This window comes from Anolis sagrei, chromosome 1 (genome assembly GCF_037176765.1).
Source record: "Anolis sagrei isolate rAnoSag1 chromosome 1, rAnoSag1.mat, whole genome shotgun sequence".
Classification (NCBI taxonomy): Eukaryota; Metazoa; Chordata; class Lepidosauria; order Squamata; family Dactyloidae; genus Anolis; species Anolis sagrei.
The window spans coordinates 62,013,403-62,301,760 of record NC_090021.1 but is presented as its reverse complement, the minus strand read 5'-3'; the positions used below and the strand labels follow the sequence as shown (position 1 = coordinate 62,301,760).

Sequence of the window (288,358 nt, the reverse complement as noted above, 5' to 3'; positions counted from 1 at the left end):
ATTTCCCATTGCCAGATTTACCATGGTGGAAAATATATAATAATAATAATAATAATAATAATAATAATAATAATAATAATACCTTATGTATATTCCGCTCTATCTCCCCAAAGGGAGTCAGGGTGGATTCCAGACATAAAAGGCAAACATTCAATGCCTGAATACAACAACAATACATCCATACTAACAAAATTTATATAACACAACATATAAATATGAATTGTGACTTAACAAACTAAAATTAAATAAAAGCACAGCCTGTTATAACAGACATAAGACAAAACATCATAAGAAAACTGCAAATGGTGCAGCTGAAAATTTTGTTTCATCTTGAAAGTTAGTTTTTTTTATAGTTTATTATTGTTTATATTTTGAATTAGATATACATATATGGGTGCATCGGCATCTTTTCAGTGCTTAAGGCTTCTAAAGATCTCATTCCAATCCTGAACACCAATAATAGACTGTCTTTAAGGCTGCCAGAAGGAGTTGGTTGCCACTTGCCAGGGCAATGGGTAATTGGTTCCTTCATCCTCCCATTTACACTAGCCAAGATTTAGGACAGATTCTGGCCTTTTCCTTGAGACTCTAGCACATCCCTAGGAAGAAATTATTACATCAGTTGGATGTGTGAGTAGAGTCCATTGGTTCCTGAAAATGATGCCATTGCTTTGTCACTACTGTTTAGTCCTTTCTATGGGTTCAAGGGGTATTTCAAATTCTCTGCTCCAGTGCCTCACTATGAGCACCAGCAGGGCATAGTGGTTTGCAGTTGGACTATATCACTGGAGACCAGAGTTCAAATCATCACTGGGTCATGAAACTTATTGTGTGGCCTTGCATCAGTCATATTCTCTCAAGTCCCATCTACATATAATGAAGTTTCAGAACACAGATGAACTGCATTGGATTATATGGCAGCAATGACTCATATCATCCAGTTCAATGTAGTTCAATCTACATTATATGAATCTACACTGACCATTATAATGCAGTTCAAACTGCCTTATATGGCAGTGTAGATGAGGCCTGAGTCTCAGAGGAAGGCAGGGGGAAATCTCTTGTTAAGGAAACCCCATGGTAGGGTCACCATAAGTCAGAAACAACCTGAAAGCACACAAAAACACAACAAATGGCAATGCCCGATGTGTTTAGCCCGCAGTGGCACAACAAGTTAAACTGCTGAACTTGCTGACTGAAAGGTCAGCAGTTCAAATCCGGGGAGCGGGTAAGCTCCCACTATTAGGCCCAGCTTCTGCCAACCTAGCAGTTAAAAAACATACAAATATGAGTAGATCAATAGACACCGCTTCTTTGGGAAGGTAACAGCACTCCATGCAATCATGCCGGCCACATGACCTTGGAGGCGTCTATGGACAATGCCGGCTCTTCGGCTTAGAAATGATTATGAGCACCACCCCACAGAAGCAGACAAGACTAGACAATGTCAAGGGGAAACTTTTACCTTTGCCTTTTTATATGTTTAGTCTGCAGAAGAGAAGGTTGAGAGGATACATGATAGCAATGTATAAATATGTGAGTTTGTCAGAAGGAAGAGGGAGCAGGCTTGTGATGTACTGCCCTGAAAAGTAGGAAAAGAGATTTCACCTGAACATTAGGAAGAACTTCCTTACTTTAAGTATTGTTCAACAGTGGAACTCTCTGCCCTGAAGTGTAGTGGAAGATTCTTCCTTGGAGGCTTATAAACCGAGGCTGGATGGCATCTATCGGGGGTGCTTTGAATGTGATTTTCTTGCTTCTTGGCAGGGGGTTGGATTGGATGGCCCATGAGGTCTCTTCTGACTCTATGATTCTACCTTTTTTCTCTCCCTTGTGGATGGTGGAATACTCTTTGATTGTAAGTAAACTAAAAATCCCAGCAACTACAACTCCCAAATGACAAAATCAATCCCCCAACCCCACCGGTATTCAAATATGGGCGTATCAGGTATTTGTGCTACATTTGGTCCATCCTGCATATCAGATATTTACATTACAATTCATAACAATTGCAAAATTGCTGTTACGAAATAGCAACTAAAATAATTTTATGGTTGCGGGTCACCACAACATGAGGAGCTGCATTAAGGGGTCGCGGCATAAAAAAGGTTAAGAACCACTGGTCTGGAGATCTCTTTAAGGTTTCTTCCAAAGTGCACCCTGGTATGATTTAGGTATGATCAGTCTTCATTTCTGCTATGATTTCTATTTTGATAACCAAATTTATGGATCTATGTTTTCTTTTCTTTCTTTCTTTCTTTCTTTCTTTCTTTCTTTCTTTCTTTCTTTCTTTAAAAAACAACCTCATGCTGAGTATAATCAGTAAAGTAGGCCTATCTGTTGTTGTTCAGACATGCTCAATAAGAGATTCTGGAGGCAGTTGCTATTTACCTGGCTTGCTGCGTGCACACAGCTACTGTAGGATTGACTCGATCAGACTCTCATTCTTTCCCGCTCAAACTTTATTGCACTGTTTGAGGCAGACGCCCTGCTGCAGGCTGCCTCTGATAATCTGGTGTTCCTCCAGGTATTCTTTAATATCTCCCCACTGCCAATACTGCTTTTAAAAATACCCCTCCTAACTAAACAGAGTACAAGGGGAAAATGCAAGATCTAAATGGGCATTAAAAGACTTTGTAAAGTAAAGCATACCTATACTATCTGGATGGAATTCGTAGGTGACACACACCTCACTATACAGTTGGAAATGGTATGGACCAATTATATATTCTCCCTGTTTAAACAGGCAGAGAACTGACATACGCTACCTTAATCTGTCCACATAAGTTCCATTTAAATATGGTCTATCCATGCTGTTTCCCTTTCTGCTTGGTTTATTTTATTTGCACCTTATGTTTCTTATAGCAGTAGTTGCAATGACTTATGAGAACTGAAAATGGAAAGACCTTGGACTGAAACTCTGGACTCTGATTTGGATTTGGGATTTGTGCTTGGTTGTGTTTTAATATTTTTAATACTTTAATATTTTAATGTATATGTATAATTTTGTTGTTTATCTAATGTTAATTTGTTTTGTACTGTGATTGTTTGTTGCTGTTGGCACCTAATGGTTGCCAGTTGTAAGCTACCCTGAGTCCTCCCTCGGGGATTGAGAAGGACGGGAGATAAATGTTTGAAATAAATCTATATAAATAAAAATGTAATGTTTGTTTGTGGGATTAACAGAACTCAAAAACCACTGGGCAAATTGACACCAGATTTGGACAGAATACACCTATCAGGCCAACAAGTGTCCATCACTGAAAAACACAGTGGAAGAGACTTAAAAAGCCAAAAAAATAAAGAAATACATTACAATGCATGCACAAAACCACATATATACAAATATACACACACAAAACACATATACACAGACTGGGCCACAGCAACGCGTGTCAGAAGATGAAAAAGCCCCAAAAGCAAAAAGATGCTACAGCACATGCACAAAACCATATATATACACATACATACACACACACACACACACACAAAACACATATTCACAGACTGGGCCACAGCAATACATGCCAGGGGACAGCTATTCTTCTATATAAATAAAAATGCAATGTTCATTTGTAGGATTGACATAACTCAAACACCACTGGAGGAATTGACACCAAATTTGGACACAAGAAACCTATCAGGCCGACGAGTGACCATCACTCATAAAACACTGAAAAACACAGTGGAAGGGACTTAAAAAAAACAAGAAACAAAAAATACATTACAACAGATGCACAAAGCCACACACACACATATATATACGCAAACACACATATACACATATACAGAAATATATACACACATATGCACACACAAAACACATATACATTGGACCACAGCAAAGCGTGGCGGAGGATGGCTAGTAGAAATAAAAAATGCAATGTTCGTTTGTAGGATTGATATAGCTCAAACACCAGTGGAGGAATTGACACCAAATTTGGACACAAGACACCTGTCAGGCCAAGAAGTGACAATCACTCACAAAAACACTGAAAAACACAACAGAAGGGACTTAAAAAACAAAAAAAATACATTACAACACATGCACAAAACCACATATATATACGCAAACACACATATTCACACACACAAAACACATATACATAGACTGGGCCATAGCAACACGTGACAGGGGATGGCTAGTAAATAATAAATAAATGCAAGGCATCTGATGGTGTTTTAAAAAAAATATTCAGTTGAAATCTTGTTTTCCAGAAGTTAAAAAAATGGCAGACTGCTTTTACCCCTGCCTCTCCATCTCAATGCTGCCTCTCCATCCCAAAGTGGAATTTGGGCCTGACTAAGAAAGCTCCTCTGCTTTGCCTCCTGTGCAGAATCATATCCACATATGCAGCCCTTTGTACAATGCTTCCAGTTATGTATAAGCATGAGTGAGCACAACCTATGTAGATGCAGCCTATTTTTCAAGTTAGGCATCAGGCTGCTCCTACATGAAAAGAAATAAATGGATATATTCATCGTATGTTTTCTGCACCATCAAGTTATTTGAATTGATCTCCACATCCTCTTACCCCTCACCCTCAAATAAGAAGGCAAAATTTGTGTCTCTCCTGAGATGCCTAAATCCTAGTATCACCCATTTCAGAAAGGACCCATTGACACCTCATTTCATTTGCTCTGGATTTCTTAACTTGTAATCTTGAATGTCCTAAAGGCACTAGATACCATCTGATCTTGGCAGTTAGGTAGGGTCAGCCTTGTTAATACATGAATGAGAGGCTTCCAATGAAAGCCAAGTGCTCTAGGCTATATTTCAGCAGAAGAAACTGGTTAAACCACCTATGAAGTATTCCTTGTCTAAGAAACTCTACAAGATTCATGTGGTCACTGCATGTTTGCAGATAACCTGAAAGCACATAAGATATATACTCAGTGGCCATAGATATATGCTAAGGAAGAATCCAGTCTGAAACCATGGACAGCTACTGCCAGACAAAGTTGACAATTCTGGGATAGATGGACAAATGTTGTCATATTATATGAGGCATTTACTGCTGCTCCTGTGTTGCTATCCCATAGAGTCTAATTCCCCTAATACAGAAATGTTATTAATGGATAATTAATTTGTGTTCTGTCATTTTGATCACAGGTCTTTTGATGTACTGGATATAAGAAGAATTGATAGCCATTTGATAGCAATTTGTATTCAGAATCCAGCACATTAATTGAAACCTTTGGAGGGGAAAGGAGATCCAACAGAGGGAAGTTTTGAAAGGAATATTATAATTGGAGCCATATGTTTCAGGATTAGGCAATTTCTTGGATCTCAGGGGCAACATTAGATTCTTCTGTGGCACCAAAAGATTGGCCAAGCCTCTTCTGACCATGTTTTGAAAGAGGAGTGACCATATGAGAAAAATAACATGAGGCAGAAGGACTTTTATGAGTTCTAATGTGCTATGTATTGACCTAAATACCTTGAAGGTACCAGATCTTCTTTGATCTTGAAAGCTAAACAGGGTCAGACCTGGTTAGGACTGAGATTGTAGGCCTCCGGGGACTGCCAAGTGCTATAAGCTATATCTCAGCTATAAGCTATATTTTAGAGGAAGGAACTGGCAAAATGATCCCTAAATATTCCTTGCCTAAGAAAACCCTATGAAATTGATTGGATCATCATAAGTTGATAAGTGACATAAGTGGACATTCACTCACACAGCTTGTCTTGCTAGACACAGGGTTCATGGTAGAGGCTGTTTTTCTCATGTGCCCCTCGCCCCCAGTGTAGCACAATGCAATACTATAGGAAGAGCCCTTCCAGAAAGGCATCGCGTGGAAGCGAAAAGGCACACCATTCTCTAAGCAGTCAAGGGTTCAGGAATACCATGAAATCTAGGAGTAAGCCGAACATGGATTAAAGTTAGGGGGTTCTGCAGCTCTATATTTCTCATATGCTTGTTGATTCATAACTGTGAGGTTGTTCAAGCCTCCAACAGGGCTTCCTCCTGAGGTATTGTGCACAGGAAAATGTGGCTTCAGCTTCCAAGGAAATATGTTTGAATTCAATCAGCCATGTGCAGGTGCAAGTACAAGTTCTGCCTTCTCTCTAACAACAAATAAAGGACTCACTGCAGCCTTAGTTGGGAAGCACCACCGAGTGAAGGATTAACAACCTGATTGTCACGTTGATTGTATCTGAAATACTACTACATCTTGCCTCATGAATGTCATTTAGTAGCTAGACTCATCATATTTTAAGAATTTATAAAAAGACCAAACATAACAATGCATCTCTGTCCTACCCAGAACCTTTACCTCTGTTTATGTACTATCTGTCTTTGTTAATTGTATAACAGCATTGAATGTTTGTTGTATTGTGTACTGTAATCTGAGTCTCCATGGGGAGATAGGATGGAATATAAATAAAGTATATTATTTGATTACTGTATGTTTTTTTGGCTGTATGGCCATGTTCCTGAAGCATTCTCTTCTGACATTTTGCCTGCATCTATGACAGGCATCCTCATAATAATAAGTATATTATTATTATTATTATTATTATTATTATTATCACCATCATCCCTGGTAATTAGCAAGAAATGCCACTAAATTAAAAGATTACTCCCAAACAAGTGTCCTCAGACGTTGGATTGCTGGGTTTAAAAAATATTTATTACAATATTTACCCCCTGCCCTCTGTCCAAACTATTTTCAAAGTAAACAGAGCCAATTAATGTTTTTAAAAAAAGTCACTTTGCTGAAGTTAGAAAACAGTTTTCTTACTACTGTCTTTCTTGTAGTTCTTTTCACTTCCACATAATATTCTTTCCCCTTTAGGCACTTTTTCATATCTTTGCTTTGTTTCTCATTTAAAACAAGCCATTTGCAGAAAATAAAGAAGGGATGTGGCAGATTCCCCTCCTCCTCCTCCTCTTCTCAGAGCAGGTTTCCTCCCAGCTTTTTTCTCTTCTTTTTCCTCCTGTGAGCATCTGCCCGAGGAGAACAGATGTGGGCACCTGCGGTGACAGGCTGCATATGTTCCATCCTATTCACAGGCATTCAGACGTGGCTACAATGGTAAGCCTTTGTGTATGCAAAGTCACTAAATATATTAATCTGTGTTCCCCAGAGCACTGCTCTGTTTAATTTTTCTCCACCGGCAATAACATCTGATCTAATCCTCCAATTGGCTCCCCGTCGTGGCCCCTCTTCTCCCCCTCTATTACCCCAAAAATATGTGGAGTTATTCAAGCTTCCACCTGTTGCCTATTAGAATGAAGTAGGCTATGTAGTTATCAGAACTTCAGAGAGAAGCTCATCATTCATGTTACGAGAGAGTTGTTTCTGTATGGAGGAAAAGACATTTCAGGGCTTGAACACTGCGTTTCTTTTCTTTTCTTTAACCAACTTGTCTAATATGTGGCCTACTGCAAAAGTAAAGTCATGCTGTGATATCCTTCTATGCAAAGACTTTTGCAAGTACAATAGGAAAAAGAACAAAACCCTGCTACACCTTTTCTGCCTTTTGCGAACGGCCAGGAAAGTTCCCATGCCAGGCTTTGTTTATGAAACTCTAGTGGTTATTAGAAACACACTGGTCAATAGGCCAAGCAGCCAAAAGGTAACATAAATCTCCAATGTAAGACTTCGATTTTGGGGGACAATTTTGCGGCAGGACTCTTTTTCTCTGATCGTCCCTTCTTCTGTTTTGATTTTTCTTTCCCCCTCCCCCGGCCACAATACATCCTTTAGTCCCATTGTAGCCGGCACAATGCCCATGGATATCAGGGCTGTGAATGAAGACAGAAGCAGTTTAAACAAACCAGGCTCTTTCTTCCCTCTCTGCCCATTGTAATATGAATGGGCCTTCTGCATTCTGCTGCTAGGAAACCATCTTTTTAAAGCCCAGCTCTAAGAAAGGGAGGCAGAGAAAGAAACCCAATAAAGAGAGAGAGAGAGAAGCAAAATAGGATTGTATATTTTGATGTGGTAAAAGAAACACATTTAAAGCATTGTTTTCATCTTTAATAAATGCAGAAAACTGAAGAATTGTATAACTGTAAGAGAATTGCTCCACATCCTTTGTCTCCTGGTTTAGTAAAACTATATCTATATACTGGTATATAAAAGTCACAATATGTGTGTATCTTCCATGGTGGCTTCCACACTCAGAGAGCAGTATGAATCCCACCAACTGTGGATCTGGCCCAAACTTGGCACTTATATCCTTCATGTTCAACTTAAACTAATGGCAGCATTTAAGGAGGATGTCACAGGATGATGGGAGTTGTAGTCCATCCCGCATCCGGACAGCAGTGTGAATCCCACTGACTGTGGATTTGTACCAAGCTTAGCCTTATATTCATCATGACCAATTTAAAATAATGGCAGCGTTTCATGAGGATGTCAGAGAATAATGAGAAATGTAGTCTATCCTCCACCCAGATAGCAGTGTGAAACCCACTGATTGTGAATCTGGATGAAACGTGGCACTTATACCCATCATGACCAATTTGAAATAATGGTAGTGTCTGGAGAGGATGTCATAGATGGGAATTGTAGTCCACCTCACAACCAGAGAGCGCTGTAAACCCCACCAATGATGTACCTGGACCAAACTTGCCACATATACCCATCATGATCAACTTCAAATAATGGCAGCCTTTGGGGAGGATGTCAGAGGATGATGGGAGTTGTGGTCCACCCCACATCCAGAGAGCTATGTGAATCCCACCAAGGATGGACCTGGACCAAACTTGGCACTTATAGCCATCATGATCCTACCTAAAATAATGGCAGTTATACCCATCATGACCAATTACAAATAATGGCAGCGTTTGGGGACGATGTCAGAGGATGATGGGAGTTGTGGCCCACCCTACATCCAGAGAGCTATGTGAATCCCACCAATTATGTACCTGAACCAAAATTGGCACTTATACCTATCATGACCAACTCCAAATAACGACAGCGTTGGGGGAGGTTGTCAGAGAATGATGGGAGTTGTAGTCTACCCCACATCCAGAGAGCACCGTGAACCCCACCAACGATGGACCTGGACCAAACTTGGCACTTATACTCATCATGATCCAATCTAAAAATAATGGCAGGGCTTGGTGAGGGACTGATAGAGAATGATGGGAGTTGAGGTCCAGCCTAACAATTAGAAAATGGATACACCCAGGCAACGCTGGGTGCCTAAGCTAGTGACCTATATTAAAAAAAAGAAAGAAAATTATATGTTTAGATGAATTTCCTCTGGAATGAAATTTAGGAGGAAGATTCTGTGCCTTTAACTATTTATTTATGTATTTAAAGTTCAGGAATTACAATGGCAAGCAATACTCTTTTTGAAGAGGAAAGGCCAAGCAAAGGAATGCTTCTTTTTTGGAAGGCATGATAGGGAGGCCTGTGACAGAAACAATGGATAATGTATTTATTTAGGAAAAGGCCAATCAGTTGGCAAGATCAAGTGAGCAAAACATATATATTTAAATATCAGATTGGTAGTACGGGTTATATATTAACATATTCGTTAGTAGCCACATGTACTGCTTGGGCATCCTTGATGCATTATTCTGAAATGCTCCAAAATTATTATACATTAGCTTGGGGACCTGGTGCTGCCCGGGTTATTAGAGAAAGTGGGTAATAGGGGTTCTGTATGTCAAGATTGGTCTTTATTGGTCACTGGATGACAGTTGCATTGTTTTCAGTAAATGAGTGAAGGTACTTCAAGTCCCATCATCCATGGTCCATCCTCCTTCAAACTGCAGCAGGATATAGAATGGGTCATGGGGGCACTGTGTGCCAAGTTTAGTCTTGATCAGTCATTGGATGAGGGTCGCAGTGGTTTCAGTGAGTAAAGGTATTGCAAGTTCCATCATCCATGATCCATTCCCCTTAGAACTGCATCAGGATGTAGAGTGGGTCACGAGTACTCTGTGTGTCAAGTTTGGGCCTAGTCTGTGATTTGTAGGGGCTATAATGTTCTGTGGGAAGTGAATCGGGTGAAGGAACTGCAAATCCCATCATTCATGACCCATCCTGCCCTAAACCGCACCATTGGGCCTCTGTATGCCAAGTTTGGTCCTGATCCGTTATTGGTGTGAGCCATTGGTGTGGGCCACAGTGCTCTAAGGAAGTGTGTTAAAGTACTGTAAGTCCTGTCATCCATGGTCCACCCTCCCTCAAACTGCACCAAGATATTGAGTGGGTCTTGTGGGGGGGGGGGGGTCTGTGTGCCAGGTTTGGTCTTGTTCGGTCATTCTTGAGGCCCACAAGGTGTTTTGGACTTCAACTCCAATCATTCCCGACAGCCTCAGGCCCCTTTCCTTTTCCCTCTGCTACCTCGGAATGTATCTGTATCTGTCCGAACGTATCTCCTCTACGTCCCACCCCGAAATCTAAGATCATCTGGGGAGGCCCTGCTCTCGACCCCACCACTCTCACAAGTGAGGTTGGTGGGGACGAGGAGCAGGGCTTTCTCAGTGGTAGCCCCTCGCCTGTGGAACTCACTCCCGGGGGAAATCAGGGCATCATCATCCCTCCTCTCCTTCAGGAGGAGGGTGAAGACGTGGTTATGGGACCAGGGCTTCGGACAACCAGGCAATTAGATAAGACAATCAGGTGAATAAGAACAACAGGATTGAGGAAGTGGAATGGAAAACTAGAACTATGAGTTAGCGATCGCTGACCGTGTAAAAGAGGAATTGGGTTTGTATTGGTTTTTATTGCTTTTATTGATATAATGCATGATCTAGTGTGATGTAATTGTGTAACTGTGTAATTTTGTGTCTTGATCTGTACTGCAGGCATCGAATTGTGCCTTGCTTCTGTAAGCTGCCCAGAGTCCCCTTCGGGGTGAGAAGGGCGGGGTAAAAGAACCCCAAATAAATACCTCGGAATGTTGAGGCTGGCCAATCAGAGACCATATGCAAATTGTACCACAGTGGCAGCCAATCAGAACGCTGCCACATACACTTCCCTCTCCTTCTCCCTCCACATACAAACACTGACTTTTATTATATAGATAGATAGATAGGGTGCATCTACACTGTGGAATAAATGCAGTTTGACCCCACTTTAACTGCCCTGTAGCTCGATGCTATGTGAGGCACCAGCACTTCAGTATCGACACACCCAGTGATCCATGCACACAATTGTTTTAAAACATTGGGCACAATACTGCTTTCAGAATGTGTCCATGAAACGTACAATCAATCCCGTGTTTAGACCCATCGCGTCTCTCTCTCTTGGAGCGTCTCTATCTTCGGTGCGGGCGGGAACGAGAAACATGCCCCTGCACCGAATGTGAAGGTCACGTGACGGACCAAGAGACAACATTCGCTGAGCGCCGGAGAAACAGAGAGGAAAGAAAGAAGGAAGCTGGCGCATGCGCAGTCTCGCGTCTTTAAGTGTGCAAAGAGGTTGTTGACACGGAGCTCGGGGTACACTTATCTTCCGGTTCCAATTAGGTGCATCTAAAAGAAAGGGATACAACCCTGGTTTACTGGTAGGAGAGCATGCAGGGCGCTATGGGAAAAGTCTGAGAAAAGAGTGTTGCGGAAAGTGTAATGATATATAATGTCACTGCCATATAATGCATATATGAATCTAAACTTACCATATACTGCATTATTTATGTTGCATTATTTATATTGTATATATTGCATTATAATTATTACTATTATTTACAGAGGGGAAGCATTGTTTTGATTTCTCAGCACTGTCTGCAAACGGAGCGTGACAGCTCTCCAAGGGTTTTCTTTCTTGAGTTATACCCTCAGCTCTGCCCCGCACATGGACGATTAGGAAGGCGAAGGGGAACCGGAAGTTTATGCGCAGGCGCAGTCGGACTAGAGCCCTCGGAGTCGCAGCTTCGAAGAAAAGCGAGGCGGTTGCTCAGTCGGGTCAGTGCTGCCGGCGGGGAAGGAAGCAGCATGGGGGCGGGTGTCAATCTGTATTCATCCTACAGTGTAGATCAGGCCTGTGCCAACTTGGGCCCTCCAGGTATTTGGCCTTCAGCTCCCACCATTCCTCACAGCCTCAGGCCCCTTCTTTAAGCGGCTGAGGGGGGAAAGGAAGGGGCCTGAGGCTGTGAGGAATGGTGGGAGCTGAAGGCCAAAACACCTGGAGGGCCCAAGTTGGCCCAAACCTGGTATAGATGCATCTTTAGTTTCAGCACAGCAGAAGGTGTGCATCTGTACTGCAGAATAAATGCAGCTTGACCCTGCTTGAACTGTCCTGGCTCAGTGCTATGAGATTCTGGGGATTATAGTTTCCCAAGGTCTTTAAAAGCCTCTGCCAAGGAGCGCTGGTGCTTCACCAAACTAATAATAATAATATATTATAATTATATATTTTATGTTAAATGTAATATTACTAATAATATTACAATATAATTGTATAGTACAATATAGTGATGTATAGCGCTGATATTGTACTGTGCTAACACACACACACACACACACACATATATATCTTGTAAGCCACTCTGAGTCCCCTTCGGGGTGAGAAGGGCGGCATAAATGTCGCAAATAAATAAACAAACTATAACTCCCATCATCCCATGGCATTGAGCCACAGCAGTTCAAATGGGATCAAACTGCATTCTGTCCTCTGATCTGTCTAAGCAGCCAATGCATCAACTGACTGTTTCAGGTTCCGACCCAGTTTACCTGTCAGAACGCATCTCTCCCTATGAACCATCTAGGCCAGTGGTTCTCAACCTGTGGGTCCCCAGGTGTTTTGGCCTACAATTCCCAGAAATCCCAGCCAGTTTACCAGCTGTTGGGATTTCTGGGAGTTGAAGGCCAAAACATTTGGGGACCCACAGGTTGAGAACCACTGATCTAGGCAGTTAAGATCGTCTGGAGAGGCCTCTTCGCAGATGCGATTGGTGGGAATGAGCAACAGTGCCTTCTCAGCAGTGGCCCCTCAGCTATGGAATGACCTTCCTAGAGATTAGATCGGCCCCTTCCCTCTGAACATTTCGAAAGAGAGTCAAAACCTGGCTGTTTGAGCAGGTGTTTGTAGACACAGTGTAACAGACTAATTGAGATCCATGGAACGATTGGACGATGCGACGGAAAAATGATTTTAATGATAAGATGCCGAGGACTTGTGTTTTATGGTTTTTATTGTTTTGTTGCTTTTATATGGTTTATATTATTTGTAATGTTCTAACTATATTTTATGTTGATGAACCAGCCTGGACACAGCAAATTATTTGAGAACACAGAAATGCTGGACCACACCAACAACCACCATGTCAGACTACACAGAGAAGCCATTGAAATCCACAAACATGTGGACAATTTCAACAGAAAGGAAGAGACCATGAAAATGAACAAAATCTGGCTACCAGTATTAAAAAACTCTAAAATTATAACAGCAAAACAACAGAGAGGAAACCACCAGGCACAGATTAACACCTCCCAGCAAGAGATTTTCCCAGGCTCAGGCAGGCCTTCAAATGCTAATGAAGGTGATCAGCTAAACATTCACACCTAACTGCAGCAGGGAAGAGCTCCTTGCCCCACCCCAGCCATTCCACAGATATATAAACCCATTGTCCTAATTCCAACAGACCTCACTACCTCTGAGGATGCTTGCCATAGATGCAGGCGAAACGTCAGGAGAAATGCCTCTAGAACATGGCTCTATAGCCCAAAAAAAACCCCACAAGAACCTAGTGATTCCAGCCATGAAAGCCTTCGACAATACACTTTAAAAGTAGTTACTGTACAATTAAACAGGAAATAACACTTTCAAAACAGGAACATATTTTTTTTAATTTTGTTACATAGTGCAGTTGAGAAGAGTAATGACACCACTGATATTGAGTTGCATTGTTACTAGGCTTTGAACTCGAGGCTAGGCTAGAATAAAGCGGTTCAGGCTAGAGCAGTGAGTAATATGTCCATAGCTCGGCCCACGCCTGCAGTTTCCTTGCTTGCTTACTTACTTAGACGCTCCCTCGTTGTCCGAGTATGATGGCCTTCCAAGTGTAGTGTCTTGGTAGTGGATACGTAGGTGACTGTGGAGCCCTATTCTTGATCCACATATTCTTCCACAGTGAGGGCATCAATTTCCAGGTGGAAGGCAGTCCCAGTCAGAGTTGGCTTGATGAGCCTTCCTCTTGGCATGTTTCTCCCTTTCGCCCACTATTCATGCCTTTTCAAATTCCACAGCACTGCTGGTCACAGCAGACCTCCAGTTAGTGCGCTCAATGTTCTCTGTGTCTATGCCATAGTTTTTAAGGTTGGCTTTAAGCCCATCTTTAAATCTCTTTTCGTGTCCACCAACATTCCATTTTCTGTTCTTGAGTTGGGAGTATAGTAGCTGCTTTGGGAGATGGTCATCGGGCATTCAGACAACGTGGCCAGTCTAGTGAAGTTGGTGGTGTAGGAGCATTGCTTCAATGCTGGTGGTGATGGTTCTTCCAGCACACTGACATTTATCTGCCTGTCACTATTTTCTATTTTTCCACCGGGTTATGAAGATGATGTGCCTAATTTTGAAGTAGTTTGCATGATGATGTTCCAAACAAACACCGATACCCCTCAAATGTGCGGCTTTTTCCATTCGGCGATGAAACAGATCCTCTCAAAAGTTATTTAAATTAGAGAAGTTGACTTCTGCTTTCTCAGTGGACCAGAAAGCTGTGTTGAGAATAATCAAGAGCTGGGGGGAAAAATCCAAATCTTGAGGAAAGCGCGTTGATATTAAACAATTTCCGATTATTATTTTCAGGGTGTGTGGAAGCCTCATGCATAAATGTTTGGCAATGACTCCTATACATTTTATTTTGTGTCATTTATTGGCTCTATGGATAAATAATATTAGGCCATTTAAAGTTACTGTGGGGATGCATTTCCAGATTTTACGTGGACACCACAAATAATAATAATAATGATAATGATAATAATGATAATAATAATAAAGCCTATTAAAATGAAGGACCTCCAGCCCAAGCATACCATAGAATCCCACTGTTGGACCTGGGAAAAGCCTAGAATTTGTATATTTTTTTCAGGCATGGATAAATGAAACCACAAATACTGGCCTTAAAAAAAGAGTGTACCACTTCCCTTTGAAGCATTGAGGAATGGGATATACTCCCAAACAGAAGAGGGCTTTTTTCATTTTTGGAGTACACTCTAAGTTGGTGATCCATAAGATCCCTGGAGAGCCTCAAGGGCAGAAAATGGACCCTTGTGCCCAACACAGATGCTTCCTCGTGCTGCAAGGTTGTGACACATTTTAATTGATGATAAGTTGAAACAATGAGTACAGTTTGGGAAATCTTTGTCCTTGCTTTTAAGCTCAAAATCCTTACACAGGTTGAGTATCCCATATCCAAAATGCTTGGGACCAGAAGTGTTTCAGATGCTGAAACACCTTTATTTGTATATATGTACATAATGAGATATCTTGGAGAGGGGACCCACGTCTAAACATGGAATTCATTGATGTTTCATATTCATTTATACACATAACCTAAAGATAATTTTATACAAAGTATTATTAATAATTGTGTGCACCAGATACAGTTTGTGTGCTTGGAACCATTAGAAAGTCAAGCCTTTACTATTTCAGCTACACAGACAATTTGGATTTTGGAATATTTTAGAATTCTGAATAGTCTTGCAAACTGTATAGTCTTACATTGAAACTTTTAGATATCTTTCAAACAAATCAATTCTGGACTTTGTTAAGTGTGCTATGTCGAATCCTGGAAATTTAAAGGGCAAGAGGGTTGTATAACTAGAAAAAAAGTTGTATCTGTGCACAAGGTTCCTGACAGTTTTGCTTTAAACTTCTTTCCTTTTTGTGCATTACTGTGTGAAGGAACTTGTAAATTGCAACTTGTGACTTGCTTATGAGAGGCAGAGATTTTTAAAGTGTCAAGCTAGGAAGCAAAGCTGCAGGCAGCTTTTGAAGTTTCAAGTTAACTATCCTTCATCGCCTCCTTGGAGTAGAACATACCAAATGCAACACTTTGGAGGGAATTTGTAACTGAAAATGTGAGAAATCAACAGTGAAAATTACAAATGGCAACCTAATTAAAATGTGCAGTGAATTTCTTTGTTATTTATGTACAATGAGTGGGAATTCGTTTCACTAACATAAAACAAAGACAAGTAAGTCTTACATCATTGCAGACTGGGATTCTGATATTACCACTTTCAGAGAGAATTTCATGGTTTAACAAGTGCTGTTTCTTAATTTACCACTGAGTTGAGATTTCTGACCTTTGTGCTAATAGAAGGGAAAGAGAACGAGCCAGATTTTACCGTTTGGAGATGGCTTTCTAATTTCAGCTAATGAGAAGGGGAGGAAGAGAGGGATACAGATATCTATATAAATAAAAATGTAATCTTCGTTTGTGGGATTAGCATAATTTGGACACAATACACCTATCAGGCCAACAAGTGACCATCACTCATAAACACAGCAGAAGAGACTTAAAAAGCCAAAAACAAAAAAATACATTACAACGCATGTGCAAAACCACATATATACACATATACACAAATAAATATAGACATATATACACACACAAAACACAAATACCCAGACTGGGCCACAGCAATGGATCAAATAGCTGCTTCTGGGTTGCCAGTCCCCTGTTGGAATTTTGACTCCACCAACATGAACAACAGACTGTTTTCCAATAGTCTAATCAGTTTTGAAGGTAGTCTTCCAAGCAGCTTTAACTGCTAATGTCCAAGGAGCCTGTGTATTCTTCCATGCTCCTCTTATGAGCATAGAATTAGCAGTTTTTACAAATCTTACTAAAGTTATTTTTGATAATTCCCAAAATGCCCCAGCCATCATCATTGGCCGCTCTTAATGAGTTCAAGTCCCCAGGGCCAGATCAACTACACCCAAGAGTACTGAAGGAACTAGCGGAAGTCATTTCGGAACCATTGGCAACCATCTTTGAGAGTTCTTGGAGAACGGGAGAAGTTCCAGCAGATTGGAGGAGGGCCAATGTGGTCCCAATCTTCAAGAAGGGAAAAAAAGATGACCCAAACAACTACCGTCCGGTCAGCCTCACGTCGATACCGGGCAAGATTCTGGAAAAGATTGTTAAGGAAGCGGTCTGCAAACACTTAGAAACAAATGCAGTCATCGCTAATAGTCAACATGGATTTATCAAAAACAAGTCATGCCAGACTAATCTGATCTCTTTCTTCGATAGAGCTACAAGCTGGGTAGATGCGGGGAATGCCGTGGATGTGGCGTACCTGGATTTCAGTAAGGCCTTCGACAAGGTCCCCCATGACCTTCTGGCAAGGAAACTAGTCCAATGTGGGCTAGGCAAAACTACGGTGAGGTGGATCTGTAATTGGTTAAGTGGACGAACACAGAGAGTGCTCACTAATGCTTCCTCTTCATCTTGGAAAGAAGTGACAAGTGGAGTGCCGCAGGGTTCCGTCCTGGGCCCGGTCCTGTTCAACATCTTTATTAATGACTTAGATGAAGGGCTAGAAGGCATGATCATCAAGTTTGCAGACGACACCAAATTGGGAGGGATAGCCAATAGTCCAGAGGACAGGAGCAGAATTCAAAAAGATCTTGACAGATTAGAGAGATGGGCCAAAACTAACAAAATGAAGTTCAACAGTGACAAATGCAAGATACTCCACTTTGGCAGAAAAAATGAAATGCAAAGATACAGAATGGGGGACGCCTGGCTCGAGAGCAGTACGTGTGAAAAAGATCTTGGAGTCCTCGTGGACAACAAGTTAAACATGAGCCAACAATGTGATGTGGCGGCAAAAAAAGCCAATGGGATTTTGGCCTGCATCAATAGGAGCATAGTGTCTAGATCTAAGGAAGTAATGCTACCCCTCTATTCTGCTTTGGTTAGACCACATCTGGAATATTGTGTCCAGTTCTGGGCACCACAATTCAAGAGAGATATTGACAAGCTGGAATGTGTCCAGAGGAGGGCGACTAAAATGATCAAGGGTCTGGAGAACAAGCCCTATGAGGAGCGGCTTAGGGAACTGGGCATGTTTAGCCTGAAGAAGAGAAGGCTGAGAGGAGATATGATAGCCATGTATAAATATGTGAGAGGAAGCCACAGGGAGGAGGGAGCAAGCTTGTTTTCTGCTTCCTTGGAGACTAGGACGCGGAACAATGGCTTCAAACTACAAGAGAGGAGATTCCATCTGAACATTAGGAAGAACTTCCTGACTGTGAGAGCCGTTCAGCAGTGGAACTCTCTGCCCCGGAGTGTGGTGGAGGCTCCTTCTTTGGAAGCTTTTAAGCAGAGGCTGGATGGCCATTTGTCAGGGGTGATTTGAATGCAATATTCCTGCTTCTTGGCAGGGGGTTGGACTGGATGGCCCATGAGGTCTCTTCCAACTCTTTGATTCTATGATTCTATGATTCTATGATTTATTTTTACATGTATCCGTTCCCTTTTTCCATTTTCTAGCCTAAACTAACTAGCTAAAATATAGGAATGCAGTAGAGGGGGAAATGAGGCAGCACCTTTAAGACTGACTGGTTTTATTTCTGTAAGAATGCTACATCTGAAGAAGTAAGTTTATAGTCATGAAAAAAGTCTTAAAAGGAAAATTGTTTTAAAAGTGATGCCACATTTCTTTTCCTTCTCTGCCTTTCAACATCCTTTTTATGCTGCAAGAGACTTGTCATGGGTCCATCATTCTAAAGTATTTCATGTCCATTACACCCTATGGAAGATATACTCCTCAATGTCACAGACTAAAACCGGGGCATGTGTGGCCAACTAACAGCAAAGTAGCAAAAAGTAATGAATGGGGAAACACACAAGCTAGGAGAGGCTGCAGCAGTTTGTTTTTGGTTAAGCCAACTGGGAAAGGCAAGATTCTATTGTAGGGGACCCCCTGCTTGGGGTCCTTGCTGAGTCCGTCACAGAGGGCAGCAAAATGAAGAGAGTCTAGTCTCCAGAGGTAAAGCAGAAGTCTCTTTATTTCAAGTGTGGCCACACAGGGAGAAACAGCAAGACAAACCAGTGTCTTCAAAAAAAGCTGTCTCTCCTATTTGGATATTTCAGTCACCTTATATACATGTCTTTTCACTGTGTCATGGGCACACACCTCTCTTATCGGATCAACCATTCAAAAACATGTTTTTCTCATATTTTGCCACTTCAGTGTCTTTCACTGCTAACCTTCTACAAACTACGTAAACACACACATTATTGTTACAGATAAGCATTTTGGGTGTTAACCCACCCTGAGTACTCCCTAGGCGAACTTGACAATACAGTATCTTGTGTCTTCCAGATTCATTATCTCCTCTTAGCTTTTGGTCTTCTGAAGGCCAGAGGAGAGGGACAAGCCTCTCTTTAGGTTTGCATTTCAGCACTTAAACACTTCTAAGTTCTGTTAACCCTTTCACTCCTCCCTTTTCTTTTTGCGAAAGCTGATCATACAGAAGCTGAAGCAAGATCAATATCTAGTTATAACATTTTTACGATACCCTGGCATTTGGGAACCGCACTTGTGGTGAACTTATAACACATCTTCATGATGATGGGAAAACACATCACAATTATAAAAAATACAATAATCAACAGGACAATACCCAGGAACAATCCCTTTAGCCATCCGAAATCTGGTAACCCTGAGGTTAGCCAATTCCACCAACTTTCACCTGTTGGGGAGTAGATAGATTGTACCATAGCAACAATCTTCTCACAGGTGGGGTAATGTCCTAAATGTGTACTAACGGCAACTGTAGTATTTAGAGTCACACAAGTTTCTTCTTGGCACAGGTATGGCATCAGGATGCTACAGTCTAAGTCATAGAATCATATCAGAATCACATCAAGGAGAGCTCTTGTGCACACACACATTCATTCATACTCATGCACACACAGGCCTCCTCCGGCGAAGATGATCAGTCTTTTCCGAGGAAGCGTGGACGCTCTGTTGCTGCAGTTCAGGAAGCATGGAGATTGTCAGGGGTCCCCTGCATTTATAGGCCAAAATCCATTTTTCTTCATTTCAACAGTCAGGTTTCTCTGTCCTCTTATTAAAGGACACTATGTCTTTGTTCTCTCCAAAGTTCAAGACATTCGCATTCCAGGCCTCATGACTTATGGGGTACCTCCTGCACATATCCTGCACTCCTTACATGCTCGGCCGCACACCTCATTGTCCATTGTTGTTCAGTTATGCCTTACTGCCTCCTCGCTTCGACTGCCAAGTTCGTCCCATATCATAACTCCACGTTGGTTTTTCTTCAGGCCTGTTTCTTCTCTTTTACATGCATTCAAACATTCATTCCTCACATATTCCTCCCCTTGATACATAAATGCTAATTTATCGTATCACATACATGATCCATACATGATAAGCAATTCAGTGTTGGTTATACTTATAATCAAACTTGATTAAGTGTAGAGTACATTTCTTTAGGTTAATATTGAACTTCTATGATTAATCAAACATCATAGTTCATAATTGTGTTTCTAAACACGTTAACTTGTTTTCAAATATAGATAATCGATTTGTCAATCCTGTCATTCATCTAAGAGGCCATAAGATCCAAATGATTAGCAGCAATATAAGTATCCCTATACATACTATTGGATGTATCCTGTGAAGATATCATACCAGTGGTGTTCTGTTTGTGTTTCCCCATCAGACCAATATAAATCATTAGGTGATATAGCACATAGGCATTACATTCCATTGTCATATACCATGGTTTTGGGCTTTAGCTTTTGTAACCTGCAGATTGCATCTGCCATTTCCAATGCACATGGTTCAACTTGTTTTACTGTTAAAGGACATACATATCCCATTTCTCATTTATTGCATCTATCAATATCAATTGTTTCATTCAAATTTGTATATTTGGACCTTGTGCATATGGTTTTCTTGGATAACAAATATGGAACCCAGAACCATTTCCCCACATGCATAGGCATAGGAACTATATCACAAACCAAATTTTCTTCAATATTGACCATTTTTCCCAAGGTTTCCAGTTCCAATCTTAGTATATCATCTTCCCAAGAACATTTGACAAGCTTACTTCATCCTTTATAATCTGTTCTTAACCAATAATGTAATTTTGTTAATTCTAGGAAGACTTCTGAGTGTCCTCCCATTATTAACATCAACATTTTTCTCTCCAATCTCTCAAATTTATTTCCATAGTCAAACAACTCATAGACTTACTTATTTGTTGTAAGGTTTCATTTTTAGCTTTCATTAAAGCAACCAAGGATGATTCAGCTGGTCAAATATACTTAATTGCAATCCGGCAGTAATCCCATGAGTCCTGAATGTTCCCACAAACATTTGCTGGGGGACATGAGAGAAGCCTCGCAGGATTGCAAGACATCCGGGCGTCCCCTGGGCAACGTCTTCGTAGACGGCCGATTCTCTCAACCCAGAAGCAACCAGAGACGACCAGGATTACCACCTCACCCGCCTCATAGGAAACCTGCTACAAAACAGGAGCTTCTTTGTTGAGTTCCAGGGCCAGAGAAGCAGATGGCGGAAACAGAAGAACGGCCTGCCTCAGGGGAGCGTGCTTGCTCCATCCATGTTCAACATCTACACAAATGACCAGCCACTGCCAGAAGGGACAGAAAGTTTCATCTATGCTGATGATCGTGCCATTACTGCTCAAGCAGGGAGCTTTGAGATGGTAGAACAGAAGCTTTCCGAAGCTCTAGGTGCTCTTACTGCCTATTACAGGGAAAACCAACTGATCCCTAATCCATCTAAAACACAGACATGCGCCTTTCACCTTAAGAACAGACAAGCTTCCCGAGCTCTGAGGATTAGCTGGGAAGGAATCCCACTGGAGCATTGCAGCACACCCAAATCCCTGGGAGTCACTTTGGACCGTGCTCTAACCTACAAGAAGCACTGCCTGAACATCAAACAAAAAGTGGGTGCTAGAAACAACATCATACGAAAGCTGACTGGCACAACCTGGGGATCACAACCAGACACAGTGAAGACATCTGCCCTTGCGCTATGCTACTCTGCTGCTGAGTATGCATGCCCAGTGTGGAACACATCTCTCCACACTAAAACAGTAGATGTGGCTCTTAATGAGACATGCCGCATTATCACAGGGTGTCTGCGACCCACACCACTGGAAAAATTACACTGCTTAGCCGGTATTGCACCACCTGACATCCACCGGGAAGTAGCAGCCAATAGTGAAAGGACCAAGGCAGAGACATCTCCAGCTCATCCCCTATTTGGCTATCAGCCAGCACGTCAATGACTTAAATCAAGACATAGTTTTCTTAGATCTACAGAGACACTCGCTGGAACACCCCAGCAAGCGAGAGTCCAAAAGTGGCAGGCCCAAATCCAGCACCTCAATTCATGGGTGATATCAGATGAGAGACTTCCCCCTGGGCACTCAGAAGACTGGGCGACTTGGAAGGCACTGAACAGACTGCGCTCTGGCACTACGAGATGCAGAGCCAATCTTAAGAAATGGGGCCACAGGGTGGAATCCTCAGCATGCGAGTGCGGAGAAGAACAAACCACTGACCACCTGCTGCAATGCACCCTGAGCCCTGCCACATGCACGATGGAGGACCTTCTTGCGGCAACCCCAGAGGCACTCCAAGTGGCCAGATACTGATCAAAGGACATTTAACCAAATACCAAATTTGCAAAATCTGTGTGGTTTTTTTCTCTTTCTTTCTTTCTTTTCTTTTTCTTTTTAATCTCTGTGTTTGTTTTGCTCTGTTAGAATTGTAATACAATGGTTGCTGATGACACGATAAATAAATAAAATCACATTTGCTATTTGAAAAATCCCATATACCAAAGCTGTACTTCTCTATTTGAAGCTCAATATTCTCCATCCATTGTATTCTCTGTCTTTCCTTCTATCACTTGGTTGATCTGATTCAAAACATCATTTCATCCTTATTTTTTTCTATACCCTTTATACAATAAATCTTATACTTTATACCATATATTGCTTTCATTCGTGTTAGAGCAATTGTTCTTTACCAGTCATGTATTATTATTATTATTATTATTGCACTCCTTAAAAACTATAAAACACAAACAATACATATATTTACTGTTCCAATTAATAGTCCAATTGCAATTTTTTTCATAAGCTTTGCATCCTTTTAATTGGTGGCCAGTTGCATTCCTGTTTAGAAACCAAATAAAGGGGGATATGATAGCCATGTATAAATATGTGAGAGGAAGCCACAGGGAGGAGGGAGCAAGCCCGCCCTCTGCCCCCCTGGAGACTAGGACGCGGAACAATGGCTTCAAACTACAAGAAAGGAGATTCCATCTGAACATGAGGAAGAACTTCCTGACTGTAAGAGCCGTTCAGCAGTGGAACTCTCTGCCCCGGAGTGTGGTGGAGGCTTCTTCTTTGGAGGCTTTTAAGCAGAGGCTGGATGGCCATCTGTCAGGGGTGATTTGAATGCAATATTCCTGCTTCTTGGCAGAATGGGGTTGGACTGGATGTCCCATGAGGTCTCTTCCAACTCTTTGATTCTATGATTCTATGATTCTATGAAAACTGTTAATTAACTTGCACAGCTTTCCAAGTTTTTCCTGGTTCGGATGAACCCACTTCTGTTTGTCATTAGCCTGTAATCAATAAGGATGAGGGTCTTCTGCTCAAAACTGCAAACACTTTATGAAAACTATCATAAATAAGAGTGAGACTAAATAAAATCTAAAATTACATATGTCATGAAGGACTTTTCAATGATTTTAAAGCATAGGTTCTTTTTAGTGCAATTTCCAGTGTGAGAAGGTATATAAGATTACAGAAAACATTTAGACAAAGAATGACATTGGACATACAGACATACAGATTCTATGCAACTACATTGGATTTACAATTACATTGGTTAACAAACAAACAAAGGGGAATTATATTTTCACTCAACATTCATCCACATGCATCCAAATATTACCATATCCTTTTCTCCCTCCTTGGAGAAGCACCTGTAAGGCCAGACCCTGCTTTCCTGCAGCCTGCCAATGCACAGTTCCATAACTTCCATAATGCCATAACTTCAAAACACTGAAATGCCAAAACTTCTTTCCCTAAGCACAATGCCAAGGACCAGACCTCTGTTTTCCATACAGCAGAACCTGACTTCCTGCACAAAATCTAAGACTCCAAAAGCGCACTTCTTCCTCTTCCCTTGAGAAAGAAGCCCCAAAGTGTCCAGAATCATGCTTTCCCATAGCATATCTGACACTCTCTAAATACACTACCTCTGTCCTTCCCATGGAGCAGAGCATGTAAGTACTGGAGTCTGTGTCTATTTTTTCTCTGAAAGTGCCTAATGCAACCTGTCTCACTAAAAGCGGAATAAAAGAACCTATTTAATGTTTTTAAAAGTACTTATGACACATATGGTCCCTTTCTGTATCCAATTCATCCTGCCTTTCCTTCGGTTAAACCCTTACATACATTCTTGAATCTAGATGGTTGGCAGCTATGTAACGAAGGCATTGCCTTACTATTTTCAAATCATAAGTTCCAGTTTCTGGGCATCTGGGATTTAAATTAAATTTCAGCCATTCCACCTGACACAGAAATTGCAATTTCTGGGCATTGTTACATCCTGGCATCTGTTGCCTAAACTTAGAGAAATTCTTAACCATACATACCAATGGGCTTGAGCATTTCTTACTCCCTTTTTGCCCCATTTTCCTAAGGGTGGTGCCTATTCAGTTGTGTCACACTCCCAAACAGACAATACTTTCCAACCTTCCACCCTTCTGGCGCCTGTTTACTAGTCTAGACTTTCCCTTTCCCCAAGAAAAACTCTACTCGCCTGGTCACGATGACTTGCGTTCCCTGACGTTCCTGGGGATGAGATTTCCAACTTTCCTCTCAAGTGGAGCGTTCCTGCTGGCGAGGGCACCCAACAAAGATGAACAAAAGGATCGGTCTGTTGTTTTGGGATCCCTTCTCGACCTCTGTTGATACATCCCAATTGGGCAGCCTTCGCCTTCAGGAATGGGTTGCCAACAACCTCTAGAATCTCATCAAACTGGCACCTCTGCTATATCTCGGCGGAACCTCCAGAAATGTAGGGGACCCCCTGCTTGGGGTCCTTGCTGAGTCCGTCACAGAGGGCAGCAAAATGAAGAGAGTCTAGTCTCCAGAGGTAAAGCAGAAGTCTCTTTATTTCAAGTGTGGCCACACAGGGAGAAACAGCAAGACAAACCAGTGTCTTCAAAAAAAGCTGTCTCTCCTATTTGGATATTTCAGTCACCTTATATACATGTCTTTTCACTGTGTCATGGGCACACACCTCTCTTATCGGATCAACCATTCAAAAACATGTTTTTCTCATATTTTGCCACTTCAGTGTCTTTCACTGCTAACCTTCTACAAACTACGTAAACACACACATTATTGTTACAGATAAGCATTTTGGGTGTTAACCCACCCTGAGTACTCCCTAGGCGAACTTGACAATACAGTATCTTGTGTCTTCCAGATTCATTATCTCCTCTTAGCTTTTGGTCTTCTGAAGGCCAGAGGAGAGGGACAAGCCTCTCTTTAGGTTTGCATTTCAGCACTTAAACACTTCTAAGTTCTGTTAACCCTTTCACTATCATGTCCTCTCTTCTCTTTCTCTGCACAAGAAGGAAGGGCTCAGTTTGAATTTGGGGCCCTTCCACAAAAACATATAACCTTGAATATCAAGGCAGAAAATCCCACAAAATCTTCTTTGAACTGTGCTATCTGAGTCCACACTGCCATATATTCCAGTTCAAAGAAGATAATGTGGGATTTTATTCAGTTGTGAGGATGGGGCCTCTATTTGTAGCTTCTGAAGGAAGCTGAATACAAAAGGGTAGGATGAGGAGAAACTGGGACAGTTTCTAGGCAGTTGAAAAAGTGGGATATCAGAAAATCAATCCAAACTATCCCTGTCAAATCAGGACAGTTAGGGTATGGGAACCACGTTGTGGGCCACTGGTTTTGTTTTTACAACCCCCCCCCCCCAATGCTCTGTATTTTCTCACAGTGTCACTGTAAAACTGGCTTTGATTCATCATTGAAAAATTGTTGCATTGGGGAGAATTGATCATCTGTTTGTTGTGTTTTTCTAGCAATAACAATAACTTTCCCATGTTGCATTGGATGCCATTCAGTTGATTCAAAATCCTTCCCACGCACCCTATGTAGGAAATTAACGTGTACTGCACACACACACATGTATGTGTGTGTGAAAAAGAGAAAAAGAAGGAGAGAAGCAGGGTGGGAGGTCGAGCTGTTCTTCTGGCTTCCCTTTCCAGGATAGAGAGTCTTCAAAGATTTCAAGATTTTTTTTAAAAAAAACTTGAAAGCACACCTCTCTCGGTATTTTGGGCTCCTTCAGTGGCTCTGTGGTCAATAACTAGAAATGTTTCCCCTTTGAATTTCTACTTATTCTAGCATGATTCATGGTCAGCTTCTGACAGATTAGCGGACCTAGAGATGGTTAGAGAGACAGTGGCCCCTTCTACACTGCCATATAATCTAGTTCAAAGCAGATAATGACAGGATTTTATATGACAGTGTAGAAGGGACCTAAATTAAGCAAATCCAGAAATAATGAAATCTGCAAAAGTTCAACCCACAAATGTGAAGGTCTAACAACAAATGAATTACATTTAGCATAATATTTCATGAAAACCCTAAGTCATATCTCTTTCACAATGGTGTGTCTACATTACTGATACTGTCATCCAAATAAATGTTACGTGTTTCTTCTTCTTCTTTTAGATTACTGAAGAAATAGAATTGTACATATCGCTCAAGATGGGTGTTAGAGGTTTGCAATCATTTGTGACCAGTGCTTGCCCAGGAACTTGTGCAGTTGTCAACCTGAAAGAAATGGCAGAAAATCACTGCAGTCAGTATCCCGGGTCTGACCCTGTTATTGTAGTAGATGCAATGTGTTGTCTTCGGCATTGGTACACACCAGAGTCATGGGTTTGTGGTGGCCAGTGGCGTGAATATCTTTCCAATCTGGATAGTTTCATAAAAGCCTTTATGGCAGCTGGTATCAAACTGGTGTTCTACTTTGACGGAGTGGTGGAACAGAAAAAAAGAGATGAATGGGTCAAACGAAGACTGAAAAATAACAAGGAAATCTTCAGGATCTTTCAGGTTATCAAAGCCACTAAGCAACAACCCAGGAGAAGTATGTTCTTTATTCCATCTGGGTTGGCTACTTTTACGCGCTTTGCTTTGAAGACTCTTGGTCAAGAGACAATATGTTCGTTGCAAGAGGCAGACTATGAAGTGGCCTCTTATGGACAGCAGAACAATTGCATGGGTGTTCTTGGAGAAGATACAGACTACCTGATTTATGACACCTCTCCATATTTTTCCATTAATAACCTCTGCTTGGATAAGCTGGAAACCATCATGTACTCAAGGCAGAACCTCTGCAGCAACCTGGGCCTGCAAGTAACTGAACTTCCCCTTTTGGCCTGCCTTCTTGGCACAGATACCGTTCCAGAGTGGGCCATGGCAGAGTTTAGGAATCAATGTGTTGCTTCATATGGTGCAAAAAGCCAGAGCTCTGGTAAAAAGACTAGCATAATTCCAGCAGTGGCACACTATATTTCAACTCTTCCACGTTCATATGAGAGTTTGATTGCTTTGGCAGAAAATGTGCCTTTGGGATTAGACAAGTCTATACTTTACAAAGGAATAGAGTCTTATCTTCTACCTGGGCAGATGTCTCCATGGCTCCCTTCTGACTTTTCAGATCACTCATCAGCCTCTGTCAAACAAGACACATCTCTGTGCATAGATCAGGAGATTTTTCAGGTAATTCAGCTCTACATGACTTGTTGCCAGTGGTTAAACTGGGGCATGAATGCTGCAGTCTGGGGGAAACCCACCCACAGAATAATGACTGATGTGGAACTTGGTGTCAACATATGGAACAGCACGAATATACAGTATGACCCCTGTATCTGCACAAGATATATTACCAGACTTTGTATAGATAAGTTAAACCATAGATAAAAGTGAACCCTATTGAAATGAAGGACTTCATAGAGTCACACTGGAAGACCTAGAAGATGCCTAGAGATAACATATTTTGTCAGAATTTGATAAATGACGGCACATCCCACAGATACGGGAGTCATACTTTACTAGGTTCCATTGGGACTGATGCTAGTAATCATAGCAAGCTTGATTGCTTTTTGTGCTTCTAACAAGTTCAGCAAACAGTTGGTTTGTTTTTTTGGTGTGACATATTGAGAATGTAACAGAACACTGGGTGTGCATAAGAGAAAAATGTTAATTGTGTACTTCTGAACTCTGGCAATGGACATAGCTATCTAAAGAGCCCTTTGTAAGACTGTTAACTCCAGCTTCTAAAGTTACCAGCTGCACTACCGGCTGTTGTACCTTGACCATTCTATGTACACATACATATGATCTACACATGTTGTTTGATTATCATTCCCTTTATTGCCTAAAGTACTTTGTTTTTAGATAATTTGCCCTTCTCTTCTTAAATCCCCATTGGGCTTCCAAAGCTGTAAAGTATAAAATGACAAGAGATGGCAAAATGACTACAAAGCCAACGGATAATATCTTTTGTTCACCTGAGAATAGATAGCGAAAGAACAGCACGTGAGAGCTGAAAGCTACATGATGTATAATGTCCTGAGTGGCGGAGAGGTTGAATGCAGCAACACACTGGAAGATGAATATGATACAGAGCTTCCCAGTCAGGCGCATGTATATTGCCCTGTACGTCAGCATATCTATTCCATCCTGCTGGAGTCAGCAAAAGGTAAGGAGGGCACTGGCATTTATTTTGCAATGCTGGATAAAGTTGGAAACAGAAGAATGACTGCCTCACATTTTTATTCCCTAGGGTATTTTTGGAAGATATTTGTGAATGGTAAAGCAATCTTTTCCTTGAAGAGATTCACATCTGTATGAAATTTTGGTATTGGTGCTGTAGGCAAGTCTTCATGGAATTAGCAGGGAGACGGCCATTAGAATTCATTAAAATCAGAACGGTGTGCTGGTGCATTTTTGAACCATTTAAGGAGATTGTTCTTTTAAGTGTCCGTATAAAATACTGATGAAAGCTGTTAACAATCAAAAAGTGAAGCGGAACCATTGTGTTTAGACTTGCTTTGTAGGTTTCAAACACGAGAACGTTACTGTTTCTTCTTTAGAAAAAGTTGTCAGCTCTATGATTTCACTCTGGAGTCAACCCACATCTTTTCATTCAGAGTGGCTGCACTTGGGCAGTCCAGTAACAGGGCATTGCACATCCCCATCATCTTGGCTTAGCAGTGACCGCAGGGCTCCAAACTTGTGGTGATCATCAGCCATTTCATCCAGTGGCGCTAATCATAGCAATGAAATGATTGGAGATGGGTAGGGGGAAAAGGGGAAGTTATTTCTCCTCTCTCCTCCCCCTTTTCAAGTTATTTTGTCATTCTGGCTAGTGTCCTTAGATGCAATGAGTGACGACCATTGCCAGTTTCATGTCCTATGATCACTGCTAAACCCAGAACAACATGAGAAAGTTGACTTCTGGTGGTCCTGCAGTTCCAAACAGGTTTTGGTGCCATTTGGTCATGTGGATGGCATCAGTCATAGGGGCAGCTTGGTGCCATGTAGTGTAGACACCTGCCAGCCACTGAGCTGGCTCAATGTGGTCACTAGTGGCATTGATCTAGAGTACCCCATTCAGGATCAGCATTACCATTTGTGGCATGTGTAGATGACCACTGAATGCTTTCCAGATGTGTTGGACTGCAGTTCTCATGATGCCTAACCTAGCATGGCTGTTGTGGCTAGGGGTGATGGGAACAGTAATCCAAGACAGTGGAGAAGGGCAGGCTGTGGAAATCTGACATAGGAAAACCAAAATATATAGAGGTTACATTGCTGTGCGTGGAAGTCATGAGAGTGTTTGTTTAGCTCTGTTAGGAAACCACAGGAAATGCACAGTTTGGAAATGTTTCCTGCTGGTTCCATCGGAATGGAATGAAATGTTTTGGCAACACTCCTAATCTTCATGATCTGGCCAGAAAGGCTCAGCATTCTTATACTTGATTTTGAAATACTTTGAGTCCCAGAATAAACAGTAAGGGGAAGATATCAAAGAGTGCATATACAGTGCAAATTTAAATTGATTTGAAACTGGCTAAACTGGGAAATACATCACCCAACAAACCCTGGGAACTGCAATTTTGTGAGTGTGCTGAGAATACCCTGCCCTTTTCATAGAACTGCATTCTCAAAGTTTTGTTATTGAGAACTATGATTGCAAAATACTCTTTGAAACATTGTAGCTTAGGCATACTCTCAATAAATACAGAAACAACAGACAGAATAACTCTGCAAGTCTGTTATTACAAACACTTACTGGCTGGTGCAGTGAGCATTTAAATCAAAGACTTCTGGAAATTTTGTGATCTGATAATTTGGTAAGAAAGATCATGGGAGACTGATATTTCTTTTTGATGTTTTGTCTTATGTCTGATGTAACAGGCTGCGTTTTTAATTTAATTTTAGTTGTTAAGTCATAATTTGTTTTTATATGTTGGGTTGTCAAATTTCTTTACTATAGATGTATTCTTGTTGTGTTTGGGCATTGAATGTTTGTCTTTTTTGTTTGGAATCTGTCCTGAGTCCCTCCAGTGAAATATAAATAAAGTATTATTATTATTATTATTATTATTATTATTATTATTATTATTATTTTAATGACACAAAATCACAGTATATATATATATGCTGGATTTCATATCATGAAATCACAAGTTGAACACTTCCCAAGTGTCTAGCACTGTGTGATGTATTTTCGAATGATGTGCGCAGATCCAAGTAAGGTAGCCTTTTGCAGTTGACAGATCGTGATTTTGTCAATGTTTATTGTTTCCAAATGCCCGCTGAGATCTTTTGGCACAGCACCCAGTGTGCCAATTACTACTGGGACCGTCTGTACTGGTTTATGCCAGAGCCTTTGCAGTTTGATTTTGAGGTCCTGATAATGGCTGAGTTTTTCCTGTTGTTTTTTCTCAGTGCAACTGTCACCTGGTATGGCAACATCAATAATCCAAACTTTTTTCTTTCCCACAATCATGATGTTTGGTGTATTGTGTTCCAAAACTTCATCAGTCTGGATTTGAAAGTTCCACTGTATTTTTGCCTGTTCATTTTCTACTACCTTTGCAGGTTTATGATCCCACCAGTTCTTTACTACTGGCAGGTGGTACTTGTGACATAAGTCCCAATGAATCATTTGGGCCACAGAGTTGTGCCTCTGTTTGTCGTCCATTTGTATGATTTTCTTGCAGCAGCTGAGGTTTGTATTTTGATTCTGTAGCCCACTTGTCAATGGATGTCCAGAATCAGCAGCATCCATCGGGGTCCTTTTTATCCTGGGCATCAACTGAGTCAGTATAGACTTCATTTTGGTTTGTTTCTCCATAGTGCGAATGGGTTAAGTGCTCTTAGTTCCACTCCTCAGCTGAGACGTCTCTGACTTGGTTGGATCTGCTGGTAGTTACACTACCACCAGCACAGCTCTCAGCATCCTTGGAGCAGATTGTTGTTGAAGTAATTTAAGCCAATACTGCAGCTGGATCTTACTCCCTAAATATTCTAAAAGGCATCAGATCATGTCTAATTTTGGAAGTTGAGAAGGGTCAGACATGGTTAGTTCTTGGTTGAGGGGCCAGCTATAAATAGCAGGTGCTATAGTCCATATTTCAAAGGAAGGAATTGGCAAAACCATATTGAAATATAAAACCTACAACACTGGTATTTGTTAGCAATCTCCCATCTAAATACTAATCAGATCTGATCCTGCTTAGCTTCCAAGGTCTCATGGGCTCTAGTGCCTTCATGTAGTTAGGCCCCACACCTAAAAGTTAGGAGGTTTTTTTCATACAGGGTGGAATATCCATGTTTCACTGCTAAGGTTGACTTTGCTTATTTGGCCTACCAAGAACAGTGATGTACCTAAATCAGCATGTATTGCTATCTGTCTTGTCACAACAGTGCAGTGTCTTAGTTGTTTATCTTTTCATCTCTAAATTCTTGTTTGAAATTATTGTAGTAAACAATTTGGCTCTAAATATCCTAAACAGTTTATGTTGGTAGAGGTTTCCAAGCTAATGGTGTATTCCTATCCTGTCCTGGGATAAAGGTGGAATATTAAACAAACAAACAAACAAACAAACATAATATCCTGTACTCAAAACTGGACTGGTATGGCAGCCTTAATCTGTGTTTTCTTATATTTTATTTATTTATTTACATGCAACATTTATATACCGCTTTTCTCACCCCTGGGGGGACTCAAAGCGGTTTACACAGAGATAATGGCAAAATTCAATGCCATACATATGTAAACCAAATCACAAATCAACACCATATAACTAAGCATAAAATCAGTATGACAATTAACTATAAGATAAGAAAAAAGACATTTAAAAAATGAAATATAAGAAATAAAACACCTAATAAAACATTAAAATCACAAGATCCAAGCGCATAGACTGTAATTGCTTGTAGGCACCTACATGAATGTATCTGCTCAACGTGGTTGCTCAGATGTTTTATTTTATATATGTGAATGTGTTGCCTGGTGAATTGCTGGTTAAGTGTACGACTTGCCTATGAAGGAGGATGGGAAGCAGTAGCTTAATTCTTTATAAAGACTTGCCATTATCCCAAACAACACCGATCTCACAAAAAGCTGTTGGGATCAGTAAACTGAGCAAACTTCTCCAGCAGAAGGATATATGATTCCACTGGCCACTACTATTAGTAAAGTGTCTTTGAAACATACAGAGCTACCAATTGAATCATTGGGAGGTACACCCACACAAGGAGTTACTCTTGCCTGAGGGCTCTTCTGCAATTGGCAACAAAACCCAGTTGATAAGGAAATGACTCCGGGAAAATTGTCTGCATTCTTGCTCTCATCTTTGCACAATGTCATTGTGCTTATTTTGACTCTTGCATGATCTGTACAAATTCCCCTTTGAAAGAGCCCTGTAGGAGTGGGGATTACTGACACTAACCTGCCCAGACATGCCATTGCCAAGATATCTTCCTTATAGGAGTACATTCTTAAAATCTGTAAGTTCATACAGTCATCCTGAGATCACACTTAGTAACCATTTCCAAATAAAACACATTTGAAAATTTTCATTTCTTACTTTCACTGATTGATCCAATGCTTATTTATTTAGATGTCAAGGGAATACGTCCTGTGGTAAAGGAGTGGTTTGTGTATCCTGGGAATCCTTTACAGCAACCAGATCTGGTACAACCCAAACAACTCCCAGGTAGAGTGAAATTTCATCTTGGTTTTGAACTTGCAATCAGTGTGAAGTGTTTGACTATTAAGAATATGTAATGATGGTTGCATTCTTATTCGCTGAGACAGTTTGGTTCTGGAGACCCAGAGAGTTTAGAAATGTCAGCTTACATAAATGAATTTAATTTTGATATGTTTAGTATTCCAGGCTGTCTTTATAACCCCTCAGGGAGGCTTAAGACTTATAATAACTATAAACATCAACCAGTAGAATTCCACGTGTTAAAAACAAAAGGACAGCAGTGCAATAATGAAAGCTTCATGGCAGCTAGTGCAGTGTCTAAATAAAACATTGGAAAGAATCCAGATATAATTCTCATATTCAATTATTCTCACTGACTTAATGAATGATACATTGAGGGGGTTTTTCTGAAAAGGATTTTTACACATGTAGGATGCCACTCTCATTAAAGCCTTGCTCCATATCCTACCCCAGCGTTTCTCAACTTGGGGATTTCAGAGGCATCACCAAAGACAATCAGAAAACATATATTTCTGATAGTCTTAGGAACCCCTTTGGCAAAGAAGGCTGAAGATCTTTCCACCTGTCTTTCTCAGGAGATGGCGAATCCTCCCACCTCTGCTGTGATTGGACAGCCTCTCAGCTAGCCTCTCAGCCAAGGGCAGGGCTGTTTCTGAGACGCCAAGTGGGGAGTGGAGAGCAGGCATGCTTAGCACATGGCAGCATGATGAGCATGTGCAAGAGAGGGAAAGTGTGCAAGGCTGGAGGGAGGCTTGTGCCAGCGAGTCTCTTCAAGGCATGGGGCTTCTGTGTGGGGAGTTTGACCCAATTCTATCATTGGTAGGATTCAGAATGTGCTTTGATTGTAGGTAAACTATAAATCTCAGCAACTGCAACTCCCAAAAGTCAAGGTCTATTTTCTGCAAACCCCATTAGTATTCACATTTGGGCATATTGAGTATTTGTGCCGGGTTTGGTCCTGATCTATCATTGTTTGAGTCCACAGTGCTCTCTGGATATCGGTGAACTACAATGCCAAAACTCAAGGTCAATGTCCATCAAAACCTTCCAGTATTTTCTGTTGGTCATGAGAGTTCTGTGTGCCAAGTTTGGTGCAATTCCATCATTGCTGGAGTTCAGAATGCTCTTTGATTGTAGGTGAATGATAAATCCCAGCAACTACAACTCCCAAATGACAAAATCAACCCCACCCCCCCACCCCCCCACCCCCAAACTCACCAGTATTCAAATTTGGGCGTATCAAGTATTTGTGCCAAATTTGGTCCAGTAAATGAAAATACATCCTGCATATAAGATATTTACATTACAATTCATAGCAGTAGCAAAATTGCAGTTATGAAGTAGCAACGAAAATAATTGTATGTTTGGAGGTCACCACAACCTGAGGAACTGTATTAAGGGGTCATGGCATTAGGAAGCTTGAGAAACACTGTCCTCCATACTTTGCCTGCTCTTATAGGAGGTCTTCATTGCTGTACAGGAAGATTTATGGCAAAGGGTGCATGAGCTTCAGCTATGAAGGCATTTATGGACCACAAATACCATGTCATCTTTTGGGTGGAAATACCATTTGAATCCATTTTTTTTCCAGCACTCTGGTTCTCACCAGAATTGTTTTGAAAGGAATAGAACAAGAATATTTTCAGTAACCTGGTGATGTCACTTTAGCAGACCATATGTTAGGCATTAAACCAAAATTGTCCTATGGGAAAATGTTAGTAGGGTTGAGTAACATTGTCCCAGCATCATATACTTCATTAACTGAGGTCTGTCTGTAATCTGAGCAGTACCAAGGAGAGCAAGTAGATTGCCCTGATACGTAAAGTGATTGATTTTTCTTTCCATTATAAGTGGAAAGAAATAGTACTTCACAGGTCATTTGGAAAGAGCCCCAAGCTCAAGAGTAGAGCACATGCAACCGTTCCAGGGTCACTCTGGATTTCCATGGCAGAGCAGAGATGAGAACGATTTGAGTCCCCCCAGGGGTGAGAAAGGCGGTATATAAATACTGCAAATAAATAAATAAATAAACGCTGGTCTCCAGAGTTCTAGTTCCATGTTTAAATCCAAGCTTCTCGTTCATCAACGGTTCAGCAGGTACTTTGATGAGACACATTTTATCTATCCTATGAGTGGTTAGAGCAGGCATAACTTTGGCCCTCCAGGTGTTTTGGATTTCAACTCCCATAATTCCTAACAGCTGGTAGGCTGTTAGGAATTGTGGGAATTGAAGTCCAAAACACCTGGATGGCCAAAGTTTGTCCATACCTGGGACAGAGCAACGATCTCAATTTACCACTCCTGGAACTTGCTTGTAAAAAGCGATATTCTTGCACAGAATAAAAAGTGCAAGGTTTTGTATAAATATGAAGCTACATTGGTTTCAAACTAACAAACACCTGTATATTTGTATCTGTATTTTATTTTATGAGGATTAGATATATGTTGTATGTTGTGTTTGCACTGTCTGTTTTGATAAGGCCAACTGGCTAATCAATAAAAATTGTTGTTGTATAAATATGAGGAACTTCAACCAAAACCACCTTGAAAATAAATCCTTTTCCCCAAAACTGGGTTTTTTAAAGGCACACGCTAGAAGAGAAGAAAAAGAATTTCAGCGTTTATTTTTAGTGTTCTGTTCCAAAACAAAGATTTTTCTTTAAAATCTTCAGGCCATGTTTCTTATGTCTTCAGTTCTCCCATGAAGCTTTTATTTTCTTCTACATGAATCCATAGCATACCAAATAAGGAGCTTGGCAGCATGTCGCTTTTACATTTTGGAATGCTTTGGTAGGAGGTTAAACCAATCAGACTCATAAAAACGAATATCATTTTGCTTACTGGTTCAAAGACTGTTTTGGAACATCTATAAATTTGCACCCAACTTCTTCCAGCAAGATAATTTCTCCACCCCTTTTTAAGGTAACAAAGATACAGATGAAATTCTGCTCCATTGAAATTAAAGATATGCTGCTCCTTAACACAGATGTGTTACATAGTTTTTAGGCCCAGCTACTGTTTTTTCATATATATTTTTCACTTACATTCATTTATTGAAATATCTATATCTTATCCTGTACCCAAAGAACAATTTAAAAATATAAAGCAATTTAAAATGGTAAAGTGGTAAAATAATTTAGAATTTCAAAACATATTGCAATATATAAAAAGTTTAAACAGTTAAAGTCATGTAAATATCAAGAGATCAAATCATTAGATTGCTAAGACTTTCATAAAAAGTTTTGTTTCGGCACCAAAACAAAACTCTATTCAATTGTAGTCATGTTCCTAAGGAAAGATTATTCTTGAACAGAGCTTCTTTCAGCCCCCCACAGTTTCATCACAAAGCCTTAAGTTCTTGAAGAGGTATATACAGTGCACTATTGGTATCTGCTAGGGTTGTTTTTCCAGATCTCCTGTGGATATCAAAATCTGTAGATCCTCAAGTCCCATGATAGATAACAATGTCAATATTTGCTTTTTGGATTTTTTGAAAAAAAATTTCAAGCCATGGATGGTTGAACCAGTGGGCACAGAATCCATGGATATGGAAAGCAACTGTACATTGAGACCCCAAGTAATTTACGCCTTAAATATTATTATGCTCTAGAGGCATATTAGTAGCCATTACAATTGCTGCCAGTATTGCATAGTATCTATCTGCTCAACAGTGTATCTACTGCATTTGTATTAGCTGGAGACTCCCAGTTATCTTCAAGGGCTGCTCCCTAATTGGGAAATAATTAGAACTTGAAATACTGAAGCTAAGTGATTCCTGTGAGACAGCATAGTAGAACCGTATTTCCTTCTATGAACAGACACAGGCTCTGAGAGGGAGGCCCTTCTCTCAGTCCCACTACTGTTCCAAGTGCAGTTGGTGGGAATGATAGAGAGGGCCTTCTCGGTGGTAGATCCCCAGCTTTGGAATGCCCTCCCTAGAGATATTAGGTTATCCCCCACTCTCCAGACCTTTTGGGCTAGCCTAAAAATATGACTTTTTAAACAGGCCTTTGACCTTGAGTAGACTTCAATGGTTGTATGTGAAGACTTAGTGATTGTTCACTCTGGCACTTTAGCTCATTAATTGAAGACAGCCAGTTTTATCCGCAGGCACTACTGTGTTTTATAAATTTTACATTTTTATTATGTGATGTTATGTGTGTTTGCTGTGTTTGCGGTTGTAATTTTTTGTTGTTATTGTTTTTATGCTTATCTATTGCTAATTTTATGTACAGCACTCTGGAGTGTTTTTGTGAGCCTACCCAAGTTCCTATGGGAAGATGGTGGTGGAGTGTAAATAAAGTTTATTATTATCATTATTATTATATTGATTTGATCCTGGAGAATAGTGTTTGAGCCTGGAGAATAGTGTTTGAATCCCCGCTTAGACTTGGAAGTCAGTTCAGTGACCTTGGGCGAAACAAACTGAGCATTAGAGGAAGGCTATGGCAAACCTGAATAAATCCAACAAAATCCCATGATAGGGTTACCATAAATTGGAAAACAATTCAAAAGCACATAGCAATAAAGTTCTCAATGTCCATGGGACTTACTTCTAAGCAAATAAGCCAGGCCAGCTGCACACAGGGAAGAAGTCCACACTGACCTGGGTTTGAAAACCCCTGTTTGAGGCAGCTTTATACACTCATAAAGCCCGCGCTTTCAGAGATAGGCACCTAGATGCACTCCTGGAACCCAGACACCCTAACCCCCTCCCCAAAAACCCATTAAAAATCTTTTAAAATAAAATAACTTACCTGGCTACTGTTAACATGCTCCTGGGGCTCTCCTGGCATGTAGAAATCACAGAATCAATCAATCAATGAGTTGGAAGAGACCTCATGGGCCATCCAGTCCAACCCCCTGCGAAGAAGCAGGAATATTGCATTCAAATCACCCCTGACAGATGGCCATCCGCCTCTGTTTAAAAGCTTCCAAAGAAGGAGCCTCCACCACACTCTGGGGGCAGAGAGTTCCACTGCTGAACGGCTCTCACAGTCAGGAAGTTCTTCCTCATATTCAAATGGAATCTCCTCTCTTGTAGTTTGAAGCCATTGTTCAGCACCTTATTTATTTATTTATTTATTTAAAAGTTTTGTATACCGACCTTCTCACCTCTTTTGAGGGACTCAGACCGATTTCCAACCATAAAATCACATAAAATCAGTAAAACAACATAATTCATATTACAATAATACATTAAAACAGCAAATATATTCAAAAACTACAATGGTCAGTCGTCATACTAAAATCGATTGTACATCATCTTCCATTCATATCTCAGGGTGTTGGCTCACTCATCGAATGCCTGTCTCCATAACCACGTCTTCACCTGTTTCCTGAATGTCAGGATAGAAGGGGCGGTTCTGATCTCCAGTGGGAGAGAGTTCCAGAGTCGCTGGGCCACCATCGAGAAGGCCCTGTCCCTCGTCCCCACCAGACAATTGATGTGGCAGTTATTTTATTTTTAAAGGGTTTTTAAAGGGGTTTTTTTTGGCGGGGGTTACAACCCTCTGGGTTTTCTGGGCTGATTCAGCCAGGAAAACCAGAGAGAGCTTTATGGACTGCCCCCCTCAGTAGTCCCAGGACTACCGAGTGAGCTGTCCCCACTTGGCCCATATTGGATTAGACCCAGGTCTTTCAGGAAGACCTGGGTCTAATCAAGTACCTAATAAATTTGAGACAAAGCAGGGTTTTTCTGCTTTATCCCGAATTAATTCGGTTTTACTAGAAGCACCGAGAGCTCCCGCCTATGGGTCCTGTCTGGGTGGGACCCCAGAATTACTGCTATCAGAACTTCAAAACTAATTTTATTTCATTTGAAGTTTTTCAGTTCTCCTCATGATTGTAGTTGTCCCTGATTTTAATACTACCTCTCTTGAGAGAAAGAGCAGATAGAGTGATAGGTAGACAGACAGACAGACAGAGGAACGTTATCTCAGAAGTACCCCTAATGGATGTAGGAATGAAATTGTTCTTCAAGATTTTTCAGCAGTGATACTGTTCGTTTTCATATTCATTTGGATAAGAAAGCACATATCTTCTCTGAATTTGTGGCTTTAATCTATAAAAAGTCTTACCAAAGAAATCTGACCTGAGGGTGACAGGCAAAATGTTTATTTTCTGTTTTATCTCTGTGGGCAAAAACACCATTTGGTTAAGAGGGTTTTGTTTGCTAAGCAAACAAACAGTTCTTACACCTATTGTTTGACACCTCAGCACCATCATCATTTATAGTAGCCAAGTGATTCATCCAAAGGAATGCAGTCTGTATGTATAATTAGGAAAGAAAGAGAAAAGTGTCACCGAATTCAGTGTAATCACTCTAATTTCAGAACTGTCACCTTTGTTTTACTGAAGAACAAAATTTCTAGTGTTTCTAATGAGAGGGGTTTTTTTTTCTAAATGCAGCATACCAGGGATTGTCTTTGCATTTTGTGTTTATTTTCTAGTTCATTGGTAATTATGTATGAACACGAATGGTTTCAAATCAATGTTTTTTAACGTTTGTACAAGATATTGTCTGAATTTCTATTAGAAACTGCTTTGGGTCCCTTCTTTGGGAGGCAGATAAATAAAATAAAATGGAAGTTCTTAATACAAACTGAGTTATTATACTTGCTGTTTTAAGTAGGCAAGCCAATGTCTCCTGGCCCAACTCAATGCTCAATGAACAAAGGTTGCCATGGCTTGCTTCTAAAATAGTTCAAACAGTGTATTTCTTTTGTAGGTGGGACTCCTGGGTTAAGATCACTATGGCTCAACAAGGGTCCAGAGGCCGAAAAGCAGTGCCATCACACATTTCTTGCATGCTTTCAACTGGAAGATGTAGCAGAAGACCTCCAGGCCTTAGAAGCCTCCACTGAAGCTGCCTGCTCCTTGCTGATCTACCTCACTCTACAAGTAAGGAACTCCTGAATTTTGTACATAAGATCTTCTCTTTTACCGCTAGATTAGATTAGTTCAAAATGTATCTCTAGTAATAATAATATTTGGGGGCTTGGGGCAGCTTACAAAACACTCTAGTGTGCACGTATAACATACAACCTGTAAAAATGGTACAAAAGTATAAAACAAGTCACATAAAATTATAACAACAACCCCCCGTCAACACATGTTAGCATAAAATCAAAACAATACAATTTTAAAACAACAGTAGATAAAACTAACTGCCATCAATTCGCAGGTGCCAAGTGTCAGCTTCATATGGGCCCATTCAGCCTACTCAGGGCCAAAGTCCTGTCTGAACATCCATGTTTTCAGGTTGGAACAGAAGGATTGAAGGGTGGGGGCTAATCTAATCTCTTTTGGAGGATATTCCAGAGCCAGGGGGCCGCTGAATCCAGGAGAAGGCCCTCTCTCTTGTCCCCACCAACTGCCCTTGAGATGGTGGTGGAACTGAGAGGAGGGCCTCCCTTGTCGATCTCAGAGCCCATGCTGGTTCATTGCATGCAGTACAAACTAAATCCCACCCATTCTATTTTTTCAAAAACAGTAGTATGTTCACATGAAACTCGGTTGGCTGTTATGTTGTTAAAGGAGAGTGCTCAATATTGACCTCCTCGTAACCGTATGTTTATTATTGCTTTTTTTCATAATCAACTATGATTTGTGGACTAGACCCAAATAAGCCCTTTTAGATAAGAGAGAATCCAAAAGGTAAACATGTGAAGGAAGAGATTTCATTACTTAAAAGCACAATGCGCATTGTGCTTACCAACAGATATTCAGGTGTCTATCATTATAAAATTCTGAATAAGACATGAGTGAAGTTCATTAAACAGAGTCTGAATGAGGGATGGTGAAGGCACTGGAACTGAGGCAAAAAAAAAAACTAAAGTTATGACCACTTATTTTATCTAGGTGGGATTCTAAATAAATTGAGGTTTTAAGTAAATGCATGTGAATGCAAAACTGTCATAAGACGGACTTTCCTGGAACAAGGAATTTAGATAATAGACAAAAGTATGACCTTATCCCATTGCTCTAGGCTGTGCTTCTATTTTATTTTTATTTTTTAATTGTTCTTTCTTTCTTCCTCCCTCTGTGCTAGGTGGACAGTCTCTCCTTGGAAGACTTGCATGCATTTGTGGCTCAGGCTCTGTGCCTTGAGGGGAAGCCAGCTGCTCAGCTTGCAGACTTGCAGGTACAGGCATGACTCACCTGCTCATGTAATGCCAGTGAGGGTAACCCTGAGAGGAACAAATGGATGGCTTCACATCTGACCTTTTCTCTCACTCAGAGGTATTCAAGGATTTAGATTGGAGGGACAGGATGCCATTTGATTATTCTGGTTTATTTGTCCTCTGGAGGTGCAATAAAAAGAAAGATTCTTACTTCAGTTAGTCAAGTCCCTACTTGTTACAGAGATTCAACATGATCTGTCAAACCCTGGATGAAGCTGTCACTTTTTGGTTGGTGACTGCTGCCACCTAAATGCATTATTTTGCTTTGCCTGCTTACATGAGATTTCGTTCAAGCTTTCTTTCATCTCTTTAGCTATGTTAAGGTGTAATTCACAATATTTTCTTTTTGAGAATAGAAGTATGCCTAGGCCTGCCACCCTTCCTTACATGGAGAATAGCTGGTCTGAAGAAAAGTTTCTGTTCATATGTAAGCAGTACAAACAAAACCTCTGAATTCCCAGGGTTTTTTTTATATATATATGCCCACCCGCCATGTAAACAGGCATTTTCCTCAGTGTAGAAAATATACCGGTCCTTGCAAAATGGAAACTACTGTCAGCTCTCCACATTTACTGGGGTTAGGACCCTTAGGAAAAAGAAAAAAAAATATGAATGAAGAAATTTCTGTGTTTTTACTTGAGAAAAGACCTTTCTAGGAATTTCTAGTTCTTCCACTATGATTCTGTGGTCAACCTCCACTGGAAGCTGGTCATAAGGGAGGTGTTATCTCTAGAAATTTCAAAGTGCTTTCAGCATGATTGGAGAAAGTTGACCATAGAATCACACTGGAGGACCTAGAGATTCCTGGAAAGTAAATCACAATAATTGAATCTTCAAAAGTCAAAATTGCCAATGTGGAGGTACGATAAATATCAAGTGGGATCTAGAGCCACCGGGCAGAAGGAAGGTTTTCCCTCTACTGCCCTCTTTGTTTACAGCAAGAGTTCTCTCAAGGAGTTGCTTGCATTTGTTTGCAAGAAAAAGGACCAAAACCCTACACTTTGTTTATTCAGATTTGGCTCAGGCCTATATTTCCTGTGAAGCAAGAGATGAAATAGATGAGAAGTTCCAAAGAGTGAGGCTTAATGGGTGAGAAAGTAGCTATGGGCTCACAGAAAGAGACCATAAGGACCATCCAGTCTATGCAGGAAGACACAGTAAAGCACCCCTGACAGGTGGCCATCCAACTTCTGCTTTAAAACCTCCAGGGAAGGAGGCTCCACCACGCTCCAGGGGTGCAAACTGTTCTTACCATCAGGAAGTTCTTCGTAATATTTAGGTGGAATCCTTTGGACATAGCATCATGGGTGGTCTCTGTACTTATCTCATTGAGGAACCACTGAACAAGGTTTTGAGCTGCCGCCTCTAACACAATAGCAGTATAAATAATAATGCTCTTGGGCAGGCATGTAGCCGGGGGGGGGGGGGGGTGTTCAGCCCCCCCCCCGAAATTCTCATGATGGTCTGCGAGAAGGCCTTACTGGTGCATTATTTAAACTGTTACGTTTATTCATATCATGATCTGATCACCATACTCAATATATCCCATATGCATGGGGGTATTGGGATAACGATACAAAAGGATTGCTAGGGTGGACCCTCTTTCACTCAGACTCAGCCCCCCCCCCCCCCGAATCAAACTCAGCCCTCAGCCCCCCCCCCCCCCCCGGCTACGGGCCTGCTCTTGGGGTGTGGTACTGCTTCCCATCCCATCCCACATAGTGCAGCTCTTCTGGTTTAAACATTAGACTGGCACCCTTCCTATTTCCTTTTCACAAACAAGACTTTTCTGTTTCAACAGGCATTTGATGATTGATTATAAAAAGCCTGTCTCGCCTAAATAATGTGCTGGCTCTTGCTAATTGTTATGCTGGAATTCATGTGTTTAATGGCATGTGATTCAATCTGGTTTTAGTTTTTTATTGTTTGATCTCTTTATAGTTTTATATTTTGTAAAATGTTAAGTATCTTTTTTTAAAATTTGTCATAAACTGCTTCCAATCCCAAACTGAAAAGGGAAGAGTAGAATTATTATTGCTGTTAATATTATTTTAATTGCAGTAATGTTTCATTGGGCTTACTTAAAAATGGAAGTGAAATTTTCTAATCCTTCATGGCTGTGTAAGACAGGAGGATTGGAGGACAGGAGCCCAAGGCTAGCACGCATAAGAAGAAAGTACATCTTACGTCAGTGCAGCCATTATCTTAGGTCCATATCTTATTATGTCTGAATGCATCCATTTTGCCTGGGGACCGTCTCTGTCCATGGCCTTTTCAACCTTTGCATGAAAAGCAAAATGTATTCACAGGTTTTGTTAAATGTTTTTGGTTTTTTTCATTATTGTATTGTTAGTTAATTTAAATATATATGAAGAGCATGGTTTGCTGCCATTGTTGGGTCTGCTATACTTGGCAAAGTGCTCCAAGAGTACATTAGCATGTATATAAAACAGTGTCTGAATGTAGGGAACATTACCATTCATATATGACAAACTCACACAAATTCTTTGAACAACTGCAAACTCAGAGGCATCTAAAACTGAAATGAAATTGTCAGCATTTGTTTGTATGCATTTCTGATCTTGGAAATGCTACATTTTTGGACTATAACTTCCAAAATCTTTTGGGCAATATTGCTAGTGATTCAAGAATTCAGGAAACAGACATCTTAGGTTCCATCTACACTGCCATATAATCCAGTTTCTGAATCCAAATTATCTGCTTTGAACTGGACTATGTGGTAATGCTTACTCATATAATCCAGTTTAAAGCAGATCCAGATTCAGAAACTGGATTATATGGCAGTGTAGATCCAGCCTTAGAAAAATAACTTTCTTAAGGTTTCCTGAGATCCCATTTACATTCCATCCTTTACAATTCAACTTTATGAAGCCTCAAGAAATCATTTAGTTTCTGTAAATGGATTCATTTTGTCATCTTTCACAAGAAGAAATCTACACACACACACACACATACACACCAATGTCTCAATATATTACAGAAACCAGTTCATATTTAGTTTTTCACATGTGCTTTTGTGAAAAATCATCTTTCTGAAACAAAAGTTGGAGGAGGCATAGGATTTGATACTGCAGCTTTTGCCTCTGAAAAACCTGGTTCAGGCAGATTGGACTGTGTTTATTTAATTATCCTGGCTTGTGATTGTGTTTTGCAGTAAACAGGGTGTGTTTTAATCTCTACCTGTTTAGCAGCTTGAGGCATAAGATACACATAAGGGAAGGAAGTTTTAGAAATTGTTAGGACTTCTTTACCCTACACTGACTTTTTATGGAATGTTTGGTTGCTTTGAACCAGTACCAATGGTGTTTCAAATGCTCCCTTTCTTGATAGCAAGGTAAATGAGCTGCTTGCTTGCAGGTTACATGTTGTTTTATTTTGCATTGTTCACTGGTGTATTTACACTGGAATTCCAGGCATTGCTGTCTCTGCTTTTAGTGTCCTGCCAGTACCTGCCTGGATCCCTCCCCCTCTAGCTAAATATGTAACCACGTTTTTACATCTACCAAATTCATCAAAGAATTTTAGTCCCAAGAAAAATTAGCATTACATCTGCAAGAGAGACGACAAACACAATAGTTGAATCAGTATGGCTCAAAGCTAAAAGAAAGTTTTTTCCTTTATGGCAGCAAAGGTATGCTCTCCATATACTGTAGAAAAACATACTGAACAAATAAAGTGTGAATGAAAAGTTGCCATATTTCATAGCAATACTATGAGTACTTTTCATGCACTATCCAACACCAACTTTGGCCCATTGATATTTGATTTTGTCACCTCTTTTAAAAAGACTGTTACTGAAAAATTTGCTTTACTTTTTTATTTAGTTTACATACATGCCTCTGTATTGCATGTTGACCTACTTGATTCTTACAATAATGTGAAAAATACAGGGACAAAGATGAATTAAAATCAGGTCGGGGGGGGGGGGGGTGAGCTATCCATTCCTGCAATATTACTCAATTTGAGCTCCAAGTAGTCTTTACCATTCACTAGGCTCAGATTAAGATTAAGGTTGACTAGGCTCAGATTAAGGAGCCCTCGGTGGCACAGTGGGTTAAACTGCTGAATTTGCTGACCGAAAGGTCACAGGTTTGAATCCAAGGAGCGGCATGAGCTCCTGCTGTTAGCCCCAGCTTCTGCCAACCTAGCTTTTTGATCAAGAGGTACTGCTTCTGCAGGAAGGTAACAGCGCTCCATGCAGTCATGCTGGTCACATGACTTGGAGGTGTCTACGGACGACGTTGGCTCTTTGGCTTAGAAATGAAGATGAGCACGAACCCCCAGAGTTGGCCACGACTGGACTTAATGTCAGGGAAAAACCTTTACCTTTTTAGGCTCAGATTGCCAAGATTTGCAGTCCAACAAGACCTGAAAGGCTGAATGATTTCCATTCCAGGATAAGTATAGGTGCTGGAAGGCTGTGTGGGGTGCCCTGATACCTGGATACGTTCAGTAACTTGGATTTAGTATGAGCATTTTCCTCCCATTTTCAGTTTTAGAAATATAATGCATTTTATTGAGAAAGGCCCTTTAAGTCTCATATAAAATAAATAGATGGAATTAAACTGAAAAATAACAAACACTGGGCTTTTTAAAGCCTAACTCTTTATTCCTTGTAGCAAGCTAGAACAAGAAAGAGCATGTGGGAGGGGCAGGAATAGATCCTTACATACCAGAGCTCAACCAATTTCTCTCTTCCCTCATGGGTTAAATGGGATATAGCAACACTAACCAATCAATGCAGTCTTCTCAAAGAGTTCTGCAAAACCTTTGAATCAACCACATTATTAATACCATATTTTAAAATGGAGGTTTGGAAATTCCTATCATTAGAAAGTAAACACACTGCTGTTTCATTCAGTGTGAGTCTGTTTCAGGATAAAGAGATCTAAAATAACCCTGTACCACCTTTGAGACTAAATGAGAACAATAAATACCTAGCATAAGCTTTTGTGTGAATCTGATGAAGTGGACTGGACTTTCTGAAAGCTTATGCTAAACCTTTCTCAGCCTCATATGCTTTTCTCGTTGAATGAATGACCTTTTTAGACATTTAAATATGTAAAGGAATAGCATATAGTAATAAATAGTAGCTATGTTCACTAACCACAAATGGAATCCAGGGTCTTATTATTTATGTTTTTTTTTTTTCCTTTCTGCTGACATAAACTATGATGAAATGAAAATACTTTTAAACTGTTTGAATGCTGATTTGACTTGATTTTCTTATGCAACATTCCTCCTTCATTTATTCCAAAGTGGAAATCTCCACAGAAGGCCACTTGATAGGTTACACACTCTCTCAGGACTTTATCCCATGAACGTCAGCCTCCGTTTCCATGCACTTAGGAAACGGAGCCCCACGGGAGTCCCATGGAGGCCATCACATGACATGAGGATACTTCTGGTGGGAATTTCTTGGGACTCTTGTTTCCTAAGCACATGGTAAGGGAGCCCGAAGCCCATCTTCAAGAGTTGTGTGTTACCCGACTCCAAACAGATTCCAGGCAGGAGACAGTAGGGGAAAGATGCAGGAAAGACAGGTGAAGAAGTGGGATGGCTGGCCATCCCATTTCCCCCCACTTTCCCCTCGCATTCCCCCAGCTTTCCCCTCACCCTGTCTGATGAAGTCCTCAGTCTTAGAAGGAGGCAATGGCAAACTTCCTCTGAATAAAGCTTGAAAAAAGGGTTCCATAAGTCAAAACCAACTTGAAGGCAGGAAACAGCAACTCTAGCAGAATGTTTGACTCTACTTAGTTTCTCTTTTTCTTTTTTCCTCCCCTTCATCCTTCCCAAATTCATCTTTTATAAAAAAAAAATTACTGAATCCGGAGAAAATATGAGCACTTTGGATGATTACAGTATGAAACACTGCCAGAAGACTAGCACTTACAGAATAGTTAGCAGCCCTTGTTAAATCTTATCCTAACTTCTAATGTCGTTGGTGCATAATGGCCTAGATATCCGGGAGTCTGGAATTTTTCCTTCAAGCCAATCTGTACAAGATTGGATGGCAAGAGAAGATAGTGCTTATCTGGTTAATTGTGGCTGTTTGAGCAGCAGTCCATGCTTTTTTTTTTGTGGCAGGTGCTGCCTAGACCAGGGCTTGAGGTGGGGAAAAGGAAAGGAGTGTGAGTCCCTACATGCTCACCTGCCTCCAACTGCTCTTGTGCATGCTCCCCATACACACCTGTCTTCCTGCCCATTATTGTGCAAGACTAGGAATGGTCATTTTCACATCTGCCTAGGTTTTCAGGTGAAAGGCCAGTGGTGAAACTGAGGTGAATCAAGGAATCAGGGACACTGTATTTATGCCACCCTTCCACATAAATTATATTAATAAGCTTCTTCATAATCATATATATACAGGCAGTCCTTGAGTTACAAACATCCAATTTACAAATGACTCATAGTTAAGAATGGGGGTAAGACAAAAGGAAGTGAGATAAATTTACCCCTTGGAAGGGAAATTCACTCCTATAAAGGATTATCATGGGGAAAGGTGTCTCCAATGAAGCTTTATCATCAATCCCTGTTTCCACAAAAAGCCACATTTTTCAAAATCCAATTCTCACAGGGACGGAAAGTGAGGTGAAATCTTCTGAACAGGGCACAGGCAGCAAAACAAACACTGCAGTGGTGTTAACCCTTCCCTATGCTACCAAAGCTATAAAGCTAGTTCATAACTTGGGGACTGCCTGTATGTGTGTATATACAACAGGCATGGGCAAACACTGGCCCTCCAGGAGTTTTGGACTTCCACAATTCCTAAAAGCCCACCTATGAAGATTTTTTTCAAACCCATAATGGCCATTAGCAGGCCCATATGGCAACTGATGTCGCTAGTGTTGTCTTCCTCCTTTTCCCCATCTTTTCCTGGCATAGTTTTCAGATTCCCTTCTTTACATGACAAAATTGGAGTGCAGGAAACTGCTTTCTGGGTGTGCCCCAAAAACCAATCCTTTTATATTTTGGGGGTGAATTTAACTGGTTTGGGTTTGATTAATAAACACAGCCTCTATTTGTACTGAGTTTCTTGCTCTGTTTTGATCTGTGGGTTCTTTTCAGTAGAAAACAGAATTGTAAATTGATCTTGGGATCTTTGTTTAGGTTCACTCCAGAGCCCTGGCTTACAGTAAATATGAGTTTTGTTCAACCAAAGTATCACTTTACACAAATCTGTCCATGAAGCATGGCAAATAAATCTTTCTGAGCATATAAACTGCTGATTTGTTTACTGTTAAATATTTACTATGAAGCATTAGGGCATTTAAGAACTGGTTCTTCTAGTTTTGTCCTTCCAACAGATGCTGTAGTTGGTAAGACTCCCTTCTTTTCAGACATATAGCCTTGACTAAGCAGGAAGGACTTAGCTTAAGCTTTAGTCTTTTTTCTTTTTTTTTCTTTTTTAAGAATCCATATTAAGTGTGTTTTCAAAATAAATGGTATTTTACATTCAGGCAAGTCAGAAGCATGGGAATAGCCTCAATGTTCTACAGCCTGTGGCTGGTGCTAACTCAGTATTTAGTGATGGACACCAAATATAACCACCTTCCAGCAGCTATATTTCACCTAAAAATGCATCTGTTTTCTATTGTTTAAGGCAGTGAGTTAATTTTTAAAATATTAAAATATTGTATTATATTAAATACTTTCCATTACAAGAAAACAAGAAAAACATATACCAAAAAAAGGAGAAAGAAATGGGGAAAAACTCATAGGAAGTAAGAACAAAGAACATAAAGAAAGGAACTTACATTTGACTTCTGACCTTTCAAATTATGGTTGTACATCTTACTCTATAAAATAACCTCTCCAGCTATAAGTACTATTCATATACTTCATTGGAATTTACAGTATTTTGCCATTACATACAATAAGCTTGCTGTTGTGCTCATATATTACATGAATCTTTCATGTTTCATCTCCATTTGATCATCTATCCAAGGAGAAACTATTCTGTTTTCAATTGAATATTAACATTAAAAATCTGTCAAATTATATATTTTACTCCAAAATTTTGTATACTTCCCACAAGTCCACCACATATAATAAACCATCCTGGGTGTAAAAACCTAGACCCATGGATTTTATTCCTGTATTGTCTGACCAGATATCTCAAAGAACCGCCACAAGCAAGATGTAAGCAATAGCACACTACATCATTTTCTCTAGCATCTGCTGTTCAGAACAAACCTGTTTTATTTGCTCCAAACACTGCTGTTGCATTGACTGGTGTAACCCAGAGTTAGGAACGTAACCTTTGTTCTGTTTTTATGTCTGACAGAAGGTTAGTGTGTGCTGTCATATTGAGTCATACACAAGTGATCCTTCTTCTGGTCAGCAAAGAGGAAGAGAGAACATACAAGAAAAGATAGCTACATCTGTTGGATTTGTAATTGCATTTGATTTCTGAGAAGCAAAACAAAACAAAACATCCACATGCAAAATATAAAGATCATATAGTGTTTAGCTGCATCCTTCTGTGGTTTCACTCCAACAGTTCACTGTAGGATTTTCTAGTCTTCAGGAATAAGAAAAAATAATTTTGAGAAACTAACAACTATTATTTATGGTCAAGTTGACTTCAGTTTATCCCTATGAATGAAAGACCTTCAGGAGCCCAGGTCATCAGCTGCCTGATGGAGCAATAGGTTAAACCCGTGTGCTGGCAGGACTGCTGACCTGGTTCATATCGCTGGTTCATATCCAGGGAGCAGGGTGAGCTCCCATCTGTCAACTCCAGCTTCTCATGCGGAGACATGAGAGAAGCCTCCCACAGGATAGTAAAACATCCGGGCATCTGCTGGGCAACATCCTTCTGGGCAACATCCTTGCATCCTGGCCAATGTCACTCCTGACATGAAAAACAAAAAGAGCTGCCCTCAAAAAACAACATATGTTCAGCTAAACATATGGATAATTTTGATGTTTTTCAGAACTCCAGCTAAGGGATGTTCAAACTGTACTGTGTTATTTATTATCATGTCATTCACTAACATTCCTGCCATAAATCACAATACTGGAATAAGAAAATAATGTCTGCTAAAATGGAAAATTTAGAAAGATGTTCTCCTTGCTATATTGTAACAGAAATATGTTCGGTGTAAACAAAACGTCTAGCTGACCTTCTTTCTTACTGAACTCTCACCAGCTTGCCCAGGTTGACTCAAGAGCTGTGCAGCTTGGTTCGCTCTTTGTCCGGGGCCTGTGTGTACTGCTTATGGCCAACAGCGCCTGTGGTTTCCCCTTCAGAATGGACAGTTTGATGCCCTGGCAAGTATTCGATGGGAAACTTTTTCAGCGGAAATACCAGCAGGCTCATAGAGGATGCTCTTTCCATGAGCTCTTGGAAGGCAATGTAAGTGCATAAGCGTAATCACAGTTGTGAGAGAGAGAAAAAATATATTTTTGCTTTAAAAACATCAAAATACTATATTGATTGGCATCCTGTTAATGGCACTTGCACCTGTGTAGTACACTTTTTTTGTCACAAAGGAAGTGAAAATCGTCTGTTGACCATGCAGTGACCAAACTCCCCCAGAAAGACCACATTTTAAGCTGCTGTAGCTCTTAACATGAGCATTAACAGCCCAATGGAGAGCAAGGGGTGGAATGTGGCAGAGCAGAGTTCACCTTTGCTCCTATCACTGAGTATATGACAATGGCAGAATCTGCTGCAACCTCCAGAGACTCACCAGCAGATCCTGAAGAAGGCTTGTTACTGTATATCCAACTGTAGGAACATATGTGGACTATGTTCTGCCTATGCACACCACTTAGCAATAGCTAATAAATGGTTCTGGGGAGTAGCTATAGTGGCTTTAAAGGCAGGATAGAGAAGGGGAGAGGGAGAGGTGTCATATTTATGCTTATGCCAAACATTATAACATATCTCTTCATCCAGGATTGTGAGCTATATATCTATTTCTCATAGCTAAGATAGGGACTTTATCTGACTTACTTATCTCTCCATCACCCATAAATGAAAAACCATCTTGCCAAATAGAAAAGAGATCCAGATGGTACTTTTCTTCTGCCACTGCAGTAGTAAATCATATTTATAGACATGATCATTTTCATGATCATATGAAACATTACAAAACAATAATCATACAGTAATAAACAAGTCAAGGTTTATGAAGCCACGGCAAAGCAATATGGCTGCACACCACATTTCTCCACACATATATAGAGTGAGTGGGAAGCCAAAGCCAATAAGTACATCTAGTCTAAACTGGTCTGCATATTTGGGAACTCAAACTTGAGACTGAATTCTTAATTAAGTTTGGTGTGAATTAGCTGAATTTGAAGAACCGTACCTCTCTTTACGAGCTTGTCAAATAAGTACGATAATCTGGGGAGGGTCTTCAACCTGTTCCACCTCAAGTGCTTGTAGTGGGAACAAGAGAGAGGGCCTCTTCGGTGGCTGGTCCCATAGTTTGGAATTCCCTCCCAAGAGAAACCAGGATGGCCTTTAATGGTAACAATAATAGAATGTTTTCAATCCCGTCGAGATAGTTTGTCTCAACAAGACGAAGAATTTGCCTCTGTCCCCATTTTCCTATCTACAGAAATCATGGCTCACCAAGTTCCAGAATCTGATGTCCCTTATTTGCAAAGCATGCACAGCAAAAGGAAGAAACATCCAGAATAGACCGCAACTGACTAGCTCAGTGACAGGTAGGTATCACGTGAGCTCTTTGGTAAGCCCAACTCTGCTACTCCTTCCCACCTACTAAGGAGGCTGTTCAGGTCCTGAACCGGTGCTTGGCCGCTGTATCAGACTGGATGAGGGCTAACAAATTGAAACTGAATCCAGACAAGACAGAGGCACTCCTGGTCAGTCGAAAGGCCGAACAGGGCTTAGGGTTACAGCCTGTGTTAGATGGGGTTACACTCCCCCTGAAGACGCAGGTTTGCAGCTTGGGTGTGATCCTGGATTCATCGCTGAGCCTGGAACCCCAGGTTTCGGCGGTGACCAGGGGAGCATTTGCACAACTAAAACTTGTGCGCCAGCTGCGCCTGTACCTTGGGAAGTCTGACTTGGCCACGGTAGTCCACGCTCTGGTTACATCCCGCATAGATTACTGCAACGCGCTCTACGTAGGGTTGCCTTTGAAGACGGCCCGGAAGCTTCAAATGGTCCAGCGTGCAGCAGCCAGGTTGCTAACAGGAGCGGCGCTCAGGGAGCATACAGCTCCTCTGCTGCATCAGCTCCACTGGCTGCCAGTTTGCTACCGGGCCCAATTCAAAGTGCTGGCTTTAGCCTATAAAGCCCTAAACGGTTTTGGCCCAGCCTACCTATCCGAACGCATCTCTTCCTATGAACCCTCCAGGAAGTTAAGATCATCTGAGGAGGCCCTGCTCTCGATCCCGTCTGCTTCGCAAGCACGCTTGGCGGGGACGAGAGAGAGGGCCTTCTCTGTGGTGGCCCCTCGGCTGTGGAACACCCTGCCTAGGGATATTAGATCAGCCCCCTCCCTCCTGGCTCTTTGAGCAGGCATTCGGAACCCCGGAATAGTCAAGCTTGAGATGGTGAATGACCCAGGAACGGCCAAGACGACGAAACGGATGAGGATTGGAATGAGAGGATATAGCTCTTTTTAAATTGTTATTGCACTGTCTTTTTTGTCTAAATGCACTTAATTGTTTTTGCTTTTGTATTGTATTGATGGCATCGAATTGTGCCGATATGTAGACCGCCCTGAGTCGCCTGCGGGCTGATATGGGTGCGATATAAGTGATGTAAAAATAAATAAATAAATAAAAGCCCAGTGTTTTGACAGTATTTATTACCCCTTTTCAGGAAGCAAATGGCCTCCAATGTTTTGGAGTGATTTCTGGTTAAAATAAATAATTTTGAGCAAAAGTTTGCTATTTGTGATGTTTAAAGGAACTTGGTGCAATTATAGTTGCTGTGTAAGCTGTGTGTTGATATAGATACAAACTGGAATTAAGGGGTACATGGTAGATAATGTGAATACTATTCCATGTCATAAATAGCAAGCATTCTGTATAGACACATGGGAAATCTCGACTGGCACTTTATGCAGGAAAATAGACATCTGTGTTTGTGTAAAATGGAACAGTGTACATAAAATGTGTGCTTGATTTTCTCCACACAAGCGTTTTATGTCTGTCGCTCAAAGCATGTCCCAAGTTTTCCTGGGAAACTGCAAAATGGGAATTGCAAGGGTTGTTTGGACTGCCATTATCAAGAGAAGGAAATTTATTTTTCAGAGAGACGAGAAGGAGCGGAAGGTTCACACTTTCCAAATCGAGGCAGAACTCACACTTACCCTTACTCTCATCACCACCAAAACAGGGAAGGGCAATGGAGAGGCCCTCCAACAACTGGCTATTCATCTGAATCTCAGCATTCAGGTAAAAATAACATCTTACAAGATCCTGTTGTTTTATGGGGTGAAGTTATGAAAAACATGAATTGTACATTTAGATCCAACTGAATCACTTCATTTTGCAATATTTGTTGCATGAGGATTTGAAATGTGTTTGGATTTTTGGAGCCAGTTTGGTGTAGTGGTTCCACTATGACTCTGGGTTAGAATCCCTGCTTCACCATGGGGACCCATTGGATGGATGTCCTTGGAGATGTCACATTCACTCAGCCTCTAAGGAAGGCAGTGGCAATCCCCCTTTAAACAAATCTTGCCAAGAAAGTTCTACGACAAGGTTGTTTTAGGGTGGAAATTGATGTGAATGTGTACAGAACAACAACATAGGCAGTATCCTTCTACAAGTGGTTTTCCCATTTTCACAAAATCACAATCCAGCCAAACTATGGCAGCAACATTAAACTGAATTTGCGGCAAGGTGAGGACCACTGTTTTTTTCAGTTACTAAAAAAAGTTAATTAAACATATTGCTCTTCTACACTGCCATATAATCCAGGTTATCAAAGCAGATAATCCACATTATCTGCTTTGAATTGGATTATATGAGTCTACACTGCTATATAATCCATTACAGAGCAGATAATCTGGATTTTATGTGGCGGTGTAAAAGGGGCATTATTATTTTGTATCAAATAAGTATAAAACTGATAAAAATAGAAGGAGTGCAAGTGGCTAAATATATTTTGACCAAAAATGGGCAACAGCGACCGCAATGTCTGTGGCTTTAAGCAATTCTTCCTCTTCCTCTACACATGAGGCAGGGCCTTTTGGACAAGACTACAGGTGCGGAGTTATTTGTTCTGCTCCACAGTTGCACAAGGGCCTTAAAGAGCCATTGAGTTGAACCTAGACAGACATAGGTTTAGAATAGACTCAGTGAAATGAATAAAACTTATAACTGCCTTTAGTCCTAGTAATTGCAATGGGTCTACCCTAAATATGATCAAACTTGGTTCCACTCCAGTAGAAGTAGGCACTCACATCAGTGTAAAACATTACCTTATTTTCTAAGCTTTCCCCACAAATATATGTGAACTGCCCCTGTTTGAACAAAAGCTTTCTGTGTTTGTTTGTTTTTTCACATTCTTAAAGAATTTCAGTGGCCTGCTGCTGATAGCCTGTAGTTTCAGATTCTAATTTGTGCTCCAATTCAGTAAAGTATGGCTGAGCTTTTGTGCAGGATTTCTCTGTAATGGTTCTTGGACATACTTGAAAGTGAGCTTACAATTGCAGGAAAGACTGTTTGTCTTTCAAGCCTATTTCAATGAGACAATTAAAATATCACGCTTAATTGTCTGTAATTTTCCTCCATGTCTCTGCCACAGTTTGGCAACCCTATATTAATCCTCTTGTAAACACCAGGCTTAGAGCACGTGTTCATTTAGCAACTGGAAAAACAGACGTTTAATTCTCCATTTTAAACAAATGACCTTCTAACCCAGTCTTGCATATGGCCAGTTTTTCCGTAATATAGAAGGATTATATCAACAGACTTGGCCTAGCTTTTTCAGAATATGGAATGAAAGGGGCAGCAAAACCAATGTTTTTGTACTCCCTGAGGTTTTCTGAGAAGAGGCTGAGCTTCCTTCCTGGGAAGAGGGACAGGTTACCCCCCCCACACACACACACACACACACACATGCACACACACACTCTTACTCAGTTAGAAGAAATGATAGAAACAAGTCACTATTTGCACATTCAACTCATTGTTTCTGGCCCCATCTGCACTGCCATATAATGGAGTTTCATAATGCAGTTTAATTGTAGACTCATATAATTCAGTTCAGTGCAATTAAAATGCATTATGAAACTGCATTGTATAGCAATGTAGATGAACCATCACAGAGGTTAAGATCTTCTGGGAAGCCCTGTTCTTGGTCCCACCTGCTTCGCGAATGTGGTTGGTGGGGAAGAGAGACAGGGCAGTGGTGGCTCCCTGACTCTGGAATTCTCTCCCCAGTGTGATTAGATCAGCACCCTCCCTCCTGGCCTTTAGAAAGAGAACAAAGACATGGTTATGAAACCAAACTTTTAACTAGTAAAGTAACTGAGTACAAGAAGTAAATATGGAATATGAGTAATTGACATCTGGAATGGCCCAGTCTACGAGTTTCGGTCATGTGATTATAATGTTTTTATTAGGTGTTTTTAATTTTGATACTTCATGGTTATATGTCCTATTATCTTGTGGTGAATTTGCCCTATTGTATTTTATGCTTAGTCTTACGCTGTTTGATTTATGATTTGGTTTATGTATGTAAGGCATTGAATTTGGCCATTGTTTTTTTGTAAATCGCTTTGAGTCCCCCCCCCCCCCCCCAGGAGTAAGAAAAGCGGTATATAAATGCTGTAAATAAATAAATAAATAAATGGGACTTCAGACTCAACTCAGCATCACAGCAGGCACTGTGAAAACAAAACTCCTCTTCAATTCACACAGAAACACTCTCAAGTGTTGCTCCACATAGGGACTTTATTCCACCTTGTAAGTGAGGCAACCCCAAAAAATGACCAGCTAAAAGCTGTACGGGCAGAGCTGGGTTGACAAAGGACTTTATTTCATCCTGTGGCGTTCACACAATCACTGATTCCTGCAATGTAATGCAACAGTCATCCTTGTTATCCTACTTGGTATTACTTCGGCAATCACAATGCTTCACAGTTCCATAAATCCCATGGCTGGATTTCCTGTTGGGGTGGCAAATCTTTCCCCCCACAGTTTCATACCTTTTAATTATTTTTAAATGGAGCTTTTCAGTTTCACAAACTTTCTTTGAAAAAAAAAACTTCCTGTTTTAATTACTGGGAAAGGGAATGGGGGAGAGCTGGACAATCCTGCCTCCTGATGTCATTTTTGTGCCAACTTGCCAGCATAGAAGTACCTAGAGATGATCACACAGGTGAGTCCCAGGACCATGGTGGGGTTGGGGCTATTAGTGGGTTTTTCCTGTCAGTAGTAAGAGACAGTTGTGTCTCATGGAGGTATCAGATTAGTAACAGGTAGTGCACTACATTGGTTTGCCGCTCTGTCCAATGAAATTCAAAGTAGATGTGTTTCTGGGCAATACCTCTTCAACAGAAAATTTGCTATCAGAGGCAGAAAAACCAGGAAAGAATAGGAATAGGAATCTTTGCCACAAAAAGGAGGGGTAGTTAAATATATTTCAGTAAACTTTTTATTCAACACTATAAATATACACAGGAAAAATAAACTCAGGAATTATTTTGATGGAATGTATGTTACTGAAATAAACTAAAATAATTTCCACAGCATTAGAAGAAGGAAGATTGTCATTCTGGTATCTCAACATTAAAAACTACCTTCTTTTTCACCCCTCAGGTTTAAGATACAGATCAAGACATCAGCCATCAAGGGGACAGAGATTCCAGCTTGCACCTCGGTAAATAGCTGTAATAGAAAGTAACAAAAGTCAGAAGTGAATGTATTGTTTCATTATAATATCCGAAATGAAGTTGTTTAGAATTTTAGACATATTTCTAAAAGAGTTGTTTGATTCATTCTTTCCTTTTCTTCATTTCTATTTGCATCTTGCTTGATTATAACTAATGTATGAGAATTCTGCTTCACTAAAACAATTAGAAAAATAACAGTTGGTAAGACTGAGTCCCAGAGCTACTCACTAAAGCAAGGATAGGAATGGTGCAACCTTTCAGGTGTTGTTGGATTGCAACTCTCAACATAGCAAATGCTGAGGGATGCTGACAGTTGATGTTCAATCAAAACTGGAAACCTATGTTCCCATGTCTGCACCAAGGGTTCCTATCACCTGATGCTTCCAGCTTTGTTCTGCCACATATGGCAGCGAGCATGGAGGGCCCACTCCCATGGAAAAATTAGTCTAGAGAATTGTTGCTGCAGTCACATTCGTCTGAATGCATCTACACATTAGAATTAATGCAGTTTGACACCACTAACTGCCATTACTTAATGGTATGAAATCATGGAAATTGTAGTTTTACAAGGTCTTTAGCCTTCTCCACTAAAGAGTGCAGGTGCCTCACCAAACTACAAATCCCCAGGATTTCATAGGATTGAAACATGGCAGTTAAAGTCAAACTCCATTAATTCTACAGTGTAGCTGCAGCCCTTATTCTTACTTGCCATCAACTGGGTTTCAACTTATGGCAAGCCTGTAAATGAGAAACTTGCAAGACAACCTGCTATCGACAGCCCTACTCAGATCCTTGCAAAGTCAGGGCTGTGGTTTCCTTGGTGCTGTCTAGGTTTAATACATTAAATTGGTATTATCTGTATTCCTTCATGACCATTTATTTACCGTGGTAAGAGAGGCTCACTCATGTAGTTCTAAATTATGAAACACACACAGTTACGTTATTATTCTATATAATTATGCATTATTTTCAAGAGCTTTTCCTTTCTATCTGTATGTATGTATGTGTGAGTGTGTTTGTGTCCATACGGTTTCTTCATTTTTGCCTTATCATGGTTTATTTCTGTTTGTAGATGGCCCAGATGACTCATCCGTGGAATGGAATGAAGATAAGAAGTTCTCATTGTGTATGAAAAAGCAATGATTGATAGTAATAAACTAGTTTATTTTGTAGAAAGAATGGTTAGGCACAATATAACTTTTTAAATATCAGTTATGCTTTGATCTTGATGTTATGCCTTGATGCTTTAAAGTGTGTGTGTATGTATATGTATTATATGTGTGTGTATGAACACATCAAGATGAAAAACTACAAAACTCACAAAAATTAAAGACAATAATATAATAATGCATAAACTAAAAAAAACCACGAACCACTATCATAAACACAGAGAAAATACTAAAATCTACTAATGTTAGTGGATTTAAAAAAGACCCGCCGGGAAGTTATAATTATCAAATACAGGCAGTCCTCAAGTTACAAACAAGATAGGTACTGTAGTTCTGTTCTTAAGCTGAATTTATATGTAAGTTGGTACAGATACATTTTTAAGTGTACACACCAGCCATACACACACGCGCGCACACGCCTGCAAGCAAGCTTTGGATAGCATAGGGAAGGGTTAATACTACTGTAATGTTTCTTTTGCTCTTTGTACTCCTGTTCAGAAGACCTCGCTTTCTCTCCCTATGACAATTGCATTTTGAACATTTTGGCTTGTTCTGGGAACAAGGATTGGTGATAAAGCTTCAGTTGGGAAACCTTTTCCCCATGATAACTCTTTCAGGGGTGAATTTCCCTTCCGAGGAGTAGAGTTCTTCTCACTTCCTATTGTCTCAGCCCCGTTCTTAAGCCTGAGTTGTATGTAAATTAGATGTTTGTAATTCAGAGGTTGCCTGCATAATTTGTGTATGTATGTACAGCAAATTATTTAACATTGTACAGTGGTCATGTTCTGCTGAAAATGGTAGAAGTTAATTGTTGAATGGTGAGTCAATATCATACTCTATCAATATGTATCGTACTTTTGGAAAACAGATATGTTTGTTCCATAGCTTAATCCTTAAGCTAGCTCGTTGCTCTTGACTGCTCTGGATGAGCCTGCTTTATCACTACTGTGGAAATAAGACTAAATTGATGCAAGATTGGGTTCTGAAATTATAAGGGTGATTACGGCAGGCTCCCCACATATTCAGGTTTGATTATTCACAGATTTGATTAAAAATTGATTTTGGAAAATCTTGCTTCTCTGGTGACTCTGGGCCCTTCTATACAGCCCCATAACCCAGAATATCAAGGCAGGAAATCCCACATTATCTGAGTGTGAACTCAGATAACCCAGTTCAAAGCAGATATTGTGGGATTTTCGGCCTTGGTATTTTGGGATATAGGGCTGTGTGGAAGGGCCCTCTATAGTCAAATTCCACCAAAGGCCTTGTTGAAGAATCCAGAGATCCCTAGAGAGAACAGTCTCTAACTCAGTGGTTCTCAACCTGTGGGTCCCCGGGTGTTTTGCCCTACAACTCCGAGATATCCCAGCCAGTTTACCAGTGGTTAGGCTTTCTGGAAGTTGAAGACCAAAACATCTGGGGATCCATAGGTTGCTCTAACTAGTTGTAGGTCTTCCAGTGAGAAAGATGACTCTAGAGTTACGTGGCAGGGTCTAGGGATTCTAAGGTGTTCTCTGTGTTGAAAAAATAGTTGGTTTTTAATTCTTTTTTTTTCTTTTTTTCTCCCATGCTGACATGGGAGTCTGGAGTCCTAATCCCAGCAAATGTGAAGGGCTAGCAGTGGTACCCTTTCCTTTGCCTCAGGTGGTCAAATGTCTTAGGTTGTTGGGCTATAGCTATGGGCGAGCGGAAAGCAAAAAAAGAGCCTTGAAATTTTCCATTCCTTCCTGGAGAGATAGAAATCCTTGTTGGGGGGCGATGCTCTCATTTTATCTCTCCTGGTATCCGCTTTCAAATAGGGCCCAAGAAAGACATGTTAATTCTGTCAATAGACATCATTTTGTTAAGTTGAGTGTTGGACACCAAGGTGTAGCATTGCCTGCATTCACATCTGCATGTCACAACTGACATAAAGGAGCACTTAACAAGTGCAAATCCCAGCCCAGGACTTTTGTCACTGCCTTGAAGAGGCACATAATTTTGTGTCATCTTACAAACCCAGCCCCACACGGTTACCAAGGCGCGGAGAGGGGGTTTGCATCTGGGAATGGTTGCTTTTGTGGGGGAGAAAATCAGCACATACAATAACTGTCACGATTGGACCATGATTGCAAATTGTACCAACAAAGTGACTGTGACTGCTTAAGAACCGATCTTGGGAAAGGCTCTGCTTAGACATTTTGAATTCCTTTCTACGGTTCCTGGAAAGTGCAGCTGGCCCAGGGCCTTTATCTCGAAAAGCGAAAGGATCATTCCCCTTTGCAGCAGCGCTTCCACTTACTGGGGCCTACCAGTAGCAATTTGCAACAATAGAGGAACAAAGCTGCCATTTGACCTAGAATACAATTTTCAACTAATTAATAAAGTGACCATTAGAGCCCAAGGGGATAATAACAGGAGTAAGAGCAAATTACTGTGCTAACTAATGCTTGTTAAGGGGGTGCAAAGGAGAAACGGTCATTGTATTGCAAATGTCTTGAGGCTCTATTCTTTTTCTCTCTTTACCACCCCCCTCCACCTAATACTCTTAAAGTGCTCCCACTCAACACTTGCTCCTTGTAGGACCCTTGCAAACATGTAAGAATTAGCCCTTCAAAGATCAATCAGGATCTAATTGTTGCTAACAAAGTGCCACCTGGTGAGAACTGTTACAATATACCTTCATTACAAAGCATTCAGTCTCTGAGCCCCACAACTACAGTAAAGGGAAGGGGTGAAGGGAGTGACTCTATTGCCCCTGCTGTTCCTGGGCACCTGCGATGCTTGTAAAAGACTTCAAGGCAAAGGAAAATGTGCTCTTTGCACTGCATTGAGTTAGCTCTGTTAGGTCCATGCTACCTTAGAATGGTTCTTTCAGATGTGTGTTTCTCCATAAGCAGTGTAGTCTCTTTGTTGACCAGTGAAATATCACAATTATTGTTATTATTTTGTGCCTTTATGTCATTTTCTACTTAGGGCAACCCTAGCACCAAGTTTTCTGCAGCTGAGAGCATGTGTCTCACCCAAGACCAGGAAAGGGGTTTTCTTGGCAGAGGGAGGAATTGAACCCTGATCTCCAGAGTCATAATCCAATGCTTGAACCACTGCATCACACTGGTGCTCATAATGGAGCCTAATAATTCCAGAATATAACTAGATCTGCCCAAATATAAGACAGTTTGCAGTATTTATGTGTCTTTCCTTAGAAACAAACCAATCAAAGGAAAACATTTTAAACATGCTGCCTTCAGGTGTGGTGGTGGACAGTGCAGTTTCATCTCAAATTTGGGAGGCGGCGGCCGGGGGGGGGGGGGGGGGAGATGCTACTCCAATTGGCTTTTGCTTGAAGTGGAAAAAAGCCCACCTAGACCCATGATGACCTAACCCTGCCTTAGGACAAAAAAGCAAATATAACTATAAATAAAGGGGGAAAATAAAGGAAATATAAAATAAAGGAAACAATGGGCAGCTTAGGAATAGTAAGGGAAAGTGGAGAGAGGATGAAAATCCCACCCCCTGGTATTTCTTTACTGCCAACATGCTGGCATAGAAATGGGACCCATGACACTAAGGTAGGTGTCAGAAATGTTGTGATATTGTGAGTTATTGACTGGTTTTACATGTTAATAGGTGAGAATGGGAGAATCATGAGAGGGGGAAGGACACAAGTGATGGTCCAGCTGCAATGCAAGAAGGAATGGATGACATTTTCTATTTCTGCTTCGTAACATCTATGTCAGAGGCAAAAGAAGAGAGTGCAGGCTGGACTAGAACTCGCAACAGCAAAAATCAACAGGACTGACTGAGCATGGGCCTCAGGCAACGACTCCCTGACAGACCCAGCCTTTACAAGCCAAAATGAAAAGAGGCCTATCCCTGGATAGGATATTTTACTTGATTATGGTATTGCTTTATACCTATGGAAGATGAAGTTTTCATTTCCTATTAACACACATACACCTTGCCTTGAAATCCCTTTTGGGTTGCACACACGAGCACAACACTGTCAACTCTGTTTGATTTACTTACAGTACAATAATACGACAATTCTGCGGCAGACTCAGTCATAGCTGACTTTTGTCGAATGCACACTCCTGTGTGTTGACTGTCTTGCTATGGTAAGTCATCATTGGAAGGACAACCAGACAAATAGGACCGGCAGGACTGATAAATGTGGACTGATAAATGTGGAAGGAAACTCTGAACTATGAGATAGCGAACATTGACCGGCAATAAGGAGGAATTGGTTTGTATCAGTTTGTATGAAATTTTATTGGTTTTTAGCAGGCTTAGATGTAATGTATTGTTGTTGTTTGTTAATTTGCGTTATTCTGTTTTATTGTTGTTGTATGTTACGGGCATCAAATTGTGCCTTGGATGTGTAAGCCGCCCTGAGTCCCCTTCAGGATGAGAAGGGCGGGGTAAAAGTAAACCAAATAATAAATAAATAATTGAATTCACCCATGGCAGCCCCATATTAGCTGAAAGTCCCAGGTTCAATGTTGGGATAAATCAACACAGAGATTCTACTACCAGGTTAGCAATATGTTTTCCTAATTATGTCATGTTTCGGGTCCAACTGGTTTACTTTGAACTACAACTTGGCAACATCATTTTAAAAAAAATGAAAACTCCCTGAATCCCATGCTGGATAAATAACTGATAAGTTAATTTACACAAATTATAGTTAAGATTAACCCCCAGTTTTCTAGAGTCCATCTAGAAGGCAAGCTACAATTAATAATACATGAATGCCAATGCTTCTAAGCTCTTCTTTGCATTGATGAAAGAAAGCAAGCAGCAGGGGGTGTATAAACCTGGGGGGAGTATAGTTCATTCTTATCATGATAAATGATCATTTTTCATGAACTCTGAATGTGACCCTTGACTTTAGTTTTCAATGAGCACTGCCTGTGGTTCATATTGTCAAGACTAGAGGAAAGAATCGTAGAAATCTTGAGTTTTTGGTACCTCTGTGTATATATAATGGGAAGTGCGTCTCTTAAGGATTCTCCATCAAATTGGCAAAGTTATTATCAGGTTGGAATAGCTATGCTCTCCATAGTGATGCAACTTTAAAGTTTCGAGGGGGAAAATGCTGAGCTGCTTTTAATGATTTCATTGATCAGTTGCAGAAAACTGTTCTTCCTTTAGATTCTGTTTGACATTGACAGGGTTTCTTTCTTTGTCCATATCAGAAACAAAGAATGATAAATATAGTACAAACATAGCTAAACCTGGTATAATATGGCAAGAGGTAATGTATGTAATACTCTCCTGTGTGTGAATTTCTCCCTCTAGTCCTGCAGAACTCATTCTGACAATGGTGATCTTCCACACATGCTCTTACCACCCTTCCCCCTTTGAATTTATTGACTTTATGAATAGAAATGATTGGTGTTTAGTAAAATATTTTACTTGTCTCCTTGATTGTTTGGCTGTGGTACTGTTCTATGCCTATAGGAGGCCAAGTTTTCATTTCCCATTAACACACATACACCTTGCCTTGAAACCCCTTTTGGGTTGCGCACACCAGCACAACACTGTCAACTCTGTTTAGCTTTCATTTACTTACAGTACAGTGATACGACAATTCTGTGGCAGACTCAGTCATAGCTGACTTTTGTCGAATGCACGCTCCTGTCTGTTGACTGTCTTGCTATGTTAAGTCATCAATGAATTCACCTCATGGCGGCCCCACATTAGCCCATTACAAGACTGTGTGAAAGTGCCTTAGGTCTGTTCTTCTACTGACACACAGAAGATGGATGGAGATACATTAGCATTAGAGAGAAGCGCTTGTGGAAGTCTTCCATGCATCACTGGGAGAAGAGCACAGCATATCTATTATAGCTTACCAAAGAGAATGTGTGAATATTATACAGTAGTTATATTTTTCTTCATGAATTTTATCATCCCTTTCCAGCAATTTTAGAACGAGGAAAGTGTGATGTCCTAGTTAATGGATTCTTTTAACATCTGATGATGTTTTGCAGTTACAGAGGAACTGAGCAAATAATGTAATTTTTGTATCCATGGATAATACAATCCTGAACCTATAATGGATAATAGCAAATCTCATTGGAAGTTACCATACAGTTGTGCTGGAAAACCTAGAAATTTTTTAGAGAGGTATTTTTCCTAGGAATTTGCTAGTACAACTGTACTGTAACTTACAGCAAAATCATGTGATAAAAATGGCTAGAGCACTGCTTCTTAAACTGTGGGTCCCACCCCCAAATAGAGACCCTTTAGATCAATGTTGGGGCCCCAAAACGTTGACAACATAATGAGAAGACAGGAAAGCTTGGGGAAGATAATGAAGCTGGAGAAAATGGAAGGAAAAAGGAAGAGGGGGGTAACCAAGAGCAAAATCAATGGTATCCTTGAAGTGACTGGCTTGACCTTAAAAGAGCTGGGGGTAGCCATGGCCGACAGGGAGCTCTGGTGTCAGCTGGTCCATGAGATCATGAAGAGTCGGAAGTGACTGAACAAATAAACAACAGAAGACATTTTCTGAATGTCACCTATTTTGGACATTTACACAAATCTGATGTGCAGTGTTTACAGTGCACTCTGCAAAAGATTGTTCAACTTTATAGAAACACATGACATCGCTATTGAAGCAGCTCTACTGGATGCCAGTAAATTTCCGGTCTCAATTCAATTGAGATTATGACCTACAAAGCCCTAAACGGTTTGGGACCCACCTATCTTTGCGATTGCATCTCCTTTGAATGAGTGCAAGCTCTAAGATCTGCTGGGGAGACCCTCCTCTTGCTTCCACCACTGTCACATGACTGGTGGGGATGAGAGAGGGCCTTTTTGGTGGTGGCCCTCAGATTTTGAAACACTCTCCCCAGAGGGACTAGTCAAGATCCCACACTGTCCTCCTTTCACAAGGATTTGAAAACTTGGATGTTCCAAAAAGCATTTGAGAACGACTAGTCCCTATTTATAAATGCCCAGTCCCTAGGTTGCCAGATAGCATCTGTTTTGCACTTCATCCACTTCCCCTGCCCTATGGTACACTGTTTGTACTATCCCTTGCCCAGCCCTTCTTAGCTCGGACATGCCTATTTTAGTAATCCCAGTCACTGTTTGATGGAGCTCCATTACAATTAGTTTTATACTTTTATGTTTTAGCATGTTTTTATCTGGGTTGTTGTATTTTATTATGCTTTTATTTTAATGTGTTTTGTTTTATGGATAATTTTTGCTTGTATGTTTTGTGGACATTCTGTCCCATATGTAAGCCACCCCGAGTCTCTTCAAGGAGATGGTGATGGGGTATAAGAGTAAAATAGTAGTAGTAGTAGTAGTAGTAGTAGTAGTTATTACCATAGAGAGGAAAATCAGCTTGTTTAGCAAGCCTTACAAATTTGGGGTTGTTATCAATAAATCTTTGATTTTTACATGCTTTATATACCTCTATACCCAGGGTCATGTAAAAAAATCTCAGGTGAAAAGGGGTCCTGAGTGGAAAAGTTTAAGAAACCCTGACCTAGAAGACCTCTAAAATTCTTAAAGAAGACAATTTTTTTTGGATGTGGGTTGATGAAACTGTGGGAACTGGTCCCATGGGTACAGAGCTCATACTGTATATGTTTGATCCATTTCCAAAGCCTTTCATCCTGCTTGAAATCTGCTTTTCCTGATCCCTTCCATCAAGGGTTACTTCCATGTATCTTTGTATGTATTTGGTTTCATATAGTTTTGAGAGTGATTTATTTGGAATTTGTTTGTTCACATCTTCTCCTCTAAATAACGTCTTTAAAAAGTTACAGAAGCCATGAAGCCAGAATTATAATGCTGATCTCAGAATTTTCTCTTGGTTCCATTAAATCGCAAACAAGTTTCATTCATCTTCAAATGTCACTAAGTAAACAATTGAATCATGAAGAAGGTGGAATAGAAGTTTCTTCTTCTGCGCCCTAATTTTTGTCAGAGTGCATTTATTAAAGACATATTTATATAAACAACATTTAAAAGAGAGAGACCAATGAAAAAACTGGTGTGATTTGGACACCTAGGCTTTGGCAGTCCCTGTTAATTAGTGTTCTTGGGAAAACCTGCCTGTGGTTTAAAAAAAAAATTAAGCCCCTGTAGTTAAAATCCACTGCATTTCCTTTTGTGCAGATGAATGTTGTTAACAATGTTGCATTCGAGCGAAGTAAAAAATCTAAAACTGCACTGAAGTGTTAGTAATTGGTTCTTGAGCAGATTCCCCCTAATGCTATTCACTTTTCCCTGCTAATCTTCCTGGGCGAGCACTAACAATGCAGCACCAAGTGAGAAGGAAATGTCAGGTTATGTTTCAGGGCCTGGCTCCTGCCCACCCTCCATCTGTGCTGATGTCCGCGCTTAGAGGAACATATGCTGCCTGTTGCTCACTAGCCATCTGTTAGCTGAGCTGATGAAGTGTCCCAGTCCCCCTGGCAACACAGCCCGCGACGGGCGAGTGGCACCGCAAACATCTTCTGCTCGGGTTTCACTTTTATCCCTGCGAAGGAATGGCAGGGAAAGGAAGGGGATGGAATTGATCAGTTGTGAGGATCACATACTTCTAGCCATCCCAATCCTAAAATGAGCCTTATTTCAGTATTTGGGATCTGGTATTTGTAACCAAATTTCCACCACGGCATTCTTATTGCCATACTAAGAACCTCAGCAATCATTCAGCTCATGTTAAGCTATGCAGCCAGTTGTTCATTCACTAAAGTTCTTGAAATATTACTTCATTTATCAGTGTTTTAATAATATTCAAACTCATTGGAATTGACAGGTTTGTCTCCGAAGCAACTAAAGAGAGAGTATGATGCACAGATCTTTCCGCTTAACCAAAAGGCTTATCTGTGCCTCCTCATAAGTTACTACTGTTAGAACATACGGGGGGGGGGGGGGGGGGGGATTCAAATCGGCAGAGGCTACCAGTTCCCATGTGAAAGGAGTGCTACAGTTTAGCCCACACTTGAAATAAAACTATCCAAGGTGCTGAATTCTATCCCCTATTAGAAGTAGCATAAAATCAGTCTGGCCTGAAGCGTTTTGGTATCTGAAACAAAACACAAGAGAGCACCTGTTCCCATTCTGTATACCAAGAAAGGAGCTGAAATTTGACTTTTCAGTGTGGCTTCCCCAGATGGCCAGGTCCTCTTTCCCATGACACCATGGGGTGCAATGCTTTACCAGGTTTTGTATTGTTTTATTCCAAATGGCAAAAATTGCTCTTTTAAAGGTTTTGTTGCTAACTGCAAGGCCACTAAGGTAAAATAGGCTAGTGATTTTGATCCCATCCTTTAACTTTGTCCTCACTTAGACACAATTGATGGGTTTCTATCAGGCAGCCACCTGACTACAGGCAGCCACACGACCAAGGCATTGACATCTACGGTCTATCCTCTGTTCAGATATCAGCCAGTATGTCAACACCTTAAATCAAGAAACAGCTTCCTAAGATCTACAGAAATGCTCACAGAAACACGTCAGCAAGCAAGAGTCCTAAAGTGGCAGGCTAAAACCCAGCACCTCAATCATTGGCTCTGACCAGACAAGAAAATCCCTCCTGGGTACACAGAAGAGTGGACAACCTGGAAGGCGCTGAACAGGCTGCACTCTGGCACCATAATATGCAGGGCTAATCTTAAGAAATAGGACAACAAAGTGGAATCCACGACATGCGAGTGTGGAGAAGAGCAAACCACAGACCACCTACTACAATGCAACCTGAGCCCTGCCACATGCACAATGGAGGACCTTCTCACAGTGACACCAGAGGCACTCCAAGTGGTCAGTTTCCGGTCAAAGGACATTTAGCATAATGCCAAGTTTTTTTTAAAAAAAAACCTTGGTGTTTTTAAATGCATTTTAACTGTACCCTCAACTTGCTTCTGACAGGATAAATAAATAAGCCACCTTGTTTAGCTTTTGGCTGTAAAGTGGAAAAGTTATTAACTCCTACACAATCAGCATCCTAAGATTTCATTTATAGCTACAATCTTTATCACTGGAGGAAGTCACTAGAGATCTGCAGTGTTATATAGAACTCAAGTCAGTTTACACAAGCTGAGAATTTGGCTTCTAATGTGTAAAGCCTCATTTTGCTATTGGATTGTACATGCAGGTGAAATAATAAAGAGAGCGATTAAAAACCCAGTTCCTATATAAATGCTTTATTGATCATCTCCATTGTGGCTTTGATCCTCTTTTCACACCAAAGCCTTTAGTGGAAGTATTTGCAAGGCAGATTGGGGACCTTTTTTAATTGCAGAAGTCTGCTGGACAACAAATAAATGAGGCAAAAAGAATTTCTGATAACACATTCTGGGCCAAGGAGGAGAGTTCGCCTTAGAGTTTACAGCTTTTTTTCTGTGAAAAGCAATCAAACTTGATTAGGGGTGAGAACAGGAATAGATGGAGCCTCTGAGGGAATTTTATTTTTTCAAAAAGCTATCTGCCATTCAATGCCATCTGGTCAATTCCAAAGCGCAGGGGGGACAGGGGGTAGGGACTCTATTCATAACTCATCTCCTGCACAGATGCTTTGCCATTATCCTGATGTGAACTCCATCAGCACTAAATTATTCCAGACTTACCTGGAACAATGCACACAAATTGTTTAGCTGCATGACAGAAAGCTCTCAGCTGCACATTTATCTGGCCATGTGCTCGGTGCCGCACGTCCATAACACTGGTGTTCACAATTTACAGTCATTTCTACCTTGAAAAAATAGGCTTCTAGCAGAAATCTAATTAATGTCTCCCTTAGTGGTCCTGACTCTGTTTAAGCTGCAGCATCTTTGTTATTCTTCAGCTCAGTTGGGCCTGGAAAGCATTCCCAGAAAGCAACGTGTGAAGCAAAATCCAAGGCCATTTGTTGTGAAAGAACTTTATGGCACATTTCACAGCTCTGAAAATGTTAGGTGTGTTCTCAGTGAGTGTGTTTTGCCTTGTTCATTCCTGTGCTGTTTGAATTCTTTTACTTCTTGTATCACACCCACCTATGTGATATTCTTTATTTATTTACTCTACTTATATTCTGCCTTTCTCACCCAAAAGGGGACTCAGGGTGGCTCACAACAAAGGCACAATTTGATGCCTTAAGGTAAAGGTAAAGGTTTCCCCTGACATTAGGTCCAGTCATGTCCAACTCAGGGGGTTGATGCTCCATTTCTAAGCCGAAGTGCCGCCGTTGTCCATAGATACCTCCAAAGTCATGTGGCTCGCATGACTGCATGGAGTGCCATTACCTTCCCGCCGGAGCGGTACCCATTATCTATTCATATTTGCATGTTTCCAGACTGCTAGGTTTGCAGAAGCTGGGGCTAACAGCAGGAGCTCACGCCACTCCCAGGATTCGAACCTGCAACCTTTCGATCAGCAAGTTCATCAGCTCAGCATTTTAACCTACTGTGGAGGTTATATGTACTTAAGGCATCGAATGGAGCCCCCACCCCGGGGGCTCCATTCGATGCCTTAAGTACATATAAAAATAAAAATAAACATATACATTAAAATCACATAATTAAAACATATCACTTAAAACAGTTACTTAAAATCACATAATCCAAAAACATATGCTAGGAGCCATTCCAATTGTTTACATTGTTCATTGTTGCACTGAGGAATAATTGCTGCACTGCAATTTATTGTGCAAATGCTTGGTCCCACAATCAGGATTTATCTTTCTTCCTGAAGGTCAGGCGGGAGGGGGCTGATCCAGTTTCCCGGGGAGGGAGATCCATAGCTGGAGGGCCACCATCGAGAAGGCCCTGTCTCTCGTCCCCATTAGTCGCGCCTGCAAGGGGAGTGGGATCGGGAGCAGGGCCTCTCCAGACGATCTTAACCTTCGAGATGGTTCATAGGGGAGGATACGTATCACTCTTTTTTCACAGTTTCTGGGGATAGGAAAGGCTGAAATAACTCTGCTCTGTTCATATGTCACATCAAAAATAACTATGAATTTGTCAAGAAGGGTGGGCAACTTTGATTGATTGATTGATTGATTGATTTGTTTGTTTGTTTTATGGGACTCAAAGCAGCTTATAATAAACTTAGAACATCGTAGAATTAAAACTCTGTGACAGCGGAAGTAAGAGCTGGCATGGTGTAATAGTTTGAGCACTGGACTACAATTCTCCTCTTGGCCGTGAAAACCCACTGGGTTCTTTTTCGACAAGTTGCATTCTCCCAGCCTCTGAGGAAGGCAAAGACAAACCCCCTCTGAACAAAACTTGCCAAAAAAAAAACCCCACCAAACTAAATTCAAATTCAATTAAACAATAATCTTATTGAGTTGCCATTAGAAAAATTAAAAACATGGCAACAAAGATAAGCATTCAGCACATTCCAAAAGTTTTTCTTACAACCTATTAAGTATCAAATGCCAATTAAAATTAAATATATATATATTTTCACTAGCTGACAAAAGAAGAGTAGAGAGAGCAGCCTAGTATTCCATTAAAGAGAAATCCCAGACTAGAAACATCCACCAAAGGACCCTCAACAACATCCCCACCAGATGGACCAACCTAACCGTGTTGTAATCCACTGGTATGTTCTCCTGTGTGTGCACCCTTAAAATGAATAGGATTGGCACACAGGCACTATTAACTCTTCAATAGTTCCTATTAATTGCAGTGGTCTTTACAAAGGAGAACGACAGTGAAGATTCTGCTCAAATGCCCCATTTGTTTATGAGCTGTTCACACAGTAAATTTTACACTCTAGACAAATAACCCTGCCTTTCCCCAAAGATGGGCAAATGTAAGAGTGAGTAAAATAAACAGTCACAGATGTGGACTGGGAACTATTCCTCATGATCCTCACAGCCAATTATCTCACACCAGAAGCGACTTGAAGTTTCTCAAGTCGCTCCTGACACGGAAAAAAAAGTTAATTGCAAATATCAGCATCAATTGCTGTCAGTATATAGAGTTGTAAAAACTTTTGCATGTACAAAAACTTTCGGTTTAAGAATATTTTTGAATGAAAAACAAAACAAAAACGATCTTCAGATATTTTAATAAACCAGGAAAATCATCTTGAATCATAAAATCATTGTCATTTCTGGGTTCCTTGAAAACATATCAGAATATCTTCGTGAAAATGTCAATAATAGTAAGAAACCTTGTGGTATTTTAACATTTGAGTTGTAAAATGGAAAACTTGTAGGCACACAAAAGCAACAGTAAAATAGCTACTGGCTCCTTTGGCAGTGAATCTAGTTTTATCACATGTCCATTTCACAGAAAAATAACAGGATATGTGGGACCTACGAATATCAATATCAGAGTATGGGTATTAATGAGGAAGAACACGGGTTTAAGAGAAGCTGCAGCAATTCTGCTTTGATCTGATCTCACCTGGAATGCTGTAGCCAGTTCTGGGTAATACACATTTCAGGGAAGATATTGACACGTTTAGACATGTTCAGGTGATCAAAGGTCAGGAAATCAAACCATATGAGGAATGGCTTAAAAAGCTGGATATGTTTAGCCTGGAGAAAAGAAGGTTAAGACAGCCATGTTTAAATATCTGAAAGGATGTCACACTGAAGTTGGAACAGGCTTGTTTTCTGCTGCTCTGGAGTAGGGCATAGGGCAATGGGTTCAAATGCAGGAAAAGAGATTCCACCTGAGTATAAGGGTACACACACATTCCTGACAGTAAGAGCTGTTCAATAGTGGACTATACTGTCTCGGGTTGTGATGAAATCTCCTCTGGTGGTTTTGAAATGGAGGTTGGATGACCATCTGTTAGGAGTGATTTGATTGTGCTTCTTTTCTGAGATTCCTCCACTTGAATAATTGGTCCTCCAATTTTTGAATGTGAATCAAAGTCCCTAGAAAAAAAGTCTAGCAAAAAAGGAAGCACTTTTTTAAAAACCCAAACAAAAATCTCCCAACCAAACAAAAACCATGTAAGCTGAAGCTGTTTTCTCCTACAGATGTTTCAGAATTTCCCAAGAAGCAGTAGATCTATGGGTTGTTCTTTCCACACATAACTTACCTTGCTGGAGGGGCTTGGTTTCAAATTTCCCCACAAACAGGCACCAAGCTGCCCCTGACGTTTTCTGCAGCTAAAGCCTTTTCACAATTATGCAAGATATCTATCCTTTGGGCTGCTGGCTCACATTGCACTGAGCCAATCGTTTAATAAAAGACCGTAGACTGGAGAACATGGGCTGAGCTGTCACTGAGATGCTTTTCAAAGAGGCATCTGTGCTTAGCATATGGCAACTATTTATTATAGCTGTTGCATTGAGAAACAACAATTCCCATGACAATTGTTTCTCCTATATCAAGATGCTTCCATCTCTGTTTCCCACAACATTCTGCTTGTCTGGGGTGCCTGTGCCAACGTTCCCTTGGCCTGAGCAGACAGTTGTCTACATTTTGTCATTACTGAGGGTAAACAGACAGGACTGGAGTGGGGAGGTGACCTGCTAATTTAGTCTGGCTTTAATCACAAACTGTGAATGGGGTGTTTGAATAATTGGTCTGCTATATTTACCAACCTCCCTTTTTGCTGCCACCACCCTTTTCTCCAAAGCTCGTATTGTTTCTGAATCTTCATGCTTATTATTTGGCCAAAATGTAGTGCAAAGGCACAATACCAGAGAGAACTTTGCATGTATTAAGGGGTGTTGGGGTTTTTTGGCAATCTTTGTAGGGAATCTCTTACCCACCCACCTTTCTGTCACAGAATGAATATGTGCCATTGTGCCCAGGGTACGTTGACATATTCAGAATATGACTGGTCCTGTAGTGGAGTTTGGGATTTGCAGAAATGGAGAATGCTCACTTACCAGACCACTGAAGGTTGCTAGATGTATTCTGTATTCTGTGGTTGTACTCTGTGGTTGTTTTATATTGTTTGAAATGCATTAATGAATTTTGTTGTTATATTTTAACCATGTTGAAATTTGGGCTTAGCCCCATGTAAGCCGCCCCGTGTCCCTTCGGGGAGATGGAGGCGGGGTATAAATATAAAGTAGTTATTATTTGAAACACAACAAGATTAGTACACAGCAAACAAGATCACTATGCTGGTTGTTATATTGGATCACACACTGGACACTTCCCAAATGTCTAGGACTGTGTGATGTATTGGAGAATAATGCGTGCAGATCCCAGTAGGGTGGCCTTCTGCAGCTGGCAGATGGTAATTTTGCCAGCGCTGATTGTGTTCAAGTGCAGGCCAAGGGCTTTAGGCACTGCACCCAGTGTGCCGATCACCACGCTTGTGCCAGAGTCTTTGCAGTTCGATCTTTAAATCCTCATATCGTGTCAGCTTTTCCAGTTCTTTCTCTTCAATCCTGCTGTCACCTGGGATTGCAACATTGACAATCCATACTTTTTTAACATGATCGTGAGGTCAGGAGTATTGTGCTCCAAAACTCTGTCAGTCTGAGTAGAGTAGTTTGATATGTTAATTTTCTGTAACTTTTCCAGGCTTGTGATCCCACCAGTTCTTTGTTACAGGCAGATGGTATTTGTGGCACAAGTTCCAGTGAATCATCTGAGCAACAGTATTATGCCTCTGCTTGTAGTCTGTCTGTGCGATCTTCTTGCAGCAGCTGAGGATGTGATCCATCATTTCATCTGCGTCCTTGCAGAGTCTACACTTGGGATCTGTTGTCGACTTTTCAATTCTGGCTTTAATGGCATTTGTTCTAATGGTTTGTTCTTGGCCTGCCAGAATTAGGCCCTCCGTCTCCTTTTTCAAAGTTCCATTTGTGAGACACAGCCATGTTTTTTCTTTGTCAATTTTGCTCTCTATTATTATTATTATTATTATTATTATTATTTCCCGACTAATTTTGTGGACAAGAGATTCATAGCCTCATATAGAACCACATGTTGCCTGTCCTAACACTCATCCAGAGCTGGCCAAATATCCTCCACCGAATTTGAACCAGTATAGCCAAGTCTAAATACATTTCTACATTTAAAAGCTATTTGTTAATAAAATATGGAAAAGGAAATTGAAAAAGAAAAGAATAAAATTATTAATTTTTGCTAACAATGAGCAGTATGTCATTAAGTTGATGTTATGTTACAGGTTAGCATTTCATTGGTGGCAGGTGTAAGTCCAGCTAAGCCTGCATATTCTCCTCTTACCTCATACAATTTAGAACCTTCTATCCCCTTATATCTCTTCAGTGAAGACATCTTCTGTGTCCCCTCTGTCCTTATCATTGTGCATTGGCTACAGTCACATAGCCAGATTTTTCTCAGCCATCCGTCCACTTTTACCAGACTGTGGCAAGGCCATGAGAAAAAGGTTGGCACATCAGCACAGTGAGCCTTGCAGAAGTGGAAGGGGCAAGACATTCCATAATTCCGCTTTGATTTTTCTGGTACAGGATTAGGGTCATAATCTCTTCAACATCTTTAAAAATCTCCTCCTCCACCCAAAACACTGATGTTGAGGTTTTAGTAAGATGGATCTCTAAAGATAGATGGGTAACTTGTAGCCATAAGAAGTTGCCTTATATTTATAGCTTGGACAAATTGCTTTTCAACCTCTGCTTATCTTTAATCCGACATTTGGTCTATCATACACTGTACTGTCTGAAATATTAAAAATTAACTCAGTATTTTTAATTACAAAAATGCGAGTCAAGCACTAAAGGGGTTAAATGAATGCAATGAGCAATAAGCACGTGTGCCTGTATCTTAGTTGCAGTCAGTCTAAGGTAAACCTCAGTGGGAGAAAGGTCTCAATCTATGAGGTCTCACAGACTGAGGTAGGCCTCATTCTGTGAGAGATAGGCCTTAGTCTTTGAGAAGGCCTCGGAGTGTGAAAAGGCCTGTTGTGAGAAGCTTCAGTCAAAGAAGCCCCAGATTGAAGGCCTCGTGTGTAAAGCTGTGTGAAGCTCCTGAGTAAGTTTGGTGTGAGAGGAGGCTCTGTGAGAGCGAAGCTGTTTATCTGTATGAGAAAAAAGCCCAGCGTGGAAGCAAAGAAGAAAGTATAAAGGAATTTATTTGTGTTATTGAAAACTTGTTCTTGTAAATAATGCAACCTATTATTTTACTATAAAGAAAACCTTCCTGAGAAAGATATAACATTGGTCTCTGTGGGGGGGTTTTTTTTTATCACTTTGGGCTATGCTGCTGTTAATAAGTTTCTCGGCTGTACATTTATGGGGAGGGTCTTTTGTTAATAAGTCCACTCGCCCAACATGTACTATCTATGCTTACTAGCATACTGGTAGAAAATAGGACTGTAACCTAAGCAATTTGAAAGATCTGTTGTATTTTGTACAACAAAAGTGTACATTGCCTACAAGGGGAGTTGGCAATGTAATACTGCAATGAACTGACATGCTGTTCAGTGTCTCAGTAGGTCAGCCATGCCTCTTTCAAGATATTCTGTTCCATTCCTTCACCCACTTGTTTTCCATCCATTCCTACCAAATCAGTAATTTTTTCTTGAGATTTTAAACCAAAATGAGAGACCAGAGAGTGAGCCTTTGTGACTTCATAGTGATTTTTTTTGTCATGTCAGGAGCAAGTTGAGAAACTGCAAGCCACTTCTGGAGTGAGAGAATTGGCCGTCTGCAAGGACATTGCCCAGGGGATGCCCAGATGTTTTGACGTTTTACCATCCTTGTGGGAGGCTTCTCTCATGTCCTCACATGGAGAGCTGGAGCTGACAGAGGGAGCTGAGCCATGCTCTCCCCAGATTTGAACCTGTGATCTGTCGGTCTTCAGTCCTACTGGCACAGGGGTTTAACCCACTGTGATGTTATAACCAGCAGGCCTTTGTGTGACATTAGCAAATTGTGTTTGTGTCTAAAAGACATACAGTGCAGATAGTTTTATTCCTGCCTCCTTACCAAATATGTTTAATGTACAGATGTCCAAAACAATATGCAGATATCCAAAGCAAACACAACCCCCATACCTTTGTGGTAAACCCGTTACTCTAGATTCTTGCTAGAAAAACATAGATATGTATATCTAGGCTTTATAGTCAGCTTTCACAAAAACAAAACAAAACCAAAAACCTCTCTCTATCACTCTCTCTTTGTGTGTATAGGGTATGACATTTTGTGAGATGGAAATATCCACCATAGAGAAAGACATACCACAAATTCCTTTTTGAAAATGAAAGGCATAATAGCCCATTGGCCCACCATACCTCATTTTTAAGAGATGTGCATGTTTTATATTCAGTTAATCTAGGGTTTGGAAATGTTACCTTTCTTGGACTATAACTCCCAGAAACACTCCAGCCAGCATGGCCAACATACATAATAATTCTGAGTTGATGTCGGCACATGATCTTTATTAAGCCCATTCAGCTCCAATGGAGTTCAGGGCTAGAAGAGTCTGCTCCTTCTTTATTCTTTGTCTCAGTATGGTCCTACATTCACGCTTAAATACTGAGTTTTGACGAGAGCAGAATAGCCATTTCACTTGGCACCGTGCAAATAGTTTTCACTGAAACTGGCGGCAAAGCCATTCCATGAGGCAAGATGAATAAGTAATCAGTAGGAAGAATGAAGCAAATAGTCCATCAGCTGCAACTGCAGCTTGGTTTCAATATGCACATGGCATTTTGTTTAGTTGGCACATTGCTCAAGTCTATTAAGTTAAATTATGAGAAGTGTTTGGAGGCCTTTCAAGCAAAATGGTGAAGCTTTTGATTCCTTATTTACATGGAACAATGTATATGCATGGAAGATGTTCAAACCATGAATTAGCTTCAGAGGAAAACAAACCACTAAATAGACCCCTGAAAAAGAAAAGGTGGGGGTTGTTTTGCTTTGTTTTGGTTTCCCTTCTTTTTTTCTAATCCCAAAGCAAAGAAACATCCTCATAGAATTTTGTGATTAATTTATTCAAAGAGCTTAATTGATGTATCGCAACACGATGGCCCAATTTACATGGCATTAGAAAATGTAATTGCAGAGTTCTTCACATTGACAAGCAGCCAGCTGAGCGCACCATCTACTAGGTTGGCTTTGGAAGGTCATTTCTGTGAAACCATCACAGGGGCCATTCTTTCAACTTCACCCCATACTGTTAATTTTAATAGCAACTGGGAAGCCGTGTTTTAAATGGAAATCTCGTGGCTGTTCATGAATAGGTAATGTACTTCTGAGGGCAACTGTGGATGCTCCTTGGAACAGACTGATGGGAAGTCTGTTTGTTTTATCATATTTATGAACACTATTCAAAAATCATCTTTCAAAAGGCGTTTTCATTGCAGTTTGGGAACAGAGATCAGATACGTTGCCAAAAAATTTAAATGGTGGCATGAAGAAGGAAGGGGATTTGGTTCTCAAATGCTTGGCAAAAAATGAGAGAGATGTTTCAGTTGCTTCCTAAATTAAATCAGACAGAAGAAGAAATGCAATTCCAATAGAAGATAATTTCACAGTTATGAGGACCCCACAATGAGGACCATATTCCTCATCTATGACAGCTAGCCATCTAGAAGGATGATATTTCAAGTAAGACCCTCAGACACAAATGGTTAACCAACTGACAACATATGTTGAACGGCAGCTTTCTCCGACTGATAATGATAATCAGGCAGTTCTAATCTGAAACGCTGACATCTCTAAATTATTTTCAAAGCCTGTTTGGACAAGGTACAATAAAGTAATCTTATCTGAAAACTACTATGGCTTGGAAGTTTATGCTTGCCTCTCAGCAGTTGGCCAACAAAGCAATGCAAACAAATTAAATGGGGATAGGAGCAACATTGAGAAGTACTGGCATGTCCCTAGACCACTGACTAGCGTGCTATCTCCAAAACACTTTCTGAAAGTGACTCTCTGTGTGAAAGGAGAATTGCCACAACTGCTAATGAAAATCTGTGCTTAGAAGGATGCTTCTTTTTATGTGAATGTAATAGCATACCACCCTGGACATTCCACATATATGTAAACCCCACTTGCCTAGTTTCTAACAGACCTCACAACCACTGAGGATGCCTGCCATAGATGTGAGTGAAACATCAGGAGAGAATGCTTCTGGAACACGGGCATACAGCCCGAAAAACTCGCAGCGACCCAGTGATTCAGACCATGAAATCCCTGACAACACATTAATAGCATACCCTCCAACACTGCGAAGATTAAAAACCGGAAGGAGTATGGCCACATTGTGGCATAATGTTAAATAAACCACATGTAGTTCATGTTTGATCAGCCCACACACTTCCTTGCCAGAGAAGGAAAATATGCTATGTATGTGAAGAGTAAAAACAAGTAGTTTACTCTTCTTAATTCAGAACAGCATATGTACAATATGATCAGTTGCATCAACTCACTAAATGTCCTTTCAGAGAGATTTAAAATTGTATTTCTTTGTCCATATGAGAGATCTTCTTTCAGCAGCCAAAAAGCAAATCAGTCTCTCTCTGCTTCTCTCTTGTACTCTCTGCACCTGCATTGCTCGAGCCTGAACAAAAATGCAACAGTATCCAAAAGTTCCAGGCTCAGCCATCACCCCGTGCATTGCCTGACCAATCAGCTTCATGCATCTTATTTTACAGTTCACACACACACACACACACTGATTCCTTGCATTCTCTAACACATACAACATCAGAATGTGGTCAAAGATGGCACAGTTATTTATGCACCAGATCACACAAGCTAGGAGAGGATGCAATGGTTACACATGAATATGTCACCAGAATGGAATTATCACATTTCAAACAAGCAGGTTGTGAAACAATCATTCTCTCTCTCTGCCTCTCTTTCAAAAATCTTTATAATGCACTCTCATAATTTTGGCTTTTTTACTTAAGGTCTTGTCATAATTGGGCCTTTCTTGGAGGGGCTTTGAGAACTTTTTCACATCCTTGTTAAAGGCTTTCAGCCACAAAACCTGCTATGGCTTCCCCTTGATCATGTCATTGCTATGGTGTAAAATTGAATTACTTTTACAATGCAAATGGTACCCCAGCAAATGGAGAGTTTTTCCCACACTTACAAGAAGAGGAGGGCATGAGAAATGGATACAAATGCATGGCAGGCAGGTGTAGAGAACACAGCATTTCATTTAAAAGAGAGAGGAAAGATCATTTAAATTATCTGTGAAAATGCCAACATCTTGAAATGAAAAGTATGTCATATTATATCAAACAATCCTAGCGGCATTGTGCTGGCCTCTTCTGGTGCAGAAATGGCTCCTCTTTTGGGGAAGACATTTATGGAGAAACTACCACCTAAGCAGCCTCTGAGTTTGGCTATTGAAAGAATGTACCAAGATTTTGGAGTGGATATGAACTCAACCATGCTTATAGAAAACTCTTTAAAAATCAATGGGACACAATAGGTATTATGAACTTATGTGCTGTTGATTTCAGTAGGTAAATTCCAAACATGACTGCACCCAGATCTAGTCCATTAAACATAGCATTTGAAATGAAAATAAAGACCACTCACTACCACGTGGCAGCTTCTTTGTCATTAACTGTCGTTCCATGTAACATTGTTTCCACCAATTCCATGCCACTAAATGAATGTCATTGTCAACACAGCCTCTTCCATCTAAAACTGGCCAGCTGCATTCCTGGGTTGTTATATAGAGAAGCCACTAGGATTTTTTTAAAAAACTATTGTTTTCCTAAGGTGCATCTACACTGTAGAACAGGCACGGGCAACCTTTGGCCCTCCAGGTGCTTTGGACTTCAACTCCTACAATTTGCTCCAGGTGCTTTGGACTTCAACTCCTACAATTTGTGGGAGTTGGAGTCCAAAACACCTGGAAGGCCAAAGTTTGTCCATGCCTGCTGTAGAATGAATGCTCCAGCTTTAATAGCAGAGCTTAGAAATGTTAGGTTTTTGGACTACAAAGCTCAGCATCTCCCATCTAGCATGGGTACCAGCTATACCAAATTTCCATGAGTCGTAGTCCAAAAAGTAGCTGAGGACATAGTGGGTGAGGGGTTGGGTAAAATTCAAAGATTTCTAGGTTTTTTAAAATTGGATTTTCCTCAAGCTCTGCGTTGCCAGATATACTGAGAAAATGGCTGCATACAATTATATTTGCTAATCAAGCTAAATCAGGTGTACAAAGCCCACTTCTAAAATGTTATTTTAATCTGCTAGACACTGCAATTTAAAAATCCATAATAGGATAAAATGCAGGCTACTTCTGAATAATTTTAGAATTGTGACAAATTGTCCATGTAACAAATATATTGACAATCGTGTGAAATAAGCTGTGAATTTTCCCTGAGTAAGGCAGAGAATATATGCTAGCATTATTCTCCACCTAAATCAGTGGTTCCCAACTGGTGGGTAAGACCTAAAATAAGGTCCGTGGCTCTAGATTATTAAATATGTTTTTCTGTGGGTGAGCAGATGGTGACTACTGGATGGTATATGTTCTGTATCAGAAACTAGAGCTGATGTGGTCTATCCAATGCAATTTTCTGAATCAGCACCCCAATTAACCAAACCGAATCTAAAGTTGACCAAAAACTGATTCGTAATTCTTTTGGTACTAAGGTAGTGAGGAAAGTGGTCCAGGTAGTGAGGAAAGTGGTCCCTCATCAAAGTGGTCCCTGGTCAAAAAAAGGTTGGGAATCACTGACCTAGATGAAGTCCTTTCTATTCACTCAGGGTGATGTGGGGGACAATTTAATTGCATTTATAATGTTATCAGCAGCAGCAGCATATCATCAGCATTATATATTTCACTGCCTTCTAATAAATAATGCTTTAATGTGATTTTAAAATGTTTGTGCTCCCATATTGGGAGAAAACTATAAAGTCATACATAGAAACAAATAAATGATATAAAGGAAAATATATAAGAATATAAATAAAGGACATTCCAGGCTCTACAGAAACCCCATGAATCTGTGACTTAGAAGAAGTTAGTCCTTTTAGCCACCCACCATTCTCTCTAGTCTTTATGGGGAGAGATAAATGGGTTGGATGGAGATCTGAAGATTCAGAGGTGTGAAGTTTTTCTATGTCCCTTCTAATATGTTCTTCACTTTCCTTTCATTCAGAAAAGGAGAAGTGAGGAATCTTTTCACTTGCATCTGTGGCCGCATTCTTCTCTCTCCCTTTCCCTCCCTGTGTTTCCTCATCACCTTCCCTTTGGTTCTTTTCTAAGACTAGAGTTGTGAATCGCCAAGTGTCACCAGTTTCTCACCTCAAAGCTATGCAGGTGAGAGGGTGCTGCTTGTTCACACTGATGTGAGAACAGCCTCACAGTAGGAAGCTGAGTAGAAAAGCCATGATGAAGTTATAATATTCCAACACCTCTTTTCTGTTTGCCTTCCTCCCTCTAATTTCACTCAAAGAAGAGCTGATGAACCCAAGTAGGTTTCTTCATTACATGTTGGGAGGAATAAAGCTTCTTTCCTTTGTAATTCCAGTGTGAGGCTTCCTTTTTTCTAAGATTGGCTTCACTTTCTTTCAGTGGCACTCCATTTAAAAAGAAATTACAGTGCATTCTACAGTCCCATATACCAATATCTCCCAGAGCCTGGAGACATTATAGCTTTGGAATACAACTTCTAGAATTTCCCTGGGAAAACTATGAGGATTGTCGTTCAAAAAGTAAATCTTGGAAGCACGGATTCTCTTCCATATCCTAGTGTGTGTGTGTGTCCTGGCATATATTATATATAAGGTATGCATATGTATACTTCATGCACAGAGGAAGAACTGTTTAAAGCTACAGATGCACTCGCTGTTGCCCATTTTTGGTCTAAAATTATTTAGCTGCTTTTGCTCCCTTTATTTCATCAGTTTTAAACATATTTATTTATGCAATGCTTTTGATACTAAATAAATACATGTATTCTTTATACCAAGTGCTGTTGTTTTTCCATGTCTACAGATTCAACTGTCCACAGCTTGAGAATATTTTGTTGAAAATCCCCAAAACAAAACTTGATTTTGCTACTTTATACTGTATAAGGGACACCATTTTATTACACTGTTGTATATAATGGGACTCAGTCATCCACAGATTTTGTATATAATGGGACTTGGGCATCCATAGGGGTCCTGGAACCAAACCCTAGCAGGTACCAAGGGCCCACTTTATATATTGAGCAGGGCTCATGGAGATCTCTAGTTTATAGCACCATCATAAATTGAAGCCAGGTTGATGGCAAAGTAGTGACAAAATCATACATATATTGGAAATATGATGATAAAGAACCCAATACTATGTTGGAACCTGAGAAGTGCAAGTGGATTTTCCCCTTGTGCTGGGACAATTCAGAGCCTTTTGTCCTTTGGCAGTAGATTTTGGGTAAATGCATGGGATTGTTAGTTTTTAACTGCTCATATTTAAGATAGTTTTAAATAATAAGAAACAGAACTTGGAAAGGATACCTTTTTGCATAATAGGTCCCAGAATCCCCTTCATTGGAAGAAAGGGCTACAGTCAAGGCAAAAATGCCCTAGGATACATCACCATCAGGCCTGCAGCGAGGGGGTGGTTTTAAGGGTTCAACCCCCCCCCCCCGAAATGTTTCAGATTTTTAAAAAAACCTGGTTTACTCATGAATTTTAATTGGTTAACCAAATTCCCATGCTAAGTCTATGAGATGCAAAAAATCAAGAGTCCCTCCAGAACTGCAAGCGCTATCTCAGGCAAATATTGACAATTTATTCACTCTGTCATTACTTGCAGCAATAGCTGATGTAGTGAAGCAACCAAGTTGGGGGGGGGGGTGTTGAATGCTCTCATTAAGGAGGCCAGACTTGGTGGAGGTGGTTGACAGGGGTGGAGCTGCAGGCTATTGAATTCTGCTCTGCCCCCTGCTGTGCTCTTTGCTTCAGCGTGAGCTAGGAGGCAGGTTTCAACCCCCCCCCCCCCCCCACACACAAAATTTTCAAAGCCCCCCCTGAAAATTTCAACCCCTCCCAAATTTTTTTTCTGGCTACGGCCCTGATCACCATGACTTGTCATGCTGGCAAGGAAATCTGGGAATTATTGGCCAAAAAAGTGATGTTCCTAAGGTTTAGCCAAGCACAAGTAAAGGGCACATGTAGGATTTCCTAAACCTAAGCATCACAATAACTTTTATAGCATTTGATATACATATCAGTATGATTTTAAGTGGGTACTCCATAAGAAGCTTCAGGCAGCCAATGTCCTTGGTCAGGCCTATGACAACATTATTTCCTTCTTCCTCCCAGTCTGAAGCCACTCCAGAGTTAGAAGGTTGTTATGGCATTCACAGAGCTGAAGGGGTGGGAGATTGCTCAGATGGAACTGCCTTCCACTTGTGTAAATATCTTTTGGATTGTTTGTATACATATGTGTGTGCCTGCGCCTTCAACATTGCCTATTGTCTTATGAAAATCCCTTTAATTTCATAGAGTTTTCTTAGGCAAGGAATACTCAGAGGTGTTTTGACAGCCCCTTCCTCTAAAATTTAACCTCCCTGTCCTGATTTGCCTCTCAAGCACAGCCTTAATACCACGTTGAAAGTAAATAAAAATGCTTTACTTCAGCAAAACATAAGAGAACAGTGCATGCAGTTGTATAATGTAAAAGAAAGCAAAGAAGTCTTAATGCAGACACAATACTCAAGTCTCTGATAAAGTCCAAAATAAATCAGCAGTCTCACTTCAGCCGAGAAACAATGTGCATTCACCAATAAATCCTTAGAGGCAGTTTCTCAAACACAGACTCGAAGCAGGTACAGATGGGAGTGAAGGCATAAACATCAGGGTTGTTTGTTACCAGTGAAAGCAGACTATTCCTGCTTCTGATTTACAGCCCTGAATTCCCCACGCGGGAGGTGCTAGAGCGGTGTTTCTGGCAGCTATTCTAACTGAATGGCATCTCTGCTCTGTTTCCCTTCACCTTTCCAGAAATGTGGGCACTTGCAAGACCTCATCTCCTGATTCTAACTCCCCTTCTGATTCCTGAACACTTTCCTGCTCCCCTTCCTCTTCTGAAGATGAGGAATCCCTAACACTACCATACCTGGTGGTCTCCCATCCAAATACTAATTAGAGCTTACCCTGATTAGTGTTGGAGATTCAATGGGATCTGATACATTTGGGGCATTTAGGATTGCCAATAACAAATGTCAAGTTTAAATGTCACTAAATATGACACTTAATCAAAGTATATGTGCTCACTGGACAAAACAAACACCAGAGGGGTGTTAATCCTTCCCTATGCTATCCAAAGCTTGTATACACACACACACATTTATGCACCTGTTCTGACTTACATACAAATTCAACATAAGAAAAAACCTACATAATCAATCTTGTTCATAACTTGGGGATTACCTCCTGCTCTTGGATACACATAAATAGGCCTGTTTGATCAAGAAAAAAATTGTTTCTAAAATCGATTTGTAATTGGGGTGTTTTTTTGTTTCGATATTTAAAATAATTACAAAACTTTCCCCCAAAAAAGTTTTGGTATTTACGAAATTTTGTAAATATTAACGAATTTTTAGAATATTTTTTGTATTTTTTAAGAATAATATTAAAATAATATTAAAAAAATATTTTAAAATGGAAATGCCCTCTTTAACAGGAGCCTCCTCCCCGCCCCTCTGCTGCTCCGTGGCTAAAAATTCCCTTCCTTCCCGGGGCTGGGCTCCCAAGCCTGCTGCCGCTGAGGGCGAGGAGGAGGCTACTGGCGAAGGGGGCCTCCGCGGCGGCAGCTTCCCCCTCGCCCCTTTGCTCCTCCGTCCTCCTTCTTCCCCAAGCTGGGCGCCAGGCTTGGGAGCCCAGCCCGGGGAGGAAGGAAACTTTTAGCCACGGAGCAGCAGAAGGGCGAGGGGGAAGCTGCCGCCGCTGAGGCCCTCTTCGCCAGCAGCCTCCTCCTCGCCCTTCTGCTGCTCCGTGGCTAAAAATTCCCTTCCTTCCCGGGGCTGGGCTCCCAAGCCTGGCGCCCAGCCTGGGGAAGAAGGAGCACGGAGCGGAGCACCAAAGGGGTGAGGGGGAAGCTGCTGCCGCTGAGGGGGAAGCTCCTGCCAAAGAGGGCCTCAGCCTAAGGACGAGCGCGCGCGGGCCGGCCAATCGGGAGCCGCGCTCGCGCCCAACAGGCAGGCGCGGGGCTTGGCTCACTGGGTGCGCGCTCGCGCCGCCCCTTCGCCCCTGCTCGCCCCATTTACGAAACGAGCGAAAGCTCGTTAAAACTGTGGGGGTTGCCGTTTCGATATTTAAAAACCCTTCCGGGTTTGAAAATATGTTTTGTTATCGTTTCGTATATGCAAAAATTAACGAATGTTTAACGAATTAACGAATTAACGAACGAAACCGCACAGGCCTAATAAATACAAGTAATAGCAATTCTCATAGACATCTAAACATGTGTGCACACAATGTGAACATACAACACACAATGCGAACATACAAAACCTACAACAACCCAATGTGAACATAGTTATACAGACATCCCTGTACCCACAGGGATATGTTCCAAGATCCCCTAGAGATGCCTGCAACTATGGATAAAGTGAACTTTACATTATGGCTATATATGGGTTGGAAACATACCATAGAGCCCCACTGGAGGATTTAGGATGTATTTGCGCTATAGACTTAATGCAGTGTGACACCACTTTAACTGCCATAGAAGTTTGCGCTCTTTGCTGCCTTCCACCATTCCCTGGTTCTTCTTCTCCTGTCCACACAGTTCCCATCCACAGCTGCTCTTTGCACAGCGGCAGCTTTTTCTTACTGCTTTGCAAGCCTCGCATCCCTCCTCCACTTATCCACTCACGTACATATGCTGTACTACAATGTAGAATGAATGCAGTTTGATACCACGTTAACTGGCATGGCTCAATGCTATGGAATGCTGGGAATGGTAGTTTTATAAGGTCTGTTGCCTTCTCTGTTAAATGGTTTTGGAGCCTTGTCGAATTACAAGTCCCACAATTCCATAGCATTGAGCCCTGGCAGTGGTATCAAATTGCACTAATTCTACAGTGTAGATTTTTTTTTCGTGTCTGGAGCAATTTGGGAAACTGCAAGTCACTTCTTGTGTGAGAAAACTGGCCGTCTGCAAGGACATTGCCCAGGGGACACCCGGATGTTTTGATGTTTTACCATCCTTGTAGGAGGCTTCTCTCATGTCCCCACATGGGGAGCCTCCAGTGGCACAGTGGGTTAAACCCTTGTGCTGGCAGGACTGAAGAACGACAGGTCGGAGGTTCAAATCCGGGGAGAGCATGGATGACCTCCCTGAGCTGACAGAGGGAGCTCATCCGCGTTCTTCCCACATTTGAACTTGCAACCTATTGGTCTTCAATCCTGCTGGCACAAGGGTTTAATCCATTGCACCACTGGGGGTTCCCCATGCGGGGACATGAGAGAAGCCTCCCACAAGGATGGTAAAACAAGTATGGAGGATCCTACAGTGTAGATGCACCCCTAGAGAGGCCCACAAAGACTTTCAAGGGAAGTATTGTTTGGACTATGAGTAAGTAAAACCATTGATATTAAGTCCATGGATGAAGAGGGGTGTACTATAATATAAATAGCCTTTGGGAGCTCAGGGTTATCTCCATGCAGCGATGAGGCTGCAGGTTGGACTTTGTGAGGTTTCAGGCAAAATAAGCAATGACAATACATAGTCATGATAAATAATGATGCTTTTGCATGGTTTCCTTCAATATAAAAGGACAGCCCAGCCAGACAGTATTTAATGCCACTACTCGTGGCATTAAAAACAGGGGTCATTTATCCTGCTTGAATATGCTGCTTAGTCCTCTTGATATGAATGGAAGCCTACTGGTCAATGAATTTTCCTGTACGCCTCTTAACGAACCATTACATATAATATAGAGAGAGCCAAATCCTGTGTGCCAAATGGTGGCCTGTAATGAAAAGCTGGGAAACTGCTGTTCAGTAGTTTAATCTGTATAATTTTGATAATTTCATCAGATCCCAAGGCAGCAGTCGGAGGAAGAGTCTACCCAATGGGAGTAAGAAAATCTATTCTCTTTCTGCTGGTAGGCAGAAACCTTTTTCATTGGGAAAGCTTTTGAATCTTTAATTTTGAATTATGGCGTTGTTTTGTGCGTGCGTATGTTAATGGTGCGTTTTTAAATTTAATTAATGTATTTATTTATTTCCTGCATTTGTAACCCACCCTTCTCACCTCCGAGGAGAGACTCGGGGCAGCCTTTTAATCTTTCATTAAAAAATAATTTTTAAATGTGTTTTAAGTAAAACGGCATGTTTAATTCTTTTTTAACTTTTTGTGTCTTTCAATTGTCCCTTTTTAAATGATTGTAAGCCACTCCGAAACCTATTCAGGAAGAACGGTGGAATATAAATCCAATAAATATATGTATTTAAAAAAAACACACACACAGCAAGCAATATAGTACAGAGAAAATAATGTCTGAGGCAGTCTTGTACAGATACATTGAGCGAGAGAAAATGAAACACAGTAACAGCCATAGATATTTTGTAATCAATATTCAGAACAGATGAAAATTGAGTAATGGGGCCATGTTTCACTCAAAGTTAAAACCCTAAAATATTTTGATGGAACACTTAAGTAAAGTAGGCTTTTAACTGTCCCCCATTCAATCATTCTAATGGGCTTAACTATCTGGATTGCGCCTTCATGTGCTAAAATAACATTGATCTGTCTTCAAACCAAAGATCACTTTAATCTTAGTTAAAGTGCTGTCAAACTGCATTAATTCTGCAATGGGAAGTCAGACTTGGCCATGGTGGTCCATGCTCTTATAACATCGAGAATAGACTATTGCAACATGCTCTACATGGGGTTGCCTTTGAAGACTGTTCAGAAGCTTCATGTGGTCCAGACTTCTCACTGGAGCCGGGTGCAGGGAGCATACAACCCCTTTCCACTGGCTGCCAGTCTGCTACCGAGCACAATTCAAAGTGCTGATTTTAGCCTATAAAGCCTTAAATGATTCTAGCCCAGCTTACCTGTCCGAACGCATCTCCCTCTATGATCCACCTCAGAGGCCCTGCTCTCAGTCCCACCTCCTTTGCAGATTCGATTGGTGGGGACAAGAGAGAGAGCCTTCTCAGTGGTGGCCCCTCGGCTATGGAACTCCCTCCTCAGTGAAATTAAATCAGCTCCCTCCTGTCTATAAGAACGAAAATGAAGACATGGTTGTGGGACCATACCTTTGGACAGTAATCTGCAATGCAATAAATGATCTGCAAAATTAGTGACTCTAGAATATGCCTTTGGATTGCATGGTTTTTAATGTAACTGTGTAAACCGCATTGAGTCGCCGATTTAGGCTGAAAAATGTGGTATAGAAATAAAGCAAATAAATAAATAAATAACTGTTTTTAAGATTACATTTTAACTATTAATTTTAATGTATATGTTTTGTTTTGTTTTATGTATGTAAAAATGCCATCAAATTGTGCCTTTTTTGTAAGCTGCCCTGAGTCCCCTGCAGGGTTGAGAAGAACAGGATATAAATGAAGTAAATAAATAAATAAATATACAGTACAGCCTGATTTATATGGAGAAGAATTGAAATCTAGGATATTTTTTCATCAAAGCTTTATTAAATTTGTTTAGTAAGTCGAACTGTGGAATTCTCCAACATCAGTATTTATTAAGGAGTAAACTTGGTGCATTTATGGATCCACACTTCAGGTTCTCTTTACTATTCTCTTTAACATGGATGGGAAGATAAGGATACCACTGCTTCTTCCTGAAACTATCAATCAGAGCTGCTATTACATGTGATAAAAACATGTTTGCTGGATTTCTTCGTTAGAGAAAATGCAAGATTTTAATGCAATTAATGTATGATTCATTTGCTGTATGTGTATTCTGCCTCATCCCTAATGAAGCATACATGACCTTCCGCACCACCAACACTTTTATCTCACAATGGCCTTCTTATCTGAAGGAAAATGAGCAGCTCATTCAGTAAATTTCACATCTCAGTGGGAATTAAAACCTGGCCTTTCCTAATCTTGAGTCCAATAATCTAACCACTACACCACACTGGCTTTCATGCAAACCCATTTCCCTTCTAATCGCCATGTACCCTCAGCCTTACAAAGAGTAAGGTTGCAAAGATATGAAAAATCAGTAGCTGTACCATCATTATTTATTTTCTTTAAAGTCTTCTTATTTTATTGTGTGGAAAATTCAATATAATTATTTAACCTTGGGTACTAAGATGATGTCTTAAACTGGGTTAACCACTGATCCATCAAATAAGTATTGTTGATTGTGTATTGTAAGATTGTACTCAGCATTTTACCCCAGCCCTGGCCCTATAGTCTACCTTTGTCCCATGCTCAGCCTCTCTAATGCCCATACCCCTCATATTCCTGGTTATTGATTTATTGATTGTTGAGGTTTGTTTTTGATATATTTTAATGGTGTTTTTATACCCCGCTGTTTCTAATTGTTTAATTAGCTTGTGATATGTTTATTATGTTTTAAACTGTGTTTTAGTTGATAAACTCTGTTGTTTGCTCTGGGCTTGGTCCCACATGTAAACCGTCCTGAGTCACTTTGGGGAGATGGTGGTAGAGTAGGGCTTCAGCATCGAGAGCCTGCAGCAACATGTTCAGCTTCTCATTCAGTTCTGAGCATTTAATAGCCATCGCGTCAGTTTCAGAATTTTCCACTGGTCTTTCACAGGTCTTTCCAATTTTAGCAACAAAGCCTTTTACAGTTTCACATAATATCTTAGCTGATGATATGACCACAGAATGCTGATCAGAATCAAGGATCTTGGCAAGATGAGCAGCAACTGAATCTTCATACACTGACATCTGACACTCCTCAGACTCTTCTTCTGGAGTAACAGGAAGCACAGATTGCTTTGATGGTAATTTCAGTTCATAAGACATTATACTCCACCTGTCTAACATTTTGGTGCTAGCCCATTCTAACCTTTCTAAAATTTGAGGAAGTTGTGTATCATCATCACATGACCCTCCCCAGCCAAGGACACGGGCAAGGTCATTTCCTGTACCAAGGGGTAACACTCCCAAATGACACTGTTTGTGCAAGCTGAGTTTATCGATTTCAGACAACACCCAACCAACACTTCCATCTCCTCCACACACGAGAATTCGGAAATTGTCAAATTTCTGAAACAATCGTAAACCTAAATGAGGACCTCCATTCATTAAATCAAACACCTGAGCTGGATTTAGCGACTGCTTGAATCGTCTGAGAAATTTTACTCCCTGATTGTCTCCACTCTTTGAATTAACAAAAACCAAGAGAGGACTGGCACAAGTTGGTGGGCACGTGGCTTTCCAGAATCCATCAGAGTCAATGCTGTTCAGTGCTGTGGGAGGAATAATGGATACTTTACATTGGCCAAGTGGACACTTGCGGGGATATAAATCTCTGCAAGATGTGTGCACCATAGTTTTACACCAAAGGCACTTCTAATCTTGCAAGCGTAGGACACTGCCACAGGTCTTATCGCAGACTGCGCATTTGGCACTCACAGGCAGATTTCCTTCTAACCACTGGTGAGGCATGGCCACACCATCTTCACATCTTCATCCTCAATAATATCTTTTCCAATTGAAGTCAGCGTTGTCCATTTGCAGTGGTAGAGTATAAAAATAAAGTTGTTGTTGTTATTGTTGTCATTGTTGTTAAAGTAATTATAGTGCGGTAACATTAAAAGTCTCAAATGGCTTGGGACCTTTGTTACTTGAGGGAACTTTTCTTCCTGTATAGATAGAGAGATAGATAGTCCTTGAATTACAAAAATCCAACTTACAAATGACTCATAGTTAAGAACAGGGGTAAGACAATAGAAAGTGAGAAGAAATCTACTCCTCAGAAGGGAAATTAATTCCTGAAAGAGTTATCATGGAGAGAAGGTATCTCAACTGAAAATTTCTCACCAATCCTTGTTTCTACAACAAGCCAATTTTGTCAAAATCCAATTCTCACAGGGAAAGAGTGTGAAACCTTCAGAATAGGGGCACAGGCAGCAAAATAACCACTAGAGGGGTGCTAACTCTTCCAGATGCTATCCAAGGTTTATATAGCTTTTAAGTGCAACTCCAGCCACATATATATATATGGCTGGAGTTACATTTTAAAACATATCTGTTCTGACTTACATGCAAATTCTACTTAAGAACAAACGTACAGAGCCTATCTTGTTCATAAGCTGAGGATTGCCTGTACCTGGCCAAGAATTCATGTATCCCCCAGTTAGGGCAATACAAATACATGATTGGAGGTCATGATGGAGGGCTTCCTCTGCTGTAAACCCCACTTATGAAACTGACTTCCCTCATAGGCCTGATTGGTCCCATCATTGGTGTCACTGCAGTGCCAGGTCAAGCAATGTCTTTTTTTATCAAAACCATTGGAGCCTAATTGATTTTATCCAGTTTGCATATGTGCTATGGTTAGCATTATTTTAAATTGTTTTAGCTGGATATAAATCATTTTATGGAAAAGATGATTTAATATATTTTAGTGTTTTACAATTATTACAACTGTTGTTTATTTATTATCTTAAAATGGCTTTATTATATACTGCCTTTGGATCCTCAGCTATAAATTGGCATATAATTATTTTAGAGGCTAATAAATGTCATTTGGAAATCTACATTATCACTTCCACAGTTGATGTTGTTGTTGTCTGCAAAAAAAAGCACAATATTCTTGGAACCTTTTGTGAGCTTTCATTCTCTTGGGGGGCCTTGCACAGGAGAAAATCCTGATGTTTTGTCACCATTTCTCTGAAATGTTTGGGCCATTTTGACTGTCTAAACAGATCCATCTGGAATTTCTCCTGTGCAGCCCCCTTCCAAGGTGAATGAGAGTCACACAAAAGAAATTAGCAGAGTACTCTTTTTTGTTAATCAATAGAGGATGTATTTCCTCAGAAAGGCATTTCGCTCAGCGCTCACATTTGCCAACTGTATCCTGGTTTTATAGCACAAAGAGCCATGCTGCCATCCACCTGCTTAAGGGGTACAGAGGAGTCACCCCAACACAGAAAAAGTTTCCATATTATTTACACATCCACATTTCCTCAAGCCCATTAGCAATGTTAATGCTGTGCTGGACTTTGTTTCGTAAATATTTTCCCTCTATTATGTTCCCAGACTATCTGAAGGCCATCAACACCTTGCTGATGATGAAATGGAAATCTTCACCTTCTACAATCATCACCTCTCAAATGACCCATGAAAGAGTCTTTGGAGATCAAAAGGTCTGCCTCTGCCCCCCTCCTCTCATCCCTCTTTGACTCAGATACTGATGGGACTTAGCACCCATGTGGGATATGGATATGGCCCAGGCCCTGAATTACCTGAAGAGAAGATGGTGTTGGGTTTCTTTCTACTTAGGCCCCTAGTATCACTCACAACATGGTTAGAAAAAGCCATTTGCATCTAATAAAACTTTTGACATATTTGGTATTGGAATCCAAATTGATTTAATTGACTTTTGCCTTATGATCACAGCAAGTCAACAAAATTAAACCTCAATAACTCTGAGGATGCTTGCCATAGATGCAGGCGAAATGTCAGGAGAGAATGCCTCTAGAACATGGCCATATAGCCCGAAAAAATTTAAAACAACCCTCATGTAGATTTATTTGCAGAGGTATTCTTGTATTTTTCACTCTCCAACCGCATGATTTTCCCATTGGTTCTGGTTCTGTTCTCCACTTGCTGCAGTGCATCTGGACTTCACTATGTTTAGAACCATTGGCCTCAGTGGGTATGATTACATACCCTGTTTTATGTGTTGTAGAAGGCTTTCATGACCAGAATCATTGGGTCGCTGTGCTTTTTTTGGGCTGTATGGCCATATTCCAGAAGCATTCTCTCCTGATGTTTCACCCACATCTATGGCAGGCATCCTCAGAGGTTGAAGGATCCCCTCAGCCTCTGAGACCCCTCAAGCTCTGAGAAGGCCTGCCATAGATGTGGGTGAAACGTCAGGAGAGAATACTTCTGAAACAAAATGCAAAGCAAGCTACCCTGTTTTAGCTTCCCACCATTTCACAGTTCTTCAAGCTTTCTTTGTTACTCATTTTTGTTGTTTGCTATTTTATAGAAGGGATACTATTTTACTATCCAAGTGACCCCTAACATTAATTCTGAGCATACCTCATGCTGAATTCATCCATCTGCCAATGCAGCTAAGTTATTACCTATCACGGACTACTTTTCATTAGACAGTGAAGGAAGCAGAAATTAACTTTGGGGCACATACGTAGGACCAGTTAAGGCAAGTGTCTGGTAGTTTCCCCATGTCTGACTCAACTCTTTACAATTGTTTCTTTTCTTTTCTTTTTCAAAATAGCAGGTAGAAACCATATACTTGGCAAGTCTGTGGTTTCTGAAAACTTGAGTCCTCTCTGTAAGGATCAAAAAGGTAAACATGATAGTGATTTTAAAGACCACACAGATCCTGGTATTTATTAACAAGAGTCTTATAGCAGTAGACTTACTTCTTTCCATTCATGAGACCCTGGAACATGAGTAACAACTTCCACAGCCATTTCCCACCTTTAATCTGACCTGTTGCAGATTGTACCACCCCATCCCAGTGAAAGCAGAAGGACACAGAATTGTTGTGAAATGTGAGTACATTTTTTTTTTTTGCCAAAATACAGAGCAGTGGTTTATTGGTTTTTCAAGGGAATCGTACCTCTTTGAAGCTTCCAGATGTGTAAGTCTTCTGGATTTTCCAAGCAAAACAAAAAAATTATTTATACACAGAGGGAATTATCTGTGGATTCCAGAGGTAACATATACGGTCTTGGAGATTACATGCAGCCTATGAACCACTGAAACTTTTCAACATATAAGGAGGTGGGAAATTTGGGCTGCATCCAGACATAGGGTTTTTGCTCCTAACAGCAAAAAATATTCAGGTTTTATTCATCTTCTCCTTTAACTGTTTTTTTTCTGTGAAAAAAATTAAGGAAGCATTAGTGGGAAGTTACAGGTGGGTTACATCCTGATGACATCCTCCTGTGTCCCACATTAGTCAAAGTTCACAACAGATGGGCCGAATGGGCCAACGGTCTGACTCAGTATTGATGGTGTGCATGCAAACAGCAGCTGGCAATTCTGATTAGGAAGCAAAGGCGCCAATGTCTAAAGAAACTAATGTCTCATTGTGAAGGTTTCACTAAAGATAAGAAAGGTGTGTCCAAACGGAAAAGTTCCAGATTTTGTTCCTGTTCTTTTCAGTTTTAGACTTTGCTAAAATAAAGCAAAAGAGGGGAGCTGGTATAAAGCAAAAAAAGGGAACTCATACCAGCAACTCACTGAAAATATTCTGGGATCAACAAAAATGTACTTGGATCTCCAAACTGAAATAAAAAAGAACAGGGACAAAATCTTTCTGATCAGTTCTAGTTAGTACTTGGATCTGAGATTCTCAAGGAATAGTAGGTGCTGTAGGCTATATTTCAGAAGAAGGCAGTGGTAAACCATCTCTGGATATGCCTTGCCTAAGAAAATCATGTGAAATTCACTGGTTTATCTTGAACCCTTAGTTTGAAGGCACATGTGCACATACACAAGTGAAAGAATGCGAAGAACATGAAGAAAAGAGAACGATAGATCCGTATCGCCTGGCATTCTGTTTTGTGATTAGGATTGCAAGATGGACATACAATTTTGTGCTTGCTGGGTATTCAAATGTATAGTTGTTAATGATTAAACAAGTGCACCAAATCCTACCATCCCAGGGGACGCCCAGATGTGTCACTCTCCTGTTGGGAGGCTTATCTCATGTCCCTGCAAGCTAGAGCTGAGAGAAAGGAGTTCATCCTGACATGCGGATTCAAACTGGCAACCTTCAGGTCAGCAACCCAACCTTCAGGTCAATAGTCCAGCTGGCACAAGGTTTTAACCCATTGCACCACCGCGGTTGCCTTCCTACCAGGTAAGTACATGATTACCTGACACACAATTGAAAGTAGGAGTCCCCACTTTAAAACACTTAATGTGATATCTTCCTATATGAACTATCCTGGTCTCATCACAAAGGCCAAATGAAGTGCCCTACTTCACCTGGCTTTGCTGAGAAAGGAGAGACGGAGTGAGGCAAATCCATCGCCTTGCACACAACTTCCTCTCAGCAATGCTTTCCCCATCACATAGGGGAAGTGTCGCCCTCCCAGCGAGACCCCTTGCTGGCTCTATTAGAGCCAGCACTACATGGGAGTTGTTGTGGGTAAAGTGTCCAGTGACACTTTCACCCCGATTGGGATTGGGGCTTCCACCAGAAGTCACATGATGTTGTGTGATGGTTGTCATGGGGCTCCATCCATTAGACAGGGTGAATGCTTCCTAGGATACTAAATTCCCCTCATTTGATGAGGTTCCAAGTTGACGAATGCTCATCTCCAAATAGGCTCAGCATGTTCAATAGTTGCTTTAAGTATCTGCAGTCCATTTACACTTAGCAGCTATAGCATTATGATTCCACTTCAATTGCCACGCTTCCCTCCTATGTAATTCTGGGATCTGTAAGTCCCCTAAATTGCAAATCTCAGCATTCCAAAGAAGAGAAACATGACAATTAAAATGGAATCATAGTGCTATAGCTCTTCCTAAAGCAATGGGATTCCATTGCTTGTTTTGTCAAGAGACAAGGGAGTGAGAGAGTACAGCAGTTACTTTCCCAGTGCACTATGGAATTTTTGCATGTGCCCCCTTCCCCAGTAAAATACCATGATGCCTCTTGCTGTGAAAATCCCTGGGAAGCTGGTCCTTGACAATACTGCCCTAACCCTGCTGGGAAAGAACACAACAAAACCGTTATTAAGTTAGCAGTCATTCCTATTTTTTACCACTTTCCCTTGATACCAGCTCCTCCTCGCCTCCCCACACACATTTCCGCCTTTTGTTGGCACAATGTTGCCATCTACCAGCTGTTCACAATTCCTTCACAACCCTTTTGCCTTTCAGCACCACACCACCATGAAACACACTTAAGAGAAATTGCTTCCACTTCAGTAGACCTTTCTTGGTTCCACTGCCCATTGAGCTGATTTAATAAAAAAAAATTATAAACACATACATGCATTCCCACTCCAAGTCTGCCTACCTCAAAAGGCGCTCCTTAACTTGCAGGGCAAAGTTATTATATTTGCTATCCTGACACAATTCAGGTTTGCTGGCCTGTTGTATTCTAATTGATTTAGATTGATCTCCTAAGTGTTTCTCACAGTCTGGGACTGTTTGTTCCCTCCCCTGTCTCTTGCTGGTGAGCTGACCTTGCCCACAAAGTGAACAGTGGAGTTTTCTGGAGGAATAGGTTTCTCCCACCAGTTCATAAAACAGAGCCTGCCTCTCCAGCAATGATTATTTCTCCTCTTCCTCCTCTCCCTTCTTTTCCTGCTTTGGAAGCTTTACAGCATAATGAGCTATTACTTCCATCTAGAACTGTATTCAGCAGTATACTTTCTCGGGTTTCTGTTAACCACATATGAAGAAAAATTACTTGGAATGAAAACATAGATTAAGAGCCAGTTATTTATTTATTTACAGTATTTATATTCCATCCTTTTTACCCCTCAGGGGACTCAGGGCGTATTATAATGCACATATACATGGCAAACATTCAATGCCATAGACACACAACATATACAGACAGACACAGAGGCTTCATGAGGGTATGCTCGATTCCAGCCACAGGGAGAGCTGCTGCTTCACTGTCCACTTGTGACACTAAGTCCTTGATGGAGTACTTCCTCATTCTTATGCATGCTGCTGGATGGTTTTATGGTATCGTAAATTAGTTAAATTAGCCTCCCCACATAAAGCAATATCTAAATTTCCTACCTGACAGATGCAACTGTCATTCAGGCTGCATAGGTCAACAGCAAGCTATACTATTAATGGCTGAGAGCTCACTCCGACTTGGGCTGGCTTCAAACTCATGACCTCTCGGTCAGTTGTGATTTAATACAGCTGGCTACTAACTAGGTGTGCCACAGCTCAGTTACCCTCTTGAAGGACTTTATCACACCAGGCTGTCATCTTGTAGCAACCCCACAGTTGGAGTAAATGGGGTAGAGAAAGGTAAATAAATAAATTTAATAAACATACCAGTGTGAAAACAATCATTATCACACTTTGCAGTCATATTATTGTGATGCAAGATCCAACAAACATTCTTCTTCACAGCTCCACTAAGCCCACTTTTCCACTTCTGTATGCGCTACTCAGTTCCTTCACACCTTTCACTTTTTTCTGCGCTTGTGCAATTGCAGCAAAACAAGTAAAGAATTGTTAAATTAAAAGACATTGAATATATTGGAAATTCTATAATCCATTGGAAATTCCAGTGCACCATAACCTTACTGAAAAGGTAAAAATCATGTCACATCCATTTGGCAAATGTGAATTTCTATGAACATAGAGACACCTGAAAACCACTAGTCAAGAGTGGTATGACCTTGTTAGAAGTCAACCCTTAAGACAAGTGATATTCATAAAACGGTAATGCAATAACACAAGCAAATCAGCTGTTAAACTGAAGAACCATGTCTTTAAATGACCAAGGATAAAGACAGACCACTACAAAAATATATCTGGTTAGCAGAGGACAATTGTTTCTTTCAAGATGAATTTGCAGTAGCAATTGTTGTTGCCCAAAAGATATACACTCCCTTAAAAGATATACATTCCCTTATTTAAAATATACACTCAAGAGACAAAACAAGGTAGTCTGCTTTGAAAAATAACAAATGTGTTGATTCATATTTACAATACAGGCACATAGTCTTTAAATGTCTTTAAGCATATAGCTGTACACACTAAAGCCTGAAAGCACACATCCACCTCCAAGGAAGTGGTAAACAGACTTATAACACTGAAGTCCATGAACACACTGAGCACATAATGGAGTCCTGGGTCTGAACATGCTCAGTACAATCATGTCTACAACTCCTCCCATACCAAAGAGGTCAGCCAAACTGGCAAATCACCATACACACAGAATACAGGTTAACAATTATATACATTTACACATCAATAGTGAAAGGCTTGCGAGGTTACAATTTCCAACAGAATAAAGTAATCTCAGTCTGTTTGGGAATAACAAGAGAGAGAGAAGGTGAATTATGCTCAATCATGCCATGTGGCTGCCTGAACAGCATAACTGCAGCAGAAGGGACCCATTGCCCTAGGGCAGGCATGGGCAGGTATTTTGGATTTCAACTCCCACAATTCCTAACAGCTTTGGAATTTCTAGAAGTTGAAGTCCAGAACACCTGGAAAGCTGAAGTTTGCTCATGCCTGTCCTAGAAGCAGTATTGGAACAGCAGTGATATTGGAAACCATTGATTTGCCATCAATTAAAAAGATGCTTCACTAAAAGATGTGATATTGTGTAATAAGTACTAGTCAAATATGCTATTACCCTGCTGCCATTGCGATTTACTGACTTCGTGTGATAAGTCCTAAGGAGGAATGTCAAAGAGATGCAACAAGACTGGCATCTTTCATTCCTACTCAAGCCCCTAGAACAGTGATTCTCAACCTGTGGGTCCCCAGGTGTTTTGGCCTACAACTCCCAGAAATCCTAACCAGTTTACCAGCTGATAGGCTTTCTGGGAGTTGAAGGCCAAAACATCTGGGAACCCACAGGTTGAGAACCACTGCTCTAGAAGCACAACATAGCTAGGACTGCAACAAATAGTTGCTTCTTGTGTTGAAACAAGCTTCAGTTTAGAGTTCCTTGTTCTGGCCCTGCCTTTGAGCAGAGTGAGGCAACCTCCTGAGAGGATTCTTGAAGGTCAGGAAAATGTTAAGGTTTTAGAAGACAGTTTGTGTGTTTCAGTTCTCCCTACAATTGCCTTGATTCCAGTTTGGGAGAATGCTGTTATACAAATCAGTTTATCAATACATAAATACATATAAATCAACCCATAAATAAAACAATGTAAGGTGGTCTGGTGACTTACCATCATTGTCAGGATGAAGGGTGACTTTATTGCCCCATGCATCACTTTGTCTTGGCAACACTTCCCCCACCACATGGGGAAAGTGTCGCTGAAGGAACACAGATCTGTGCAAAACCATTGGAACCAGCACAACCTGGGAAGGCTCCTGTGTTGCGAGGGAAGCATCATATGATGCTTCCACTCCAGTTGTGGGCAGGGCCTCCAGCAGAAGTCCAGCCATGTTGTGTGATGAGCAGCTTTCCCATTGGTCACTGGACTGGCAGGAAAAGCCCTGTGTGATGAGCAAATTAAAAGCGCACCCCAAATACCTGAGAAATCAGATAAATAAGTCAACTAGCTCTGTTTTATCTGCATAATGCAAAAAAAACCTGAGACCCCATCTACACTGCCATATAATTTTAGAATGCAGATTAACTTTATTAAACTGAATTATATGGCAAGGTATACTCCAGTTCAGTGTGGTTCAATTGGTCTTATACAAGTCTAAGTTGAACATTATAATGCAATTCAAACTGGATTACCCGGCAGAGTAGACAGTGCCTGAGTGTGAGATAATGATAGGCAGAATGGACATTAATTGAAGACAATATTTCATTCCACCCTCTAATGGAATTTAAAAAAAAAAAGAGATGCATGAGATCAATAAAATGCCAAGAGGTATATATGCAGCTCTTAGGATGTTTCACATCAGCTTTTTTGCCCTTTCCTGAGTTATGTGTGTCATGATAGGGACTGCGTTGTTTGTATAGAAGTTGGATTCAAGTCAAAAAAAGGTAAAGGTAAGGGCAGTTCTTCACCTTTAAAACGTGTTTTAAAGTTACTGCATCATGGCACATTACTGAAATAATGAAATTACAAATTTGTGCTGTAGGACTAAAACTACAAAAATAAATAGAAGTATGAAAGGCACAAACCATACTTCTAAAAGGAAGAAAATGGCCATTCATGCCTGAGTCCAGAAAAAATACCTTCCCATATACAGATGAAGAGAAGGAGAAAGAGAGAAAGGTGGCTTAAATTGTCCTGGTTATTGGTTATGCAATGTTTTCAGCACTGATGCCCAGGAAGTCATTAGATTTCCTCTTCCACTTTCTATAATCAGCAGGAGCCTGCATTGGGTTGTGTGTGTGAAAACCTACAGTGTGGGAAGTGTGTAGGTCTTACTGTACTGTGTATTTGGCAGTTGTTCACTAAATGTAGTTGGCGGTTGTGGCTTTGAAATGACTGTTCTTACAAAATAATGACCTGTCTACATTGATATAAATAAATAGAGCTGTAATAATAACTGAGCAATGATCTCTGCCTTGTTTCTATAAATATCAACAAAAGTCTTATCAGAAAAGTCTTGCTCCCATATGAGGAAAAGTTTGGGATCATGAGTGGAAAATTATTTCCATTTATGCTGAATAGTGGAATAATAGAAGTAGAAAAGGAGATGCAATGCTATGGAAAACAATAAAAATGAATGAAACCTTTTAAAAACTATTTATTTTTTTAAAATAAAATTAATGAGGTTATTGACCCAGTTTTGGGGATAGTGTCTATTTTCTAGAGGTAAAATTAAGGCAACTGACCACATGTTCTCCAAACTTGGAATGAGAATGTTTGTTGCCTTCTTTCCTAATAACTGAAACACTTCTAGTTTTGGAGGGTTTAAGAAAAACAAACTAAGTTCCAACTTCTGGAAGAAAGAAACTTCATCTGTCTCCCTGACTTGCTTCCTTCCCATGTTCCTCTCTGCCACTTTTCAACCTTCTGTGCCAAAGTTGTGTTTTGGAGAGATTCTGAATGTTCAGTCCTTACTCCTCTCCCCCTTGCCCCCCACCCAACTTCCCTCCTTTGTCTTTTGGTAACAGCATTTGGCATTTCCCGGACAGCCCGGACTCCATAAGGCCTCAAAGTTTGAATGCTAGAACGCCTTGAACATTGCCTGCTGAGACTGAAGAAGAACTTGAGTGAAAATAATCCTTTCCTTTGTTCTGCTCGGTTTGCTTTTTGTTTGCCTGACAGATGTTCGGCCCCTGTGCGTGTGCATGGAACGGCTCCTCCGAAGAGTCGCCAGGCCCTTGATCAGTCAGCTTATTGATTTCTGAATATCCCCGTGCTGCTCCTTGCCACCACTCCAGGCAGACAAGGCTCCTGAGACCGAAGCTGGCCTCCTCTCTCCCTCCCCTCCCCTTTCCCCAGCTCTTGCTCTCCTTGACATACACAAACTGACACAGGATTTGGGAGACCTCCTGTTGTGATGCTCCAGAGGAAAGCAGGTCTCCCCTGCCTTCACCCCACTCTGAAACTTTACATGGCTGCGGGTGCAGGGTGGCAGGTTGGGGGAGGAAATGCTGTCAAACGGGCAGATGTGATGATGTGCATTGATGTGTCCTGACATGTCATTTCAAATGGGATGGAAAGCTTTGGGGCCGGGAGAGGCCTTGCCACTTCCCCTAAGCTTGTCTTTGCTTGATCTGAATAATGGATGGATGGATCAAAGGTACTACTCTGAATGTGGTGGCTGCACCCCACCGATTCTAAGCTGGATGTATTTGCATCCTGCTTGTTTGCTGCTTTGGAAGGGGGAAATGTATTTCACTGCTGTTCATTCTCCAACCATTTCAAAAACATGGTCCATAAGGAGATTTGTGTTGGACTAGAACTATCTAGGCCTGTCCATTCTGTCAGTGGCCAGCTAGTAGGATACAAACTTGCAACAACTGGTACACAGAAGCATATTGCCTCTAGTATTGGAGGTGACTAATAGCTGTCATAATGACTAGCCACTATTATTAATAATTGAAAGCCACTGAAAAAATTAATTACCTGATATTCATAGAGTTGAAAGAGACCTCAAGGGCCATCCAGTCCAACCAAGAAGCAGCACCCCCGACAGAGAGCCATCCAGCCTTTGCTTAAAAGCCTCCAAAGAAGGCGCCTCCACCATACTCTGGGGAAGAGAGTTCCACTACTGAACAGCTCTCACAGTTAGGAAGTTCTTCCTCATGTTTAGGTGGAATCTTCTTTCCTGTAGTTTGAAGCCATTGTTCCACATCCTAGTCTCCAGGGCAGCAGAAAACAAGCTTGCTCCCTCCTCCCTATGACTTCCTCTCATATACTTATACATGGTCACCATGTCTCCTCTAAGCCTTCTCTACTGCAGACTAAACATGCCAGTTCCATTCTCTGGAGAAAACTACTGAAATTCAGCTTCTTATTTCCCTACCTAAATTTTAGTCACCCATTTCTAATGTTAATCTTGAGAGCTGCTGCGGTATAGCAGGTTGAATGTTAGACTGTGAGGCTAGACATCAGGGTTCAAATCCCCACTCAGCCATAGAAACCCATTGGGTGATCTTGGGCAAGTCACGCTCTCTCATCCTCAGAGCAAAGCAAAGGCGACCCCACTCTGAACAAATCTTACCATTAAAATCCTGTGACAGGATCACCATGAATTGAAAAGAGCCTGAAGTCTTGAATGTTACTACATCTCTCCTTTCAAGCCACAGTTGACTCAGTGTTTATTTGTTGCAACCCCCCCCCCCTTCTAGTTCCACTCAGTAGAGAGAATGGGGAAGCGGGATTGAAGAGATGTCTGGTTAAGCACCTATAGACATACCAAGGTCCTTCCGAACTCTCAGCGGATCATTTTCCATTTGCGTTATCATTCTCCATTTGACTATGAATACTTTGTTGTCCCTTTATATTGTTTCTGATTCGAGGCAACCCTATCTCAGGGCTTTCTGGAGCGGAGAGTGTGTGACTTGATCAAAGTCATTCAGTTGGTTTCCACGGCCAAGTAGGGAATCAAACTTAGTCTCATGAACCATAGTCTAATGCTTTAACAACTATACCAAACTAATTCTAGCTCCCTTTTCCCCATACCCTACCAACCACTGAATGCCTGTGGAACGAAGCTATCTTAGTGAAATTATGATCTGAGTGTGGATGGGTTTATCATTGTGCTAGATGAGAGAAAATATCAGCCTCTTCAACCCATACTTAGCCCACACAATATTTCAATAGGGTTTCACCCTTATCTTTTGCAGGGCCATTCTAAAACATAAAATATTTTCTTCTGCGGACATTCTTTTGTAGGCCTACTTTGATGCTTAGGATCATCAGTATTATAGTATATTACACTTCCATTTTAGCTATCAGTCAAATGATCTTCCTTTAAGACATAGCAGAATTCATCTTTGTGACAATGATAGCAGCAAAGATGGGCCGCATATTTCCACTGTCCTATAATTGACAGTTTGATGGAGGTTCTTCTGTTCTAATTCAGTATTTTGCATCAAATATAACCTTTTTTAGCAACCTCACTGATGCCAAAAAAAATTACATTGAACTCATCTGCTCAATGCGAATAGTTACACAAATCAGGGGGTGGGGGGATAATCATATAATTCAGAGCTACTCAAAGTGAAAGTCCATGGACCAGTGATGATCCCCAAAGAGCTTCCAGGAAACAAAGCAGTGGTTCCCAACCTTTTTTTCATCAGGGACCACTTTGACCAGGGACCACTTTGACCAGAGACCACTTTCCAATCTTAGTACCAAAAAGGTTATGAATCAGTTTTTGGTCAACTTTAGATTTGGTTTGGTTATTTGGGGTGCTGATTCAGAAAACTGCATTAGATAGACCACATCAGCTCTAGTTTCTAATACAGAACATATGCCATCCTGTAGTCTCCATCTGCTCGCCCACAGAAAACCGTATTTAATAATCTAGAGCTGATGTGGCCTATCCAATGCAATTTTCTGAATCAGCACCCCAAATAACTCTAGGATCAGACCTAAAAACAAAAACACCAAAACAATTTTTTTTTGGTTGGCCTGTGTTATTATCCGCATGTCACACAGACCTGATTTTAGGTCTCGTGGCCCACCAGTGGGCCGCAGTTCATGGGTTGGGGACCACTGAAATAAAGGAACAGATGTAACCAGTAGGCCCAAATGTGTACACATAGTCGTTTTATTTCACAGTGAATGGAATTGATTAATATAAATTTATATTACATATATAGAAAAAGAATGGTTTTGATTTCAAATGGCTATTGAAATGTTCATTATACCGTAGCACATCAATATTATTGCTCATTCTTCCTCCAGAAATTGATCATTGAGTCATACCTAGAGATTTCTAGAGAGATGTTCTCTCAGAAACAAAATTGTGATTTTTGGCACCTTCAAGGGAGGGCTGACTGTAATTTGATAATATTTTACTTCTTTGGGTTTGCCCCCCACCCCACCTCCCACCTAACCTTTTGTACCAGTCAAACCAATGGCATTTTCTTTAAAATCTAGCAGCTTGTCTCTTTTGTGACATTTTAGAGCATGCAATAAAAGCATTACCCAACTCTGGTATTTGATTTTACTTATGGACTTCTTGATTTTACTTATGGACCTGAAAACCTGCTTATTCCAGCAGGTTTACGAGAATGATTAGTCCCTAGGCCCTTCCTTTGGCAGTCAGCTAGGACCCTTCTCTGCACTTTACCCACTTTCCCTGGCCGTATGATGCACTGTTGCATTGGCCCTTGCCCAGCCCTTTCATAGTTGGCCATGTACACTCTTTAATTTGGACATTGGTATTTTAAACCATTCTGATGGAGTAAAATTGAAACTGGATTTAAACTTTTGGTTGATTGTTTAGTAGGATTTTATATTTATGCTTTATTATGTTTAATTTTGTTATATGGTTTTCTTTTCTGGCAATTGAATGCTCTGCCTTATGTTGGAAACTGCCCTGAGTCCTCTTGAGGATATAGGGTGGTATGTAAATAAAGATGATGATGATGATGATGATGATGATTATTATTATTATTATTGGTCAATTCATACATTTCTTGGCCATCCTCAAACAGAAAATAAATTTAAAATGTCATCAGATACAGCCTGTCTCTAAAATAAATATTCACCATTTTGTTGATCCCAAAATGGGGTGAAGTTGCCGAAGTAATTTTAGGTCTTTGACCCTCACTGAGGCCAATTTGTTTCCAAGAAATTGTCTTTCCAGACTGTTTAGAGTCTATGAGTTGTCTCCTTTTTAATGCTGCGCAGTAACATACACATAAAAGGTGTCATGACAATTTGACCATTGCCCCATCAAAGATCCCTTTGAAAACACATTCTGCTTACTTCGAGTGAAGTCAAATGGCTTCTAAGGGCACCAGGGAGGGGGAAAGAGAGAGAAAGAGAAGGGACATCTTTCAGTCTGGAGCAGCTGTTAAAACTGTCAAACAGTCTGAATGTCCATTTGGCTCAAGTAGTAAATGTAGCACTAACAAGATTGTGAGTCTGCTCTGCAGCTAGCAAATAAACACCTTCAGCCGCTGACATGTTTGTTGCCACATCTGCTTAAGGGATGGGATTAACTATCTGCTTAATGTCACACTTCATTATGCTGCCATTAAAAGATACCTCCAACAGAATCTGAAGCAGTGAGGGGGAAACTGACAGCCAAGCATTGCATTTGTGAATAAGAAATACGGCTTTCCTAAAATTCAGGGAAATGTTCCATGCACAAAACTATGCAAATAGGTTTATTGTTGGCGTGTGAGTGAAATCAAGTTGCATTAAACCCTTCAGAATGGAAGGAAGATTTCTTGGAGATGCTGAAGACAGAGATCAAAACTAGCCAAGATCCTTAGTGCTGGGAGTGGAAGGCGAAGCTTGTGCCTGATCACTATTGGTTACTTTGAACTGGAATAGACCCATTTAATACATTCAATGGATCTACTTTAGTTGGGACTAATAATAGGACATGAGGACATTTGTGCACTTCCATGTTATATAGAAGGTTCACAGTGGCCATGTAGTGACAGACTTACCACTTCATCACATGAAGAAAGGGAAGTATCCTAGGATGCTCCCGGAACTCTTCCTCAACGGAGCCCGCCAGATGCCATTACATGACTTAAGGCTACTTCCGGCAGGACTTCGTAGATGAAATGTCCTGGCAGCATATGAGGATGTTTCTCGGAGAACATGGGAGGCTTCCTGTGTTCTCATTCAGAAGAATGGGGCGGGGGGGGGGGGGGGGAAGCCGGCCAATGATGCTTTCCCCCATGGAATGGGGAAAGTAGCGCAGAAGACGATGCAAGGCATGGAGCAACAGTTTCCCCCTGCTGCCTGCTGGGGGAAACCCCCCAGTGCCACTTAGCGTATTGACCACAGTGTGATGAGTTCCTAAAACTGTTGTCATCATATACACCATGGCCACTAGCCATACTAGATGTGGATGGTGGGAGATGTACATTAACACACATGGAGCACACCAGGTTGGAAAAGAGCCTAGCAAATAGAAGTATCCACATCTCAATGCACATTTGGGCAGAGTGGTAGGAATAAAATTATCTGCACTGTATGTCTTTTAGACACAAACACAATTTGCTAATGTCACACAAAGGCCTGCTGGTTATAACATCACAAGGTCCTATCACTATGAAGTGGAGCCCCCAGTGGCACAGTGGGTTAAAACCCTGTGCCGGCAGGATTGAAGGTCACAGGTTCAAATCCAGTGTGAGCACAGATGAGCTCCCTCTGTCAGCTCCAGTTCCCCATGCGGGGACATGAGAGAAGCCTCCCACAAGGATGGTAAAATATCAAAACATCCAGGTGTCCCCTGGGCAGCGTCCTTGCAGATGGCCAATTCTCTCACACCAGAAGCAACTTGCAGTTTCTCAAGTCGCTCCTGACACAAAGAAAAAACCCCAAACCAAACCAAAAACAACTTCAAAGGGCAAAAGTAGTTTGTAGTCAACTAACAGAGAGAGAGAGAGAGAGAGAGAGAGAGAGAGAGAGAGAGATGGAGCCAGCAGCATCTTGCCCTTCCCAGTAGCAAACAGCAAACTGCAGTAGAAGCTTCTAGCTTATGTGTTCCTCCTTAAAGTGCCATGCTGACAACACTCTGACATTGCTTAACTACACATACCCCAGTTTTCATCAGGAAAACATTGGAAGGTGAGTAAACGGAGCATTAAAGACAATATGAATCTATAGCTGTCAAATCCAAATGCCTTTAATATCTAATGAAACGGAACCCGCAGCTGCCACTGGTAGTAAGATAAAAGGATTGAAAGCATAGTTTTGGCTATTCAGATTTCATGCCAGTATCAGTAGGAAGCATCTTTGGACAAGTGGACTATGTCACGGACTTCTGCTGAGCTTCCCCTCTGCAAATGTTTAGGTCTTGTTCCCTGATTCTACATGGCTAGTTGTTTCTGGTTGTTGTTTTAATTTCCCAAAATGTTTGTAGCATTGTATCCTATTATGCAAAATTAAAATTGCTTCAGGAATACATTAATGAAAAGGAATTTTTCATTCCCTGTTGCCACTTGTGCTGCACTGAAAAGGGTTTCTGAAGGACTGGGGGCTTCTATTAAATAATTTGTGTGAGTTTGTACTTTCAAATGTAATGAGGGAGGACCTGAGATCTCTCAAAGGTCTATATAATTTGAAGCAATTTTTACTCCCCTACCTCCCCCTCTGCCCCCCCCCCCCCAGATATCAGTGACTTATGGGGCCCACAAAAATACCTTGAGGCTTCATGAGCCCCAAAAGGCATACTTTCTGTGCTGCATGAGTATCCCTTGTCTACGAAAACCTTAATAAATCAATGAGGAACATGAAGGCATATACTATAGTTGCCAGGTGTTGCTTATAGACCTGGCTAGTCTCTCTTATTCTGATGACTGCCCCAACTGTCCCTTTTGGCTATTTTGAAAAACTGGCAGCACTAACACAAATACTAAAGCATGTACATACGCATGTGTACTCACAGGCATGTAGAAAATCTGAACTAGCTGAATTGGTCAAGACATCCTGCTAAGCTCTTGGGAAATTACTGAAGAAGATGTAGTATAAATACTAAGAGAAGGCATTAAGAACTAATGCTGGAATAGATGTAGCAGCACAATTGATCAGATTTGTAACAAGACAGAACCATGGACTGGTCCATGAGGTCACGAAGAGTCGGAGACGACTGAACGAATGAACAACAACAGAACCATAAGAGGGCAAATTTGAATATGGGACTAAGACTTCTATAGTTTTAAGACATTGTCGACGCTAGATCAGAAAGGTGTACAGAAAAGTTCTTTTGGATGGAGCCAATATTTCAGCTGATGCAGCTAACTGCTTGCTGGGAGCAGGAGAGAGTTGTAGTAAATTGCCCAACTGAATTGGCTGATGATGCCATGGGAATATAGCCAAGTGTTCACCAATGGTCTGTATTCCATTGGCCAGAGATTTGGCTCATTGTGTATGTTATGCCAACATCTATGCCATTGCCAATATCTGCAAGGATCTTATAAGGCTTAAGAGCAGTGAAAACTTGACTTACCTGAAAACATGTCACAGGCCAGATGTCCTGTTTTCCCATCAAGTCAAGTTACGCAGAATACATATTTTCCTTGCATTTGGAAATAGGTTGTGTTTCCAGGCAATATACATTTATTCTGGTTCTGAAATTTTGACTGCTGTTGTTTTCTAACTAAAATGTTACAACTCAGCTATTGAATTTTTAAAAGGAGATCAGGCAGTGATATCGGCCCATCCTCTGTTCCGATATCAGCCAGCATACCAATGCCTTAAATCAAGAAATAGCTTTCTAAGATCTACAGAGATACTTGCAGGAACTCCTAATCAAGCAGGAGTCCAAAAGTGGCTGGCGAAAACCAGGAACTTCAATCTATGTCTGATACTAGATGAGATGAGAGACTCCCCCCTGGGTACACAGAAGACTAAGTGACTTGGAAGGTGCTGAACAGACTGTCCTCTGGGACCATGAGGTGCAGAGCCAATCTTCAGAAATGGGGCTATAAAATGGAGTCTGTGGCATGCAAGTGTGGAGAAGAGCAAATCACAGACCACAGAGAAGTCTGATCTGACCATGGTGGTCCATGCCTTAGTTACCTCAAGATTAGACTACTGTAATGCACTCTATGTAGGGCTGCCCTTGAAGACGGTTCGGAAACTACAGCTGGTGCAAAGGTCAGCAGCCAGATTGTTAACTGGAGCAAGTTACAGAGAGTGGTCAACCCTCCTGCTTAAACAGCTCCACTGGTTGCCGATAAGTTTCCGGTGCCAACACAAGGTGCAGGTTATCACTTATAAATCTCTAAACAGTTCAGGACCTGCCTATCTGCGTGACCGCCTCCTCCCTTATGAGCCCACACGGTCCTTAAGATCTTCCACGGATGCTCTTCTCTCACTCCCGCCCCCATCTCAGTCACAGCTGGTGGGGACAAGAGAGAGGGCATTCTCAGTGGTGGCCCCCCATCTCTGGAACTCTCTCCCCAGAGAGATTAGGATGGCACCCTCCCTAGTCACATTCTGTAAGGAATTAAAGACGTGGATGTTTCGTCGTGCTTTCAGTTGACGACTCCTATGACAAATGACCTGCATCATGACTTGAATTGTCATTCAATCTGATGTCCTATACTATATTAACTGATCCTGTTAATTTACTCTGTTTCCATGATATTTCCTATGTCGTTATACATTGTTATCCACCTTACTAAACCACTTATCCTTTAACTAGTTCATATAGTGGTCTTTCCTCCCCCCTTCAAAATTAGTCTGCTGCTATTGTTGTTGTTAGCTATAATTGTTATGTTGTTTTACGGTGTTTTATGTTGTCTTAATTGTTTTTGCTTTGTTTTTAATTGAATTCTGCCTTGGGCTTGGTCCCGATGTAAGCCACCTCGAGTCCCTTCGGGGAGATGGAGGCGGTGTAGAAAATAAAGTTCTTCTTCTTCTACTACTACTACTACTACTACTACTACTACTACTATAATGCAGCCTGAGCCCTGCCGCATGCATAATGGAGGACCTTCTTACAGCGACACCAGAGACACTCCAAGTGGCCAGCTTCTAGTCAAAGGACATTTAATATAATGCCAAGTTTTTAACTTTGTTTGCGTGCTTTAAATACATGATAACTGTACCTTCAATTCACTTGTGACATGACAAATAAATAAATAAATAAATAAATAAAGTTACATTGTATTATCTCTACTAAAAAGCCAGTGGAGCACATTGCTGTTTTCCCTATGCCAGTGGAACCACAACGTTGATTGAAATATAAACCGATTTTACTGATGACACTTTTTCACCATATATTTTCATTGCTCTCTATCCATTCTGTGGCAGCGCCTGTTAAACCAAGTTGGTTAACATGAGGCCCTTCAGAAGGTGCTGGTCGGCAGCTCCCATCTGTTCCATATAGCACAGCCAGTGGCGAGGAATGCTGCAGTTAACTATATCTGATGAATCGCATGTTTTCCCATCCCGATATACAAGATATGACACAAAATGCCCTTGTCAAAGATGTAATTTCAAAAAGTCAAGAACTTTTTCATGTAAGATCCTTTAAAAATGCTTTTAAATCTCATGCCTGTTATTTGTATATGTGAATGCCAAAGGGTGTAAGGCAGAACTAGAAGAGCATCGTTGTACATTTTAGCTCATGTTAAAACATTCTGTTCTAAAACTGGTGACACCAGCAACTCAATGCTGCCACCTGATGTCTGCCAGCACACCTCACGAAAATCACTTCAGAGTTTTAACCTACAATAGGCAGCAACATGTGAGGACTGACCTCACTAAAAAGCTTTAGCTGGTGAGAAAATCCTGCCTTTCCTTAGTTCACTGCTCCATCCTAGATTTGCTCACACTTCATCTGCAATTACTTTATTCCTGACCAGGCAACTGGATGAGAGAAACTGAATCTAATATTTATAATACCAATATTGAAATATGAAACATCTGGTATTGGTGCTAATTTCTGTGATAATCCATTTAAAGACCATTATTTGATGTTGCAGTCATGATGAACGTGCATATCAGAACCAGGCCAAAGGGTTTTAAAGGACAGAGTTGCATATGCCACTTGAAAGGTGGATCTGTAATCTTTCCCCTTCTCCCCTGCACTCTCCCTCCAGTATAATTTCCCTCTAACTCAACAGCACTACATGTTATTTTCCCCCAGATGAACTATAATGCTGTTTCCTTCAATTTTGCAATAAATTTGGTAACCTGAGTGTTGAGTTCCAGCAGCCCAAAGTGCCTTATTCCTGAATCAGCAAATGGCCAAGGACCTCATCATGTGTTCTCCATCAATAAGTTGCCAGTTGTGATGGAGACAGTTGTGGGATTAGAGTTTGGAATTGTACTTGTTGAAAGCAATTGTTAATCACTGGCTTTTTTGAACAAGCCTTTGAAAACGCAGTGTAATGGATGAATATGGTACCCAGGAAAGAATGAACATGGAATGGCTTGACAATGTCTTTGGAAAATGAGCTAATAGCAAGTTACTGGTGTTTTATGCCTTTTATGCTTTTATAAGGTTTTTATAATGTGTGTTAATAGTTTTTAATTGTTTTAATTTGGTTTATGTTCATTGTGGCATCAAATCATGCCAGTGTAAGCTGCCTTGAGTCGTCTTCGGGCTGAGAAAGGCAGCATAGAAATGCAATAAATAAATAATAAATAAATTGTGCCTTGCCATTTAAAAGAAGGTAATTTGCAAATGACAACATTAAGGGGGAATGTTTCCTTTGAAATAATGTAACTTTACATTTGTGCATGCTGTTTGGGATGTGTTCTGGAAACAGAAAAGATTAACAATAACAAAACACTGACAAATAATGCAACTCGTAACTTTGCAAATTACGTGTCTAAACTTGCAAAGTTACGTGTTGCATTATTTGTCAGTGTTTAGCTATTGTTAATCTCTTCTGTTTCCAGAACGCATCCCAAACAGCATAAACAAATGTAATCATGTTAATTATTTCAAACGAAACATTATTGCCCCTAAAGTAATACTTTATAAGGAACGATGTCAATTGTTATAGGTTGGAAAATGAAGGGCATACCCTGTACCAGGTTTGGTCCTGATCCATCAAGCCATGTAGTAGATTTGTAGTGCAAACAAGCCAACAAACATATATACTTTGACTTTTAGGTAGGTTGATAGACAGAATATAGTTTCTAAGCAACACTCCCTGCTGTACATTTCCCATGTACTAGCTCTCCACCTCTTGCCAGATACTCAGTTGCATTGAAAAGTACTTTTTTTGCAGCTTTAAAATTTTGCAAATTGCAATACATCGGTATGCAAAATACAAGGTTTATGTATGCAGTTACTCACTGGGGCATGTCATGTCTTTACTGAGCTGTACCTTGTTTTCTTGTCCCAGCACCATGACCATGTTGCTTGATGTTTAACATACAGCTGTTTGCTCAGTCAGCAATACAACTTTAGACTGCTAGTAAAAGAGAATGGCTCCATCTCCTGGACCCTTGAAATCCCATCAGCTGAACTCAAAAGACTACTCTGAGCTTTACAAAAGCGCCATTCCTCAAGCTTAACCACAAAACTCTGAGGTGAGCCAAATAATGAAACGTGGAAAACAATACATTCATTCTGTTTGGTTATTTTCAGATCTCTTTGGTTAAGCCCTATTGTATTGTGCTATGGTGGATTTTCAAAGGAAGACTCATAACATTCCCATTCCCCCTTGTCTCCTCATAGATATATTGAGAGAAGGGCAAAATACATCAAAGGCCAAAAAGCCTATAAGATTCTTTTTCTGGCTGAAACAGTGGCGTGGGATCATAACACAGACTTGGTGCCTAATTCTGGTCATGATGACAGCAGCATGCAAGAACAAATTCAAACAGTTGGAGACAAATTTACTCAATAAAGACATATGTCAATCAAATAAACTTAAGTCACATGGATTCCCCTGTGGTTGTAGTTGATCCTACAGTGAACTTATGTTGATTTAAGGTGAACCTAGAACAGGATTTTCTTGGTGAGATTTTTTTCACAGGAGATGTGTTATTGCTGAGGTTGAGACAATGTGACTGATTCAGTGGATTTCCATGGCTAAGTGGAAATCCAGTCAGTTGCTCCAAAGTCCTAGTCCACTATTCAAATCACGAAATTCCACTGGCTCTCTGGATTTCACCTAGTCTACCGTAAATATGACCATATATGTCTATGAATCCCAATTGTTTGTATTTCTAATGGAACTTCAAGGCACTAAAATCACATTGAATGGAAAAGTTGTGCCCAAAGACTATATTTGCAACTGAGAACCTTGGGGCCTGGCATTACATGAACAAGGAAGAGAACAGCATAATTTCTGTACCAGATGGCCTACTTAGGACGATCATCCATTAACTCAAAATAAACTCATCCAATTAAAAAGTGGGGCTTCTCAACTCTCTGCTTCATAACCGAGATGAATTTGCACTGGTGTTTACACAGAGCAGGCAGACTACAGAACTCTAAGCCAGTCAGATGCTATGAGCTCTGTTTGACTATCTTAATGACCCAGCTTTATTTGAGGAGCAACATGACTGGGTAATGGAGTTGGTCTTAAAAAAACTATCATAGTGGCAAAATTTCTCTCCCTGTAATGCATGCGTGACATATAGAATAATATCACAATATAACAAAATTAGGCAGTTACTTCAAATAAGCTGGTTTCTCTAGGTTAAACCATTGTTGTCATGTGAATTGTAGCAGATAAATGTGAAAAAGTGTGACTATTTCGTGCTCTACCCAACATTTATCTTCCATTATTTACATTAAAAACTGCTTCTGCTAAAGTAGCCAGCAATATGTCTTCTTGCATTGAAATGCATTGTACCTGATGTTGATTTGCAGTTCCCTTGTGTTCCCTTCGGGAGAGATAAAGTAGGGTAATAATAATAATAATAATAATAATAATAATAATAATAATAGCATTTTCAAAATATTGTCACATACTATATATTATTTATATAAATTTGATGGGAGTTTTGCTTATGTGTACTGCATTACATTCCATCATGAAATCTGTATGACTTAAATTCACTGAGTAATTTTGAGCTGTTTGATTTTGCTTCACATACCACTATCATATTGTAACCACCACAATAGGCATCAGGTCATTGTTATGATTCCAGGAAATTCAGCAACCACCCTGTGAGGCAAGTTAAAAATAACAACTGATCCAATGTCCATTTAATGGATCTATGGGGATTTGAAAGGGATCTGCCCATTCCTAGGCTGACACTCAAGCAACTGTCTCACAGTGGCATAGACATCTTTCCGATTTCTGTTAGCTTTCAGCCTCTCTACCTTTTCTGTCAAGGACCAGCTGTTTGTGACATCAGAGCACAGTGAATAGGTCAATGGCATCCATAAAGGTCATTATACCCCAGCTTGTTAAAACCTTTTTTTTTACATCAAACAATAATAAAAACAACACTGAGAAAGCAGAGGAATTACAGACATGAAATAATCAGGGTCAACTAACACTCCCAACAAAGGATTCCCCCAGGCAGGAAGCAGCCAGGCTTTGTAGCTGCAAGGCTATTCAATGCCAATCAAGGTGGCCAATTGCAATTGCAATACAGGACTTGAACGCAGATACTGAGTGGCAGAGGCCAGAATATCTATGTTTAGACTAAAATTCATAGAATTATCTGTTTGGAATCCTATTCAAATGATGATTGACTAGCTGAGAAATCACAAAGCTCTTTCTATGGAACTGTACTTATTTAACTTTAATGTCTGTGTCACCTTCTCTGCATGCATACCACACCTGCAGCTAGATTTAAAAAAATGTTTTGTGTGTTTTAAAAATGTTTTATCTTAGTATTGGAAGGCAATACAAAAAGTTCTCAAATAAATAACTCTCTCCTGAAAGCCAGTATCATATAAACAGCTCCCCTTGGAAAGCTCTTTAGCGATATTATTCAAAGTATCTTTTAAGTTATCAGCTATTTGTTCTCTATCAAAAGCTGACCAATAATAAAAGTTTTCTGATGCGGCACAGCTAGGTTTATAGGCCTTGTTTCAGCTCCTAATTTCAAAGGAACAATAACACCGCCTAGTGGCCAGCAATGCTATAGTTTTGGTATTCCGCTGTTAGCAAAGCATTCATTATGATTAACAATCACAGGTAGGTACGTATTACTTTCCTTAAAGTTAATTTTAAAAGACCCTTACATATATTGATCACTACTTTAAAGGTAAAGACAGAATCAGAGTTGGAAGAGACCTCTTGGGCCATCCAGTCGAACCCCCTGCCAAGAAGCAAGAAAATTGCACTGGAAGCACCCCAACAGATGGCCATCCAACCTCTGTTTAAATGCCTCCAAAGGAGCCTTCACCACACCTCAGGGCAGAGTTCCACTCTGATCAGCTCTCAGAGTTAGGAAGTTTTTCCTAACGTTCAAGTGGAATCTCCTTTCCTGTAGTTTGAAGCCATTGTTCCACGTCTTAAGTCTCCAGGGCAGCAGAAAACAAGCTTGTTCCCTTCTTTCTATGACTTCCCCTCACATATTACTACATGGCCATCATGTCTCCTCTCAGGCTAAACATAGCTCTTGAGTTTTCTGATTCACAACTTATGGGAAAGGCTGAAGAGGCTGCAGTCACTGTATTGTAACATGAACAGAGGATGAAAATCAGTATGTACGGTACTTTGGGTTTTGGATTATGACTCTGGAGATTGGGTTCAAATCCCCACTCTGCCGTAGAAACCTATTAGGTGACCTTGGGCAACTCATATTCTCTCTGTCTCAGAATAAGGCAATGACAAACCCACTTTGAACAAATATTGCTAAGGAAATACTGTTAAGTCAGAAGGCATAGAACAACAATCACTGTGAGTTCTAGATATGTCAGCATACAATTGCTAAATTATTTACCTAAAGAGGAAGTGAAAGGAGGCGTGTAGTAGAAACTTTCTGAGTCAGATACCTTGATGGAATAATTTACTGAGTTTGGTCCAAAAAATATGTCAACCGCAATCATTCCATACCATTTAGACTAGGAAGAGTGCATCCACACTGCAAAATCACTTGAACTGCCATGGCTCAATGTTCTGGAATCATAGGAGGTGTAGTTTTACAAAACCTTTAGCCCTCCTCTGCCTTCCCCCAAACTACAACTCCCAGGATTCCACAGCACTGAGTCAGGGAAGTTAAAATGGTACCAAACTGCATGAATTCTACTGTAACTGTAACTAATAAATGTACTTCTAAGGGTATGGAGAGAACCACCCAGGCCCAGCATTATGCCTTTAGAGTAATCCAAAGTGTTAAGACAGTACTGGACACTGTACATTCAAGTAGTCATGGTAAACTGAGCTGGTAATATAATCTTTTAAGGGAGTCTTTCATCGTGTGCCATTTAACAAAGTGCGTTTTCCAAATGAATTAAAATTATTCCTTCCCACGGTTACCATTCAAATACCATGTCACAAAGGAGTCAACGCTGGGTTTCCATTTTTTAATATATCAATTATCATGCCACTAGCAGACAACAAATAGAAAGTACGGGGTACACACTAAAAAAAATTTAACTGATCAGTGTACCAGTTTAATCCCTTCGCAACGGAACAGATTCCTCTTTAATTCCATCCTTTGTGATAATGCAGATTTTGAGGGCATCCCCAGTATATACATCTCTTTCTGCAGCAGAAATGAAGACATCCTTTACTAGCTGCAAAGCCTTTTCCAAGGACAAAGACACTTGTTTCACATTCTGCATGTTCTTCAGGCCAACCTGTTAAAAAGAAAGAAACGAACCTTACCCTTTTCATATTATTTTAGAAGAAATTTTTACAGTCAAATCTGAAATGAAACCTGAACTCTATCTGCTTGGGAAATTCAATGAACAACTCGATAAAAAATGGGGAAGGTTATTGCTATACATAAGAATTACCATGCTCAAAGATGGAAAGACTCAACGGTTCTGTCAAAAAATATTGGATTTTGAAAATAAGCAAACTTGTGGAAATGTAAACTTATTATGCTGATTAAGAGGAAATCTCTAACTAACTGATTGTGGGACTATAAAAATTTTGTACATTCAGAAAAGACAAGTGGATGAATTGGTAGTGTATTAGCTTTTCCTCACATCTGAATTAACAATATTCAAATATACAGGAATGTGATCTCCCTCTTTCAGCTGAGCCAGCTTGTCAGTGCTTGTGGTCTAAACACTTTGGCTCAGCCACTGCTTTGTGAAGTTACAACACCTTCAAAACCTCATAACTAAACAAATCTGCCCACAGAACTGCTTGCCAGCCCACCTGTTAAACAATTCCTTACATTAGTTACTGGTAGGTTTTGAGACAAGAACCAATTTCTGTACAACTAACTTCTCTGGACTTCTGAACCCAATTTTGATTGCCACACAATCAGCCAGCCCATTACAAGCCTCTTCTTGTGTATACTGTATTTTAAATACAAGTTTCTACAAGTTTACTGTTCTTATCCTTAATTTCATGCAATGAAAAAGTTACTCAGTGCCATCACAAAACACCACTGGAAGCAAACAAGTAACAAGCGCTTGAGAATCAACTAAACTGATTATTAATATAGCCATTGAACCATGAGGCAGTGCTCTTACCTGGTTGTCCAGCAAAGGCTGGAGCATGGCACTTGCCGACCCACCGGCTTTGAAAGTATCTCTTTGGTAGGAGCCAACAGGATCAAAGCTGTAAACTGCACCTTTTCCTTAAGCAAAGAAAGAAACTAAGATGAGCAACACACAAAACAACGATGGGGTAATTTTTGGAGGATTTCACATTCCCCAATTTCCCCCAAAATAAAGCAGATGTTTTGCAGTCGAGATGAAGAAGAAAGGGGGCAATTTTGACATTTCCACCCCAAAAGGATAACAAATCCAAAACCATATATCAAAAGTAGCTGGTTTTGGATTTGTTATCCTTTTGGGATAACAAATATATATATATAGACACACACACACACACACAAAATATGGTCTTAAGCCAACTTTTAGCTTCTGCTGATGCACGTTCTGACTCACTGTGACTTGCCTAAGTGTTGATTTAATGAGCTCTATTAAAGTAATGGATTTACCCTGGCACTAACAACTAGATTTAGTCCCATGAGTCCGTAACTAGCTAGAACCTTTATACTACCTAAGAACATAAATCAAAGCCTCTGTTATGTGTCCTACAATAGTGAAATTTAAATTTTTGTTTGCTTAACACAATTAAGGACACTAATTGAGATAACAAACATAATTGACTTTTTTGCCCAGATATTTTCAAAGCAGGGAGAGGTAACTAATGGGCAGAACAGAGATCTCTATAAGACAAAAAATAAATGCCCCACCTTAGGATGCCAGTAGCCTGATTGATAATTTTCATAAAAAATAATAGTTATCAAACAGTGATTACTTTCTATAAAAATAAATGTCATGCACATCAGATGTACCTGTTCTATAGAGAATGCATGGTATTTTTCCTATGACTAGCGCTCTACAATGTGTTTCAGGTGTGGGCACAACTTTAAAAGAAAGTACAATGGCTCCCAAGAGATTTTTTTTTTCCATGAAGAGAACCTTGTGGATCTAAAGTTAACGGAATAAATTAGTTTAAGACAGAATCTTCACCTCTTTTTGGTTGCCTCTGTTGGAGAGAGCAACCTTCTCAAGCCCTATTTGCTGTTTGTCTGTTTTAATATATATATATTAAAGTATATATGTCTTATTTGGTTTGGCAGTTTCCCTATCTCTATATACCTAATGCAGTGGGTTGGGCTGCAGCCATGTGACTGACTCAGTGAAGGTTTAGAACAGGGGTCCTCAAACTAAGGCCCTGGGGCCGGATGCGGCCCTCCAAGGTCATTTACCCGGCCCTCTTTCAAGGTCAACCTAAGTATGAAACTACTTTTTTTTTGTCGTGTCTGAAGCAACCTGAGAAACTGCTAGTCACTTCTGGTGTGGGAGAATTGGCCGTCTGCAAGGACGTTGCCCAGGGGACGCCCGGATGATTCGATGTTTTATCATCCTTGTGGGAGGCTTCTCTCATGTCCCCACATGAGGAGCTGGAGCTGATAGAGGGAGCTCATCCACTTCTCCCCGGATTTGAACCTGCGACCTGTCAGTCTTCAGTCCTGCCGGCACAGGGGTTTAACCCACTACGCCACCGGGGGCTCCATGAAACTACTTGAAAGCACACAATAACAACAACAATCCTATCTCATCAGCCAAAAGCAGGCCCACACTTTCCATTGAAATACTAATAAGTTTACATTTGTTAAAATTGTTAATTTTAATTATTGTATTGTTTTTAAATGTTTTAGCACTATAAATAAGATACGTGCAGTGTGCATAGGAATTCATTCGTATTTTTTTCAAATTATAATCTGGCCTGCCTACAATTTGAGGGACTGTGACCTGCCCTCTGTTTAAAAAATTCAGGGACCCCTGGTTTAGAATTTTCAGTTTTAAACAGGATGACTATTAGAGAAGTCAGTTGAGCGTTGAGCCTGTTAGAAATCAGCGTTGAGCCTTGAGTGAGCTTGAGTGTAGAAGTCGGTCAGAGTGCAGAAGCTATCGTTAGGAAGTTAGTAAATTGTTGAGGCTTGTATTTTTTAAAGTAAACTCTTATTAAAGAGCTGTATAAAGCAATACTGTTTACGAAGAAACAGTTAAAGATTATAAATTTAAGGTACAAACACTCTGAAATGTTTTAAAGTTTTTAACCCTTGACAAGAAATGTGCCTGTATGTTTAAATACATGAATCATAGAGTTGGAAGAGACCTCATGGGCCATCCAGTCCAACCCCCTGCCAAGAAGCAGGAAAACTGCATTCAAAGCACCCCGACAGATGGCCATGAAGTTATCAGTAACCAAAAGTGTTATCTTTAAAAGAAGTTTGCTTGCATCATTGTTTGCTGTTGAAAGCATCAAACAGAAACAAGATATCTATGTGCCCAGTGATCATCCATTACTAAATAAACCCTGCTACTGCATTAGGTTGTGATCCTAACAGGTCATAATCCATTCCAATCCCCAATGCACTGCTTCAGTGGGGTCTCCTGATTCTCAGGAGAGGTTTTGAAAGAAAGGAACTGGGGAAAAAACTAGCAGGGAACCAAATTTCGACTGGTCATACTACAAACCTTTCTACTGATCCAATCCAAACACATGTTTTTTTGTCCAAACAAGTGAGAAGATTTTTCTTCTTATTTTTAAAACAGTGGATTCTTCTACCATCTGCCCTCACTCCCAAATATCAAGGCCTTTACCACAACGAGAGTCCCACTAAACATAGATTTCTTTCAAGTGAACCAAAATAGTATTGCACTTTAATAGGCGTCAAACTCTTACTTACTCTGGTGGTGAAACATAATTAGTATGACATGTCAGAATGAATACTGCTATGTTTACGCCAAATATTTTTTCAATTTTAAGGTTTTTTATTGTTTAGAAAGCATTAATTTTCAAAACATCTTGGATAAAGTACTTTCCCAATCTTATGCTACCACTTTCAGGAAATCTATTTCCCTTGTCTTTATCGAGAGAACAAATTGAACCTTACCTTCTTCATCCAATCCACCAATTATGTTATAGACATAGTAAGGGAAGAAACGTCGGGAATACAGGATGGTAGATAGCATAGCTGCAATAGCACCTGCACTCATAATCTTGTTATTGGAATGCTTGTACATCTGGAATAAAATAATACAGCTGTTATAATAGATGCAGGCAGGGGTTCATGTTTAAGCAAAATTACTGCACAGAATGTTAAAAAAAACCTGGCTATGATACAAGAGAGCCATTTCTATCATCAGACACGGTAGCCACCTGGACATGAACTGCCAGTTAATGAATACATTTTCACCCTTTTTGGATGTTAAAGGGGTGAGAATGTAATGATTATTCATTCAAACACTTATATTCTACTCTTTATCTCAAAATCTCAGGATGGCATTCAGAAAAATCAATTAAAAAAAAAACAATGATTTTAAAATATAAAAATATCCTATTTCATTGCATAATAATCACCATTCCATAATAGTTGCACAATAGGAGACCTTCTAGCTTTTGTTGGCTTGCACACATCAACAGGCAAGGTTTATTGGGCCTCCTTTGGCTGGCAGCGGGGGGAAGCCCTGTAGCCCTCCGAAATTTCTCAGCACAATAGTCTCCCAGCCCACACTTTTAAAAGTGGAAAGTGTGACTATTATGCAGTGAAATACGGTATTCATTTATCACCAAAGATGAGGCAATTTAAAATAAGGCTGACCATAGCTGAGGTGCAAATTGTTTAACATTGGTTGAAAGCTAAAATGCCACTGCTAGCCACTTGCTGAAGGAACAAGTAGGGCAAAAAAGGGTAGTTTAGAAAATTGGAAGGAGTCAAGGGGAACACAACTCACCACGGGTGAACTATATGTGGAACCATGAATACATCTTGACCATTCCTTCAACAGAACGAATGCACAAAAAAACTTAGTTTTACAGAAGTCACAACAAATGGTCAAAGTACATATGAAATGACTTATGAAAACATAATCCCAAGTACAAGATTTGACCCTTCTGTAAGGATAAAGACAAGACTCCAGGAAGGATAAAAGCAGAACAATACCACTGGATACAATGCCATTTTAAGCTATCATTTTCTTTGCTGATCCGTGGCAAATGTTCGGTCAGTTTCATTTGGAAACATTCATAATCTCATACCTTTAATCTTGCCTCAATGATTTTAGTAAGCGTAAGGCAATCTCCATGAAATCCACTGCAGCCAATAACTGTTGTGTCTGTCCTACATAAACACAAACATAAAATGGATATTCTTTTTAGTCATCTTGATATCTTTTCTTATATAGGTCATTCATTAAAGCACTTGGAGAAGCCAAATAAGAGTATCATTCAGAATCAAGCATTATTTTCATATAGTTTATCTTAAAACATCACAGGAAGTAAAATTTAACAGGATGTTCAGTGTTGTATGTAATCACCTTCCCAGCCTCAAACTGGTTCCAGGATTTCCTATGTAATCACCTACACAGCAAAACCACTTTCTTTAACACCACTTTGAATCCACATTAAATGGTCAGTGTAAGCCCTGTGCTGGCATTTACTAAGTATATCCTGTGGCATCCTAATATTGCTCATTAAATTTTAAGTTATGCAAGGTATAGTGACATTAGATGTACAACTTACTCCACAAATGTATCCTGTCTAGATTGTTCACCCCTGTGGTAACATGTACTGAAATAATTTTGAATAAACATTCACTTTACCTAAGTAATCTACAAGTCAACTCTATCAAGATTTTAGGGAAGAAGTCAAGAAGTTTGGGCTTAAAAATAGAGAGGTTTTGAACTTAAAAGAAAATTGCAGTAGCAGCTTGAAACATATACACATTTAAAGTATATATGTTCATGTTTCAATTTAAAGAACATTGGCCAAAATTAAAACATTAAAAGATCAAGACACTCTTGATATCAAAAGTGAAACTGTTCTCAGTTCCTGCTGCTCCTTGGTGTTGGGCAGCATTTGATCCACTCAAAGCCACAAAAGGGCAAGATTCTTCACAAAATTTAAAGAGATAAGGAAAGTATTTATTATTTCCACAAAACAGGTATATGTAGAAAGGTAGTTCAGCAAATATTACAGCTGTGCTTGTAAGAAATCAAAACAAGCATTCACAAACAAGGCCATGGGTCATACATCAAGCAGAAACAGCAGAAAGCTTTGCCCACACAGTTCCACGCCTGCCATACACACCAGCATATATCTTTTTCTGGTAGGTTACAAAGGCCTATCCTGTCCCAAGTCTCCCCACCAGAACTGTACAATTCTGTAAAAAGCTGATTGTGCTTCTTACCTGTGCAAAAGAAAGAGAGAGAGAGCACGCAAAGTGGCAATTCAGAAACTGACCAATTGCTTGGACTTGATGGAGGAAGGAAATGAGAGAACACTCTTCCCCTTAGAATTATGGTTGACTTGCCTCCCTGCTCTCTCCTTTCTCCATGGATAAGCAGCAGCTTCTATGCTCACTCCCTAAAATTTGACAGCTGTCAAAGGGATAAGCAATGTTGGATGTTGCACAGAGGCCTACAGAATAGCACCATGTGCTTCATCTGTAGAAGATTTACAGCATTTACACACACCTCACTAACAGGATTCCAATTATGAAGAGTAAACAAAATAACATAATTTCAACTTACAGCTTGTAGCATTTTGGACTATCCCGGCTGTGAACAGCATAGTCTTCACTCAATCGAGTGTCTGAGGCAACAATAGAAAAATCTTCACCAGCAATGGCCAATATAGTCCTTTCAAGAAAAAAAAAGACAGAAAATGCAAGATGTTGCTAATTTTATGTTAGCTAAACTAATTAATATATGTAACCTGAAATCAAAAGACTCCAAAAACAAGTTTAACTTTGTGTTCTCTAGTGTTCCAAAGTAAGGTGGGTGGTCTGAAACTGCCATGCACAAGAGTAAAATGCTCAAGATTGTGGTTTGGAGATGCTGTACTTAATGCCAGGATTTTCTTTGAATTTTTCCTGAATATGTTTTTAGATGAAGTAGTAAGGCAATTGAGCTCTCATGGAAAAAGCCCACTGTCCTTAGGAAATGTATGAGGTTCCAAAATAAACATGTAAGAGAAAAAGAAGGCACACAACTTAAATGTAGTGCTCAGAATCCACATGAAATTCCAGCTTCTGGATAAATAACTGCCAATGTTTAAGATGTTAGCTATATTTTCCTTATGCTGTTATCCCAGTTTGGGCAACTGAAATAGTGTTAGCAACTACCACTAGTTAGAAAAGTATTAGCAAGTAACATAGGTTCCATCTGTGTACATTTAAATCCCAATAATTTCAACAAAAGACAACTATGAAGACCACCAGGGCTCTGCAGAATTGAAATTCACAGGATTTATCACCTCTGCCTAAACTGTTCAGGTCCACTCAGACCTGCAGTTTAATATCTGGAGCTGCATTATTATTAGCCATGGTTCTCAAGAAAATGAACTTATATGAAGCAATGGAATAAAAGTTACTACATGCCTGAGCAACAGTACTACTTTGGGAGGGGGGGAGGGTCTTCATGAATGAGGCAGCCCTCAGGTCCAGAAGAAAAGTCCAGACAAGGAGGGAAGGGGTATAGAATATCTTTATTAGTCCTAATGAACTTACACAGATCAGACCAGGGGTCCTCAAACTTAGGCCCAGGGGCCGGATACGACCCTCCAAGGTCATTTACCCGGCCCTCGCTCACAGTCAACCTAAGTCTGAAACGACTTGAAAGCACACAACAACAACGGCAACAATCCTATCTCATGAGCCAAAAGCAGGCCCACACTTCCCATTGAAATACTAATAAGTTTGTATTTGTTAAAATTGTTCTTCATTTTAATTATTGTATTGTTTTAAAGTGATTTTTGCACTACAAATAAGATATGTAGTGTGCATAGGAATTCATTAGGCTAGTTTAAACCACATTTATTTATTTATTTATTGTATTTGTATACCGCCTTTCTCAGCCAATCGGCGAATCAAGGCGGTTTCCAACAAATCAGTACATATAAAAACATAACACAGATTAAAATATTAAGCAATATAAAACCCCACAAAAGCAATGAAAACAACAACATTAGCGTCTCATTATTATCAAGCACTGTACAGTTCCATTGTCAAATCGTTTGATTTCCTATATTAGCTACTCTGCATTTGTAAACGCTTGCTCGAACAGCCATGTTTTAATTCGCCTCCGAAACGTTAAGAGGGAGGGAGCAGATCTAATCTCCCTAGGGAGGGTATTCCATAGCGAGGGGCCACCACTGAGAAGGCCCTGTCTCTAGTCACCGCCAAGCGTACTTGAGACGAAGGTGGGACCGAGAGCAGGGCCTCCCCAGACGATCTTAGAGTCCTTGATGGTTTGTAAGGGGAGACACGTTCTCCCCTTACAAGTTGGGCCAGAACCATATAGGGCTTTATAGGCCAAAGCCAGCACTTTGAATTGGGCCCGGTAGTCAGTGGAGCTGGCGCAACAAGGGGGTTGTATGCTCCTGTTAGCAACCTGGCTGCTGTTTGTTGGACTAGTTGAAGCTTCCGGGCCGTCTTCAAAGGCAACTCCACGTAGAGAGCGTTGAAGTAGTCTATATGGGATGTAACCAGAGAGTGGACTACCATAGCCAAGTCAGACTTCCCAAGGTATGGGCTCAGCTGGCGCACAAGTTTTAACTGTGCAAATGCTTCCCTGGTCACATCCCTCAGCTTTTTCTATGTTGGAAACTTAGGAACTGCAGGGGACATTTTGAAGTAAGAAAAACTAAACAGAATTTTTGAAATAGGTGACAGCGAGTGAGAAAGTGAAACCATTGTGATCCTGGAGAAACATAAACATCGTGGTCTGAGCACTAGACTCTGGAGGCCACGGGGGCAGACACACTTTAGGATTAATGCAGTTTGACACCGCCTTAGCTGTAGTAACTCAATGAAATTGAATTCGAGATACTGTAGTTCAATGAGGCACCGGCTCTCTTGGGCAGAGAGGGCTAAAGACCTGGCAAAACTGAAACGCCCATCATGCCAGAGTATTGAGCCATGGCAGGCAAGGCGGGGTGAAACTGCCTTCATCCTATAGCTCAGTGGTTCTCAACCTGTGGGTTCCCAGACGTTTTGGCCTTCAACTCCCAGAAATCCTAGCAGCTGGTAAACTGGCTGGGATTTCTGGGAGTTGTAGGCCAAAACACCTGGGGACCCACAGCTTGAGAACCATAGCTGAAGGCTCGGGCCTGGACCCCGCTGGGCGGCCAAGGGGAAGCCTCTGCCAACCCCTTCTAATCCCAAAGGCCTGGGACTCACCCGCCATTGAAGGTGTAAGGCGAGAAGCGCCTCTGCACGGCAGCTCTTTGCTTCGTCTCGCAATCCAGGCCGAGCGCGGGCTCGAAGTAGCCACCTGTCGAGAGCATCCTTCCTCCTTGGGGTGCTGTCTCACGGCAAAATGGCGCCCCGGAACCGGAAGTCGCCTTCAGTTCCTTTCCTCGGCAGTACGTTTCACCCTTCCGCCTGCAGGTGTCGCTGTGTTGCGCATGCGCGTTCCAAGCTTCTTCCACTCCTCCCCACTCACTAATGGGAGGTGTCGAGCCGGGAGTTGTGTATTGGGCGTGTTTGGATGACGCGATAAGTGTGCGCCGCTGCCGCCTGAGAGAACGAGCGCGGAGAAGCGAAGGCACCGCTGAGGTCGGGCAGGAAAGGCGGCGGAGCGGGAAACGCGCCTGGATCCCAGTTTGAGGCCCGGACGGGGATTGTACAAGGCGCCTTTGGGGCTCACCTTTACTCGTTTTTGTGGGAGTTAGTTGCGTGTTGGTCGCCGCGGTTGGAAGCCAGCTTCAAACTGCAATAAATGGTCAGTGTGGACGGGGCCTGCTTGTGTGCGCTGTGGCTGAGGAAAAGGGCTCCCCCAAACAAGTGGCATTCCTTCGGTTGGACATTGAACAGCTCAGAAGCAGCCGGTAGGCCAGGCATGGGCAAACCTTGGTCCCCCAGGGATTTTGGACTTCAACTCCCATCATTCCTCACAGCCTCAGGCCCCTTCCTTTAAGCGGCTGAGGGGGAAAAGGAAAGGGCCTGAGGCTGTGAGGAATGATGGGAGTTGAAGTCCAAAATCCCTGGAGGACCAAAGTTTGCCCATGCCTGGGGTAGACTATTAGGAATTGTGGGAGTTGAAGTCCAAAACACCTGGAAGGAGGGCTGACGTTTGAAAGAAAAAGATGAAAAAAGTAATCTGAGAAGCTGTTACTTCACAATCTTTCAGAGTGGAGTTGAAATCATTGCATTTTCAAAGAAGTTTAAATATTTGTTATAATTCTATAGGTAACTTCCCACCATGTATGTTGTCTATGTGGTATGTGAAATTATATGTGAGATTGTGGGGGAGGGGGAGGTTTATCAATGCAGAACTATAGAACTGGCAAAGATTTATGCTGGTAATGGACCTATTTTTGAAAGTACGTAAGAAATATTTTGTGAAATGTTTAGGCAACACAGGGGTAATCTGTGTTCTGAGTTTTGTTGCAAACTCTGTATCATGAGCCATTCTCCCTTCTAGGCTTTGGACACCTGTGAGCTGATGTAGTTCCAGAAATGCCAAGGCTGACTGCATAACTCATTGCCAGGACATCAGATTCCTTAAGGCAGATGGTCTAAATTTGCTGTAGTGACCTGAACTTGTGGTCATCACTTAGCTGGAGACGTGATCGCCGCCATGGATCAAAACAACAGTATACCACCTTATGCCCAGGGTCTAGCATCCCCTCAGGTAAATATGTGTGAACTTACAACTTATGAAGAAATAGAACCTTCAAAGGCAGTTCTTTACACAGTGAAATGAAATCTTGCATGTGTTATTTAACTCCAGGCCTTTCTCATTATTTTTACAAAAAGTTGGAAAAGCTGTTTTTTTTTTTATTATAGCTTCCAGTCTAGAAGTTATAGTGCAAAACTAGTGTCCCCAAATCTGTTTTCTTCCCCAACCTCCTTGGTATCCTTGCTGTAAGTTCCTTTGTACTGATCTTGCTCACCCTCAACTTTTCCATCCTCATAAGGGAACAAGAACAGAATGGAACAAGATAGAAGAGCTTTATTGTCATTGTACTATTTCACAACAAAACTAAATGCCTTCCCCAGCACACATCACAAAAACAAACCACCCATCCCACCACACTCTAACCACCACTGCACAGCCCCCAATGCCACATCAGTGTGAAACCATGGAGTTCAACATAGCCACAGCTCTAGGATAAAATCTTATCTCTCAGTCTGTTTGCCCTTGTCTTTGTCACCCTGTACTATCTGCCAGATGGCAATAATTAAAAAAAAAAAGAATATGCTGGGAGAGCTGGATCTTTAATAATGCTCTGAGCTTTCTTAAGGCTATGGGGCCTATACCTTTGGAGCACCTTCCTATCTGGCACTGTGCAGTTACCAAACTATGCGCAGATGCAGTAGGCTAGGACACTCTCTATAGCACAGCAGTAGAAAGTCACCAGCAGTTTTTCATTCAGTTGTTGGTTCCTTAAAAGTCTTAGCTAGTATAGTCTCTGCTCGGCCCACTTAACCAACATTGCTATATGTGTGCCCCAGGTCAGATCCTCTTTAATAGTGACACCCAGGAACTTAAAAATGGCCACCCACTTCACTTGGTCTCCATTTATGAACCAGGGCTGGATTTCTGATCTGTTCTTCCTGTAGTCCACTATCAGCTCCTTGGTCTTATTGATATTATAAACCACATTATTGTCCCTGCACCGCAAGAACAACCAATCCACCTCATCATCCTGATAGGCAGACTCATCCCCTTCAGACACAAGCCCCACCATGGTTGTATCATCTGCGAATTTGGTAATAATATTGGTATGGTGGATGGGATTACAAAGTGTAAAGCTGAGGATTTAACACACAGCCCTGTGGCATCGCAGTGTTGAAGTGAGAGCTGATAAAGTATGATCACCCAATCTAACCCTCTGGGAACATCCAGACAAGAAGACCATAATCCATGAGCAGAGTGAATATGACAGTCCAAGATCCATAGGTTTAGATACCAGTCTGTATGAAAGGAACAAGAGCCAAGACAGGTCTTTGAGACATTTCTTTGCTTTGTCTCTTTCATGGCCTCCTTTGGCTGGTTGTAGAGGAAGGAGATAAAATATATCTTTTTTCTGTCATCTTAGCTGTCACTGGAACCATTGGAATAGGTGCAGTAGTGCATGCAAGAGCATATATAAGGCTTCTTACTTCTAAATACACTTTAATTAGCTTCAAGCAGTAATTTGAACTGTGTGCATAGCTTGTTAATGTACCATGAGAAATATGCTTTGCCTAAAGTGGTTGCCAAACTTTGATCCTCTGGGTGTTTTGGATCTTAGCTTCCATATTCCCCAGTTCAGTTTGGCTTACAGGAATCCTAGTAGATGGGGTCCAAAACATATGGAGAGCCAAAGATTGGGTACCACTAACTTAAAAGAACTCTGTGAGCCCAGGGTTCCAGTAAAAGAGGGGCTGAAGATTGCATTACTGCACAGCTCCCACATTGGCTTAGTTTGGTTATTGGCAGCACTACACATCTCTACATAAATGTTCTTTTGTGCAGAGTGTTCAAGGAATAGTAAGATAGTTTAGATCAATTCGACACTTTAGAGACCAAATTTGGTTTTAACACTATTCATGTAACATTTATTGAAATACAATCACTATAGAATCACATCAAGAGAGAGCTCTCATGCACACATTCCAAACATTCACACATACTCATACACACACAGGCCTCTGGACGAATGTGATCAGCTTTCCTCCGAGAAGGTGTGGACGTTCCCGTTGCCATGGATCAGGAAGCATGCATACTCTTGGGGTCCTCTGCATTTATAGGCCAACATCAATCTTTCTTCTTTAATGAACATGCTACCCTATTCTTGTGGGTTCAAGACATCCACATTCCAGGCCATATGACTTATGAGGTACCTCCTGCACACTTCTTACATGCTTGACTGCACACCTTATTGTCCATTGTTGTTCAGCTACACCTTACTGCTTCCTCGCTTCGTCTGCCAAATCCAACCCATATCATGCTTTGCGTGAGCTCCATGTTGATTTTTCCAGGCCTGCTTCTTCTGCTCTTCTCCATGCATTCACACATTCATTCCTTACAAATGTATTTGTGTAGGCACTTGTGCATACCTTCCTGGTAGTAAGCTCCAGTGGACATAGTGGAACTAATTTTTGAGTAAACATATGCAGAATTTGTACTGAGAATAATTCCTGATGCAGAAAAGATAGTTGAAATAGCCACCTTCAGGTAGGGCATGTAGAAATACTGGGGAATGATAACTTCAGAATCAGAGAAGCTCTTTTATAGGCTGTAAAAAAATCCTTAAAAATATAAAATTAATATTTTTAGTTTTTGTTTGAAGGCAAAAGTGCTTTCGCTAATTAAGCTCTGGCCTGTAGTAGGAAGGTGTTTTTGTGTAGAGGAAAGCCTATCTGGGGGGAAAAATCTTTCATTATCTTGTTTTTAGTGTTGAGGGCTTGATCCTGGTGTTTAGTGTTCATGTATTAGTTTTGATGTATAAGTCAAGGATAAAATACAGGATGTTTCAAAAAGATGGGTCCAGTTTGAAATTGCATTATCCCAGAAACCACAAACTACCCATGAATGAAACCATCACCCTTTAAAGGATAGGACATAGAGTTTCCAATGATTACTGCTAGATGCCTCTCATGGCACACAAACAGCCTTTGTCATTCTAAAGATGGAGACCCTGCAACATGGGTCCGTCTAATGGGATTTTCGCTATTTGTGGAGGATTGTGTGTTTTTTGCATTTGTTTCAGGCGCATTAAAGGGTCCATAACTTTTTGTTTAATTGTAACATGCTACCATCATGAAACATACTGGTTTGAAATTTGGGTCGATCATTTTGAAACATCCTGTAATATGGGAAAAATAACTTGGTTCATGACAACGAGCTCACCTTGTGCAAGTCTAGGTATACTTATTACAGTAGTTTTCACTTTTTTTGCACATAAGGGCCACTTATCTAGTGGAATGAACCATAACTGGATGCACTGGATTTCAAGCCTTTTTTCTGTATTGTTTGGAGATTAATCTATAGCAGCGTTTCTCAACCTGGGGGTTGGGACCCCTGGGGGGGTTGCAAGGGTAAGTCAGAGAAGTCACCAAAGACCATTAGAAATCACAGTATTTACTGTTGTTCATGGGGGTTCTGTGTGGAAAGCTTGGCCTAATTCTATCATTGGTGGGGTTTGGAATGCTCTTTGATTGTAAGTGAATGGTAAATCCCAGCAACTACAACTCCCAAATGTCAAGGTGTGTTTCCCCCAAACTCCACCAGTGTTCACATTTGGGCATATTGAATATCCATGCCAAGTTTGGTCCAGATCCATCATTGTTTGAGACCACAATGCCCTCTGGATATAGGTGAACTACAACTCCAAAACTCAAGGTCAATGCCCACCAAACCCTTCCAGTATTTTCTGTTGGTCATGGGAGTTCTGTGTGCCAAGTTTGGTTCAATTTCATCATTGGTGGAGTTCAGATGCTCTTTGATTGTAGGTGAACTATAAATCCCAGCAACTACAACTCCTAAATGACAAAATCAATCCCCCCAACCCCACCAGTATTCAAATTTGGGCATATCAGGTATTTGTGCCAAATTTGATCCAGTGAATGAAAATACATTCTGCATATCACATATTTACATTACAATTCATAACAGCAGCAAGAGTATAGTTATGAGGTAGCAATGAAAATAATGTTGTGGTTGGGGGTCACCACAACCTGAGGAACTGTATTAAGGGGTCACGGCATTAGGAAGATTAAGAAGCACTGATCTATAGCCGTGAAATATGTGCAATTGATCTTTGGAATGGCCCTGGATTATGATTGAGGATGGCCTGATTTTAATAGTGTATGCAATGTTTTATGTGTTTAATTTGCATTTAATTTTAATTTTTAACTTCAATGTATTTTAACTGTTTGTTGTCCAAAGGAATTGAATAGTTGCCATATGTAAAGCTGCCTTGAGTCCCCTTCGGGGTAGAGGAAGGAAGGATACAAACAGAGTAAATAAATAAATGTTGTTGAGCCACTTTTAACAACAGTTGGGTTTTTTTTGCAAAGACTTAATCTTATCCTGGCTAACTTAAAAATGAGTGTCAAAGATGTAACTTTGATTCTTTGTATTCTCTCCTTGTAGAGTGCAATGACTCCTGGCATTCCTATTTTTAGTCCCATGATGCCATATGGCACAGGGCTCACACCGCAACCCGTTCAAACCACAAACAGCTTATCTATTCTGGAAGAACAGCAAAGGCAACAGCAACAGGCCGCAGCACAACAGTCCACATCGCAGCCAACACAAGGGACCTCTGGTCAGACACCACAGCTTTTCCACTCACAGACACTTACCACTGCTCCTTTGCCAGGGAGCACATCTCTTTATCCCTCTCCAATGACTCCCATGACCCCAATAACCCCTGCGACACCTGCTTCGGAAAGCTCTGGGATTGTGCCACAGCTGCAGTAAGTGTGTATTTCCTTCTGCCTGCCTTTCAACAGTATTTTGAAATAGTAAGTTTGAGGTTTAAGTCAGATGTCCAAGTAGTATGAAAGCTTTGCCAGGAGATGTATCTCTTCATTTGGATCAGGTGACTGACTTAAGCAATGAAAGTAAAATACTGTATTAAAAGGCAAAAGTAAACTGAAAAAGCTAAACTGTAGATGATCTCTTCAATCATCTAGAGGCCCTGCTCTCACTCCCGCCCCCTTCACAGGCACGATTGGTGGGGATGAGGGAGAGGGCCTTCTCTGTGGTAGCCCCCTGACTCTGAACTCACTCCCCAAGATATCAGACAAGCCCCCACATTGGCAGTCTTTAGGAGGAGCCTGAAAATGTGGCTGCTCCAGTGTGCTTTCCCTGAATAAAGGAGACAATGCCCTGTTCTGACCAATTCCCTGCAAAATGTCCTCAGAAGCATTTTAACTACCCATTGGGTTGGTCTCCCTACATTATTCTTTAAAACCCTCCTGCTTAGATACATCCTACCTCTGGTCATGCCCAGTGTTTATTTTAAAATTTTAATCTATTACATCTGGCCCGGCCATAAGGTTTTAATTTTTTTTGTTAGTGCTTATATGTGAGTTATATTAATTGTACTGTTTTATTTGCTTGCTGCTTTGTTGTTTTACTGATGTGTTGTTGGGCTTGGCCTCATGTAAGCTGCCCCGAGTCCCCTTGGGGAGATGGTGGCGGGGTATAAATAAAGTTGTTTTATCATCATTATCATCATCATCTTCTGTCCCAAGAAATATTTGGGTTTTAACAGATGTGTCAAGGGAAGGAGGTTCTCAATCAATGAAATGAGAGAGCCTCTCATCATATCCCTGTGTATTGAAGTGGTGCTCTTGATGCTTTTTGGCAATATGATAGAATTGTATGTATGGATGGCCTATGTATGTTGAATACAAGCTTTCAATATTTATGTATATGAAGCTAAAAGAGCAGCTGTCATTTTACTGTACTGACTTTGTTAATTGTGTTCAGGGTCTCAGAATGTTTCCTTGAACCAATTGCAACTTTTCCTGTCTTAGGGAAAACCTAGGCAACACAGTCCACTACTGTCCTAGCAGATATGATATAAAAATCCCATAGAATATAAAACTGTATATAAGGAGAAGGGAATTAGAGGGAGCAAACTGCATGGAATGTCAAAATATTATTTCATTGTGTATGACAACTAATAATTTAAGTGTGAAAGCTTCATTTGAAACTTCCTAAATAAGTTGTTGGCTTGGAGTTTCATTTCTAGAAATATATTGTACAAAATATTTTTAAAATTTCTGAAAACCAAAATGTGGAATTCTCTATATTTGTATCTCACATTATTATCAATAACATGGTTGTAATCCTGTTACTGATGCTCATAATATTATAAACATCCAAAGCGTGTAGGTTCTACGTGTACAACAATACACTGTAACACATGAGATAAAATAATCTGTTGTAAATTTAACAAGTGTGTTTCTTTTTTACCTGCTTCAAAGGTAGTTGCATGATGGGTAATTACTTCAAAATATTAAAGGATCATAGCTTTCCTAACATGTCTATACATTTTCTTTAGGAATATTGTGTCTACGGTAAATCTTGGCTGTAAACTTGACCTAAAAACCATTGCTCTTCGTGCTCGAAATGCTGAATACAACCCCAAGGTAAGGGACTATTAAGTTGTAGCAATGGACTTTACCAGTTTAGAGATGGTTACTTCTGACTTTTGTGATTTCACCACTAGTCCCCTTCAGCACTAATTGTAGATGCTTTTAGATCTTAAAAAATTAACGGAGGTAACCGATGCTCAAAAAATTCTTAGGATTCTTGTACAGGCAGTCCCCAAGTTACAAACATCCAACTTTCATATAACTCCTAGTTACAAATGGGGCAAGACAACAGGAAGTGAGAGAAATCTGCCCCTCGGAATGGAAATTTACTCCTGGAAGAGTTATCATGGAAAAAAATTCTCTACTGAAGCTTTCTCATCAATCCTTGTTTTAACAAGAACCCAAAATTTTCAAAATCCAATTATCACAGGGACGGAAAGTGAGGTGAAACCTTCTGAACAGGGCTACAGACAGCAAAATAAATAAATAAATACCAGGATGTTAGCCCTTCCATATGCTGTCCCAAAACTTTTTTTAATGGCTACAGTTAGACTTTAAAATGTACCTGTTCTAAATATATACAAATTCAACTTAATGACAAACCTACAGATCCTTTCTTGTTCATAACCTGGGAACTGTCTGTAGTGATAAACTTCTTCTATGTGTTTCAGCGTTTTGCTGCTGTAATTATGAGAATAAGAGAACCACGTACGACAGCGCTCATATTCAGTTCTGGAAAGATGGTGTGCACTGGGGCTAAGAGGTATGCAATGTCTGTATCTGTACTGTCACATCCAAGCTGCTTTAAATGTCTTTAGCATTATTGTGTCCTGACGTTCTATCAAGAGGATGCTAGATTGCCTTCCTGTTTGAACAAGAAACCCCACAGAATGAATGTCCACGCTATTGCTTTCAAGAAACAATGTCAATTTATTAATTGGCCTTGGGCCTAGTTCCACCCAGGCACTATCTTGATTTCCCCACAACAAAGTCCATACTTAAAGTTTGAGGGTAACTGGTAGTTCTTGAAGTTGCTGGTCACAGATGATTCCAGAGACAAAAGACAGATGGAAGTTGCCCTTGCTCACTTTTCTGGAGCCTTTGGGATGTCCAATGCCCAGGGTGATCAGGCCAGAGGCTGAGAGAGCAAGTCTCTCCTATTGAGGCCTGGCGCTTTGCTGAAGGCGCTGGAAACTCCACAGACTAACACTGACCAGAGGTAGGTAGGTAGGTAGGTAGGTAGGTAGGTAGTATAGCCGTTATTGGCTTGAAATGGCTTGTCCAAGCCTGGATCTCACCGGGACCAACTACAGACATGTCTTGTTTCCAAGATTCCATGGTGGTAATAGCCATAAACTAAAGATGGCTCCTCCAGCAAAGGATCACCGCCTTGTCGGGGCGCTGGAGCTTGAGCACCTCAATGATGTCATGAGCGAAACCGTGAAGGGACACCCAAGACGGGACGGTTGTGGCAGAGAGGTCAGACCAAGCGTGATCCCTGGGGAAGGCAATGGCAAACCACTCCAGTATCCTTGCCAAGAAAACTAAATGGACCAGTACAACCAGAGATATGTCGGTATGCCATTGGAAGATGGGACTCCCAGGTCGGAAGATGGCCAAAATGCTACTGGGGAGGAGCAGAGGATAAGTTCAACTAGCCCCAGATGTGATGACGCAGCTAGCTCAAAGCCGAAAGGAAGGCTAGCGGCCGACGGTACTGGAGGTGAACGACGAATCCGATGCTCTAAATATCAACATACCATAGGAACCTGGAATGTAAGATCCATGAGCCAGGGCAAATTGGATGTTGTTATTGGTGAGATGTCAAGACTAAAGATAGACATTCTGGGGGTCAGCGAACTGAAATGGACTGGAATGGGCCACTTCACATCAGATGACCACCAGATCTACTACTGCGGACAAAAGGAACATCGAAGAAATGGAGTAGCCTTCATAATTAATAAGAAATTCGCTAAAGCGGTGCTTGGATACAACCCAAAAAATGACAGAATGATCTCAATTCGAGTGCAAGGAAAGCCTTTCAACATTACAGTGATCCAAATATATGCCCCAACCACAGCTGCTGAAGAAACAGAAGTAGATCAGTTCTATGAGGATCTGCAGGAACTACTGGATAATACACCAAAAAGAGACATTATTTTCATTACAGGAGACTGGAATGCCAAGGTGGGAAGTCAAATGACAACTGGGATCACAGGCAAGCATGGTCTGGGAGAACAAAATGAAGCGGGACGCAGGCTGATAGAATTTTGCCAGGAAAACTCGCTGTGTATAACAAATACTCTCTTCCAACAACCTAAAAGACGGCTTTACACATGGACCTCTCCAGACGGTCAACACCGAAATCAGATTGACTACATCCTTTGCAGCCAAAGGTGGCGGACATCCATCCAGTCGGTGAAAACAAGACCTGGGGCTGACTGTAGCTCAGATCACGAACTTCTTATTGCTCAATTTAGAATAAAACTAAAGAGATCAGGGAAAATACACAGACCAGTTAGATATGATCTCACTAACATTCCTAGCGAATATACAGTGGAAGTGAAGAACAGATTTGAAGGACTAGATTTAGTAAACAGAGTCCCAGAAGAACTATGGACAGAAGTCCGAGACATTGTTCAGGAGGCGGCAACAAAGTACGTCCCAAAGAAAAAGAAAACCAAGAAGGCAAAATGGTTGTCTGCTGAGACACTGGAAGTAGCCCAAGAAAGGAGGAAAGCAAAAGGAAACAGGGATAAGGGGAGATATGCCCAGTTAAATGCGCAGTTCCAGAGGTTAGCCAGAAGAGATAAGGAACTATTTTTAAATAAGCAATGCATGGAAGTGGAAGAAGACAACAGAATAGGAAGGACAAGAGACCTCTTCCAGAAAATTAGAAACATTGGAGGTAAATTTCAGGCAAAAATTGGTATGATAAGAAACAAAGATGGCAGGGACCTAACAGAAGCTGAAGAGATCAAGAGAAGGTGGCGAGACTATACAGAAGATCTGTATAGGAAGGATAATAATATTGAGGATAGTTTTGACGGTGTGGTGAATGAATTAGAACCAGACATCCTGAGGAGTGAGGTTGAATGGGCCTTAAGAAGCATTGCTAACAACAAGGCAGCAGGAGACGACGGGATCCCAGCTGAACTGTTTAAAATCTTAAAAGATGATGCTGTCAAGGTGATGCATGCCATTTGCCAGAAAATATGGAAAACACAAGAATGGCCATCAGACTGGAAAAAATCAACTTATATCCCCATACCAAAAAAGGGAAATGCGAAAGACTGCTCAAACTTCCGTACAGTGGCCCTTATTTCTCATGCCAGTAAGGTAATGCTCAAGATCCTGCAAGGAAGATTCCAGCAATACATGGAGCGAGAGTTGCCAGATGTTCAAGCTGGGTTTAGAAAAGGCAGAGGGACGAGAGACCAAATTGCCAATATCCGCTGGATAATGGAGAAAGGCAGGGAGTTTCAGAAAAACATCTACTTCTGCTTCATTGACTATTCTAAAGCCTTTGACTGTGTGGATCATAACAAATTGTGGCAAGTTCTTGGTGGGATGGGCATTCCAAGCCACCTTGTCTCTCTCCTGAGGAATCTGTACAAGGACCAAGTAGCAACAGTAAGAACTGACCAAGGAACAACAGACTGGTTCAAGATTGGGAAAGGCGTCCGGCAAGGCTGCATCCTCTCACCCAACCTTTTTAACTTGTATGCAGAACACATCATGCGATGTGCGGGGCTGGATGAATGCAAAGCTGGGGTGAAAATTGCTGGAAGAAACATTAACAACCTCAGATATGCAGATGACACCACTCTGATAGCCGAAAGCGAGGAGGAGCTGAGGAGCCTTCTAATCAAGGTGAAAGAAGAAAGCGCAAAAGCCGGGTTGCAGCTAAACGTCAAAAAAACCAAGATTATGGCAACAAGAATGATTGACAACTGGAAAATAGAGGGAGAAACCGTGGAGGCCGTGACAGACTTTGTATTTCTAGGTGCAAAGATTACTGCAGATGAAGACTGTGGCCAGGAAATCAGAAGACGCTTACTTATTTTTATTTATTTATTTATTTCAAGGTTTTATATACCGACCCTCTCACCTTCAAAGAGGGATTCGGACCGGTTCACAACATGTGTTAACATACAAAAAATATACAATAACAACACAATGCCACTTCATTACACGATTAAAATATCAGCAGGAGGAGAGCAATGTCCAATCTCGATAAAATAGTAAAGAGTAGAGACATCAGACTGGCAACAAAGATCCGCCTAGTCAAAGCCATGGTATTTCCTGTAGTAACCTACGGATGTGAGAGCTGGACCTTAGGGAAGGCTGAGCGAAGGAAGATCGATGCTTTTGAGCTGTGGTGTTGGAGGAAAGTGCTGAGAGTGCCTTGGACTGCGAGAAGATCCAACCAGTCCATCCTCCAGGAAATAAAGCCCGACTGCTCACTGGAGGGAAAGATACTAGAGACAAAGTTGAAGTACAGGGTTAGTCAAAATGCATAGGCCAATCAGCCATTCAATTGAATGGCTGATTGGCCTATGCATTTTGACTAACCCTGTACTTTGGTCACATCATGAGGAGACAGGAAAGCCTAGAGAAGACAATTATGCTGGGGAAAGTGGAAGGCAAAAGGAAGAGGGGCCGACCAAGGGCAAGATGGATGGATGGCATCCTTGAAGTGACTGGACTGACCTTGAGGGAGCTGGGGGTGGTAACGGCCGACAGGGAGCTCTGGCGTGGGCTGGTCCATGAGGTCACAAAGAGTCGGAGACGACTGAACGAATGAACAACAACAAAGATGGCTCTCTTTCTCCGGGCAAAAGAATGGGCAAAGTCAGGAAGGGATTTCTTAAGCACCACCTTCATGAAACTAACAGAAAAGCGACTATTCTCAAACTGTGGATGAGGCAGCCTAACGAAAGGAACAGGGACTTGTACAGTTCCATCACAGTATTCGTTCATCTTACTATACACATAAGCATATTCGTCATGTACACTTAATATTTATAATGTAATGGTGCCCCTCCTTTTTTCCTAGTGAGGAACAGTCCAGGCTGGCTGCCAGAAAGTATGCAAGGGTTGTCCAGAAGTTAGGCTTTCCAGCCAAGTTTTTGGACTTTAAGATCCAGAATATGGTGGGTAGCTGTGATGTGAAATTCCCTATCCGACTTGAGGGATTGGTTCTTACACATCAGCAATTTAGCAGGTAGGTGAAAATGTTCTCTTGTTGTCCTTCCTTAATCTTAACAAGCCTAATGTGTTCTGCCCTTGGGTTTTCCATTGTATCCTGAACTCACTATATGCAAAGAAAATGTCAACATACAAAATGCACTCTTAAGAGTCTATAGAGATCTTTGATTGGCAGTTCTTGTTTAAATATGAAATCTATGTGTAAAGAAGCCTTTATCCCATCGAATGGCACCAAAAATGTAAAGACGTATCAATGCCACCAATAAAAAGTAAAGACGTGGTGTTAATCCCACCGAATGGGATTACCAAAAATGTAAGGAAAGTTCCTAGATTTCTATTAAATTAAACTGCCACCAATATGTTTAGAGACGCTGGTCTTAAAGTCTCTGTTTATCCCTATTTGCGTTGTGAGGTGACTTTGGTAGAGTGGAATGCACCGAACATAAAATCAATGGAGGAGGCAGGTTTAAAATACAAAGAGAACAAGTTTATTATTAACAAAGCGTAATTGTTGCAATATTGAGATGTTGAACTTGGCACAGGCTTGATGGTTACAATATGGCTTGGTTTAGATACATTCAAGGCTTTTGATGTTACAATCTTATAAACTCCTTCTTCAGTGAAGTGCTTTATTATTTCAGAGTTCCCTATTGTGAATATTCACACTGTTTGTCCTATGCCGGATCAAACCACTGATCTCCAGTCTTCCACTACTGGTGATCCTATAACCCCCTCTGTTAGATTCTTTTAACTCAAGCAATCTAACGAGGTTTCTCCTTCAGCTCCCTTGCTGAAGAAATATTCACAAATACTAAGAACTAACTGAATTTACACTACTTCACACCACAGAGCTCTAACTGACTCTGCCCTCTTCTCAGGGTCTCATCCTCCTGACTAAAACTACTTTTCCAGAGTCCTATCTGACTCTTCTATTTCCCCAGAGTCCTTAACTGACTCTGTTCCTCTTCTCAGGGTCTCTTCCTCCTGACTGAAAATTAACTGTCACTTTCAAACCTTTTTCTCCTTAAGCTCCGCCCACCTCCTCTGCTGCCTTGTCTCCATGGCAACCTATCTCTCACAGCTAGGCCATGGCAACAAATGTAAACCACAAATACAGTTTAAACACAGTATAATAAACACTTTATAATAAACATATCTCTACACTATGTATCTCAAAAAAGAAAAAATCCTGTATCTTTAAGTGATGGTTGTTAGCTGAGTAGTAATGTAAATAAAATCTCATGCACCATAGGCCTGTATAAATGGTAGACACGTTTCAAAATATTGCCTTTTCTGCACATGTTTCCTGATTATATATTTGGCACCTTGAGTGATTATTTTTAATTTATATCTTGTATATTAGGTTTGAAACATCTCTTGGTGTATCAGCCATCATTAGTAACAACAACAAATCTTATTTTCATTCCTCAACATGTGATCAAATACACTAGCTAATTTGAGTTATGTGACTTACCTTTTTTTTCCTTCCAGCTATGAACCTGAGTTGTTTCCCGGCTTAATTTACAGAATGATCAAACCAAGAATTGTCCTGCTTATTTTTGTTTCTGGGAAAGTAGTTTTAACTGGTAAGTCACATGAAATTACTGCATGGATTATACTTTTTAAAAAACTACACTATAGTGCCCAAGAATTCCTATACAAACCAAGATAGTATGTTGACTTAGTCATTTTTCACAATTTTAAAGTTGCTATTGTGGCTAGTTCTTGAATGGAATGTACAGTTTTGTTGTTTATTTACTTCCAGAATTAATGTATTGCAGAAGTTAGTAAATTATTTGTACTACGCTTATAGAACTATGAATCCACTGAACGAAGTGGTAGGCGGCTTCAGTTGTGAATATGGGGCTCCAGATACAAGATGTTATGTACTGTATTTCTCCGAAAATAAGACTAGGCCTTATATCAGTTTTTGTTCCAAAAAATGAATTAGGGCTTATTTCCAGGGGATGTGCAAAAATCTACATTTATTCAAATACAGTCATGTCATCATCTTCTAAAACATCATCATAGTATTATGCCAGTCATTTATTTGTAATTGTATATTGATATTATAATTCAATGCATCTGCCGTGTGTTGCAATGGATGTATTTAACATTAAATGTGACTATATGGCTGACAATTTTACTTTGGGGGTAAGGCTTGTATCACGGGCATCCAGAAAAACCATATTGGAGTTTATTTTCCAGTTAGGCCTTATTTTTGAGGTTTTAACTAAAATAAATAAGCTATCAATGTTCTCTGCAAGGCATACAGTAAAACCACATGTTTTGGTATTGTCTTCTAGGTGCAAAAGTCAGAGCCGAAATTTATGAAGCGTTTGAAAACATATATCCTATTTTAAAGGGATTCAGAAAAACAACGTAACAGTTCACTCTGCTTATGCAAGAAGGTGGGGTACTCTTTGAAAGGTATTGATTATGGCACAGCAGTAAAAAGAGACGTAAAGACTGAAACACCAGGACTTTGGAGTATTTTCTCAGTGCCTGCTTCCCTGATTTTCACGGAAAGGGAAGTTCTCATCATGCATTACGTCTGCCCTGAGTTACTGTGAGTTGCTTCATTGCACTCTCCTTGATGAAATAATTGAGTTTATTTATATTTTTTAACTTGGAAACAATTTTAACTGCTTTTTTCTATCTGGAAATCTTATGCTGGCAGGTTGATTAAACTGTGTCATCCAACCACTTAAAATATTTCAATTACAGTATTCTTCCAACCATGTGTTTTAAAACTAGAAAATTTAACCCTTTTGCCTTTCTTTCACATTCCATTTCCAGTGTTTAGCAGGACACACTTGCGGTTGAAAACAGATGGCTGTATATATATATATTTCTAATTTTGGGAAACAATCAGTTTGAAATGTGTACTTGATGCTGTTTAGGACAATTGAGAATGGAATCTGAAGAGTCCTGTGATCAATCTGACTTGCTTGCGCTTCTGTTTTAATGTGCTATATGCATGCCTATAGTTTAAATGTATTGAAATGTTTTTATAAGATTTTTCTTAACACAGTATTAAAGCAATGCGTTTTGCCATTTAATGTTGTGGTGTGTTATTTGAGCAAACTGAAGTATTTTAAGTCTCTGGAACAAAGTAATATTACTACTTTCTCCCATTTGACCTTCTTAGCTCCTGTTCTCCTATGCCTCTTACAAACTGTAAGCTTATTGGACTTCCAGTTTGGATGGATGGAAGGAAATGATACAAATAAAAATACCACAGTTCTCTGAATCATTTAGATTAGTCCACAATCATATGGCCTTTATTCTGTCTTTGCAGTTTCTCAGGCAGGAATCATGTGATCTTGCTTCCTTTCTGTCAATTGATTTCTTTCTCCCATGTTTATTTAGCCATTATTATTTGGTACACAACAAGAGTAGTACACAGCAAACAAGATCACTATGCTGGCTTTTGCATTCGATGTCATGATAGACACTTCCCAAGTGTCTAGGACTGTGTGATGTACCGGCAAATAATGCATGCAGATCCAATTATTTATTTATTGGTCCTATTTCTATGCTGCCTTTCTCTACCCTGAAGGGGACTCAAGGCAGCTTACATATAGGCAATTATTCAATGCCTTTAAACACATACAAGTAGGGTGGCCTTTTGCAGCTGACAGATGGTAATATTGTCAGCGCCTATTGTTTTTAAGTGCAGGCCAAAGGCTTTAGGCACTGCACCCAGTGTGCTAATCACCACTGGGACCACCTTTACTGGCTTGTGCCAGAGTCTTTGCAGTTCGATCTTTAAATCCTCGTATTGTGTATGCTTTTCCAGTTGCTTCTAGTCAATTCTACTGTCACCTGAGATTGCAACATTGATGATTGATACTTCATTTTTTTTCCATGATGATGATATTATTATAATTTTTACCCCACTCCTAAGCCACAAAAGTTCTCAGAGCAGCTTATGACAGTGAATTTTGCTCTCAAGCTTACAATCTACATAAGGTCAATAATTATTACTTAAGACACAACGTTACCGTGTCTTGCTGGCTGCCTCCCTCCCACTCAATGTCTTTGCATCTCTTCCTTTAACTTCTGTTCTACTGTGTATGATTCCAGCTCTTAGCCTTTTTTCTATTTTGCTGCACTTTGTTGGTTCTCTTTGTTCATTTTCTCAAACTTTAAAAAAAAATTATCTTTTTATCTTAGTGAGAGGTAGTAGAGATGGCAGCAGACTTAACAGCTCTGCTCTTGTCACACGCAGAGCCTTGCTCTCTTGCTTTGGACACTTCTCTCCAACGCAGCCTTGTTTCCAAATTTGGGGGGGGGGGGGAGCTTGTGGCTGGAAGGAAGGCAAGGGGGTGTTCCCTTTTCCCCTCCCATCCCTCTTTTGATTCACTCCCCTTCCCTCTGGAAATGTACTTTCCTCCTCCTTCCAGTTTTTGAGCACAGGAAAGGAAGCCACCCACTCTCATGAGCACATATCAAAGGGTGTGCAGTGTTTCCAATTGGCCACATGATGGTGTCAGATAATACGGAGTGTCAAATGAGCAGAGCTCAGATAACAGACTTTACTGTATATTAACTGTTGGAAAAACTAAGTAGCCACAGGACCTTTGCCAGTGATACCTGCTTATAGTTTAAATAACACTTTTATTCAAATGGTACTTTTGTCAGAACATAAAAGGATCATTAAAACGCACCTTTACATTCATAGGAAAATGTTTCTTTGTCCAGTTTGCTCGGTGCAGATGTTTTGCCTCTGTAGGCTTATTTGTCAAATACACAAGGCCTCTTTATGGTGCTGATGACAACCATTCTTCCGTTTAAATTTTGTAGCCATTAAACAGAGCCTGAGATGTCCTGCTTCCAGACAAACTCTTCAGTGTAACCATTGCCCTGGTTGCAATTCTCAGCACAGGTATAGACAGCCAAAGTTCCCCAGTCAATGCTTTCTCCAAGGCTGTCAACTTTAAGGTAATTCAGCAGTTGTGGCATAACCTGAGGCAACACACAAAGCAAGTGAACTCATAAAACAAAACTGCCAGCTCAATTTAAATCTGTGTTATATTACAGAAAATTACACTATTGGATTTTAGTATTTCATATATATCCTTCACATCTTTATTTTTTTTTTAAAGGAAATAAGATTAGCTCTGAGAGAGAAAATTCTAATTCCAATCTAAGTTTTGATAAACTCTGGCCCCTTCCACACAGCTGAATAAAATCCAACATCTGCTTTGAACTGGGATATATGGCAGTGTGGACTCACATATCCCGGGGCCCTTCCAGACAGGCCCTATATTCCAGAATCCAATCTCAGGTTTTCTGTTTATTCCAGATTACCTGGCAGTGTGGACTCTTATGATACTGTTTAAATAAAAAACCCTGGGATCAGATCCTGGGATATAGGGTCTGTCTGGAAGAGCCCCCAGTTCAAGGCAGATATTGTGGGATTTTCTGCCTTGAAATTCTGGGTTATACGGCTGTGTGGAAGGGCCCTCAGACATTATCTATATGAGAGCTTGTTTTCTGTTTCCTTTCTTGGGACAAGAGTCCAAGGTGAAAGGAGGGAGGGAGTAGCGTGTCCCACCAGAAGGAATCTAGTGCCAATTTTATGATCTTAGGAGGGAAAAACTTCTGTTGAAGGTGCCAACTACACTTTTTGGTTTTTTATTTTTTATTGCCATTTTTATTCAGAAAAACAAAAAATTGCAAACAAAATTGAAGAATATAAACCAAACAAACTACAAAAACAAGAAAAGTATATATACATTCCCTTAATATAAGCCTACTACTACATCCACTAGCACTTTTTGTTGTTTATTAAGAGGTAAGTAGAAATTCTCATATAGAACCCCCGGGTGGTACAGTGGGTTAAAGCACTGTGCCGGCAGGACTGAAGACTGACAGGTCGCAGGTTCGAATCCGGGGAGAGGCGGATGAGCTCCCTCTATTAGCTCCAGCTCCTCATGCAGGGACATGAGAGAAGCCTCCCACAAGGATGATAAAACATCAAAAATCATCCAGGCGTTCCCCTGGGCAACGTCCTTGCAGACGGCCAATTCTCTCACAACAGGAGCGGTTGCTCCTGATACGACCAAAAAAAAAAAAAAAGAGATTCTCATTTTGCTGAATAGGATCTAATTCAGGACAGGGTGATACATTTTTTACAACTTTTAATTATTACTGGTTTGCACCTCCTCAGCTTAGCCAAACGAGCCAATGATTAGGCCTGTGAAGAGCTATAGTTCAACAACATTCTCCATCTTTGGCTTATATAACCAAGCATAAGCACCGAATGACTCTCTAAAGTTGCCAAACAACATCTACCAGCATTCCTCATCACAGAATATGCTGTTTAACACTACCAGAAGTCCTACAACACCTGGAGGGTCACAGAAATCCTACTCTTGATATAAATTTCTGAAAAGATTCAAATAATAATTTCCACAAACCTAAAGAGGCACCTTATGAAAACACCTTAGTGTAGCTATTGTCAAAACCCTGCTTTCCTATCCATTGTTAAGACTGTTGTTCAGTTTAGCTGTATTTCCATACCTGGAACTCAAATACACGCTTACTACCGCATGAGCATTTAGGGATATCCGTTTCCTGGGGAATGTTTTCTTCTGAAATCCAAAGGGGGCCTTCAACATCCCTGCAGTACCTGATGATCTGAAATTCAGGAGAGAGGATGGTGCTGGAGATTAACATACACAGAGAGACTTAAGCCAGAAAAAAAAGAGTTGCATTTCATTTATTTCTTCAAAATAAATAAAACCTGACCATTCCATAATATTTTCTATGGCCCAGCAATTAAGTAGTGGAACTGCACATCCATGGTGTAGCATGCACTAAAATAAATAGTTCCTTTTCTATGAATGGCACTGTCATGTTGCTACTGAACTGGTTGACACAAGAAATATTGAACTACCTCAATGGAGAACTACAAAAATGCCGCTATCTGTAGAAATATACTCTACTTGTGCCACTTTATTTTATAATACCACTGTGCACAGCAATTGCGGTGTCTTTTAAAACTTGACTCTAAGCCCTTCCATCTATCAAGATCTCTATGTCACATCCTAGGACTTCAGTGCCAAGAAGTTATTCACAGTGACAGGATTTTGGACTATATTTCTTGCATCAGTCTCATCCTAGAAAGATAAACTTAAGCACTAATGTTGTATGATGATACAGTAGCAATATGAACCCATACAAAGGGGCTGTGAAAAATGCAGTTTTCAAACCTGTTCTGGTTCCAAAGATATTCTTTCTTTAAACTTTTGAAAAATCTTGTCAGCTTGGGTTTCATGCTTTGCCATTGCCTCCAAGAACTTCTCGTCTAAGTGTTCAGAATTTTCATCTGAAAAAAAGTCCCAGAAATGAAAACTGTATAAACCCACAACATTCAATGTTACTCCCAAGTACAGCAAATCCATTGAAAAGGGATTCCTATCAGTGAAGTGCAAGCTAACTACCACCATTCAGTTTAGTGGGTCGGTGCTTGTCAGAAAGTTTAAATCTGCATTGCTGTGAATAGAACTTTCTTTCAGTCTGTCAAGGTTTGGGCCACTGTCTTTAAATTGCCAGCTATACAAGTTAAACAAATAATCTAAAATGCTATTAATCTTAACCATTTTCATTTTAAAACTGTTACTTCTTTCTATCAAATATATAACGAATTGAGTCCAAGCCACATTATGTCAAGGACTTCCTGAAGGCCAGGGCTGGACAATGCTCTGCACTTCACCACCACCCCAAAGTTATTGGAGAGTTGCTTTCATGAGGTCCTTGCAGTATAGTAAATGGTGACAAAAGCTAGGAACTTTGGTCTGTTGTAAATTTTACGTAAGATATATTTAAAAACATGCTACCAAATTCTTTAAAATCACAGCATGAGCACTGGTCACAATATTTATTCTAAAGTATCTCCATGTTGCCTTTTGAAGCATGAGCATAGACAAAATGATATATTGCAATCTATGGCTTTGTTGTTTCTTCCAAACCATTTGAGCTCCTTGGATGGTCCGGGTGGAAAATGTATGGCATTCCAGGACCAAAACACCACTGATTTTCAACTATGAATTTCGAATGACAGTTTTACTCTTCCCTCTGAAATACATGTAGGTTTACAGTAGAAATCTCTCTTCCACCATGAAATCTCACTCATATACTTACAGAGATTGTTTGCAGATATTAAGTCTTCCTTTTCCCCCACATCTTCCTTATCTGCTTCATTAATAGAGGTGTCGAATTCCTCTAGCTCTCTTACAATTTCATACTCAGGAAAAAGGAAATTATGATCTGGAATCACACTATCCATCTGGTCTAAAAACAAGAAATCAACATGCTTTTGAATTGTTTTCATTATATTCATATTTTCTATTATATGTTAAAACTATTTTCACATTATTTTTCGGTGATGGTCATGGGGGATGAAACTAAGAAACCACAAATATAAAATGAGAAAATACTTCTGCTGGAATTACCATGGAGTTGTCCTAGAGGATCTAGCAAATCCCTAGAGGTAATATCTCCCTAGAATATTCTACATTATCCACAGTAACTTTATGGCAACTTTCAATGGGAGTCATTTCAATAGGGTTCCATGGTTCCTGTTCCCACAATAAGCTCAGGGACATATCCTCCATGATGTCAAACTTATTAAGCTGGCATCAATAGTACCAGAGTATTTTGGTTCTGAGAGCACAAAAGAAAGCTCACTCTAGCTCTGTCCCACTAATCCTTCCATATGCATTTGTTCCTGTGTGTACCAGCTCAGCAGTTGAAGGATCTAAGCTTAAATCCAACTCTGATATCCAACTAGAATAGTCCAATTGAATCAATTATCTAAGTGTTGACTTACCCTTAAGTATTTGATCCAGTGGGTCTACTCAAGTTGAATCAGCATATGGATTTAGAGCCACAATATGGGACATTGAGCTCTGTCACTATCTATTCTCTTTCCCCTCCATGATATTGCAAACAGCTAAGAAAAGTAACTGGAAAAGACAGAGACCGAGAGGGGAACAGAAGGAAGGAATCTTCAAATCCTATCATTAGCACAACTGCCAAAGCTGACGCCCTTGCTACTAATAAGACACAGTCCACAAAAACCCCTAACTGCCAAAACAGAAAATCTAACATTTTCCTAAATGTTTTATTGATGATTATGAGTGTGTTATCCCAGTAGAGCTGAAAGTGTAGGCAAAATGTATGAATCCCACCTGAAATCCTGTGTCCTCCCTCCTGCATAATTCTGAGGCTTGTAGTTTAAGGTAGGGGCCTTTAAACTGCTCAACCAGAGAGGTCCTGAGTCTCACTAAACTAAAAGCCCCAGAATTCTCCAGGAGCCAGCCACAGGATTTCAGATGGGATGCATACTTTTTGCCTACTCTTTAAGCTTTAGTGTGATAGTGGCCTGGGGCCCTTCCACGCAGCCATATAACCCAGAATATCAAGGCAGAAAATCTGGGTTATCTGAGACCACACTGCCATAAAGTCCAGTTCAAAGCAGAAAATTTGGGATTTTATTCAGCTGTGTGGAAGGGGCCACAGACTCCTGCAGTTACATCTCCTTCTCCCTTTGTGTTCCAGAGTTACCACTGTTTCTGCGGAGTGCCTTCAAATCTTTCCAACTTATGGGACCCTATGGCTATATCACAGAGTTTTCTGGGGCAGATGCTGTGTGCTTAGCCCAGGATCACTCAGTAGGGTTTCATGGCTGAGCTGGGATTCAAATCCTTGTCTCAGATTATTATGCCACTCTGTCTTTGTCATCTACAAATCTACAACAGATGGGTACTGAACCATTAAGACAGAAATGGGGAACCTTTGACCTTCCATATATTTTGGACCAGAATTCACACAGTCCTTTAGCACTTCACCATGTCCTTTGGGGCTTTAGGGATGAACACATTTCAGGGAAGTGAAAAGTTTGCTGTAACAGCACAAAGAAAGAATGGCTTGGAGAGCAGATACTGAGGAAAGTGAACTTCTGAACACATGAACATCTAAAATGTATCTCCAAGTTAAACTGACATATTTGGAACATAGTTTTAGTTCCCTTTTTCTGGTAATATTATAAATGCTGCAATAATAAACTGAGTAAGTAACAATTTGCTGCTCCCTCACAGCACCACACAATAGCCGTCTCAGTCTGACAAATGGTAATTCTTACCCTGGGTTTGAGAGGTAACTTTTAATGGACAATAGCTGTCCAAGAAGAACAAATACCCTAAAAACACCAGATCCCAAAAATGGTGCAATTTTAAAAGACTACTAATCTTTGAAACTGCAAGCTGCCTTGAGTATTAATTCTGGGAGGAAGGAGGGATACAAATAAACAAAGGTTGAGCATCTCTTATCCAAAATGCTTGGGACCGCAATGGTTTGGGTTTCAGAATTGGGAATACCTTTTGGATGAGTCTAAACATGACATTAATTTATGTTTCATATATACCTTATATAATACTCTGAAGGCAATTTCTAAAGGCATTTAAACTAATTTCATGCATAAAGCAAAGCTTTGTAACCACCAAAAAGCAAAGGTGTCACAATCTCAGCCACCCGTGTGGATAATTTTTGAGTATTTTAGTGTATTTTGGATAATGGATGCTCATATAACATTTGAAATGTCAACAGTCCCTCATCAGGCTTGAAGCGGTTGTCCCACAAAGCTACAAATTCAAGCACATTTCGAGTCACTCACCACCAGACTGCAAACATGATGCCTTGTGTCCTGCTTTCCAATCCAAAAGCTGGTGATCTTGACTACAGTAATGAGCCTTGTGGCATTTGGAGCATCTTTTGGGCCCCAAACACCCACAGACCCTACAAAGATTAGCCCCACATTTCAGCTGCAGATTCACTGAAGGCAGGGGCTCCAAGGGTGGCTCTTCAGGTGGCGGATCATAAGAGTAAGTGTCATTCTTTCTTGGTAGCTGATTCCTAAAAGCTTGAAAGGGAAATACAATGTAGAGGAGATGGTTAACAGTCTGAAGGAAAAAATAAGCCACATGTCTGTTTCATACTTTTAGTCAAATTTCTTAAACCCCGCTACAACCAGGTTATGAACAGAATAGGTTCTGTAGGTTTGTTCTCTAGTTGAATTTGTATGCAAGTCAGAACAAGTACTTTTTAAAAAGTGTAACTCTAGCCAAAAATATTGTTAAAAAGTTTTTGATAGCATTGAGAGGGGTTAACATCCCTGTAATATTTATTATGTTGTCTGTGCCTCTCTTTGGAAGATTTCTCCTCATTTCTGTCCCTGTGTTGATTGGATTTTGAAAGAAATGGATTATTGTGGAAACAAGGATTGGTGAGGAAGACTTTTCCCCATGATAAGTCTTCCAAGAGTGAATTTCCCTTCCTAGGGGTAGATTCCTCACACTTCCTGTTGTCACACCCCTGTTCCTAACTGTGAGTCATTTGTAACTCTGGGACACAGTCTTCATTAATTTTATAGGAAATATATCCCTTGTTCCTGAGGATTGTAGGTGTGCATTGGGAGTAATAACCACTGATGTTATGAAATCTCTGGGCAATATTTTAGATGTATATCTAAACAAAACAAACATGTTTTTATACATTCAGTGTATTTAGAGGAGTCACACTACCCAGACCATTTCCAGAAAAAGTCCCTTGGTGGGACAAAATCCATAGATGCTCAAGCCCCATGACACATAATGGTGTAGAAAAATGGTGCCCCTTATACAAAACGGCAAAATCAAAGTTTGCTTTTAAATATATATCTGTAGGTCACAGATGAAGAATCCAGTAATATCGGCCTGAGTCCCTCGCTGGAGGTGAGAAGACCAGTATATAAAAGTTCTAAATAAATAAATAAATACTATAGTATTAATGAAGTTTGACCCCACTTTAACAGCCATGGCTAAATGCGATGAGAGTCCTGAGCACTGAAGTTTCATGAGCGCTTGTGCCTCAACAAACTAAAAACCCCATGGTGCCCTAGTTCAATGATATGAAAGTTGGAGTTTCCTGCAAATCCCAGAACTTCACAGGCTTGAGTCATAAAAGTTAAAGTGGTGTCAAAATGTTTTAATTCTGGAGTGTAGATGCATCCTGAGAAAAACATTCTGCAACTGGAGTCTCCAACTGAAAACATGTCAGGTTTTGTGGTTGTTTTGCCTCCTCTATTGGGGGGAGGGGGGGGATAAATATCTAGATCAGGCATGGAACAACTTGGGCCCTCCAGGTGTTTTGGACTTCAACTCCCACTATTCCTAACAGCCTCAGGCCTCTTCCTTTTCTCCCTCAGCCACTTAAGCGGCTGAGGGGGGAAAGGAAGAGGCCTGAAGCTGTTAGGAATGGTGGGAGTTGAAGTCCAAAACACCTGGAGGGAAGGCCGAAGTTTGCCCATGCCTGATCTAGTTTTGTGGTTGTTTTGGCACTTCCCTGCGATATGTATCCTCCTCCCTCAGAGAGGAGCCAAAACCCGGCATGTTTTCATCTCTAGGGTGCGTTTCCCAGGAGTGGGAGCCATGCTGAAGGATGGCAGCGCCTTGTCAAGCTCCCCCGGCCCTCACCCTTGAGGCCCCCTCCTGCTCCTGCTCCTGCTCCTGCTGGCGGGGCGCGGGGCCCATAGCAGGCGGCGCTCCGGCAGGCGAAGAGGAAGAGGCTGCGGTGGAAGGCCTGGGCCTGGTCCCCGAGGGGCGCGTAGAGCTGGAGCAGGAAGGCGCAGGGCCGCCCGCAGGAGCCGCAGCGCAGCTGCTCCGGGCCCGGCAGACCGGCCTCGCCCAGCCACGCCGGGCGCCCGCCCGCCTTGCAGGGGAACTGCTCGCTCCGCAGGCGCCACGCCTCCGCCGCCGCCTCCTCCGCGAAGCCCAGCTCGACCTTCGGCGCCGCCATGACAGCCCTTCGAGAGCGGAGTTCCGGCGGAGTGCCAGGAGAGCGCCCCCTGGCGGAGCGAAGGTCAAAGACAAAAAAAGCTTAGCTTGCCTGGCAGGCCCTCCCTCGCTTGCGTCACTCAGAAGCAGCGTTTCTCAACCTGGGGGTGTCATTAGGGGGTGTCAGAGGGGTCGCCAAAGATCACCAGAAAACACAGTATTTTCTGTTGGTCATGGGGGTTCTTTGTGGGAAGTTTGGCCCAATTCTATCCTTGGTGGAGTTCAGAATGGTCTTTGATTGTAGGCGAACTATAAATCCCAGCAACTACAGCTCCCAAATTTCAAGGTCTGTTTCCTCCAAACTCCACCAATGTTCACATTTGGACATATTGAGTATTCGTGCCAAGTTTGGTCCAGATCCATCATTGTTTGAGCCCACAGTGCTCTCTGGATGTAGGTGAACTACAACTCTAAAACTCAAGGTCAATTCCCACCAAACCCTTCCAGTATTTTCTGTTGGTCATTATTATTATTATTATTATTAACTTTATTTGTACCCCGCTAGCATCTCCCGAAGGACTCGATGCGGCTTACACAGGCCGAAGCCTCAAAACACAATACAATAGAGAACATAACACAACAATAGCAAAGCAAATCAAAACAATAAGCAAAAATAACGGCAATAGCAATACATCAAGACATTATTAAAAACTGGTTCGGCCGGCGCACTGGGGTACAGGGGTTAAAAGTGCTGAAATGGCAGGAGGCACGTAGGATTAAAAGTGCGGTGTGCAGCGACGATTAGTTATGCTAAGGTGCTACTAGGACTTGGGTGGGGGATTCCTAGTCTGAGAAGGCACAACGGAACAGCCAAGTTTTTAAATTCCTTCTGAAAACGGCTAGAGTAGGGGCCTGTCTGAGATCTTTTGGGAGGGCGTTCCAAAGTCGGGGGGCCGCCACAGAAAAGGCCCTGTCCCGTGTCCCCACCAAACGCGCTTGCGACGTAGGAGTCATGGGAGTTCTGTGTGCCAAGTTTGGTTCAATTCCAACATTGGTGGAGTTCGGAATGCTCTTTGATTGTAGGTGAACTATAAGTCCCAGCAACTCCAACTCCCAAATGACAAAATCAATCCCCTCCCCAACCCCACCAGTATTCAGATTTGGGCATATTGGGTATTTGTGCCAAATTTGGTCCAGTGAATTAAAATACATCCTGCATATCAGATTATTTAAAGTACAATTCGTAACGGTAGCAACATTGTGATGTAGCAACAAAAATAATTTTATGGTTGGGGGTCACCACAACATGAGGAACCGTATTAAGGGATCACAGCATTAGGAAGGCTGAGAACCATGCTCTGTAGGATGAATGAATGAGTTGGTGATCGTTCTACAGCCAAATAATGCAGCTGGACGCCACTTGGCCCAAGGGAGATGCAGTTTGGTGATGTGCCAGCACTCTTGGGCAAAGAAGGCTTGTAATTCCATAGCATTCAGCCAAGGCATTTAAAGTGGGGTCAAGCTGCATTGATTCTCCAATGCAGAGCTGTCATGAGCAAGCTTGGGCTCTCCAGGTTTTTGGACTTCAACTCCCACAATTCCTAACAGCTAGTGGGCTGTTAGGAATTGTGGGAGTTGAAGTCCAAAACACCTGGAGGGCCCAAGTTTGTCCATGCCTGGTGTAGAGGCGTCCTCTGAGAATCTTCAAGAGGTCCATGCAAATACATCCTTTATTTCCTTCCAGGAAAATAGCTGTTCATGTCCTGGTTGAGCCCCGTAATATCTTCCAACATGGAAATGCCTGAGAAAGGAGCCATTCTGCTCTCAATGCAGTTTGGGAGTTTGGATGCTTGTGTTGTCAGAACAGTATTCCTGTCTCTGCAGTGATCATAAAGTGTTATCAGGCATGGGTAAATTTTGGCCCTCCAGGTGTTTTCGACTCCAACTCCCACAATTCCTAACAGCCGGTGGGAGTTGAAGTCCAAAACACCCGGAGGGCCCAAGTTTGCCCATGCCTGGTGTAATGATGGCACATATCTGACTTATGTCCTCCTCATTCACTAACATGCTGCCAGCCACAGAACTGGAGTATTCTCAGTCCTATTGATGACAAATGAAGTCAATGTATGTGAATGTGCTACAATGCTAAAGTGGTAGGTCCTGTTGGGAGTGGCTAATACAGCAATGTATGTATGAAATGTGCTAATGCTCTTCAACAGATGACACATGGGACAATAAGATGCTCATGTAAGTATAAATAATCCATACATTTGTGTCCCTTACCATGTTTATGGATTACAATTAATAGGTGTCCTGTTATCCTTAGTTATACCCCTCTGAACAAATCCTGCTTTGTAAACCCTGTGATGGGGTTGCCACAAATCAGAAACAACTTGAAGCCACACAACGACAAATGCTACTTGTGAGATATTTCTATACCATTAATGAACGCGTGCCTATGAAAGCCAGTAGCACTAGATTGTTGTTTGGGAAATGGTCTCTTCACAAAATCGTACAGAAACTGTAGTTGCCCAGGACAGGATATTTATCTTCTGCCAGCTCAAACTGCTGAGCTGTTGAATTTGCTAACCAAAAGGTCAGCGGGGAGCAGGGTGAGCTCCCATTGTTAGCCTAAGCTTCTGCCATCCTAGCAGTTCAAAAACATGCGAATATGAGTAGATTAATAGGTACTGCTCCGGCAGGAATGTAACAGTGCTCCATGCAGTCATGCCAGCCACAAGACCTTGGAGGTGTCTATGGACAACGGCGGCTCTTCAGTTTAGAAGTGGAAATGAGCACCACCCCCAGAGTCGAACATGAAGAGACTTAACGTCAAAGGGAAACCTTTACCTGAGATAAAATGAACCTCTGTAAGGAGTGTAACAACATAAACTAATTTGTTACGTAACAGATGAAAGATTAGGGTCACATGATGATTTTCACATCATGAACCTTTCTTAAGGAGATCAGTGATGTTGATCTGTCCTCTTACTAGACAATAAATACTACAGCGTGTTGCAAAATGATGGACCTAGTTTCAAAGCAATATATTTCACAATGGTAATATGTTAGAATTACACAAAAGTTACAAAGGGTTTATTGAGTTATCAAGTTCTCTAGTTTTAAGCCAGAAACAAATCTAAAAAAAAATTCCTCAAATGAAGAATGTCTTATTAGAGTCCTTATTCTGTAGGGTCATCATATTGCAAGTGACTGAGGCTAAGGGCTGTTAGTGTGCTAGTTTCAGAGATAGATCAATTTCAAATCAGGTCCATCCTTTTGAAACTGTCTGTATTGTGCATAACTTGGGGAGCTCAGGTCACCAAAACGATGAAATCTAAGCAATGCTAACTAGATTGGCATGCATGAGCCAATCTATCTTTGCTTCCACAATGGAGAGACAGAGGTGGCAGAACCATACCTATTTAAGTTTGCAGTCACTATTTTTAACAGCCAAAGGCATCTACATCTCAGGTTAAAAATCCTTGCACCTCAAATCCTTGCAGATGGAAACATTAAACTTTGAAATTCTTTTACATTTGGAGACATTTGCATTAAGCAAGGTGTTTTACCAAAACAAAAAATATCTTAATTTGCTTTTGATAGTAGCCATCAACCAACAGTAAGAATTATCAATGTGCAGTTTATATGAGTGTGCATACTCTATTCAAAGAAGGGTGCAACCAACCATACCCTTAAACAGAACCTGATGCGAAAAAGAAACAGAACATGTATATTTCATTGACATCACCAGTGTGTAAAAGTTGAAATCAGGAAAAATATTCCTGTGTTTTTTTTAAATATTTACAGTCAGATGCACAATGGTGAAAAAATCTGTTACAGCACTGGCATTTTGTGCAGATTATTTCCATGAAAAAAGTAGAGTATCCCCTTTTCCTTAAATATTGCTTTTAATGTTATGTCCTTAGTTTCTCAGTTACATTGTTATCACAACAACAAGATCATTGTATAAAAGTAACAATTTCCTCATCATGTCAAACAGCTCCAATTTTACTGTTTAATTCTGTCAATTAGTTGGGTGAAAGAGGAGTGACGTTTATCAAAAAGACCGTGAGTGTACAAGTAAGCTCAGCGCCATAAAGTTCAAGTTTGAGACAGTAACGTTTTGACTCCAGGATCACTTCTCCATCAGTGTAGCACTGCAAGGTGGAGGGATCTGTAGTCTTCAGTAACATTCTCTCCATCATCTGCCTGGCTTTCAACCATCCTCCACCATTTCAATGTGCCTAAAGCAATCCTTGGAAGTCTCCTTCAATTAAAGTCTTGCAGCCATTGGTTTTCTTACAGGTATCCTCGATTCTAAAAGCATGGAAGTACAAAATACAGGGGTTTTGAGGCAGAGAACCTGGAAGGGTTTCTTTTACATTCTTTTACAAGGTAAGTACTATTGAGGTGTTTGGTAGTGTGTGCACTTCACACATGAAGATGGAAGGAAGCTAGCAACGTGACTGGAGAAGAGAGGATTTTGTACTGATGGAGATGCTGATAGGAATCAGAAGAATCAGAGTTCAGGCTCACATGGGAAGCCTCCACAGATACAACAGGCTTTCCTCGTTAGACCCATTGCTTTCATGTTCCCTTTTTCATATGTGGAGCACACACAAATGCCTCAACAGGTCTGCTGTGATAATGGGGAGTGAGAAGCACAGCATTAGTTTTGGACACTAATTTATGTCACCCTAATTCCTATTATCTAAAAATGAGTTAATGTCTAAAAATAAAAATGGATAATGTAGACCAGGGGATAATTTAGAACAGGATTTCTTAAACCTTTTCCACTCACTACCACTTTTGGCCCAAGAAATGTTTATGTGAGCCTAGATATACAAAAAATATCTATAGATAGACATATCTATACATAGATATACAAAATGGGTTTTTTAAAAAATCAAACAAAAATAATAAATCAGCATTTGCAATTCTTGTTAAAGAGACCAATTTTCCCTTTTCTGGAGCACAGGTGAAGCATTTTCTGCAGAGTCCACTGTAAACCACACACATTGTTGCTAGCAAATTTGTGTAAATGTGTAGGGTTTAGAAACCTTTCACTGTTGCCAAATTTTGTGACCCCAAAATTGAGGGGATCAGGATCCACCGTTTAAGAAACAACAATTTAGAAAATGCTCTTCAAATGGATGAATCTGGCTTCTTACTTGCCAACAAATCCAGATTTAAAAACTATGAACTAATTCTGATTTACCGTATTTGGCCACATAACAGTCACACATTTTAATGCAATTTTTAGCCCAGAAAAGAGGTGTTATGGCTAGGCTATGAGGCTTCACTCAGCTCCAGGTTAACTTAAGTCCAGTAACTGGAATATCATTTTGCCGGCCCAAAAACGAGGGATGCAACTATCACATGGTGGTGACTATTACGTGGTGAAATATAATATACTCCTGGCATTTTGGAAAGTCAAGATCTTCTGTTTAAGCAAGATCTTGGCCAAACCATTACTAGTTTGCTTGGCTGTAGTGCTGGGACAAAGACCCAAGGTAAAAGCAAATGGGTTGTGAACACCAGGAAGCTATGAGCTATGAACTGCTTGTTTACATTTAAATTGGAGGGAATAAAAAGGTGCATGTTCTGCTAAAATGAATCAAGAGTAAAGAGTTTGGGACTATTCAGAATAACAACCAACAGGTGGCAAGTAAGGACGGGAGAATTAAAACTACATGTTAAACGTGCACAAGCAATATATGATAATCTGGATCTGAAGTAAAGTTTTTCTGCTTGCATTTTAAAAGCAACAGGAAAGCATTCAATGAATTACAGACATAAAAGGGGAATACAGAGCAGACAGGTAAAGGTTACCAAAGATACTCACCAAACATTCCTGCAATTTTATTCAAAGTTTCTTTGTTTACACTGTAAGTAAATCCATCATTCCTGAGGAGAAAATAACAAGAACTAAGCCATATAATTTTCTAGTTTTTCATTGCAAAAACTGTATGAGGCAAAGAGTACCATTTTGGGTATGCGAATAATAGTACAGTATACTCATACATCCTTTCTCTATCAGTACATTCTTTCTCTGTCAGTTTAAAATCTTGGCTGTTGTAGCATAGTTATTGTGTGAAGCCATTAGGACCATTACACATACATTAAACATTCAAGGGCTTTCTACCTTCCTACACGATGAACAGCAGGGATGAAATTATCAAGGCAGTAATTATCTAAATACAATTTGGTTCTATGGAACAGATCAGGATCCTATTTTATGTTTAGTTTAGTCCTGATTTTAATATAACTTGTCCTGCCATATTTCAAATCGTCCAATCCAGTTTACCAGAACTGGTTTCTGAGTGTTGAGGCCTGTGAAACCTCTGAGGATGAGGACGAGGATTTTCTGTTTGAGCCTGGTGCTTCTGTAGGGGAAAGTGAAAGTGTTTTTCGAGATAATGGGAATGTTTTGGGTAGATCTGTTGTCGGGATAACAGGCAGCGATTTTTATGAGAATTGGCCAGGGATTCCGAAAGGAATGTGGGGGAGACAGGAGGGTTATCGATAACCCAGCATTTACAGCTCAGAAGGGATAGTGCAAAACAGAAACAAATTCATTATTCCCAGAGGCTGAAAAATAAACAAAGGGAACCCAAGTGTAAGAAAAGGTGATATCATGGGTAAGTGGGAGTATTCTTAAGGAATTGGAGTCAATGTTCAGTGGGGAGATCAATGCTTGATTTTCATGTGTCAAGTTGCCTGTCTTGGGAGCTCCAAGTTAAGAGTTCTGTTCTTGGTTCTGTATCTTGTTTCCCTGTTTAAATTCCATGCCTACTGTTTGGATTATAAATCTTATTTCAAGTTTCAAGTCTTTGGGATTTGGGGTCAAGTTCAAGTATAAAGCCTTTGGATTATTGTCATGTTCATATTTTCAAGCTTTTGGATATAATTCTAATTTAAGTACAACAACCCTTGGATTACAGTTTCTTGCTTTTACCTTCAGTGATTTTTAGAATTCATATGCAGTGTTGGTCATTGCTTTTTGTTAAGCTCCTGGAAATCTAGTTCATGGATGTCTTTGAAAGTCCTTTTGCACACTGGGTTTTGCTGATACTTTAGTGAATGCTTAGTATACTTATTTTGAACACTATTTCGAAACTGTTTTTATATTAGCTACTCTTTTCTTAATAAACTTATTATTGTTGATCTGTGTGCTGTTTGGTGAAAAAGGGTTCAAGCAGGCAGCTGGAGTGCAATACTAACTTGCCCTTCCAGAAGGCTTTAAATATATCAGCTCTCTAATCTTCATCCTTTAGACCAGTGGTTTTCAACCTGGGGTCCCCAGTTGTTTTTGGCCTTCAACTCCCAGAAATCCTAACAGCTGGTAAACTGGCCGGGATTTCTGGGAGTTGTAGGCCAAAAACATCTGGGGACCCCAGGTTGAGAACCACTGCTTTAGATCATCCACATAAGTCCTTCAAGTAACAGCCACACCAACCCATACTGTCAGTTATATATGGTGTAATGTTTTGCAATGCCTTGCAAAACAGGTGTTGTAAGTGGTTGAAGAAACTTTTCATGTCTTTGTAATTTAGATTCTCAGCTTGGGGTGTTTCCTAGATCCAACACTACATCTGAAAGTCAGGATTGTTTAGTGACCACAAGCACTTTTCATCAGCATTGCTGAGTGACAGGGTTCCAGTCCTATCTATCAGATGTGGAGGGATGACAACTATTTATTGATGTGTTGCCTTTGTGACCATAATATATTCTTCACAGGGATGAACCCTTTCATACTACACAATTAAAGCACTGTTATTCCAATTTACTTGCCATTGCAAAATCTTATGAAATCATGGGACTGGTAGTAGGTTAGGGGGAATTATTCAGAATTCCCATTGGAGCTAAAACATAACATTTTGACTTCAAATGGGAGGCTGAGCATTTTACAGTTTAATGATTATAACAGTAGCTTAGCATTTCTGTTGCCTGCTTGTGTCTGTCAACTGCCAACGGAGAATAACCTGCTAAATTCGCCATCTCTATATATAGTTTCTCTATATATAGAAGAAAGCATCACAAAGATCCCACTTGTGACCCTCTCATCTCTTCAGGAAATGGGAAAAGTCAAAGTACTTTGTAGAAGAAATGTGAAAATTATAATTTGACATGGACTGGTTTGGGGAATGAAGACAAATTATTTAGGAATGCAAAAGGAACTACTCTACATTAAAAACTGCTGAAGGTGTAATCTTAGCATCACTCCAATTTCATTTGTAATGGTTTTAAAAATAGTAGTTTAATATATGAGTAATTACAGTTGTAGATTCATCTGAGTATATCACAGTAACAGAGTATGGTGTAGTTATTTGGTCACTGGACTTGGCCCTGGGGACCCCAGTTCAAATACCTACCCAGCCAGGAAAGCCCCCTAGGTGACCTTGGACAAGACACATTTTCTCAGCCTCGGAGGAAGGCAAAGGAAAACAGCCACTGAGCAAATCTTTTTGTAATAAAGCCTGAAATACGGTTGCCTTAGGGTTGATAGAAGTCAGAAGCAACATGAGGGCACACAACAGAATCTTAATTAATATATTTGTCACCCAGCTTCCTGATCAACTGTCTATAATCCATCTACACTTTCTGCTGGCAGAGAGCTCTTTGATCAAGCATCAGCTTCTATCAGAAGAAGGCCATTTTACTGGTACATGCTAACTGCTATATGCCATTGCAGCCCCCCCCCCCCCCCCCCCAATATCTGCTCAAGAAAGTTGGGCAAAGCCATTCAGAACAGACTGGAGGATGATGTGAGCAGGAGCTGAAGGCAAGAAAAAACAAATTGGGCTTTGTATTCTTTTCCACTAACCGAAGCCACTGTGGAGCACAGAGTTTGCAATTGGCAGAAGAAAAACACACCAAACAGAAGCAGGGGGGGCTGAGTTTTATTCGGAGGGGCTGAGTTTGATTCGGGGGGCTGAGTTTGATTCGGGGGGGGGGGGGGTGAGGATCTACCCTAGCAAACCTTTTGTAACGTTATCCCAATACCCGCATGCATATGGGATATATTGAGCATGGTGATCAGATCATGATATGAATAAACATAACAGTTTAAATAATGTACTAGTAAGGCCTTCTTGCAGACCACCATGAGAATTTCAGGGGGGGGGGGGGCTGAAGCTCCTCAAGCGCCCCCCCCCCCCCCCCCCCGGGCTACATGCCTGGTTCATAAATCAAAATTTTGCATAATTGTCATAAACTTTTCATCTTGACTTTCTTATGAATATTTAAACTTTTGGAATTTTATATCATTTCCAACATCACAAAACCTGTACTCACATTTTTGTTCTTGACACAACGCCTAATCGCACAAGACATGCCAAAGCATTTTTCTGCATATCTGAAGACAGAACGTCGTAACACTGAGTGCTTCCTAAGCAAGAGGAAAGGGTACAATTCAAACTTCAGCTCCTATATGCTGGAACAAATGTAATAAAACACTGCATGCTGTGAGATGTTGGCAGATCATACCACATCTGTAATTATCAAAGTCACTATCTTCACAATAGCAACCCAGAAAATCTGCTGCAAGTTTCTAAAAAGCTTCTAAAATGTACTACATAGTAAGGGCTGCCTAAGCACATAGTGAGGGCTGCCTAAGCACCTGGATGCTACTTCTCTGGTCCCTAAAGTCTTCAGCAGTTTTTCAATACTTCCTCAATATACTTACCTGCCTTCATCTCTAAGCATGTTTCCCAAGCCTACAGTATTTAAAAAACAGGGCATGCTTAAACATTATGCAGCCCAACCAAAAAAAACCTCTTGGTGTCATGGTGTTTAGGCCTGTTCCTAGATTTCTTTGGGTCACTGAATCAGAAAATTACATTGGAAATACCATGTCATCTCTTGTTTCTTATTTATGGTTATCATGGTTTTCTGCGGGTGAGCAGATGGTGACTGGTAGATGGCATCTGTTCTATATCTCAGAAACTTGAGCCAATAGGCAGAAAGTGGTGTCATTTTTAGAATCAGCAGGTCAAATATACCCAAAAACAGACCTAACATTTGATGCACCAAAATGTGTGCTGGTCAGTATTGTTTATACAAAAGTTTTAGGATTTAGTAGTCCAGTTAAAGGCAGGAAATTAAAACACTTTAAAAGAAGTCATAATAATAAAACCACAACCCTACCACAAACAGTCTCACAGATTTTAAACCAAAGGGATGCCTGTATAAGAAGGCCTTAGCCTGCTGACAAAAGGAAAGATGGGGCCAACTAATCCTCCCATGAGAGGGAATGATACAAACTGGGAGCAGTCACTGAGAAGGACTGTTTTAATCTACACTACTTCTCTAAATGATGGTGTAAAGTGTTTATGGGGAGGCACAACCTGCAAAGGACCTGGAGAATTTGCCCTCATTTCTCATTCAGTTGTCCGCTCCTGGCAAAGTGAATCAATGAATTATCTTAGTTGGCACTGCCAATGCTGGCCTTTGCTGGTGTATTATTTTATGAACATTTGTTTTTCTTCCTTTATTTTCTGTATGTATATATGTATGTATGTATATGTGTGTGTATGTATGTATGTATGTGTGTGTGTGTGTGTGTGTGTGTGTGTGTGTATATATATATATATATATATATATATATATATATATATATATATATGAGAGAGAGACTCCTTTGCCAAGCACTTCTTTGTCAAAATAAGGGCAAATATATTGCATTATGATGCTCACTATGCCACAGACAAATGAAATTGATTAGGAAAAAAAGACATTGCACTGTCCCCAAAACACGCACCTATTTCAAGAAGCTGAGAAGTGAAGCTTCGGACTCCAAAAATAAACTGCTTCTCAGCGAAGGCCTCATTGGCTTCCTTAGAAAGGTATCTGCAAATTAGCTGAGAAAAACATTTGTGTTACTAAAGATACTATAAAATAGCAACAAATGTCCAAAATGCTTTATGTCTATGTCCGATGTTTTATAGTTTAAATGGTTTTAATTCACAGTTATATGCTATTTTTAGATATGTGATGTATTTTTATATATATGTGAGGCATTGAATTTTGCCATTTATTATGTTGTAAACTTCTCTGAGTCCCCCCAGGGGTGAGAAAAACAGTATAGAAATCAATCAATCAATCAATCTATCTATCTATCAAATAAATAAATAAATAATGCTTTAATTAAAAAATAACACTGGAATTTTAAATTGTTTCTCAATTTTCTAAAGAGCTACTGGTTTGGACATTCCTGATTATTGACTGATTGATTGACTGATTTCCAACATTTATATCCCATCCTTCTCAAGCCTCTGGGGGGGGGGGGGGGGCTGCTCAGGGCGGCTTACAATGGCAGCAATTCGATGCCGACAATATATAAAAGCACAACATTACACAATAGATAAAACATTATGTTAAAAATCAATTTAAAAACATTATTATTCACCATATAGTAAAATCCAAGTTTGATTCAATGGCCAACGACCCCGTCCAAAGCCTGTCATAGTCAGATTTCTAAGACATTGTTATTACTGCCAAACCTATTATCTGAATGCCTGGTCACAAAACCATGTGGCGCTGACCTAATTTCACTAAGGAGCGCATTCCACAAGCAGGGGGCCACCACCGAGAAGGCCCTGTCTCTCGTCCCTGCCAAACACATTTGCGAAGAAGGCGGGATCGAAAGCAGGGTCTCCCCGGATGATCTTAGATTCTGAGGTAGGACGCAGAGAGAGATGCATTTGGACAGGTAAGCTGGGCTGGAACCATAGAGGGCTTTGTAGGCCAAGAACAGCACTTTGAATTGTGCTTGGAAGTAGACTGGCAGCCAGTGGAGCTGACATAACAGAGGGGTGGTATGTTCCTGTATGTCACTCCAGTAAGTAATCTGGCTGCCGCCCGTTGGACTAGTTGGTGTTTCCAAACAGTCTTCAAAGGCAACCCCACATAGAGTGTGTTGCAGAGGTTTTTTCCCCTTCCCCCCTCCCCTTTCTTATTTAGCAAATTCTCCCTATTATATCCTCTTATTGTTTGTAAAGCAGTTTTAAATACAGGATTTCATGATTTGGCAATCTGAATAATGAAAAATGTCTTGTAGTCTAAAAATATAGCAACCCATCGGGTGTGAAAAGCATGTAACTGTTACAGATAGAGGCTTGTTCTTTTAGACAATAAGATCTAAGCCTATTCATTTAATGCTAACCTTCTAAAGTAAAGGCTAGATTGCACAGAATGAATTACTCATGAAAATGGAGATACTTTATTTACTCCCACCTGTGCTAAGGAGTTTCAGCAGACCTGTGCTACAGGTTTTGTTTCATTTACAAGTTTTAATGTTTGTTTTCACTGCTTATCTGTAAAAGGCTGAAACAATGTTTTGCAGTAGGCTGCTGAGATTTTTCAAGAGAGGGAGAGATACAGAAATTATAAAGCATAATATGTTTTACTAAAGGAAATGAAATACATAATCTCAGAAGTGTGATTAACTGTCACTGAAGTGTGATCAACTGAAGAACCTATGACCGTCTCAAGGAAAGGAAATGAGAATAAATTTTGTACCTGGTATCCTTCCACAAAAGGCCTGAACATGGCTGTCAAAAAAGAGATCACCAAACTTCCTTTCTCTGTAACAAAAACTTGCTGGGGAGTTACTTGAACTGCATCACATTTTGTAAGCAAGAAGCAACCTTCTTCAAAATCCTAGGGGTGAAAATAAAATGGTTGTATTTGTTTCCCTTGGAGGGCGTGGTTCCTGGCAGATAAAACATGCAATGCACATATTCCCGATACTAAAATAAGAGAAACAGTCCTATCATACCTTAAAAAAAATCAAGTTGCTAACTTTTAATACCATCTAAACATTCTTGCATTAAAATGTTATTTCAGTAACCAGAAAAAAATGCATTCCATTTGCTATCTTGAAAATATAAATATTTTCTAATATGTCCTTGTTGCCTGACTTCTTTTTGATGTCAAATAATAATGTAATGTATGAAATATGATATTCTAATGAACACACTTGAAGCGAAATGATCAACCGTATTTTTCTTTTATTTACATGGTGGGTTATCTTTTCCTAGCACCCCCCCCCCCACCCCCACTCCCACCCTCGGTGGCACAACAGACTAAAGCTGCTGAGCTGCTGAACTTGCTGCTGAACTTGCTGACCAAAAGGTCAGCAGTTCTAATCCAGGGAGCAGGGTGAGCTCCCGCTGTTAACCTCAGTTTCTGCCAACCCAGCAGTTCGAAAACATGCAAATGTGACTAGATCAATAGGTACCGCTCCAGTGGGAAGGTAATGGTGCTCCATGCAGTCATGCTGGCCACATGACCTTGGAGGTGTCTACAGACAACACCAACTCTTCAACTTAGAAATAGAGATGAGCACCACCCCCAGAGTCGGACACAATTAGACTTGATGTCAAGGGGAAACCTTTACCTTTACTTATCTTCTTCTGGTGCTTGCTGCTAAATTGGCCTCCAAGCTACACCTGAAAAGGCTACACAGAATGCCTAGGAATTCTGCAGAGTGAAGTAGGCTTTAGTGTTTCTCTTTCAGTTAACCACAGCTTATCATTTCATTGGCATATGATTTATGGTCTGTCTTCACTTTGGTTTATTTACAAAGGTGACCTACTTCAACTATAATTAAGATTTAACCCCAGTTTAAGGTTCAAATGTGAACCACAGTTTAACATTTTTTCTTGTTAATTTTTAAAAGTGAATGCTTCCTATCTTTTTGTATGTCTAAATGTTATTTCTCTTTTTTGCTTATTTAAATCAAGTTTTAAATCAATCCCATCCTGTTTGATGACGAAACCAGGATGCAGCAAAAGAAGCACCTCCTGGAACTCCATTCTGCAAGAGGCAAGGCTGGCTCTCTCCCTTCCATTGACTGATAGGCAAATATCTTTTTATTTAAGCAGGCTTTCAATGTGTAAGCAGGGGAGCTGCCTACTGGGATGCATACTTTATTTTTAAATTTTTGTATATGTGTTTTTAATGACTTTATATGGTTTAATATAGCAACTTTTAATTGTTTTTACATTTTTATTTTTAAGGTTTTGTTTTTCTTTGAATTGCCACGTTCTGGCAGAAAGGTAGCATACAAATGAAATAATAATCCTTGGTAGCAAACAGTCTAGCAATTCAAATTGTGTTGCACCTCTTGAGCCTATATTCAAGGCTTAGTTCCACAAGAACAGTTGCTTCCAACCACTTTTGGAAGCTCAGACTAAGATGGTGCTATTTCTACACTTTGCAAACTATATCAAGATCAGAGGAGGGAACTTGTAAGCTGAAGAGCTTCTGTTTCAACATGTTAGAACTGAACACCTTTTACTATTGTGTGCAGATGAATCATTCCCAGGCTATTGTACAAAGAAAGGATGAAATGCACTTAAGCCCTAAGCTTTGAAGAGGTAGAGTCATTAAACTATATCAATATGTCTTTGGCGAGCATTCTCGGGTTTACATAAGGCCAAACTGAACCACATGGTAAACTGCACAATTAGAGTCTTATGAAAAGTGGCACAATTGGAGTGCATGACAGTTAAAGCTTCAGCTGAAAGTGCCCCTCCTGTTAAGAACAATCAAATAAACCAAAAGGAAGAATTGTGCAAGGACTTTCTTGCCTGCACACCCACAATGGTCTTGCCTACTTCATCACTATGGACAAAGGGTAGAGGTGAAGAACAACAAAGCCCTAAATCAGGCAGAGAGGAGGGGACCGTTAAAACAATATCAGGTAAAGAGCAGGACACCTGTGAGAAAAGGACCTATGGGCTGATGTTCAGTGAGTAAAGAGTGCCGGGTCAGTTACAGGATAAGAGGTAAAATGCTAGCAGAATAGATGAAAAATTCTGTTGCACATCTTAACTAAAGTAGACCCATTAAAATTATTAGATTCACCTACATGTTGATTCGTACTCAGCAATTAACTGAATGAGTCTACTCCAGTTAAGACTAACTAACCATATGCCAGATGCAGAATGATAATGGGGCTTAGAGGTGCAGATCGGTATGTGAGAGAATTTATTTATTTTTTATTTGCTACATTTGTATACCACCCCTCTCAGCCCGCAGGCGACTCGGGGCGGGCTGTATGTGCCCCAAAAGCTACCCATTTAAATTATCTTTACATATATGAGCTACATAGTCCAGAACTTGCAAGGAGCCCTCAATGTCAATGAAAAGATACATATGCTTGTATTATTAAAGCTTTCCAAAACACAATACTACAAAGTACAGCAATTATATTATTTAGGAAACACTTAAAATTACTAGTTATCAAGTTGTTATGGTTGCTGTGGGGTGTAACTACAATTGTATGCAAAAGTAACTTGATGATGTGTGGATTCAGGTTATTGGCATGGGTTTCACCACATTTCACCCTACACATTTGAGGGTTTAACTTTTGCAGATTTAACTATTTATAGATTTGATTGCCATGATATGATATCTCTAGGAATCTCTAAGTCATTCAGCAAATTCTTCTGACAAAAGTTGATCACAGGATCATGCTGGAGGACTAGCTATTCTTATAGCCCAAGATCGGATCCCAGATTATCTTTTTATCTCAGGTTACCTGGCAGTGGGGATGCATATAATCCAGTTTAAAGCAAATAATCTGGGATCAGATCCTGGAATATAGAGTGGTGTGGAAGGGGCCTTAGAGATGCATAGAGAGGTGTTTTCTCAGGTTATAAAAGGCTTTTTTTATTTGTGGTTTTTACACCTTTGCAAGAGTCCTAAGCTCTTAACCCCAGCAAATGTAAAGAAGTGACTGTATTTTATTTGAACAGTCACAAAAGCCTTGAAAGAATATTGATAGTTATACACTTTAGTGAGATCTTAGAAGAGCTGTTATATCAGAAGGAACTGTGATACTGATTATATGTTCTAGTTTTTTAACACTCCACTGCAAACTTTATGTACATTCCATTTCTAGATCTTAACATGCTTTTTTTCCACCAAAAGAGAAATATTAAAAATATTTAAAATAAAAGCAGACAAACCAACCCAAATCTCCACTCTATTAAGAACTCTCAAGATCATCTTCCTTATTTACCCTGAACACAATCATGACGTGAATTCAGTTAATAAGAAATTTTGGCAGACATTAAGTGATCAAGCTCTACCTTCAGGGGTATTCCAGGAAAGAAGATAAACTCGTCAGAAAACACATCACGCCAGAACGCAAAATTGCTATAGATTTCCTCTGGAAAACAAAATTTAACTATATATGAATATATTCTTTCCTCAAAACACTTTCTTATCAGAAAATAAAAAGTTAGACCAGCAAAATCTTACTAGCAAATCCTCATTGGCACAAGGTGACTGCATTTTCAGCTTGTTTTCCTTCCCTCCCGCAGCCCTCCACATCCAGAATTCCCCAGTCTTTCAATGACACTTTGGGGGACAAATCCCTCTCACTTTCATCAACAAACCCACTAGAACTTGGCTAAAGTCAAGAGGTTCTGTTTAGTTTTTTAAGGCAATTGAAACAGAAATAATAATGAAAAGCTTTCCCTGCCTCAGCCTGAAATGAAATAGAATTGCACAAAGCACAGTTAGATCAATGTCAAGAAGAAATTGCATAATGAAAGCTATTGATACACACACACACTCCCCGCAGAACCATTGTTTGCTAAATAGCATCCTGCTCATAGCTTCATTGTGCAATTTCTGTTGCATTATGGAGGCTTAGAAGTCTGCTGGCCTGGACTGAAGGAAAACTGAATATAAGGGATGGAAGGCAAATATAATTAGTGCATCAATCAACCACTTATTTAAATCTCAGATCTGAAGTGGCTATATCAAAAAGGTGAACTTACCTTTTCTGGAAGAGTGTGTGATTTCTAATGCCAGTGCTACTAGAGCTGGTCTCACAAAGATGTTCAGCAGCTGGTTCCTGTAGGAGCCACAAAGGAGGATGGCAAGGGCCTGTTTAAAGACAATATCCTCTGGAGCACCAGGTCCCATTTCTTTGTCATTGAGCACCACTTGACCATTGACAAGGCTTACAATGTTTGAGTGAAGAGCAAGGGCAGATCTGACTGCTTTGTTGGCACACAGATTATCTATGGGAAAAAACAATTTTTGAATAAATGCCAGTTTGTATGGATGATCTCTAATCTAGTTTGTTTTTTTCATGAGTGAGAAAATTAAAGAAAGACATGTCAGGGTTAACAGCTAACAGGTTCCAACAAAGCCTGTAAAAGATGTCTTTGAATGTAGTGTTTGTGTAACTTAACAACTGATCTAACCTATTTCCTGGGTAAGCATGGTTCCAGATATGGTACACAGAAACCTGACATAAGCCCTTTTACTTTTTTGTTGTTTATTCGTTCAGTCGCTTCCGACTCTTTGTGACCTTATGGACTAGCTCATGCCAGAGCTCACTGTCAGCCATGACCACCCCCAGCTCCTTCAAGGTCAAGCCAGTCACATCAAGGATACGACCCATCCATCTTGCCCTTGGTCAGCCCCTCTTTCTTTTTCCTTCCATTTTCCCCAACATCATTATCTTCTCCAAGCTTTCCTGTCTTTTCATTATGTGGCCAAAGGACTTCCATCTTTGCCTCTAATATCCTTCCCTCCAGTGAACAGTCGGGCTTTATTTCCTGGAGTATGGACTGGTTGGATCTTCTCGCGGTCCAAGGCACTCTCAGAATTTTCCTCCAACACCACAGTTCAAAAGTGTCTATCTTCCTTCGCTCAGCCTTCCTTATACTCCAGCTCTCATGTCCATAGGTTACTACGGGGAATACCATTGTTTTAACTATACAGTTCTTTGCTGCCAGTGTGTTGGCTCTACTTTTCATTATTTTATCAAGATTGATCATTGCTCGCCTCCCAAGAAGTAGACATCTTCAGATTTCCTGGCTGAAGTCTGCATCTGCAGTAATCTTTGCACCTAGAAATACAAAGTCTGTCACTTCTTCCACATTTTCTCCCTCTGTTTGTCAGTTATCAATCAGTCTGGTTGCCAGAATCTTGGTTTTTTTATGTTTAATTGCAACCCAGCTTTTGCACATTCTTCTTTCACCTTGGTTAGAAAGCTCCTCAGCAATTCCTCGCTTTCAGTCATCAAAGTGGTATAATCTGCATATCTAAGGCTGTTAATGTTTCTTCCAGCAATTTCAACTGCAGCCTTGGATTTGTCAAGCCCCGCACATTGCATGATATGTTCTGCATACAAGTTGAATAGGTAGGGTGAGAGTATACAGCCCTGCCGTACTCCTTTCCCAATCTTGAACCAGTCTGTTGTTCCATGGTCTGTTCTTACTGTTGCTACTTGGTCGTTAGACAGATTCCTCAAGAGACAGACAAGGTGATTTGGTATCCCCATACCACCAAGAATTTGCCACAGTTTATTATGATCCACACAGCCAAAGACTCTCTGTTAAGCCCAGAGTGATTTCAGTTACTTAGTACAGACACACAGAATCTTTTCTTTTACAGAGAGGAAAGGGAAGAGTGGCTTTACTTTCTTCCCCCGCCCAATCCATACTAGGGAACATGTGGGGATGAGCAGGGAGTTCCTATTTGACTAAGCCTTTCCTGCATTGCCCAAAGCTTATATAAGGGCTCTAGAAAGTTTCAAATGATGCGCTGTGGAGGTGCAGATAACCTCATTTGTGTGAGCCACAGAAACTATGAAGACATCTATGTTACTCCTCTGAGGACAGTATATGCCTAAGACCTATTACTCTGCGTAATAGAACAGTGGAAAAGAATAACAGAGAGCCTGCTCATTCCCGCTGATATTTCAATACTTCGGGGAGCTCAAGTAACAACATATTTAAATGGTATCAATTTTAATGGGTTTCATTTCTACCTTCATCCTCTGTCTAGTACTAGAATAGGCAAACACTGGCGCTCCAGGTGTTAGGAATTGTGAGAGTTGAAGTCCAAAAACCTGGCGGGCCAAAATTTGCCCATGTCTGGTCCAGTATTATGTATTGTTAGAAGAAAGTCAAAATTTAACAGTGTAAAGAAAGTTGTACAGTAGCAGTTCTAGTTTTCCATCACCCCAAAACAGACCTCAAAAAAAGACATCTATGTACAATATTATCTGCATACCAGGCCAGTCAAGAAATCCTCCAAATGTCTGAGTTATATTTTTCAGCCAAAGCGTCTTTTCCACCAGAAGTTCAAGTTCTATTGCTGGTAAATTCTGAAGCAGAACCACTGCAACTAATATCCATGGGCTCAGAACCATGTTTTCTATTTGAAGGAGCTCCATTTTATAGGCTACTTCACTGACAAATTCCTGGACTTCCTCAGATGGCTTTTGAGGAATATGCCTAAAAGGAAAAGTCTAATGAGAAAAGGCATTCTAAAAGCGTTGCTTTGATGTAAATATTATTTGCATCACTGATTTTCAGTTTAAAGTACTGAGCAATATTGATAAAGAAGTAGAACAACCCAGATTTCAGAGCTTCAGTCAAAAAATTAGTGTTGTATCCAGATTTACTCTCTACAAAAAGAAGGTAAAACAGAATCATTTTTAAAAACCTCACTTTGCAGGGTTCTGACCCAAATGATAGCTCTACTCATAAACCAAGGGTCCTCAAACTTTTTAAACAGAGGGCCAGGTCACAGTCCCTCAAACTGTTGGAGGGCCAGACTATATTTTGAAAAACATGAATGGATTCCTGTGCACACTGCACATATCTTATTTGTAGGGCAAAAAACCCTTTAAAAACAATACAATAATTAAAATGAATAACACTTTTAACAAATATAAACTTATTAGTGTTTCAGTGGGAAGTGTGGGTCTGCTTTTGGCTGATGAGATAGGATTGTTGTTGTTGTTGTGTGCTTTCAAGTCATTTCAGACTTAGATTTACCTTGAGCGAGGGCCGGGTAAATGACTTTGGAGGGCCGTATCTGGCCCCCGGGCCTTGGTTTGAGGACCCCTGTCATAAACCATATGAAAAAAATCATACACTTAATACCTTGGGACCAAGTTGAATGGACATCTATTTATTCTCCCAGATGCCAATGTTCTGAGTGATAAAGGCTGTCCAAAATATACGTGAATACTTCCAAAATCTTCACTTAAAATTTTTCTGGCTTTCAAAAGTCCCTACAGCATAAAGAAATGGGGGGAAGTCACTAAAGTATATGCAGCAGAAGAGTGAGAAACATACATGCTAATGAGTAAAACTATTTAATATTTTTCATCATTTCAAATAGCATTATTTCTGAGGCTTTTAGAATAATTTATGGATTCTAGCCCGTTTACACTGACAATAACATTCTTTGTTCAATGAAAATAAACTGTGGCATGTCAGAAGAAATTACTCTAGATACACAGTCTGCCTATACATGAGGTGCTAAATTGTGGATTACAATTTTGAGAACAAAAAGCACCAAGACTAAGGTTTCTATGTTCCCTCCCCTCTCTTTGATACTTCCCAGGAAATTTAAATAAACCTCCATTATAAACTGTGATTTGGAATGAGCTTATTTCAACAAATCAGAGCTAAGAGCAACCCACTTTATCTGCATTTAGATGTCATGAAAACTTGTAGTTAATCTCCACACACAATAAAAGTGAAAATGTGTATGTGTGTATGGCTGGGGTGTCCACTTACACAGACAAACTCCTGCTTCCACAAACAGGTATAGCTCCCACTACTCAGGAGAAACCAATGGCCCTCCCTCCAATGAGATTGCAGGTTATAGTGAGTACCATGAACATGTACAAGAGCCAATATCCTCCACAAACACCATACTCCCCACCACCCAAGTGAAGGCTTTCAGACGGGGACAATTTCATCCTAGATTTTATTTATTTCCTCCACTACAGACATTCCAGTTTCTTTCTCCATTAGTGTGGAATTTGCATGACCCCGTCCGCTGCCTCTCCCTTAACCCTTTCCTATTCTTTTCTATGGCACACAGCATACAGAGGAATTGATCAGCAACTGAACATACTAGAGGGGTTTGGGGAGAATTCACCATGATTTATAGGAGTTGAAGGCACTGTGGTGTATAGTTCACTTGCAATCTAAGAGCACACTGAACTCCACCAATGATGGACCTGGAACTAACTTGGCATGTAGAAGCCCCATGACCAACAAAACACATTGGAAGTCTTTGGAGGGATTTATAGGAGTTGTAGTTCATCTACACCCAGAGAGCATTGTGAACCCAAACAAGGATGGATCTGGACCAAACTTGGCATGCATATCTGGTATGCCCAAATTTGAATACTGAAGGAGTTTGGGGGAAACTGACCTTCCTTTCCAGAAATTGCAGTTCACCCACAACCAGAGAAACTGTGACCTCCACTGATGATGGACCTGGACTAAATTTGCCCCCCCCCCCCCAACCCCCATGAATAAACCTACTGGAGAGGTTTGAGGGGACTGATGGGAGTTGAAGTTTACCCTACAGCTAGAGAGCACACTGAATCCCACCAATAATGCATCCAGAGCAAATTTACCCAACATAGCAAACGTAACAAACATAACAAACTACTGATGGCATTTCAGGGGGTTAACCTGGCATGATGTGAGTTGCAGTTCACCCACAACCTTATGCATTTTGCACAATTTAAAAATGACTTTTTTAAATAACCCGGGCAATGCCAGGTACCCAAGCGAATCTAAAATAAAATTAAAATATTCACATTTCCTCTTTGCAGCTGCACTGCAGGAAGAGCAATGGAAGTGCACAATCCAAAGTTCATATATTTAAACAAACCATCTTTTTTAGCATTATATCCAAACAAGCCACAGTGAATTTGGCTAAACAAACTTTAAACCCAGAACAGTGTCCAATATTTCATCTTACCGATGTTGATTCTTTTGGTTTAGGGACGCCTAATAGTTCACATGCATAAAGGGATTCTTCCAATACTCTCTCGTAGCTGATACTGATTGGGACAAGATAAATATCAAACACTTCCCTTTTAAGAAAAGGATCCATAACAATATTGAGGAGGCCTGGAAGAAAAATAGAAAGTTTTTTTTTTAAAAAAAATGAAACTAAAGCAACGTTTTCAATTTAAAATTAAACAAAAAGCATTGCTTTTCTAGCAGGGTCCTTTGTGCCAAGTGCAATGTTGATTTTCTGTTTAGCTATTCTAAATCATTTAATTCTACAAAAGTTGTAACTTCCTGAACATACCAAATTTTGGATTCAACGTCTTTGCTGTGCGACTTCTTGTTCCTTCAAGGTAAAACTCAACAGGGGCATACCCATTCTTTAGGACAAAAGGACAACAAAGAGTTAACAGTTGTAACAAGAGAGCAATATTCATTAATTTTTAATCATGTTAAATGGCTGTTTCTCATAAAGTATTCATTTTACAGCAGAAGTTGTGCAAGTCAAAATAAAGAATCATTTTTGCAAAATAAATGATTAAATTAATCTAATGCAAAAAATAGTAAAGTTTACATTTACAAGAAAAACTTGCATTTCATATTAGCTTTAAAAACTTCTGTACCTAGCAAATCTCAAAAATCCAATATAAAAGTGAAGAAATTTTTAACTTATATACCTTTAATACAGTTTTCACATATTCAGCAAACACTGCCCAGTACAGTTTATTCCCACCAAATGTACGCCGCATAAAAAAGGCACCTGACTTTCTCAGCAACTCACCAACAATTTTCATTCCTAAGAAATCTGGGAAAAATGCAGAAGCAGAATAGCAAAATCAATCAATGTTTCTAAAATTTGTAGTTAGCTTATTAGGAAACACACACAGAGACCAACAGGAGGGAGGGAGAAAAAAACTGTTTTGGGGGAATCCCAGTTTGGGTAATACACTAAAAATAAAAATTAGAAGTTCTCAAAGCATAAATCACAGATAACTGTACAAAAAATCCAGTCTACATTCATATTTTGCAAATTCTAACCAGGAGTGACCAACATATGCCTGCAGGCTTCATGTGGCCCTGGAAACACCAATGTGCATCCACTGTAGCCACTATAGGCTCCCCAACTCCTCCCTCCTCTCTTCAATTTTTTACACCAGTATTTGGTTGGAACACTCCAAGCCAACCATTAATGTAGTGATTTATCTCTCCCACTCAACACTGTCCTCCAACCTTGCTGAGGGGAGGGCTTGAAAATGGCATCCTTTAGATAAATGGTTCACAACCAATCCTAAACACTCCAGGGATGGGACAGAAAAGCTGTCTAGGCAGGGAATTGGATTTTGTAAGAGCCGCCGCAAACTAGCTTCCTGTGGGAGCAAACTGTGCCAGCACGTCCATGACGTCTTGAGACTCCGCCTCTCTCTCCGCCTCCTTCTCCGTGCCAGCGTGGTATTTCCTTTGCTAGGGCAGCATTGCCAGCGTACTCTCGTTGTTGACAGAATTCAATAACGAGAGTACGCTGGCAATGCTGCCCTAGCAAAGGAAAAACCACGCTGGCATGGAGAAGGAGGTGGAGACAGGGGCGGAGAGAGAGGCGGAGTCTCATGACCTCATGGACGTGCTGGCACAGTTTGCTCCCGCAGAAGGCTAGTTTGGGGTGGCTCTAACAATTATTATGAATTCTATCTTTTTCAATTGTCATGTCCTCTCACAAGTGTGACATGTCATTATCTTTTCTTTCTGTTATTATGGCAGTAACATTTGTATTTGATATGTCCAATGACTACATCCCATGTGTCTTTGTAACATTTCAGGAACAACATGTCCTAAGTGATCCAGAAGGCAGGTCATAAGAGCATAGTCCAGTTCAGATTCAACAGTAAGAGGATGGTTATCAACTGGTCCAGAAGTTGTTACAGGAAATCCAGATAAATGAAATAGGTAAGGAGTTGAATGAAGTCTTCATTCACAGTCATTCCAAGGCTAAGAAAACACTAATTCCAAAGAGTACTGTCGGTTATCAAGAGAAACAATGAAGCTTCTGGGAGATTTATAGGCAGCTGTCTCAAGAAACCAGGTGCTAGTGAGTAAGCATCCCATATTTAACAGACTCTGGGATCAGGGTAAGCTCCCTTTATTTCTTTGAGGAATTGTAAAGATAACAACATGTCCTCAGTGTCTGCCAGCTCCTGCTAAGGAAGGAGTTCCCTCAATGGTGTCAGCCTCCAGTTCCTTGGGCTCAGAGAGGCCACTATCACAAGGAGTTATAAATTCATGGAACTCTGACTTCTCTGTGTCTGTATCTTCTGATTCCAGAGGATGAGTATGGAACATCCTCATTACTTATATTTTCTACTTCTACTACACAAACAGTTAAAGTGAATTGCATAATAGTCATCTTAAATCAGTGGTTCTCAACCTGTGGGTCCCCAAGTGTTTTGACTTACAACTCCCAGAAATCCCAGCCAGTTTACCAGTTTAGGATTTCTGGGAGTTGAAGGCCAAAACATCTGGGGACCCACAGGTTGAGAGCCACTGTCTTAAATGGACATTCGTTCTAATCTTTGTTTTACAAAGCCTTGCAAAGACTTGGCTCAGAAATTACAGGAAGTGTTCAGGAACAGAAATATTTTGGTATTTTACAAGGTTTTATCAATACACATAAACTTGTGGGAACATATGCAACCATTTGCATCCCAATGTTATTAAAGCTGACAAAATTTTATTAAATCTTGAAAACGAGATTGAGATATCTCCACTTGGATGATCTCATTCAAAGCTTTCGATATTGAAATACACCATAATTTCCTCAAACAAGTTATTTCCATTCCTGCTGTGGAATCAAGAGGTGCATGTAAACTACTGTTTTTGAAATGTTTTGTCAGACCTTCTGTAACCCCCACCTGTACAAAAGCATTGACTACATGTTTTAAATAAATATCAACAAAATCATGCAAGAAACTCTTTCAATCCTATTTCTGACTGAAACCCTTATTGGCCATTTCAACTTCTGCCAGCTGTTACCAACATCAATTGTGAACGACATATTTACCTATTCCTGCGGCAATAACAGGCAAAGCCAAGTCATAGGTGTACAGCACATAAGATAACAGGAGAAAATCTATGTAGCTCCGATGACTGGGAAGCAGGACAACTGGATGTTCTTGTATTGCCTGTTGCAACTAACAAAGAACAGCTATTATTTACCACTGCAAAATTCATGGCCTTTGAATGGCCTTTTTAGAAAGTCTATCACATAATTAAAACTCATTTGCAGATCTTTTCATTTTTCCTTAGCAAAGATAAGTGAAAGGATCTAGAAAAACAAGTATGAAGGGAAATGTATGCTTAAATGCATTGAAATCCACACTTTAAGAACAGAGAGTTCTGGCCATAAGAGTATCAACCTTTTATCAGCTTTCTAATTTAAATTACCTACACTAATATGGCTTAACTTTTGTGAAAAGTCTTATCATCAGAATAGTTATGATTAACAGCCAGAACAAAGAAATAATACTAACAATAGAAACATGATTGTGTTTTATCTCGATTTTGAAAACAGCAGGAATTCACACTGATCTAGATCCAAGCCATATCTTTAGCAACTAGCCATCTTTTCTCTGTTAAAGTCACAACTGAATTATCAACCTTGGAGACAAGTTGGGAAATGTATTTCTTCTTAAATGCATCCATTCTAAATGAAGCCTACACAATATAACCTTCTCCAACTGAATGCCCACTAAACATGTTGGACTATAGCTCTCATTGCATAATAAAGCCAATGGTTGGGATGGTGACGCTGAGCACAACGCTGAGAAAAACCTTTACCACGACATGAGGAGTATAAAGGTAAGACTTCAGCTGGGCTTGAAAAGACCTACTCTGGCCAAATTCCCATGATTTTGCATAGGTCATTGCAACAGAAATTTAAAAGAAAGCACAAGAAGTGTGATAATGACAGATTCAGCAAGGCCTGAAATCTTGGCTTTTGGCAAGGCTTAACTGCATATTATCACGATTCAGAATATCGATGTGAAGAATTCTGTTTAGAATCCAGGTCTGCAGTCATTACCAGACATCAGGGGATACACTTCTGATATACCCATACATTTCTATTGCATTTGTTTATAACTTTATGTATTTATTTTTATTTTTTACAGTAAATTGTAATGTTTCTAAGAATTAGTTTAAACCAAAAAAGGGCCCACACTATTCACAACTAAGTATTACTTTTATGTATTATGTGAAGTGATGTGAAGTGATATTCTGATAAGTCTGATGTGACTCAATAATAAAATAGATAAACAAGGCAACTCAGCTCTTACATCTAAGATCATCATAAATGTAGGAAGCCTTAAACTTAGTCTATTTTGAGAACAGAGAGGCTGCAGAACAAGCAAAAAGAAAAAATAGGATTAACTTTGGTTTATACCTTCTGAAGACAAGGTATACCTCTGTTCCCCTAAAACAAAGTTGGACTTTCTATTCATGCGAAGACACATTTTTAAAAGAGAATACCCTTTAATATTAAGGCATGAACACAATATTGGACAACAATGCTTGGAGAGCATATCTGATTTTTGTAATCCCATAAAAAAGTTTCAAATTTTAAATATAAATGAAGGAACAGTTTTATTCAAAATGACCCTGGTTTCAATCTAGCACACCATGACATAAACCCAAGAGGCATGTTAGATTAGGGCTTCCTGTTAGTTATTAAGACTACTTTCTACAATTTCCCCGGAGGCACAATGGGTTAAACCCGTGCCTGCAGAATTGCTGACCGAAAGGTCAGCGGTTCAAATCCAGGGAGCGGGGTGAGCTCCCATCTGTCAGCTCCAGCTTCTCATGTGTCTTTGTAACACATGAGAAGCATGTGTTACAAGGGTCCTGTGAGAGAAGTCTCCCACAGGATGGTAAAACATCCGGGCATCCCCTGAGCAACGTCTTTGCAGACAGCCAATTCTCTGACACCAGAAACAACTTTCAGTTTCTCAAGTTGTTCCTGACACACAAAAAACCCCTATATATATATATATACAAAACCCCACCTATTAAAACAACTGTAGTGTCTCATATGGGCAAAACTATCACAGGCTCTTGAATTATAGGAAAGGGGCTGAAAAGTTTGATTTGTTCCCTGTGAGTATGACAATGTTAATTCTAGATTCCCATATTGTTCTTTAAATAAATAGTTCCAGCATATTTGTTTAGAGGAAAAAAGTAAATTTTCTTAGGTGAAAAATATTGCTATCTCAAATAACAGTAAAATACTAAAATTGTAAGCAAGAGAAGATTTGATAACTTCTTATAAAAACAACAAAATGGGAGGAAGGGGAGCATGCTGAGATTAGCTATCTTATATATATTTTTACAGTGATTTTGGGATTTATTCCAACTCCACACTAGTGATTGCACATACCCTTATATGTGCACGAATGTTAAATAGATAAGAAATAGGCACTCCTACTTTATCTTTCCTATACACCTTCTTATCTTTCATCCCATTCACTTGTTTCCATAGCCAGAAGTAAAGACCTACAATAGCTACAAACTCCCCAGCGACTGCAATATCAATAGAACAAGAACATGACTATGAATAGGAATATAATGCCAAAGGTTCTCAACAAGTGATTTCAGGAATAATCCATGAAGCAAGTTTTTATGCATTCAGTAGTCACACAAATTCACTCAACCATACTGGCATATAGTTTTGGCTGTTTCTGTGCGTATTCATACATATACTTACTTTTTGCATGCCATCTTCATTCACACAAATGCTCCTGAAGAGACATTTAAATATTTTGCTCAGTGTGAAAGCAAAAAAACGTATAGCTCCCATATGCATGCTGTGTCCCATCTCATCAAGAATTTCTGCTGCTTCTTCTTGTATAATGTCAGGCGATTCACCTGTTTCTTTTGAAAGCTAAGGGGAGGGGGGGAGAGAGAACAACACTAATGAAGAGAAGACATTACAAAGACTCTGAGATGCACAGTGTCACTGTACTAATATCAATGGGAGAAGAATTCTCTTTAGAGAACTAACCAGATTAGCTTTGGAGAATATCCTCTTTAGTCCACAAATGTATTATTTAGTTATATATGGATAGCATTTTTGTAAGGCAGATTATCTTGTAATTTTCATTACAATGAGGTTTCAAGACAAAATACGGTTGCCTCTCAATATCAGCAGGCTACCTGTGAATTTGCCCCTAAAACCCAATATTCTAACATAATGTGTTATACAGGATATAAATATTTGGCTGTTATCAAGAATACTTTTCCATCAGTAGCCACAAGAAGCAACAAATACATTACCTAGAAAGATCAGACAAGAGCTTTCTACTCACATGTCGGATGACATACTGAACTTGCTCAGATTGCAGAACAACCGTTTTAATAGCACTTGGCTTGCATGGGGAAAGTTCCTTATAAACAACAGGAGTGTAACATTTCATGGCATATCTGAGGTCACTGGACTGCCGCCTCTCCTCCAATATATCTTCAAAGTCATATTTTTTCTTTGATGTGATATTTTTCTGCTGGGAGCATCATGAATAAAGAATTAAACTTTGGCCACATTTGCCAACATCATGTTTAAACTGATGTGCTTATTGTTTTCTTGAAGTAGAATAGTAATAAAAGCAAAGATTCCTGATCCCAACCCTCTGAAATCAGTCTTAGTTTATCCATGATTATAACTTGTGATTAAAACGGAATTACCATCCATCCACCCACCCCCATTGTGGGCTATAATCATCACTATTCTGTTAGAGTCTCACAAAAGAGGCAAAAGTACTTGTAAAAAAAAAGGCGGGGGGGGGGGGGAATTACATGTTTTTCTTTTGAATTATATTCATCCCTCCACTCAATTTCATAGAATCATAGAATTGGAAGAGACCTCATCGGCCATCTCAAGACAAATATGTAGGTAAATATAGGACCAGAATTTAACTTAACAGGGAGACTGCTCAAAGAACTCTAACTGCATTAAGACTAAACAAAATGGTCATTTACAACATTATCTTACTGCAAAGGATTAAAAATGATGATGGCTTCCATTTTTCCCTCCTACTCTTCAGCATGCTAATCAAGCCTTTTCTCCATCATCCCCAAATTTCGTCATTTTCTTCTCTTCCTCAATTCCAGTATCTTCTGTGTTGTCTTCAAAACCTCCTGGAATTGGTATGTCTACCACCACGTACTTCAGCAAGCCATGGTTTATTTGTTGCCACCAAGGTTTTTCCTCCATGTCTAATCAAAATATTGAAGAGACATCCCTAAGGCATATTTGATTAACTTCTCTATCGGGCTTGTCATGATCTGTTTGAACTCTATTTTCCCAGCAAACAATAGGTGACATGAAAATCAAAACTTTTAAATCTACACTACACCTCTCTTAGGAATTGCCAACACACTTGCAAAAGCAAGGGAGATAGGACAGAACTCTGAGGGAAACCTCGGACCATAGAACATCAAGGAACAATTTCTGTGCAATACTTGGAGGCTACTGTAAAACAGTGCCTCCAAGTTCTATCCCAGAGATGCAACTCAGAAAGATATTGTGGCTGATAGTACTGAAAACTGCAAAGTCAATAGATGGCCTCCATACTGTTATCAGACCTGAGGGGGAAATGAACCGGATCTGTAAAAGCAAATCTCATTCAGTAAGTCTTGCAGTTGAGATACTGCCACATGTTCTAGCACCTGTCCAAGAATGGATATTGCCGCACGTTCTAGCACCTGTCCAAGAATGGATATTGGCCAGAAATTAGCCAATGCAATAGGATTCAGGGAGAACTTCCTTAGCAAAGGTCTTACTATATTGTGAAAACATAGTGCTCTTATTTTCATCATTTCAGTGGTGTGGCAGACAGTATGATTGTATGTTAGGATGCCTATCAATCGTAAATATCATACAGGAGCACATAGAAAGCACCTCCTATCCTTCCAAGAAACAGAAGTTTGGAAGTTTTTAAAATGTAAACTAAGTATTTGCAATATTGTAACAAGAACATATAAATGCAAATGTCAGCAGAGCAGTGTAGAATTCCAAGAAAACACTGTTCTAATGATTGTCTGTAGCAATACCAGGATTGCAAGTGGATAGGGAAGACCATTTGCTTCTTGGATAACATTTGCAACATACCCTGAAAGAAAGAAAACGGTTCCACCCAAAACAAAAGCAGTGATCTCACTATGTTTCCCCACATTGCAAACCTCCTAAAGTCGCCTTCTTGGGTAGCCATACAGTGTCCCAAATGGATTTGAAAAAAAAGTCTGTTAATGGAAGGGCACAAATCTGCTACAAAGAAGTCCCAGTCTCACCCTACCAGACATGCCTTAGATGGTGGCATTATTAACAGAAAGGCTTTCTTGGAGATATATAGAGAATGTTCAAATAGTGGTATACAATCCTAAAATGGTTGCTGAATGCCAAACAAATGGGTCTGGGAGTTCAAACTATAAATACATATTTAAAGTGTGTGTACACGTGTCTTCAAGATGCTTCTCGATCTATGACATGAATTTCAGATTTTTTTTTAATGTAGCAAATTTAAGAGGCGAAGTACTATTGTCTTCCTCTGAAAAATAACTTTTACAATGCCTTCTCTCCCCTGTCTGTCTTCCATTCAACTACAGGTTGAGCATCCCTTACGTGGAATCCAAAAGTACTCTAAAATTGTTAATATGGATGGCAGAGTGCTTTTTAATTGTTCAGTGAACACACAGTTTCATGCATAAAATAATTTAAAATGTTGTGCATAAAAATTACCTTGATGCATAAGGAAGTGAAACATAAATTAATTCTGTATTCACACTTGGCTCTCAACTCCAAGATATCTCAAAAACAGGTATTCCAAAATCTGAAGAAAAAAAATCCAAAATCCCAAACACCTTCTGCTCCCACGTATTTTAGATAAATGATGCTCAACATGTATTGTCCACACATGGCAAGACCACAGCCCAAGAAGCATGTTTGGCACCCAATGACTAACACATGCACTACACCTGTCTTTGAACAGAGACTGGTATTTGGAGGAACTTTAGCTGACTAATTCAATTCTATTTTAACAAGCTGTTCAACAGTGGAACTCTGCCTCGGAGTGAGGTGAAAAATCCTTCCTTGGAGGCTTTTAAACAGAGACTGGAAAGTTATCTGTCAGGGGTGCTTTGATTGTGCTTTTCCTGCATGGCAGAGGATTGGACTAGATGGCCATGCGGTCTTTTCCAACTCTATTAGTCTATGATTCTAATATATGTATAATGCGGATTTTAAACTGCACTTGTAACACTGTTAGCCACTTTGCATCTCAATCAAGAGATTAAATAATAGCTTCTAACAGCTGGCAGGCGAGAGTGCAAGGGCCTTGCTCTTCCCCTGAGGAACTGCAACCTTCACTTGATCCTCATGAAAAAAACGTTTAAAACTGATGTTTGTTTTTATACCATTTTATGTTATTCTTAATTGTTTTATATTTTTATTATGATTATTTTAATTGTTTTACAAGCCACTATGTATACATTTGTAGAATTATTATATGTGTCTGATGGTAAGTTTTAAATTCTGGTATTCCTAGTCCCCTTAATTTCTGAGAAATATACCATAAGCCTCTCAATAGCCTAGATCTTCTACTTCCATTACAAAATCCACTGACTAATTTCTGCCATTTTTTTAAGATCAACATGTGGCAATTTAATGGGTAACATATTACAAAATAAGTTAAATTTAGATAATATTTTCATTTTAAAAATGCCTATTCTGCCAAACTATGAGAGATTTTTTTTTGTATTCCAATAGTCTTTTTTAGATTTTCCTAACTAGTCTATCAAAATTTATTTTTTAACTCTAAGTAATTAACAGGTATTGTGACTCCCAAATACTTAATTTTGTTTCTTAATTGATCCATTATTTTTTCTTTGTCCTATGGATATTATACCTAACTTTAAAAAAGTCCTTTAACTTTTCCTTAACTTCAGATCCACAGGTGCAGTTGGGTTCAGTTATACAGTATAGAAGTGAGGACCACAATATCTTTTTCACAGCAGTACATGTGAAAAAGATCTTGGGAGTCCTCATGGGCAACAAGTTAAACATGAGCCAACAATGTCATGTGGCAGCTAAAATAACCAATGGGATTTTGGTCTGCATAAATAGGAGTCTAGTGTCCAGGGAAGTCATGCTACCCCTCTGTTCTGCCTTGGTCAGACCACACCTGGAATCCCACTGTGTCTAATTCTGGATACTGCAATTGAAAGAAGACATTGACAAGATGGAATGTGTCCAGAGGAGGGCAACTAAAATGGGCCCGGTCCTGTTCAACATCTTTATTAATGATTTAGATGAAGCGTTAGAAGGCATGATCATCAAGTTTGCAGACAACACCAAATTGGGAGGGATAGCCAATACTCCAGAGGACAGGAGCAGGATTCAAAACGATCTTGACAGATTAGAGAGATGGGCCGAAACTAACAAAATGAAGTTCAACAGGGACAAATGCAAGAGACTCCACTTAGGCAGAAAAAACGAAATGCAAAGATACAGAATGGGGAAAATGCCTGGCTCAAGAGTAGTACATGTGAAAAAGATCTTGGAGTCCTCGTGGACAGCAAGTTAAACATGAGCCAACAATGTGATGCGGCAGCAAAAAAAAGCCAATGGGATTTTGGCCTGCATCAATAGGAGCATAGTGTCTAGATCTAGGGAAGTAATGCTACCCCTCTATTCTGCCTTGGTTAGACCACACCTAGAATACTGTGTCCAAATTTGGGCACCACAATTGAAGAGAGATATTGACAAGCTGGAATGTGTCCAGAGGAGAGCGACTAAAAGGATCAAGGGTCTGGAGAACAAGCCCTATGAGGAGCGGCTTAAGGAGCTGGGCATGTTTAGCCTGAAGAAGAGAAGGCTGACAGTAGATATGATAGCCAGGTATAAATATGTGAGAGGAAGTCACAGGGAGGAGGGAACAAGCTTGTTTTCTGCTTCCCTGGAGACTTGGACGCGAAACAATGGCTTCAAACTACAAGAAAGGAGATTCCATCTGAACATGAGGAAAAACTTCCTGACTGTGAGAGCCATTCAGCAGTGGAACTCTCTGCCCTGGAGTGTGGTGGAGGCTCCTTCTTTGGAAGGTTTTAAACAGAGGCTGGGTGGCCATCTGTCAGGGGTGCTTTGAATGCAATATTTCTGCTTCTTGGCAGGGAGTTGGACTGGATGGCCCATAAGGTCTCTTCCAACTTTATGATTCTATGATTCTATCAAGGGTCTGGAGAACAAGCCGTATGAGGAGCGATTTAAAGTGCTTGGCATGTTTAGCCTGCAGAAGAGGAGGTTGAGAGGAGACATGATGGCCATGTGAGGGGAAATCATAGGGAGGAGGGAACAAGCTTGTTTTCTGCTGCCCTGGAAACCCAGGACGCAGAGCAATGGCTTCAAACTATAGGGATGGAGATTCCATCTGAACATGAGGAAGAACTTCCTGACTATGAGAGTCGTTCAGCAGTGGAACTCTCTGCCCTGGATTGTGGTGAAGTCTCCTTCTTTGGAGGCTTTTAAACAGAGACTGGATGGCCATCTGTAGGGGGTGCTTTGAATGCGATTTTCCTGCTTTCTGGCAGGGGGTTGGACTGGATGGCCCATAAGGTCTCTTCCAACTTTATGATTCTATGATTCTATCAAGGGTCTGGAGAACAAGCCGTATGAGGAGCGGTTTAAAGAGCTTGGCATGTTTAGCCTGCAGAAGAGGAGGTTGAGAGGAGACATAGAATCATAGAATCAAAGAGTTGGAAGAGACCTCATGGGCCATCCAGTCCAACCCCCTGCCAAGAAGCAGGAATATTGCATTCAAATCACCCCTGACAGATGGCCATCCAGCCTCTGTTTAACAGCTTCCAAAGGAGCCTCCACCACACTCCGGGGCAGAGAGTTCCACTGCTGAACGGCTCTCACAGTTAGGAAGTTCTTCCTGACTGGCCATGTGAGGGGAAATCATAGGGAAGAGGGAACAAGCTTCTTTTCTGCTGCCCTGGAAACCCAGGACGCAAAGCTTCAAACTATAGGGAACGAGATTCCATCTCCTGACTGTGAGAGCTGTTCAGCAGTGGAACTCTCTGCCCTGGAGTGTGGTGGAGGCTCCTTCTTTGAAGGCTTTTAAACAGAGGCAGGAAGGGGGTGCTTTGAATGCGATTTTCCTGCTTTAAACAGAGGCTAGATGGTCATCTGTCGGGGGTGCTTTGAATGCGATTTCCCTGGCAGGGGGTTGGACTGGATGACCCACGAGGTGTCTTCCAACTCTATGATTCTATGGTTGCAGTTCCCATTATCCCCAGATAGTAATCAAAAGTGGTGGGAGTTGTATTTAATAACATCTCCGGGTAAAAATTAAAGAGGACGGACCACTGTGTACAAAAATCGTAGTTGTCCCTCTGTACCCAAGGAGAACCCAAGGCAAGGCTAAAAATGTGCTGGAGATCCCTGCTGTGGTGTGAAGCCACAGTGGAAAGCGGCGCCTGCCTCCACAGAGAGAGAGGGTCCGCGCACTCGCCCTCCCCCGCCTTCTCCCCTCCCTCCCGCTCGGGCCCTGGATTTGGGCGGAAAGAAAAGGCCCCTACCGAGTACACGGGCGGCCCCCGTCGTCGGGCAACCGCCCCGGCCGCCGCCGCCATCTCCGCGCCTGCTCAGCAGTCCTCCCTACGCGGCTCCCTCGGCGGCGGCCTTCGAGCCCAGCCCGGAGGGAAGGAGGAAGAAGAGAGGGAGGCAGTCCCTCAGTCAGTAGGGGAAGAAAAGCGGAAGTGCTCTGTGGGCGCCGCCATGTTCGCTGCGACGGTGGTCGCGCGGGACCAAAATCCTTCGCCTTGACGCTTCTTCCCCTTCCTCCTCCGTCTGGTGTTGTCTTTCCGCCCTCACGTTGGTGGAGCGAAGAGCAGCATGGCCAGAAGAACAGTAGAGGAGACAGAGGAGGGCGAGCAGGAGCCTTCCGCCTCCGCCGCCCGCCTCCTCCGCGGCGCCTTGGACTCCCTCTACGACTTCGGTGCGTCTCGGCCTCCGCCTCTTTCTGATGCCTGGGATTGAACCTGTCCTGTCAATGCAGTGCTGTGGAATCCCAGGTTGAGGACCAAGCAGGCCCCATGACACTTCAGTCCTGAAGGCCCTTCCTTGGGCCCAGAAGGAGGAAGGCCTGTTAGGCCTACACCGCCTGCTTTGTGGCACACTCTCCTACCTAGAGTATTGACCAGGCACCGGCAAACTTTGGCCCTCTGGGTGTTTTGGATTTCAACTCCCACAATTCCTAACAGCCGGTAGTTAAAATCCAAAACACCCAGAGGGCCAAAGTTTGCCCATGTTTGCTATCAACTTACTTTACTTAGGCGATCCCTCGTTGGATGAGTAGGATAGTCTTTCAGGATCAGTATTCTTGTGGATCCGTAGGTGACTGTGGAGGCCTATTCTTGACCTGCATCTTCTCCCACAGTGAGGGTATTGGTTTCCACATGGAAGGCGGTCTCGTTTGCGCCTTTCTCTTGGCACGTTTTTCTCTTTCACCCTCCATTCGTGACTCTTCAAATTCTGCAGCACTGCTGGTCACAGCTGACCTCCAGCTGGAGCGCTCAAAGGCCAGGGCTTCTCAGTTCTCAGTGTCTATGCCAGAGTTTTTAAGGTCGGCTTTGAGCCCATCTTTAAATCTCTTTTCCTGTCCACCAACATTCCGTTTTCCGTTCTTGAATTCGGAGTAGAGCAACTGCTTAGGGAGAAGGTGGTCAGGCATCCGGACAACGTGGCCAGTCCAGCAGAGTTGATGGCGGTGGACCATCGCTTCAATGCTGGTGGTCTTTGCTTCTTCCAGTTTGCTGGCATTTGTCTGCTTGCCTTCCCAAGAGATTTGCAGGATTTTCCGGAAGCACCACTGATGGAATCGTACCAGGAGTTACATGTGACGCCTGTAGACAGTCCACATTTCGCAGGCATATAGCAGGGCTGGGAGGACAATAGCTTTATAAACAAGCACTTTGGCATCCCTACGAGGCCCTGTGCTTAAGCTCACCTAACTCCAGAAACTGCCTGGGAGTTGTAGTTTTACAAGATCTTTTAGCCTTTTCAGCCCAAGAGTGCTGGTACCTCAACAAACTACAGATCCCATCATTCCAAATCAAGCCCCCAGTGGCGCAATGGGTTAAATCCTTGTTCTGGCAGGACTTAGGACCGACAGGTCAGAGGTTCAAATCTAGAGAGAGTGCGGATGAACTCCCTATGTCAGCTCCGGCTCTCCATGAAGGGACATGAGAGAAACCTTTCACAAGGATGGTAAAACATCACAACCTCCAAGCGTTCCCTAGGCAACGTCCTTGAAGAGGGCCAATTCTCTCACACCAGAAGCAACTTGTCAAGTCGCTCCTGACATGAAAAAAAAATTCATTCCAAAGCATTGAATCCATGCGGATTACTGCCCTGCCTTAACACTATGGGATCCTGGGAGTTGTAGCATAGCGTGAGGTGCCATCATGGGACAACCTTGGTCTGCCTTGGTCAGATCACAAATGGAATGCTGTGTCCAATTTTGGGCACCATAATTGAAGGGAGATGTTGGTAAGCTGGAGGGCAACTAAAATGATCAAGGGTCTGGAGAACAAGCCCTATGAGGCATGGCTTAAAAAGCTGGGCATATTTAGCCTTCAGAAAAGAAAGCTGAGAGAAGTGATGGCCCTGTCTAAATATGTGAGGGGAAGTCGGGGAGAAGGGAGCAAGCTTGTTTTCTGCTGCCCTGGAGACTAGGGGCCCTTCCACAGCCCTATATCCCAGAATATCAAGGCAGAAAATCCCACATTATCAGAGTGTGGACTTAGATAACCCAGTTCAAAGCAGATATTGTGGGATTTTCTGCCTTGATATTCTGGGATATAGGGCTGTGTAAAATGGCCGTAGGAAAGAAGATTCCACCTGAACATTAGGAAGAACTTCTTGACAGAGAGAGCCGTTCAGCAGTGGAACTCTCTGCCCTGGAGTGTGATGGAGGCTCCTTCTTTGGAGGCTTTTAAACAGAGGCTGGATGGCCATCTGTCAGGTGTGCTTTGAATGTGATTTTCCTGTTCTCCGCAGGGGTGGGCTGGATGGTTCAGGAGGTCTCTTCCAACTCTATTATTCTGTGATTCTATGACCTTGTAAAACAACAGCTCCCAGGATTCCATAACATTGAACCATGACAGTTGAAGTGGTGTCAATCTGCATTAATTCTACAGTGTAGATGCACTCTCAATCTGATTTTTGGTGTGATGCCTGATGCTTTTGGCTAAAAAGCAGAGAGCAAACATTTTACAACAGTTCCAGGTGGTCTTTCAGTGCTTCACGTTAATGGTTTTTTGTGCTTCTTCCTCTAGCAGGACAGTGCTAGGAACAGCCCTTAGCCACAGTGTCTGTCTCAGAGCCTTCCAACCCATGTATTACGACATGCTAGTGTGTTGGCTGCAGTGTGTAGGTGTGTCACACAAATGTGACGAGACATGACACAACATCTTAGAAATGTAGGCTTAACAAAAATATCTTAATTTTAAAAACATATAAATGAAAAGTTTTCATAAGTAATGTTGTATCCCTATACATTTTGTTGTTACAGTGTATGTATGTGCACTTATTTCTTATAAGGGATTGGTTTAACCTCCAGTTTGCTAGTAAAACCGAATGATTGCTGTGAAATGAGCCATGCCTAAGAAGTGTGTCATCATCATGGCAGGTTTGGAAAGCTCTGGTCTATTTGTTTGTGATAATATGCAGTGTTAGTCTCTTCCAGCTTCCATGACCCAATCAGAGATCTGTTGATGATGGTGGTGAGAAAGGATTTGGCTCTTTCAATTCAGTTCTACTAAGGCTGTGAATCCTGTTTCTGTTATTGGTTAAAACAGTGGTTGGATATGTCTACACTACACTATTATTCACTCCTATTAATAAGATTGAAGGATTGACCTAGATCAAATGGTTTGGAATCTGACCAGAGGTGGTAATAATAATAATAATAATAATAATAATAATAATAATAATCTTTATTTGTACCCCGCCACCATCTCCCCAAAGGGACTCAGAGTGGCTCACAGAAGCACTCCAAGTGCCACATGCAGACAACAGTACATAAGTATAAATACAATGACAAGTATAATAACTGCATAAAAATCTCAATACATTTTTAAAATTTTGAAAATTATAAAATTCCTAAAATGTAGGTTGATACAATCTGCCCTTGTAATAATAATAACAATAATAATAATATTTATTTGTACCCCGCTACCATCTCCCCAAGGCACTCGGTGCGGCTTACATGAGGCCAAGCCCAAAGTACATCAAACAAAACATCAATAAGCACAACATCAATCATATAAATCACATAAACAAAAAAAATCAATAGTGACATAAACAATTTTAAAAATGGCTGGGCCAAATGTAATAGATTAAAATTGAAAATATGCTGATGTGAACAAGGTAAAATATAACAAGGATAGGATTTTTCGGAGAGAAATGAGGGAGTACAGTCCATCCTATGTCAGTATTAAAGTGCATATTAGGACATATTGCTGAGAGTTCTCCTTATTCTGGGAAGGCACACTGGAACAACCACATTTTCAGGCTCCTCCTAAAGACTGCCAACATTGGCACATGTCTAATGTCCCTGGGAAGTGGGTTCCAGAGTCGGGGGGCCACCACTGAGAAGGCCCTCTCCCTCGTCCCCACCAATTGCGCCTGCGAAGGAGGTGGGAGCATGAGCAGGGCCTCTCCAGATGATCGAAGAGATCGTGTGGGTTCGTACACAGAAATGCGGTCACGCAGGTAGGCGGGTCCCAAACCGTTCAGGGCTTTGTAGGTAAGAACCTGCACCTTGAATTGGGACCAGAAAATGAATGGCAGCCAGTGGAGCTCCTTAAACAGGAGGGTTGACCACTCTCTGTAAGTCGCAACAGTTAGTAACACAGCTCTAAAGTAAGATACAGTATCTATTTCCTGTTTGCTTGGTATTTATTAACAGCAGTAATATTGAACCCCACGCATCCATGGCTTATCTCAGCATCATATCTCCTTGTCTTTGTACTTGAAAGAGAAGTGATCTCATCTACCTGAACTGTGGGTTTTCAGTACTCTTCCTTTATCAAATTAACCTTTCAATCTATTCATTGCATCTGGACATGGCTTCTGTTATATGATATACATCTCTGTAATCAGTTCCTGACTCCTATGCATAGTTTCTATCCATAATTCCTATTCATAGCCACCCACATCTGATTCTTTGGCCATGCCACCTTTCTTTGCATCTTTCCCAGGTGTTGTTATCTATGAGTAGTTAGAATCCAAAGGCCTGCTAGACAGTTTTAAAACATGTTTATATCTCCTGGTTTGTTATGTGACATGGATGGCTGCTATTGTATTTCAAAAATCCTTTATCAATATGGAAACTCAAGTCGCTTCTGATGTGAGATTTGGCTGTCTGCAGAGACGTTGCCCAGGGGATGCCCAGATGTGTTATCGTCCTGTGGGAAGCTTTTCTCATGTCCCCTCATGGGAAGCTGGAGCTGACAGACAGAAGCACACCCCATCAGGAATCCTTCCAATTATATGGCTGAGTTAAATGAGATTTACAACAATTTTATCTCAAATTCTAGGTGAATCGTTGCTAAATGGAAATAAAAAGAATAAGAGAAAAAAGAAAAACTCACAAGAGAAATTCGCAATGACTTCCAACAATAATCAATCAGAAGACAAAAGGGTGACTCTTGAGTCTGGCACAGCAGTATCAAACAAAAGGAAAAATGACTTCTTTGAAGAACTGAAAAATGAATGGGTATCTGACTTTATTAATAAGAACAACAATGCAACAGAATGTAGATCCCCAAATACGACCACACAGAAACCTGCTCAGCAGGAAAATGCTTCAGATATTGAAGTGGTGACATTCCATGGTCGACACAGAAAGAAGAAAGTTAAACTTGAAGCTCCTGAAATTGATTGCTCCAAGGTAAGATTCACATGATATGCAGTAGCAGAAAAGTGAATAGCTAAGTTTTTTTCTTGAAAAAAACATTCAAGAGTTACTAGCCAACCTGCCCACCTACCTATGCTGAATTGCTGGCAAAAGGTGGTAAATGGCCTTGTTTGAATACAGAAGCTACTCTGTTGGGCCATTTGGAAGCAATTCCTATTCAGTTGCTAGGAAGGTGAACAAAGAGGCAAGTGGCTTTTGTGTTCTATCTTTCATGTTGCTAGTAGCCTAGCTAAAAAGCCTTTAATTAGCCACACCTTTAGTACCGAACTTTGCTTATGAGCTTTATATTAAGCCAAGATATTAAGCAAATTCTGATTCCCTATTCTAGCTTGTTTCCAACGAAGCTCATGTCACAAAGGGGCTGCATAGGTAGACAAAAGGCTTGTTACAGTTTCGCTTATTAAGGCATTTTGCAGATAAAATATCTCACATAAGATAGTTTATCTGCGATAGATGCTGCCATTAGGGTGCAAGCCATCAAAAAGCATCCAGCAACTCTGTGAGTGGGATTACAATGGATCAGTTTCATTTGGTGTGTACTCTTGATATGGACAAGCTGCTGGGGCAAGTAAGGACAGATGCTTTCTTGATTCCTGTCCCTCTTGGCTGGTCATCCAGGGAGGAGATGCAATTCAGCCTCAATTACAACAAATTATTAATGCATCTCTCAGGAATTTTACATCCTGTTTAAAAGAAGCAGTAGTTAGACTGCTGCTGAAAAAGCCATCCCTGGATTCCCTGGGCCTTAATAAATACAGACCAGTCTCTTAATTTCCTTTTTTGGATGAGGTAGTTGAGAAGGCAGTTGCCCTTCAACTCCAAGCCGTCCTGGATGGCATACACTTTCTTGACCCATTTCAAACTGGCTTCAGAGCAGGTTATAGAGTTGAGACTGCTATGGTCGCCTAGGTGATGATCTCCACCTTAACATTGACAAGGGATGTGTATCTCTGTTGGTGCTTCTAGATCTCTCATTGCTTTTCATTATGATAAACCATGGTATCCTTCTAGAATGCCTGAGGGGTTGGGAATCGGAGACAATGTGCCGCAGTGGTTCCAGTCGTACCTCTCAGGCAGGTTTCAGATGGTGATGCTTGGGGACAGCTGCTCCTCAAAAAGGAGCTGTTATGTGGAATCTCACAAGGTGCCACTCTGTCCCCAATGCTTTTTAATATTTACATGAAACCACTGGGAGATATCATCCGAAAGCATGGGGTGGGGTATTATCAGTATGCTGATGACACCCAAATATATTTCTCCATACCTTCAAAAGCAGCCTCAGCTAAGGATAATGTGTCTTCTCTGAATGTATGCCTGAATATGATAATAGGCTGATGAGGAGAAATAAATTGAAACTGAATCTAGACAAAACAGAAGTACTTGCCATCAGGGGTTCTAATCTGGAGATGGAGGTGTGTCAACCAGTTATGGATGAAGTTACTCTCTCTCTGAAAGACTGTGTTCACAGCTTGGCAGTATTCCTGGATCCATCTCTCCAAATATCAGCCTAAGTTAATTTGACCGCCAGGAGTGCTTACTGTCAGCTTTGACTGATATGCCAGCTGCGTCCCTTCCTAGATTTAGAGGACCTAAAGATGGTTGTGCACACACTGGTAACCTCAAGGTTGGACTTCTGGGCTACATATCTACAGGGTATTCCATTGTCAAACAACTCGTACTATGTAGAAGTTCTTCCTAAACTTTGCATGTAATCTTTTTTCCTTTAGTTTGAATCCACTGTTAACATGTCCCAGCCTCTGCAGCAACAGAAAACAAGTTGCTCCCTCTTCAATAAGACATCTTTTCAAACATTTGAATGTATCTGTCATGTGACCTCTTAACCTCTCCTCCAGGCTAAACATACACATCTCCCTAAGCTACTTCTCATAGAACATGGCTTCCAGACTTTTCATCTTTTGGTTGCCCTCCTCTGGATACATTCCAACCTGTCAATATCCATCTTGAGTTGTGATGCCCAGAATTACTTTAATTTATATTCTTGCTTTCTCCCACTATGGGACCTAAGGCAGCTTTTACTCCTTGAGCTGCATACTTTAAAAAGTAATGGGAGAAATGCAACTAGAAATTGTACAAGCGTCTTCAAGCCTTCTGTGGTTTGATAGTGAGTTTAAGCAATTGTTAGGAATGTTTGTGTATTTGACAGTCTGCTCCCAATCAATTGCCCACTTGTACACAGCCATAATCATTGCAGAATTGGGACTAAAGTTATCTTTTTGGACCACAGCTACCAGAATTTCCTACCAGACTCACCAGTTGCCTGCTGGGTTCTGAGATATATAGTGTACAGAAGTAATTTTTCTAGGCTGTGTTTGGACCTTATATTTAGCCTCAGTGCCTTGCAACATGGGGTTTATCTGTTAGGAAACCGGCTCCAGATTAGTGCAGAGATGTGATTCAGCATCATGTCATGTCTGTCATTAGATTGCCAAATATTAGTATTGCTCAAGAAAAAAAACAAGGAGTCAGAGGGATATAATTGCCTGAGTTTTATCAATAGCCTGTGGTGTAGTCAAGTTGTAATAGCCAATAGAATTTACCTCTTGCTGTGCTGATTAATACTATATGAATGGTACAAGAGGTGGAACAAAATTAGGCTCAAATAACATTTGAAATCCTATTGGAAAACAGCTATGTCATTTATGGCGACTCCTGATGTGTTCACTTCCTTTTTTGTTTTTCTTGGTCATATGTGCCAGTCTGGGTGTTGTGGAGTCTTACTTGGTGAGTTTTTTTAATTTGTCTCCCCCTGTATCCAGAAAAGCTCTTGATTATTCATAAATCTGATGACAAAACAGACCTGCAAACATCATTACTTAAATCCAATAAGAAACACAGATCTTCAAATTAAGAACCAAATATAGGATTAAGAATGCAAGACATCCAAAATATATCTAAACTCAGATATACACAGCAATTGATATTTAACCCATATCCTTTGGGGTTTTTATTTGTTCGTGTTTTTGACACCCATAAGTTTGAGCTCAGATGGATTTTTTTTTTTTTTTTGGAAATTCATTCTCATCTATATGCTTATTTGGGCTGTATCTTGAATTCACTGGACTCTCGACCCAAAAGTGAATTTGACGAGATTTCTAGTCTAAAGTATATAATCCTATAAGATTTTGTGTTATCTGTAGAAGCTTTAAGCATTCTCCCCTATGCCAAATAGATGTTCCATTCTCTCCAATATGAGGAGTAGTGGAGTACAATGGACCATTGGTATCCATAGAGATTTGGATTTCAGTAACCCCTAGGGATACCAAAATCTGTGGATACTCAACTCCCATTATATACGGTGGCATAGTAGAATGACATGCCTTATATAAAACGGCAAGATCAAGGTTTGCTTTGGGTTTAAAAACTATATGCAAGCAGGTGTTTGAATCTGTGCTTGCAGAACCCATGGTTATTGAGGGCATACTTAGCATTCTTTTTTGTTCCAGAGAATAAAAAACACAGTGTAGGTTTTTGCTTGTTTTTATAGCTTTGAAATTAAATTCCTTAATCCATAATACTAAGCCTAAAATTCTTAATGTTCCTGTTAAATATGGAGTGAGTGTTGTAATTCCTGAGTTTCTTTTTGCCTCCTTGACGTTAACTGAAGCCAAAGGAAAGATGCTTATTGCCCACAAATCGGTTTAAGTGGGCATTGAGGGGAATTCCTTTCTTCCCAGCATTTGAAACTCTGCTGGTATGGTCATCCAGGGCCTCTTTGAAATTTAATTTTCTCATGACTCTTGGTTGTTCATGGAAAAACTACATCTCCAAGTGCTCTTGGTCTCTTGGTACCTGGGTCATTGGTATAACAGTCCACTAAAGAGAGAAAGAGAAGGCAGGAAAAAAAATTGAGATTTCTCATGTGTCACTGCAAGTAGCAATAGCTATTACAGTTAAAGCAGTGGTTCTCAACCTGTGGGTCCCCAGGTGTTTTGGCCTACAACTCCCAGAAATCCCAGCCAGTTTACAAGCTGCTAGGATTTCTGGGAGTTGAAGGCCCACAGGTTGAGAACCATTGAGTTAAAGGGACTTGAGGGCCCACAAAGAGAGAATTGGTTCAGTTTTGGCTCAGACTAAATTGAAGAATTTTCTGATAGTTTTGGAATTTGATTTCCTGATTAAGCATGTTATAATGCTTATTTCTAGATTCCCCAGCTCTGCTTGTTTGGGCAGTTTTCTGCTTATCTACACAAATGTAATAATCACCTTTGAATTCAATCAGGTTAGCTATTGGGAAACTAAATATGTGGTTACACCCTTATATGTTTGTTCAAATAGTATGGTTGTTTAGTTTTACAAAAATATTTTATTATCAATTTCTTCTCAAAAGCTTGTTTTGATTGGAGGGTGGGGAGGTGGAAATGTTAGCTGTTGGGATACATAACTTTAGATGCACATGTCTAGCCTTATTGTGTAGCAAAATGCACTCTGTGAACAAAATATTTTCTTTGTTTTTAAAATATATCTGTATAGGAGAAAACAACTTACCAAGAAAAGCATGCAGGTGGTCAGGCATTTAACCTGGAAAAAGTAAGTAAATTTTTAATCTATTATTATTAATTAATTAATTAATTAATTAATACCATGCTCTGTCTCCACAGGGTGGTTTCTTGGTAGCTGAAGAAAACTGCAAATCTAGGCCTAAATGCATTTGTAGAGTAGATTCAAAATGATTTATTAAGTTCCCATTAGTTCAATCTGATCTACAGACTGCTTAAGGAGATTTATATGGAATGTGTGAATGGGTCTTCTGGAAATGAGATACAAATGTGTTCTTGGAGGGAGGGACACACAGGACAGTCTTGTGAATGTTTGCTTAGGGCCATGAGGTTTAGGAGGCTTCCTTCCAGAAGAATATCTGCACAGTTGCATGCAAAGGCAAATTATTTGCTTAAGTCATGCATTTATGAACCTCCTGCAAAAGAACACGCGAAAGAGATTGAAGTCACATAGGCCCAAATGCTACACTTAATCCTAACTAGAACAGACCCATTGAATCCATAAAACATACACAAGTGCTGATTTGACAAATACTAATTGATTCAACTGGTCTACTCTAATTGGTCCTGCTGATTGAAGGTAACCCATCGTGTGCTATGAAATGACAAGATCTCAAACAAAATAGCCCTGAGGAACAGGGCCAGCTGTAGTCCGAGATGGTTTGTTTCAGACAGCAGATTTTGTGTACCATGACAAAGATGTGTATTGTTATTTTATTTGGTGCCATTGTATTTCTATTACCAGTGAGACAGAGAGATGCTTATGATATTTTCTGACTTATGTGCCAAAATATTGTGATCTGCTTTATGATAGTATACAGTTAGAGTTAAAACAATATGGGCTGGATGGAAAAGGCTGTTTCCTATAATAATAAATATAGTTGTTCATGTCCGCATGGAAAATGCAATGATATGTTTGCAAGTGACAGGCTTTTTATCCCCCTTCAGCTCTAAATGAAAATCTGGTCCATAAGCTTGCATTAGAAAGTCTTACAGGAATCACATATCATCTCCCAATGCTACCCAATGTACCCCCAACCCCAAATTTGCCATTTCTGTATTGCTGAGATATAGGAGGCAGCAACAGACAGTAAACAGACACAGTAGTGATGTGTCCAGCTATTTCCCTTCAGATGGATACACTGCAACAGGCTCTTGTAGGATCCTCCCTAAGTCCTGGCAACATTTCTGCAGTTACATCCTTGCAGGAAAATAGTTCAATGAATCTGTGCTGTCAGTCCTCCCACATGTTGACATTTAGTGGTTTGCAAGAACACCAATCTCTAGGTACACAATTGCATCATGGCAGTCATGTGTTTGTGGATGTTTCGAAGACAGTGCTGTTTTTCGTAATGTTTTAGGCCCGTTTGGAAGTGCACCAGTTTGGAATCACTGGATTTGATAAGAAAGAACAACGGGTTTTGGAACAAGAACGTGCCATCATGTTAGGAGCAAAGGTATGGCACTGTCTTTTCTGTCAAGAAGGGGCCTATAAAAGAACCAAAGAAGAACATAACTTAGGAAGAGGGAGATCTATAGATGACATGTGAGTTCAAAGAAGTATTATTGCCAAATGGCTGAACAGTGATGATCTCGGTGGTTTTCCAGTAGGTATGAAGATGATCTGGAAATTTTCCTGTGCTTTCTGCTCTTCGTCAGCCATTTTCCCGTAGTAAAACCTGGCAGTTCTTGGTTCAGATTGAGTTTGAGTGGGGTGGAGGGTAGGATTCTTGATTGCATTTCTGATAATTTAGTCTACAGAAAACTGAATTAATATTAAGGGAGTGTTTTCCTGTTACGTTTCATCAGACACATTGAGGAGAAGATCCAATGTTAAAGTGTACTTCTAACCATGCCTGTCTGTGTCCCTCTTTCTTCATTACTGTCATGTCCTAGGAAGGACTGCTTATACTGCTTCATTTGAGTGGGAAAGCAATGGAGGGACTATAAAGTAGCAGCTGGATTTGATTCAGTGAAGAAAGGAAATGAGGATCTGCTTGCAGATGAAATGCACCCTCCTTTTCCTTTCCTCAGGAACCTAGAGTAGGCATCTCTATGTGAACTGCTTCTCCCCTCCCTGTCCTTCCCACTGGTAAGCAGTAGCAGCAGCAACTACACCTGGAAGTTGACAACTGCTGAGGATGTAGGAAGAAGTTTGGGGGCAGAGTTCTGGGCCCCCTATACCCTGTCCAAAAAGAGAGGTATTGTGTGACTAACACTCTGACTTGCAACATGTTTCTACCAGGTTGCAAGTCAGAGTGTTAAATCAGCTGATAGATTATTATACAGATGCTCATATCAGAGATAAGTGGGTGAGAGATTGTAATCGGTCACTCAGAAAGAACGGAAATGCAAAACGTGCAGGCAGCTGATGAGTGTTCCCTCATCAGCAATAGTTGGGTGGTAACAGAAACATACACAAATACCAGCTGCTGCTTTGTGAATGGTCACTGCTAAGCTGATAATCACTTCTGATAACTTTTGCATTGCAGTTCCTTCTGACTCCACAAATTGCATTGCAACACTGATTTCGTCACCAAAGTATGTACAGGCAATTCCCAAGTTACGAACAAGATAGGTTCTGAAGGTTTGTTCTTAATTTGGATTTGGCTTGTTTTGGAAACAAGGACTGGTGAGAAAGCTTCAGTTGAGATACCTTTTCCCATGATAACTCTTTCAGGAAGGGTCAAAGAGGACTAAAACAAAAAAGAAGGGAAGACAAAAGAAGAGAACGGAAGGAAGGGGAGGGTGTAAGTTGGAAAGTAGGGAAAGGCATATGAGGGAAAGCGAGAAAGAAAAGAAAGAGCCACAAAGAAAGTGCAAACTCGACCAACACCAAATATATATGCTAGTATTTAAATGAAAGTGTATGAAATCTAGACAAACATTATGGAAGAAAAGGGTATACCATTCTCCATTGTTGCTTTACATTTTAGCCTGGCAAGATCCAAAGCCTTTATTTACATATTTTGGAAAAGTCGGTAAAAAAGCTGTTTTCAACCTATTATGCAATTTTTTGTTGTTTTGTATTTTATTTTGCTGTATTGCTTTTTCAGGCTTAGCCTCATGTTAGCCGCCCTGAGTCCCTTTTGGAGAGATGGTGGTGGGGTATACCGTATATTCCGGGGTACTAGACGACTTTTTAGGCATGTAAAACCTTATAAAATTTTGGGGGTCGTCTAGTACGCCAGGTATAAAATTAAAATAATAATAAAATTACTTAATATGGCTGCCTTGGCCTCGGGCTCCCCTCCTCCTCCTCCTCCTCCACCACCTTGGCTCATGGTGGCCTCCCAGGCAGGCTCCCCATCCTTCCTGGCTGCCTTCCTTGCAGAGGCCCAGGCCTCTCCTTTTTGGCGACCGAGCCCCTGGGCTACTTCCCGCACTGCTCAGGCCACTCTCCTTCCTGTCCATGCCTCGCGAGAAGTGCCTCTTCCGCGAGACGTTGTCTCGTGGGAGAAGAGGCACTTCGCATGAGGCCTGCACACGAAGGAGGAGAGCAGCCTGAGAAGCGCCTGGTTTGGGGAGTCATCTTAAACGGTGAGTTTATCCCCAACTCTCAATTTGGTTGCTAAAATTGTAGGGTCATCTTATAGCCCCAGTCGTTTTATACCCCGGAATATACGGTAAATAAAGTTTATTATTATTATCATTATTTGAAACACAACAAGGTGAGTCCACAGCAAACAAGATCACTCTGCTGGCTGTTGTATTGGATCACACGTCGGACACTTTCCAAGTATCTAGGACTGTGATTTTTTTAATTTTTGTTACTATTATTATTATTATTATTATTATGACTATTGCAGCCTCCTAAAAAAGAATATCTGAACTACAAGATTCTTCAAGAGAAAATTAAACAAAAGAAGGAAGCCAAGAAGGGAGAAAGCATAATGGTTTGTATAACTTATTTCCCCTGAAATAAAAACAGAGATAGTTAGACGTCCCTCACCTTGTTTTTAAAAAGCTGCCCAGGAATTGCAGTTTTCTTCTCTTCAAACAAAAGAAAACAAAACTTTTTGGTGGGGAATTGATGTTTTAGAATGGTTCAAGGACCACTGACAGGAGAGAGAGAAGGCCTACATGCTACCTGTTGCTGCATTAAAGTATTCTTATTGCTCTTTATTAACAGGAAAAGAAACCAATTTTTCTCAAGAAAAGGAAGAAAAAGGGGCACGAAGGGAGGTAAGCTGACTACTATTAAGAAATATTAGCAAACTGGATTTGTTTTTACTTTTGCTTGTGAAGCAACTGTAAGTTTGTTTACTTTAGCTTTCTACAAGGAACACATAACTTGGTTCAGTTACTCCACTGGCTACTAGTCTATTTCCAGATACAATTCAAAGTGCTGGCTATGACCTATAAAGCTCTACACAACTCATATCCACATTATTTGAAGGATCACATCAGTCTGCCTGTGTTTTAATAGCATCTGGAGAGGCCCTTCTCTGTCTTATCACCTTCATAGGTACATTTTCCAATAGGAAAATGAAAGAGAGCCTTTTTGGTGGCTTTTCTTAAGGCCCATCTAGACAGACCCTATATCCCAAGATCTGATCCCAGGCTTTCTGCTTTAAACCTGGGATCTGCACTGCCAGATAATCTGGGATAAACAGAAAACCTGGGATCGTACCCTGGGATATAGGTTCTATCTGGAAGGGCCCTTAGGCTCTGAAATTCTCTTCCTAGTGAAGTTACACTGCCGCCCTCCTGGCTTCCCATTCATGGAGACGCTGAAGACCTTTTTTGCTTTGACAGATTTTTGAAAATGGATTGTTTGTCTGGGGGATTTCTTTATAATCTGCTCTCTTTTTGTTGTTATTGTTTTAATTCTGCTGTTAATTTGCTTGTGTTTCACATTTTGTATATGAAATTTAAAGCAGTTTCTGTCTTGAGACCCAGACTGGGAAAAGGAAGGCTATAAATCGCCCCTGGGCTGAGAACAGCGGTCTATAAGCACAGTAAATAAATAAATAAATAAATAAATAAATATAAATACATGGTAATAATATTAACGGCAACAACAACAGTTTGGGTTGGAAACTATAAAGCTTCTTCAGACATGCCCAATGTGATTGTTGATACCGTTTTGTAGTGAGTGACGTGAAATGTTTGTTGTTTTAGCGCTTCATGACACTATTTTTCATTTTCTTTTAAAAACAGTAAACCTAAGAAGAAGGCAAAGCAGAGCATAGTGCCTACAGGGCAAGTTGGAACATTTAAAAATGGGACCCTGATTCTTCGTAGCTCTGACATAAAGAAAATCAAGTCTTCCAAAGTGGTTAAATGACATTGTTGCACGAAGCTGAATTGAAAACTAGACACATGAACTTTGTGGTCAAACTTTTTAAAAGTATTTATCTGTTTTCTAAAAAGACACCTATTTTAATTTTTTTAATGCATGGATTTTGGTGGAGTCCTCAGTTTTGTATTTAATAAAATGCAGCTGAAAATAAACATTGTTGTGTCATTGGATTTTAATTCCTTTCTTGCTACATCACATCACTGGAAGACCAGAAGCCGGAATATAATTGGCTACAGCCACTGAAGATTTCCCCTGAATCTTTTTGCAGCGCTCCTTTCATCAGTATGTGTATTCAAGCTGAATCGAAGTCTACAGATTTATTCCATAGAAAGAGCTTCCCCTCAAGCCCCATTGAAATTCATGTGGTTTGCCCAAGAGAGTTTTCTGCTAGATTAGGCCCGTTACTCCTTTGACTTATCAGTTCTTTCTCATGAGCTCTGTACAATAAAACCCTTGTATCTGTGAAACCTGAGAAACTTCCGGGAGAGCCTTTGCACAGTTAAAGCTTGTGTGCCAGCTGTAACTGTACCTTGAGAAGTCTGACTTCGCAAGAGTGGTCCATGCCTTGGTTACGTCCAAATTGAATTACTGCAACACACTCTACATGGGGCTGCCTTTGAAGATGGCCCGGAAACTGCAATTAGTACAAAGGTCGGCAGCCAGGATTCTGACTGGAGCTAATTATAGGGAATGCACAATGCCCCAATTAAAGCAGCTCCGCTGGCTGCCAATAAGTTTCCGGTCCTAATTCAATGTGCAGGTTATGACTTACAAAGCCCTGAATGGTTTGGGCCCCACTTATCTTCGTGACCACATCTCCTCCAATGAACTGGCTCAGGTTCTAAGATCTGCTAGGGAAGCCCTCATTTCCCAAAACTGTCACATGCACAGTTGGTAGGGACGAGCGATAGGGCCTTCTCGGTGGTAGCCCCCCAACTTTGGAATACCTGGGTTAGGCAATTCCCTACACTGGCCTCCTTTTGTGGGGATCTGAAAACCTGGATGTTCCAACAAACATTTGAGAAAGACCAGTCCATACTTACAAATGCCCAGTCCCTAGTTTTCCAGATAATACTTTGTTTTCTGTACTTCTTCCAAATCCCAAACTCTGTGCAGTGCTGTTTTGCATTATCCCATGCCCGGTCCTTTTTATAGTCTGATCATGCCCATCTTAGTATTATGGTTATTGATTTTTTTTGTGCATTGTTGTTTTATACCCTCACACTAGAGAAAAAATCCACTTAAAATCTAGTTTCTGCCTCCCGCAGAATTCTGGGGTTTGTAGTTTAGGAAGGAACCTTTAACAGCCTCAGTTAACTACAAACCCCAGAAGTCTGCAGGAGGCAAAAATCAGATTTTAAGTGGATTTTTTCTCTAGTGTAATGAAGTGACTGTGTTTTTATCTGATTGTTATTCTTTGCTATGTTTTATTGTAATCACTTTTTGTTTTAATAGATTGTTTTGCTTTGATGTTTTGTGGACATTTTTTCCCATGTGTAAGCTGCCCCGAGTCCCTTCAGGGAGATGGAGGCGGGATATCCAAATAAAGTTATTATTATTACTTCCATTACTCTCCCCTCCATAGGGCAGGAGGTGATGGTAGGGAATAACAAACACTCTTATTTTGGCTATGACCAGTGCTTTCATCTATCCATGGGAAGGCCCAGAATATATGCCCCACGAATATTGGGAGTCATACTGAAACTGAAAATTAGAGTTCTGCACTATTTTTAGACTACCAGTACCTAATAACCCACTGCATAATTTTCTTTTAATAAGAAACGTTTACAAACAAAGAAAGCTCTTCAGCAAGGAGATGGAGTAACATTGCCCCCATGTGGCTGGAACCAAGCACAGCCTCCAAAGATGCTGAATGATGAGAAAAAGCCTATAGATAGATAACTATCTGTTGTCTGTCTTGTCACTGTATAATTGGCATTGGATTTTTTTGCTATATATGCATTCTGTGATCTGCCCTGAGTCCCTTTAGGGGTGAGAAGGGATGTTGTTATTATTATTGTTGTTTTATATTGTTTTAATGTTTTAACTTGTTTTATAATATTATGTGTACTGTTTTGTTGGAAACCGCCTTGAGTTGCCGATTGGCTGAGAAAGGCAGTATACAAGTACAGTAAATAAATAAATAATGTAAGTACTGTAAAATAAATAAATAAATAAACAGCCAGCTCTTTCCAGAGCAACAGGAGAACAGGCGATTGATTACAACAACTGTGTCCTAGTAAGTGAAAATGGTGTGTTGATTTGGGATTCATTGTGTAGCATTAGAACTATAGTGCATACATATACTTAAATCCCATATAGGAGGTTGGCCATTGTTTTAGTCTATTTTTCATTTGTTTCTGTTTTTATTTAATGTTTTACTCCCTACCCCATTTGGAAGCATCCTTGTGTGCCATCCTTTTGCTGATATTTAACGACCAAGATTAGGCACAAGGGCAGACACTGGAACAATTTACTTTTCTATACTGACAGAATCATAGACAATAATGTGATGCCTCTTCCGTGGTGAATTTCTCTGAACTGAGGTTTCATAGCTTATAGCTTTCAATCAATAGTAGGGATATATTTTTATTGAATGTATTAAGGGAGGACTTTGCATGTCTTAGAGTAGTTGTTGTAAGCAATCTGTCATGGGCTACATGTCTTGGTCCTGAATGAATCACTCATTCTTTTGGCCAGTAAGCAATACAAGGAATGTTCAAGATTATGTGAAATAGATATTGAGATTTGGAATGGCCCTGGACTAGGATTGTTGGATTATGTGATTTTAATATTTATATTAATATGTTTTTAACTCCAAATTTAATGTTTAAATGTCATTGTGTTTTCATGATTTAATTGATAGTTGCATGTTATTATTTTATATTGGGTTTTTATGTATGTGATGCATTGAATTTTGCCATATATATGTTGGAAACCGCTTTGACAAGTAAATAAATAAATACTGTACATACTCGAGTATAAGCCTAGTTTTTCAGCCTTCTTTTTAGTTGGCTTATACTCGTGTCAAGGCTATTTATTATCTTACTGTTGTTATTATTATTATAACATTTATTATTTTACTTTATTATTATTATTATTATTACATTTATTATTTTACTCTATTATTACTGTTATTATCACATTTCCATTAATTTACTGTATTATTATTATTATTATTGCATTTATTATTTTACTCTATTATTATTGGAAGGATACACACACACATTTACAATAAAGAAGGTTAGTATAATGGTTTAATCAGAGTTGGACTGTCCTTTCTTAAATTATAGTTTTATGTAAATATTCAAAACATTTAACCTACTGATACCTCAGTTAATGTAATTGTATTGGTATCTATTTTTATTTTGAAATTTACCAGTAGCTGCTGTATTTCCCACCCTTGGCTTATACTCGAGTCAATTTGTTTTCCCAGTTTTTTGTGGTAAAATTAGGTGTCTTGGCTTATATTTGGGTCAGCTTATACTCAGGTATATACGGTAAATAAATAAATTCTTGGTTAGACCCCCACAGTGGTTTCCAGCAGATTGGTCCCCATAATCTTTAACCTGAGTCATTATGGAGTATTTTATTCCGGGCTGAACCTGTATAGAAATGCATATGACTGCCATTGTTTTTCACCCGAAAAAAAGAGCAACACCATGTCACCGGATCTGTTGGCAGTGTAATAAGAATTTATTTAAAATCTGTAAAACAGCATAAACTCATACTTTATGTTTTCCAAAAGGGTAATACACAAAAGTTGGATTTTGAGACAACAAGACAAATAAAATAGTTTCCAATTCAAAAAATACAAACTTTGCTACAGGTAGAAAATTAGAAAAAGTTGTTTGTTATTTTTCCCTCCCTTCTTGACCTGGTGCCATATAGAAGAGGTGTACATTCCACCAGATCTAAGGACATAAATTATGGTACATGATCAAATAAAAAATGCCATGGTCAGAGAGGGAAACCAGAGCAAATGATGTTTTTCTTATGAAATCAGACATGGACATAACATGTAACTTTCTTTCCAATTGTTTTTGCCAACATTTAAATTAACATCTTCCATGCTTTTTTATAACAAGTCAAGAAAAAGCAGCAGTTCTGCTTCATGCATTAATTAATTCTATAACATTTTCATCACACCGCGTCTCCAGGCTGTACTTCCAGTTCCCTATTTTCAACAGCTTGATATTTTTATTGACAGCATTTAGGCAACACCAGGTTATGAACTTTTGTGAACGCAAAGGACAAAGTCTGTTTCTTTTCACATTGTACAGTATGACAAAAAGAAATTCTGATGATTTCCCCACATAGCTCTTTGAAATGCTACTCTGGCAAAGAAGCCAAGACCCAGTGATCTTCCTTTTGTCATGCAAATTAAAGGTAAAAAATCGGCTTTGGAAAGCAACTCTTGGAAAATCTCCAGAAACGATTGAAAATGGCTCATAACCTTCCAAGGAGAAATATCAATCTGGTGTGATCTTATATATGTACCCATATCATTTTCCTCAGATCCTCCCTAACAGATGAAAGGAAAGCAGCAATGAATCTGTACTGATTCATGATGTCTTTATTTTAAAAGAAAACCTTGGGAAACTTGCCTTTATAGATTACAAGGACCACAATCCTCCACATTTATACCTCTTGGAGATTTCCTCCTGGAAAGGAACATGAACAGGCTCAAAGACTGAGGTTCTGAGTAATTTCAAAGGCAAGGTAGATATATGATCAAACAAAATTCTGCATTTTTAAATATATATTTTAAATATTCCATTTGGGAAAACTACATTTTGGATCTTGGCATACACCTAGTAATTTCTAATGGTATACTCAACACCATTTCAAAAACAATGTCCTGAACAGATATGGGAATCATGAGACCCTCAGGATATTGCTGAACTGCAGCTCTCCAACTTCCTCACTAGTGGTTGTGCGGGCTTTTTTTATTATTGTGTCCGAAGCAAATTGAGAATATACTGCAAGTTGTTTCTGGTGTGAGAGAATCAGCCATCTACGAAGATGTTGCACTAGCAGTTCGAAAACATGCAAATGTGAGTAGATCAATAGGCACCGCTTCGGCGGGAAGGTAAGAGCGCTCCATGCAGTCATGCTGGCCACATGACCTAGGAGGCGTCTACAGACAACACCAGCTCTTCAGCTTAGAAATGGAGATGAGCACCACCCCCCAGAGTCGGACACGACTAGACTTAATGTCAAGGGGAAACCTTTACCTTTACCTTTATCAGGTACAGTGTGATCACCTACATGTAAGATGCATAACATAGAGTGTTGTAGGATTAGAAAAATCTCCTACTACATAAATTAACACACCTCTCCATTGCAAACCTATTCAAATAAAACATGCAGTTCTGTGAGACTGCAAATCACATGGATAAGTTTTCTTAGATTCTAAAGACCATGTATGTTTATTTCCCTTTAAATACATTTGTACTTGGGTTTGGTGTTTGTTACTCACATAAATACTGTCAATAAAAATAGGTAACTGCTCTTTTAAAAAAACATAAGCAAGTTAAACATTAGCATTACTGAACCACCTCCCCTATACTGCTTTACTAAACAGATAAAATAACGTAAACTGTGAAAAGAGTCACTGAGGTTATGAGGAGATTTCCTAACAAATGTACACTGTTCTGCATTTGCTACATTAATGTTTCAGTGTCCAGAGATGGTGTAAACCTAGTTTAAAACACAAAATTAAGTTTAAGGGAGGCAGGCCACAACTCTGCCCTGGCTGGATCAGTCCCATTTGCAAGCTGCCTGTAGAAGAAATATGTAAACATTGGATTAAAGTTGTGTGAAATACCTTCTGAAGTCTACAGGCCAAACTAGATGTGGGGTCATGCGAATGCTCTTAGCGTGCATAGCTTTTGTTATGGAAAGAGAAACCACAGAGAACCTTTATGACTGAGGCAGGGAAAGGGAGTTTGCATCTTTCTCCTTTACTTTGTCATCACTTTTCCATGAATATGAGGCACATTTCCAAGCCTCCATTGGTGCCTATGAACACTTCCTTTGACTTTCTACCAGCCGTATGACTTTTGTCAAGGAAAGAAATAGTTAAATTCTCCCTTCCTTCCTCTGAGAGAGCGGGGGGGGGGGGGGGGGACAACATCCTGAGACAAGGACCACAATGTACTCCCTAATCCCATGTTGTTAGTGTGCTGCTAAATGTATCACAGTGCTTAATTTCAACACCCGGAAATTATGTAGCAGACCAGCATAATCAGCAATTAAAAACAGATCAGGTGAAGAATTTGAGTGCATGGCGACACTCAGGGGTTGCAAAATTGGGTGGAGGGAGACATGTGTACCCCATCCCACTCTTTCAGTCTCAAGGCTTAGGCATGGCTACTACTTTACCCAACCCATGGCACAACTATAATTCACACAACACCACATTTAGTTTGGCCAGCAATTCATATATACACCCCTCTCCCACAACATGGCTGGAACATGAAAAAGAGCAATCCATGCTAGGAAACATTTGTTGTGATTCTAGCCAGTTCAAAAAAGAAAACAAAAAGAGATATCAAATAGGGTTGCATGCATACAGGCTTCAGCATAGAGCACCCACCTCACTTGTGACATTATGGCCACAATTCTACTTTGCACTTGTGGGAAATATGTCACAACCAGCCTAATGTATGAGAGGCAGTGGCAATGAAGGCTGCTTCCTCTGTGTACAACAACCACAATTGGAGCAGTCAGGTACAATTCTGTCTCCCTGGTCACTGATCAGTCTCATTTTGGTTGCCCACTTGCGCTTGACCAGTGACTGAGGAAACAGAGCTGTTCCTGTTATCCCTCCTATCATCATTGTGTGATGGGGCTTTGTGGGAGAAGGTACTGAATACTTCCTTTTGCAAGGACCAAAAAAGTACACATGCACATGTAACACGCAGTGCCACCCATGCCTGTCACGAACAGGATGCTAGTTTGTATCGGTGATGGAGTGGAGGTGGAACACACTTCTGGTACTCTGTTTCACAAAAAGAATTGCAAACCCAGTAAATGTATGAATCCATCTAAAGTTATGATAAGCAAAACAGAGCCGTGGTTGTGTAGATCTGTAATATGTGTGGATTGCAACTGCTAGTGAATTACAGTGTCTTGTGTTGCAATGGCTAGCTGAACCTTAATCTTTTTTAAATTGTTATCCATATTAAAACAGGAGGATAAAAGTTAAAACGATACATGTCCTCTTGCTCTAAAACATCTAAGAAACTTTGAAACCAAGTGCTTCCCCCCCCTCCCCCACCTTTATTTTTTTGCTGAACACGTTTAAAAAAATCTACAACACTACAATGGAACTGGACCACTGAGCAACAACAGACTATGCCAGTACATTACACTGTGCTATTTACACTAAAATGGATTGGTATGTATACATCATACATTACATTACATATTATTTTGTCTCATACTCTTGAACAGCTCATACCACTGATTTTTTAAAATCAGTCCAGTATATGGATACAATCCTACACACAGTTAAGCATACTTGAACTTATTGAAATCTATGGCTTTCAGCATCGCTAACTGCTGGATTGTAGCTTTTCACTATATATGGTTTTTGTTTTTAGTTTATATGGTCTTTGGCCTGTGTTCGATTTGCTTGCAGACCCGAATTTTCTTTTTCTATGTTTATTAACAGTTGTCAATGTGGGTAAGTAAGTCCCAATCCTTTCTTCCATTAGGAAAGAATTTCCATTCTTCTACAGTTTTTTCTCTAAAAAAATGTCTTTTCTTTTCTTCAAAATACTAAACAGGTTTTCTTCCATCAGAAAGATGTCAATGAAATATTGGGTTTTAAAAATCTGTTTAGTAGGAAAGAAACATTTGAACTACTGTATATTGCTGGATACTAGTACAACAACATCCTGCGTATCCTATCATTTTTTCTAATTCGTTGTATGAAGTGTCATATGAAGCATTTTCATTAGGAGGAGAAATGATAAATGGATTATGACCTGCACTGCACATTGGCTTATCTTAAAAGATTTCTCATAAGTTTTGAAAACACATCTTCCTTTCTCCCATTTATAACAACGACAGAGGGATGACGATCCAGTCTTTAAGACTTTTTTGAATGCCACAAAAAAGACATTTTGTTGGTCTTCAAAGCTCCTCCATCTATTTGCTACATCAGTCAAAATTTATTTCCGGCCCCAAAAGATGTGGCAGAATCCTACACAATAATCATTCAAAATAATCTATAAAGTGCTCAGTATCAGAAGGAAAGTTACAGAGTGATGTTGACTGAGGCCCTGCAACAGATATGTGGCTGAGTTCTATTGCTACTCTCCATTGCCTCATCTGACTCCTGAATCCCATCTTCAAATTCAGCTAGCTGGATTTAGGGATGGATTTCTGTGGTGAGCAGGGCATGGAAGGGTAACACAGACCCCTTCCACACAGCAGAATAAAATCCCAAATTTTCTGCTTTGAACTGGAATATATGGCCGTCCACATATTACCCAGTTCAAAGCAGATATTGTGGGATTTTCTGTCTTGATATTTTGAGTTATATGGCTGTGTGGAAGGGTCCACATCCAGCCCTCTCCTGCCAGAGATTAGAGACTCATTGGGGCAACTTGCCAGCCTACTGTCACTTGCTGACATGAGGGGCTGGGTGCATCACCCTTCAGCACCCCTCTCTCCAGCACTGCAGAACTGTCTCAGTGCAAGTGGGCTGGATTTTAAGGTGGGGTTGGTAGCTTGGTCTTTGAGAAGATTATGAGCTGTACATCCTGTCCATGCATGCTAAGGCACCAACCACTGAACTGAGCACCAGAACACCACTATTCAGTTATAGATGGGTCTACAGAAACATGTGTTTGTTTCCTTTGTAGTAAACTCTCCCCACACAGACTAAAGTAAACAAAGATAACAAGAAATCAGAGTAAGAGGTGCTGGTAGCAAAGCAATACAGTAGTAGACAGTAAGATCTAGCTGTCTTACGTGAATGATCTTTGTGTAAACTGTATCACAAAGATCATTCATGTAAGACAGCTAGATCTTGAAGAGCTCTCAGGATCTCCTCCAAAAGTCTTCATAAAACAGAAATAAATAGATGTAAATAAATAAATATGCTGTATCTATGATAGGTCTTCCTGGCCTTATCCAGAAGCATGTCTTTCTCTCTATATATGTTCTTCAAGAGAGAAGGTAGCAAAAGCAACCTCTGAAGCAGTTCTGAAAAGCCAACTATTCCTCTTGTATTTCTTGTTAAAGAGAAATATGTAGCATGTAGAGCTGTGCCTACCTGAAATATCTTGAGCAGCCTACTTACAGCTAAGCTGTTGGGCTTCCCTCAGATTCTTTCAGATAATATTGTCTTAAATCATACACAGTCTATTCTAGAAGCAGACCTGAGATTGTTGCTAAAGATTATTTTAAAGCAAATAAAATTTATTCAATATAAGCTTATATGCATGAGTCAATTAACCCAATGTCCCAATGCTTCTCATGCAGGACAACAAGGGGAACCTTTGTAAATGACAGTGTTTCATTGTATTCACTACTGAAAAGTCCTTTGCTGGTAGTGAAAAAAAAACTGTGTTAAACTAATGTTTCCAACTCTTTTATTCCCCTCCTTTATCTTTGTTTACAGTAACACAGAACACAGGAGCACCGAGGCATAAAATAAGAAAAGTCCCCAATAGTGCATCTAAATACGATTATGTTTTCAGACCCTATTCTCCTTTTGCTCTAAGCAATTGATTTATACAACTACTTTTATGTCTTCTTTTCATCAATCCAGGCTATCCTTTTTCTTTGCACAAGGCACATCAAGTGCTCTTGACAAATTGCTGTATGTTGTGTCTTGTTCATGTGACTTAACATCTACCAGTCCACAAGAGCACTCTTCACTGCTTTAAAATGTGTGTACATCAAACTGCACATATGCCAGCAACAAACAGTTCGCTCTCATGTTCACAAGCTCATCAATTCCATTTGGCAAAAAGAGCTGTTTAGTATCTCCTTAGGTGCATGAATCAGCTCTAACTTCTAGGTAGGATACAAACATATATGGAATGGTGATGATAATGATGGTGAATGCTACTTCTGTTCTCAAGAGGGTCCTTTTTCTGTTGGAAGGATGACTCTGTTTGTGAAAACTACTTCATTCTAAATTTCAGGGATTCCAGATTTCTCCTCTATACATCCCCTTTGTGTGGCATTTTTTAGGATGTTGGAGGATCTCCTCTTGTGAGAAAGGCACAGAGATTTTCCCTTCTGTTGACCCAGCCTACATCTCAAGCCAACCAATAATTGGCATGGCACTTTCAGTCCTTAACTTGCCATATTTTATATAGCAACCCTGTAAAGAGGACTCAATTAAGACATGCGGAAACACTAAACTATGTCACATTAAAGAAACCCCACAGCATAATCGCAAAAATCATAGTCATTAAGTATATTTTTGTCACACTTGAATAATATCTGCTTTAGAGTAATTGTAACTATGTTGTTACAGAGTCTCTCTTAACCTAAAATACCTTAAACTATAGTTAACTTAGAGCCCTTCCAGACAGGCCCTGTATTCCAGAATCTGATTTTCTGCTTTAAACTGGATTATATTAGTCTTCACTGCCAGATAATCTGGGATAAACAAAAAACCTGGGATCAGATCCTGAGATATTGAACCTGTCTGGAAGGTACTTTATTCTGTGCAGAAATCCAGCAATGCTTGTAAGGCAAGACAGTTAATTTACCAAAAGTTATATTATATATTCCTAGAAGTTCTATTTTAGGGCTTCCCCTTATATTTTAGATGGATATCTGAGAATTTAAGATGTTCATCTAGTTGTCATCTTTTGTTGATTGTGCACAGGTATCTCACTGCTGAAATGGCCCCTTTTTCCTATGAGAAAGGAACCTATTCTTCTTAGACCTCAGAACGTGATGGAGAATAGAAATGGAAATTGTGAGGGATTCCCCTAAATTGATGCATGCATTTCACCCATTCCCCACACCTTCCTCCATGATTATCTATAAGAGAAGGCGAGTGGAAATGCACCACAGCATAAAGTAACAGAAAACGAATACAGAAATAAGATTTTTTTTAAAAAAGTCAAAAAAGAACTCTACAGCGGGTTATAAAAGTTGTTCCAAATCCTTTTTAAAACTGAATACTGAGAATTTAAGTGACTAGGAGGAAAAGAATGCCACACTTTTAAGACATACAATGTTGTTTTACCCATACTAAATAAACAGATAGATCTTTTTTATGTCAAACTGGCATAAGAATTTAAACAAAGCTCAAATTCACCAGAGATACCCATGCAGTTTAAGCAGGACACACTGTATTACGATATGGCTCAGATTGACTTCTGGTTGACTTTGGCTCTGAACCCTCAATAGAAAGCTCTTGGCTTCTTGCATCTCATTATGTCCAATACTCACTTTCCCTGTGACTGCGACCCTTACCTATAAAGTAGAACAGCTCTCGAGCCTTTTTGAAATTACTGCTACGTACATCCTGACCTATGAAGAACTTCCCAAGTCAGGATTATAGCTGCACGTTCTAGGTTCATACAAGTCAAGTTCACAGTGAGCAGGCTAAAGTGAGGTAGACGTGAAGCAAGCCCTGCTACATTTTTTGTCACCATAAAACCCAAACAAACATATGACCATTTCAATTAAGAACATTAAGAGAGAGAATAACATTCTTTGCAGTCTTTAGTGTTATCACAGTTATAAAAAATTTAAAAAATCAAATATCACTGTCTGTATCCTATTAGTAGACCAAACAAAGTATGGACTCATTGCATTACTTGTTAGAACTATCAATAATACTCAGACCCATAAGAAAAAATTGCTACATCTTTTGTTAAAGCACCTTTGCTTGTAAGCATAAGAGAGGATATTATTCTTTTTCACAGGGTGCATCCAAATATTTCTTCCCTCCCAAAAAGAAGCTTTCTCTTAGGGTAAGAGTTTTTCCATCAGTGGAAGAAAAAGAAAACCTTTTCTGTTCAGTTAAATCAGTCATTCACCTTTCTTTGCCTGATCCAGTATACAAAGAAGCTCCCATCTTGTATTATTGGAGGAGACATGCTGAAAGATGTTACATAAAAGTGACATTATCTTACATTTCATTGCCCTGTTAAGGGTTCTCAAATGGCATGTGCTCTGATATGAATGCACTTGGGCCAGCTCACACAAAAGGTTTTCATGTAGCTTACACTGTGTGAATCCCAATCTGAAAACCCCAGTGATGATATAAACATGGCAAATATGTAGGTACATCATATTCAGTTTCTGTCTCAAAAAGAAACCACACAGTTATACTCAGCAGAACATGCTCTTATGGTCATGGATATAGTCAGATAAGGAAAAATGTATGACTTGCACAATGGATGCTTACAATGGGTCTGCCTAAAGCCCCATCGACACTGGCATTATCATGCAGATTGAACTGCATTATATGGTTAGTGTAGACTCATGTTACCCAGTTTAACTGCATTGAACTGGATTATATGCCTCTACAGTGACCATATAATGCAGTTCAATCTGCGTTATAACGCCAGTGTCAATGGGCCTTAGTCTATGCTTGTGCTGTCCTATGTTTTCCTCCCCATAAATCCTGGGGAATTTATTAAGATGTTTGATTTGACCTCTTCTTATCTCAGTTTTCATCATAATTTCTACATTTCTGTAATAACACATTAGAACCAAGAGTTCATAGAGCTCAACGGTTGTTATGGATTTTGCTATTTTGTGTGTGTGTGTGTGTGTATGTGTGTGTGTGGCCACACCTCCTCCCCACAGTATTGATACAGATGCCTTCAATTAGCATCTAATTGCCCCAAGTTCTTTCCTCAAATGTGTTATGGAAAATTTTGTTCTGTTGTTGAGGTGTTTTATGTATATGATATAGAAAGCTAGATTTGATATTTGCAAGCTTCGTTTTAGTTTTTTTAGCATTCTGTTTATTTTTGCATGTCTGTGCCTTCAGGTAAATCTATGGTGATCCTATGAATTTCATGGGGCTTTAGAAGGCAAGGAATAGAGGTTGTTTTGCCTGTTCCTTCCTCTGAAATATAGCTGACTGAACCTCGTAATTCATTGGCAGCCTAGCTTCCAAAAGCAAACAGGATCTCGTGCCTTTAAGGTATTTACGCCCTTTGTTTTAGCATGTACAAAATCCAAGAACAAGCAGAGAGCTAAAAGAGATAAGCCAAAATCTTGTGCGGTATATGTTTTCAGACTTCAGGCATAGCAAAGAAAATACTGTTTATATAACCAGTATCTCTGGAAGGAAGTTCCAGACAGGTGTTTATCTGATTTTTGACAGATAATATTTGGATGTGAAAGGCCTATCTCTCTTTATACATACAATGAGCGTTCTCTCCTTCACCTGCAGTCTGAAATATTGCAGCTCAGCAACAGATACATAATATGGGATGTTTGGTAGTATTCAACAGCAAGGCCATACATATTTACTGGTGCATGAATGTCTGCTTACACAAATAGTGATATATCTAAATAACATGATTAGAAGGGCAAATAAAGATAAAAGAAGTTCTATGAAATGATGTGAAATGAGAAAAGAATGGGATTGTGCCAAGTATCTTCTTGACTGAGTAAATTCGACCTTAATTCAACAGTTATTCACGTGCCATGTATGTGTATATGTTTGTAATGTGCATTGTGGGTGTACTACAATTTTAAAATTAAAATCTATTTAAAAACCACATTTATTCACATGCTTAAAATTAAGCATGCAATTACTTTATGTGCTTAAGGAGAGTACAGCCATGGTATTGAGTTATTATATCCTTTCTTGGATGCTTCTTTAAATAACGTATGTGTCTATTATAATTTGACTTATATGTACTCTGTTTTATGGTTCTATGGTGTTGCTGATACTTTCCAACCCACCACAGTTTATTCATTGATAGCTCAGTTTAGACAATCTTGTCCAGCTCCATAATTTATGAACTCTGGGGTTAAGCACTTCTCTGCTCATTTTGAGCACTGGTATTGGTGTGCAAATCTTGGCAATTGGATCAATTTCATACCACTTCAATTGTCCTGGCTCCATCCTAGGGAATCACGGGATTTGTAAAGAGCGCTGATGCTCTCTAATGTTCAAGGGAGTGCACTAGGGAATTCTAAATCCATCACTAGATCACACATGCCAGGATTCCATAGGATGAGGCAATGGAAGTTATAAAGTGGAATCGAAATGGGTTGTTGTGAGTGTTCCGTGCTTCACGGCCATGTTCCAGAAGCATTTTCTCCTGACATTTTGCCTGCATCTATGGGAGGCATCTTCAGAGGTTGTGAGGTCTGTTGGAAACTGAGCGAGTGGTTCTGTCTATCTATCTATCTATCTATCTATCTATCTATCTGTGGAATGTCCAGGGTGGGAAAAAGAACTCTTGTCTGTTTGAGGCAAGTGTGAATGTTGCAATTGGCCATCTTAATTAGCATTGAATAGCCTTGCAGCTTCAAAGCCTGGCTGCTTCCTGCCTGGAGGAATCCTTTGTTGGGAGGTGTTAGTTGGCCCTGATTGGTTCCTGTTTGAAATTCCCCTGTTTTCTGAGTGTTGCTCCTTATTTACTGTCCTGATTCTAGAGGTTTTTTTTCTTTAAAAAAAAACTGGTAGTCAGATTTTGTTCATTTTCATGGTTTCCTCCTTTCTGTTGAAATTGTCTACATACTTTTGGTTTTTTATGGCTTCTCTGTGTAGTATGACATGGTGGTTGTTAGAGTGGACCAGAGAGTGTTCAATCAGTTATCATTCCTGGTTTCATGTCTCACAGTTTTCAAAACCAGGATTGTCTGACCTGTCTGCTGAAGACTAAACTCAACATGATGTTAAATGTACATCTACATTTAAAGAGCGGCTGCATGATATGCATGATAATTATTAACATTGCCACAGCCAAAAGGTAAATTTAGCTCCTTTCTTCTCTTCTCCAACCCTGATTAAAAAAAACCAAAAAACCACTCCTTTCAAGTTTACTATTTGCATCGAGTGGGAGTTCCTCACATTCACGAATAATTGTTCATATACTGCCTCAGCCAAGCAGCTTCTATGTGTATTTTAATTAAATATATAATACATTTAACACAATGTGTAGTTTGGCCCTGAGACTGCAGTTCAGCTTAAGTGTATGATGATGTATTAAATTTTTCATGCACAGCTACTCAGCTGGCATCTGAGAAGGCTACAAAAATACCTCAAAGTTATGACTGAAATCCAACAAAGAACATGTATCTGCACTCAGTCTCAACCCCCTCAAGTATGCTGTTTGGTAAAATGATAAAGAACATCTACTTAAACGTCGGACTTGTCTAAATGGTTTTTAAAAAATTATTTCAGAGCATGTATTCTAATAAGCTGCTCTTTGGTGATTTTTCTCAGAGACATTTTAAAAATTTGCAGCAAATCCAGAGCAAAGTTGCTGGCATGTACTTTACTTCATTTATTTCCTTATAGTTTCAGGATTGGGTTGTTGTAGGCTTTTTCGGACTATATGGCCATGTTCTCTCCTGACGTTTCGCCTGCATCGATGGCAAGCATCCTCAGAGGTAGTGAGGTCTGTTGGAACTAGGTTTGAGGTGGAGAACTAGGAAATATCACTAGTTGTATATTAGGAACACCTAGCTGTTTTATGGTGTATAGAATCATAAAGTTGGAAGAGACCTCGTGCACCATCCAGTCCAACCCCCTGCCAAGGGGCAGGAAAATTGCATCCAAAGCACCCCTGGTAGATGGCCATCCAGCCTCTGTTCAAAAGCCTCCAAAGGAGGAGCCTCCACCACAAACCAGGGCAGAGAGTTCCACTGCTGAACAGCTCTTGCAGTCAGGAATTTTTTTGCTAATGTTCAGGAGGAGGTAAGGCCAACTCCTGTATGTCCCCATATTCTATTGCATATTTCCTTAAGTATGGAAGTCAAGTCATGAAGATTGGCACAAGAAATATTCATGTGTGAGAAAGTTCATCCAAATCCATTTTGCAAGAATGAAAGAAGAAAATGGCAGTATGAGTGTTACAATGACAAGAAGTCTAATGAGGAAAACACCGATAAAAGAAGAGGCATAGAATCTCATAAGGTTGCTAAAGATCTATGACACCTCGCAGATGTGGGGCCCTCATGTGCTCCAAGTCTTCAAGTTTGTGGTTCAATGAATGGATTTTAATCTCTCACAAAGATCTACTCTGCCTGCAAATTAAGTTGATTAAAACATGGTGTATTGAGTGCTACTTTAAATTCAAGTCACAACCCATGAAATACAGAAGAGCCTTGTGAGCTTTTTTTTTTTTTTGAGCAGATGCACCAGTGTGGATGCTGAAGTCTCCTTGGGATGAATGATTTGAGAACTACAGCATATATTGTTTTTCAAAAGAAACATGGAAGACATGAGAACTATACTACTGACCTTAATGGAAATGTAATCCACTCTTCTCCTCTTCCATAACATTTGCAGAATTTAAGACCCAAGGGTCATTTGTCCAAATAACTAAACTGGGGCAGGATCACCTATAATACTCAAATTCTCCCCCAAAATTAGCACATACAATATGTGCCTTGTAGTCAATTCATGTAGGTACAGCACAAGCAGAGCCCAAGATGGAGTAAATGAAGACACAATGGATTTAATCCAGACTTTTAAAAAGGTTAACATAATTGTTATTATCTTCTGTTCAAATAAATTGAGATTAAGTACAATTAACCTGGTCTGATTTGTGTCATATAGATTGCAAAAATCTGTGATAACTTTTTGGATAGGCAATTAGGTTTTACACAGTGGTACAGATAAGAACATTTTGGGATTTCAAAGCAATTAAAACAAATGTAAAAACTTATGAGGCATGACAATTTTTTAAAAATCCACTGGGTTACCCAAATCAGATAACCAATGTTGACTCTGCTCTAAATTACAGGTGTTTTCTAAAACTGACTTTTGCCAAAAGCTAGTTAGAAAGGTTATAAAATCCAGCTCAGATTTAAACAGAAGCTCAATTGCTCGGCAACTTTGGTGGTCTTACAGTCTGAGGTACCTCGAGTCCTGTGTGCAGAGTCACCTGCAAGAGGAAGGAAAACAAGAAACAGAAAAATAGCATTAAAATGCAAAGAACCACTTCTAGCTGCAAAGACGAATTAGTAGGAGTAGGAACTTGTTGGCATTGAGGGAGATCCCAGGACCTCAGCTGGTAGGAAGGAAAGGTTACAATCTCTCCATCCCTGTGCACTGAGATGTTTGTAAATAAAAACAAGAAGACGGGCACAAATGTAAGTATATTTTGTGCTTTTGCGTATGTGGTGTGTGTGCATGGATGGATGGATGGATGGATGGATAGATGGATGGATGGATGGATGGATGGATAGATAGATAGATAGATAGACAGACAGATAGATAGATAGATAAGATGTATATGGAAGTATTTCCAGAGGTTGGAATTCTCTTCCCCTCTCCACAATGCCCAAAGCCCCCTCCTCCAAGATTAAAATTTTGGTTGTAATAGTTTTCTCGAAGAACCCTGAAGTATCTGAGGACCCTTCTCTACTCCAGGTGACTAATGCAAAACCCTTCCTGATCCCATTGTCAGACATCTGAATTCAGAGTAAAAGAAAATCAAATTAGATGTGCAAAAAGTGAAAGATATAACTTGAGCAAACTTTAATCTAGGGATTCTCAAACTTTTAAAGTCATGGAGCCCTTTTTGAAGCAAAAGCTATTATGGAACCACAAGAAGGTTTATATTATATTATATCATATCATATCATATCGCATATATATCTGGCATGGGCAAACTTTTGAAGAACAATTTTAACCAACGTAAACTTAATAGTATTTCGGTGGAACACCCCAGAGGCCATCCAGTCCAACCCCCTTCTACCATGCAAGAAAAACACAATCAAAGCACCCCCAACAGATGGCCACCCAGACTTCATAATAATAACAGCAGTAATAGGAACAACCACAGAGGCCATCCAGTCCAACCCCCTTCTGCCATTCAGGAAAAGCACAAGCAAAGCAACCCCAACAAATGGCCACCCAGCCTTTGTAGCAGTAGTAATAATAATAGTAATAATAATAGAAGAAGAAGAAGAGGAAGAAGAAGAGGAAGAAGAAGAAGAAGGAGAAGAAGAACCCCAGAAGTCATTCAGTTCAGGTCTCTTCTGTCATGCAGGAAAAATGGCGAGGGAGGTAGGGGGAGGAGCAGGAAGGGAGAGGGAAAGCTTGGAGGGATAGTTTTATGAATCATGCAGGAGTATTTTAGCATTGCCACCAACAAAACCACCACTCTGGTTTATCGTCCACGCTAAGTCCGGCGTCAATCTGACTGGCTAACTTCTGTGACTAATTGTGCTATTTGAGTAAATGTAATTACTTATTTCTTAACTCATTTTTTTCTTGTATACAACTGTCTTGGGATCCACCAGAAAAAAATTTACCTGCACATTTCGGTTGAGGCTTAATGCAGGCATGAAGACACCCTCCACGTTTTCAAATGCCGGAGGACCCTGTTGCTGCCCATTGATGAAAAATGTCAGGGTGTGCTTGTTGAGGTCCAGTAGAACGCCCACAGTTGCACCTTTAGAAACACCCCCTTCTGTCCTATGAATCAAAGAGACAACAACATCTTTGTCAGTGACATCAATTTATGTTGCACAAAGAAGCAAAACCTTTATTACACGGCTTCTCAATCTTTTTTGTCCCATGAACCCCTTTTCCCGTCAGGTGAAAGCCATGGATCCCTTCTCAGAATGTATCAGCAAATGGCCCTCAGCATCGGCATGTCTTCAAATTAAATTTTAGGATTACGCAATGTGACATTTTACAACATTATCACGATTTCAATACCTGATAACATAACATGGTGCAATATATGTTTGAACAAATTCTCAAAATATGCAACAACTTTAATGTGATATGAAATTTCTACAACAGTACTGCCCCCAGTGGTGCAGTGAGTTAAACCGCTGAGATGCTGAGCATGTTGACCAAAAGGTTGCAGGGAGTTAGAAAGATTATAAAATCTTCTGCCAACCTAGAACTTTGAAAACATGCAAATGTGAGTAGATCAATAGGTACCGCTCAGGCGGGAAGGTAACGGTGCTCCATACAGTCATGCCGGCCACATGACCTTGGAGGTGTCTACAGACAACACCGGCTCTTCAGCTTAGAAATGGAGATGAGCATCAACCCCCAGAGTCAGACACAGCTGGACTTAATGTCAGGGGACAACCTTTACCTTACTGTAAGTTATTACATATTCCTATTGCATATTGAAATTTCCTTCACTTACAAATATATGCAATACTTTTATTTCTAATTCAAACTCACAGACCTACTGAAATCTTTCCTTCGACCCCTTGTTAGGAACCCCTGTTTTATTGGATCATCCCTAAAGCATACAATATATCATTCAAAATGTCAAAGTTTCACTGGCTTCTTGAGCAAGTTAAGATGTTAAGCATCACATACAGAAGGAAGTTGATGATGTTAACCACAGAACTATTTTGGATTTTACCATAGCCAGCACAGCTACCCCAATATGTTTCCATCAATTTGTGTTCTATTATTCTTTTTGTTCTTCAGGGGGTTCTTATGAACTGATACGTATAAAAACAATGTAATAGTTGCTAATTGTTACACAGGTATCTGCCCACACTATTTGCCCACAAATTTGAAACTATCAGATTCAAATTTTCCAAAAATTTAAATCTTGGTTATTCCATATTAAATATTTATTTATTTATTTATTTATTTACTGTAGTTTTACCATACTCTGTCTCACCCTGAAGGGGACTCAAGAGTGGTTTCCAGGTTGGCAATAATTCAATGCCACAACAAACATAAACATACAAATATCATATACACCATACATTAAAATTAGTTAAAAATCATAAAATCATTACATATAAGTACATTAAAATAAACTGTTAAAACAACACAAGAATATGACACAGATCTGTTTGTTTACTTTGTTTATCCTGATATATGGACTCATGGCAGCTAACAGCAAACAGAGCAAATGCATTGAGTTTAGCACTGATGAAAAATAGCTGGTGCTTGGATTTAATGTCTACATTAAAATGTAATGCCAGAACTGCAGGATGTCAGGTTTGATTTTTATCAATTTTTCAATGCTTAATATGGTTTGCACTGAATAAGTAAATTATATATGGAAGAATGTTCTCTAATCTCCAAAACCTGTACTATAATCTCCAGCATCGTCAAACTCATGAATGATGGAGAGATCCAGAGAAGGAAGCCTGCTACCTCAGAGCCGAGCATGTAGAGCAAATGACACTGCAGACATGTGCTACAAAATCCCAATAGTCCTTTCTCCTTGCAAGTATGGGAAATCACTGGCATAGCTAGGACTGGTGTCACCCAGTGTGGCAACTCATGTATCACATCCATGGACCTCTTCCCATACCAGACCATACTACGGTATTATAGCTGAAATACTCCCCAAAAAACTACAAAACCAGCATCTATAAAAGAAACCAAGAACAATGAAAACTACAGGGTATGCTTGTAGCACAAGTTTTATATTTGAACCATACGATTCAAAGCATTGATCTAATTGAGCAATACTAACAACATTGACTGGAGCACATGTGCATTCGAAATTTCAAAAAGTACATTAGCATAGAGCTTTAATCTTGTAGGTATATTGATATAATACATACAATATGAGGATTTAAAGATCGAACTGCAAACAATCTGGCACAAGTCAGTAAAGGTGGTCCCAGTGGTGATCGGCACACTGGGTGCAGTGCCTAAAGACCTTGGCCTGCACTTAAACACAATTGGCGCTGACAAAATTACCATCTACCAGCTGCTGAAGGCCACCTTACCGAGATCTGCATGCATTATTCACTGATACATCACACAGTCCTAGACACTTGGGAAGTGTCTGACGTGTGATCCAGTACAACAGCCAGAAGAGTGATCTTGTCTGCTGTGGACTCATCTTGTTGTGTTTCAAATAATAATACATTTTATTGATCAACCTTTAGGCCATATCACAATACTAAACCAAACAACAAGGCTTGATAAGACTTGATTACACTCTATGCAGTAAGTTAAAATAAGACACTTATAACAATAGAGTAAATAAATATGATAAAACTGAATACAGTGTTCCCTCACTTATCACGAGTGTTACGTTCCAGGACCACCCATGGAAAGTTAAAATCCGCGAAGTAAGGATGCTATATATGTATATCGAGTTCTGAGGGTGAGGCAGAAGCGAGGGGAGGTTTAAAGGCACCACACACTTTTTTTTTGCTAGCTATCTCTGCTTTGCATTGCAGTCTCTCTTGATTGGCTGCCTCTCTCCCAAGGGGGAGGGTGAAACCCCCTTCCACACTCCATCATTGCCAGGAGGCGGGATTAGAACACTGCTCTGGGCAACGGCAACCATTCATAAACTGGGAGGCAAAAACCTGTGAAACAGCTAGTCCGCGAAAAGCGAACTGCGAAGTAGTGAGGGAACACTGCATATACATCATATTTCCTTATCACCCCTACAATTTACCCCAATCAGTCAATTTACCTCATGTTGTTGTTTATTTGTTCAGCACTTCCAACTCTTCTATCCCATATGATGGAGGAAAGGGTGCAGGACAACATACGTTGCTGCCCTTTCTCCCATATGATGGGGATGGGAATGGGGTGCTAACATGCCCTGTCCTTTCCCCACCATGTAATGGGGAAAGGAAGGAGGGTGCACGGGGCACCCCGAGGCACCCCACACACTTTCCCTCTTGCTGGCAACTACCAGCACAGTGGTATGGCCCCCCTGGGCCAAGTGAAGAGGCTCCAAGGAAATCCTCCAAGTGATCTTGTAGAAGTATCAATATTGCAATACATTGTAATAGTATTATGATTTCACTTGTATGCTACTTTCTCTTAACAAAGACATAATGACAAACAATGCAATATACAATATAAAACCTGAAGATTATAAACATCAATACACAATTAAACCAATGGCAAGGCAGGAAGATAATGGAATAGCTGCAGTGGTGCTTTTTTTCACTCTCAGCGTCTCCTGTTTTTTCTAATTTTTGAGATGCACAAATGAAGAGGAATATTGACAGCAGTCTGATAAGTTTATAAGTTACTCTTGTCATAAGTAGAGCTTTGAACCTAACCAGCAACATTATTACTAATCAACTCTGAAGAGCAAAAGAGGTGGGAGTGAGAAAGCTAACTAAACCAATTATTATTTTAAAATAAGTTTAGAACATTGAAAACCTATTTAAAACATAAAACACCCCACCCCATCTCCAAATCCTACAGGAATGTAATGTGGTCTATTTGTGTTGCTTTAATTGAAGGCCAACGAGAAAGATGTATGTGTTTCTAAACTAACCTAACTGGTCATTGTGCAAAACTCATAATTAAATGAAATAGGAACATATGGGGCAAGAGACCACTTACACTGTATTGGTGTTGGTTGTTAATAACCTTTTACAGGTTAAGATGCCAGGGGCAGCTGTTTCAATAGCAAGATCCAACCATGATTATGGATCCAGCAACTACATGCAAGACTAAGTTGACATTAATGCACATTTCCCTCGGGGAAGTTAATTCAACCCAACACTATGGTATACAAAAGCACCGAGGCAGAAACCCAGTGAAAATGTGCATTGACCAGAGGCACTTACACTTTGTTAATGTCACTGGAGTTTTTCAACAGAATTGCAATCTGACACACAAGGCATACTTTTAGCATCAGTTTCAAGTATGTCTACAACAAATGTAAAAAGAAAAAAAACGGTGTTCTCTACAGTGGGGACTAACAATTTCGTAACCCTTTTAGAGCTATGATTTTTGCATGTCTACATGCAAAAAACATGTAAAGAGGTTTTATAACCTGTTAACTTCAACAATAATGGGAGTCTTGTATAAAATTATAAATCACTCCACCTATATTCTGCAAAGGGGATGATTTGTAGTCATGGGTTACCATTTCATCTGTTTATTTCGTGTTTTCATTCTGTTTCATTTGGGTTACACAAAATGGTTCAACCCCTCACGGTACAAAAATAATAGTGAAATGAAAAAGAAAGTCGTAACAGTAACCATATGGTCACCTGCTTTTTGGGCCACGTATCATGATCCAGGGAGTATTTCCGTGTTGCTTTACCTCTGAGCCCAGTTGGGCCAATCAGAGGAGAAGAATTTAGTGACGTGGGCATGCATTGCTCAGGGTATTTATTGGGCAACTGCCCTCAAAGTGCTCATTGCATGGTGCACGTCTGTCGGTGCTGGAGTTCACTCCTGTGCCTGCTTGCCTTGCTGCCAGCAAGCCACTGATTTTGCTTTAGCTTGGCTGCTTGTGCTTGGCTTCTGGCATCTTTTTGATCTCTTTATTTTGATTTCTTTATTTTTGTTTTTATTAAAAGGGGCTGGGAGTTTTGAATGGGTGGGAGTGCGTTGCACTGGACATTGCCCCCTGGCATCGGTGCACACACACAGGGCTTTGAGGAGAAGGACATCTCTTTGCCTGCTGCTCAGGTTCTTTCTTTTCTTCTCTTTCCTTTCCTTTTAAAATATTTTAAAATTTTTGGGTGGCTTACAGAGCCTTAGTCAGGGCCACCTTAATTTTGTTTTCTCTTCCCTTCCCCTCCTATCCCTAAAAAGCCTTATGAAAGATATTAATATAATTATATTACTATAATAGCAATTCAACCAACAGGAAAACCCTTAAAATCACTTTCTTTACCTCCCCCTCTAGTACTATATTTGCATTCCTTACTTCTACTTCTGATATATTTCTATCTGTATTTTGCCTCTTGATTTTTTTTAAAAAAAATCATTTTTCAAAGGAAAGTAATTGTTGGCCTTCAGTATAATTTCTCCACCTTTGAAAACCATTATCTCTCTATCAAACCTTCAATCTCTCTATGTATCTGGCCTACCTTGTTCTGCCCTCTAAATCACTATTTCCAGGACTAGTTAAATCACATCTGTAATATTTTTTAAGAAAAACAGTCATTAGGTTGGGAAAAGGTGTCGTAGTGTCACCTTCGAAGTAGTCTGGCCAAATTGGCAGGCTACAAGTGGTAGATATGCCTCCAAGTGTGGTGATGTTCACCCCTCTAGCCCTAAAACTGAGGGGAGGGGAGCCTGGGAAACCCTCCCATTGCCACCAATGGTCTGAAAATTTTCGTTCTTTTGGATGTGGAATGAAAACACCCAATTAGAAAGGCACCTGTTTTGAAGCAATGCTCAAAAATGAAAACAGGATGTTAAATAAAACATAAATGTTGTTAAATAAAACATAAGGCACAGGTATTGTTCCTGCTTCACAAAATACCTAACTTCCTCACCCCCCTGAAACAGTCACTTCCAACTTTGCAAGGAAGAGTAGCTATGTCAACTGGTCGATCCCATGCCTTCCACAAATACTCACAAATAGCTTTGTGTTTTATCTCTCTGTATAAACCCTGTTCTACCCTGCCACAAGCTGCAAGGAGAGGTGGGTAATGAATTTGTTGTTGTTTTTAATTCCCTATTCATTTTCCTTATAATCTCATGTCTCAGCACCCAAAAGGCAATATGCTAACTCCTATTCTACCATTGGCTAGTTCACTATGCTCTGCTTGACAGCTGATCCAAATAAATAGGATAAACAGGCTATGTGCTCGTTAAGTTGGATCTATATGTGTAAGTTCTTAAATCGACGGACATGTCCAAGCATTGTGTGCACTGTAAAACCAAGTCAGCTTTAGGTTTTAAAAATCAAATGTTTGTAAACTATTTTGCTGTAAGGAATAATGGGAACTTAGAAAATACTCTAGTTTAGAAGCATTATAGTGAGTGATGTCATTAGATTTTTGTTTAAATTAGAAAACATTTTCATATCCGTTTGACTTAAATGACTAAGCTGGCGACATAATGCTTCAGTTTATTCGGAATAATGATCTCTGTGACTGAAAAATAAAAGGAAAATGCTGACCTAAATTAAGTTGATGGTCTCAACTAGAGTTGAAACATTGATTCAATTGTGGACTAAAAACCCTACATTTATGTAAACCATCAATTGTGTAGGTCTGCTCTAATTGGAATTAAGAGTCAGACTGAAGCTCTTATGGACAAATCTAAAAAAAAAGGATGGTTCACTTTCTTGGAAATTTAAATGCGTAGAAAATTGCCTTCTACAGGCCCAATTCTCCAAAATTGTCAATTCATTGTTTCATTTTTCAATAATTGATGAGAAGTTATAATTTTTCTCTTTGTCTTTAAATTGACAAGGTATTTTCTGTAGCTCTTAAGATTTTATTCATACAGTATTTGCAACTTTGACACAAATTATATAATTGTACGAATAATACAAATGGATCAATTTACTTGGCTATACTATAATAACTGCTGGTTTGTTATCTTGAAGTTTGAACATTGTATGGATGGTGTGTATGTGTTTAACCAGCCAAAACAGTCTTTCTGTGTTTGCTATGTATTTACATGATAGGATGGATCCCTTCACTTAATTACTTACTTATTCACGTACTTTATATATTTATTTCATTTATATGGCTTCCTTCTCTCAGAGTAGAGAGTCAGCATGGTGTTGTGGTTTTAGCACTGGATTCCAGAACAGAATTCAGTTCCCCATTTGGTCAAGGAAACACTCTGAATGACCTTGGGCAAATCACACACTCCCTTCAAAACCCCAGGTTAGAGTCACCATTCGTTAGAAATGATTTGAAGACCCGGCAGCAACAAGGAACCAAAGTGCCTCATAAACGAAATCAAGCATAACCCAACAGTACAATTTTAACATCAGTTCAGATCACCTCTTTTAAAACAGTACAAATTGATTTTAAAGTATTTAAAAGCTGGTGAAATGAGAAAAAGGGGGGGGGGGCAGACTTATGTATTTATTTATTTAAAATATTTCTACCCCGCCTTACTCCGCGGCCAGACCCAAAGTGATTTACAGTATATAAAACACACAATATCAACAATATAACATAAAATGCAAAAGTTAAAACAAACTAAAAATACATATACGATAAAACCAACTTCCCTCATATCAGCCCCTTAATAAATAGTCGTAACCCTTAAATCTCAACCCATTCTTATGGCACAAGTCTTAGTTAAAGGCTTTATTGAAAAGAAATATCTCTTTCCTGAAGTTTAGGAGGGATAAGGCTGATCTTAGTTACTCTGTGCTGAAGTTGCCTCTGAGTAGCCTTCTATCGTTTTGCGTAAATGCATTTTCGAATGGGACCGAGTGGCAATTAGAGTCTCCTTGCTGGACTTCAATTCTCGACCAGGAGTGTTCCAGGTAGGTTAGAACAAGCACCTTGAATTGGGCCTGGAAACGGACAGGCAGCCAGTGGAGCTGTCTCAGGAGTGGTGTAGTGTGCTCCTTCATACCAGCTCCTGATACCAGCCTGGCTGCAGATCTTTTATAGGACTGCTGGACAGACCACAGGCTAATCCAATCCACGATGGCTATCAAGATCGCCCCCAAGCGCAGACTCCAAGGAAGAAAGACAAGGCGCAAAATGAACACCCAAGCCCTTCAGGAGCCCTCCAGACGAGCCCTTCTCCAAACAGCACTCAAGGACCATCTACCCACAGAACACCCCAAAAATGTTGAGGAACATTGGAACAAACAGAAGACCTCCATCATCACAACCTGAGAAGAAACTATTGGATATCAAACCAAGAAACATCAAGATTGGTTTGACAAAAATGACAATGAGATCCAACAGCTAATTGACAAGAAAAGGAAAGCCTTCCAAACATGGTAGAGAGACATCAACTGTGCTGCTAAGAAAAATATCTACACCAGTGCAAAAGCTGAGGTCCAAAAAAGGACAAGAGAACTCAAGAACAACTGGTGGACAAAGAAGGCTGAAGAAATCCAACACCTGGCAGATACCTATGATGCTCAGGGATTTTTCAAAGCCACAAAGGTCATCTGTGGACCAAGAAATCATGGCATACAGCCTCTATGCTCATCAGATGGAATTATCTATTGCCTTAAGCAAAATCATAGTATTTTTAACATACTCAATTGTTTCTGTGATAACCTTGGAGTCATCTTGTGTAACATATACAAGTAGATTTCTTTGTATTTGTATGACATATAATTTGAATGAAAATTAAGCTGAAAAAATAAGTGTTTCCCTTGGGCAATCTCCATACAATCCCTTCCCCTAAGCTCTTATACAATTTTACAAAACAGATTATGCCCCTCAAATCAAATATGCTTGTGGGCATATTTATAAAATAGGTTTCTAGGACACTGAATGTGTGTGGCATCATCTTGCTAGAAAGCAAGTAGCCCAAATGCTGCGTAGCCTGTGCCCTCTGTTATGGGAGGAGGAATTCAACACATTTAGATTACAACAGGTTGGGAAGGGAAGGCTGTATCAAAGCCTTCTAAATTTAGTAGAGATTAACATTGTCTCTGATCTAAATCTAACCAGCTTTTGAAAAGGTCAGAGATTAATGCTTTTGAGGTTATTTGTTGTAGGGGGAAATTATTATCAGTCAATTTTTTAAAACATCCCAAAGGTAGTGAGAAAATTGAATGATTCTTTATATGTTTGCATAGTTCACATTTTTTTCATGGAATGCAAGCTAGTAAGAACTCTTTTCATCTTGCATATTTCTTGCATTGTGCCTTCAAATCAATTCCAGTTTATGGTGTAAGATGAACTTATAGTTTCTTGAGAAGAGATGTGCAGAGCAGGTGATGCTTTTGCCTTCCTCTGAGGCTGAGGAAGTGTGCCTTGCCCAAAGCCACACAGTGATTTCTAGTGATTTCCATGTCTGAGCAGGGATTCAAACTTTAGGACTTATTCACATGACCCACTGGGCCGTTGCACCAGCAGTCGTCGACAAGAGAGAAGGTGTGTGGGGTGCCTGGTGGTGCCCCATGCACCCTCCCTCCTTCCCCATCACATGGTGTGGATGGGACAGGGCACATTGGCATGTTAGCACCTTGTCCCTGTCACCATCAAATGGGAGAAAGGGCAGGAACACGTGGCACCGCATGTTGCCCCGCCGCCCTTTCCCCCATCATATGGGGAAAAGGCAATGAAAGTGTGGGTACCTCCATTGGAGCTACCCGAAAAACACTTTCCCACCCATGGTGAAGGATGAAGCGTCTTCTGATGCTTCCCCTACATTTTGGGAGGAATGTGGGCTGAGCCTATCGAGTGTCATCTGATAATGCTTGGCAAGCCGCATCCAAGTCCCATGCAAAAGTGGGGCTATTTAGAAGTTCCTGTGAAGAAGTCCCTAGTCTCCAGAGTCGTAGCCAAACAGTCAAACTACTATATCACACTATTCCTCTTTTGGTCTGTTGTTCCATGGAATACAAATTACAAAGAACTGTTTTCATAATTCATACTACTTTATTACTTGTGCTTTTGCTTCCCAAAAGTAAAACCCAATGTGACTGGAGGGAGTTAGGAAACAAATGTGGGTCAAGTAATTGTTTGTTACGGCACAGAATGTTGCAAAAGATCATTTAGATCAAATATTACAATGGAAAACTGAGAAAAGGAAAAGAATTATGGGATTCACATACAACAAACTAATAGATAACCAATATCATTTGAAACCCACCCTGTTAGAAGTATAGAAAGAGGAAATAGACTGTAACCAGAAGGACTTAGAACTGTGCATAAATTCAATAAAAAAAACTTAAATATTTAAAGATCAAAGAAATGCAATGGAAAATACTGATGAAATGATATAGGGCCTCCAGCAAATAGTCCATATTACAAAAAGAACATCTAAAAGCTGTTGGCATGAATGTGGGGAAACTAGAACATTTATCCATATGTGGTGGAACTGTGCCAAGGTACAAGAATTCTATAGAAAAATAAAGGGGGAAATGGAGGAATTATTAGAGCAAAAAAAAATAGGGTTGAATAACAAACAGTTCTTTTCCCCCTAAAAGTGGATGAGAAAAGTGGCAATAAAGATTGGGCCGAGATGACTAAATATATGCTAGCTGCGGCCCAAACTACAGTTGCCCTTGGATGGAAAGAACATAAAAAAGGGACATACAAAAATGCTACCAATATTTAGTGGACTATATGCTTCAAGATTACATCATGAATAGGAAAAATAAATATACCAATGGATAGCCCAGGGGAAATGGGAAGGGACATGGGGAAAACTGATAGCCAAGGATCAGAGCAACATATAAGAAATTAAAGCAGACTATCCTTACAATTAAACAAACAGAACGAACAATAAAGGAAATGTATGACTGTTCCAAGAGGGGGGAGAGTGAACAGGAGGGGCAAATAGTGGGAAAGGGATGGATACAAGTAGGGGACAAAGGTGATGACATATGATTTTTTTATTTCTGTTTTGTTAAATTGTATGTGTGTGATACATACATATATACACACATGCCGCATTATCACAGGCTATCTACGCCTAACACCGCTAGATAAATTATACTGCTTCGCCGGTATTGCACAATCTGATATCCACCAAGAAGTAGGAGCCAGCAATAAAAGGCCCAAGGCATTGACATCTTCACCCCATCCTCTGTTCGGATATCAGCCAGCATGCCAATGATTGAAATAAAAAAATAGCTTCCTAATACTCACAAGAACACCCCAGCAAGCGAGAATCAAAAAGTGGCAGGCTAAAACCCCTCCTTGGCATACCGAAGACTGAAACTCCCTCCTGGGCTCACTGAAGACTGAGTGATTTGGAAGGCACTGAACAGGCTGTGCTCTGGCACCACAAGATGCAGAGCCAATCTTAAGACATGGGGCTATAAAGTGGAGTCTGCAACATGCAAGTATGGAGAAGAGCAAACCACGGACCATCTACTACAATGCAGTATGAGCCCTGCCACATGCACAATGGAGGACATTCTTACAGCAACACCAAAGACATTTGAAGTAGCCAGCTTCTGGTCAAAGGAAATTTAGCATAATGCCAAGTTTTTAACTTTGTTTGTGGGGTTTTTTTCCAAACATTATAACTATTCTCAATTTGCTTCTGACATGGTTTAAAAAATGATATTAATCCTCCCCTTCCATTACTGAAATGTCATCATGTCACAGAATAGATTTTTATTCATAGGTAAATAGGGGTAATTTCTCAATGAACAACAAATCAAATGGTTCAGTTCATGACAGACCTGAGACATCATCATCGTGCAGCCAAGTTTCCTTCCTGAATAGCAGTTTGGTTGATGTGATAGGAGATAGGCTGCAAGGAGGTAAGTGGGTAGGAGGCGTTTTGCACTCCCCCCCCCCCCCCGGATCCTTACCCAGTATCTTCACTTGTATGTTAGTGAGGAAGATCTGAGTTAATGTCATATTCACTTTGGCTCATAGCTGTCATGTCAAGAGATGTCAACTGATCTTCAGAGCAGTAAGCTACTCATTAAAGAGAGAGGTTGCGAGCAACAGGAATTTCTGGCATGTTCTTCGAGTGATGAGAGAGAGAATTTGCTGGAGCCTATTTAATTACATGGTTCCATAGAAATGAAACGGAATTGTACCTAAGTATGAGAAGAACTTAAGAAATGCTTACCGATTGGTGTGAGAATTACAGTGCATGAACCAGCTGCGATTGTTATCAACATACATTGCCCATGCCTTGTCGTCTTTGCCCAGCATCATGTCCTTGACAACGTTGATCCTCGCAATTCCAAAGGCTGGGTCTGGGTGGTTATCATAACGGTCTACATGCAGTTCCCAGTAGTGGACTCCCTTTGAGAAAGCAGCTGTGCCCAGGACAACACGGTCATCATAGCTACTGCAAGTTGCTGTCTGGTTGTCATTAGAAAGAACTATGTCCCTGTGGGCCGAGCAGGGATCAAATGTAAACCAAGCCACTAAACAGAAAGAAAGAAAAAAAGAGTTTGCACATTGGATGGATGCAGCAACAAAGACTAGTTTAATACGTTTTCTCCAAGAAACCTATTAGTGAATGAAGAAAATCAATTACGATTTAGCTGCCATGCGTTTCATAATGGGAGAAAGGTAAGATATAAATACTGTACAATCAATACACAAATTTCATTCAGGTCCCATTGTTGTCATTACCCAAAGATTAAATGTATTCTGTTAACATTTTATAGAACCTAAGATGCCATGCTGTCTATGTAGTCCAGAGAAATAGCATAACTTGGTCACATTAAACATATTTTTCAAGTGTTAAGAACAGTGGTTCCCAACCTTTTTTTGACCAGGGATCACTTGAGCAGGGAAGACTTTATTTATTTATTATTTAAAACATTTATATTCTGCCCTTCTCACCCTGCAGGGGACTCAGGGCGGAGCACAACATATATATGCAAATATTCAATGCCGGGACATAAAGCCATAAATATATACAAACATTAAAATAACTTATATCCACATTAAAAGTTGCTTTAAAACCTTCTCAGGACACAATTTTGCCTCATTGCACTTTCTCAAAGGCTTGGTCCCACAGCCAGGTCTTCACCATCCTCCTGAAGGACAGGAGGGAGGGGCTGATCTAATATTGCCAGGAAGGGAGTTCCATAACCAGGAGGCAATCACTGAGAAGGCCCTGTTTCTCATCCCCGCCAAATGTGCCTGTGATGGTGGTGGGATGGAGAGCAGGGCCTCCCCAGAAGATCTTAGTTTCTGCAGTGGTTCGTAAAGGGAGATGCGTTCAGACAGGTAAATTGGGCTGGGACCATTTAGGGCTTTATAGGCCAAAGCCAGCACCTTGAATTGTGTCCGGTAGCAAACCACTCTCCTCCTCCTCCTCCTCCTCCTCCTCCTCCTCCTCCTCATCTTTATTGGTGGGCTGCCCTCTCTCCCTGAAGGGACTTTATTGGTGGGCTGCCCTCTCTCCCTGAAGGGACAATAAATAATGTTGGAGAGTAGCCAGGCACCACTCTCCAACATTATTTATTTTTATTTATTTATTTACAGTATTTATATTCTGCGCTTCTCACCCTGCAACTGTCTTTCGGGCTGCAAAGGTCGACAGCAAGCTAGACAAATGGTTGGGAGCTTACTCCAACCTGGACCGGCTTCAAACTCACGACTTTTTGGTGGTGATTTAATGGAGCTGACTCCTAGTCAACTGCACCACAGCCTGGTCCAAAAGGGTTACAAATCAGTTTTTGGTCAACTTTAGAGTCAGTTTGGTTATTTGAGGTGCTGTTTCAGAAAATTGCATTGGCTAGACCACATTAGGTCTAGTTTCTGATACAGAACGTATACCACCCAGTAGTCATCATCAGCTTACCCACAGAAAACCATATTTAATAATCTAGAGCTGATGTGATCTTTTGTGGGTAGTCAGCCTCTCCTCTCCTGACATCCCCGTTGCCTTGGCACTATAAGAGGGTTTCGCAAGACCAGTCACTCTCGTTGTGGCATGGTTTCGAGGCAATGGTGTAGTACTGGTGAGGCCATGGACCATATTTTCGTTCTTGCAGACCGCTGGTGGTCCATAGACCACAGGTTGTAAGTCTACTGTTATGACTATGCTTTATTATGTATAAGTATTATTTTTGATGTGTTAGTACTCACCTGAGACATTGAATGTTTGCCTTTTTGTGTGTAAACTGCCCTGAGTCCCTTCAGGGAGAGAGGGCAGCCCACCAATAAAGATGAGGAGGAGGAGGAGGAGGAGGAGGAGGAGGAGGAGGAGGAGGAAGAGGTTGGGAACCACTGGTTGTGCTGGTACGGCTGTACCAGGAACTCCAACTTTATTTTCTTTCTGTTATCTGTTTGCAGTCATAAGGGCAGGCCTCCTGTCCATCATAATTAAGCTTTGGTTCCGCCCCTTGTTCAGGGCTCTGGGAGGGAAAGGAGTCATTTTTTGGGCAGTCTCACATAAGGAAGCTAAACTATAGGACGTAGACCAGCTCGTCTTGTAGAAAAGCTTATTCTCTCAAGAACATCCAGGGAAACAGAAACAGAAATTCCAGGGAAAAGGTCCCAAGGCTCTGGCTGAGAGCTCACAGCCTCTCAGCTTCACAACATCAGAGGGAACAGCCCTGAAGTTTATAAGAATTCTCGAAGGGAGAACAGCGTTACAGATCCACGGAACTCCAGCTGAAATAACTTCAAGCCCCGGCTGGTAGGTCTACTCGATACCCAGACGCACTTGGAATCGGTAGTAGGTCCCACACCAATGAGGCATAGATAGAAAGCAGCCTGGGAGAGGTTAAAAAGGGTTTTCCTACAGAGAAAGTTTAGTTAATCAAAGTCAGATGCCAGTCCATTGAGGACTAGTCTAAGAAAGCCTTGAAGTGTTGTTTGAACCATTGAAGATTTGTTGTTTGTTCCATAATAAAGACTTTGTTGCATCATTAAAGACTCTAAAGACCATTACTTCAAAAAAAATCCCTGAGAACCTCTCTTTGAGGCACCCCTGGCTTCCCGCTGGGCTTAAAGTATACATCCTATAGAAAAGTACAGCTGTTACAGGTCCAGCACGCAACAGAACACTGGTTAAGAAGAAAATTATCATGTACCTTCTACCAATGTGTGCCAAAGTGGATGTTAGTATGTATGGTAAAATGAGCATTAATATTTTCTGTCTATTATTTTCTAGCCTGGAACTGAGTCCACCAAAAATAGAGAATGTCTCCCACCTGGAGGTGGCTCACAAAAACCGGAGATTATGGGCCAAGCTCTGAGATCTGGCAACCATCATTAGAATACATATTTCTATCCTGAGCAATTACATTTGTAACATGATGCTCAACATCCAAGTTGCATTACATAAGTAATGAACATTATGCTTTGGGGCAGATTTCCATCTCAGAGTCTCATGTTGTTCATACTGGGAATTAGTTATAAATTATCCCTTAACTCATGCTTGGATGTTTTGGAGAAATATTGTAGTTTATTAGTGGCTATGGTTATTATAGACTTTATTGTCTACAGGCTTTTAAAGTAAGAATCTTTAGGGAAAATGTTTTTTTTTTCCTGGCATAGTTTAGCAACATTAATAAGAAAGAGAGAATCAAATTAACATCTGTTTTATGATTCATAGAAAGTTAAGTACCATTAATCAAGATTAATTTCTTTGGCTGACTTTATGGGTAGCAAGTGTAATTACATGGGAACTGAGGTATGAATTAGAATTCATATTTTATAAGACACAGCTAAGATATTACTTCCACAAAAGAAGAAAAAATGTAATGATGCTCTGCAATTCATCACTGGCATAAACTGGGGAAGGAGGAGGAGGACACTGGAAAACCAATGGATATCTCTGTCAGTGACCTACTTAACGTTTCTGATTTCAGATCTCTTTAAAAGCACATGAAATGAGTTTTGGGGTTATTCCATTTTCTCTAAACATGCATCCCTTAACTTGACTTCAGAAACAGAAAAATATACATGCCAGCTTGTGCTAAAAAATAATCCTATCAAAAAGAAGTCACAGATGGGGAAAATGATTTTATCTAGATATGTACCTCATCTTCTGGGGAAGCTGCCTAAGATTTTTAAGCATCAGCCCTATATGGAGCTATGCACAATTTCCAAAAGCACAACCTTAATCAATGGGTTAAACCCTTGTGCCAGCAGGACTGAAGACTGATAGGTCAGAAGTTCAAATCTGGGAAGAGTGGGGATAAGCTCCTTCTGTCAGTTCCAGCTCCCCATGCGGGGACATGAGGGACACCTCCCACAAGGATGGTAAAACATCAAAACATCCAGGCATCTCCTGGGCAATGTCCTTGCAGACGGAAAATTCTCTCACACCAGAAGCGGCTTGCAGTTTCTCAAGTCGCTCCTGACACACACACACACACAAAATCATTTTTCTGAGATCTCGATACAGCCATTTTTACAAATCTGTTTAATGTCTTACAAAATATTAAGAAATGGAAGCACAGATTGATAATATAGTAAAGTAATTAATTTTACTCATGGAAATGTGTATTTTTTAAAAAAGAAGATACCAACACATTCTATACTTTTCTGCAAGTTATAGCTTTTCTGCTGATGTAAAACAATGTCTTTTCTATGTTAAATACATTATTTACTTTCAGCAGTGAAATTCCTGAATAGCATTAAAATACTAAAATTATTCTAAATTGAAATTAAAATTATTCTAAATTCCTGCTTATGTTGCATGAACAGTAACAGAGTTCCAGAGTTGAGTGTTTCTTGGATTGCAAGAAATCAGCAAGCAAACTCTGCTAAGTCATCTTCCATCCTGCCTTAAGCTAAGGAAGTATCCATCAGGGCAAAGTATTTGGAGAGGTGGCCCAACTCGTGTTTATGAATTTCTGTGGCTAGCACCATTTTCCAAAGAGCTGCTGATATTTATATTGCTAGATGTTGTGGTTTGGTAATGAGTTTATGTCTACTGGAAGAAAATTAATACCCAGGGAAGTAGTGATTAGAGAAAGAAACTTATGCTTCTTCCTGGTAATCCATTCATATACAGATTGGAAAAAAACATCTTAATTTAGGACTGGTCCAGACTACTGCAAAACAAACAAGGTCTCTTGCTATAAGTAAAGGTAAAAGTTTCCCCTTGACATTAAGTCCAGTCGTGCCCAACTCTGGGGGTTGGTGCTCATCTAAGCCAAAGAGTCCATAGACACCTCCAAGGTCACTTGGCTGCATGGAACACTGTTACCTTCCCACAGAAGCAGTATCTATTTATCTACTCAAATTTGCATGTTTTCAAACTGCTAGATTCACAGAAGCTAAGGCAAACAACAGCAAATTCTGTTATTAACAATTCTATTTCTGAAATAATTATTGCCTTCCTTTCTAACTCTAATTTGTTCATTTGTACATTCCCTTTTACTTCCTGTATCCCCAAAAGAGATTCTTTGGGTGGGAATTGCATCACTGCAAGAACATCTACAACAACTACACTACTGGTTTCATTGCACACATTTTCTGTGCCTCTTGTACAATATTATCATACCCATACACCAGCCCAGAAGTTTCCACAGAGACACATCAAGATCTACCAGTTCACATGGATTTTGTTTTGGACTATGAAAGAGTGGTTCCAAAATCTAGCAGAATCCAGAAGGATCAGCAGATTCCACCTCGAATTAAATTTTATTTACTTGCATCCAACAAAATATGTCCTCTATAGAAATTTTCTAGGTCTTTCAGGCAATTTTATGGTGTGCGTCCTCTGGAAATTGCCATAGAGTCAACTGGAGGACTAAGAAATTTCCTACAGTGGCTACCTCCCTAGAATTTTTCTAGGTCCTCCAGGGTGACTTTATAGCATCTTCATAATGGCTGGCCATTTCAATAGAGTTCACTATTATACACAGTTTCAGTGTTCCATGGTAAGTTCAGGCATGCATCAGCTGCAAATACGGGAATCGTAATACATATTTTTAAAATTACTCACCATCAGAAGTCTGTAAAACAACTGTCTTGCTGTAAGGGCCCACTCCTGATGAATTAAAGGCTTTGACTCTTGCATTGTAAGTACTATTGAAATGAAGGCCATCAATAGTGCATAGGGTCTCCTTTCCAACATACACTTCCTAAATAACAACAAAAGGAAGGAGAAAGTTGTGTCTATTTGAACTAGTCATAACCACAAATTTGAATGTAAACTGCATCTGATTGCTTTTTGCTGAGAAATTATGACAGCAGTAAACTCAAATTGTTTCCTGAAATCAGTTGCTTCTAGGGACTGTAGACAGCACCAGTGGACTACAATCTCATAAGATTTCATCCCACTGAACATGTCAAGTGTTTGGAAGAGTAGATTACCTACCATACAGCTCAGGCATACTCCATCTTGAAATTAAATGGATGATTTTCCTACCACCATCACACACTAGCAAAGTATCTCGGTTGAGTTCTCAGTTGATTTGCCATCACATTGTAGAGAGTTGTTCCTGTCCACTGTCCCTCCCCTATTTTCTTTGTGAAAAGACACACCTCCTCTCCTGGAATATGATTTTTGTTCTGGGTTATAAATGTCATTTCCTAATTGGTTCTATCATAAACACATGGGAAAAGTTTAATAAACTGCAAAAACTTTGACTTCGCAGGAGGGACATCCTGTTATACCACATTTTGCTCTAGTTTCTCAATGATTGAATATATTGTAGAGTCTCCATCAATTTAACACAGTTTGTGGGCAAAAAAAAAAAAAAAACCAAGTTTCTGGAGCACAACAACTACTTTCAAAGTAAGGACTACACAATTAAACAGGAAATAACACTTGCAAACTAGGAACATATTTTCATTATTATTATTATTGACACAAAAGCACAGTATGTCACAGCAAATGAGATCTATATACTGGACTTTGTATCAAAAAATCACAAGTCGAACACTTCCCAAGCGTCTAGGACTGTGTGATGTATTTTCGAATGATGCGTGCAGATCCAAGTAAGGTGGCCTTTTGCAGTTGACAGATCGTGATTTTGTTTATTGTTTCCAAATGCCCTCTGAGATCTTTTGGCATGGCACCCAGTGCGCCAACGACCACTGGGACCCCCTGTACTGGTTTATGCCAGAGCCTTCGTAGTTTGATTTTGAGGTCTTGATTATTATTATTATTATTATTATTATTATTATTGTTATATTATTATTAGCCAGGATGGCCATCAGGATGGCCAAAGGGAAGGGAAAGAAGGAAGGAAAGAAGGAGAGGAAGAGGAGGCAACACATGGCTTGCACAACATAGAGAAGGAAGGAAGGAAAGTTCCCAGAAAGTACATGAGACAAAAAAGAACACAACATACTGCCAATCTTCCCTCCTCCATGAGCAAAAGGTAATGATGGAGCTTTTTCTCAAAGGGGCCTTTTTGGTTTCTCCCACAAATTGCATAACTGTATTATTTTAAAGCTGAGAACAACAAATACAATCATATGACAGAATTGGCCATTTTGCCCATCTCTATCCGGATAATTTGCACACACAAAAAAAGTCACTTGGCAACCAATTTAGAACGCATCTAAAAAGATAATCCTTTGCAACCCTTTTTAAACATCAAGATATCACTACTCAACACTTGAAGCCTGTGTCACATGATGAACACAGTAGGTTGCAGTTTCTTCAGTGGGTGGCTCAGTAGTATTTAATGAATGTGATGAAGTGGATAGTTAAGGCAACTTCTTGTGTTCCTATCACTAGGGACTCTTTTGTAACAATTTGGTTCAATTCCCTTTTCAGTTCATTCATTTAGAACTAACTATACAAGCATTTGATCTAAGAACATCACATGCAAATGGAGGAGAAACAGAGGTCTCACTCGAAATTGTCCACCATCTCCATCGTCAAGCTCCAAGATATAGCCTTCAACTGGATTGTGGCTGAAAGGTGGCATCCTCCAGGCTAGGGTCACGCTGTTATTTCTGGTGCAGCATTTTTCCAGCTGCAGTAGTGGGACTGGTGGCACTGAAAGCGAAACTAAGCACAGATTAGTGCAACTCTGCCCTTACCTGTCAGGCACAAAGTATGTGTATGAGAACACAAAGTTCACCTGGCAACTTGGAGTGGCCCAAACAACAGCTATGTCTCTCTCAGCATTTAGTTCCCTGATTGTTTGTTTTTTCCAAAATTAGAAACAACATATTGAGAGCCCATATCTGATAACATCATGAGCAAGTATTCTTCAACAAAATTGCCATCTGATCACTTCATGGCATTAGTCAATGAATCCTCCCTTAAACTAATTTCTCAAAGCAGATAATAATGTCATTGGACAGCAGTGTCAGTTTACCTAAGCAACAGCTATTTGTTCTGTAACCCAATGAACTGGTTCTAAATGTTCATTGCAGTCATAAGCCACCCATAGGCAAGACAGTTGGTTAGCTTATTAACTGGTAAATGATATTTATTTCCCATCTTTTCCACAGTGAGTGCAAGATAGCAAACATAGCCTGTTTCTTCTCCACAGTATTGTCACAACAACTCTATGGTAGATGAGCCAGAGATTAACTAGCCCAAATTAATCCAGTAGGTTTCATGGCTCAGTACTCATTAGAACTGAGATCCAAGTCCGAGTCCAATTAGTGTCATATCCATGGATTCAACCATCTACAGCCTGAACATATATAACAAACCTTGATTTTATAAAAGTAACACCATTGTACTACAGCATTGTATATCATATGGATGTTCTGGAACCAAACCCCAGCTGATACCAAAGGCTCTTTGTTACATGCACTGGACTGCAGTTCATGCTTCTTAATTGAATGATACACTATTCTATCAATAACAACCATGATTTTACTCATTCAGCACACATATTATATAGTACTTGATCTTTGGGGGCCAAAACCGCTAATTGGAGTTCACTTTTACAATGCCTTAAGATGAAATACAGTTTCCTAAAATCCTAAAATTTACCACGCTCTTCTAGAGGTGTTTTGCAAAAATAAGGATAAGGGAAGGTTTCTGTGAATATACTTATCAATCAGAGGGCATCAGAGGAGCATCAGACTGGCAACATGCAAAATCAATTTCCAGTCTCCACTAAGCTTTGAGTAAGCTTCAACCAGGCTATCTCTCAGTCTAAGACAGGGCTATTAGGAGGATAACAGGGTATGAGGACGATCTTATATGCCATGCTTAGCTTCTTGGAATAAAAGGGATAAAAACATAATCAATCAATCAATAGCCCTGTGGAGTTGCATATTGAATTCAACTGTATTTTATGTATAAAACTACTATAATGGGCAATCCAGCACTATTCTGGAGAGATTGAGTGTGGCAGCAGAGTATTGTGAAACAGCTTTGTTTCTTTTCCCTGTATCTTCAGAAATCAATCCTATATGCATGAAGACATCACTTAGGAGAATGCCTAGCCTCAGAAAATAGTTAGGAAAGAGACTTCTACAGCAATTATCAATTCATTACATGCTATCCAAATGGAAGCTATCAAAATGATTAAAATTGCTCCCAAGCTGAGGACAGGGTCTTTGACAAACATATACTCTGAAAGACTTCATCAAATGCAATTTAAATCTTAAATCCTTTCATCTGCATCTGTTTTTTTAGCCACTGACATTTTTTGACGATGCAGTTTACTGCTGTTCTTGCGCTAGCTTCACTAATATAACTCATTTAGGTCAAGACACACAATACCCTTTGAGGGAATGGATTTTTGCCTATGAATTCTGCTTATCTATATGCAAGCATTTTCTCTTGTTCCTCTAAGGATTTTTGCTGTCAAATTGGCTAGCCTAATTGCTTTAGATTGAACCTTTAGAGTTCAAAATTAAGCCTGATGAAATCGAATGAACTTTGACTGAACAGGACTCATTATGTATGCACGATTCTTGTGGAGATGAAAGCAAAGGCATTTACCTATGAACCATGCATTCATTCCTACAGAAATTTCATCTGAAACATTCTGTTTTTATCAAAGGAAATTCAGTTGCTGGTTGCCTTTCAGCTCATTTTAGTTTTATTTGCCCCTCTTTGTTTTTGTGTTGAATCTTTGGGCTCTTGCAATATACAGGTTCAAAGGAGAGATTCAAAGAAGAAAGAGGAAATGCAAAGGAGAATTGGTAGATTAGACCAGCCCTTCCATGTAAATCTTTGTCAAAGTGGGAATTCCACTTGGACCGTCCAAGAAAAATGCTTCTCACAATATGTTAAAATTCCACCAAGAACATTGGAAAAAGTTGGAACAAAACCCAAACAGGGAAGCCTAGTTTAGGCAGTACAATTTGCGTTACAGTAGAGTCTTGCTTATCCAACTTTCACTCATCCAACGTTCTGTATTATCCAATGCATTCTCCCTCCCACCTGGATCCACAGCTGTTTCAATACATCGCGATGTGTTGGTGCTAAATTCATAAATACAGTAAATACAGTAATTACTACATAACGTTACCATGTATTGAACTGCTTTTTCTGTCGGTTTATTGTAAAACAGGATGTTTTGCTTAATTTGTAAAATCATAACATAATTTGATGTTCAATAGGCTTTCCCTTTATCCCTCCTTATTATCCGACATTTTCGCTTATCCAACGTTCTCCCGGCCCGTTTATGTTGGATAAGCAAGACTCTACTGTACTTGATTATATGCCCTGGGACAGATGCCTGGAGCACCTACTGATGCAAACATATATTTAAGGATCACTCCACAAATGATTCAGCACAGGCTAGTTTGACCAGGGAGAGCCAACATGGTGTAATGGTTTGAGTGTCGCACTATGACTCTGGAGACCTAGCTTCAAATCCCTGCTCAGCCATGAAACCCACTGGGTGATCTTGGATTTTGCATAACAAAGGACAGTAAAGTCTTCTTATATTTGCACATCTATGTCTAAGTTCAAACTGTGCCTCAGAAATCAGTTGTTTCTAGTACTTACAATAAACTAGGTTTTTTAAAGGCACATACAACTTGAAAGGCCTCTCTCACAGTTTCATACAGATTGTTCTTGAAGCTCAGTTGGCATACATACAAAGTCCCATCTGTTTCCTCTTAATTTCACACTAGTGCTGAAATTAAATTCTGGGAAATTAAATGTTTCTGTATGCACAATCTGACTGTTTTAAAGATCACTCTGCTTCATGCTTTTTGGGATCAGGATTATTGAAGAGATCAAATGGCAAAAAACTGTCAATGTTCAACGATTAATTATGAACTACTGTCAAACCTCCAATAACATTTGTCACTTAATAAATACTGTCAGCTTTAAAGCACCAGTCAAAATGTTACAGAATATTATAGGCTATTCCATGCCACTGTCACTGCAAATACTGTAACAGCAAATGACAACTGTTCAAATTGCACAAGTACTAATTATCATTTGATGTCAAGCATCAAAAGCACCTGAATACTTAGCTGTCAAATGCAATCACATATAAAATTCTGAAATCAAATACTTAAGTAAAATATCAGACACTGAAATCAGAGATTGTTACATATGATTCCAACATAAAATGTGAAAATATTTACAAATTTAGAACATATAATTGAGAATATCCAGCATCAAAATGCATGCAGAATAATGTGAAGAGATGGTTTATTTTGCTGTAAGATCCATATGATTCCATATCATTTGGCCACACATTTCAATTTGTGATGATAGTCATCAATCTAAACAGTTTTGAAAGGTGGTAGACAAATTCATTCAGGATAAATACATATAGACCTCAGAAATTGATGGGATATGGCTCTGATTTTGAGCAATTGCTGAATTGTGGGTAAGCAACATTGCGAGAGTAATGGGAGACTGGACAATTGGGTGCTAAACTAAATTGGATCTTTGTTTTCATCCATCAGAGCTCTTATATTCTTTAGAAATCAATCTACTAAAGCTCACCCCTACATTTCATCTGAATGAAGTCCAGCTGATGAATTGACTGCAGCAAGGGATCGCTGTCCAAAGTCAGATCAAATTCAGCCGATACTTTAGGTTCCAGAGCTCCTTTGACCCATTGCTCCTGAGACACTTGAACACGTTTGATTAAAGCATCTGAAATCTGAAAAGAAAAGTGTGTAATCTTGAGTTGGGAATCATGCTGGCAAGTCATCAAAAGAATAGGACAGCTTGAACAGATCCAGAGTTCAGCTTTGCAAGTCAATTTTACAAAGGAACTCCATCTTGTTATTTGTTATAGTGTTTGGCAAGTAATTCATTGCCACTACTCATTCCCCAGGACATTTGCAAAAAGTGGAAATTCATTTTCTCCCCTTTGAGGGAAACACCACATTAGGAGGAAAACATGGGGGAGCCAACATTAATGCAGCAGTGCCTGCATTTGTGAATCCACTCTGGATTTTATTACAGGTGTTGAGTCCTATTGTGAAGTAGGAAGCTGAGCCAACCAGGATGAAGTCAGCTCACTGAATACTGTGGCTGGAGGTTATGTTGAAAAGCTTTGTCTGTAGAAAACATATGGCAGTCAGAAATAGAGTGAGGGCCAGTTAGGAAGAGGGCATGGAGGAAAGCTGAATACAGTTTTGGAAAACTGAGAATGTGGAGAAAATTTGAAGAAAAATTACTTTTGCTTGAAACTCAAGAGTTATGGCATACTTTGTAAGGAAGCAATCTAAGGCTTAGTGTTTATTTTGTTTGCTATACAGTACATTTTCAGTGTTTACCTTTTCTATCAGGATGCCTTAATTTAATAATTAACAACAAAAACTACCACAATGAACCCAAATCAGCATATTTAGGTGTCCAGTAAAGTGGACAGAGAACAAAATAGAGAGAAGGACCTTAAAGGTAGAAAGGCAAAGTGAGTGATAGGAGCCTAAGAACTGAAACTGTGTGCCCAACCTGGGGGTGGGGGTGGGGGGTGGGTGGGAACATAACATCTTTCCTCAAAATAGCTTCAACAAAACAGATTCACTTTCCCATTGGCTTAGATGCTAACCAACTGGCATGCATAAATGGCCCAACTCCAGACTTGGAAGAGTGTATCTCCCTGCTACCACTGAAATGAACAGAGGAGCCTGAAGAGCACATGGAGAAAACTAGTAGCACTTTTAAAATATGGCAAGCCATTGAAAAATATGGCCTGAAATTCCACAAAATCAAAAGATAGTATACCTGTAAAAACCCAGATGGGTCATTTTCTTTGATAACTTCGAGACAATATTCCATTAGCCCGGTAGACTGACGCAGTTTCAAAGTACAGTGATTTATCTGGTCCCACACAACCTATAGAAGGAAAAATCCAATATAGAGTGGATGATCCTTTCAGTGTCCAAGGCTATTATTTCAGAAGAAATAACAGAAGAAAACATGTTTATAGAAGCGTGTTTTTTTTTTTACCATCTCTAAAACAACATCCCAATTTCAGCACCAAACCCAGCAGGTGGCCATCATACCACCATGCCATCTTGAATATACTTATCTGATTTTGGAAGCTAAGTTGAGTCATGCCCTTATTGCTACTTTGAGGGTAGATTTGAGAATACTTGGGATCTTCATGTGGATCATTGACAAGGAATCTGTTCAGTACTTCCTTCCAATGGTTTTCCCTCACAAGCTGATAGGAAGCTTCCATAAATTCCAGCCCTGTTCTATTCCTGGAAGTTGTAATGGTTTCATCGTAGATGAAAAGCAATGTTGTAAAGCAATGCTTTTCGGTTTTGGGTCTTCCTCCAAGAGCAAACCAAGAATGGGCAACTTGGAAGTCCCTGAACAGACCCAGTAGCAGAGTTGACAGATCAAAAGACAATCTGGCAAAATGGCACTACCTAGAAGAATCCTCCACCTTGTGTGACTATGGAGCAGAACAAAAAACTCAGCATCTGTATGCTTGCCCACAATGACCTGCCTCATGCACAGAGGAAGAATTGTTCAAAGCTACAGACAATGCAGTCGCTGTTGCCAGTTTTTGGTCTAAAACTATCTAGCAGCTTGTAATCCCTTTATTTTATCAGTTTTAGATAAACTATTTTATGCAATGCCTTTGACACAAAATAAAAAAAATCATAGATGAAATGGCAGTATGGGTGAAGGCATAAAATCAGCAGCCCAGCATGGTTTGGCAAATAACCAAAATGAGCTTGGAAGTACACCTCATGTATTTCCTATTCTGTTGGGGATCAACAAGGAGAGTGGAATAAGAATGGATTAGAGTGGACACGGGATGGATTAGCTGGCCACTACAGACTTTCAGTTTTATGATTCTCTATAGATGCATGTTACAAGATGAAAATCTCACTCACCTTTAGCTTGTGTTCACGCTCTTTTGTAACTTTTGTGAGCAGTTTTGCCTTCTGACGTGTCAAAGCATCAACCAAAGCATCACACTGAGCCACTAGGCAAGCTTCATAGTCCAAGCCATTTTCCTTGAGTGAGAAAAGAAATAACATTAAGTTATACAGAAGAAAGATTTGTTTACTCAAAACACAGCCAACATTTCATGATGTTGTTCTTTTCTAAAGGCCTTGGCAGATCCCAAGTTTGTGTAATTCAGTATTAAGAATTGCTTGCGTTAAAAGGTCTCCAGGGATTATGCTAGAAGAATCATGCTTTCCTAACCTGGCACACTCTAGCTATGCTGGACTACCTGAGGATTTCCTGAAAAATTTGTTACTTGGATAATTTAAAAACAGGTGTTTAATCTTTCAAATATATACAAACTCTGAGAATAAGCTGGTTCACATCTGGGCACAAGTGGGTGTTAAGAGCTATGCATGCCTGAGGAAAAGCTTGAAACAGGTATGTTTTGGGTGACAGTTTCCAGAATCCCATGGCTCTAGTAATGCGGTCTGTTGTTGTTCCTGCTGCTGCTGTTACTTGGTCACAAAAACTATGACCACAACAAGAGTATGAAATAGTTATGCTCTATTAATGGATTTTCAAGATACAGCAACTTCAGGTGGCCAGTCTGTATTAACCAGAATGGATTAAGTTTCCACTTATGACTATTGTCTTGCACACAAAAAATCAGGTATAATTTATAAGATTAATCATTTTGCAGAGATGTCCATTCAAGCAAGAACTCTTGACTGATTTATAAATTCAACTAGCCCTCACAAGCTATAATTACCTGGAAATAGACCTTGAATAATGGGTTTGTCTTTGCCTTCCTCAGAAACTAAGAGTATCTGCATTGCTCAAGGTCACCTACTGGGTTTTATAATGGAGAAGTGATTTGAACACTAGTCTCTCGAAGTCCTAGTGAAACCAAGGTGCCACTTTGTCTTTGTGCTTAATCTAAAAATGTTATTTTATACATGTAAAAAATTCAAAAGAGCTAGAATTCTTGAATTATTACCTGTATCTGCTGTAAAATGTTTTTCAGCTGTACCAAAAATTCTTTTGCTTCCTTTGCTTTATCTGAAATGCCATTCAAAGCCTGAGACAGTTGTGCCTGCAAAAAAAAAAGCCAGTTAAATAACATAGAAAACCGTATTTTCCCTTTATAATAGATGTCTAAAATACTTTCTAAAACAAAAACTCTTAACACTTGCTACAATTGAGATTTGATTGAGAGGAAGAAAACAGGCTGTAAATTGCTGAATGGTTAAACAGTTTACTGACATAAATACCAATTATGCAATGGTTCTACTCTTAACCAATGGGATTGAAATTAGGGCATTCTGGGGGTATGTCAGTGGTGTCCTGTTTAGCCATGGCAACCCACTAGTTGAAGGAGATTCCATCACCCTTTCAGGCAGCATATTCCACTGCCAAACCGCTTGCCATCAGAAAGTATTTAGCGGGAATCTCTTTTCCTGCAATTTGAATCAATTGCAGAATCTTTTGGATGGGCTTTATTTTGGCTGTAGGTATGCTACTCACTTTAACTATTATCTGAGTCACATTCTGAACCTTCATTTTTTTAGAGGAAGTTTTCTATTCGAGAAGAAAAATGGATACAACTCTGACATTCAGAATTGCAATTTTCAAAAACCAAATCGAACATTTCAGCTTTCCTAGGTATTCCATTTCAGACCTCCAAGTGGTTGCTTTAGAACTAAAGGACACTTTCAAAGGAAAACTGGTAAGAGAGACTGCTGTTTTGTAATACAGGCAGTCCCTGAGTTATAAACATCCAACTTACACACGACTCATAGTTAAGAAAGGGGATGAGACAAGGGGAAGTGAGAGAAATCTGCCTCTAGGAAGGGAAATCCACTCCTGAAAGAGTTATCATGGGGAAAAGGAGTCTCTACTGAAGCTTTCTCACCAGTCCTTGTTTCCACAGTAAGCCACATTTTTCAAAATTAAATTATCACAGGGACAGAAAGTGAGCTGAAATCTTCTGAAAAGGAGCACAAACAAACATTACAGGGGTGTTACCCCTTCCCTATTCCATCCAAAGCTTATATACATACATACACTTAAAAATGTACCTGTTCTGACTCACATACAAATTCAACTTAAGAACAAACCTACAGAACCTATCTAGTTCGTAACTTGGGAATTGTCTGTATATTTGTAAATGTCAATCAACTGGCGAAGTCATGAACCGGAAAAATTATTTCTTGGCATGCTACGTGTATTGATATACAGGTTTGTGGTATTACATCAGATAATACTTACAGGGAGCGGTCAACCCTCCTGTTTAAGGAGCTCCATTGGCTGCCATTCATTTTCCGGTCCCAATTCAAGGTGCTAATAATTCAAATTTGAATTATTACATTTGGCCCGGCCATAGGTTTTTAAATGCTGTATGTTTGATATTGTTATTGTCTATTGTTTATTGTGTATTTTTCTGTTTTTGAGTTATTTCAACTGCTTTGTATTTATTATTGTTATTGCTTTTGTTTATTGATGTATTATGGGCTTGGCCTCATGTAAGCCACACCAAGTCTCTTAGGGAGATGGTAGTGGGGTACAAATAAAGTTTTATTGTTATTATTATAACATGGCATAAGGTTTCAGGGAAACATATCTTATTTCTTTCACATAGGCTATTCACCTGGCATCTTGCATAGCTCTTTGAGGACCTACAAAGACATAATTTGCCCTTTATGTACACATTGTTGCCATCCCAACCATATAACTGTGCTTGAATTGCTGTGAATTTTCCAGGCTGTGTGGCCATGTTCCAGAAGCATTCTCTTCTGACGTTTCACCTGCACCAGGAGGGAATGCTTCTGGAACATGGCCATACAGCCCAGAAAACTCACAGTAACCCAGAGTTCTGGCCATGAATGCTTTCAACAATGCATTGTACTTGAATACTTTTGGCTTTAGATCACTTCATCTAATTTAAACTGGATCTAAATCCACACAAGTTCATTCTGAAGTGAGTTAGTCTTAAAAGAGCTAGGAGTGTCCTCCCCTTCTCTTTTTCTTTTTTAAAATCTTTCCTTTTGATTTCTGCTCTTCAATATAAGTTTACTTTGCATTTGTTTTCATGTGAATCAAATGCCTGTGTGAATCAAATCACTACATGGTTCCCTGTGGCAAACTTGCAGATATGTTTTTTGCCATCAGTAGCATCCCATAGAATCTACTCAGATGCCTGTCCCAATGAGTTCAATAAGTCTTCTTTCCAGGTCAGTGCATATAGGATTTCAGTTTTATGTGTCCTAATTTTAGAGACAGTTTCCCTCAAAACAGTGAGGCCTTATTTCTGAACAAACATGTATTGAACTGCACTGTTCATTAGTCTAATTCTCAATAAAACTTCACAAAACTTTTGTTTTTCTCTTCAAGATTCTAACATATAGACATACCATATTATATTGTATTAAATTGGTTTTTTTTTTTTCATTAGAGGAGCATTAATGCACAATAGGCACTTTACTTTCATTGGAATTAGGAGTGCAGGACCATGTGAAAGTGGAAAATCCACCAATTAAAAATGCTATTTTCTTTAGCTGAGAGCAGGCATGTAGCCGGGGGGGGGGGGGGGGGGGGCTCGGGGGGCTTCAGCCCCCCCCCCCCCCCGAAATTCTCATGGTGGTTCGCGAAAAGGCCTTACTGGTGCATTATTTAAACTGTTATGTTTATTAATATCATGATTTGATCACCATTCTCAATATATCCCATATGTATGGGGGTATTGGGGTAATGATTGGTTTGCTAGGCTAGACCCTCTTTCACTCAGACTCAGCCCCCCCCCCGAAACTCAGCCCCCCCGAAACCCCCCCTGAAAAATTTTTAGCCCCCCCCCCCCCCCCCCCGAAACGAAATCCTGGCTACGGGCCTGGCTGAGAGAACCTCTCTCTCTAGGAATCTCTAGATTCTCTGGTGCAAGTCTTTGATCAATTCCAGTGGAAGATGGCCATATCATTGCACTGGACGACATAGAGAGAACATTGTCAACAAATGTGCAAATAACTAAATCTGTAAAAATTAAACCTTCAGATGTGGGGGACTGATTGTAACTTTTAAGGTTTGGAGTGAAGCAAATGCTTGTAGCTGTACTTTGACAGACATTTATTTAGGCTCCAAAGCTATTTCAGGAGAAGGCATTTGACATGTATTTTAATTGGGGGAGGGGGGTCATGCTGGGCCAGGATGATTTGATTTAGGAGCGAGTGGGAGAAAGGGGCGATGCACCTGCTCCACCCAGCCCCATCCTCTGCTCTCAATCAGTCAATCTCAAGGCAATAAAAAAAGCGTTACCAAGGCAATTACGTTACAGGCATTTGCATATCGCATGTCGCTTTGCCTCTAAAAAGTTGAGTCAATGTTTAGGTAATCAATTTGTGATCTACATTTTTATTGAAGAATAAAATATTAATAAATTTGCATCTCATGAATAAGAAAGGGAGGGAATAAATATTCCCCAGGGGAGGAACAGTGTGTGTGTGTGTGTGTGAGAGAGAGAGAGAGGGGGGGGGGGGGGGGAGAGAGAGATTGAACAAAGTTATTTCACCAAAGAGGAAATCAATACGACTGGCCCTGATCTTAAAATTTGTTATTTTAGAATACTGTAAATCCAGCCTATTGTCTGCTGTTCAAAATGGGATAATAGCCCATGACACACCAATAGCAATATTCCATGTTTTAAGGTACCACTGCTAAGATGAAAGAGCAGTAGGCTTATTTAATTTTGCAGATGGAGTTCAGATTATAAGTGCCAAGTTAGTTATTTTTATGATTTTAATGACTTTTATTTTTCTGAAGATGAACTAAGCATATGGAATTGTTTTTTGTAACTATTTACAGCCAGTCCTTGCTAATTCTTCCATAATGTTAAAACCACAGTCACTTGTAATATCCATACAAGTGACTGTATGGATATTACTATTTTTTATGTTTAGGCTAGGGCAGGTATGGGAAAAGCAAGGACCAGGGGCCGGATGTGGCCCCTTGGGCTCTTTTCTCAGGCCCTCCTCTCTCTCACCATCTTATCCTTCGTTCCTTCCTTCCTTCTCTCTTCCCATCCCTCCCTCTTTCTCCTTCCCTTCCACCCTTTCGTCCTTCCTTCTTCTCTTTCCTTCCTCCTTCTTTCCTCGCCTCTTTCCTCCATCTCTCCCTCTTTCTCCTTCCTTCCTTCCTTCCCTTTTGTCTTTCCTTCCTTCTCTCTTTCCTTTGTCCTTCCCTTCCTTCATTCTTCCCTTCCTTCCTTCTCTTCCTCCCTTTCTTCCTTCCCCCTTCCCTTCCTTCCATTCTTCCCTTCCGCCCTTTCATCTTTCCTTTCCTCTTTCCTCCCTCCTTCCCTCTCTCCCTCTTTCTTCTTCCAACACTCCCTTCCTACCTTTCCTTCTCTCTTTCCGTCCTCCTTCCCTTCCCTCCTCTTAGCAGGGAGTGCTAACATGCGGCCCCCAAGTTAGAAAGTTTGCCCATACCTGGGCTAAAGTAAGGGTGAGAGCAAGGCAGAGGGTAAGAGTGATAAGGGAGTCTATCTGCCCTTGAACTTGCAGGTAACTTTTGGACAAGATATATAGTAACCAACATGGAGCTTTCTGGAACATTGAGGTGAACACACACACACACACCGCCCCAATTTGACAGAGGAAGGGCTGTATTTTAGAAATATTGTGGTGGGGTGTTTTTTTTTTTTTAGCTTTTGGAGGAGTTTGGCAAAGAAGTTAGCCATCAATGTGAATACATCCATAACTTCAAAAGCTGACAATGGATTTTATCTGCCTTTTCCCAAATGATTCCCCTGTAACACTAACCAGGAGATGGTACATTAATAGATGTGCTTCAAGCTGTAGAGATAGAATACATCCAATTCCAATAATTATTATGTTCTGTACTGCGACTATACCTATGAATCAAAATAAAAACAACAGTCAAGGTGTAAGAAGGCTAAGAGTATGAAAGGCAGCCATGAAGGAAGTAAACAACCAGACAAGATCATCTAGTCTAAAGACATGTCTTTGAATAACAAAACCAGAATACTCTACTACACTGTAATATTTTTAATTTTATGTATGTTTGTAAAAGCTGCGAATGAAGAAATATGACAGGAAAACAACCAACTCTTCTAAAATGTGATGCTGGAGCAGAGTTGCATGACACTATAAACCAATGGTGGCAAACCTTTGGCACAAGTGCCAGAAGGGGCACACAGCTCCCTCTATCCTGGGAGGCCAGTCGCCTCACCAATCCCTGCTCACTCGCCATTCTGCCTCCCGCCTGCCCTGCTCAGTTTCCAAAAGGTTTGCCATCAACCGTGAAAAAGAGATAAATTGGTGTGAAAGCAAAGCAAACCTGAACTCTCACTAGACACCAACATGACTCAACTGAGACTATTGTATTGTGAACATATCATCAGATGACTTGGCCCACAGTACAGCTGGAGGTACCAGGAAAAGAAGAAAATCACAGAACAAATGTATTGACTCAGTAACATGAGTTTGCTAAACCTGAGCAGGGTTGTTAAGGACTGGGACTCACAGAAATTTGTCACACACAGATTTGCCATAAATAAAAGTCAACTTGATAGACTTAAACCCACTGCGCCACCGGGGGCGCCTCCCTACACAAGTGGAAAACCACAATTAAAAAATGTAGTTTTTTACTTGAGAAGATTTTTCTCCAGGAATGTCTAGGTCCTCCAACACAACTTCCACTGGAGGACCTAGAGATTCCTAGAGTGAATATGTTAATTATATCCATAAATGTGAAACTTACAGATGTGAAGGGCCAACTGTATATTAAAAAAGAAAAATTATTATCTTTATCCACATTTTTCATATGAGGTATAGTTTTACAAACCTCTCATTGTGGCCTGTTTTTTTTTTTTTCATCATTGTCCTCTCTCTTCCTCCCTTCTTTGCCAACCACTTTGACTCTTTATGTTCTCCAAATGCCCAGAAACTTTATTTTCTGGAGTGATACTTTACTGTGAAATCTTACACAGTATATGTCTCCTCAGAGGTTCCAAGGGGATGGGGGTTACAGTAAGACTGGGGATATACTTTACAAAGGAAGGTTCTCTTTCATCCCTTTTCTTTTAAATTAAGAGCTGTCAGGATTATTTTAATGAGAAGTTGATAAGTTTTTTTAACAAGTAAAATGTGGGGAGAAGGGCTCTCTGGGCTACACAAATGACCTTTGACCTCATCACATGGACGTTGAGAAGCATGGAAGTCTGTATGTCTAGTGAAAGCAATCGTCCCTTTTGAGTCCCGTTTCAAGTTCTGCCTTCCCACCACACATGTTTACCTCTTCAGTCCCCCCCCCCCTTGTTGCCGGGTTCCAAATCATTACACGGGAAGCCTTTTCTCCGCCCTCTCCATCTTATTTTTTTAAAAAGGGAAAAACCTTCTCTTTGAAGAAGACAGAGAATTTACTTATCTCATCACACAAGATTGCCCATCTTCACTTGCTTAGAGGAGACACATAAGACACCACTTCTGTGGGCTGCTTACCTTACCAAGTCCCTTTCTTAAGAAGACAACCCATCAGAACAAAACACCACTTTCCATCCCACGTGTTTTCCAACTGGAACTATAGATCTGATGCACTAGGAGCTCTGAACATGATTGCTGGCCCATGTTCAGAGTTACCTCCTTTCAGGACATTTCTGCCTCTTTTAAACCATGGAGTTTAGTAAAGACTTTCTGTATATATTTCAGACCTCAACACCAATGTCAAAAATATGCAGCATGACTCCACACAGGACCTGCGCCACACCAGAACAGTCAAGACAAACATCACCCAAGTAAAATAAACATTAAATATTAAATAACCAGAAAAATAAAATAAGATGTAAACACTAAACTAATCATGACGGCTGGAAGCAGTTTAACTCATGTGATGATCTCTGTACCTCTCCATGCTTGAAAAGAGGCTGAAGTGTCCTACAATGGGGAAATTTCTCAATGTAATGAGGTCCCTTGAGGCTGTAAGTAACTTGTAGGCCACAAGATTCACCTGAACGATGCAGACCAGGGGTGCATCTACACAGAAGAATTAATGCAGTTCGATGTCACTCTAACTCTCATGTCTCAGTGCTATGAAATCATGGGAATTGTAATTTCACAAGGTCTTTCAAAAAGAGTACCTCTGGTGCATCAAACTACAAATCCCAGAATTCAGCAGATAAAACAGTATCAAACTGCAATAAACCTACAGTGTAGATGCACCCCAGGAAGAGAGAAAATATTCAAAAGTCAAAAGCATGCTAGATAATATTTCTCAAAACTAAGTTAATTCTTTGACACCAGCTTTGCTGAATAAATTGGACGAGTTGGATAACTCCTCTTGATTATTTAGACCACATATTTCCTGTCTTAATTACATAGCTAAACTCCACCATTTGGACTCACAGCACTAGATCTACTTATTAAATGGCTTCCAAGTTCTTCAAAGAGTTATTTAAGCATGACAAAAAGGCTGACTTCCCAGACATATGGGCAGGAGGAGGAATCTGTTTGCAAAATAGTGGTGACTAGCATATGCTCATGATGAGGGAGTGCTCTCCTCCACCTCCCACTGCTGTATCCATGCAGAAACTCATAAAACCTGATGAAATGTGTAGCCCAATTTCAGCAGTAGCACTTTAATTTATGATCCAGTCATTAGAAGGAGATAGCTGTAAATTACAGAGAACAACAGCATGCATAAAAGTTGCTGCAGCCAGTTTCAGATATGTGATTTTAACATGCAGTTTACTTGCAAGAGAATTAGGATGATGGCTTGTTGATGCCACATTTATACCCTGCCAAGGCTATTGTAGAAAGATAATTGTAATTAACACTTGTAATTAACATTTAGAAAAGGACAAGATAATAACTATGATCACAAAAATTAGTTAACTGTGTGTTTAATTTTCTAGTCTCTCTTTATTATTTACAACAACGTGATAAAAGAGCCTTGGAGAAAACTACATATATCCCTAGAATTAAAGAGAAAACAAATGCAAAAAAGCGAGTTACACTGATTTCTGATAGTCAAGTTGATAATTAAAATAGTGGCTTTTTTGAAATTGTGCCTCAGCATTTTATGTCACGCATTTAAAAAGACTGTTTTAAGCTAAGCATTACCCCAAGTATAATTTTAATTGTTGGTGACTTCTCAAATGCTATTTCCCATAGACTACTGAAATATTTTCGTTAACAATCTCCCAGATTGTAATATGATGTGCAGCCTTTTTGTGTTATAATTCCAGTATCATTTATCATCTTTAACATCTTGTAAATATTTATTATTTCATACCTCTACTGTGATACAATTCCTTGCCCATTAAATTTCTGTGATGTTAAATTCCAAAGAAGAAACAGTTACAGTGGACGTCTTTGATGTAACTGGGACAAGCCCACTAAAAGGACAAAACTGGACTGTATGGATTAACTACCAAACAAACATTTTGTTGTTGTTGTTTGTCTTAAAATCATTTCCAGGTTATGGCAAATTTATCATGGAATTTTCCTGGCAAAACTGGTTTATATGAGTTGACCTTTACCTTCCACTGAGGTGAGAATATAATGAGCAGGATTCAATCAATTCAAGCCCTAGTCTCCAAAGTTGTAGCCCAGCACCCAAACCACGACACAGTGCCGGCTCTCTACACATTTTGCTAGACAAGAGGAAAAAAAGGGTATCGACTGAGTTACAGGAGCTACTTATAGGGAACATATGATGCCCTTATTAAAGCAGCTCCACTGGCTGCTGGTAAGTTTCTGGTCTCAATTCAAGGTACAGGTTAAGACCAACAAAGCTCTAAACGGTTCTGGCCCTGCCGATCTTTGGGATCGCATCTCCCCTATGAACCGGCACAGGCTCTAAGATCTACCAGTCAGGCCCTTCTCTCGCTTCCACCACAGTCACAAGCATGGTTGGTGGTGACAAGGGAGAGGGCCTTCTCAGTGGTGGCCCCACAACTTTGGAACTCCTTCCCCAGGGAGACCAGGCAGGCCCCCTCACTGTCATCCTTTCATAGGGACTTGAAAACTTGGATGTTCCAGCAAGTTTTCGAGAATGATTAGTCCCTAGGCCCAGTTCTCAGGTAACCAGATAGTACTCTGTCCTGCACTTCATCCACTTCCACGGCCCTATGATTTGCTGTTTGCACTATCCTATGCCCAGCCCTTTTATAGTTGGTCCATGTCCATTTAGTAACCCTGGCCATTGGTTTTGTTGAACCTCTACTGATAGAGCTAAAATGAAATGAGTTTTTAATATTTTTTTATCTTTAATGTGTTTTAGTAGAATTTTTGTATATTTTATGATGTTCAGTTGTTGTTAACTTTGTCTGTTAAGTTTAATTAGGTTTGTTATATTGTTGAATATGTTTATTTTTATGTAATTATCTGTATGGTTTCTTTCCGGCAATTGAATGTTTTGCCTTACATGTTGGAGGGTCCCTGAGGAGAGACAGAGCACTATACAAATAAAGATGATGATGATGGTAGTGGTGGTGATTATTATTATTATTATGGTGATTTTCCTCTTTCAATTTAATTTACAAAAGTCAAGTGGAGCCATAGATGAATCTTGCTTTGACACTGATGAAGGGATCACATCCCTTGCTGGATCTGGAGGCAGAAAGCTAGCTTAGTGGGCACAGGACAGGTCACGTGTTACAAATAACTCAGTCCTCCAACACTCTCCATACTAAGCATCTTCTATACCTTCAGAATCTTTTGCCTGGGGCTTCACCATCCTTATGGTCAGGCTGGCTCCAAAATTTACATAGTTCACTCAAGCATCAATGGTAATTTGCATATATTATTTTAGTAATTGCCCTAGGCTGGCATATGACAAGATGGTGCCCTTTGTTCTATTTGATGTACAGAATGTGGCTGGAGTGGCAACTGAACGAAGAGTAAAAACAGCTGACAGCAGCAGAAGGTGCAGGATCATCTGTGTAGCTCACGCAGCTTGGCCCTTCAAGAAAGAGGAATATCTGGTGGGGATGAGGGAAGGAACAATTGGGGGGGGGTATCTGCTCTTGGGGCGGTTACCTCAGACTGCTTGATAGTAAGTCTTGCTCTATCAGCAATCCTTATAACAGTCATGTAAATTAGGTCATTCACTGTTGTCTTCATTTTTCAAATAGGATGAATGGAACTGAAAAAGTGTGGCTTCTTTCTAAAAGGCTCCTTCTAAACTGTCCTTAAATCCCAGGATCTGATCCCAGGTTATCTGCTTTCAACTGGTTTATATGAGTTTCTACTGCCAGATAATCTGGGATAAGCAGAAAATCTGGGATCAGATCTCAGAATATAGGGCAGTGTAGAAGGAGCCTCAGTAGCTTCCAGATTAGACTCTTATTGAGCAACTGCAATTCATGGACTTTTAGGAGAATCTACACAAAAACTTCCATTTGTAATCCTCTTGTTCTCACTCCTACTCATCTCTGCTGTTTCTCACATTGTTTTTCCTAACACACACACATGCACACTACGTATTAATGATGGAAATAGGGAAGAGCTGCACAATGCCTTTTGATTGACATCACTAAAAATAGTTCCGTTGTACTGAAATTTATGAAGAATAGAAAATCGCAAGAAACATTATCCCACGTAATGATGGCGACCCGCCCCCACTCGGCTTATAGACCTAAATCCAACATTGCATTAAGAGGACAGCACTAGGTGCAAAGAACTTCCTTTCCTTCTCCTCTTTAAGCTCTCTGGGGCACCTTCCACACAGCTGAATGAATTCCACATTTTCCACTTTGCACTGGGATACTCACATATGGCAGTGGGGACTCTGATAACCCAGTTCAAAGATCATTGTGGGATTTTCTTCCTTGATATTCTGGGTTATATGGCTGTGTGGAAGGGCCCTGAGCCACACAAAAACCAGTTCCAGGGTTTTCCCAATTGTCCATAGCCAATTTTCAGCAGAAGTTGCAGAAGCATGGGGAGATATCACTCTTCTGATCCAGCTGCATTCCATTGCTCTACCAGTGGACATCCAAATTCCAGATAAGACTACCAGTGATATTTTATTTGCAATGCTGGTAACAGGATAGAATCCTTCACTATATCAGTGGCCAAGAAGCTAGTTTGGAGAATGGTTGGGATCAGGGGACTGCTGTTGCTTCTCCTTAGCATCTACTATCTGAGGCAGTTGCCTCAGAGCCTCTCAACACAACCATATAACTCAGAATATCAAGACAGAAAATCCCACAATATCTGCTTTGAACTGGGTTATCTGAGTCCACACTGCCATATATTCCAGTTCAAAGCAGAAAATGTGGGATTTTATTCAGCTGTGTTGAAGGGGCTCAAATTACAAAATGACAAACAAATAGGTCCTAGAACAAAGCAAGCCTATAATGTCCCTAGAAATTATAGCCCCTTCCACACACCTGGATAAAATCCTACATTTTCTGCTTTGAACTGGAATATATGGCAGTGTGGACACAGAGAGCCCAGTTCAAAACAGATACTGTGGGATTTTCTGCCTTGATTTTCTGGGTTATATGACTGTGTGGAAGGACCCTATGATGACTAAAATGAGGTTGCTGTCCTTTCCCCATAAGATAAGATATGACTCACCAGAAAAGAAAATAATGCTTAGTAAGGGCCCTCCCACACAGCCCTATGTCCCAGAATATCAAGGCAGAAAACCTCACATTATCTGAGTGTGGACTCAGATAACCCAGTTCAAAGCAGATATTGTGGGATTTTCTGCCTTGATATTCTGGGATATAGGACTGTGTGGAAGGACCTTAAGTTAGAAGGCTATATAGAAAAAGAGGAAGACTGCATTTCAGATGGATAGGTTCAGACAAAAATGCCAAGGCCCTTCCAAAAAGCCCTATATCTCAGAATATCAAGGCATAAAATCCCACATTATTTGCTTTGAACTGGAATATATGGCAGTGTGGACTCAGGGCCGTTCCACACAGCCCTATATCCCAAATTATCAAGGCAGAAAATCCCACAATATCTGCTTTGAAGTGGATTATCTGAGTCCACACTCAGATAATGTGGGATTTTCTGTCTTGATATTATGAGATATAGGGCTGTGTGGAAGGGCCCTGAGGTAACTCAGTTCAAAGCAGATATTGTGGGATTTTCTACCTTGAGATTCTGGGATATAGGGCTGTGTGGAAGGGCCCTGAGTCTGCAAGACCTGAGCAGGATGATTGACGAGAGAGGGACTTGGAGGTCTCTCATTCATAGGGTTACCATAAGTGTCTAAGCTGACTTGACAGCTATAAGTAACAACAATGAATGGTCACCCCTAATTAATTATAAGGCAAGAAGCAACTTGCTATAATAAACTGCTGAACCGAATGAGATGAGTGTGCCAGTTTCAGCTTTATAGCCAGAAAAAAAATTCAGGTAGGGGGGCAAGTGAATTTTTTTTTAGCAGATCATGAGGAGTAGTTCCATAACAAAAATAATTTAAATAGTATGGTTCATTCTATATTTTATATAGACTTAATTAAATCAATTTAAGTTTTGCTTTTCATAGACTTAGCATGGAGATTTGGTTAACCAGTTAAAATTCATGAGTAAACTAGGTTTTTTTTAACCTGAAAAATTGGGGGGGGGGATTGAACCCCTAACACACACCCCCCTCCAGCTACAGCCCTGGCCAGTTTGCACTTGAAAAATCCCTTCCAGATCGAGTGATAGCTCTAAGCAGTACAATTCTCAGAGCCTGTTTGCACGATGCATTGTAGCATTATGATCCTACTTTGATTCCATACTATGAATTCCTGGGGTCTGCAATTTAGAGAGGAATGTAGAATTCTCAGCTAGAGAGTTCTAGTGCCTTGGCAAACTATACCCTCCAGGATTTCGCAAAATGTGGTCACGGTAGGTAAAGTGGAATCACAGTGCTATTACGATGTTGTGTTAAAAGGCTGTTAGAAGACTGCAGTATTTTGAAATATACAGAACAGATATATTTTTGAATACACCCCATATAAAACGATTTTCCCCTCATCCAACCTGAGTCATAAAGGTTCAGCTAAGATCTTTCCCTGGAATGCCAGCATTTCACATGCCGGGGCATTTTCAGGGGAGGATCATTCAGAGTATCTCACATGTGCATCACTGAGCTGGCATAATCCCATGTGGACTGTTCCATGCGTAACATATACATTATTTAGCGATAAAAAGCCCTTCATCAAAGTACAATATGAATAATCAATAAAGACCTGGTTGGCCTTATATTCCCAGTAGGGGTGAATTGTCTTAATTGCTTTTCAGATCAATTTGAGGATCATCTTGTTTTGCTTTAATGGGACAGAAAATATAGCTGCAGCGGTAATACATCATTCCACCATCATACTAGAGCTCCATCTACAAGACAACCACCAAGACAACTGCACACTAAAATGTGATTCCAAAACAAAAACAATATAGCTCAAGTAGTAAAGCTTTACTTGAATTCTTAATTTGGATGAGTAGCTGATGCAATATGTAATAATGAAGAAGCAGAAGAGAAAATTGTGAATGAGTCCAATTACCATTTATTTCCAATTCTTTACCCATGTTATTTGCATTATTTAAGGGGCCAGATAATAATTCTACTCCTTATTCGGCAGCTCTTAATAAGCTAAATTATTCATCAGTCTAATGCAACTGAAATGGGTAGTGGGTCAACACCATTTTCTTTATGTATTGCACTATAAAGGCTTCAGGATCCTTCTGTGGGGAATCATTGAACACTTTCAAGAACTATTGCAGCTTCTAGATCAGGCATGGGCAAACTTGGGTCCTTCAAGTGTCTTGGACTTCAACTCCCACAATTCCTAACAGCCTCAGCTTAAGCGGCTTACGGGGTAAAGGAAAGGGCCTGAGGCTGTTAGGAATTGTGGGAGTTGAAGTCCAAAACACCGGGAGGGCCCAAGTTTGCCCATACCTGTTCTATATTAATCAAAGCTTCTTCAGAATGCCCCTAAAACATTGCTGTCACCCTGATACAACATTTCCTTGATTCAGGGTGGTCGCTGTTCACTATGCTGCTGCTACAAACTTGTGGCTCAGAAGTCTGATAATAAAGCTTGACTCAGGGTAAATTGCATAGTTAGCCAAAGGGACAATAGCAACACTAAGCTTTGTTGGTATGGTGTGCATTGGAATTGTTTCCAACTTGTGGTGACCTTAAAGTGAATCTATCACAGATTTTCCTGGGGCAGAGTATGTGTGACTTACCCAAGGTCGTCCCATGGATTTCCATGGCAAAGCAGGGAACTGAACCCTGGTCTCCAGAATTGTAGTCCAGTGCTCAAGCCACTACACCAGGGGTCCTCAAACCTTTTAAACAGAGGGCCAGTTCACAGTCCCTCAGAATGTTGGAGGAGTGGACTATAGCTTGAAAAAAATGTATTCTATGCACATTGTACATAGCTTATTTGTAGTGCAAAAAAACATGAAAGAACAATACAGTATTTAAAATGAAGAAGAATTTTAACCAACAGAAATATACCACTTTTTCAGTGGGAAGTGTGGGCCTGCTTTTGGCTGATGAGATAGTCAAGTAAATTGGAATTGCTGTTGTGTGTCTTCAAGTCATTTCAAACTTAGGGTGACCCTAAGTCCAAAGTTTAGAGTGGGGGGTCAGGTAAATGACCTTGGAGGGCTGTGTCCTGCCCACAGACCTTAATTTGGGGACCCCTGCACTACACCATGCTGTCTCTCACGTGAAAGAATATGTATGGTTATATTTATGGTAACCTTATCCCATGGTTTATTAACTTTGTCTTCTTTTCAGATGCAAACAATGTGAATTGTTCAAATAATTAAGTGAGTAAGGATTCAGACCTGGTCCCCTGGAGTCCTAGTCCATCCTTCAAACCACTACACCATGATAGCTCAGTGGAAGGATATAATTTTGTCCATCACTTGAGGTAGCCCTGAGGCAGCCATCACTGTTCAGTTGTCAATCCTCATCTTTAAAAAGGATTAAGGATTACTTCTATAGCCATACATAATACAACAAATCCAGCACAGCAGCTTCCTACAGCCTAGCTGCTTCCAGATGTGCTGCACTACATGTCTCACCATTCTATTACAACATGCTAACTGCATGAGAATTGTGATCCAGGACATATGCAAATGGAAAAGCCTGAAAACACTGTATAGAAGAACTGTACATCCTTAACATTTTAAATAAATGCTTGGGACAACTCTTAAGCAAGATTTTAAGGATTTAAATTTAAGACTGTATAGTTGAAAGGGCCATCAAGTCCAGCTCCCTGCCATGCAGGAATACACAATCAAAATACTCCCAACAGATAGCTATCCGTATTTAAAGATCAATTGTAAATGCAGTAAAGATGTATAAAGGACAGGTGCAAATTACCATTAGAGGAATCTAGCCTGAAAACTACATGTGGTGCTGCAGCGGCCCAATTCCCAAATGAGATCTGTTTGTACTCTATACCTGTGTAAAGGCAGCCTTGCCCATTCAGGCCATGTTCTGGTCTCAAATTGTGTCCAGGACTGGTGCAAGGGGAGCCGGGAAGTGATCTTGGCTCTCTCGATGCTTCTTTATCATGATGTCAGGAACCTCACATAAGACCTCATCACAATAGAGAATGAATCCACTTTAAATCCAGTTTCTGCCTCCTGCAGAATTCTGGGGTTTGTAGTTTAGGGAGGTGCCATTAACAACCTCACTAAACTACAAACCCCAGAATTCTGCAGGAGGCAGAAACTGGATTTAAAGTGGATTCATTTTCTAGTGTGATGAAGTACATACAATCACAATTGCTACTCAAATTCTAGAGAGCAGTTGCTACTCCTTAGGAAGAAACCAGGTGTAATGGGACCAGATGAGATGTGGGGCCTGCTTAGCTGAAGTTATATCGGTCCAGAAATGTCCAAAATCCATAAAACAGCAGTACCTTTATTTGGTCAACAAAACTGCACAAAATACACCATGCAAGCTTTCAAATCTTTGCAGGTATCTTCATCAGGCAAAGCTGTTAAAATCATACAGAAGAAGAAACCTCTGCCTAATAAAACATTCAATAGAGCTTTGAAAACTTGCACTTTTTAAACCCTTTTGCCTGATAAAGAAGCCAGTGGAACTTCAAAAACCGTCATGATGTATTTCACCACCTTTCCCTGATAAAGAATCCAGTGGAACTTTGACAGATTGCATGGAGTCCGTCATGCATTTGGGTTGGCCCAAAGAAAACATGGCTGTTTTGTGGATTTTGATTGTCATTGTATTTTGCTTTACAACAGTGGTTCTCAACCTGTGGGTCCCCAGATGTTTTGGCTTTAACTCTTAGAAATCCTAACAGCTGGTAAACTGGCTGGGATTTCTGGGAGTTGTAGGCCAAAAGACCTGGGGACCCACAAGTGGACAACACATCTTTACACCCAATGTATTTTCCCTTGGATATGCCAGTGGTGCTGAAGGTGGTGCCACAGGGGCAGAGTGTCACTTTGGCTCCCAGCTCTAGCTTCTCCCTTCCCAGCAAGGCTTACCTTGTGCTGCTTCCACATAGCCCCCAAGGCCTTCACCTCATGTTTAGCATGCTTGCCCTCTTCCAGACACTGATAGCAGACGGGGGTCCGGCAAGTTGCACAGTACATGCTGTAGTTCTCCATCTCGTGGTCCACACAGGTGGGGGGCTTGCGGGCTGCCCCAGGTACTTTGCTCACTGCACTGATAACACCTCCCGCAGGGCCTGCTCCTGCTCCACCGCTGGCCCCGGGCACAGCACCTCCAGTGGGAGCTACCTGCTGGCTGGGTGGGGGCACCAAGCGGTGCTTGGCAAAGGGTCCCCGGGAAGGGTGGCACTTGATCTGGCAGGAGGCGCAATAGAATACTTCACACTGCTCACACATGACGGCAGCTGGCTCAGGTGGGTTGCGGTCACACAGCTGGCATTTGGCAGCGGCTGAGGCAGCAGCTCGGGCCGCTTGGTACCGCTGCACAATGGCCTCCAGGAGCCGGTTGCGTTGGAAGCCGCGCAGGCCACGGTGGTCCAGTGAAGCACTGCGGTGGCATTGCGGGCAGGTCAACGAGGAGCTGGCAATACTTCCCCGTGGAGTGGACCCAGCGGGCCCTGTGCCAGGAGGCGGTGGCACCAAGGGCAGGACCCGCACCCCGTTGGGAGACTTCAGGCTTGGGGTGTAGGAGCCATAGCCACTGTCGGTCTCGCTGTGCAAACTCAGCTTGTCTGTGTGGTCCACCCCTCCACCACCACCACCTCCTCCCCCTCCCCCAACAGTCCCTCCACTGCCTCCACCAGCCCCGCAGTCATAGTCGAGGGAGGCCGGTCCAGCAGCAGGCCCGGGCCCTTGTGGTGGTCCCCGTGGGTGCAGCATGGAGGGTAGGTGCTGCTCGCTCTCCGGGGTCTGCACAGCAATGGTGCGGGCGCAAGGGAGGCAGACGTTGTGGGAGCAGGGGAGGATGAGGGGCTCCCGGAAGAGGGAGCCACACACGGGGCATTTCAGCTCCTCTTCCATGACTGCGGCAGAGGGCTTCGTGGCCCACAGGGCAGGCGGTAGAGGGACAGGACGGTTCAACATCCTTGCTGAGACGAGGGAAAGCCGTTGGCTGCATGGCTGCACATCCCGACGCCTTGGCCCTCCATCCTCTCCTCCTTCCTCCTCCCGCTGCAGCTGGAAAGATGTCGGAATCAGGTTTCAGCACCACGGAGGCAGCGGACAGCGGCTGGGAAGCGCGGCCTGGATCTCAGCACCAAAGAGATGGACGGCGAGTGGCAGCGCGGATGCGGCTGGGATTTCAGCACCACCGTGGTCTTGGACAGCTCCCCATGGTCTTCGGGAAGCCGGCTCTCCCTGATGCAGTGCAGCTGCGGAGGAGCCCTGGGCTCATGGCGGGGCGGGAGAAGATGCCGAGGGAAGCCAAGAGGGAGGGGAAGAGGAGAGGGTCTCCTCTCCCTCCCTGCCTCCCTCCCTCCCTCCCCCCGTATCCGCAGGCGCTGCCGCAGCGGGACTGACCTTGCCCAGTGGCAGCCAACGCGATGGAAGGCGGCTATTGTTTATTGCCAAGGCATTTCCTTGCCCTTGGTGGGTGCCGCGGGCAGAGTGCTCCCCTTTGCGTGCATTTCCGTTGCATAGAGTGAAAAGGGGGGAGGGAGGGGGAGGGAGGGAGGGAGTGTGGGGTGGGGAGGAACCGCCAGAGAGGCGGGAATAGCATTTCCCCCAGCAAATGGGTGATCGCTCTCTCTGTGACTGAGAGCAAGGAGTCCGTTTCATTTAAAGGGAGATGTATCTCTTTCTAGGTTGCCTTGCCTTTGCACGTTTTTTGGGGGGGAAATCCTTTATTTGGAGAGAGGATTGAACATAGCGGGGGGCTTCTTTATCTCTAATAGCTTCGTTTTTCTCCCCCAGACAGAAAAGGGGGAATCTTCAAAAGCTTTGTGGACGGGGAGGGGGGGGGGCGAATTAAAGAGGGCAAGCCCTAAATATATTTTCCTTTCCACAGCCCTTATCGTGCTGGTGCACATATTTCCAAACCATAAAATCCCAGGCACTGACAGCCAAAAGAATGAGAGAGAAGATATTTTATTTTTATAATAGCTGGCTCATGATTGGATGGCGGCCTTTCTCACATGTACATCCACACACACACACACACACACACACACATCATTGGAAGTGGAACAAGAAATGCACTGCCACATCACAGGCAACTCAATCCAGATTTGCTTTGGAAATAAATCAGAGTTGACAGCTGAATGTTTTGTGAGTTGGAAATAATTGCCATTCCAAGGAAGCAGTTGCCATTGGAAATTCTCATCTGACCCCCCCACTCCCTGTCCATACACATATGTGGAGGGAGAGGAAATGGGATGGAAAGAAACCACAGCAATTCTTCTGGGACTTTGGATAAATTATAGGTATAGGTAACCAAAGCATTTAGTGGCATAGATAATAAGCTGGAATAAGCTCAAAAATCTTTTCATTGGCCTGATTATTTTAGTGCTGGGTTAAGTATGTTTTTTGAATAGGAATTGCCTAGATTATGCTTGTGGATTATGTTATTGTGAATTTATTGTTTTAAATGTTTTAATTGTTTTAATGTATTTTATTATTTTATTTTGAATGCTCATTTTAACTGTCCATTGTGTTAAGGCTTCGAATAGTTGCCTATATGTAAAGCCGCCTTGAGTGTCCTCTGAGGCTGAGAAAGGTGGGATAGAAATGTCGTAAATAAATAAATAAATCCTTAAAACCAAGGGGAACAAAGGTAATTGATGGCTGAATTGCAAACAAGTAGCATAAAACTAAAATGGAGTTCCTGCAAACACAGTGTACTTAAGTGGCTGAAGGGGAAAAGGAAGGGGCCTGAGGCTGTTGGGAATTGTGGGAGTTGCAGTCCAAAATACCTGGAGGGCCCAAGATTGCCCATGCCTGCTATATAGACTAGAGAAAATATCTATTTCATGAATGGGGTATTTTCTAACAATGGCTGCATACACCCAAAATATCCTCTCTTGATTCCTATGACACCTTTCTCTTAATAAGGCTATAGCTTACCATATGTGTTAGTACAATAGAACTAAAAATGTAAAGTATTTTTAATCAACAGTAATGGACAATTCAATTAATACATTTAAAAATGTTGAAGCACATCCAAAGCTAAAAATACAACACATCCCATTATTTTAGGAAAGCTAAAAATATAGCATATCCCATTATGAGAGCTTTGTGCTACCACCATTTGGATCCTGGAAGCTTTCTGGCTATGGCCAGAAAGAGAGAGAGAGAGAGAGAGAGAGAGAGAACCTAGGCTTTCAGTGAAGAAAATTCCACAGCCCTTGGGCAACCACGGAGAAGGCTCTGCGTCCTCATTAAACAGGCCTGTGAGGGTAACAGGGCACAGATAATGAGTACTGTGGTTTCGGAGTTACTTTGCCAGATACCTTTTTCTTGTATAATTCTCAAATGGTCTTCAGGATATGTCCTACTTTAAAAGTTGTTTTATATTTCATAGTTATTAGCTTTCAAGTGCTACTGTGAATCTTCCTTGATAATTTTCTTACCTAATTTGAACAAAAGTGTAAGTGGGAAGAGAGAGACTTGGTGCTCTAGATGTTATTGGACTGCAAGACCCATCAAGCCTGACCAGCACAGCAATTGAGGAAAAATTAAGGAGAGTTGCAGTCCAACATTGTCTGGAGGACCATGTCCCTTATGCTGCACATCTCCCTACACTGATAGCAATAGCTCTAATCTCACAAGCTTCCATGTTGTTGAATGTGCCTGCTGCAAGGATGTTTTGCATCACTGAATCATCCAGATTAACCTTCTTTTTTGACAAAATGAATGAAATACGTCTTCAAGTGGGGTGAATTGTTTTTCTTTTACTTTTCTCCAGTCCCAGAGAGTTCCATGGACAGGGGGAAAAAGACTTCTTGACTTGCTAAAATTGTCCATCTGTGAAGCTGTGGAGCCAGAATGGGCTAGGATCAAAGACAAATTGTGAGGCCCATTAATTAATATTGGCACAGAGAAATTGTAAGAGAGGAGAGGTCAATATTTGTGGGGGTTGTTCTGGCTCAATAACCAAGCTTTCTTGTCTTTGAATTACGTCATTTGTTAGTGAATATAGATCTACTATATATCTTATAGTGAGATAATGCACCCTCAATTTTAGCCTGTGCTTTATTTATTCATTTTGTGTCAAAAGCATTGCACAAACAAGTATAAAACTGATAAAATAGAGGAAACACAAGCAGGTAAATAATTTAAGACCAAAAACAAGCAACATTGACTGCATTGTCTGTAGCTTTAAACAATTCTTCCACTGTGCATGAGGCAAGGCATTGAGGGCAAATATAGAGACAGAGTTATTTGTTCTGCTCCACAGTCGCACAAGGTGGAAGATTATTCTAAGTCATGCAAGGGCAATCTTCAGCCCTCTAGGTCTTTTGAACTTCAGCTCCCACAGTTCCTAACAGCCAGTAGCCTGTTAGGAATTGTGGGAGTTGAAGTCCAAAACACCTGGAGGGCCAAAATTTGCCCATGCCTGTTCTAGGTAGTGTCATTTTGCCAGGTTGTCTTTTGATCTGCCCACTCCACTTCTGATGCCCAACATATTTTAGAAGCTACCACAGATAGCTCCTTTAAAGTTCAGAGTAAAATCTAAAGGAGGTTCACTACCACATTGGTATGGAAAGTACCAGGTACTACAGAATACACACCTCCTCTTTGCTTTTTAACAAGTAATAATATGCAGCAAAAAAAAACCCTCTCTCTCTCTCTCTCTCTCTCTCTCTCTCTCTAGAATATATATATATATATTCTGGTGAAATGTATCTTCCAAATTACCAAAGTGAACATTTCAAAACTTTATATTACTCCTTGGCAAATCCAAGCATGCATTTACAGTTTATGACCCTAAAAAAGGAAGTTGTGGAGTAATGAATATATTTGAAAAAACCAATCTCTCATGCTGTCAAGATTCCTTTCCTATTTTTTATGTTTGCATTCTTCAGTCAAGGCTCTTTCTGCTGATTTTAAAGGTCAACATTCTACATTTAGGCCTTGGCAGAATGACAGCTAAGGGTGGAGCAATGTTGCATGATGCATCCTCTTGAATATTTGACTTGCTTATTGAACTCTCAAGAGCTTCTGCTGCAAAAGAATTCCAGATGGACTATAGAATTGCTCAGAAAAAAAGGAATGGTGATAGCAATGCCATGACAGACAGAAGAATAAGAACTGTCCCCTGCTTTGGAGAGCAAATGCACAATTATAATTCCATTAGAAATCCAGAGGTGAAGGATTACCATCCCGATGTCATGTTTTATGCTCCAGAGGCCAGAAGAGAAATTAATGAACCCAAGGAGGAGAAATGGCCTTTTAGCCTTAAAAAATGCTGTCTGTAATCCCCAGAGAAGACATTTTTATACCCTTACACAGTAATACTGAAACAGAGAGATTTCTTGCAGCTTGATTATTTTCAAATGTAACCTATTACTGCAAAGGCAAGGTTTCATTTATTCCTTCTTATGTAGACAAACTTATTAGGAGGTTTCCTAGAACAAGATCAAATAATTAAGACTAGTTTCAAAAGAACTACTGTAGCAAAATTTGATAGCCCCCATAACCATGCCTCCAAAATAGAGTCCAAAAAATTAGGTAGCCATGTTGATCTCCTGAAATGGTTTTTAACCTGTGATATGCAGACACGCCACCTCTGCCTCAGGGACTGTGATGTCCTTACAAGGAAAGTCCTCCAATTACTATAATATACATCTTGTTCAGGTGCATGGAATATTATCCAGAAGCTCAGGCCTATATACAAATCTTGAATAGGGAAAGAGTTTAGACAGCAACATCTGAAGGAAATCAAATGCAAAATGTGCACATCCCTGAGCACAGATTGTTGAATTAAATTTCACGAAATTTCTGACTGCTGTGTTGTCGAAGGCTTTCATAGTCAGAATCACTGGGTTGCTCCAGGCTGTAAAGCCATTTTCCTGAAGCATTGTCTCCTGACGTTTTGTCCACATCTATGGCAGGCATCCTCTGAGGTTGAGAGATCTGTTGGAAACTAGGCTAGTGAGATTTATATATTTGTGGAATGTCCAGGGTGAGGGAAAGAACTATTTTCTGCTAGAGGCAAGTGTGAATGTTGCAATTGATCCCCTTTATTAGCATTTAATGGCCTCACAGCTTCAAATCCTGGCTGGTTGCTGCCTGGAAGAATCTTTTGTTGGGAGGTGTTAGCTGGCCCTGATTGCTTCTTGTCTGGAATTCCCTTGCTTTTTGAGTGTTGCTCTTTATTTACTGTTATAATTTTATAATTTTTGAATACTGGTGGCCAGATTTTGTTCATTTTAATGGTTTCCTCCTTTCTGTTGAAATGGTCCACATGCTTGTGGATTTCAATGGCTTCTCTGTATAGTCTGACATGGTGGTTGTGAGAGTGGTCTCAAATAATATGCTGTGCCCAGGTTGGTCCATCAAGTGCTCTGCTATGGCTGACTTCTCTGGTTGAATTAGTCTGCAGTGCCTTTCATGTTCCTTGATTCGTATTTGGGCAATGCTGCATTTGATGGTCCCTATGTAGACTTGTCCACGGCTGCATGGTATACAGTAGACTCCTGCAGAGGTGAGAGGATTCCTCTTGTCCTTTGTTGAAGATAGCGTTTATTGGATTTTCTTAGTGGGTCTGTAGATTGTATGTTGTGTTTCTTCATCAGCTTCCCTGTGTGTTCAGTGGTTCCCTTGATGTATGGCAAGAACACTATTCTTCTGGGTGGATCTTTGTTTTTATTCTCGTGGCTTGTTCTTGGTCTTGCAGCTCTTCTGATGTCTGTGGTGGAGTCTCCATTGGCCTGGAGAGCCCAGGTGGTTCAGTTCACCTTGGAGGAGGTGGGGTTCACATATTATTTGTGCACCATCTACCAGGGCTTTAATTGTGCTTCTTTTTTGACTTGGGTGATGGTTGGAGTGTTTATGTAGGTATCTATCTGAGTGTGTAGGTTTTCTGTAAACTGTGTGGCCCAATTGTTGATTGGGTTTGTGGATGACTAGGACATTCAGCAATGTCAGTTTTCCTTCATTTCCCCCCCAAGGTAATTTGGATGTTTGTGTGGATGCTGTTGAAGTGGTCTAGAAACTTGTTTAGTTCTTCTTTCTGGCTGCTTTTTTGATGCCTTAATGTCCTCACAGGGATTACAAATGGTAGAATTCCCACTGGAAGCTTTATTAATTTCCCACTGTTCTCACTGGCTACACTCTGAGATATAGTCATGTATACTGATTATACTTCAAAAATTCTGGATAATATTCCTTGCATCTGATGATGTGGGCTATGGTCCATACAATATCATGACATAACATTATATTAATCTTCAGGGTGCCTTATTTGATTGAAAACGAAGACCTGTGGTTCTTGGGAGAAAGACAAGTCTCTTTGTTAGAGCAGCATTTCTTCATGCAATGCTACTCTAGGACTTGAGCTGTAGATGGGGAGAGAGAGCTTTCCACTTAATGCGTGAGTTCCCTTACAAGAACCAACACATCCTCTTTCCTCTTTTAGCAACTTTGATCTGATGTCTTGCCAGGAGACCCTTCTTCTAGCAGCCTAGGCTTTGATCCTGAAACTCTGCCTTGTTCAATAAATGCTTTGCTATTGAGGCATTAGTGACACCAGATGAAGCCAGTTACCTTTACACAGTTATACACACACATACAATGATGAAACCGTAGCAAAAGGACAGAAATAGAAAATAAAAAATGGTGATACTTTATTTGAACAAAAGATCAAATGCATACCAAGGAAGGTAATTCATACTTATGGAACCAAAGAACTTAGTTATCTTACTTGATCAGTTATAGCCTTTATACTTCCTTTTTGCCACCCTTTCTTATATTCTACCAGCATTTCTCCCCTTTCTTTATAGGTCCTTATCCTTTCTCATCATACTTTGTCTATTTTTGCCTTATTGATTCTTGCTTTTCTGCTCTGTTTCCAGCAATCACCAGCCAATCCCTCTGCAATGTCAGAAATACAGCTTAATGATGTAACATTAGAAAATGTTGACAATTTCTGCTACCTTGGCAGCTACCTCTCCACAAAAGTCAACACTGACATTGAAATACAACACTGCCTGAGCTCTGCAAGTGCAGCATTTTTCCAAATGAAGCAGAGTGTGTTTGAGGATTGGGACATCTGTAGGGATACCAAAGTCCTTGTTTATAAAGCTATTGTCCTCCCAACCCTGCTATATGCTTGCAAAACGTGAACTTTCTACAGATGTCATACGCAACTCCTGGAACAATTCCATCAGCGTTGCCTCAGAAAAATCCTGTAAACCTCTTGGGAAGACAGGTGGACAAATGTCAGCATGCTGGAAGAAGCACTGAAGCAATGCTCCTACACCATCAACTCCGCTGGATTGGCCATGTTGTCCAAATACCCAATTATCATCTCCCAAAGCAGTTATTATACTCCCAACTCAAGAACAGGAAATGTAATGTTGGTGGACAGGAAAAGAGGTGGACAGGACAACCTTAAAAACTGTGGCATAGACACTCAGAACTGAGAAACCCTGGCTCTTGAGCACTCTAACTGGAGGTCAGCTGTGACCAGCAGTGCTGCCGAATCCAATGAGGCATGAATGGAGGGCGAAAGGGAGAAATGTGCCAAGAGGAAGACACACCAAGCCAACCCTAACCGAAACTGCCTTCCACCTGGAAACCAATGTCCTCACTGAGGGAAAACATGTGGATCAAGAATAGGGCTCCACAGCCAGTTACGGACCCACCACCAAGACACTACACTTGGAGGACCATCATCCTTGGGCTACAAGGAATCATCTAAGTAAGTAAATTGTTCCATGTTTTGTTTCTCCCCATTTCTGTCCTCAAAAGACTTACCAGGAATGTAAATTCTTCATTGCTGCAGCCTGATAAAATCTTCAAGTTTCAGCAGGCATGCCTCTTTGCTGGGCACACTGATGCACATTCACTTGGGAAACCAATGAGCAAGGCAGCAACTTGCACAATCAGTTAACAGAAAAGGACTTAACAGCTTTCTGCATGATCAGCTATCATTTACAAGAAGCCATTACCACAGATTATTCTTTCTTATCACATTAGCCCATCAAGGAAAGCATTAGATTAGGACAAGCTGAGAAAGATTGTCCCTGATACTGAATGTACAATAATAACTTCTCATAGATAAGCAGCCAAGAGAACAGTGTGTTACCAGATGCCTAAATCCCAAAGCTATATCAGAATGGGACTGGAATGAGAGTCTTCCTTTCAGTGGTACTTGGTAGTTGTACCTCTCCCCCAAGGTTTTCATTGCTCAACAGAGACTGTCTCTATGGCCAGCCCTACCACTAGGCAGAAGAAAGCAGCTACCTAAGGTGATCAATCTTTCATGACATGAAAGAGCAGCAAATTGATAGAACTGTATTTTTAGTATTAGGTAGAGAAATCAGTTTTAGTGCCAAAATTGTATATCCAGTTGGAATTTTATATCTATCTCAAACAGAGTGGGCGAATCCATTTCAGTGATCCAAACTGTTTTGATTGATGGTCATTGCACAATCTATGGTGTATATTGGTACAGATTGGAGGCAAATGCAAAATAACTAATAATATACAGCCAGCCCTCCACAATTCCAGATTTAAATTTTGAGGATTTGATAATTTTAACATGTTACCTGTTAAGTATGTTTTCTCTAGGAATCTCTAGGTTCTCTAGCCTGATTATGTTCAACTTCTGCCAGTCACCTTGGGGGACCTAGAAATTTCTAGACATTTGTTCTTTGAGGTGAAAACATGACTTTAAAAATTGTTGAATTTTTTTACAGTGGCTTTGCACCCCTATGCCGCACAAAACTTGAGGGCCTACTGTATATTATTAGGAGTCTTAATTCACTTTGTTTTATGGAATAGCAATAGCTCTTTGAAAAATTCTACGCAGAACATTTAAATATTTATTTGAGTATTCAGTGATACATATCCCACTATGCTGTTTACTAATAATAATAATCATCATCATCATCATCATCATCACCATCATCATCTTTATTTATATCCGGCCACCATCTCCCAAAAGGGACTCAGGTGGCTTACAAGGCACAACAGTGTAGTATATAACATAAATGGTACGTGGGTATAAAAACAATATCACATAAAAGTTATAAAAACAACCACTATCAACACATAAAATAACATAAAGTTAAATAAAGTAAAATAAAATAAAAGAAAATGCAAACCATCTCTAGCTAAAACTAGCTGCCTTCAATTCACAACGAAAGTGCCAAAGTGTAAAACTCATATGGGCCCACTTCAGCCTACTCAAGGGCAAAGCCTGCTTGAAATCCATGTTTTTAGGTTGGATTGGAAGGAGTCAAGGCTAATCTAATCTCTTTTGGGAGGATATTCCACAGCCAGGGAGCCACTACAGAGAAGACCCTATCTCTCATCCCCAACGACCACGCTTAAGACGGTGGTGGAACCAAGAGAAGTGCCTCCCTTGCCAATCTCAAAGCCCATGCCAGTTCATAGAAAGAGATGCAGTCTTGAAGACAGGTTGGACCAAAACCATATAGGGCTTTGTAGGTAATAACCTGCACCTTGAATTGACCCCAGAAAACTATCGAAAACCAGTGGAGCTGCTTGAGTAGGGGTATAGTATGTTCCCTATAGCTAGCTCCAGTTAGTAATCTGGCAGCCGAACTTCGTACTAACTGCAGTTTCTGAACCATCTTCAAAGGCAGCCCCTCATAGAGTGCATTACAATAGTCCATTCTGGATGTAACTAAGGCATGGACCACTGTGGCCAAGTCAGGCTTTTATAGTGTTCTTCTAACTTCTGCAGCCTACATATGAGGGGGAAGCACATCCTCTTCACACTACTGACTCAGTTTATTTATTTATTTATTTTTTGCATTTATTGACCGCCACTCTCAGCCCGAGGGCGACTCGTGGCGGTGAACAACAACATATAAGACAGAGTACAAAAAATGGCGACGATACATACACAACTAATACTACATAACATATACTTATGCTAAAAATCCGCTTCGTCCAATCCTGGGGTCATAGCCAAATTCGTAGTCATAGTCCATTCCAGAGTCGTTCCAATGGTATACTCAGTTGAAGGCCTGCTCGAAGAGCCATGTTTTCAGGCTCCTACGGAAGGCCATCAAAGAGGGCGCCTGTCTAATTTCAGTAGGGAGGGTGTTCCACAACCGGGGGGCCACCACCGAGAAGGCTCGCTCTCTCGTCCCCGCCAGACGTGCCTGTGAGGCAGGCGGGACCGAGAGAAGGGCCTCCCCGGATGATCTCAAGGCCCTCGTGGGCTCGTAGGCCGAGATGCGGTTTGCAAGGTATTTTGGGCCGGAACCGTTTAGGGCTTTGTAGGATAACACCAGCACCTTAAATTGGGCCCGGTAGCAAATCGGCAACCAGTGGAGCTGGGACAGCAGGGGCGTTGTATGCTCTCTGCGCCCTGCTCCTGTTAACAACATGGCTGCCGCGCGTTGAACTAGCTGAAGCTTCCGGACCGTCTTCAAGGGCAGCCCCACGTAGAGAGCGTTGCAGTAGTCGAGGCGGGATGTGACCAAAGCATGTACCACCGTGGCCAAGTCAGACTTCCCAAGATACGGGCGCAGCTGGCGCACGAGCCTAAGCTGTGCAAATGCTCCCCTGGTCACCGCTGAAACCTGGGGCTCCAGGCTCAGCGATGAGTCCAGGGTCACACCCAAGCTGCGAACCTGCGCCTTCAAGTTTAAGTAGCTGTTTGTGGACAAATAAGGATTTAAGCCTCCAATCAGTCTCAGAAGCTGCACCAAAGTCTCTGTTTTCAAATTTGGAATATTAGTTAATCTTGCTTAAAAAAATGTGTGTGTGTGCATCCTAGGTGAAAAGCAAGCTCTGCACAAGTTACAGTGGTATCAAAACAGCTGGAGTTTTAAGAGCCAGGAGCATAAAAAGATAAGAATTATTACTGTTCTGGTTCTCTCAAATCTCTCTTATTATCTCATTCTTGTTCTGATTAGGTGTCATCAGCATGAGTTTAAAGGAACACTGGCAGAGGCTCAATCCAGAAAGACCAGAACCTGGCTTCCCTAGTCAATGAATGAACTAACATGTTGTCAACGATGGTTTTATTTGTTGCAACCATAGACAGGAGTTGGGGTTGCCTCTGAAGACGGCCCGGAAGCTTCAATTGGTCCAACGTGCGGCAGCCATGATACTAACAGGAGCAGGACGCAGGGAGCATACAACCCCCTTGTTGTACCAGCTCCACTGGCTGCCGATTTGCTACCGGGCTCAATTCAAGGTGCTGGCGTTGGCCTATAAAGCCCTAAACGGTTCCGGCCCAAAATACCTATCCGACCGCATTTCAACCTACGAGCCCACCAGGACTTTGAGATCTTCCGGGGAGGCCCTGCTCTCGATCCCGCCTGCCTCACAGGCACGGCTGGTGGGGACGAGAGATAGGGCCTTCTCAGTGGTGGCTCCTTGGCTGTGGAACACCCTTCCCGTGGACATCAGACTGGCTCCTTCCCTGATGATATTCCGCAGGAAATTAAAGACTTGGTTGTTCAAGAAGGCATTCGAACAAGAAGTGCAATGATTGGTAATGACTATAGGAATGGAACAACGGAAAAGGATACTGGATTGTGGTTTGGACAATGAGACGACGCGGAATGGCTTTTGTAGTAATGATGATGTTTTTTGATGATGATGTTTTTGTTAATGCTGGATTGTGGATCATTTTATACTGTGTCTTGAATTTTGAACCTTGTTCTTTCTATGTTGTACACCACTGTGAGTCGCCCCCGGGCTGAGAATAGCAGTATATAAGCAAAATAAATAAATAAATAAATAAATAAATAAATAAATAAATCTATTACTGATGTCCTTTGGCTTTGGTAAGGTATGAGAGTCATCACTAGGGATGTGAGGGGAAATTGGTCTGACCAGCTCAAGGGCTGAAGATTTTCCTGGAGCCACTAATGGCAGCGGGACCACATGGATTTTTTTCCAGTTTGTTGGAAGGTTTCTGGCAGCAGGCCAGAAGAAAAGGATCATTGATCAATAGCTTAGTCAATGTCTGGATCGGGACTTATACAGGCGCCAATCCTAACTACAGATGTAACCAGTAAACTTGTGGCCTATATCTTTCAACAACATTGTGTTTGTTAATGTGTGTATTCCCTGTGTAGCAGAACCTGCCCTGAACATGCAGATTGAGAACAAGGGACAACTGAACATGACCATTCAGTTTGTGGCATCTAGGAATTTTGTTGTATTTCCTAGCTTGTTGTTTATTCCATATTTCTATACTGATATTTTGGCTTCTTGGTACACAATATGCATGTTCCTCCAGAAATGAAGGTGGAGAGTGGATTTGCCTTAGCTTGGGGAACTGAGGGAAATGTTTGAGGGAGAATATGAGTAAGAACTAAGTGTTCCCAGTAGACTAGGCCTTATGTAAAGTATCTCCTTCAAATAGAATTGGGTAATCTGATTTGGATTTGTGGACTCAGACTTGGTTGTATTAATATTTTAAGGGGCAATAGTTTTAATGTATTTTAATTGCTTTTTTGATGTATTTTTATTGCTGTTGACCTGTTTATGTTAATTGCTGTGTTCTGTTTCTTTGTTGGCATCTAATGACTGCCTATTGTAAGCCATCCTGAGTCCTCCTTCAGGGGTTGAGAAGGACGGGATACAAATGCGCTAAATAAATAACAAATAAATAATCTGCCAAATTGTCTGAATGTTTGTACCATTACATGCTGAAGATAATGTGCATTCACACAAAGCCTGATGATACAAGCAACATATTTCCAAATATGCAAACATAAAAACTGGCAAGCGTTCATACAGCCTTAAGACTGCTAATCCCATTGTGACCACAAGTGAAAACAAACACATATAAAGGCATCTGGAGCCTTTAACAATACAACGCTGAAGCTGTAGCCATGCAGACGGAATAGAGCAAATAAGAAGATAGATGATCCATAGAAAATTGCTGCCTATGACACATGAAATGGAATTGGAAATGGGTTTCCTCCTGCTGAGTAAGCATTAGCCAGGATGGAAACGGTAGCATGCCTTAAAAGAGTCAAAATATTGCCCAATGTTGAGCACACAAGCTTCTCCTTGACATACCTCCAGGTTAACCTGCAATCTTCCCACAACAGGAAAGAACAAACTAAGAATAGTTATAAATATCCTGGATTCTGTGTGGCTTCAAGGATCTGAAGTTTCCATGTGGTAGAAATGCTGGCAGTTTTATCATTGTGTGTTGCACTCCTAGAAAATAACTCAATTTATATTACGTCACATTACACATACCTTGAAAGAACCCACTCTAAACTATTGATTTAAGCTTAGTATTTTGCATTAATTCCTATCTATTTTTTACTGTATGGGCTAATATAAGCTAGTAATGAATCTATGTGCCCCATCTTCCAAAATACAGGGACCTCTAACGTATTATCCAATAAAGTGTAATAGAAAACAAGAGCATGTCAAACTCATATAAAACACTTGGCTGATCAGATCGAGAGAGACACTTGAGGCTTTGTTCAACAGAAGAGAAGGAAAATGTGCCTGTTATCCAGCAGAAGCAAGGTGCTAAAAATAAACTCTGCTTCCAAACTTCTTTACAGGTGCCACCGGGCTCACACTGCCTCTTTGAACAACTAGAGCTGTTGATCATGGGAAGGAATTACAGGCATTTGTACTATATTCCACAACGCCATTTCTCCCATGGTTTGGGAAGCCAGGCAACAGAGAGGGAGAGCAGCGTGGTACTGGTGTCCAATGGTCACATATGTTAGAGGCATTCTTCTAGGTTCACACTCTACTATATGTTACTCATTAAATTTTGGACCACTAATGAATCAAGTTCTGTTTAATTATCTAGGAATCTGGGTTGTTGTGAGTTTTTCAGGCTGTATGGCCATGTTCCAGAAGTATTCTCTCCTGACATTTCATCTGCATCTATTCCAGCCATGAAAGCCTTCAACAATACATATCTAGGATCCATGAGGTTTTGTTAGATAATGTGACATGTTGCATGTAAAGCCACTCTCCTTAATGGGATTTTGGCCAGCAAAAATAGGAGTAGAGGGTCTAGATCCAGAGAAGTCATGCTACCCCTCTATACTGCCTTGGTCAGACCATACCAAGTTCAATTCTATGAACTGTGTTCAATTCTATGAACCGCAATTTAAGAGAGATGTTGATAAGCTGGAATGTGTCCAGAAGAGGATGATTAAAATGATCAAGGGTCTGGAGAACAAGCCCTAGGAGGAGCGGCTTAAAGAACTGGGCATGTTTACCCTGCAGAAGAAGAGGCTGAGAGGAGACATGATGCCCATGGAAAAATATGTGAGAGGAAGTCATAGGGAGGAGGGAGCAAGCTTGTTTTCTCCTTCCCTGGAGACTAGGACGCGGAACAATGGCTTCAAACTACAAGAGAGGAGATTCCATCTGAACATGAGGAAAAACTTCCTGACTGTGAGAGCCGTTCAGCAGTGGAACTCTCTGCCCCGGAGTGTGGTGGAGGCTCCTTCTTTGGAAGCTTTTCAACAGAGGCTGAATGGCCATCTGTCGGGGGTGCTTTGAATACGATTTTCCTGCTTCTTGGCAGGGTGTTGGGCTGGATGGCCCACAAGGTCTCTTCTAATTCTATGATTAATAACTGTGCTATAACTGTGGTCCTATCTACAACAATGTCATTTTAGATGTTTTATCAGTCTGTCCAGAACTGATCCCAGAAGCACCTATAATTACTGGAACCATAATGGTTTTTTCAACCTCTAAACAAGAACAATTAAATTTCAGTGGATAGGTCTTGATATTTCTTAATCTTTTCCATCCCTTGGTTTTCGGTTCTGATGTCTGCGGGAACTACTTAATTTCTAATTTGGATTCTCTTTTTTTAGCCACAGTTACCTGGCACATTGTGTTCCATTTTTATGAATCACCTGCTAGAGGGTCCAGCTAGCAGTTTCTATCTCTCGACCAAGTACATGTTTCACATGAATACAGCTTACTTTTAACTGAAAGCAGATTTTAAAAATAATGCAGGTGGCCAATGAACATTACCAAACTGCCTTACATTGGCCTTCTGTTTGTCCTCTACTCAACTCCTCAAAAAGAAGAACCCAATTGTTCTCTACTGAAATATTCTTCTTACAGCAAAACTCTGCTCCTTTTAAAATGTATCTTTATTTACTTGTATGTTTGCCAGGAATAGCGGGAAATGAACAAACTGCTGAAGGGAAGAGATAAGGGATTTAATTGCCACCTGACACCATTTCACCACAGACTGTGCTGGCTGGCAAGCAGCCGGCAAATCTTTCAAACATCCCCAGATATATAATTCTACTAAGTAGAAATGTGTTTTATAGAATGCATGACGGGAAAGGGCAGGAAAAAAAATGTGGATTTTGGGACTAGAAAATCTTACCTGCAATTGGCAAAAGTTAGGATTTAACTACTTGCTTTTTTTCTGTAATGACAAGAAAAATACTTTTCCTAATTTTAGAAAATTCTGATATGTATCTTATAGCAATGTAGTTACTCAGAGGAATCCATCCTTTCAATCACAGCTGCTGGATGGTACAGAATCAGCGCCAACTCATGACTTCTGTGTCAGAGGCCAATGAATCCACTCTGTATTTTAGCCGGAACCTTAAAGGGACTATCAAAGTCACTGAACCCAGAATCTGCCAAAATAAGTCCACCATTTTAAAGAATTATTTTAGACTGAAAGATTTTTAGCTCCCAGTGGCACAGCGGGCTAAACAGCTCAGCTTCTGAACTTCCTGAATAAAAGGTCAGAAGTTCAAGTCCAGGGAGCAGGGTGAGGTTCCACTGTCAGCCCCAGCTTCTGCCAACCTAGCTGTTTGAAAACATGCAAATGTGAGTAGATCAATAGGTACTGCTTCGGCAGGAAGGTAACTGCACTCCATACAGTCATGCCAGCCACATGAACTTTGAGGTGTCTACGGACAACGCTGGCTCTTTGGCTGAGAAATGGAGATGAGCACCACCACCCAGAGTTGGACACGACTAGACTTAATGTCAGGGGAAAACCTTTACCTTTACTTTAAAAGATTTACAGAATTTTCAAACTGATGGACCCAATTTCAAAGCAGTATATTTCACAATAACATGTTACAGTGACACAAACAGTTAAAGTAGTTTAATGAGTTATCTAATTATCAGTGTTTTTTTAACTAACCATTCTGAAGCAGAAACAAATATGAAAAACAACTCCACAAATTGAACTAGGACTTACGTTGTAGGGTCATCATTTTATGAATGGTTGAGGCTAGGGGCTGTTTGTGTGCTGGGAGAGACACCCAGCAATAGTCACATGAAACTCTATGTCCCACCCTTTCAAGTGATAAGAGTTTTATTTGTGGGTGATTTGTGGTTGCAGAGATATAGTGATTTCACATCAGGTCCATCTTTTTGAAACATCCTGTACTTCTCCACAGACATCAGAGTCTACAATTGCTCCTCAGATCTCCTCAACTTGATGGAGCACAATCCCATACAAGTAGAGAGAAATGCCAGTTTCGCCTGCATCTATGGCAAGCATCCTCAGAGGTTGTGAGGATGCTTGCCATAGATGCAGGCGAAACATCAGAAGAGAATGCCTCTAGAACATGGCCATATAGCCTGAAAATCCTACAACAACCCATATGTGGGATTGATTGTGTGGCCAGTGATGTTAACTGGACAAATGTGGTCTCACAGAGCCTGAATACAATAATAGTGTATTACCCACCTCTACACTTTATTTTTACTTTTGAACCACCATACTTTCATGCAACACCCAAGATGTATTATTTATTTTATTTATTTGCTTTATTTTTATACCGCATTTTTCAGCCTAAATCGGCGACTCAATGCGGTTTACAATGCAATTTATATAACAATGACAGTTAGATTAAAACACAACACACACGACAGACAATACAAGACAAACAACGTGGTCATCAATGCCTCAGTAAAATCAGATGTAGCCCTCTTCTACACCTGATATGCTGTTGTCTCCAGAAAAAAACATCATGTAACCCTCTCCTTCAATGCTCAGCTTACAGTTTCCTCCTGCCACACTTAGCTTGCAACCCTCTCCTGCAAGATATTGCTGTTTCTTCCCAGTATCGACCAATTAAATACTGCTTCCCAGTATCTACCAACTGAGGTAATGACCTCACTCTACCCAATTGTAGTATCAGCAGTGCTTAGACACAATTAGGTGTGCATTTTACATCAAAACATATGTAAAAGAAGTCATGGGAGGTGAAATTCTGTGATAGGATAGAGTAGTGAAGTCATAGAAGGTAAGATAGATAGATACAGGTAAGAGCAACTAAAGAGGAAAATAACCTTATACAAAGTATCAAGGGCAGTTTTCCCCTGACATTAAGTCCAGTCATGTCCGACTCTGGGGGTTGCTGCTCATCTCCATTTCTAAGCCGAAGAGCTGGCGTTGTCCATAGAAACCTCCAAGGTCATGTGGCCAGCATGACTGCATGGAGCGCAATTACCTTCCCGCTGGAGCAGTTCCAATTGATTTACTCGAAAACATGATTTGCATGTTTTCGAAATGCTAGGTTGGCAGAAGCTGAGGCTAACAGCGGAAGCTCATGCCTCTCCCCGGATTTGAACCTGCGGTCTTTCAGTCAACAAGTTCAGCAGCTCAGTGGTTTAACCCACTGCACCACTGAGGACTCCAGTGAAACTATTACATTGTCAAAAAGTTCTGGAAAAACTAGCAATTCCTGGAAAGTTGTTCTTTCGGGCGAAACAAAAGCATTTTTAACTGCCCACTCCTCTTTTGTGATGGTCCTGTACTTCTTATCCCTGTGAAATGGGAGATGCTCTGAACACTCAGATCTGCTCAAGGATGGGGTGGATTGGGGGATAAATATTTCTCCTTTCCTTGCACTCCTGTTTCCAACCCTTATTGCCACTCTATTCTCCTTCTCCACCATGCTATGTTCTAGTTTGCACTGCATACAGTACAACATCCGTGCTTATTAATGCTATATGGCAGCAGTAATTTCCCTCCATTCCCCCTCCCTTAGTCACCAGCTGTTGTGCCAGGGACAAGCCTTCCCTTGTGCTGCCTCCTCCCCTTCTTCCCTTCCCTGTCTCTCTCCTCACTAATCTCTCTACTAGCCACTGCTCTGGATTTCTAGCTGCTCGCCAGCACTTTTGACAGCCCATCTGTAGTAGCTGGAATCATTTCCCCCCTTTTAGATCAGAGATGGTGAGGAATAAAAATTAGTTTTTCACAAAAAGACCAAAGGTGGAGTAAAGATAGAATGTGCATGTGCCTATGTACACACACATAAGGAAAAAAGAAACAATGGAAGTCTCTTCCAGCCTGCAGATGGGCTTCTGCCTTTCGGCCATAAATCCTCTTTCACAATGGACCCTGGGGCTTCAAAACAAGAGCCAAGAAATCCTCTAGGGTCTGACCTAGCCAGAAAAAAAAGGAAAACAAAGACCGCCTTTGCCATCCCCGAATAGTTTCAATGTTAAAAGGAACAATCACTGCTTACAAAGAGAAACACAGCTTCTTTCCTGTGTGGAGGAGAAAGAAATGACAGTCGGATATTATACAGAGACAGCAGAAGTAGCAGGTGGACTGATTCAGGAGATAGGAATTGATTTTTGCCCATTGATTGAGATGAGGAATTGATCTAAGTTGTCAGCAACGCTGCACAGGAAGAAAAAAAAAGAAATCCCTTGTGCACTAAAGCCTAGGTATCTCTAAAGATGCTCAGTGTTGATTTTATTCAGTAAGGAGATTCCTGATGGTGTGAATGGGATTGATGGATGAGGCTGTGGAGGCTGGAAGAAGGTAAAGAGCTGAGCAGAGGGAAAATGCTGCTTGCAGGCAATAATCCCCCTCCCACCATATGCTCTCTAGGGAATTAGTACCAAGAGGACCACAACAATTTCCGGAAAAAGCTCAAAAAAAGGACTTATTACCTTGCTGTGATATATACTATATATACTTGAGTATAAGTTGAGTTTTTCAGCCCTTTAACTCAAGTCAAAGTTAATTATATTTTACTGGGTTATTATTATTATTATTATTATTAAATTTATTATTTTACTCTATTTATTATTATTATATATACATTACTTTCCTCTATGATTATTATTTTTATTACATTTATTATTTACTCATCATTGTTACATTTATTATTTTACTCTATTCATTGTTATTATTATATCATTTATTATGTTACTCTATTTATTGTTATTGTTATTACTCTATTATTATTGGAAGGATACGTAAGCACATTTACATTGAAGAAGGTTCTAATAATGGTTTAATCAGAGTTGTACAGTCTTATCTTAAATTACAGTTTTATGTAAATATTCAAAAAACATTTAACCTAATGATGCCTCAATTAATGTAATTTCAATGGTATCTATTTTTATTTTGAAATTTACCAGTAGCTGTTGCATTTCCCATCCTTGGCTTATGCTCATGTCAATACATTTTTCCAGTTTTTTTGTGGTAAAATTAGGTGCCTCAGCTTATATTGAGGTCGGCTTATATTTGAGTATACATGGGTATATACAGTCTGATAAGGAGCCACAATATGCTGATGACAACGTCGTCTGTGCACATTCAGAAGAAGACCACTCTAAACACTTTTGCAAAAGCATATGAGAAGCTCAGCCTCTCATTGAACATCAAGAAAACCAAAGTGCTCTTCCAGCAGTCACCAGCCAACCCCTCTGCAATGCAAGAAATACAGCTTAATGGTGTAACATTAGAAAATGTTGACCATTTCTGCTACCTTGGCAGTCACCTTTCCATAAAAGTCAACATTGACACTGAAATATAACACCACTTGAGCTCTGCGAGTGCAGCGTTTTTCTGAATTAAGCAGAGAGTGTTTGAGGACCGGGACATCTGTAGGGATACCAAGGTGTTTGTTTATAAAGCCATTGCCCTCCCAACCCTGTTATATGCCTGCGAGAAATTTAAAGATGGGCTCAAAGCCAACCTTAAAAACTGTGGCATAGATGCCGAGAACTGTGAAGCCCTGGCCCTTGAGTGCTCTAACTGGAGGTCAGCTGTGACCAGCAGTGCTGCAGAATTCGAAGAGGCATGAATGGAGGGTGAAAAGGAGAAATGTGCCAAGAGGAAGGCACATCAAACCAACCCTGACTGGGACCGCCTTCTCACTGCAAGAGAACATGCGGATCAAGAATAGGGTTCTGCAGCCACCTATGGACCCACTGCTAAGGTACCAAATCTGGAAGACAAGCATCCTCAAGCTACGAGGGATCGCCTAAGCAAGTAAGGAAGCAAGTACATGCTGGCCAATGATGAGAGAAGTCTAAACAAGTGTTTAAAAATGGGCAAGTGGAGGCTGTAGAAAATCATTGTAACAAAATACCTGAAACAACAAAACAAGGAATATTCATATATAGCATCTTAGGAGGCAATGTCTGTGGTTTAATTTAACCACATCTAACAAAAGTATCCTCGTATTGTCGAAGGCTTTCATGGCCAGAATCACTGGGTTGTTGTAGGTTTTTCCGGGCTATATGGCCATGTTCTAGAGGCATTTTCTCCTGATGTTTCGCCTGCATCTATGGCAAGCATCCTCAAAAGTATCCTCCCTAGACATTTTAGGTCATCTAGCTGAATTCTATCATAGGTCATGTAGCACAATACAGCTGTTGACTTTTAAGAGTCTTGTAGTTTTACTGTGACAGCAACTAAACATGCTTACCCTACTGACTGAATGTCTACTGGGACACTGAAAGACCTGTCACAACCAAGTCAGGAAAGAATAACATTTCTTCTACTGAAAGCTAACTGTTTCTTCAAACTGTCTGGGATTTTGAAATGGATCATGTAACAGCATGGAGTTTGATCTCCCACCCTTCACCCCAATTTCCTCAGACATTTTACACAGAGAAATATAGAGCAACCTTGGGCAGCCATCCATTCCACATTTTTCCAGACCAATTGCCATGGCCAATGGCATAACTGTTTGGTGTGCATCAGGGGAAATGCTTTGACCTAATGAAAACAAGAAATCAGCTTCAGACAGGCAATTTAGTGTGTAGAAAGAGAAGAGCTAACCTTAAAGACTGAGGAGTCACCCATTTGAATTTTGTTCCAACTCCTGATTGATTCCTGCCCAAATCCTCCATTTGGAAGCTAAAATCCTCCATTGGGACGTTTCACACAGCCATGTACAATCAGTAAAGAGGGAGAGGGAGGGAGGAAGAAAAGATAACACAGAGAGGGAACAGAGGGATTCTCAGAAAGTCATAACCCCATGGCTTTTATTCAGTGCTGAGCCACAGGAATCCTAAGCAGACCAGACGCTGTACATGGACGCCCACAGAGAATAATAAGGACCATAAGGACCCCCACAGTACTTCATGTTCTGGAAAAATACACTTGGGAAAGCACCAATATTAGAGGGAGTCTGAAGCAACCTACACAAAGCCCTAGATTACATTGTTGTCAAGAGCTACACATCTCTAGATTGTGGTTAAAATAAATCTTGGTGAGCATAGGAAAGTGCCTTATATTTAATCAGGCTATTGATCCATCCAGCCCAGGATTGTTAACTGTTGGGTTTCATCCCTGACAATAAATAAAATTATAACAGTAAATAAAGAACAATACTCAAACACAGGGGAACTCCAGACAAGAAACAATCAGGGACAGTTAATCACCTCTCAACAGGCACTCCCCAGGCAGTAACAAGCCACATCTAAAAACTGTCAGGCCATCAAATGGTAATCAAAGTGACCAATTGAAACATTCACACCCACCTCCAACAGACAAGAGTTCTTTCTCTCACCCTGGACTTTCCACAGATAGATAAACCCCATTTTCCTAGTTTCCAACAGATCTCACAGCCTCTGAGGATGACTGCCATAGATGCAGGTGAAACATCAGGAGAGAATGCTTCTAGAACACGACCATACAGCCTGAAAGACCTACAACAACCCACTGATTCCAGCCATGAAAGCCTTCGACAATGTTTTAAATAGTTTGTGTGTTTTAGATATATATTATATTTTCAATCTATGTTATAATAATAACATCTCAATACCAAACGGGGCATATCAAAGAAGCTGTGATGTTCCTAAAATTCCTGGCCACTGATAACTCCGGCTCGCTGCTTAGAATAGCATATTTGTGTTTTCTGAAGTGTCCACACAGGTCTGGGGCAGCTTTGTCTACATTCAATCATACAAATAAAACTGCAGGAACAGCCAGTGATATGTCAACTTAGTAGGTCCTACCAATCACTTCCTAAAAGTGACAGTCTGTTTTAAAAAGCGTGATTCTTGATTGCTGGTTGATGTTTCCGGGACAGTTTTAATTAGCAATCTCCTTAGATTTCTTAGTTGACAGAAAGCTATGACTCAAGGCTTGCGGATGGTTCTGCCTAAACATTCCAAATTTGCAATAGCCATAGCTAGCTTTCTTTAATTGCCATATTCTAGTTAGAAACAGCTGGATGGAAATCAACCACTAATTGAATGCTTTGTGGATTGTTCCTTGACTCATGTCCTTTGTGGAGAAATGATGGTTGGTCTCCTGATGTTGGGATCAATTTTACAGTTGTTCTCTCCAGTGTTATAAACATGTCTAATTCTCATAGAGAAGCTGTAGATAATACAGGTTGAATATCCCTCATGTAAAATGCTTGGGGCTTGAAGTATTTTTTAAATACTTGTATTTACATATACATACATAATGAGATATCTGGGCGATGGGACTCAAGACTAAATACAAAATTCATGTATGTTTCATCTGTGCCTTATATGTATAGTCTGAAAATAATGTCATACAATATTTTAATAGTTTTGTGCATTAAACAATGTTTGTGTACCAATGGGGACAAGTTCAGATTCCTGAGTATTTTGCATTTTTGAATTCCAGGTAAGGCATACTCAGATTGTATTTCTTTTTACGTGGCAGGATCTAGTGAACTGAAGTTCCAGCATCAATAGGTTTATTGTTGAGATCTGTGAAAATTTTGTGATTCTCAGTGGTGAGGAGGGCATCAAGAAAACAGATATATGGAAACTTGATTGTGCCATGGATAGTGTTGATATATTACACAAACTTTTCCAAGCATTTCTTTACCTTAGTCCAGACTACAAAGATGTCATCAATATCTTGCTTCAATATGATAGGTTTGTTTCTTGCATCATTGAGGATGTTGTTTTTAATTTGCCCATGGACAGATTTGCATAAGAATACACCAAGCAAGTACGTACCTTTAGCTGTATCCTGTAGTTCTAAGTTGTGATTTTCATTGAATTTGAAGATTACTCTTGCTAGTGAAATACATATATGGACATATAATTTCATTCAGTGATAACAAAATGTAATTTTTCATTTCACAAGTCCTGACTTGTATTTTTTAAAAATTCAGGTATCATTTTTCTTCATTTTAGAGTTTTATTTGCTTACATACACATCTGTTCCTCGCTGCTACAATAGTGGTTTAATTCTTTGCCTGGTTTAGATCTTCAATCAAGCATTAAACACATATCAGATGTGAAAAAATAATTGAACTGTTCATTAACATTGGGCACGATAACTGCCA

At 40.5% G+C, this 288,358-nt stretch overlaps 7 protein-coding genes and 1 long non-coding RNA gene across 16 annotated transcripts; 4 read left to right on the top strand and 4 right to left on the bottom strand.

Moving 5' to 3' along the window:
* The first annotated feature begins 11,664 nt into the window (after positions 1 to 11,664).
* Positions 11,665 to 63,932, top strand: FAM120B (family with sequence similarity 120 member B). 4 transcript variants are annotated; one of them, XM_067465535.1, is made up of 12 exons: positions 11,668 to 11,876; positions 26,728 to 27,783; positions 28,585 to 28,765; positions 33,201 to 33,296; positions 40,042 to 40,214; positions 41,365 to 41,457; positions 50,673 to 50,879; positions 52,093 to 52,201; positions 53,762 to 53,905; positions 57,281 to 57,341; positions 58,427 to 58,480; positions 62,133 to 63,932. In XM_067465535.1, the coding sequence occupies exons 2-11, from the start codon at positions 26,764 to 26,766 to the stop codon at positions 58,437 to 58,439; spliced, it is 2,097 nt and encodes a 698-aa protein (XP_067321636.1). In that variant the 5' UTR covers positions 11,668 to 11,876; positions 26,728 to 26,763; the 3' UTR covers positions 58,440 to 58,480; positions 62,133 to 63,932. The 4 variants fall into 4 exon arrangements, 3 of the variants coding, with proteins under 3 accessions (XP_067321636.1, XP_060609760.2, XP_067321640.1); XM_060753777.2 differs by lacking the exon at positions 62,133 to 63,932 and having other exon boundaries at positions 58,427 to 58,565; XR_009629933.2 differs by lacking the exons at positions 52,093 to 52,201; positions 62,133 to 63,932 and having other exon boundaries at positions 11,665 to 11,876; positions 58,427 to 58,565.
* Positions 63,933 to 116,650: 52,718 nt separating this feature from the next.
* Positions 116,651 to 126,185, bottom strand: PSMB1 (proteasome 20S subunit beta 1). Its single transcript, XM_060753778.2, has 6 exons — positions 126,021 to 126,185; positions 123,373 to 123,480; positions 121,880 to 121,961; positions 120,735 to 120,864; positions 117,790 to 117,896; positions 116,651 to 116,940 (listed from the first exon to the last, which is right to left on the bottom strand). Exons 1-6 carry the CDS (start codon positions 126,125 to 126,127, stop codon positions 116,755 to 116,757), a joined length of 720 nt encoding a protein of 239 aa, XP_060609761.2. The 5' UTR covers positions 126,128 to 126,185; the 3' UTR covers positions 116,651 to 116,754.
* Positions 126,186 to 126,326: 141 nt separating this feature from the next.
* TBP (TATA-box binding protein) lies at positions 126,327 to 142,159 on the top strand. The gene is made up of 8 exons (XM_060753789.2): positions 126,327 to 126,564; positions 127,267 to 127,476; positions 131,929 to 132,254; positions 133,853 to 133,940; positions 134,558 to 134,649; positions 138,946 to 139,113; positions 140,589 to 140,683; positions 141,404 to 142,159. Exons 2-8 carry the CDS (start codon positions 127,423 to 127,425, stop codon positions 141,481 to 141,483), a joined length of 903 nt encoding a protein of 300 aa, XP_060609772.1. The 5' UTR covers positions 126,327 to 126,564; positions 127,267 to 127,422; the 3' UTR covers positions 141,484 to 142,159.
* A 1,541-nt stretch (positions 142,160 to 143,700) lies between these two features.
* PDCD2 (programmed cell death 2) lies at positions 143,701 to 151,985 on the bottom strand. The gene is made up of 6 exons (XM_060753787.2): positions 151,622 to 151,985; positions 149,785 to 150,030; positions 147,252 to 147,401; positions 146,321 to 146,436; positions 145,629 to 145,745; positions 143,701 to 144,068 (listed from the first exon to the last, which is right to left on the bottom strand). The coding sequence occupies exons 1-6, from the start codon at positions 151,941 to 151,943 to the stop codon at positions 143,910 to 143,912; spliced, it is 1,110 nt and encodes a 369-aa protein (XP_060609770.2). The 5' UTR covers positions 151,944 to 151,985; the 3' UTR covers positions 143,701 to 143,909.
* Positions 151,986 to 155,813: 3,828 nt separating this feature from the next.
* GNPAT (glyceronephosphate O-acyltransferase) lies at positions 155,814 to 186,480 on the bottom strand. Of its 2 annotated transcripts, none has more exons than XM_060753779.2 (16): positions 186,346 to 186,480; positions 180,081 to 180,272; positions 179,480 to 179,656; positions 176,783 to 176,912; positions 174,408 to 174,535; positions 174,035 to 174,110; positions 173,699 to 173,850; positions 171,853 to 171,983; positions 170,975 to 171,198; positions 168,724 to 168,969; positions 168,028 to 168,107; positions 164,447 to 164,587; positions 162,687 to 162,786; positions 161,222 to 161,315; positions 157,770 to 157,831; positions 155,814 to 156,241 (listed from the first exon to the last, which is right to left on the bottom strand). In XM_060753779.2, the coding sequence occupies exons 1-16, from the start codon at positions 186,397 to 186,399 to the stop codon at positions 156,198 to 156,200; spliced, it is 2,031 nt and encodes a 676-aa protein (XP_060609762.2). In that variant the 5' UTR covers positions 186,400 to 186,480; the 3' UTR covers positions 155,814 to 156,197. The 2 variants fall into 2 exon arrangements, with proteins under 2 accessions (XP_060609762.2, XP_060609764.2); XM_060753781.2 differs by having other exon boundaries at positions 180,081 to 180,269.
* A 70-nt stretch (positions 186,481 to 186,550) lies between these two features.
* On the top strand, positions 186,551 to 201,724 carry C1H1orf131 (chromosome 1 C1orf131 homolog). 2 transcript variants are annotated; one of them, XM_060753782.2, is made up of 7 exons: positions 186,551 to 186,764; positions 191,371 to 191,723; positions 196,242 to 196,298; positions 197,629 to 197,724; positions 200,077 to 200,163; positions 200,400 to 200,452; positions 201,431 to 201,724. In XM_060753782.2, exons 1-7 carry the CDS (start codon positions 186,662 to 186,664, stop codon positions 201,555 to 201,557), a joined length of 876 nt encoding a protein of 291 aa, XP_060609765.2. In that variant the 5' UTR covers positions 186,551 to 186,661; the 3' UTR covers positions 201,558 to 201,724. The 2 variants fall into 2 exon arrangements, with proteins under 2 accessions (XP_060609765.2, XP_067321625.1); XM_067465524.1 differs by lacking the exon at positions 197,629 to 197,724.
* A 7,485-nt stretch (positions 201,725 to 209,209) lies between these two features.
* TRIM67 (tripartite motif containing 67) lies at positions 209,210 to 265,342 on the bottom strand. Of its 4 annotated transcripts, none has more exons than XM_060753783.2 (10): positions 263,730 to 265,342; positions 247,235 to 247,330; positions 246,180 to 246,302; positions 245,053 to 245,163; positions 243,820 to 243,979; positions 239,789 to 239,946; positions 237,925 to 238,063; positions 232,126 to 232,429; positions 220,023 to 220,185; positions 209,210 to 218,647 (listed from the first exon to the last, which is right to left on the bottom strand). In XM_060753783.2, the coding sequence occupies exons 1-10, from the start codon at positions 264,777 to 264,779 to the stop codon at positions 218,582 to 218,584; spliced, it is 2,370 nt and encodes a 789-aa protein (XP_060609766.2). In that variant the 5' UTR covers positions 264,780 to 265,342; the 3' UTR covers positions 209,210 to 218,581. The 4 variants fall into 4 exon arrangements, with proteins under 4 accessions (XP_060609766.2, XP_060609768.2, XP_060609767.2 ...); XM_060753785.2 differs by having other exon boundaries at positions 239,789 to 239,934; XM_060753784.2 differs by having other exon boundaries at positions 243,826 to 243,979.
* Positions 265,343 to 265,608: 266 nt separating this feature from the next.
* Positions 265,609 to 277,439, top strand: LOC132761154 (uncharacterized). The gene is made up of 3 exons (XR_009629934.2): positions 265,609 to 266,116; positions 271,709 to 272,556; positions 275,753 to 277,439. It is a non-coding gene; the product is annotated as an uncharacterized lncRNA (long non-coding RNA).
* Positions 277,440 to 288,358: the final 10,919 nt, after the last annotated feature.

Excerpts from the sequence above, each read along its gene's own strand:
- TRIM67 (XM_060753783.2), bottom strand. The coding sequence starts at position 264,779 with ATGTTGAACCGTCCTGTCCCTCTACCGCCTGCCCTGTGGGCCACGAAG. Across the intron at positions 243,980-245,052 it reads ACCCATCTGGGTTTTTACAG|ATTTCAGATGCTTTAATCAA; the intron begins GTATACTATCTT and ends TTTTCTTTTCAG. Across the intron at positions 239,947-243,819 it reads CATTCAGATGAAATGTAGGG|TTTCGCTTTCAGTGCCACCA; the intron begins GTGAGCTTTAGT and ends ATCTGTGCTTAG.
- PSMB1 (XM_060753778.2), bottom strand. The coding sequence starts at position 126,127 with ATGCTCTCGACAGGTGGCTACTTCGAGCCCGCGCTCGGCCTGGATTGC. Across the intron at positions 123,481-126,020 it reads CCTTACACCTTCAATGGCGG|GACTATATTGGCCATTGCTG; the intron begins GTGAGTCCCAGG and ends TTTTCTTGAAAG. Across the intron at positions 117,897-120,734 it reads TGGTGGATTGGATGAAGAAG|GAAAAGGTGCAGTTTACAGC; the intron begins GTAAGGTTCAAT and ends TCTTTGCTTAAG.
- C1H1orf131 (XM_060753782.2), top strand. The coding sequence starts at position 186,662 with ATGGCCAGAAGAACAGTAGAGGAGACAGAGGAGGGCGAGCAGGAGCCT. Across the intron at positions 186,765-191,370 it reads GGACTCCCTCTACGACTTCG|GTGAATCGTTGCTAAATGGA; the intron begins GTGCGTCTCGGC and ends CTCAAATTCTAG. Across the intron at positions 200,164-200,399 it reads AGAAGGGAGAAAGCATAATG|GAAAAGAAACCAATTTTTCT; the intron begins GTTTGTATAACT and ends CTTTATTAACAG.
- FAM120B (XM_067465535.1), top strand. The coding sequence starts at position 26,764 with ATGGGTGTTAGAGGTTTGCAATCATTTGTGACCAGTGCTTGCCCAGGA. Across the intron at positions 27,784-28,584 it reads TAGATCAGGAGATTTTTCAG|ATAGCGAAAGAACAGCACGT; the intron begins GTAATTCAGCTC and ends ACCTGAGAATAG. Across the intron at positions 50,880-52,092 it reads ATGAGCTCTTGGAAGGCAAT|AAATCATGGCTCACCAAGTT; the intron begins GTAAGTGCATAA and ends TCCTATCTACAG.
- PDCD2 (XM_060753787.2), bottom strand. The coding sequence starts at position 151,943 with ATGGCGGCGCCGAAGGTCGAGCTGGGCTTCGCGGAGGAGGCGGCGGCG. Across the intron at positions 150,031-151,621 it reads AGCAGGAGGGGGCCTCAAGG|CTTTTAGGAATCAGCTACCA; the intron begins GTGAGGGCCGGG and ends TTCCCTTTCAAG. Across the intron at positions 146,437-147,251 it reads AATATCTGCAAACAATCTCT|ATGAAAATTCTGAACACTTA; the intron begins GTAAGTATATGA and ends ACTTTTTTTCAG.
- GNPAT (XM_060753779.2), bottom strand. The coding sequence starts at position 186,399 with ATGGCGGCGGCGGCCGGGGCGGTTGCCCGACGACGGGGGCCGCCCGTG. Across the intron at positions 174,111-174,407 it reads ATGTGAAAACTGTATTAAAG|AATGGGTATGCCCCTGTTGA; the intron begins GTATATAAGTTA and ends TTTGTCCTAAAG. Across the intron at positions 171,984-173,698 it reads AACCAAAAGAATCAACATCG|GGACTTTTGAAAGCCAGAAA; the intron begins GTAAGATGAAAT and ends TTTATGCTGTAG.
- TBP (XM_060753789.2), top strand. The coding sequence starts at position 127,423 with ATGGATCAAAACAACAGTATACCACCTTATGCCCAGGGTCTAGCATCC. Across the intron at positions 127,477-131,928 it reads AGGGTCTAGCATCCCCTCAG|AGTGCAATGACTCCTGGCAT; the intron begins GTAAATATGTGT and ends CTCTCCTTGTAG. Across the intron at positions 139,114-140,588 it reads ACACATCAGCAATTTAGCAG|CTATGAACCTGAGTTGTTTC; the intron begins GTAGGTGAAAAT and ends TTTTCCTTCCAG.